Source organism: Halichoerus grypus, chromosome 2, assembly GCF_964656455.1.
Source record: "Halichoerus grypus chromosome 2, mHalGry1.hap1.1, whole genome shotgun sequence".
Lineage (NCBI taxonomy): Eukaryota > Metazoa > Chordata > Mammalia > Carnivora > Phocidae > Halichoerus > Halichoerus grypus.
Genome location: NC_135713.1, coordinates 191639069 through 191915623, shown reverse-complemented (window position 1 = coordinate 191915623; position 276555 = coordinate 191639069). Strand labels below are relative to the sequence as shown.

General features: G+C 53.0%; 10 protein-coding genes and 3 long non-coding RNA genes across 45 annotated transcripts; 7 read left to right on the top strand and 6 right to left on the bottom strand.

Annotated features, from left to right (window-relative positions):
* The first annotated feature begins 46228 nt into the window (after positions 1-46228).
* On the top strand, positions 46229-89151 carry MAP3K14 (mitogen-activated protein kinase kinase kinase 14). Of its 2 annotated transcripts, XM_036096652.2 has the most exons (16): positions 46229-46343; positions 69702-69977; positions 71067-71136; positions 72910-73120; positions 73228-73839; positions 74844-74981; positions 80870-80999; positions 81236-81367; positions 81843-81947; positions 83278-83441; positions 83932-84082; positions 85167-85541; positions 85641-85747; positions 86129-86273; positions 87125-87225; positions 87488-89151. In XM_036096652.2, exons 2-16 carry the CDS (start codon positions 69722-69724, stop codon positions 87650-87652), a joined length of 2862 nt encoding a protein of 953 aa, XP_035952545.1. In that variant the 5' UTR covers positions 46229-46343; positions 69702-69721; the 3' UTR covers positions 87653-89151. The 2 variants fall into 2 exon arrangements, with proteins under 2 accessions (XP_035952545.1, XP_077921972.1); XM_078065846.1 differs by lacking the exons at positions 46229-46343; positions 69702-69977; positions 71067-71136 and adding an exon at positions 72272-72659.
* A 7794-nt stretch (positions 89152-96945) lies between these two features.
* Positions 96946-100950, top strand: SPATA32 (spermatogenesis associated 32). Its single transcript, XM_078065847.1, has 2 exons — positions 96946-99078; positions 99692-100950. Exons 1-2 carry the CDS (start codon positions 98054-98056, stop codon positions 99774-99776), a joined length of 1110 nt encoding a protein of 369 aa, XP_077921973.1. The 5' UTR covers positions 96946-98053; the 3' UTR covers positions 99777-100950.
* A 46-nt stretch (positions 100951-100996) lies between these two features.
* LOC118538595 (EF-hand calcium-binding domain-containing protein 3) lies at positions 100997-104689 on the top strand. The gene is made up of 9 exons (XM_078066381.1): positions 100997-101004; positions 101697-101915; positions 102035-102081; positions 102840-102983; positions 103350-103421; positions 103505-103625; positions 103813-103991; positions 104105-104263; positions 104562-104689. Exons 1-9 carry the CDS (start codon positions 100997-100999, stop codon positions 104687-104689), a joined length of 1077 nt encoding a protein of 358 aa, XP_077922507.1.
* A 60-nt stretch (positions 104690-104749) lies between these two features.
* FMNL1 (formin like 1) lies at positions 104750-128845 on the bottom strand. Of its 4 annotated transcripts, XM_036096648.2 has the most exons (28): positions 128629-128845; positions 120356-120439; positions 119105-119218; positions 118387-118460; positions 117898-117981; positions 117380-117517; positions 117067-117084; positions 115628-115736; positions 114924-115000; positions 114617-114710; positions 113625-113699; positions 113194-113304; positions 111942-112091; positions 111340-111441; positions 110908-111166; positions 110383-110673; positions 110073-110197; positions 109014-109216; positions 108306-108540; positions 108035-108103; positions 107126-107206; positions 106913-107042; positions 106597-106760; positions 106323-106424; positions 106088-106183; positions 105711-105819; positions 105452-105550; positions 104750-105213 (listed from the first exon to the last, which is right to left on the bottom strand). In XM_036096648.2, the coding sequence occupies exons 1-27, from the start codon at positions 128755-128757 to the stop codon at positions 105459-105461; spliced, it is 3315 nt and encodes a 1104-aa protein (XP_035952541.1). In that variant the 5' UTR covers positions 128758-128845; the 3' UTR covers positions 104750-105213; positions 105452-105458. The 4 variants fall into 4 exon arrangements, with proteins under 4 accessions (XP_035952541.1, XP_035952544.1, XP_035952540.1 ...); XM_036096651.2 differs by lacking the exon at positions 117067-117084 and having other exon boundaries at positions 128629-128844; XM_036096647.2 differs by lacking the exon at positions 105452-105550 and having other exon boundaries at positions 128629-128843.
* LOC118538596 (uncharacterized) lies at positions 110961-116809 on the top strand. 2 transcript variants are annotated; one of them, XR_013445129.1, is made up of 5 exons: positions 110961-111098; positions 111388-111458; positions 113015-113154; positions 113239-113328; positions 116351-116809. It is a non-coding gene; the product is annotated as an uncharacterized LOC118538596 (long non-coding RNA). The 2 variants fall into 2 exon arrangements; XR_013445130.1 differs by having other exon boundaries at positions 111388-112114.
* Positions 128846-129424: 579 nt separating the features above from the next.
* On the top strand, positions 129425-158086 carry LOC118538597 (uncharacterized). 5 transcript variants are annotated; one of them, XR_013445125.1, is made up of 7 exons: positions 129425-129565; positions 129951-130059; positions 130604-130673; positions 149442-149750; positions 154022-154137; positions 154229-154401; positions 157703-158086. It is a non-coding gene; the product is annotated as an uncharacterized LOC118538597 (long non-coding RNA). The 5 variants fall into 5 exon arrangements; XR_013445124.1 differs by lacking the exon at positions 149442-149750; XR_013445128.1 differs by lacking the exon at positions 154229-154401.
* A 545-nt stretch (positions 158087-158631) lies between these two features.
* On the bottom strand, positions 158632-163058 carry HEXIM2 (HEXIM P-TEFb complex subunit 2). 3 transcript variants are annotated; one of them, XM_036116783.2, is made up of 3 exons: positions 162900-163058; positions 162036-162145; positions 158632-159659 (listed from the first exon to the last, which is right to left on the bottom strand). In XM_036116783.2, exon 3 carries the CDS (start codon positions 159309-159311, stop codon positions 158862-158864), a length of 450 nt encoding a protein of 149 aa, XP_035972676.1. In that variant the 5' UTR covers positions 159312-159659; positions 162036-162145; positions 162900-163058; the 3' UTR covers positions 158632-158861. The 3 variants fall into 3 exon arrangements, with proteins under 3 accessions (XP_035972676.1, XP_035972675.1, XP_035972679.1); XM_036116782.2 differs by having other exon boundaries at positions 162036-162149; positions 162900-163057; XM_036116786.2 differs by lacking the exon at positions 162900-163058 and adding an exon at positions 162671-162850.
* Positions 163059-170897: 7839 nt separating this feature from the next.
* Positions 170898-173029, bottom strand: HEXIM1 (HEXIM P-TEFb complex subunit 1). The gene has a single exon (XM_036116788.2). The coding sequence runs from the start codon at positions 172361-172363 to the stop codon at positions 171284-171286; it is 1080 nt and encodes a 359-aa protein (XP_035972681.1). The 5' UTR covers positions 172364-173029; the 3' UTR covers positions 170898-171283.
* Positions 173030-177129: 4100 nt separating this feature from the next.
* Positions 177130-183956, bottom strand: ACBD4 (acyl-CoA binding domain containing 4). 17 transcript variants are annotated; one of them, XM_036116794.2, is made up of 12 exons: positions 183840-183956; positions 183562-183730; positions 183268-183439; positions 183033-183162; positions 182684-182804; positions 182528-182612; positions 182117-182237; positions 181790-181879; positions 181414-181484; positions 181248-181326; positions 180522-180652; positions 177130-177852 (listed from the first exon to the last, which is right to left on the bottom strand). In XM_036116794.2, the coding sequence occupies exons 4-12, from the start codon at positions 183118-183120 to the stop codon at positions 177727-177729; spliced, it is 912 nt and encodes a 303-aa protein (XP_035972687.1). In that variant the 5' UTR covers positions 183121-183162; positions 183268-183439; positions 183562-183730; positions 183840-183956; the 3' UTR covers positions 177130-177726. The 17 variants fall into 17 exon arrangements, with proteins under 17 accessions (XP_035972687.1, XP_035972686.1, XP_035972697.1 ...); XM_036116793.2 differs by having other exon boundaries at positions 183562-183948; XM_036116804.2 differs by having other exon boundaries at positions 181248-181308; positions 183562-183939.
* Positions 183957-185233: 1277 nt separating this feature from the next.
* PLCD3 (phospholipase C delta 3) lies at positions 185234-203635 on the top strand. The gene is made up of 15 exons (XM_036116789.2): positions 185234-185523; positions 194317-194478; positions 194579-194807; positions 195085-195214; positions 196176-196404; positions 197075-197276; positions 197457-197601; positions 198393-198545; positions 199649-199786; positions 199904-200054; positions 201299-201415; positions 202014-202180; positions 202412-202547; positions 202621-202770; positions 202948-203635. Exons 1-15 carry the CDS (start codon positions 185385-185387, stop codon positions 203034-203036), a joined length of 2337 nt encoding a protein of 778 aa, XP_035972682.1. The 5' UTR covers positions 185234-185384; the 3' UTR covers positions 203037-203635.
* Positions 203636-205752: 2117 nt separating this feature from the next.
* On the bottom strand, positions 205753-238172 carry NMT1 (N-myristoyltransferase 1). 2 transcript variants are annotated; one of them, XR_013445123.1, is made up of 13 exons: positions 237992-238172; positions 226707-226815; positions 223243-223387; positions 218252-218370; positions 217212-217303; positions 216260-216376; positions 215304-215474; positions 214392-214500; positions 211787-211957; positions 210997-211164; positions 209839-209976; positions 207969-209189; positions 205753-207369 (listed from the first exon to the last, which is right to left on the bottom strand). XR_013445123.1 is itself a non-coding variant. In XM_036116791.2 (12 exons), the coding sequence occupies exons 1-12, from the start codon at positions 238120-238122 to the stop codon at positions 209169-209171; spliced, it is 1491 nt and encodes a 496-aa protein (XP_035972684.1). In that variant the 5' UTR covers positions 238123-238172; the 3' UTR covers positions 205753-209168. The 2 variants fall into 2 exon arrangements, 1 of the variants encoding a protein (XP_035972684.1); XM_036116791.2 differs by having other exon boundaries at positions 205753-209189.
* Positions 238173-238367: 195 nt separating this feature from the next.
* On the top strand, positions 238368-264800 carry DCAKD (dephospho-CoA kinase domain containing). Of its 5 annotated transcripts, none has more exons than XM_036116811.2 (5): positions 238368-238573; positions 256158-256381; positions 256758-256961; positions 260382-260469; positions 263479-264800. In XM_036116811.2, the coding sequence occupies exons 2-5, from the start codon at positions 256270-256272 to the stop codon at positions 263768-263770; spliced, it is 696 nt and encodes a 231-aa protein (XP_035972704.1). In that variant the 5' UTR covers positions 238368-238573; positions 256158-256269; the 3' UTR covers positions 263771-264800. The 5 variants fall into 5 exon arrangements, with proteins under 5 accessions (XP_035972704.1, XP_035972702.1, XP_077921962.1 ...); XM_036116809.2 differs by having other exon boundaries at positions 256154-256381; XM_078065836.1 differs by having other exon boundaries at positions 238369-238529; positions 256154-256381.
* On the bottom strand, positions 250864-253427 carry LOC144380866 (uncharacterized). The gene is made up of 2 exons (XR_013445122.1): positions 253118-253427; positions 250864-252612 (listed from the first exon to the last, which is right to left on the bottom strand). It is a non-coding gene; the product is annotated as an uncharacterized LOC144380866 (long non-coding RNA).
* Positions 264801-276555: the final 11755 nt, after the last annotated feature.

The window sequence follows — 276555 nt, the reverse complement described above, 5'->3', positions numbered from 1 at the left end:
GTACCAGAATGTTCGTAGCAGCTCCATTCATAACAGCCCCCAAATTGAAAACAATCTATATGTCAGCAGTAGAATGGATTAATACATTCTAGTACATGCATATAATGGAATACTGTATAGAAGTGAGAATGAATAAATTAAACTACACAAATGTTGAGCCAAACACACAAAAAAGAACAGTCTTTATGGTTCCATTTAAGTGAAGTTCAAAAGCAAACAAAACTAACTGCTGTTACAACGGGAAGAGGGGTTGCACGTGGGGTTGTTCCTGGGAGGAGGCGCAAGGCTGGCTGCTGAGGGGCTCGGAATGTTCTGGTTTTGACCTGGGTGAAAAAACTACTGTTTTTAACATGAGTGAAAATTAATTGAGCTGTGTACTCCTTTGTATGTATGGTATACATCAAGAAAAATTACTTAAGTTTTTAAAAAAGTAAGACATTTGAAGGCAAGCCTTAAGGAAATGAAAGTCTGAGACGTGACCAGCTCTATCGAAGGTGGAGTACAAATGGCAGGCGTTCCGGAGACTCAGCCTTCTAGAATCAAGTCCAAATGGCCACCCCGGCTCCTCAGGTCCCACATCATGTTATGGGGCAATTTGGTATGGTGGTGAGTGAGGAGCACAGATCTGGGGATCTGATGAATCTGAGTTTGAACCTGAGCTCTGCCACTGGCTGTGGGACTTGAGACAAGTTACGTAACCTCCGTAAGCACCAGCTCCTTCCTCTACAAAAGTCACCTTACAGGGCGATGGGTTTGATCAGTGGGAGGAAGTGGTCCAGCCCTGGGCACACGGGGGGACTTGATAAATGGAGCCACATCCAGCGGCCTGCTGCTCCCTGAACAAGCCGTACCGTTTCACATCAAGTTCTGTGCATGCTCTTCCCTCTCCCAGAACGCCCTTCCACCTGGTCATCACACCGCCCATCCTTCGATGCCCGGCTTAAGCACCTCCTCCTGTGTGATGCTCCCCCCGCCCCCCATGAGATTCACCCTGCTTCGTCTTCACCATCCCTCCCACGAGCACATAGAGTTTATACGGTTTGCTATTCCTGGCAACTGCTTATACAAGAGGGTGGAGATACATACTTGCTGCACGAAAAGAAGTGAACAGTTCTCGAAATGGTTCTAATTTCTCTGCGGGTTCCTTCTGCGTGCTCATGAGAATATCAGCCACGGAGCCCTGCATTAGGGACCTCAACCACCTCTATGGAGAACTGGCACCACGAGATGTGTTGTGGGTGAGTGGTTATCACCGTGACGTCAGCCTCAAAGGTTAGGGATGTCCCCAAGTCATCCCAGTTCCCTTTACCACCCTATATGGATAGGTCACCCATGACAGTGCTTCCAACTGCTACTTAACCTCTTGGTGGCCCAACAGGTCCCCGGGCCAGGCACTTGCCGTGTGAAGCAGAGACACTTCGTTTTAAACTATTACAAGTCTTCAGTCGGGCAGTAGGGAAAGTGGGACAACCTGGTCAGATGTGACTTCACATGTGACCGAGTTCGTGGCTTCCTCGGTGGTTTCATAAATCGGGACATAGCCCCTAGCAAGACAAGTGCTACAGGACTCCATTTGAAACCGTCCGGCTGTCCAAGATGTGGCACCAACCCGCACGCCACTTCACCCCACCGTCCTGCACCCCACGCTCTCCCCAAGCACGCAGGCCCTCACCCGGCATTGCGGCTCTGCCCACCATGGCCCTCAGCAGGGAACACTGCCCCTCCCCTTGTCAGCCCCCGGAATGCGACCCAAAGGTACAGTTCCCACCAAGACCCATGCCCATCAGGATAATAGACAGAAAAGACAAGAATCCGGGTCCTCCCGTCTTCTAAGTGGAGACAGATCCCCACGGAAATTCACAGCCCATGGTGGGGAGTGTAGTGGGGGAGGGCCACAGGGACCTGAGGGTGGTCCGAGAAGAGGCACCAGATTTGGGGAGGAGAATTAGAGAAGGCTTCCTGGAGGGAGGTTACTGTTTTGATCGCTGATCAGTCCACAGAACGTAAGCTCCACGGAGACAGGGACCTCACGCTTGTCCTCAGCTGTTCCCAAGGCCTGAATGTGAAAGGATCGGGGAATCGCTGAGCCACGTTGTGAGGGGTCAGTGGAAGCTGGCCCTTCTGGAGGCATTCTAGGAGGGAGGGCTGGGGGCAGGAGCGGCAGGACAGGGGAGGGGTGAGGTGGAAAGGGCAGGCAGGACAGCAGAGCCTTCCCCCCGCTTCTCTAACGAGGCCCCCTCCCCCAACACTTTGTCCACACTTCTTTCACACCCTAAATCCCGCCTCGTGGCATATGAGTTCATTCACCAGCACGTATTGAGCACCTACCGCATGCCGAGTGTCGTGACAGAGCAAAACACCTACCATGTGCAACGCAGGCCAGTTTCCAGAGCAATCTCCCACCCGTTCTCACAGCTCATCCTCACAGCAACCCTAAGAGAAAAGAACCCCTCCCCATGCCTTCCTTCCTTCGTTCATTTCTACATTTAACAAGTACCTATTGAGCACTTAGTATGCGCCAGGTGCCGGAATGTAAAGTAGGCTGGACCCATGAGGCCCCCCTCACCAGGGGGTGTGGAAGAATAAACTCAAACCAACTCACAAGGTGGCCTTAGATTATGATACATTCTTTTTTTTTTTTTTAAGATTTTATTTATTTATTTGACAGAGAGAGACACAGCGAGAGAGGGAACACAAGCAAGGGGAGTGGGAGAGGGAGAAGCAGGCTTCCCACTGAGCAGGGAGCCCGATGCGGGGCTTGATCCCAGGACCCTGGGATCATGACCTGAGCCGAAGGCAGATGCTTAATGACTGAGCCACCCAGGCGCCCCAGATTATGATACATTCTGTGCAAGAGACGACAAACATGGTGATGTGACAGGGAGTGACACGGGGTGCCTGGTGGGGCTTCGCTGGCTGTGTGGTCCAGGAAGGCCCTCCAAGGAGGTGACATCAGGGAAGTCACCGGCCATGAGCCTGGCAGGCCATGAGCACAGCATGTGCAAAGGGCCTGGGGTGAGACAGTGTCTGGGGCATTGGAGAAGCAGAGGAAGGTGCTCAGGATAGCGGAAGAACTGGCGTGTTCGATGGGGGTAGAGTGGAGAGTGGAAGGGATGGAGGTAGAAGAGGAAGCCAGCAGCCAGACTCTGAAAAGGGCTTGGAGACTTCGGACTCATTCTGCAGCCAGTGTGAATGCACCAGAAGGGTTTAAGGAGGGGAGCTGATGCATTCTGACTGCTACTCTAACAAGACCATGGGGCGGAGCTGGACACAGCGAAGGTGGGAGACCTTCACTGGCTTAAGATCTACCTGGGAGGCCAGACTCTCAGGACCAACTTCGAGGAGGCTTGGTTTCTCTTCCAAACCTGTTTCTGCCCATCTTCCCCATCTCAGAAAATGGGCCCCACCACACACCCTATAACTCCAGCCAGAAATCTCTAAGTCCTCCCCGTATCCTTTCTCTACCCCACCAACACCCAACCAGTTCTGTCCATGTTCCCACCAGGAAAACGGAGCAGTTTCCAGGCCAAGGGCCCATCTGAGGTTAAGGTGTGTCCAGGTGGCCTGGCTGTGGGATTGTCCCAGCAACTTCCTGCTTTTCTGGTGCCGGTGGGGCGAAAGGGGAGAGCTGACCTCGGCCACCGTGAGGCCCTGCCAGGCAAAAACGACAAAGGGAGCAGGGAACAAGAGTCATGTTTATTGCACTAGAATAATCAAAATGGGAGACCATGGACCTCAAGGCAAGGAGAGGGGTGATGACCACCAGGTGAGGGGTTGTAGAAGGAGCCTGCCCGAGAGAAGGTGAGCTGGAAGGAGGAGAGGTGTGGTCAGGGTGGAAATCCAGGGGTGGTCCCGTTAGCAGTGAGGACAAGGTCTAGAGGGTGACCCTGGGAGCAGGCAGCTGGGCAGAGTGGAGAAAGTGATGTCGGGAGGCGAGGAGGTCAGGGTGCTGACAGGGCGTTGCGTGAGTGCCGGAGTCACTGAGAACGAGGCCGGGGTGGAGGGCAAGCAGTGAGCGCCCCCAGAATGCAGGGGAGTGGCCAGGTGGATGCCGGCACTGGCAGGCAGGGGCCTGGAGGACAGAGCTGGTTCGCGTGTATTCAACGGAGCCAGGTGGCTGAGGGAGGGAGGAAGAGAAGGAATGGTTTGTAAGAGGCATGGGGGAAACCAGAAGGATGCCCACCTCCACCTCCCAGCGCTGAGGTGCCTCCTCTTGGGGCTGCTGGGAAGTCTCCCCCAGGGCCAGGAGGGGGGTATTCTAGAAACCCAAGGCCCCGAGAAAGGGCTGCAAAAGGGTTGAGAGAGAGGCCTGGACAGGGAGGTGGGCCAAGCTGACATTTGGCAGACTTCCCAACTAGCGGAACGAGCCAGCTGGGCAGCAAGGTGAGGGGACGGGAAGGATGTGGAAACCTTGCCTTGTGGTGGGACAGGGCACTGTGGAGGGAGGGAGGGTCCCCAGGAGGGTCAGAAGTTACCTACCTTTTAGCAAGGGTTAAAACTAGCTTTTCTAGAACTGCAGAACCATCTCCCCAAGCCCCCTCCCTCCTTCCGCTGCTCTGAGGGGAGGGAGTCCCCTCCCAGCCAGGCCCGAGGCCGCGCAGACCCAGGTGCAAGTACCTGAAGGGCCCGGGGAGGGCAGGCCCCCTGTCTCCTCACCCCTGCTCCTTTGCAGATAATCTCTGTGGGCACCAGAGAGGCCCAGCCTAACGGCACAGAATCGCTCTTCAACCACGAGGAGGGTTGGTGGGGAGCCTGGGGCACCAGATCAGCCACCAGGCCTCCCACAGTCTCCCCGCCGTGTTCGCTGTGGAGAGAGCAGGTGCCTCCCAGAGGGCCGGGGCTACCTTAACGTATGTGCAGGTGGGACCTGCTTAACACTACTGTCGCCTTCCTCTTGACACGCTCCCATGGCACTTCCGGCTTGGGGAGGAAACCGAGAAGAAACTGGCCCTGTGATCCACCATCTTGTTTTCACAGAACAATAATCCTTACAGTGTCATGGAGGGAAGCTCTGGTGTTTTGGGTCAAAATGTGAAGAATGCGAAGGTATGAAGCAATCTCAGGGGAAGCTCTGACCAACTCAATCCCCTCACTGTCCATTCCGCACTCACCGGGCAGGAGTGGGGCTAGACGCTGGGATAGAGGGGCTGAGGCCCGGTCCTCAAGCCCTGAGACTTCCCAGACTGAGAAGCGATCAGTGTGCCAGAGCTAAGGTTAGGGAGCACATGGTTGGGGGGGTGGGGCTGTGGGAGCCACAAGGAGGTGCCTCATCTGCTTGGAGGGTCAGAAGCCCAAATATGCTCATGGGTTGGAAATCTTCATGGAGCCTGGGCCAAGGGCCAGCAGGAAGGCTGGATTTGTCTTCCTGATCAGAGGAGACTCAACCTGTGGCAGCCAATAATGCTAACGATCCCTAGAATCCCCACTTGAGCTTTAGCAACACACTAGGCATGAGCACTAGTCCATCCCTCAAGTCACCACCAATACCCGTGATGGATAGGCCCCATCATGGCACCCACTTCACAGAGGAGCAAGCAATGCCTGGCCTGCAGCTCGTCTGGCCTCCCAGTAACAGACACACCATCCAGCCATTTACTTACTTAGTGAGTGTTTACTGAGCACCTACTATGCGCCGGACACCGCTGTAAGTACTGGGGATGCAGCAGAATTCAATACAGGTCAACTTCTGTGAGCTCCTGTCTTCATGGAGTTCAAACTCTACTGGGGAATGAGTTAAGTACTAAAGAAATAAAAGACACATAGATTAGAGAGTGGGTGTGCTTTAACAGGCCAATCATTGGTCCCTTCTAACCCAGTGACCATGAGAGCACTCTGCCCGGTGGCTGGAGCCCATAGGAAGGGAGGGTGCTGGCTCAAGAGGTGGGGGCAGCCCCCAGAGCCAAGGTCTCTCACTGTTCTGAGCTCAGATGTGGGGGGCTCTGGCCCTCTGAGCCCATCCCTCTCTCTGAACACCCTGATAAAATTGAGTTTCTGGGCCTGCTAGCCACATGGGGCCAGTCAAGGTTCCACTCCTCAGTGGGCTCTGACTGAGAAGCTTCCAGCAGCCTGGCAGGCACCCCCCCCCCCGCCGCCCATCCCCCTCTAAGCGCAGCTGTCCTCGCTGTCTACAGCTGATCCTCACTGGCAGCTCAGGCCTTGGCTGGGACTGTTGGCCAGACGCTACATGCGGTCTTCCTTACAATATGGTAGACTTTGTACTGTTCACATGGCGGCTCAGAGCTCCAAAGATGAATGTCCCTGGAGAAGCTGAAGGAAGCTGAAGCGTCTATAAGACTTAGCCTTGGAAGCCGTATCACAGCACTTCGGAGGAACCCTATTGTCACCATACTCTCTATCAGGCTGGCTCAGTTTCAAGGCCAGAAGACAGAGCCCATTTCTCAATGGCCACAGTGCCAAAGAATTTGTGGACAGGTTTTAGAACTGCCACACGTAGCTAGGAGTGGTGGCACCAGGTGAACTGGGGATGTCTGATGGCAGGACTTCCCATGATCCCAGAATGCCAGGAAAGAGAGGGAAAGGTCTTCACTAAGGCAGTGGATGTGGCCCTGGAGAGGGGACAAAGAGAACACGAACACAGTGAAAACTCTGTCTTGTCCCTCATGGACATCCCAGCCTGGATGCACAGAGGACTGGGGACCGCTGGGCTGGGTGGGTGGTTCTGGGGGGTGGGGGCGGGGAGGGGACTGGATCAGTACTTAGCCCCGGGGAGAAGGGAGGAGGAGGGCCCTGCCCTCAGTGAGCCTGGACAGGTCACAAGTCAAGCTCCTCAGGGTTTTCGAGAGGAACGGGTGAGAGAGCATTAGGGATGTCAGATCCCTGCCCCAGAGTGAAATTTGGGAAGTGAAACTTTTTCAAGGCCAAATTTCTCATTTGTTGTTTGAGGTTGGCTTTCAGTGGCCGCCCTGCTCAGAGCTGCAGACAAAGGGCCGGGGCCTGAACTGCCCAGAAACTTGCTTGGGGGATGTGGGAGAAGGGGGGGCCGTGGGCTCCCAGGTGACCCCTCCTTGGGGATTCCCAGTGGGGAGAAGGGTGGTGAACTCACGGGGCCTTCTCCTTTAACACCACGGGGGCTGCGGCCGAGAGGGGGCAGGGCAGGGGCTCGGGCTGGGAGTCAGCCTGGGTTCTGGTGGCAGCTCCCGCAGGAAAGATCTGCGTGACCTTCAGAAGGCACTTCCCTCTCAAGTGCTCAGTATCCTCATCCATCAAATGTCAAGCCAGTTGATCTTTAAAGGCCCTCCCCTCCACTGACATCACCAGCTGACCACCCTCTGCAAAGACATGGTTCACCCCAAACCCCTTCCCTTTGCCCCCACCCAGAGCATGCCAACCGGACAAACACACAGGACGTGTTCCAAAAGATGAAGTCTCGGATTCAGCCCAGACCCACCTTGGTCTCAGGCAGAGTCTCTCCCCAGCTGGACCCAACCCCTCCCACCTCACCTCATTCCCAGGGAGGATGGGGAGAGTGTGGATGGCCGGCGGGGGGCGGGGGGGTCAGCCCCACTGTGGGAACCACCGCGCACACTGACCCTCCTTCCCAGGGATTAGGAGCATCTCTCCAAGCATCTCTCCTTGCCCCTCAGCACGGCGTCCAGCCACCCACCAGGCAGCAAATTGAGGGCAGGAGTGGGAGCGAGGAGATGGACAAATCCCAGGCTCGGTTGCCCACCCAGGCTGACCTTACCACTAGGACATCTAGGGGCCTGTCACAATGTTTATTAATCATGTAGGGTAATTCATGCTTAATATTCATCTTCCTTGCCAGACTGGAAGCTCCATGAGGGTAGGGACTAGTTCTGACTCACTGTTCTATCCCCAAAGCTTGGGACTGTGACTTGCATATAGGAGATGCCCAATAAGTAATTGTCAAGTGAATGCATGAATGAATGAATGAATGAATGCTTTTAAAGTACGTTTAATCTACTGGGGAAAGATTAGGTACATACAAGTACTATGATAAAAAGCTTTTCATATCATTCAACATTTATTATTACTATACCAGCTAATCAGGCCGCCTAGGTGGCTCAGTCAGTTAAGCAGCTGACTCTTGGTTTTGGCTCAGGTCACGATCTCAGGGTCCTGGGACTCGAGCCCCAAATTGGGCTCTGTGCTCAGAGCAGACTCTGCTTTAGATTCTCTCTCCCTCTCCCTCCAGCTCATGAGCTCTCTCTCTCTCTCTCAAATAAATAAATAAATAAATAAATAAATAAATAAAATCTTAAAAAAGGAAAAGTACCAGCTAACATACACTGGGGAATAAAGTTGCCAGATTTAGCAAATAAAAATACAAGACACCCAGTTAAATTTGAATTTCAGGTAAACAAGAAATAATTTTTTTAGCATAGCTATGTCCCATGCAAAATGCATGTCTCTCAATTTATCTATGCCGGGCCACATCCTCTAATCCCCACACCAGCCCTATGGGAGGGTTATTACTGTTATGCCCCTTTACAGATGAGGGAACTGAGGCACAAGAGGGATGAGTAATCTGTCAGAGGTCACACCGCTGCCCAGTGGCCAAGTCAAGGCTAGATCCTGAGTAGTTGGAGCCTCTGGTCAGCCTGCTAATCACCATGTTCTCTTTCTCCCAAGTGCCAGCACTGGGCTGGACTCTGAGACCCAAGAGGGAAAGGTCAGCTTTGGCTGGGGTGGACAAGAAAAGTTTCCCAGAGGAGGGACAGGAGAGGCGGTGGGTCACAGGACCAGCAGAGTCTTGGGGGAGACAGGTCAGGGAGAGAGGACAACTCAAGACTCAGACTCAGCAGCCCATTCCCAGCTATGACCCACCTCTCTGAGCCTTGACTCTGGTGCTCAGGAAAATGGACACAACACAGACCCACAGTCTCTTATCTAAATTCCTGGCAGCCAGATGGGTTTTGGAATTCAGAATTTTTCAGGTTTTAGAAAGGAAATTCAGCGCAGCGATTGTATATTACGTAGCTCCTCCAGGGTACCCGGGGCAGTATCTTGTACTCAGAGAGGTACATTTCCGCAGCAAAATCTGGAAGCATCCACACTCGGCGGAATAAATAAAGACTGCAACTTAGTCCCATGTCCCTTCAGGTCAGGTTTTGCCATCCTGTAAATCTGGCTTTCAGGCATTTGGGGATTCTTGAACTGGGGACAAGCGAGAACGCACCCATCCTCTCTCAGGCCTGTGGGTCTCCCCACCCCCCGTCGCCCTGCAGAAAAGGCGCTTGTCCCCAGGCTTCCCCTGCCCTCCTTCCCAGCCGCCTACGGGGGAACCAGGGAGGAGACCGGCTGGTTGGCGCGGAGGCGGCTAAAGAGTTTCCAAATAGGAAAACCAGCGGCTGCGGGCCCAGGACGAGGCCGGGCGTTCCCGGGCTGCCTGCGCCGTGAGTCACCGGGTCGGCAGCAGGCAGCGCGCAGGAATGCGGCGGGGGCCAGCGCCCCGCGGGGGGCGGGCGGCGGGCCGGCGAGGGCACGGCCGGCGGCGCGGAGCCTCCGGGGACTAAGCAAGACCCTTGGTGCGGACCCCGGGGAGGACGCGCCCTCCTGTCCCCGCGCCGCGCCCCCACCCTCCCCGGCCAACGCTCCCCCTTGGAGGGCCTCGGAAGGGGACGTGGGAAGAAATAGTACAACTTCCGTGTCTGTTTCTTTGTATTTCATCCCTTTACATTTTATTTTTTTTTCAAATACGTAGCGTATCCATACGCCTGAGAAAGGTAGTTACGAGGGTCTCGAAGAGATATTTGTACACCCACGTGGGTAGCAACATTATTCACAATAACCAAAAGGTGAAAGCACAGGTGTCCATGCAGAGATGAACGGATAAACGAGGTGTGGTCCACCATGCGATGGAATATTATTCAGCCTTCAAAAGGAAGCAAATTCTGACCCCCGCTTCAAGATGGATTGAGGTCCTTATGCTAAGTGAAAGTATTCCATGACAAAGAGGCAAATACTGTAGGATTGCACTTCTAGAAAGTGCCTAGAGTTGGGGGGGGGACCGGAGAGTGGGGGTTTAATGGGCACAGAGCTCAGGGGTGGAAAGTTGGGCCAGTCCTGGAGGGGGCGGGTGGGGATGGCTGCGCAGAGTGCGACTGTGCGGGATGCCCCCGAGCTGGATACCTCAGAATGGCTGTGATGGTAAACTTTATGGTGTGTGTATTGTACCACAATTTTTTTTTTTTTTCAGAAAAGAAGAATGTAAAGGCACAAAATCAGTCTTCCACTTCTGTCTAACACCCATGCAGCTCCTGCCCCCCAAACCCCTACCGTCGCCGCAGCCAGCCAGAGGCTGTGCATATACAAGAGAGTCCATACGACATGTATATGCCTAAATACAAACATGAATAAAACGTAACTACACACACCTTTTCTTTTTTTAAAAAAGCAAACAGCAGCATACTCGCACCTTGCTTTTTTCACTTCACACATTTTGGAGACATTTCTATACCGATGCTTAAAGAGGTTCCTCATTTTTTTTTTTTTTTAAGATTTTATTTACTTATTTGAGAGAGAGAGAGAGCATTCACGCAAACAGGGAGGAGGGGCAGCAGAGATGGAGAAGCAGACTCCCCGCCCAGCAAGGAGCCCAATGCAGGGCTCGATCCCAGGACCCCAGGATCATGACCTGAGCCGAAGGCAGACGCTTAACAACTGAGCCACCTAGGCGCCCTAATAAAATCTTTTCTAAAAAACGGCTTTACTGTGCTCTCTTTGGGAGCACATATACTAAAAATAGCTTTACTGATAAAGTCTGCACAAAACTCATCCACTGTAAGTATACTATACAATGATTTTTAGTAAATTCACAGAGTTGTGCAGCTTTGAGTACACTCAGTTTTAGAATCCTTTTATCATCTCTAAAGCTCCTTCGAGTGGCTTAGAGTTTAATCCTCACCCCCACCCCCCACCCCACTAACCACCAAGCTGTTTCCCGTCACTATGGCTTGCCGTCTCTGGAAATTTCATACGAATGGAATCATACAACATGTGGTCATTTATGTCTGGCTTCTCTCACTGAGCATCATGTCTTTGAGGTTTATCCGTGTTGTAGCATGTTTAATTGGTTTGCTCCTGAGTAGCATTCCATTGTATGGGTACTTCACATTTTGTTTTTCCACTCACAACTCGATAGATAGTAGGACGTCGACAGGTTTTTATAGTGTGAATAATGCTGCAATGAGTGTTCGCATCCACGTCTTTGTGGTGCCCATGTTTTTATTCCTGCTGGGTAGACAGATACCTAGGAGAATTGCTGGGTCATGTGGTCAGGTTTTGTTTCACTTTTTAAGAAACTGTGAAACTGCTTTCCAAAGTGGTGGCACCATGTTACATTCTCCCCAGCAATGTCTGAGCATTCCAATTTCCCCACATCCTCGACGACACTTGTTATGATCTGTCTTTTTGATTATAGCCATGCTAGAGTGTATGGAGGGGTATCTCATGTGGTTTTAATTTGTATTTCCCTGATGGTCAGTGAAATGGAGCATTTTCATGTGCTTATTGGCCATTCATATATCTTCTCTGATAAAATGTCTATTCAAATTTTTTGTCCATTTTTAAATTTAGTTGTCTTATTATTGAGTTACAAGACTTCATTCTTTTTTTAAAAAAAAGATTTTATTTTTATTTATTTGATAGAGAGAGAGAGAGCGTGCCCGCATGTGCACAAGCAGGGGGAGTGGGAGAGGGAGAAGCAGGATCCTCATTGAACAGGGAGCCCAATGCGGGACTTGATCCCAGGATCCTGGAATCATGACCTGAGCTGAAGGCAGATGCTTAACCAACTGAGGCACCCAGGTGCCCCAAGACTTCATTTTTTTTTATAGCTCGGTAGTTGGTCTGTTGTATGGATAGGCCATAATTTGTTTCTTATTGAAATCTCTTTAAAACTTTCATTTTATGTATAATTTTATCAAAATATATATACTTCTTTAGTGGGCATACTATATTAGTGTAATAGTGTATGTTCCTGACATAAATAAGTAAAGAAACACATTTGGGGGGATATATTCTCAAGTTATTTTCCTGAGAGGGTATCAAGAAAGCTTGGTGACCCCTGGCTTGAGCCTTTATCCTCCTGCCAGCCAGCCTCACCCCATCCTTCAGGCCTGTTTCAGCCATCCTGAGCTTCGTAGAAATCCTGTTAAAAGCCTAATCCTTGGGCAGCTTGGGGCCCCCAAAGAGCCTGATCATTGTCCCCTAACTGATGGGGGAATCTGAGACTCAGAGCGCCCCCCCCCCGACATTTGGCACAGTCTGACTTTCCGGGGTCCTGTGGCATGATGCCTCCCTTAATTTGGGGAGCTACAGAATGGATAACTTGATGAAGTGTTCCTGTGGGGGTTCCTGAGGCCAGCAGGGCAAGGAGAGCTCAAAGTCCTGGAGCTTGCTTTGGGGTCGATGCTGCCGGTCAATCCCGGTGCTCTGTCCTGACCCCCCCCCAGGCCTGTGTCTGCCCAGCCTGACGACATGGGCTCACTCGCAGGCGAAGCTCAGAGTGTTCCTCCCTCCCTGGTTTGTTCCTTCATCTTCTTCATCATCTTCACCATCATCGTTGCCACCATTTATTGCAGAAGTACCTTGTGCCCGGATAAAACATTTCATCCTCTCACCAAGCTCCTGAGGTAGAGCTTAGTCGTTCCATTTTGCCGAAAAGGAAACAGAGGGTCAGGTGGGTGATGCATCTTGTCCTTAAGGGATAGTGGTGGAATTCACGCACAGGTTGACTAACTCCAAAGCTCATACCTTTGGTCCATGACCCTGCGCTGGAGGGGTTTCTGCTGATTTTCCTCTGATTCCTGGCAGACATCTTGGAGATATCTCTGATGAGGGCAGTGTCCGGGGAGGAATTGAGAGGTGAGAATTGAGGGTAAGTCCCTTGTCCTGGGTCAGGGCAGCTGCTGAGCAAGTACTCTTCAGGGCAGGACAGAGATAAGGCGGGAAGTGAACACTGGAGAGCCTGAGGGCCCCAGAGCGTGGCCACCTCTGCCCTTTCCCCACCCCAGCCTCAGGCTCAGCCCACAGGGTGGGAGAGAGGAGGTTAAGCCCAGAGTAGGTACTCAGGCTTTCTGTGCTTTGGGAAAGCTAAGCTCTGTAATCACATTAGGGTTTCCACTTTCCCTGTTTCTCAGTGAGCATTTCTACTGGAAAACTCTAGCCTTGTCTGAGCTGAACCAAAGGAGAAGGGATCTGTGGGCACCCAGGGCACCCAGGGGGATGGGGAAGAACGGGGGGTCAGGGCCCCTCTGGCAGATAGTATCAGTTCTCGGGAGCTCAGATCTGATGACCCATCCTTGGCTCCAGAACCATGCATGAATGCCTCCCAAATCCAATCCATATCCCCTTGACCGGGCATTCAAGGCCTTTCCCTCATTTGGCTTCAGCCTTTGCCACTCTCTGTGCTTACCTCCAGGTTTTTGCTCACATTGTTCCCTCTGCCCTGAATGTTCTTTCCTCCCCAACTCCCTAGCTCTAACATTCTAACCGCAATCATCCTTCAAGTCCCAGCCCAGAGGCATCCTCCTTCATGAAGCCTTCCTTGATCTCCTTAACTAGAAATGACATCTCCCACCTCTGAACTCCCACAGCCCCTGGTTCATAATTTTTTGAGGGCACATTTCACTGTCCTACCAGCAGTAGGCATTGACTGTTACCCCACTCCGCATTCATCTTCCTTCTGATCATAACACCCCAATCTTCCCCCACCTTCGGTCATGTGATCCAGAAGAAGCTGACTGTACCCCAGGATCCAGAGAGGGGCCTGTGACCCAGGCCTAGCAGTCAAAGCATCACATCTTCTCTTCTACCACCCCACCCTTATCTCCAACCACTCCAGAAATTGGTTCACGGTCAGGCCTGGGACCCAAAGTCCATTAAATCAGGGCTTTTCTAGTGTGATTAGGAGATGGGCCCACCCTTTCAGGTGAGACTGATAAACACAGAATATAGTCCTAGGAGTACGAGCTTCAAGAATGAAGCCAAAACAAAGAAAAAGCAGAGTCAAGCAGATTGCATACAAGGGCTTGGAATCAACCAAGCCTGGAGTTGGAATTCTTTCAGACATGGGGACAAAATATTCCTTTTTTGAGTTGGTTCAGTTGGATAACTCAGAGCAGGACTTAAGGTAACAGCTAACTTAGAGGACCAACAAAAAGAGAAAGAAAAGATTTCAGCTTTGATAAACTTAACTTGGAGTTTTGCAGTCAGAAAGTCTGAAGAGTCAATGTGAATTTTGGCATGCACACGCATTACACACAGCATTTCAAAAAACAGTGTTTAAAAAAAATAATGTTCCAGGGGCGCCTGGGTGGTTCAGTCGGTGGAGTGACAGACTCTTGGTTTCCGTTTCAGGTCCTGATCTCATGGCTAGTGGGATTGAGCCCTGCGTCGGGCTCCATGCTCAGCAGGAGTCTGCTTGGATATTCTCTCTTTCTGCACACCCCCCTCCCCGCTTGCTCTCTCTCTCTCAAATAAATAAATAGGGCACCTGGGAGGCTCAGTGGTTAAGCATCTGTCTTAAGTTCAGGTCATGATCCCAGGGTCCTGGGATTGAGCCCTGCATTGGGCTCCCTCCTGAATGAGGAGTCTGCTTCTCCCTCTCCCTCTTCCCCTACCCTCTGCTCGTGCTCTCTCTTTTACGCTCTCTCTCTGTCTCAAATAAATAAATAAAATCTTTAATTAAAAAAATAATAAAATAAATAAATAAATCTTGAAAAAAAATAGTGTTTCAGAAAATAGCATTTGAATCTGAATTACTTTCAGAAGGGAGACGCACACAACCTTTTCTCTCTAGATGTCCAGTTACCTGTAACTGAAAAATCCCTGACTCATACACTCCCCTGTGTTGTGTTTTTCTATAGCTATGTCCTACTTGAGCCTACAGGATAGAAGCTCCTGGAAGGCAGGGGCCACAGCCTCTTGCCTTTATGCTCCCCCAGCCCCACACAGACGCTCTGGGACGAGTGTTTGAGAACTGTCTGGGTGGGGAGTGAACACTCTCGCTGTCCGGGCCCAGGCAGGAGCCAGCCCAGGGTCCCGAGACCCGCACCCTCTCCCCAGGCCTGACCTGACAATGGGCAGCCCTACCCTGGGCTTCCTGCCTGCCACACCCAACCAGTGGCTCCAGAGTCAGCGGGGGCCAGAAAGCGGTGATTGCCCAGATTGCAAGAGCTCTGCGTCCACAGGGATACATCTCAAAGACAATGTGAGGCTCAGAGAGACTTCCAGGCACTCGGGCCAGCATCTGGAGAGGAGCCAGTCGTATCCGGGCCTTAGCTTCTGGAAGCTGTGTTGGGGGTGGAGACAGAGGGGCTGTGCCAAAAACAAGCAGCTTGGGAAAGCAACAACGGGGAGAAGCCTGATACCTCCACCTGATACCGGGTGGAGGAGGACCCAGAATGAGAGGCCAGGTCCAGGGAGCCCCTGCTGCCCAGGGGATCAGGGACACCTTCGGTGCTCTCCCATCTGCTTCTGGGGGCTTGTCTCGGAGCCGTCACCTCGGCCCCATTCTTACTCTGCAACTCTCCAAACAAAGTGTTTGAGGGACTCTGCTGCCTGTAGCCAGGTGGGTACAACGGTGCTGTGTTGGATGTCCTGTTCTGGTGTATTAGTCAGGAGCGGCCATGGTACGCTGCGGTAACAAGTTAACCTCCCGATCTCAGGGCTGTAGTGCAACAGAGGCGTATGTCTCGTCCACACGAAGCTCCTGCAGGTTGCACAGCTCTTCAGGTCAGCTGTTCTTTCTACAATGGCCCGCTTCCTTCTAGTGGTTCCTCCCTTTCAAGCCATGGCCTCTGTCATCACCACGAGTGGGAAAGAGAGAACAGGAGGGTCGGACACCAGTACTTAAATGCTTTGCTCCTGAAATGACATGTGTCCCTTCCATTCACAGCCCACCAATCAGAGTTGGTCACACGACTGCAAGGAAGGCCGGGAAATGTGAAGGAGCACAAAGCTATCCAGTGAGCACTGGGTACCTCTGCCACACGGGGGTCCCAGGGAGAAGGGACACAGAGGCACGGAGGAATTAGCAGACTTTGAAGTTGGATATGTGGGTTCAAACCCAGCCTCCACCAACCATTAGCTCTGTGACCCTGGGAAAGTTCATTTCTCTGAGCCTTGCTTCTCCCGTCTGCAAAACGGGGATAAAATAAAGTCCCTGCCTCATTAGACTGTTGAGAAGATTAATCAGATAGTGCTCATAAAAAGTACCTAGCAATGCCTGGCGTATGGTAAGCACTAACAAATACACGCTATTTAATTTGTCTCAAGTTGCTTAGAAAAAGTTGAAGATGCTCAACATGTGATTGACAAATCTAGCTGAGACACCAGCAAAGCAAGAGACATCAGGCCCGCAGCTGGCCATGCCCTAAACTCAGAGTGCCCTTGCCTCCTTCCCGCCCTTCTAGAAGGATCTATACGGACCCTCAGTATGAAAGAATTCTGCTCTCTCTCCCAAGGCACATGTGTCTGAAGCCTCGGTGTCAGTTGTGGGGAGAAAGCCTTAGTCCTTGGTTGAGAGAATTCCAAACATTGTGAGTGTATGAGGAAGGGGGAAATCTGGCCCCAAACGTTGCTCCTGCTCAGAGAATGGGAGACCTCAGTGTGGATATTAAGATCCCTAAAAAGCTTCTTGGAAGGGTCAGATTTAGGTAAGTGTCTGGAAGGAGGGGAACCTGGGGAGGGCGTGGTGGCTAAGTGAGGTGGAAAGCAACTTCGGAGACAGAGGAAAACCATGAGACACCCAGGCTGGGGATGGGACTTGTCACATCCAAACAGACCTCTACAGTTTACAGAGCAAGCTCACAGGGCTCCGTGGCAGGGATGGCAAAATCCAAGCTCTTCTTGCCAGTGTCAAGTTGTCGTTGGGAAAGAGCTGCTGAGCCAGGGGCCACATCTTCCAAGCTCCCTTGCATCCAACTGTTGCCCCATGACAGGTCCTTGCCAATGGAAAGTGAGCAAAAGTAAAGGGCGTCACCTCTGTACCAAGGGTTTTGCCAAGTACTTATGCCTTCCACGGGGTTTCTCTCCCCTCCGATTAGATGGGTGCCAAGGACGACAGTCAGACCAGGGGATGGTAGAGCCTCAAAACGCAAAAAGCCTGGTCTCTAAATCACGGCATTGGAGGAAAGCCACCCGCAATCCAGGAAGAGCTGCTGGGAACTGGTACACGAGTGAGAAAGAAACACAATATATTTGGGGGTTTCATTGTTACAGCAACTGGCATTGTTGTAAAGCGTGGTAGGTACACCTTTCCTTGAAGGGGCTTCGGGGGCATCGTGGGGAGTACAGAGGGGTGACAGCCCCCTTGGCACAGCCACTGCTCCCCAACATTCCTTTTGCCCAGCCCCGGGGCACCCCTGTGGCTTCGTCCCCTCCCTCTCCTCGCACACCCTTCCTAATGGAATGGGGACAGGACCCAGGATGGGTGGAGTTTCGGTTTGTTCAGTTTCTGCTTCTTGAGAATCTTTCCGTAGAGCATGACATGGAAGTTTTGGCCCTCGTGAGAGGTGTGGGCAGCTGACTCTATAACTGGGTGGGGTGACGTGAAGAAATGGGGCTGGAGAAACCGTTGAGGGTGGCAGGAGGTAGGGGACAGCTGACAGCCAGCCCAGGAGTGTGGCTGTGATATCTTGAGCAAAGTAAATCGCAGGTGCTTCTGTTTCCATCACCTCCCTACAGGCTGAGCCAGTGAGGACCGGAGGCCGTGTGGCCTCTCACAGAGAGGGCAGAATGTGCCCCTGGGGCCAGCTTAACTGTCCACAGAGGCTCCTCCCAGGCCAGGGTGGCAGTGGCCCCCCCAGAGGGCTGGTGGATGAGGCAGCTCAGCAGCTCAGAGGGTTGGGGAAGGGGGCACAGGAGCACATTTCCAAGGCTCCAGTTTTGGCAGCAGCCTCTCCTAGGAGGGGGTTGAGGACAGACTTCCTTGCTTAGGAACGGGAGAGAGAAAGGAAGCTGGCCTTCCCTGCCGTATCGTGCATCAGCCCTCCCTCCCATCACATAAGCCACATGTCTGTCACCCCCTCCGCCCCTCTGCAGTTGCCTGCAAACAAATGGCACCCCACCCCATCCCCGTTTCCCCACACCTAGGACCTCCTGAAGGTCTGTCCTTTCTGTCACTGTCTGGCTTTCAGCGCTGTTGTCGCTGCTAGAAAATGAAATCTGAAAAATTTCATTTAACAGCAGCATGAAAAAAAACATGAAATATTTTGGAATAAGTTTCACAAAAGATGTGCAAGATCTGTGCACTGAGGACTATAAAATATTGCTGAAAGAAATTCGAAGTTCAAGAAGACCTAAAGAAGTGGAGAAATACGTTCATGGACTGGCAAGACTCAATATCGAGCATCAATATTGAGATGTCTGTTCTCTCCAAAATGATCTTTAGATGCAACCCAATTTCAATCATAATTCCAGTAGATTCTTTTGTAGAAAGTCACATGTCCGAAAATTTTTATGGAAATGCAAAGGACCTGGAATATTCAAAGCTTCTTGAAAAAGAACAAAATTAGAGAATTTACCCTACCTAACTTTATGATTTATTATAAAGCTATAGCAATCGAAGCATTGTGGCATGATCACAATGACAAACAAATAGATCAATGGAATAGAAAAGAGAACCCAGAAATAGACCAACAATTAAACAGTCATTTGATTTTTTTTTATACAATAACCAAAGAGTTTCAATGGGAAGCGGAAAGTTTTTTCAACAAATGGTGCTGGAACCGGCTATCCATATGAAAAAAAATAAATAAATAAACTTCAACTCCTCCTTTACACCATTCACAAAAACTGATTTTAAATGAATGATAGGTCTCAATCAAAAACTAAAATCATAAAGCTTCTGGAAGAAAATGTAGGAGAATATCTTTAAGACTTAGCAGTAGGCAAAGGTACCTTAAAATAGATCACAGAAAACAGTAACTATTTTTTTTTTTTAAAGATTTTGTTTATTTGACAGAGAGAGACACAGCTAGAGAGGGAACACAAGCAGGGGGAGTGGGAGAGGGAGAAGCAGGCTTCCCGCGGAGCAGGGAGCCCAATGTGGGGCTCGATCCCAGGACCCTGGGATCATGACCTGAGCCGAAGGCAGACGCTTAACGACTGAGCCACCCAGGCGCCCCAACAGTAACTATTTTTTAAAAGATTTATTTATTTATTTATTTGACAGAGAGAGAGAGCACAAGCAGGCGGAGTAGCAGATAAAGGGAGAGGGAGATCAGACTCCCCGCCGAGCAGGGAGCCCGATGAGAGGCTTGATCCCAGGACCCCGGGATCATGACCTGAGCCGAAGGCAGTTGCTTAACCAACTGAGCCACCCAGGCACCCCAAACAATAATTATTTTTAAAAGATTGATATCTTATACTTCATCAAAAAAAAAAAAACAACCTTCTGTTCAGCAAAATATACCATTAAGAAAATGATAGCAAGCTTCAGACTGAAAGAAAATATTTGCAAAATATATCTGACGAGAGACATGTATACGGAATATATAAAGGACCCCTACAACTCAATAATAAAGAGATAGAGAACTCAATTTTTAAAATAGACAAAAGATTTGAATAAAAACTTCACAAAGGGAAATATACAGATGGCCAAGAAGCACAGGAAACAGTGCTTAACATCATTAGTCATTAAGAAAATGCATATAAAACCACAATGAGACACCAGCATACACCTACTAAAATAGCCAAAATTAAAGACTGACAGCATCAGACGTTGGCACTGGAGTAATCAGAACTCTCACGCATTGCTGGAAGGAATGTAAAATGGCACAACCACTTTGGATAAAGATCTGGGAGTTTCTTAAAACAAAACCTATCTCAGCAATTCTACTTCTACCTAGGAATAATGAAAGCATATGTCCACAAAAAAAAATATGACCACAAGAATGTTCCTAATGGCTAAAAACTAGAAACAGCTCTGATGACTATAGCAGAAGAATAAATAATTTCTTCTGGTATAATAGGATCCCTTTATAAAACATAAAGGGATTTACTTAGCAATGAGAAGAATTAATTACCTATACATGCAACATCATGAACGACTCTCCCATTGTGCTGAGAGAACGAAGCTAGACACACGAAAGTACATATGATACAGTTTGACTTATTTGAAGTCCTAGAATAGGTAATACTAATCTCTGGTTTAAAAAAAATGAGAATAATGGTTACCTGGGTAGGGGGAGGAAGGGACTGGGAAGAAGCATGGGGGATTTTCTGGGGTGATGATGATGTACTATCTCTTGATAGGGGTTTGAGTTATATAGGTGCGGGCATTTGTCCAAATTCACCCATCCTTGAGATTCATGTATAATTAAGATCTGGGCATTTCTCGTATATAAATTCTACCCCAAAAAAGTTAAACAAATACTGAACTCTTGTTAATTATACACATCCTGAAATGTTTCCGGATAAAAGATACTGATGTCCACAACGTTCTTTGAAATGATTCAAAAAAATAAAAAGATGGAAGGACAGGTGGATAGGCGGGTGGATGGAGAGAGATGTACGGATACACGATTAAGCAAATAGAGCAAAGTGTTAACTGTAGAATCTAGTTGGTAAATGAGCACTCACATAAAATTCTTTTAAATTTTCTGTATGTTTGAAATTTTTCTTAATAAAATGTTTTGGGGGAAGAAAGCAAAACAAATTGTTCACTGCTGTAACCTCAGCACCTAGAACAGTGCCAGAGCATGCCGTAGGTGCTCAATAAATGCTTGAAGAAAGAAAGAAAGAAAGAAGAAAGAAAGAAAGAAAGAAAGAAAAAGAAAGAAAGAAAGAAAGAAAGAAAGAAAGAAAGAAAGAAAGAAAGAAAGAAAGAAAGAAAGAAAAAGAAAGAAAAGAAAAGAAAAAGAGGCGAGGAGACAATTTCAATCAGAATATAAAAGCAATTCCTCAGGAGTACCTTCACCTTCCCACCTCCCCATCTGTACCAAATTCTCTTTCTCCTTATGACAGTTGGAAGAGTGTCACTGCTCCTCTCCAGGACCACAGGCTCCCTATGCTGCAGATACCATCTCCTCTCACCTTATCAAGAACTGGACTCCTGAGAGCTTCTACCCTATCTGTCACCAGCAATTCCTCCTCTGAATCAGATCATTTCATTTGCCTCTATTGTTTCAAACTCCTCCTTGACCCCATGTGCACATCCAACTACTGTGCCATTTCTTTGTTCCAGTGGTTCTGTTGATATGCTGTATTACATTCATTGATTTTTGGATGTTAGACCAACCTCACATGGCTGGGATAAATCCCACTTGATCATGGTGTATAACCCTTCCAATGTGTTGCTGGGTTTGGTTTGCTAGTATTTTGTTGAGGATTTTTACATCTCTAGTCATTATTTTTATTGGGCTCTAGTTTTCTCTTTCTTCTTGTACTGAATTTTGCTTGGTTTTGTTATCAGGGTAGCGCTGGCCCCATAGAATGAGTTGGGAAGTGTGTAGTTTCTTTCTGACTAATCTTTTTGCTCGAGCTTATCTCTTGATCTTTACAACACTCTGAGAAAAAGCCAAGGCCAGGGAAGGTTTAGCTGGGGTTCTCGACATGAGCACACATCACAATTAACTGGGAACTTGTTCAAAGCAGATTCTTGGGTCTTGGCTCCAGAGATTCTGACTCAGAAAGTCTGCAGCAGGGCTGGGGATTCTGTATTTCCAACAAGCACCCCCAAGAGATTCTGGGATGAGTGCCCTCCCATTTCACTTTAAGAAACATTGACACAGCTAAGCAGCCACAGAGGATGGGTTAGAAAAGTAATGTTTCTTCATCCAGGAATCTCAGAGTCTTCAGTGTGTTCAAGGTCTAAGGGGGAAGCTAGAGTATGCACTGTTTCCCAAAATTTTTTTTTTTAAGATTTTATTTATTTATTTGAAAGAGAGAGCAAGCACGAGCAGGGGGAGGGGCAGAGGGAGAGGGAGAAGCAGACTCCTCACTAAGCAGGGAGCCGAAGCAACGTGGAGCTCCATCCCGGCACGCCGGGACCATGACCTGAGCCAAAGGCAGATGCTTAACCGACTGAGCCACCCAGTCGCCCCTCCCAAACTTATTTGTCCACAAAATCTTTTAGTTTTGGAGGAGCACTTCACAGGATTGATGTTCCCCAGAGTAGGCTTTGGAAACATTGCCCCCAGAATTATTCAAATGTCCCTCTGGGCTCTCATGGGGCTTTGTTCTAAGCACTCAACCCTTTGGCCTGCAACTGCTTGTATACGCACGGCCATCAGTCAGAGGTCTGTCCGGGCCTTAACTGGGGTTACATGAGTTAGGCATTTGCCTCAATAACAACATTTCAGGAGGTACCAACAAACCCAGTAATCAAGATGTGTTACTGTCTGGCAGCTAGGTCAACCAGCTGACCCATCAGGCAGCCAGTGGAATACCGGAGGGCATAATAGCGCACAGGGGTAGAGTGACCATGGCGAGTGGGGCCAAGAGCCAGGGTCTGCCCAGGTGGAGTCCAGCCCCAGGGCAGCCAGATGGTCAAGTCAGACCCCATGGACTGTGAACCCCTCCAGAGTAAAGGCAGGTCTTCCTCACCTCTGAACCCCCCAGTCTGAATCCGCAGTGCCTGGAACACAGAAGTGTTCAACTCCCTCACACGGAGAACACAGGGACAATGCCAAGTTCACTTACTTCCCAAGCTCAACTTGGGCATCTAACCCAACACTAGGCACCAGGAGATGCAGCCAACTCGTACTTTGAGGCAATTGAGTGGACTTCATTTAGGAAGCTTCCCAGGTATCTGAGCAGCCTTCACGGTGATGCCTTGCTTTGGATGTGCTCCCAAATCTGAACTGGGGGGAAGAGGGGGCTGGGTGCCAGAGAATTTCTGGAAAAAGTCTGTCCTTTTCCGAATACCCTTCCTCTCTGTGTCCAACAGAGCTTGACCTCAAATGTGCAAGTTGTACTATGCAGAAAAAGTTGGGCTTGGGCCTGATTGGACTGGCACTAGATTTGTGTAATCATTGTGTTTGTGATTTGTGTAATCATTGTGGCCTGGTTGGGCTCTGTAGCTGGAAGGCCCTCAGGCCTGAGCTTGGGAAAAAAACATCTGAATGCCAAAAGCAGTTGCCCGAGGACTCTTTCCTGGGCCCGCCCTTCGGGCTGGTTCCAGGACATTCCCTTACTTCAGCCCTACTCATTCCTGTGTCTCATTAGAAGGGCTTTCTACATCTCCTGTCTCTTCCTTAGAATTTCCATTTCTTTCTTCCAAGAACTATAAACTCTCGTCAATTAATTGGTGACCACAGGAACAAGAACAGGGTTCCGTTTAAAAAGACTGGTGTAAAAAGTCCTTACGATGGCTCCACAGTGACCTGCTCAAGAGAGGAAACATTTTCACTCTCTTAGGAAACATCCAGCTGCAGATAAGCCTCCAGCTGATTATAGAAGATGCTCTTCTATGCAATAAAAAGCTGATTCCCCCAGACCTCTACTTGTCAACACCTCATAAGTTCACTTTGAGTTGCTTCATAGTCTCAAAATTACAATGATATCTTCTGGGAATTAAGCTTTATCATAATGTGGTTGCACTAAACAAACTTCAGCAAGCAGGGCCAGCTCGAGGCCAGGGAATCTGCATGGACATGCAAGCTTCAGGATGGCTGGAAGGCTGGTTCTTAGGGATTGTGGAATTGGCCCTAACTCTAGGATGCTGGCTCTCAAACGAATGTCATTTCACGGAGCGAGGAACTGAGACCCTAGGTGGGAGAGGGAGCTGCTACGTCCATATTTACACAGTGGCAAAGCTTAGGACCTTGGTCTCCAGACACCAGATCCTAGCTCTCTTTTCCTTCCCACTCCCAGGACCCAGCTCCTCTGCTCTAATCCCCTCCCTGCTAGGAAGGCAGAAAAGAATCTGACAGCTGATAGCAGAACCCGTGTAGGAAGAGATTCAGCTGCTTTCTCTCCTCAATTAGTCATCTGCATTTTAAGCCATTTATCTCAATTGTGCCCTGGAAGTCTTTGTGCCAACGTCAAGTGAATTTCAAGCAGGAGGGAAGGGAGTGGTAGGAAGGCAGAGGACCCGAAGTCACATCTGGGGCAAGACCAAAGTTCTCACCCTTGGCTACATGGTGGAATCACCTGGGGTCATTTTCTTTCTTCTTCTTCTTTTTTTAAAGATTTTATTTATTTATTTATTTATTTATTTGAGAGAGAGCATGCAGGCGCACAAGCGGGAGCAGGAGGGGCAGAGGGAGAGGGAGAGGCAGACTCCCCGCTGAGCAGGGAGCGTGAAGCAGGGCTCCATGCACGTATCCCAGGACCCTGAGACCATGACTGAGCCACCCAAGGGGCCCCACCTGGGGTCATTTGAAAAGTCCCGATGTCCAGGCCACACCCCAGATCAATTACCTTTGCTTCTCCAAGACTGAACTCCAGCCTCAGGATTTTTTTTTTGAACTCCCCTTTGATTCCAACCTACAGCCAACTTTGGGAACCAAAGCGATAAAACCATTCTAAACTGGATGACGTCAACCCACGTACAGGTGTGGTTGTGATGAATGTCCACCCTTAATGGAAACAAAACAGTGTGATCTGGGACAGGGGGTCCCGGGCCTGCCCCTTCGCCCCTCCCTGTCACCACAGGGAATCCTTATCCCCGCAGCTCGTCTCTCTCTGGGCACGGCCTCCCTTCCCCACAGCTGCCCAGCAAGCCAGGTGCGACTTTTTTTTTTTTTATAAGATTTTATTTATTTATTTGACAGAGAGAGACACAGCAAGAGAGGGAACACAAGCAGGCGGAGTGGGAGAGGGAGAAGCAGGCTTCCCGCGGAGCAGGGAGCCCGACTCGGGGATTAATCCCAGGACCCTGGGATCATGACCTGAGCCGAAGGCAGACGCTTAACGACTGAGCCACCCAGGCGCCCCATGCCAGGTGCGATTTTTATCTGCACTTTGAAAATGACAAAGCTGAGACTTGCTTCGATAGGACAGGAACGCAGGTCTGTGTGACTCCGAAGCCTCTCTTCCAGGAAATATTTTTGAATCCATTGCTGCATGGATGAATACTGTATGCTTAAATATAATAATGGCTTCGGCGCCTGGGTGGCTCAGTTGGTTAAGCGACTGCCTTCGGCTCAGGTCATGATTCTGGAGTCCCAGGATCGAGTCCCACATTGGGCTCCCTGCTCAGCAGGGAGTCTGCTTCTCCCTCTGACCCTCCCCCCTCTCATGTGCTCTCTCTCTCTCTCTCTCTCATTCTCTCTCTCAAATAAATAAATAAAATCTTTAAATATATATATATATATATATATATATATATATATATATATATATATATATATAATGGCTTCAACAAATATTTCCTGGGTGCCTCTTGTGGGCTGGGGATAGAGCAGGGATGAGGATAAGGTGAGGCCTGGCCCTCGGGGAGCTTACCACCCAGTGGGCCAGATGGACTCTATTCAAAGACTCTAACACTCAACGCATAGAAGCGGGTCACTTCCAGAGGCCGAGGCTGTGAAGGAGGCCAACAGGCGGGCAGTGTTGGGAACAACGACGGGGGCTGCTTCCCTTAAGGGCCAGAGTGGCGGGAAGTGAGGAAGGGGGTCCCGAGAAGGAGCCAGGCTGGTTCCAGTGGCCAGGAGGCAGGGGCCTCCTCCCTTTCCTGGGAGAGCCAGTGGAGGTCCCTGAGGGTTTCAGGCAGAACAGTGACAGGGCCATTAAGAGACAGCCAGTAAGTGGACTCACTCTGCGTCTCAGCACCTATGAGTTGGATGACCTGTCTTCCCCCCCGACATGACCCCCCTCCCCCCCCCACCCCACAAAAGAGGGGCTAGAGCAGAGGCACCCCAGGCCACTAGCGCACAGAGCCATGGGTTACGGGCTGAGGAGCACATCTGCAGCAAAGCCCAGCTCGGATTCTCAGGAAATACCGAAATAACGAGACCAGAGTGACCTAACTCAGCCAGAGAAGCTGGGAGGTTTTAATCAGAAACATCAGAGAAATGAGAACCTTAACACGAACAATCCTTGCGGGCGCCTGGGTGGCTCAGTTGGTTAAGCGAACAATCCTTGCCAGCTGGAAATTCAGTTCAGTGCTCTCCTTCAAGGTCCTTAAAAAAGAGTTCTCTGTACACAACCCACTAGTCAGTTTGGGGGCTTAAACAACATTCGTGGGCTGGGACTCCATCCCGGGCCTAAATCTTCTTCACTGAAATCAAACACGGCTACCAGCTGATTTTCACCACACTTCTATTTGTGACGTTATGCATATTTAAAGGTAGTAAATTGCTTTCCAATAAAAAGTTAAAAATTAAAGATGACCCTAAACTCTGATATAAAATAGTAGGCGTTCCCTTAAGCCACATTCTTTCCTGGGTTCTGTACCCAGTAGGTGCCTAATCTGTGTTGCCAGTGAGGAAATAGTGGGGCTCCCTTGGGGCAGGCCCTGGGCCAGACACTTCTCACAAGATCATCTCAGAAGAGCATCAGGAGGCAGATGCCCTCATTTCCCCATTCTACAGAGGGGGAAACAGGTTCTATTTCCAGGCTGAGCCCGGCATTCCCATCTGATCTCTGAACGCTAATCCCTGTGTTTCGTGGCCACGTTGGGGGGACATGGTTTCTGCGGGACTGGAAAATGCTAGGATCTTCATCCGTAGGGCTGACTTATCCTTTAGGCCCAGGGCCTACCATACTGTTAGGGGCCCAGGAAAATGTTTTCATTTTCATTTCTTTTAAAACCACAAGATAAAACGATCATGAAAACATAATCACGAGTCCAACCTGAATCATATTCATCTTTAGACCAATACAGTTGTGGAATATACTTTTTAATATTTTTTTTAATAGAAGAAGGGGTCCATGGAGGCAAAAGTCATATGTGACCCCGGTGCCCCATAATTCTGTCCCCACATGGGAGAGGAAGGCCAAGAGCTCCCGTTCCTGGCTCCCCACCTCCCCACGTCCTCTTGGCCCCTGGGGAGCTCAGCAAGGCCTGGGCAGGTCCCAGCCCATCTGTCCAGGCCCCCGGCCACCCTGGCTTGGCCTGCAGAGCCCCTACCCCACACCCTGCCCTCTGACCTGCCCCCAGTGCCCCCCAGCGTCCTTGCAGCCCAGGGCTGAGGAAGGGTGTGTTCTGATTCCTGGCAGAGTCCAGCTTCCTGTTTTTCTCCAAGTGAACGAGGTCAGGCTGCTGCTGGACAGGGACATGGGGACTAGTTACGGGCCAACAGATCCTAACCACGCTGATGGGCTCGGTGGCTGGGGGAGGCGGGGGACAGCAGGCCGGTCACACTGGGCTCCTGGACGCCCTCTCTTCCTGACACCCCCACCCCGCCCCCCGCAGGTCCCCAGAGACCTCCACAAGGCTTCCTTGTCCTCTCTGGCCTCTGGGCTTCTCTTTGCTCATCTGTGAAACAGACACAGAGGTTCTGCAGTGCCTGCCCACCCACTAAGAGGAGCCAAGTCAGGCTGACATGGGAGCGGAAAGAGCTTTGTCAACTGCCAAGAGCTCATCAGCCATGAGCGCAGTAGGGCTGGTGAAGAGGTGCGACCATAACTGCATCCGTTTACCGCCTCCCTGCCCTGTGCGGGGCTCTACCCCCCCAACAGTTTCGTCTTCACCTTGACATGGAGGATGGACCTACGTTGCTGTTTTGTGACCGAGGAAGGTGAGGCTAACTGCCTCCCCTAGGGCCCCAGGGGTAGGAAGTGACCGATGTCAAGCTGTGCCCATACCACAGCCCTCTCCTTCCTTGCAGTGGTGTGGGCGATGCCAACCCAGAACTGGGGAATCCAGCTTCCCTCTGGCTGGTGGACTACAGCGCCCCGACCAAGGGGGCTGAGGAATTCCTGGGTGGGGGAGATAAGATGCTTCACTAGCCAGGGCCCGCGGACACCAGACACCAGGGGTTTATGTAAAGAGCCTGCCCCCAGCCTCTTGGCACCACCATCCATTTAACACTGTTCGCTGAGTGCTGGCTCTATGCCGGGTGCATGTCCTTCTCAGGGAGCCCTTGTGGGACTTCTGCACCCTCCCCCATCCAGGGGGCAGCCGGCTCTCCCATCTCCGTGGTAGGCTTCTGGGGAGTTTCATAACCTGTCTTTGCCTCAGCCCCCTTCCCTGGAAAACGGGACGACCATGGTACTGACTTCACAGGGCTATCGTTCCCACTGAGGCACTCATGCATTAATTCATGGCAAATATCATCATCAGCACCCTCTCACACTTCAATCTTTTCAACCCCTCTTGCCTCCCGGGGCCTCACTTCTTTCTTCCACTTGCCCTGCCCCCTGCCCTCTCCACTTTACCCTTCCTTCATCCTTTCTAGGCCCTTTCCTGACATTCGGAGAGGGATCCGGGAAAAGGAGACACAGGCCAGGAGTACACAAGGCCATGGCCAAGGTAGGATCAAGGTGGAGAATGCAACCACATGAGAGAGTGGGGTTCCAAGCTGCCGAGGGCTTCCTCTCCCCCCAAGGCTTCTTGGGTCCAGGAGGAAGGGTCATTCATGGGGTCACTCAAGGGGGGTCATTCATGATGCTCATTCTCCACCAGCAGCTGAAGGTCCAAAATGGAGGACAAGAGGTAGTAGCTGGGCCACAACAGAAGCTGGTTTTCCATTTGGGTGACTTTGAGCATGAACAAGAAATGGCAAGGGACAGGGACTCCCATTTAGGCAAAAGCAAGCCCAAGGCCACCTGCCCATTAGCTCAAATACTTGTGGGATGCAGAAGAATAAAACAAGAGTTTAGTGCCCGATGCATGGGTAGCAACTGAAGAAATATTTGTCGAATGGATAAATGACTTCATGTGGGAGTGGGGGTAGGGCATGTTGGAGATAGGAGCGGAAGGGGAGATGAGGCCCGGAAAGGGCACCAACAGCCACATCTACCATGCTGAACACAGACCAAGATGGCAGCTCACAGGGTAATACTGAGGAGCGCAGAAGAGGACTTCGCATGTGCCCCAAGAGTTCTGTTATCATTACCACCATTCTACAGACAAGGAAACTGAAGCACAGAGAAGTCAAGACGCTGGCCTGAGGTTATGTCAACCCAGGCACTCTGGCCTCAGGGGCCATGACCTAACCACAGTCTCTCCTGCCTTTCAGTTTATTCTGAAGAGGGAGTATCCTCAACGTTCAGGTCATATGCTGATTCTCAGATCAAATGTCATGTTTTGGGCTTCTCTCAGGTATTTTGAGTTCATGCGCTCTGCTGGAGGCTCCCTCAGTGGTCTTCTGATTCTTTTTTCTTCGCATTATCACCCGTTCCTCCTGCAGCTCCATGCTGTCGGCCATCTTGGTTCAAAATCAAAACAACGGCAACAGTTAGGAGAGAGGAGACAGTGGTTTGCCCTAGGGTAGAGGTGGTGAAGGTGGAGAAAGTGAACGGTTCGGGGCTCTGTTTCGGAGGTAATGGTGAAAGAACTTCCTGATAGTTTGGATGTGGGGGTGAGAAAAATAATTACACTCACCTCACCACAAATTAAATGATGCGATGCTCCTGAAGTGGGTGACGGAATGCATGTGAAATGAGAGAACGCACGCAAAAGCCACCCACTGTCCTCTAAAGCAGAGGAAACAGGCGAGGGAAGGGAAGAGAGCTGGCGATGAAGAGGTTGCAGACTGCACAAGCCCTGAGCTTCATGCTACCCTGCACTGATACAGGGTTCCAGCTGGAACCCCCAGCAGGTGTTCCCACCATAGGCACCCGACACAGCCTATTGCCCGGGCCTGGTTGTCGTCTGTGCGCCCGCAGCAGGTCAGCGAGGCACCATCCAAATCCCGAGTTGTTGGGAAAGCGGCCAGGAGACGCCTTCAGCTGTCGGCCCTCTGTGGGGATGGCCTCACCCAAGGTCACACCTCCTTCCAGAGGCAGCCAGTATCCAATGACCGATCAACATGATCTTATAAAAGCCAAGCCACACCCCCACACTGGAGCTGATGCCGAAGGGCCATCTGAGTCTGAACTCCCTACGGGGTTGGCTGAAGCCTTCACTGAGATCGTGGCACATCTCAACTTCTCCCTCTGCCCGGTGTGGCTTCGGTCCCTTCCTGCCTACAGGCGTTGACCCCAAAGTATCTCTAATAAACTTTTTGCACTCGAACCCCCATCTCAGGATCTGCCTCCCAAAGGACGCAACCTGCAACAATCATCTTTACTGTCAAGAGTGCTCCAGTTGCGACATTAAATTATATAGTCACTCTAGCTCTGTGCGACCTACCAGGTCCCAGCACTTGTCACAGCTCATTGTGATTACTTATTTGGTGACATTGGGCAGGCTTCCTGAGGCAGGCCATGTGCGGGTCTCATTCATTCCCAGTCATGCAGCCCAGGGCTTGTCATGGCAGGTGTTCAGTAAGTATTTGTTGAATGGATGAATGAACCACATTATCTGAGCATTTAGAGAGCAAAGCAGCAAAGCAGCGGGGGGTGGGGGGGTTGTGGAGAGAAGCTTCTCTGAATCTCTGAAGGAAAAGTAGCAGCAGGACACAGGTACCCCCCACACACACACACACCTATCCCAATCAACTGCCTTTGCATTTAGCTCCTCCCAATGACATTTTACCCTGACTACGAGTTTTTGTGTTTGTGGTTTCATTCACTCATTCATTCACTCCCTCCTTCATTCATTCATGTAATACCTAAATACCTACTGAGCCGTCCCTGTGTGTCAGGCCCAGGGCTGGGATACAGAAGTGAGTACAACCCCGCCCTCTGTCCTCTGGAAGCTCACAAGTTAGAGCAAGGAACAGATGGGTGAATGACTGTGATGCAGTATGAGGATGCAATGGTACACCAAAGCTCCCTTGGTTTTTATTTTAGCAAGACTTCACTCGCTCTAATGTTGGGTGGAGGGAGGAAATGGATCCTTAGGTTTGTCTGCACCCTCAGGGGTGGCTCTGATCCCAATTGTACCTTTTCCTAAGAACTCACACCCACACCCCAACCTCACTGCTCCTCCCACTCCCTCCTCCTCCCTGTCCAATGGAAATCCATCAGTCCTGTGGCCCCAGCTGGGCTCACAGTGCTTTTCAGGATGACAACTACTGAATCATAAAAGTGTAGGTGGAGTCAGCCGTTCCTTCCTGGATAAGGGTCAGGTTTTAGTTATTTACTTATTTATTTTTAAGATTTTATTCATTTTACAGAGAGAGACACAGCGAGAGAGGGAACACAAGCAGGGGGAGTGGGAGAGGGAGAAGCAGGCTTCCCGCCGAGCAGGGAGCCCGATGCGGGGCTCTACCCCAGGACCCCAGGATCATGACCTGAGCTGAAGGCAGATGCTTAACGACTGAGCCACCCATGCACCCCAAGGGTCAGGTTTTAAAGCCAGCCTTCTAGAGATAACAGCCTGTTTGGTTGCCTGCTCCAGAGCAGGTGGGCAGAGAGCTTGTCCAGGGTGGAAAGAGAACCCAACCCGTAGACTTGACCCGCACAGCTCTCGGGCAGCCACCACCTTCACGGGTGAGGTTCTCTGGAGACCCAGGTTGGCCCCTGGAAGAGACCTGGAGCCCATCCCCTGAGCTGGCAGTGCCAAGCCACCTCCCCGCCCACCCTCTTGCCTCCCATCCCCATCTCCTGTTAGTCAGAGGGGCCTTGGCTGCCGCGGGAAGCTCACACACAAAGCAGAATTCCAGGAACTCCAGGCTAGGCGAACTCCTGGCTGTTTTCTCAGTTCCTTTTTGCTTCTTAAAGGTCTCCGGTGCCAGGGCTCAGTCCCATGACCTTCCAGGCAGAATCCGGGTTGATTGTCTCTGTGCTGCCTGCTCCCTTCCCCCACAATTACACTTCTCAGCGGCTTCTGAGAATCCTAGAAGGTCACTGCTGGAAAGGACCGTTATAGATAGTGAAAGAGGAAGCTGACCGGCTCCAAGCCCAGGGAGATGGCCTCCATCTAACTGGCCCCACCTGCCGGGCTGCATCTCCTCAGGGTCCCCAGCCTCCGGAAGTGCAGCCATTAATCAGGTGCCAGCGGCAGGTGTGGGGCATGGGAACAAGACAACTTCACTCTTGCGTGACTGACCCTTCCCAGAGGTGATGAAATAAAAAGGTTTAATTGTTCTAGAAAAGGGGGGGGGGTTCCTGATAACATACAAAACCCAGGCTATGAAGGGAAAAAAGCAGAGAGTTCCCCTATCCCACCCCCAGCAGCATAGGGCGGAGATGCTGAATTTTCTAGAAGGATGAAGACCATCTGGAGGGACTGCTCAGCTGAGTGTCTGAGTGCTGAGTGATGGGAAGATTGAGTAAGAAGTGAGTCCAGGCAGAAAGTGGGTGATCTGAACTGCTTTGGAGAATTCAGGAGGTGGCTTTTCTTAGCCTGTGGTCTGACCTGTGATTATGATGATGCCAGAAGCTTGCGTATATAAGTGCACGACAGCCCCCTCCCCACTCCTCCTTCCCTCTCTCCCTGGAGCCACAGGGCAGAACTCTGGGTAGGACCGACTGTAGCCTACCTTCATGCGAAGTCTCAATGCATATTTATTTACTCATTTCTTCCCTCAGCAGATTTTCAAGCACCTGTTCCAGATCCTGATGAGACAAGGTAGACCTGGTGTCTGCCCTCATGGAGAGTACAATCCAATGGGGACAACTAAACAATGCCACAATCGTGTGGGATAAAGCGTCATGTGGACAGAAAAAGAGAATGCTAAGTAAGCACAGATGAGGGACCCATGAGTAAGACCTGAGAGTGAGGGAAAGTGAAGTCTAACCCAAATTGGGGATGACGATGGGTTATGGGTGTTATGGCAACACCTCAGGCTGAGAGGCTCATTTTCCCCAAGATCACACACACATCTAGTTAAGTGACAGTCACCAACTCAATCCCATCTCTAGAAACTGACTTTGTTTGAATCCTGATTTTGCCACTTTCTCACTAAGTGCCCCCCCCCATAAGTTATTTCACTCCTCTGTGCCTCAGTTTCTTGATCTGTAAAGTCAGGATAATAAGAAACCTGCCTCATTGGGATGTTTGGAAAAATTAAATGCATTAGGACAACGGTTCTCAAAGTGTGATCCCGGGACCTCTGGAAGGCCCCAAGACCCTTTGTTGGGGTGGGGGGGAGTCCAAAAGACCAAAACAATTTTCATAGCAATAGTGAGACATTATTTACCTTTATTGCTCTGCAATGTTTTCCAGAGACCATACAATGTCTGACATCACGACAGATTGAATGCAGAAGATGTATGAATCCAGGAGCCTTTGATTAAACTAGACATTAAAGGGAATTGCAAAAATATAAAAAAGCAAGCTCACTTTTCTCAATAAAGATTTTTTTTTATTTGGGAAAATCCAGTTTTTTCACAAAGAATGTTATTTATATTTACATGTAATGGGTTTGTTATTCATATTTTTAATGAATTGCATATTTTAAAATTTCCTCAGTTTTAATTTCCAACACCTTAAGTAGTAGCTAAACGTTCCAGCAGTGTTCTGAATCAGCTCGCCTGACTTGGGAGAGTTATCGTGCACACGTCATCCCACTTCATGTTCCATTATGTTAAGCTGGAATCTCGAAATTGGCTACAGTGGAAGTCTTTACACCATGGGAATTGGCATATGCTACCAATGAGGATTTTTTTCCCCCCAGAGAACCAGCTGTTCAACATCAAACCACCAGATATAATCCACAGAAACAAAAGCTCTTAGGGGGTCCTCAAAAATATTTAAGAGTGAGCCAGAAGGTTTAAGAACCACTGAGTTAGCACTTAGAAAATGTTTCAATCAGTGCCTCTGCCATGGTAGGTCCTCAGTAATCAATTATTAGCAATCAATCTCCACCAGATTTCAAAGCTCAAGGATTTAACCATTAACAGATGGCCTTACTTTTTGTTGTTTCTCATTTTCCAAGATCCCAGATGCCCCTTGCCTATAGCTCTGCTTGCCCCCCTCACTCACCCCTCCATTAACCTTGGCCCCTCTTCTCTCCCACCACAGAGGTTCCCTGCCACAGGGCCTTGAGGTACGCCCACCCTCTGACCACAGCTGACAACCACTGGTAGAGACTTGCTATCACCTACTTGGCATAAAGGGCACATTTGTGAAATGCGCTTTTGTTTACATTTGCAACCGCCGAGCTAATTGCGTCTTGAGCTAACAAGCTTGTGGGTGATTGCAGACCCAGTCGTGGTTGGGGAATTGTTCAGAAGGTTCTGGCTTCAAAATCTCCTCAAAGGCCTACTTGGGTTGGGTTATTTCATCGAAGTATATTTTAAGAGATTGACTGAGCAAGTCTCAGCCAGATTATGAATATCTGACTAAGTGCAGTACATGAGCACCCCTAGCAGGGGCGTCTCCAAATATCTCCAGAACCAGCGATGACAAAGAGGCCCCCAGGCATCTGGGGAATTCAAATGAAAGAGATTTTCTGAGGGAATGCAAATTGCTAGCAGTTTATTAAAACACATGCACACGCACAAACATAAGCAAACCTTTGTAACCAGAAACTCAGTGAAATCGAAGCAAATAATAAATGATAAATAAATAAGCTGCCTAGGAAGAAATATGGAGGCAAGACCATTTCAACACCAAAGATGAGTGAGGATACAAAAATCAACATCAAATACAGCATAAAGAGCCTCATCTTCTCTCCGTGTTCTGTTTACATCAGTGATGTCCTCACACTGGTCATTTGAGTATCACCTTCATGGGGTTATCTCTGAATTCCACCTATGCTATTAATATTTACTTAACGTTCTTCTCAAAGTTGACTCATCTTTCTTTTTAAACTTAGATTCTCTTGAAAGGAACCTGGATACTTTTTTTTTAATATTTTATTTATTTGACAGAGAGGGATACAGCGAGAGAGGGAACACAAGCAGGGGGAGTGGGAGAGGGAGAAGCAGGCTTCCCGCTGGGCAGGGAGCCCGATGCGGGGCTTGATCCCAGGACCCTGGGATCATGACCTGAGCCAAAGGCAGCCACTTAACTGACTGAGCCACCCAGGCGCCCCAGGAACCTAGATACTTTGAAAGGAACCTTCATCTTTTGACTATAGACGAAAATCAGTATCATTTGCTATGTAAAATAAATCCAATAAAAACCAAACATGGTTATTAAACTCTAGCTAGGCTCTGTGGTCTGCCAAAAACTCTAATCCTTAGACCAATACTCTGTCTCAAAAAGTTTAACAAGTGTTAGAAAAAGGTGTTAAAGACACATTGGCACCAAAGTGAGACCTTCTTCTTGACTTAATTAGAAGGATTGACAGAAAGTGTGACCCACTTCTGGGGATTTAAGCCTATATCTATTCTCTACTATGGAATGGCAGCTCCATGATGCAAGGACAGGGGTCTTTGTGTTCATGGCTCTACCCCCAGTGCCTAAAGCTGGCCTGGTGTAGAATATGTGATCAGTAAATATTCGCTTAATGCATGGATTAGTTAATATGCAAAATGAAATAAGTACAAGGCAACAATTCTTGTCATAGGAAATGGTTGGAAACAGGTAAGCCCATCAGTAGGGGACCAATTACATACTAAATACATACTAAATTACATACTAGCCACACAATGGTATAGGATGGTATAGGATGCAGTCTTTAAAAAGAACAAGGCAGCTCTGTATGTCCTACATGGAACTCATTGATATGTACGGTGAAATAAGCAAGGAACAGAGCAGTCGTGTACAGCATGCTTCCATTAATTTTTTTAAAAGAGGCTATATGGGGGCGCCTGGGTGGCTCAGTCGGTCAAGCGTCTGGCACTTGATTTCAGCTCAGGTCGTGATCTTGGGGTCATGGGATTGAGCCCCGAGTCAGGCTCTGAGCTCAGCGTGGAGTCTGCTCATCCCTCTCCCTCTGCTCCTCTCCCTGCTTGCTCTTACGTGCTCTCTCTCTCTCTCAAATAAATAAATAAAATCTTTAAAAAAAGAGGCTCTATGAATTTATGTGCTTACAGATGCATAAAACATAAATACACAAGACACTGGTAAGAATGGTCGTTTCAAAAAAGGAGAACCTGTGGCCAGAGATGGGAGAAGCATACTCTTCTGAAATGTGTACAAAGTGCATACATCACACATCAACTATTTAAGGAATAGACAAATCAAAAAAAGAATTAGAGGGATGCCTGGGTGGCTCAGCTGGTTAAGCATCTGCCTTCAGCCCAGGCCTCAATCCCAGGGTCCTGGGATAGAGTCCCGCATCGGGCTCCGTGCTCAGCGGGGAGACTGCTTCTCCGTCTGCCTGCCGCTCCCCATGCTTGTGCTCTCTCTCTCTCTCTCTCTGACAAATACATAAATAAATAAAATCTCAAAAAAAAAAAAAAAAAGAATTGGAAAGAGACCAACTTTCTCAGCATGACATCAGTGTTACTTAGGGCTCCGACCCACCACACAGGGTCCCGTGCACCACTGGGGGACGGAGTGTCCCGCTTTGGGAAGCTGTGGTTTATAGGAAAGCTCCATCGGGATGGCATAGATCTGTGAAAGCGCTCTCATCTCCACGGGCTGACATCTGCTCTAATCTCTGAATCTTAACGTCTGGGGTTTCCCTCCACTTCATCTGAGCATCTTTGATCTTAACTGAGTAAAACACATCTTGGTCCTGATTGGCCCATTAGCAGCAGAATCACATAGTCCTTGACTGAAATTTCTGGCATTCGCTCCCTCTTAGCCCATCAAGTTACTTATCTCCTTCCATAGCTTTTGCCAGGAGAGGTTCCCTTTCTCAGAAAATAGGAGTGGCCCTCTCAACTGCCCTGGGTTACAGACCCATCTTCTGTACTGTGTCCACGTGTTACATAATCAGCCACGAGCACCAGCTTATCGCATAGGAGGGCTTTTGACACTGTGATTTCATTCCTGGGCCATTTTTCACGGTTGGGAATTCTCAAGACGGCTACATTCTACAAATCTCAGCATACAAGTCAGTATTGCATGTAACAGAAGCTCGACTGCAGCGGCTTCCCCCTGTTGCAGGAGCTAGACGACAGCAGTCCCTAGGAGGTGGGCAGTCCCGGGTTGTACCATGGCTCCTCGAGGCCATGAGGGACTCAGCCCATCTCCCTTCCTGCTCTGCCATCCGAGAATGAGGTTTTCATTCTTATGGTCAAGCTCTGGCTGCTCTATCTCCTGGCAGTGGGTCCACATTCCAGACTGAAGAAGGACAATGAATTATGCCAAAAGATAAAAGGGCATGTGCCCGCTGGGTTAGCCCTTTTTAGCAAGTTTTCCCAGAAGCCCCACCAGAGACTCACAGGTACATCTCGCTGGCCAGAATAGTGTCACATGGCCCCCTAGCCGCAAGGGGACCTTTAAAACTGAGGTCACCACTATGAGCAAAATTAGAATTCCAATCTTTTTTTTTAAAGATTTTATTTATTTATTTATTTAGAGCACACAAGCAGGGGGAGGGGCAGAGGGAGTGGGAGAGAGAGAATCCTCAAGCAGACTCCTGAGCTGAGCAAGGAGTTAGACCTGGGGCTCCATCCCACGACCCCTGGGATCCTGACCTGAGCCAAAAATCAAGAGTTAGAGGTTTAACCGACAGAGACGCCCAGGCACCCCAGAATTCCAATCTTAAAAAAGGAGAGGCAGGGGGCGCCTGGATGGCTCAGTCGTTAAGCATCTGCCTTCGGCTCAGGTCATGATCCCAGGGTCCTGGGATCCAGCCCCGCATCCGTCTCCCTGCTCAGCGGGAGGCCTGCTTCACCCTCTCCCACTCCCCCTGCTTGTGCTCCCTCTCTCACTGTCTCTCTCTCTGTCAAATAAATAAATAAAATCTTAAAAAAAAGGTGAGGCAGGATAACCCGCAAGCAAAAGCTATCATTTAAAACTACTATTATATTAACAAAGTATGCAGAGCTTAGCCACCCTGGTAGATAAGGGAAGGCAGACAGGATGTATTTTATTCCCTTTTTTTTTTTTTATCTTTCATACTTTGAGCATAGAGTTGAGATTGAATGTGGGACATATCTGGGGGAGCAAGGGTGGCGGAGTGAGGTTAGATACCTAAAGTGGAACCTGGGAAGCCTCTAGAAACAGGCTTCTGAAGTGGTTGACAGTAAGGAGCCACAGCAGGTTCTTGATCTGAGGAATGGTTTTGAGCCAATTCAGCTCAATACACATTTACTGAATACCAACTCACCAGGTGGTGATTATAAGCGGCCTCGAGGCACTCACCGTCTGTTAAGGAGATGAGGCAGGCAATCAACTGGGAAATGTGATACTTCCAGAGGAAGCATTTCATCAGGGCCTTGAGGGATGGGTGTGATTTGACAGGCAGAACCAGAGGGGTACGTTTCCGTCCATGGGGACAGCCTGTAGTCCGGGTGCACCACCCACGCGGCGGTTTGGGACAACGGTGAGCAGTCTGCAGGGAAGTTGTGAAAAGGAAGAGTCAAAAAAGTAAGGTGGGGCTGGACTGTGGGGACCTCGAGAGCCAGACAGCGAGCTTGTACTTTACCAGTAGGCAGTGGGGAGCCCCTGAGGGTTTTGAGTAAGGGAGTGACAGGACAGAGGAGGAAGGATTGGAATGGCAATAAGAAGCAAGAGGAAGCAGTGAAACATGAGGGCACTGGCAGAAAGGGGAGACAGAGGGAGGCCACAGACACAAAGGGCATTATGGAGACCGAGTCAACATGGCTTGGGGGGAGCCGCCAAGAGGAGACGACGGAGGTTCCTGGGGCGTGAGGTGATGTCGTTAACAGATTGAGACGGGCAAGGAGCAGGTTTGGGGCACTGTATAGATGGAGCTGGAGTTTCCAGGTGGCTAGCAGCAGAAATGCTTCACAGGCCTCTGAAAATTCCAGCTGGGAGCTCAAGATCGAGGTCAGAGATAAAGGTGTTAATTTGGAAGTCAACAACCAAGGACAACTGAGAGTGCCAGAGCACCTCAGATACATTATGTCCAAAGCTGACACACCTCTTCTTCCCAGAACCTCTCTCCTCCTATGGCTCCTAACCAGCTGGGGCGTCCCAGACTTGGCCCTCCCATCCTCCAGCCATGCCCAAGCATCTGATTTATGTTCTCAATTCTGAGTCTTTCTGTATTTTGCTAATCTCTCCTGGCTCCCCATCCCCTTGCACTGCCTTAGTCCAGCCCCCATCATCTCTCACCTGGTCTCCTGCAAGGCCCTCCAACTGGCCTCAAATCTGCAGCCTATACGCCAGCCCCCAACTTTTCACACTGCAGACAGAGAGATGTCTCTACAGTTCTGTTCTGGAAACGTTCTTTGTCTCTCCCCTGGCCCAGACTACTAAATCTGGTCTACTAGACCCTCTGCAATCCAGATCGCAGCCAGCAGGACCAGCCTGAGGATCTCGCTGTCCTTGTCCTTGCATCCCACACGCAACCCCTCAATGTGTCTTGACATGTCCCTTGTCTCCATGCCTTATTCCTTCTGCCAGAATGCTCTTCCTACCTCACTCACCTGGCTTACTGCCCGTATACTTGGCAGCAATAGGTTCAAACATCACCTCCTCCAGGAAGCCTTCTTTGATCTCTTCTATGTGTTCTTGTCTTACCCAGGGCTTCCTTCTAACCTCTACATTATATGGCAACCTTATCTCTCCTCTAGTGCAGGCTTCATGACTTATTCAACTCTCTCTGTCACCAGGGCCTAATCAAGGGCCTGGCACTTAACAGGTATTCAATTAATGTTTGTTGAATGATTAAATGAAGTCAGGAGTGGAAGAGAACTCCCAGGGAGAAAGTTTAGAGGACTAAAACCTGGGGAGTGCCTCAGTCTTTAAGAGTGGGAGAAGGAGGGACCCCTGGGTGGCTCAGTCAGTTAAGTGTCTGCCTTCAGCTCGGGTCATGATCCTGGGAGTCCCAGGATCGAGCCCTGAGCCCCACATCTGGCTCTGCACTCGCTCAGCCCCTCCCCACTCATGCTTTCTCTCTCTTTTTCTCACTCTCTCTCAAATAAATAAAATCTTAAAAAAAACAAAAAAAAAAAAGAGTAAGAGAAGGAGGGGCACCGGGGTGGCTCAGTTGGATAAGCACCTGCCTTAGGCTCAGGTCATGATCCCGGAGTTCCAGGATCAAGCCCAGCATAGGGCTCCCTGCTCATCAGGAAGCCTGCTTCTCCCTCTCCCTCTGCTCCTCCCTCCGTTCGTGCTCTCTCTCTTGCTCGCTCACTCTCTCTCTCAAATAAATAAATAAAATCTTAAAAAAAAAAAAAGAGTGGGAGAAGGAGGGGTGCCTGGGTGGCTCAGTCAGTTGAGTGTCCAACTCTTGATTTTGGCTCAGGTCAAGATCTCAGGGTCAGGAGATCGAGCCCCAAATGGAGCCTGCTTGGGATTCTCTCTCTCCTTCTCCCTCGGCCCCTCCCCACCCTCTGTCTCTCCCTCTTTAAAAAAAGGGGGAGAGGGTAGGAGAAGGAAAAAGATAAAGTGCAGTATCTCCAAAGCCTCAGGAAGATAATTGGCCAAAAACGCCAGTTATCTCTTTACTGTCTCCATCATTTTGCCTTCTCCAGAACAACATATAGTTAGAATCATACAGTATGTAGGCTTTTCAGATTGGCTTCCCTCACTTAGTAATAAGCATTTAAGTTTCCTGCATGTCTTTTCATGGCTTGATAGCTCATTTCTTTTTAGTGTTGAATAATATTTCATTGTCTGGATATATCACAATTTATTTATTTATTACTATGGAGACAGTACAAAGATCAGTGGTTGCCAGGGGTTGAGACAGAAGGAAGGAATGAATAGACAGAACGCAGTGGATTTTTAGGGCAGTGAAAATACTCGGTATGAGACCATAGTGATAGATACTTGTCATTACGCATTTTTCAAATCCATAGAATATACAGCCACCAGAGTGAACCCTAATGTAAACTATGGACTTTGGATGATTATGGGTCAATGTAGGTTCGTTGGTTGTTTAAAAAATGCCACTCTGGTGGGGGATGTTGATACTGTGGGAGGTTGTACATGAGGAAAATCCCTGCACCTTCTGCTTAATCTTGCTGTGAACCTAAAACAGCTCTTAAAAATGTTAAGTCTTGGGGGCGCCTGGGTGGCTCAGTCGGTTAAGTGTCTGCCTTTGGCTCAGGTCATGGTCTCGGGGTCCTGGTCTCGGGAGCCTGCTTCTCCCTCTCCCTCTGCCACTCTCTTGCTCTATGTCAAATAAATAAAATCTTTTTTTAAAAATGTTAAGTTTTTGGGGGGCGCCTGGGTGACTCAGTCAGTTAAGCGTTGGCCTTCAGCTCAGGTCATGGTCCCGGGGTCCTGGGATGGAGGCCCTCAGCGGGAAGCCTGCTTCTCCCTCTCCTTCTGCCCCACCCCCCACCCCCACCCTCCCACCCCCGCTCATGCGCATGCATCCTCTCTCTCTCTCTCTTTCTCTCCCTCTCTCTCAAATAAATAAAATCTTTTTTAAAAAATGTTGTCTTCTTTAAAAAAATTCCAGTGATAACTGGGAATATTTTCCCCTCTCCACTTTTCAGGTCCCAGCTTAGTTCCTCAAGGAAGCCTTCTCTGAGTCTCTCTACTCTGTCAGTTCCCCCCACCCCTTTATCTTCTCCCATCCCTTACCTGTTCTGGTCCTGGGCCGTGTGCCCCCCCATCTGGTCCTCACCTTCTCTTCTCTGCACTGATGACTGATCTCTGCAGCCTCCCAGGTTAAGGAAAGGAGACTCTTCGTCCCTCTTGGTCTTGAGTAATGTCTACGGAAGGAGTTGTGTCTCCTCTCTGGCTCCAAGTTCTTCCAAGAGACCCTGGCCCCCAGCCACTGATTACGCTGCTTCCCTCTCAAGAACCTCCAGCCCAGGAGTAGCAGTGGATTCCTGATTACCTTGCCATCTCCTCCTGGGCTTCTCAGCAATTCCATCCTTTTTGTAACCAACTCCTTGCATTAATTCCTTGCATGTTTACAAACTCAGAGTGAGTTCTCCCTCCCTAGTAGGACCCTGCTGGATACACTACATTCTGTCCTCCCTCTCGTTGCCTTCATCACCTGGAATGACTCAAGTCCTCATCTGGAGTCACTTGGTCAAGGTCTGTCCATCCACTAGACTGGAAGCTCCCTAAGGGCAGGGACAGGTCAGGAGGTTCTGCACCCCCAGGACCTGAGCACCACATTTATGATGTCTGCAGATGGGAGCTGGGACGAGGTCATCTGACCAGGGGGCAATTAGTGGGGGTCCATGGAGAGCAGGGGTGGTGAGCCAGAAACCAGACAGCAAGGGGTACAGGCGAGTTGAAGCAGACACCCAGAGTGCCAAGAAGTTTGGGAGTTGGGAGGGGAAAGCAGGTTGGGCCAACAGTGTAGGGGAAAGCCAGGACAGAAGGGTTTTTCAATTATTATTTGTCTGTTTTTTTGGCTGGGGAGACTTGATCACATTTGGAGGTTGAGAGGAAGAAGCTAAAGGGGAGGAGGTCAAGGGCGGGAGAAGCTGGGACACGGTGGGTGGAGCACATGATCACAGTGGTCTCTTAGGAGGATTAAAGCCACCAGAAGGGTTGAAGGTGGTATGGAGAGGAGACTGGAGGCAGGGAGGGGAGTGAGGAGGGGATAACCAATTAGGAAGTAAGAAGAATTTGCATCAAGCCTTAACCCAGGGCTCCCTAAGAGGGCTCCCAAGTTGGGAGGGGTATCAGAAAGGATGCCCGGGATCTGCTCTTGGTAAGGTCATTTTTGCCCAGTGCCCCACAGAGACCCCCAACCTTCCCTCCATCCTTTGTGGAGATGGGCACCTCTTCTTACCCACGTCACCATGGCTCCTCCTCTTCTCCAATAACTCTATCGTTCACCATGTCCCCTTCCATCTCCCGTGTGGGGCAGAATTGGTGGGAGACAGCCAAAGTAAAACCGCCTCTCCCCCAGGAACATCCACCCCCAGCCCCCAGTCATCTCTGATCTCAGCCTCACATCTGAGTTCTTCTCAAGTATAGCTTCGGGACCTCACAGGAGTTTGGGGCCCGAGATCCACAGACACTCAGATGATTCACTAGCCACTTCTCACTACACATGGCTGGACACTGTGAACCGTGCTGACTAAGGCAATTAAACCCAGAATATAATTTCCGTTTTTCCAAAGCAAACAGAAGAGGAAAAATGATCGAAGGAGTTCCAAGCATTGTCACATTGAGGCACGAAAGGCACTCACTCGTTCTACAGAACTGATGGGCAAATGGCTCCTTGAAGCCCAAAGGCTCCTTGCAGAGTCCTGCCCGCAGCGGGGGCCAGGGGCCCTGCGGCCACACCTGGTTTGAATCCCAGCTCTCTCTTTTTTTAAAGATTTATTTATTTATTTTAGGGAGAGAGAGAGCGTGCACACGAGCGGGGGGTGGGGAGGAGCAGAGGGAAAGAATCTCAAGCAGACTCCCCACTGAGCACGGAGCCCCAAAATGGGGTTTGATCTCATAACCCCTAGATCACAACCTGAGCCGAAATCAAGAGTCAGATGCTTAACCAACTGAGCCACCCAGGCGCCCCCAGCTCGTCTGTTACAGCAAAGTGACCTTACGCAAGTCACATCTCTCTGAGCCTCAGTTTGCTCATCTGTGAAATGGGGGTGATAATAATAGTACCTACTCTATGGGGTTAGACTATAAGTGTTCTCAACGGGGGGGCATTTTTGCTTCCTTGGCGACATTTGGCAATGTCTGGAGACATTTTTTGTTGTCACAGCTGGGTGTAGGGGGTAGTGTAACTGGCAGCTAGTGAGCAGAGGTGCTCTTTAACATCCTACAATGCGTATGACAGCCCTCCACAACAATTATCCAACCCCAAACTTCCACAGTGCCAGGCTGATGAAGCCCATACTACAGTGAATATTCAGGAAGGTCACACACACATGAAACACTTAGAAGTGTCCAGTTACACTTTTGCAAGTTCTCAAAAAACAGAAGCTGCTGTTCTTTTTAGGAAGAGCACAGTTTACCCCTTTTCCAGACCTGAACCATTGGGGCAGGATGTGGAAATCCTTGAGTGCTGAGAACCTGGCTCACTGCTCCAGGTGTGAGTCACTCTGTAAATGTCAATTTCTTTTATTTAAAGCAGAGCCGGGGCTGCACAAGTGACTCAAGGCTAGAAGGGTTTCCAGGTTACCATGACTTAACTGGCTGGACTGGGAGGAAGAGATTTTGCCCTGAAGATTTCCTTCCAGGAGGTGCAAGCATCTCAAGTTTCAGAGATTCCAAGGTGCTCACCGGGAGTGGGAATTGTGTTGTGTTTCACTTCATCCCACACACAGTAGGGCTTAAAGGCCAGAGAAAGGTAGCTGAAACCACGAAGTCCCGCTTGTCCCCAATGTTTTCCTCACTGGTCTGTAGGTGTTTGTCCCTCTGCTGCAACCTGATGCAAAATTCCTTCTTGGGAGCTGCAGCTCTGGGTCAACATGTCACTCTCTCCCACTAATACACATTAGTGTTAGTGGATAGATTTAAAGTCAGATCATCTGGATGGGGTGGTGGATGCATGCAGGGGACCCAAACCCAAAGAAGTGTCAAGGGAAGCTGGGTAAAGTACGTGGGCATTGGGTGTCTTAAAGGAATGATGGCAAGCCAGGGAGCGTCTGCAGACTCTGGGCCCATGCCCACGTCTTTCCTGAGAAGTGGTGTGCCCAGAGGCAGAACAGGTGGTGGGAGAGGCAAGCCGAGGATCCAGGCTTACTGATACCAACCTGAAAACCACCATCTGGCCAAGCTCCACCTCTCGCAGAGTGACGGACATGAAAAACCCTGGGGTGGGCAGGAGTTTTAGGGGACCCCAGCTTCCTTCTTGCCCACCATCTCCGGGTCAGTGGCAGAGCCGGTTATGCACCAGAGACTATCCAGCTCCAAAGCACAGGCATTATGAGGACCACAACTTCAAATGCTTCGGGGGCCAGACAGATGACATAGCTAAGGGGTTCGGTGTAAGATAACACAGGCAGAGGCTGCGAGGAACTGCACGCTCTGCTCTAAGGCACTCAAATACACACACACACACACACATCATTCAGCCAGCCAAACAAAACATATCTGTGGCCTGAGTGTGTGGGTGAGGCCCTTAGGTTGTGAGTTTTCGACCCCTGACTAAATAAATGGTCTTCCCTACCCCCCCCCCAACATCAGAGATCTCCAAAAATAGGCTTTGAGCTACCACCGACTGTCTGAAAATGAGAGCTCCTGAGCAGGTCTTTGCTCTAACACCTCCAGAGATGAGATGATCCTTATTTCCCAAGACAACCTGGGACGGGGCCTGCCTGCCCCCACCCCTAGAGCCGGTTACCAGACCTGCCTGCCATGGACCGCTGAAGGGGATGGGGAGCCCGGGGGGGGGGTACCTTTTACTCTGCAAACTGTTTTTAAAAGTTTGTAATTTTTTATTACAAGTAAAAGACAAGCTCACTGTGGACATACTGGAAAATACAGATACGCAAAAGTTAGAAAAGAAAAAGTACCCCGACCTCCCTAACCACTCCCCCTTTCCCCCAGTCAGAAAGAAGCACGGGTGACACCCTGCAGCATATTCAGATTCCAGGTCCCTTTTCTCGCATAGGTAAAGTTCCAGTCTTCTCTCTGGCCCTGTGACCTGTAAACCCGGCTGGGAGATGCTTCGTGCAGCGCTCCCACCACGTTGCTTCTCTGGCTTTACAAAGGTGTTGTACCAAACCATCCGCAAGCGCTCTCATCAGACCTGGGTTTCAACATACAGGTCTGACCCATTAGGCCCTAGGCTCCCCAAGTTTCTCAAGGGAAGGCACCAGAACCTGTCTTACCCGTCCTCGGGAATTCTACAGCGCCGGGCACACAGTAAGTGCTCAATAAAAGTTCTTCTAACCCCCCCCGCCCCCCCCCCCCCGCCGCCCCGCGCCACACCTTCCTCAGCCGCCAGGACTAAGTGCAAAGAGGAAGCAGAACCAGACCCAGGAGGGAGAGCGCCTCGCCGTCTCCAAGGTAACCTGAGTCCAAGGCTGGGGGTGCCCACGCATGCGCACACTCGACCTTCCTTCCCGTAACCTCCAGAAGCACGCAACCCGTAAAAAAAAAAAAAAAAAAGACTGCCAGAAGCTCAATGCGCATGTGTGGTTACACCAACACCCTGGCCGCCTCCGCCTTCTGTCAATCTGTCCGCCTAGCAATCTCTGCTCTATAAACACTGTCCGGAAATAGTGCCCATTTCTGGAAACGTGGCCCTCCTAGCCAATCTCTGCTAGGGGCTGTACGACGGGACCAGCGGGGACGCGCCGGCTCATTGGTTAGACTGGAGGAGTGGGCGGGGCCAAGGGTCGAGGTGCGGCCAGAGCAAGGAGGCGCGAAGCGGAGCAAATCTGCAGCCGCCGGGGGAGGCGTGGCCCCGGGGGCGGCCGGGAAGGCGGTGAGGGGGCGGGGCTCGAGGCCGGGGCGGGGCGACCGTAGTCCCGGAGCCCAGCGGTCGGCGGCCGGCGGCGGGAGATCGCGGGCGAGGGGAGCGCGACACTCGCTGGTTGGGGAGATCGGCGCTCAGCCGGTAGGTGACTGGGCGGGACCGCGGGGACCGGAGCGGGGCGCCGAGGGAGCGACAGGGATGAGTCGCCCCTCAGTCCGGGGCCGGGCCGCGGCCTGGCCCGCCGCCCGGAATGGTGGGGGTCGGCGGCGCGGCCGGTCAGATCCACTCGCAAGGGGGCCCTCGGCGCCGGGCCGCGAGCGCTCGCTTCACACCACGCTGCCAGGGCCAAGGTCGCACGCCGTGCTCGCCTCGCACCCCCGCAGGCCGCACACGCGCCCAGAGCGCGTGAAGGGGCGCCCGGCTTCCCCTTCCCCAGCACCCCCTTTCCCCCGCGCTCAGCTGCCCCGCCGCCAAGCCCGCCCATCCTGCTCTTCTCCCTGGGTGCTCCCAGGGTGGGAACTCGCCTCGGCTCGGGACGGAAGGTGGCCGATGCACAAGCGCTCCGGGTCTGTGCGCCCTCCCACCTGCCCTGGCAGTGAAACCCTTGGCCTTGCCTTGGGAAGTTCTCTGGTCACACCCCGAGGCTGGGAGAAGGAGCAGAGCCTGCCCTTGGCACCCAGCGGGGCAGTGCTGGCCACTCTCAGCATCCTCTTTCTTACCCTGACCCTTCTGTAACCCTTCTGTCCGCTCCACTCAGGACTTGATCTGTGGGCTCCGGTATAATATTCCCATCTGGGAAGCCCACGGGGCACCAGGCAGAAAGAGGCCTCTTGTACAGTGCAGACTCCCACCTGCGCAGAAGCCTCCTTGGTGATGGGTAACTTCAGAAAAAGCGTTTCCTTCCAAATTGGAGTTTTAAATGTTGCCTTCGGTCTTAAAAGGTGAACAGGGGAAGTAGTGTGGGGAGAAGAGGATGAATGGAGAAAATGTACAGAAATCAGTGGTGTAAGTGGCAGAATTATTTTTGTTCACTGGAGACAGTGAACACCAGTGACTTGATTAAGGAATCTAAAAGCAAGTGAAATTGAATGATAAGTGGGGCCCAGTACAAAATAGCAGTCTGAAGTTCATTCCAGGAAAAATGTTGAAAACCCCTTGACTAGAAACATGGTCTGTCTGAAAGATTAGAGGGAGATAGTATCTTAACATTAGTGATGTGTTTTTTTTTACTCTGTATCTTCATACCTGTAACCTCCTTTTTCCTTCAGACATCTGCATGAAGACATAAGACAGTGTTGTCCTCTTTTAAAGGTGAGGTACCTGAGGCAGGTGGGGAGGTTAGTATTCATCATAGCTAGAACTCAGGGTGAGGAGCCTGGGCCACTGGTGTCTTACCCAGGTTCCTTTCCCTGGACCAGGACCACATGATGGGACTTAGTTGCAAGAAGAAGGGAGAAGTTTGGTGTGGTATTTTTGCTGTCACCATGAGAGGACAGGTGCTTGTGCTTACGATGTATTTGGATTTACTCTTGGGTGTTTTTTTGTTTGTTTGTTTGTTTGTTTTAAGATTTTATGTATTTCTTTGACAGAGAGAGACACAGTGAGAGAGGGAACACAAGCAGGGGGAGTGGGAGAGGGAGAAGCAGGCTCCTGGCTGTGCAGGGAGCCTGATGCGGGGCTCGATCCCAGGACCCTGGGATCATGACCAGAGCCGAAGGCGGACATTTAACGACTGAGCCACCCAGGCACCCCTACTCTTGGGTGTTTTTTAAGTGATGTCAAAGTCAGTTCCTTGGGTGCAGTGATGCCAGACCTCTGACACCTTTAAAACATCCTCCTTTATTTTGAAGGGTGTGGTGAACTTCTCAGAAGGTCTCAAAAATAAAAGTTAGAGTCTCTGACTTTAATTTTAGAAATACGTACCCAGGTGTATGTTCCAGCCCTTTTGTAAAATAAGACAGCAGTATGCTGCCAAGCTTTAGGTCACCTTCTGCCTATTTTCAGATTATAAGGAGCAGTTCTAAAGGGGGTTTTTTGCCCCTGGTATTGTCTGTTAGGGTTTGTGGGAGCGGCACCACAGACAGAGACCCTGCCAAATGAGCCTTCATCTATTAAACAAAAATGTCTGGCTGGCCGTTTCGCCTCAACAGATGGAGGTTTGGTTCCTCATTTTGGTTCTCCTGTTGAACACTGACTCCTTTGTGATCTGCTTGGAGTGTTTGTATATCATTTAATGTTGAGAAGAAGGCTTGTCCTGATTGGTTGTCCAACTCCAGGCAACTGTTGTGATTTTTTTGGTTCATGGTTTTTGGTTCATGGTAGTTCATCCTGGCCAAGGTCTGGTGAGAGATCTCTGTAGAGATGGGAAAGGCAAAGCTTCATCCAGGCTTGTTTTCTTTGTTGTTGGCACCCTCTTAAGAGCGTTCTATCACTTTGGCCCGAGAAGTCACTTTGAATTTCCTATTTTTTTTCCTGTCTCAGTGGACAAAAGCACATGAGCTTTTCTAACAGGTCTGCCTGCCTTGATGAAGAGCTGACAGATTCATATCGGTTGGCCTGACAGATGCTCTTTCTGGGAGGATAGTTAAGAAAATTGTAGAACCAAACTCAGTCCTAAATGAAAAGTAGAAGTCAGCTTGATACTCGTATAGGCAGCATATTTGTACCCATGGCTTCCATCATCTCAAAGCTGTTTTTTTTTTTTTTCCTGGCAAAAGGTTAAAATGCAACTAAAATTCTGCTTTCGTGATTAATAAGTCACTACCGCAGTTGTGTCTGATGCTTCCTGTTTGCCCCATTTTAGTATTTCAGTTAAACTGGAAACATCTGAGCATTATGGGCACTTTTGATGGCACCGGTGTGAAATTGGGGGGAAGGGAGACAATTCCATGTCAGTGGCTTTGGGGAACTGTAAGGATAAGCCAGGCCGTCTGGCCTCTGCACACGACGGGAGGAAGGGAAAGGAGTGGGGGCTGAGCATCCTCAAGGGGTGGGATGAGCGCTTGAAGTGATGCACGTGTGAAGGCTTTGCATGTACTTGGTGATGCTGACTGAAATGTTGAAAGCAGATTAGAAATAGAAAGCTAAACTTAGGGCAAATTGGGTAGTAGAACATTTCAGTTGAGCTGACTGAGCCATTTAGTTCTAGGCTGGTCTTATTTACCCAAGTGATACTACAGAGAAAAGTCATTTTTCCTGAGTGGCCTGTGTGCCCTTCTTTGTATGAGTTTAAAAATCCTCTTCCTGACTTGCTGTTTTACGTCCTTTAACCCCTTATCCTCCTGATAGAAATCCCTTAAAATTATATGGCATCAAGAGTAATGGTACTTTGTAGCCTTTTTTTTTTTTTTGCTATTTTTTTACAACACTAATGTAAAGAAAGGCAGGGCCAAAGATCAAGAAAAGGAAGCCTCGTAAGGAGGAATAAAGTGGATGAGATTACTCAGGACGTCATTGTCATGCCCAGAATCTAAGCCCACATTTCTGGACCTCTGGTTCACTGCTTTGTCTACTAACCTACTCATGAAAGGATAAATTGGGCCCCCCCCCCCCGCCCAAAACATGCCAGTTTTGAATGTAGCTAAACCAGGCTGGTTGCTTTATTTATCTATTTATGCTCACAAGTATTAATATTAATAAGTATTGCTAACGATTATTAACTGGTGTTGGTTATTCATAATTACTTATTAATAAAAGGCTGAAAGATGAAGAGCACATCCTCCGGACGAGTCTGCTTATCTTCGTTTTACAGATGCAGAAATTAAGGCAGAGTGGTCCAGTGTTTTGGCCGGAGCACTAGAGCAAGTGTGCGGTGTGTCCAGGATCAAATGTGGGGGTTTCGGCTGTCAAGTCAGACAGACCTGGGTCAGGTCCAGGTCTGCCACTGTCTGCCCGTGTGACTCAGGCAAATCACTTCACTTCCCTCGGCATCGGGTGCCTCATCTGTAAATGGGATCAGAAATACTTCATGGGGTTGTTTCGAGTAGAAAATGAGAGAATGTATGTCGAGTGCTGAGCTCAGTGCCTGGCACATAATCCACAGAACGTGACGCCTATAAATGGTGGTGGTGGTCGTCGTGGTAGTAATAGCAGTGGTCCTCGTTCCCTTTTTTCTGTAAGATGATGTCAGGAAGGGTCAGACTGCCTGACAGGGCAGAGTCATTTTCTCAGTAGGACCTCCGGGGGGGTGTTTCTTCTGTGTAGGGGTTTCGCTGTCACGTTCTTCCTGTCGTGTACTAAATACTGCCCTCACCACCCTCCAAAGGAGCCAACAGAGGCCCAGGCTGTGCCCGATAAGAGCTGGTGATCCTAAACCCAGGGCATCCTCGGCCCACCCAGGACTCTGAGCCAGAAGCTGGGCTGGGCCTTGCTAGGACTCCCTTCTGTGCCACCACCACCACCCCCCCACCATGTGGTGAAACGGGTCCCAGCTTTAGCTCTGGAGATGAAAAATGGGAAAATACTGTATAAAATATAAGTCAGCAAGGACTTGTTCTTTGTTTGAGGGACGCCGAGGGAGATTTTGGTTCCGTGGAGTAAGGTTCTCACCACTGCATGGCACCCCCAGCTCACGGTCCTTTACCGCTTATAAATACATTCTTGTCAGCTTGTTGCTACTCCCATATCTGGGGGTCCTGGATCTGTAGTCAGGGGCTTGCAGATCTTCCTTTAATCACCCAAGGAAAAAAAGTTTCATGCTACATTTTAAATTGCTTTTTCCTCTTCTTAATACAAAACAAAAATATAGGCTCCCACCAGGCTGACGTTCCCTTTAAATAACATTTTGTTTTCTCTTGGGGAAGCTGTCTTCATGGCCAAAGAGTCATTTCTAAAGTGAACCTAGTTTTTAGAAAAAATAGATCACCGGATGTCAAGCCTCATGTGGAGCTCGGTTCAGATGAAAATGAAACCAGCAGGCCTGAAGTGGCAGCTCCACACTTGACTTCAGGCTGGAGGTGAGAGGCAGAGTGTCTGGACCCGGCTCACTAACTGGTCAGCCTCACAGAGTGCATTTGATAGGGGCCTTAGTCATTTTCCAGGCAGCTTTACTTAGGTGAGCAGAGCACTTTCTCTAGAAGCTGAGTCACCCGTGCAGGGGTGTAGGTGACAGGCAACTTATTCCCCAGCACAATGGCAGAGGAATTCTTGAGCAGACCTTGTCAAGAAGCCCTCTGCCACGGGGCACCTGGCTGGCTCAGTCAGAAGAGCATGTGACTCTGGATCTGGGGGTCATGAGTTCGAGCCCCATGGTGGGCTTAGAGATTACTAAAAAAATAATAATAAATAAACTTAAAAAAAAAAAAAGAAGCCCTCTGCCAAAGATCACTTTTATTTCAGCTGAAGGGCTTTGGAGGCAGGGATAAGGAAACAAATGGGAGGCTCCCAAGGTTTGCCAACCAACAGAGAGATGGATCCCCTGGCTAGGGGGGGTCATGTGAACAAGGCACAGAGCCCAGATCAACGGTGTCACTGTGCTCCTGAGTCCAGCCACCTTGAGGGTGGAAAATGGCCCGCTTCCAGTGACAGTCAGCAAAGAAGCAGGAGGGGAGCTTTGGCTCCGGGGAGCTGGGAAACCCCTTGGCAAAGAGCAGAGAGAGCAAACTGTGCTTTGGTGTGAAAGACCTTTTGGGGAACCCTTTCCTACCTGCCTTTCTTTTTGCCACCTGAGTTGGAAGGCTCTGAAGGGTGCCTTTGATTGAAAAGGCTAGATTAAACCCTGGACGTCAGGAAACTGTCATTTTACTGTCATTCCAAGCCTGCCACCACTTCAGTTGTCTACACAGCCAGGGCTGGTGTTTGGACTCAGAAAGAAGCAGCAGAGGAAAGTCCTGAGCCGTCCCTGCCCCCCAGTTTCTGGTTGCTATGGCTTCTGCTCACCCTCTTCCCACTAAGGCCATGACCAGGCATCCACCAAGACAAAGAGTCTGTTCAAAACTCTCTGTTCTAGACCCGTGGAGTTGGTGTTGAGCTTGACAGCTAATGGTCAGGGACATCTGTAGGCAATGTCCAGGGTTACCCACAAAGAGGGCTTGACTTTATTGAAGCCTCAGGAGAAGAACTAACATTGCCTTGCAAGTGGTCACAGGCTCTCCCTCAGCCCCATAGGCACACCCAATCAATCTGAACTAGCCAGCCATCATTTTAGGCAAGCATGGCTAAGTGACCTTTAGGCCTCAACCACTCTGTCAAGAAAGAGCTCTTAGAATTACAGCCTGGAAATGACCATTACCATTCACATTCTCCCCTATTTTACAGAAGAGAAAATGGTGGCCCAAGGAAGCTGAGTGAGTTGCCCAAGGCCACATGGCTAGTTAATGGCGGAATCTGAACTAAAGTCCAGGCTCTTTTCCCTGTGCTGTGCTGCCTCTGAACAAAGGAACTACCGGAGTAGGAATTGGATTTTTTTAACTAGTTCCTCCTTTATTCCCCCACCTTGACCTGTCAGTCTTTCTGCAAGCTCTGCCAGACCTGGGAAGGGTGGGGCCAGAGCAGCTGCTCTGGGCCTAAGAAAAAGTAAACAGAAGGCTATTCACTTGACACTCTCTTATACCAGGAGTTTGTGTAACCAAAAGGAGGTCAAGGTTGATAAGAGAATACAATTCTGGGCAGGGCTACCTGGAAGTCTCAAAGGTTGCCTGCATCTGTAGGGCACCTTCCTACCTCCCCAAGCAGTGTCTTACCCAGAGTGGGCATTCAGATGCTATTAATGATCGACCGTGAGGGTACAAACCCACTGGGCACGAAGAAACTCTTCTGCATCTTTCCACTGTGAAGAAGGGACATGTTGCCCATGGCACGCAGGTGACCAGAAAAGCCAGAGTAGTCAGGGGTCATTCCAACTGGATTCATCCAGCAACTCTCAGTGAAGAAGCTCTTCCCTGTGGGCAAAGCATGATGTCATATCTGGACGGTGGCCCCTGTAAGTTCAAAGAGCTGTTGTATCTGAAATCACCAACCACCTTCTGCTGTCATTGACATTTCCTTTTACTTGGCCAGAATTATTCAATATTGGTCTACTGGTCAATACTAGGGATGACTGGGAGATTTAGGAGGAAAGGGGGCCTTAGCCAACCTCAAATGAGGATGCTATTACCATTTAAGATTAGAAATGGACTCCTTTGGCACAAGAAGTTAGTTGGATGAACCAGGCTCTTGAGCCTGTGCTCAGTAGTCCCAGCTTACTGTTGGGACTGTACTATTGGCAGATGCTGTACTTTGAGAGGCAGGAATAGCTTTCTAGAGATAAATGTAAAAGGCAGAGATTTGTGTACCACCTCCCATCGAGCATATATGTGCACTTTGGAGCCCAGACAGATAATTGTCCAGCACAGAAGGCTCTTCTCAAAGAATTGGAAATAATTGGGTCTCAAGGTCAGCATTTAAGAAAGGGGACAAGGGTGGCTTGGTAGCCAGTTTGCATGACACCTTCTTGCTAGGGTACAGTCAGAATACAGCCACCCCTGGTCACCAGGCTCTGCCCACTCCTGCTCGCCAGGTGAATGGATAGTCTGGACACTCAAATGCCAGACCAGCCAGGCTCTTAGAGCCAGGACACCAGTATACTCTTCAGGAGTGTATCAGTCATCCTTTCAGTGAGCCTTTGCCAGGAACGTCCCATACGGCAGGCTCTGGCAGGTGGAAGAATATGAAAACGAGGATAATGGATATACTCCCCTCAAGGAGCTTACGTGGCAGGGGGGAAGACAGACATTGCAGGTGTTAAATCGTGATCCCCGACTGTGGGGGCTAGAGAGGAGCCAGAAAGGCATCGCGGCCAGTGTGGTCTGCCTTGTCCAGCTTGACCCAGCACTGTCACACACACAGTTCCTCAGAGGGGAGGAACCCCACCTCCCATTCTGCAGGTACCTGGGTGGGATCTGTCCACTTGGAAAAGGAGCTTGAGAACAATCTGGAAACTTCGGCAGTCTGGGAGGAAGGGAACACAGTTGCAGAGGTGAAGGCGTTGTCAGGAGAAGTGTGCTCACACATAGTTCAGAGCAGAAGCAGACAAGTAGCCAGCTATTAAAGGTGTGGCTGACTTAGCCCAGCCTTCCAGGCTGGAATAGGGAAGTCAGTGACACAATGACAAATCCCATGTGCTTGGCGCCACTCTGACACAGGTTTGTAGGCAGAGGATTCAAAGGCTGGCCCATGACAGTGCTTCTTCGTAATTAAGTCCAGCATTCCAGAAAAGCCTCTCCAGGGTTGCAATGGTGACAGCCTTGTGAGGGCAAGGACCTTGTCTGCCTTGGTCACCATGGCATCTGCTGGGCAGCACAGCACCTGGAGCATGGGAATCCCTGGCTAAGGATTCGTGTGGTCCAGTGAAAGTACAAGACTGACATCCACATTCCTCCTTCTGGGCCCTGCTGGTCTGGAAGAGGCTGAAAGAGCCACAGGCTATGCATGGTTTCCCCTCCTTGACCAAGGAATATTCTGAGAGCCTCTGAATATTCCGTTATACCACAGGCCCCATGACTTTCTTCCCTTCCTGAAGGAGGACAAGAGTGTGACCCTGTAATATAAAGGGACATGTCAGAGTCACCTTTGCTGCTCAAGTCCTCAAGTGGTCATTCAGGCCAGTCTGTCAAAGGGTGTGTAGGGCAGCATCTGAAATGAGGCCATGGTCAGGGTTCCACTGCCAAAAAGCAGAGCTGGACCATATGCTTCCTTCCATTTACCCCCGTGCATTGGAAGTCTTCTGTGGAAAACCGAGTTGTTTGGGTTTCTTGTTTATTCTGAAGTTCCTCAAACTAGTTCCTCCATTTCAAAACCAGTCACCAGTGACTACAATGAACTTGAAGCCTCCTCCCTCACGGGGAGGCTGAACCTGTCTTTCTCCATCTGCTCTGCATACAGGTAGACCCTGCTTGAAGCCAGTCCCACTTGGGAAAACAGAGTTACCAACCAAGAGGAGGGCAGTGGTTGTATCTCAGTGGGATTAACCATAGCCCAGGGAACTGCTCCTTGCTCAGAATCCAATTCAGAAGGTTAAATAAGGAGAACTGTTTTTCACAACCAAGTGTTGCTTGTAATGATGACCTCAAGGCTTGACAAGATCCAGAAGTGCATTTTGACTCATCAAAAGAAAGCTGATTGTGTTCGGCATGATTTTAGTCTCCGGGGCAGTTTATCGCACTGTAATCTTTGGAAATCGATCATTACCAAATGGTGTACACTGCAGCCCTGCTTAATCAAGATGTTTAATGACACAAAATACCCCATGAAACACACTTGAAATTTTTTTTGACAGAACATACATTAAAAATTCCCTGCTGGTTATTGTGTAAAATGAGGCATGCGTATGGTAGTTCTGGGTCTTTTTTCCCTCCCTCCTACTCCCCCCCCCAATCTCCTGCATACCAATTCCATAATTGTCTGTGTGGATCAGTGATGCCCCGGTAGCATCTTCTGTATGCTGTTGGCACTCCTCATGCAAAGGATTCAGAAGTTGAATTGGAAATGCCATTGTAACACTTTTCTTTTAAAGCTTACACAATGCCCTTTATCAGGGGCCTGGAGACAAAGTACTGACCATATTTGTGAGGATACTAGCTGATGCTCAAGGCTTTGTTATTAAACAAGCAAACAACAACAAAAACCACAGTAAAATAGCCTGGAGCCAGACCTTCTAAAATGCATGGCACAGGGCGCCTGGGTGGCTCAGTCGTTAGGCGTCTGCCTTCGGCTCAGGTCATGATCCCAGGGTCCTGGGATCGAGCCCCACATCGGGCTCCCTCCTCGAGGGGAGGCCTGCTTCTCCCTCTCCCACTCCCGCTGCTTGTGTTCCTGCTCTCGCTATCTCTGTTTCCGTCAAATAAATAAATAAAATCTTTTAAAAAAAATAAAAATAAAATAAAAATAAAATGCATGGCACATTTGAAGTTTGTCATAGAATTGGTCCTTGCGATGGGCCCAAGTGTGCATGACCTAATACCCATGCTGGGCATGGGTAGACTAAGGAACATGGGCCTGCCACGTGTCCAGCTTGGAGTCTTTGCTTCCCATTGCCATTTTAAAGTTGCTTTTCTCCAGAACATAGGCTGGCTGCGTTTATGCTCCCTAATTGAGATGCCTCCTCCTGGGTCAGTCCCTGGGTTTCTCACTAACAAACCTTTAGCTTGTGGCAGCTTCTGCATTTGGGTCTCAATTCTTAAAGCTTTAGATCACATGAAAATAGAGTGTTATGGTTAAGAATATGTACTTTGACATAAGAGCCCTGTGCACAAATCCGGCTTCTGCCGCCTCCTTGCAGAGTAGCATCAGACTAATTACTTGAGCTCCTGAGCCTCAGTTTCTTCCTCCATATAAAGGGAACAATATTAGTGCCCTGCTCACAGAGTTCCTGAGAGGGTCCAAGAAATAATGCATGCATTACTTAATATGTAGCAAGCAATAATAGCTGCCATTATTTTTATTGTTATTGACACCGGCATGTAATTAACATGTACACGCGTAGCAGCAAATTGTTGAAAACACCCAAAGATGTCCACAGGACAGCTAATTTCAACCTGAGCTGTCAAGGAATTCTGGTTCCTGGTTCCTCAGGCACCAGCAGCTCGTTCCTCAGTCCATTCGGAGCTGGGCACTGCTAGCAGAGGGAGAGGCTGGGCAGCACATGCAGAATGCACTTCAAAGAACATCCCCGTCGTAGGCTGGCCTTGCCTTGCTGACTCCTTCTACCCTTCTGGTCTTGGGATTCTCCCCTCCTCCTTTGACAGCTTCTGTTCCAGACCTTCCTCCTGACACTAGGGCTGCTGGCTAGAGGCTCTGCAAGGTGGATTTCAGCTCTGCAGAGGCAAGGACTTTCAAACAACTGGTACTTCCAGTCCCAGAAAGGACCACTCATCTCGTATCAGCTTCCTTCTCATTGGAGGTTTTGCTAACGTTTACTAGAGCACCCACTGTGTTCCAGCCACAGTATTGCCCCTTTAAAGATTGCTTCTTGCATCTAGTTGTCCTGTAAAATCCTGTTGTTTCAGTTCGAGCATCCCTGTTTTACAGATGAGACATCTGAGTCTCAGAGTAAGTGATCTGCACCTGGTCACCCACCCGAGTGTTAGAGACTACAGTTCGAACTCAGACCTTTGGACTCCAAGACCATTCTATTATGTAGCTGGGAGGCCATCCTCAGGATTAATAAGTGATATGTTGGAATAAGTGACCCCCAAAGGCCCTTTTGATCCCAAGATCATTTTGTGATTCCTTTATTTATCCAGCTGGCCATTCTCCCCAACTAGATTATAAGCACCTGGAAAGCAAGGATAGCATCTTTCTAGCAAATAACTAATATAACGTTTGGGAACCACCTGTCCTGGACTGATCAATGCTGCCTACTTTCCTGACACACAGAAACAAAAAAAAGAGTGACCATGCAGAGAGTCACCCACAAATTCCGGTTCCAGGTATTTACCTAGAATTTACCTATACAAGTGCACAAAGAAGTGAATAAAGGGTTTTTTGGGTTTTGTTTTGTTTTGTTTTTGCAGTAATATTTAGTGAAAAATTGGGAACAATTTGCAAGAGTATCCATAGAAGAATAGGTGAAGAAATGAGTACATTTATACCATGGAATCTTACGGAGCCATTTAAAAAAATGCGAGAGAGCTACATACATTTGAAGTGGGACAGTGTCCATAATCTACTGTGGGTTTTTTGTTGTTTTTTTAGGTCTTTTTAATTTTGTTTTTAGAGAGGGAGTGGAGGGGCGGGGCAGAGGGAGAGGGGAAGAGAATCTTCAGCAGACTCCACGCCCAGCATGGAGCCCGACTTGGGGCTCAATCTCACAACCCTGAGATCACCACCTGAACTGAAATCAACAGTTGGACGCTTAACTGACTGAGCCACCCAGGCACCCTCCATAATCTGTTGTTAAGTGAAAGATATAACTGGTAGAATATTAGATATCTATAAGCCCATGTTTCTTTTAAAAATAGTCCCAAACTTTATATATGTATGCTAATGGAACTAGAAGGATTTACACCAAATTTAAGGGTTTCTTACATTGTAGGGAGGAGGGAATGGGGCAAAATTCTTTTTCTTTCTTTCTTTCTTTCTTTCTTTTTCTCTAAGCACTTTGTATGGTTGTAATTTTTATGGTGAACAAGTATTTTGTAGTTGAAAACAAAATACAGATTTAAAAAAAAGGGTCAGATGTTATGTAAAGAAGGTAGGAGAGATTCACTAGAACAGCATGCCTCCTTCAGGTTTCCCAGATTCAGACCAACCCTTGGGTCCCACCCGTGACATAAGCAGGGAAGGAGGGGCTGGTGGCTTTGTCTCAGGGCCAGTTGTGCTGTGTGTCCCACTCTCTATGGGGCCACTGTGCCCACAAGCACTTCTTACATCCCGCACTAGCACAGGCCTTCACTACTGCTCACACTTGGCCTTGGTGACTATAAATAAAAGCAAGGAAGCCGTGGCCTTCAGAGTTGAGGACGGCTGACAGGGCCATCTTTGAGCACCTTCCTACTTCTTGAGTCATAACTGATAAAACCCACAGCCCCCAGTGGGAAACAAGAAAGAGACAGAAATGAAAACCAAAACCAGGAGGGACGGGCTTGCCCATCTCCAGCCACCTGTTTCGGTAGCATTCGCTGACCAGCCACAGAGATTCTGATGAGGCTGCCAGTGTGGGTGGTGTGGGTTGGGGGTATTTATTATCATGTATTTATTAAGCCCCACTCACAAATGTGAACCAGATGCCCCTTCAATTCTTATCCCATACCACAAGACCCTTTTCTAGTGATCGCTTGTTTTTGTTATGAAAGTAATACTCCCCAGAGAACATCTCTGGGGGGATATACAAGAAACCGGTAACTGGGATCCCCTCAGAGGGATGGGGCAAGGATGAGAAGGCCTTACACTTTTCACTCTATATCCTGTCTGTATTTTTTTAAACACTTGGAAACATTATCTGTTAAAAAATGAAAACAGAAAAGTAATACATGCTCTCTGAAAAAAACATGGAAAAATTAGAAAAGTATAAAAAAATATTAAAACACCAAGACTGAGCCATTGCTGCATGTCTGTGCTAGGAGTCTGCATTTTTATTTATTTTTATTTTTTTAAATATTTTTTTAAAGATTTTATTTATTTGAGGGGCGCCTGGGTGGCTCAGTCATTAAGCGTCTGCCTTCGGCTCGGGTCATGATCCCAGGGTCCTGGGATCGAGCCCCGCATCGGGCTCCCTGCTCGGTGGGAAGCCTGCTTCTCCCTCTCCCACTCCCCCTGCTTGTGTTCCCTCTCTCGCTGTGTTTCTCTCTGTCAAATAAATAAATAAAAAATCTTAATTAAAAAAAGATTTTATTTATTTGAGAGAAAGGGAGAACGAGCAGGGAGAGGGGGAGGGACAGAGGGAGAGAGAGAGGCAGACTCCCCGCTGAGTGGGGAACCCAACATGGGGCTCGATCCCCAAACCCTAAGATCATGAACTGACCCGAAGGCAGACGCTTACCCAACTGAGCCACCCTGGTGCCCCTTTCAAAATATTTCATTTATTTAGAGAGCATGCACACAGGGTGGGGGCGGACAGAGGAGGAGGGAGAGGGACAAGCAGACTCGTGCTGAGCACTGAGCCTGATGTGGGGCTCCATCCCACGACCCTGAGGTCATGACCCCAGCTAAAACCAAGAGTCAGAAGCTTGGCCGACTGAGCCACCCAGGTGCCCCCTGGGTACATTTTTACAAAGGTTGATGTAGTATACAGACACAGGGTAAGTGGGATCATACTTTAGATAGAAATCTGAATCTTTTCTCTGTTAATATTGTGTCCCATCAGCATTTTTCCATATAGTTAAAAATTATTTTGTAAACATTGTTAATGGATGTACCATGATTTATTTAATAATTATCCTCCCCCTGTAATTAGACATTTTTGTTCCAGCTTTTACTATTGCAAAATATACTAAGCATCTCTGATGATGCATCTTTTTCCATAACTCTGTTTGCTGCATTACCTAGACACAGTTCTCTGAGTTGTATACACAAGAAATGGCTATCTCCTCTTGGTATAATGCTTTCTTGTTTCCAGAGTTCTTTCATCTGTGTTATTTCATTTGATGAGTAAGGGGAGTGATGGTATGATTAAGGGCCAGGGTGAGGGTGAGGAGAGTGAGGAGAGCCAGTCCCATAGGCAGTCAGAAAAGGAGGCGACAGTGCGATGAAGCCATTAGGAGGGACTTCCTGCAGGCCTAAGTCCGAGCTTGGCCGGTGAAAGACAAGCAGGATGTGCAGGCTGGCCCCCACAAGACATGGCACACACAGAAACCTGTAGATTTGAGCAGCGAGTCAGTTGGGCATGGAGAGATCAGACTGGCCACAGCCAAACCCTGTGTTTTTAGGGAAATAGTGGTTAGACAGATTATGGACCACAGAGTTGATATTGGGCCCATAAGCAGTGCAGAGCCAGCAAATGTCTTTGAACTTGAGATTATCTTAAGGACATGATGTTTTAAGATTAACTTGGGATGGGAGGGGGTCAGGGAGAAGCTGGAAGTGGGTGAGGCCTGTGCTAATAGAATAGACATGAGGGGATTGCCTTGAACATTTGAGGGGGCCTGTAGACAGCAGGGTCTCTGCACGTGTGGGGCTAGCCAACCTTGACGGGCGTGTGGTGGTAGCTGGAGGACAGTCAGAAATTTTGTTCCGGACGTTTCATTTACCTAGCAGTTTGACCTGTGGAATTGGCGAGACTGAGTTTTTGTGGGCATGACAGGTTTTTATTTTAAAATTGATCTGTAAGATTTTAATGATTGAGGTGCATTTGAATTTCCTATCCTCCTTAATGCTAAATGCTGAGGCAGAAATTGCTCTCCTGGGAAGCAGGCCTCAAGCTGGTGTGCCAGGCAGGTTGAGATTCCTCCAGCCTTCACTCACTCAGAATGCTCCTTCCTCCTTCCTCCTTCCTCCTTCCTCAAGTGTGTCTCTAGGTCCCAGTGCCCACTCAGCCTCTCCACCTGGGGGAAAAAATTAAGCAAGGCTCCCAGACGCCTGTAGCTTAGGGTATTGTCAGCCCATGCTGGGGAGGTGGGGTGAGAGTTCTATCCGAAGGGCACAGTTTACGTGTTAGTACCCACATCCACCATCTGCCCCTACCCTGTTCCCTCTGGAACTCTGCCTCTGAATTCTACCCCTCTTGCTAAGAATTTAACCCCTGCATGACCTAAGCTTTGCCCACGAGCAACTTTGAACTGTTTGGGACTCTTCCTAGACTCACCTCTGTGCCTTAACTTTTGCCATTCCCTCCACCTAGAATACCTTCTCCTTTTTCTTGGGCTGTTTTTGCTCACCCCTTGAGACTTAGCCCAAGAAGCCTTTCCTGATACCCACCAGGCTGAGCTAGGTGTCCCTCCAAGTGTTCCCATTGCGTCTGCTGTGTTTCTGTGTCTGTTGCTGTGTGACCATACTGGATTGTAATTTTCTGACTACTTATCTCTTTCCCTTAGTAGACTATGAGCTCCTCAAGGGGCTGGGTCTTCTTCCTCAGTGTACACCCAACACTCAGCACAGAGCCCAACTCCCAGCAGACCCAACCCATGTTCAAAGATTGCTGTATTATAAGACCCTGCAGTTCTGTTTGATGAGACACTCCAAAGCAGAGACCTCACTCATCCATAAAGCCCCAGCTTGCCACCAGCCTTTGGATTTTGAGGTGCTTTATTGGGTGCATATAAGTTATATCCTTTCATCTTAAATGTTTTGTCTGATATGAATATTACATGTCTTTGGTTAGTATGGGTCTGGCATATCTCTTTTCATCCTTTATTTTCAGTCTTTCTATATAATTTTATTTGTCTCTTTTAGTAAGCATCTACCTGGATCTTTTAAAATCCTATCTGTCTATCTTTTAACGGGTGGGCTTAATCTATTTGTGATTAATGCTGCATTAATACTTCGATTTACTTCTGCCACCTTCATTTCTGTTTTCATTTTATACTTAGTGTCCTTTTCCTTTGCTACTTTTTTCCTTTTTTCCTTGCCTTTTGTTAGAGTGATCAAGTTTTCTGTTTTTCTTTTTTTTGCCCTTCTGGTTTAGAAACTCTGAATTGTATTTCTATTCTTTTTTTAAAAACATTTTATTTATTTTATTTGAGAGAGATAGCGTACGAGTTCTTGAGTGAGCAGGGGGAGGGGCAGGGGGAGAGGGAAAGAATCTCAAGCAGACTCTGCGCCAAGCACAGAGGCCCGGAAGCGGGGCTCGATCCCACAACCCCAAGATCATGACCTGAGCCAAAACCAAGAGTTGGACACTCATCCAGCCAAGCCACCCAGGCACCCCTGCATTTCTATTCTTATAGTTAGTTACTCTTAAACTTTAACATACATACTAAACTATAATTTTTTCTAATGAAGTGTAAACACTTTTATATGTAAATTTCACCAAAAGGCAAGGCTCTTATTACTCTTTACCCATTGAACAACCCCCCCCCCACCTTTCTTCCTTGCTAATGTTTCTAGAACTTAATGTTTTAAAGTGGCTTAAACTATTTTTTTTTTTTTTTTACATCCAATGGTTAATTAAATTGACCCACATATCCTATGGATGCTTGGGCCTTCCATTGCTTCTTGCATCCCGCTTCTTCTCTGGCTTACTTTTTTGCTTGCCAAAGCACATCATCCTTCAGTGATTCTCCCAGCGAAGGTAGTGTCATCTTCCCTGGAATTCGTGTTTCTGTGTGTGCGCCTTATATGTGGGGGGGTTGTTGTTGTTTTAAGAAAATGGAATGACCTGTTAAAACTAATCAAGTTAAACATTCTAACATCCCAGGAACATGTGGTAGTATAACCCACCTAGAAGTCTGACCAGTTTATCCCTGATTTCGGCTTTTACTGGAGACCCCTCATTTTTGGTTCTTGTGCTTTCTGCCTAAACAGACTAAGCAACTAATATGAACAGTGGGCAGATCCCGTGGGCTTTTAAAATGGGAGCAGTAATAACCACATGGGTCGTAATACTGCTCTGGTCCTTGATGTTCCAGGGGCCTCTGCCAACAAACTTTTATTCTAGAATGGAACTGGGAATCCTTGGGTCCCTGGGGAAAGGGCCAGGAAGCTTTAGCTCTAATCCCATGGTAGATGCTCTAGTTGTGTAAATTGGGCCTCATTTTTTTCTGCAGGCAACTTATCTCCTAGAGCCTTAGTTTTTTCATCTATAAATGGGAATAATACCACCCACCTTGCAAGGTTTCTTTGAGGTTCATCGAAGTGGGTAAAGCACCTTGCAAATGCCCAATGCACAGAAGACGTTGAATGAATGATCCCGATTAGTACAGGCTCTGGCACTTAGGGGACACTCACTGAACACTTGTGCAATGGATGCAGGAGCTTCGTTGAGGGGATAGGTTATAAAAGATAGATATTAATAAAGGAAGAAGGCATTCTCTACCAGGGCAACAGGGTGAGCAAAGGAAAAGAATCTGAGGCTTACCCGTTGCTGCTGTGCTCAGGCAAGTGAGAGGAGCAGACTGGCCAGAACAGAGGCGGGGGGGTGGGGAGGGGAGTTTAGGGAGAGCAGGCAGGGCAGAAAGGGGAGCCAGGACTGAGCGGGTATGAGGATCTCTGGATCTGCCGGGCCAGATGGCTGTTTTTGCCAGGCCAGCTCACTCTGCCTGGCACTTGACCTTGGTTCCCCTTCCTGCACAGCCCCTCATTCCTGATAGGCAGAAGCCAGCCCAGTGTGGCCTAGTGGCCAGGCAAGCTGAAGGCTTAAAAGAGGAAGCATCAGAATAAGATTGGTTTTCAACTAATATCTTATTAAGGAAGTTGAGTCATTCTACTTCTGCTATTTGTCCCCTCTGGGCATTCAGAGGAGGACAAGTTTTTACTTCCAGATGAAATAGTCATGAGAGGGATTTGCCCTGGTCTGCCCTGGTGCCTCAGTGGACATTTCCAAGATGACCCTGTAAAACAGAGATTTTTATTTGCCTTTTATATACAGAGACCCAAGGCTCAGCGTGTTAAATGCCTTCGCTACAGCTGAACACCTTGTCTCTGTCGTGCCAACACCGAGAAGTCCCATTGTCTCGGTGATGGCATTCGTGAGGCAGGTGAAGGGCAAGAGAATGAGCTTTCATTCAGCATCTTCTGCAGACCAGGCAGACCGACTGCCTATTCAGTCCTCAGAACAAGTCAGAAGCAGCTGAGAGAAGAATCTCAGTGGCCTGCTCGAGCTTGAGCATGGGGGCTTGGAGACAGCCGCGTGTGGGTCCAGCCCCACCTCTGCAACTTGTAACTGTGTTGCTGGTCTGGCAGGCCCCAGGCCTTCTCCGAGCCTCAGTCTTCACATCTGAAAATGAGGTCAATAATGGTAGGTGCTTAGTGAATATCGACAGTGATCATTCTGAATTGGTCATCCTGCCCTCAGATGATCCTGACAGATCAGTTACATTTGGGGAACTAGAAGGAACCTCACAAGATTTCCTAGGCCACTGGTTTTCAAGCTCTCTTGCTCAGAAGAGAAGACCTAGGATTCCACAGAAATCCTTGGTGGATGAAGGGAAGCTGAGCGCATGAGGCTCCTGCCCACCTTCTCTAGCAGATCAGCTGTTTCTCATGTGAGTTACATATCATTTGCGTGCTTCTAGCTCTTTTATATACTGGGCGTTGAGCTATGAGTTCATTTGACAAAAATGGTCCCACTGCTTTTTTTTTAAAAAGTTGCCAAGGCTAGAACCCCTCTCGTCTGGTTCCTAGTCTGGTGTTTTTACTGCACTTACTAAAAAAGGGAACTGAAATGTGAAGGTTATCATCACTGAAGATCCAAATAAAACATACTTTTGTACCTTCTAGTTAATTGGCAATTCATTTAGCCTAGATTCCAGTCCTGCTGCAGAATCCTAGGAGCAGAAATTTTGCTGTCAGAGAAAACGTGGCTATCATAGCTGTGAACAAGAACTGTCTGATTGAACTTCCTGCAGTGACGGAAGCATTCTCTATCTGCACTGTCCAATATGGTAACTAGTGTAACTGAGGGACTGATTTTTAAATTTTATTTAATTTTAATTGACTTAAATAGCCACATGTGGCTAGTGATGCCATATTGGACAGGACAGCCTTACAGTATAGACCAGGGGTCAAATGGTAGTCTCTGACCCCTTGGCATCAGAATCACCCAGAGAACTTGTCAAAAATACAGATTCTGGGCCTAATGCCCAGCAACTGTTTCAGTAGGTCTGGGCAAGTGCATTTGAGAACTCATCTGGTTATTCTGACTTGCAGTCAGGTAGGAAACTGCTACGTTATTGAGCTCTTCTTTGTCATGGAAGAGCGGTGCCAGAATCATGGACTTGATCTTCTAAAGAGACTACAGCAACTTTCTGGGGAATGTCAGACCCTTGGAAAATATGATGGAAGCTGTGGACCTCTTCCCTGTAAAAATACAAATTGTATATAGTTTCTGTGGCTCACAGACCATCCTGAGGCTGTCCTTGAACCCACATTAAGAACTCCCTAACTTGGGGGCGCCTGGGTGGCTCAGTCGGTTAAGCATCTGACTCTTGATCTTGGCTCAGGTCTTGATCTCAGGGTTGTGAATTCAAGCCCCACATTGGGCTCCATGCTGGGCATGGAGCCTACTTAAAAAAAAGAAAAAAAAAAAATTCCCCAACTTGGACAGAAGAGTTTTACTAGCTGGTAAGGGAGCCAAGTTTGTCTCAGGGCCCAGGAGCCTTGCCCACAGCAGGCATGTCCTATAGATATGCCCAAGGGTCGCTCTGGTACCGTCCCAGTCACTGCGACCACCAGACTTCTCCAGGGGGGAGCGGTCATCGAGGCCCCATAGAAGACAGCAAGCAGTGCACGTGCACCAGGCCCTAAAGGAACACTGAACCAATAACACACCTTTTCTTTCCCCTTTGGTTTCTGTGGCCTTGTAGGTGAGCTCAGTGGGCTTGCCTATTACCAGTGCCCACATCCTCAGCTGTGACAATTAGAGAGGAGCAGGATGCATTTGAGGCCGGAGTGGAGCTGGGGAGAGCATCCAGACTGAGTAATGGATCAGGATTTTGACTTGCCTTCAAAGGCAGAGACGCAACTGGCTCAGTCTTCACTCCCCACAAGCTACAGGAGAAAGAAGGGGCAAAGCTGCAGGGCAGTTGGTCTGGGGCAACAAGCCAGGGGCAAAGCCCAAGGCTAGGAAGGCCACCTGGCCAGCAGTCCCAGGCTTCATGCAGAACCCTATTTTTTGTAGGCCAGAACCCTTGTAGAAGTGGGGGAGGAGGGGGGGGGCAAGCAAACGTGTGTGAATGTGTAGGAGAGCTACTCTCAGGCCAGAGTATGCTGAGAATAGCTTCTTGAACTTAGAGGCTATCAGTGAGGGTCTGAGTCATGGTCATGTGGCACCGGAGAAGCCGTACAGCTCCCAGGCTGTGATTTTGTGCCCCTGGGAGGTGAGGGTCAGCCTGTTTTCCCGTGCCCTTCACAGGTTCAGCTGCCAGCTTCTGGGTTAGCCTCTCAACGGGCTGCTTGTTCCTCTCTCTGCCTGCCAGGCTGTTGGATGAGTCATCAGAGAACTGCAGAGGGGGCCCTTAGCCCTGCTGCCTCAGACTCAGCTTCCCTGGCACTGGGGAGCCCGGCATGCTCGTGGTGGGGGGATCAGGACCCCTGGCCAGGGGCCCAGCTCACTGCCAAGGCAACAAGACGGCTCCTGGGGGCGAGGGGCAGCCTCCCAGCCTCTCTGGAGGGCTGTAGCTCAGAATGAGCCATATCCGACAGAGACTGGCCCTGTGAACCGAAGCCCAGCTAGATCTCAAACAGCTGGGTGCCCTTGCAACAGCCTTGGCCTCATTTCTCTCACTCCAGATGGGACTTTCTCTTCATCCCTGGTGCTTGCGATCATCCTATCTCTGCAGGTCATCCTCTGATACCCCATTCAGCCAACATCGATCATCTCCTCTGTGCCCCACTGTGCTATACGCTGAGGGCACCACCCCCACCCTCAGGAGCCTTCTGACCAAACAGGGCCATGAGTTTCCCCCTTGTGTTTGCCTGGAGCCCAGGAGACTCCGGGAGGGGGTGGCGCAGCCTGGATCTAGGGGTTCTAGGTCCTGGGCCTGTGGTGCCACACAAGGCTGGGTGACCTTGGGCAAGTCTCTGCCTAATTAGCGTCAGTTTCTGCAAGTGAAAATGAAATTAAAGCACTACTGAGGTCCCTTTCGGCGCATCTTTAGTAGTGTTAGGTTCCGAGGGCTTGCAGTTTGTTTTTAAGACCGCTTTTCCTCTGGCAAAGAGGCTGAGACAGGGTGCCCGGGTGGCGCAGTCGGTTACGCGGCCAAGTCTTGATTTCAGCTCAGGTCCTGATCTGAGGGTCCTGGGATCGAGCCCCACGTCTGGTTCCGCGGTCAGCGGGGAGTCTGCTTGAGGATTTTCTCTCTCCCTGTGCCCCTCCACCTCTCTCTCTCTCTTTTTCTCTCTAAAATAAATAAATAAATCTTTAAAAAAAAAAAAAAGAGGCTGAGACAGGTGGGCACTTGGAAGTCAGAACACCCCTTAGACTTTTCAAGGTCAACAGGTAACAATGGGGCCATCCGTGCCCCTCCCCAGCCTCCGGCATTCAGGGCCAAGCCCAGGCATCTGAGCTGAAAGCTGGAGCCACTCTGAATTCGGAGTCAGCAGACCCTTGAAGGCAGAGATGGAAGGATCAAATTCCTAGCGACCAACAAGCCCATCTCACCCTCCCGCTCACCCCGCCCTGAGTCGAGCCGGTTCCGTACTTCGTGGCTGTTGCAGTGAGGCAGACTCAGTAGGAAGAGAGCTTCAGCCTAGAGATGCCCAGGCCCCCACCGTCCCAGGTCAGCTTCTAGCCTCACAGGGCAAAGGACCAGTGGTGGAGAGGTTTGCCTTCACAATGCCCGCCTTTCTGCCCCAAGAGCAAATGGAGCTGGGTTCCAGGATGAGTGGACTGCCACCAGGGGAGACTGCATCTGTTAGCGACAGCTTTAGACCAGCCTGCCAACAGGGAGCACTTATTAAAAACCTGTCTGGGGGCGCCTGGGTGGCTCAGTCGTTAAGCGTCTGCCTTCGGCTCAGGTCATGATCCCAGGGTCCTGGGATCGAGTCCCACATCGGGCTCCCTGCTCGGCGGGAAGCCTGCTTCTCCCTCTCCCACTCCCCCTGCTTGTGTTCCTGCTCTCGCTATCTCTCTCTCTGTCAAATAAATAAATAAAATCTTTAAAAAAATAAAAAAATAAAATAAAAAAAAATAAAAATAAAAAAAAATAAAAACCTGTCTGGGGCGCCTGGGTGGCTCAGTTGGTTAAGCAACTGCCTTCGGCTCAGGTCATGATCCTTGAGTCCCGGGATCGAGTCCCGCATTGGGCTCCCTGCTCAGCAGGGAGTCTGCTTCACCCTCTGACCCTTCCCCCTCTCATGCTCTCTCTATCTCATTCTCTCTCTCAAATAAATAAATAAAATCTTGGAAAAAAAAAAAAACCTGTCTGAATGCAGTGCCTTCTCAGGCTTGGTGGAAAGCAAGTCCCGACTTGGAGGGACCTGCGCTTTGGGAGCTCACATGCCCAGTCTTTCAAAAGGTTCCCACAGGGTCGCGATCCCAGATCAGCGCAGATCACTTTCATGACAGTTCTAGTCTACGTGCTGTTTGCACAAGATTGTCTCAACACTGGGCTCACTCTCCCTTGGGGCTTCCGGGGAACGCACAGGCCTGCTGGAGATAGAACCCAGTGAGACGTGAAGCCCTGCACTTTGTCTTCGGAGTCCTAGAGGTATAGGTTGGTGTTGGGGGCGCTAATATAAATATTCCACTACTAATGTTGCCTGAAAGAAAACTGATACCTAGGAGAGGTTTTCAGCAATGAGTACGGACATTACAGAAAGAAGCATGTCAGTTCCTTCTGGAAGGCCACAGACAGATGCGTCCCGGGAAAAGAGCCAAGTGCTGGCGCTGCCTTTTGCAAGCTGATTTGTAGACTTTGTAAAATGTTGTGTGTGTGTGTGTGTGTGCGTAATGTATATATCCACACGTAAATCTATGCATGCACACATACACGTATCTACCTCCTGCTAGGGAACAAAAACTTGATTTTCCCCATTTGGAGAAAAGCCATTGTGGCCGGTATAGACATGTCCTCTAAGAAGGCAAGGTTTGTGCAGAGTCAATGAGGTGACTGGCGGTTTTGGGAGTACGGAATCTACCACCACGTTCCGGGGGAGCAAAATTCAGCATAAAAAAAAAAAAAAAAAAAAAAACAGAAAGAGATTCGGCCATTATTTATAAAAGCAAGAAAGGACAAACCCAGATGTTTGTGCCATGGCCATGCTGGAGGAGTGAGCTGGAATCCTCCTCGCTGGGCAGAATGGAAGGAGTCTGCTTGTGGGGTGTGCTAGTAGGAGCCAGGGTGAGGGCTCATGCCACATGGAACAAGAAGGGTTGACTCCTTTGACATTGGGGTGTTTGTAAGATAAATATATGCGGCAGAAAGGGGTCAAAAGCCTCTCCCCCGCTTTTCTCCTCTAACCCAGCCTGTTCTGCGTCTGGTCCCTCAGGGTGAGCGTGAGCCTGGGAGATGGCAGTGATGGAAATGGCCTGCCCGGGCGCCCCTGGTTCGGCAGCCGGGCAGCAGAAGGAGCTCGCCAAAGCCAAGGAGAAGACACAGGCAATGGGGAAGAAGCAAGGCCCCATCAACAAGCTCGAGGCCGTGGAGAAGAGCCCCGTGTTCTGCGGGAAGTGGGACATCCTGAACGACGTGATCACCAAGGGCACCGCCAAGGAAGGCTCCGAGGGAGGACTGGCCGCCATCTCCATCATTGCCCAGGCCGAATGTAAGGGCCCGGGCTGGGGCTGGTGACAGAGGGCAGGCGGGCGGGCCTGCAGGTGGGCGCAGTCCTCGTGCCAGGGTGGCAGGGCACGGGGGAGGGAGGTCAGGGTTGACAGCAATCAGAGATTTTCACAAGACACAACTGGGGGGGGTAAGCCAAGAATGAGTTGAAGTGGGAGCTGTCACCGTGCCGGGGGCTGGAACACATAAGGGAGGAGTGGTGCATAGAGGCTTTTGTCCATCATGAGCGGAGCAGGGGAGGAGAGCCAGGAGGCTTCACAGGTCCTGGGGCTCTTGGCAGGATCGTCAAGCAGGCCATCAGCCTTGTGCTGTGACCTTGGACAGCCTGAGCATCTCTGGAGAGGCCCCAGACAGGAAAGGCCAGGTCTCTTGGAAAGCCCCTCTGGGGCCTCTAGGCCCTTCCCCACCTTCTACGTTGAGGTGGCTCCACCCCAGAGAATAAACACCTGCTCTTCGGCCTGCTAGGCCAGTCAAGGGGACATAGGCCAGTGCAGGGTGGGGCCTGTCTGGTCCTCTCTGCTTGCACTCACAATACTTCTAAATGACTCGGCATGGTGGCTGCCACCAGAGCCTGAGAAACTCCTGGGTGCCTGGCTGAGGCCAGAAGTCCTCCTCTCTCCCCCCTACCCTCCAAGGTTTCTTGGGATACAGGCTGGGGAGACAGGTGGCATTTTTCCACATGTACACATCCTTCCCCTGCCTTCCACTCCCTTCTGGCTGGCTTTGGAGGAGAGATGAGAGAATACAAAGTAAAGCAGTGGGTGACATGATGGTCCTAGTAGGCGCATACAAAGTCATATAGAAGTACCCGACAGCTGGTATTTATTGAGCTGGTACTATGTGCCGGCCGCTGCATTGGCTGTGTTCTACGATGTCACTTAGGCAGCACGGTTAGTGAAGTGAGGTGGGCACCCTTCTGCCCCCGTTGTTGGTATTGCCCTCTGCTCTTGTTGAGCAGGAGGGTGGGGTGAGAGGGGCAGCGGCCCGAGAGGATGTCTCTGTCCTCAGTGCGCAGTCCCGTTCTTCCTCTCCTCCTTTCTGCTCGTCCAACCTCTTTTCCTTTACTCGCAAGGTGAGAACAGCCAAGAGTTCAGCCCCACCTTTTCAGAGCGGATCTTCATTGCTGGGTCCAAACAGTACAGGTAAGAAGGCCAGGGACCTGCAACCGCGTCCTCCCTCCCCCGGCTGCTCGCCCCGGCCGCTCCCCAGTGACCCCTGGCTCCCTCCTCCAGCACCTGTGGCTCAGCTCTTGGAACCCGCCCAGGTTTTCCTGGCTGAACTGCTCTGTCAGCCAAAGAAGCTTTTCAAAAGCTTTTCACGGCGTGTGGATGACTGCCTCTGGGTCCCGTCAGCTTGACATTTTATTTTTATTCTCCTCAGAGTCCTTGCTGCTCCCCCTCGCTTCCCGTCAGTGGGGAGGGTGCTGTGAACAGGAGTCACTTTCCCAGTGGTGCGTGACCGGGAACGCAGGCACCGAGGGGCCGCTGTAACTGTGGGAGAAACCCGCTGGTGTCTTTTCTCCTGCGAGACACGCCCAAGGAGGGATGAGGGTTTGGACACAGGAGGGGACCGACCGACAGATTCGCAGCTGGGTGGCCCCACGGAAAGGAAGCCAGAGCGAGGCTTGGTCTGTTCCCAGGCTCCCCATCCCCAAAGATGATTTTTTGGCCAACTGCAAGTTGAACCTGGAGACAGTTCCCTCCTCTACCAACAGTATGACTTTTTTATCATTGGGATTTGCAAAATGCTAGTGATAAAAAAGGCTGGGGGAGGGCTGCTGCCCTTGAACCGAGAAATGCTCAGTGTCGGATCACATGCCTTACGCTGCCCCCGATACCTTTTGGCCCAGGGTAGGGGGTTTCTCAGGGCCCATTTCTTTCAGCTGCCTGAGAGAAGCCCATAGGCCTTTAGCAGCCCCTAGGACTGCTGTGAATCTGCCTCCTTTGTTGGGGAGAAGAAGGTGAGGCCACTGGGGGGCAGCTGAGGCTGTGGTCCGCGGCACAGCTATTCGGCAGTGGCTTTTTCACACACTCTTCTGTGGCGGGTGCCTTAACACCAAGAGCCAGCTCGGATCCACAGTGGTAGTGAGCCTCTAGGCTGGCCGAGAACGGAAGGCTCCGTGGTACCGGGCGTCAGCCCAGACTTTTTGTTTTTTTGGTTTTTTTTTTTTAAAGATTTTATTTATTTATTTCAGAGAGAGCAAGAGAGAGGGGGCAGAAGCATGAGGGGGGCGTGGGGGCGGAGGGAGAAGCAGACTCCCCGCTGAGCAGGGACCCCGGGATCGTGACCTGAGCCGAAGGCAGGTGCTTAACCGACTGAGCCACCCAGGGGCCTCAATGGTGTCTGTGTTTATGCAGCAACTTACATTCCCGGAAACCAGGGATCTCCAGGAACCAGTGGGGGTGGAGGTGCCCAGACTCAACTGTCCCTCATCCAGAGGCAACAGAAACAGACTCTTGTCAGAGCTGAGAGTGCCCGCTGCAGAGTGTGGCCCTCCAAGTCATATGCCGCCCCCGCACCCGGGGACCTCTCCAGGGACAGCCCACCCTGGAGAGTAGTGTGGGAACCTTGCGTCTGCCCATCCCCCCCGAAGAACAGCGTGCGCCCCATCATGGTAGTAATAACTGCTGTCTGTCGGAAGCTTGCTTTGGGATCAGGCGCTGAGGTAGGCTTTTGAAATGAGCGGTTTCCTTTAAACCCCAGCTTCGTCTGCATGGCAGGAAATCCTACGCCCATTTTATAAATGAGAAAACAGGTTCCTTGGGGTTGAGGACCCTTCCCATGTTTACACAAGCACTCACCAAGCTAGGATCTGACCTCGGGGGTCTCTACGAATCCAACCACAGTTCCTGAGCCGTCCACCCCCCACCCCCCGCTGCCTCACACTCAACCTGTGGATCTGTCCCTTTCGACAGCCAGTCCGAGAGCCTTGATCAGATCCCCAACAATGTGGCCCACGCAACGGAGGGCAAAATGGCCCGTGTGTGTTGGAAAGGGAAGCGCCGCAGCAAAGCCCAGAAGAAGCGCAAGAAGAAGAGCTCGAAGTCCCTGGCGCAGGCCGGAGTGGCCTTGGCCAAACCCCTCCCCAGGACCCCGGAGCAGGAGAGCTGCACAGTCCCCGTGCAGGTAAGAGTCACCGCCACAGCCCAGACCCCAGGCTCCTGGGGCCTTCGGGATGCTGCCGGTGCCTTGGCCCTGGGCCCGGGTCCTAACACCTGCGTTCTTCTGCACAGGAGGATGAATCTCCACTAGGCCCCGCGTATGTTAGAAATGCCCTCCAGTTCACCAAGCCTCCAAAGGAGCCAGGCCTTGGCCGACTGTGTTTTAAGAAACTCGAGGAGGACCTGCGGCCGGCCCTGCCTCGCTCAGAACTCCACAAACTGATCAGCCCTTTGCAATGTCTAAATCATGTGTGGAAACTCCACCACCCGCAGGCCCTCGGCCCCCAGCCCGTGCACCCCTTCCCCTACAGCAGGCTGCCCCATCCCTTCCCATTCCATCCTCTCCAGCCCTGGAAACCTCACCCCTTAGAGTCCTTCTTCCTAGACAAACTGACCGGTATAGAGAGCCAGCAGCCCCTGGCTGGCCCTTACCTGGGCAAACTGGTCTGCGTGGACAGTCAGAAGCCGGTGCCTGGCCCCCACCTGGAGCCTGGCTGCCCATCCCGTGGCCCGCGGGAGAAGTTTTCTGTGGAGGAGTACCTGGTGCACGCCCTGCAGGGCAGCGTGAGCTCCGGCCAGGCCCACAGCCTGGCCAGCCTGGCCAAGACCTGGTCGGCAGGGGGTTCAAAGCCCCGAAAGCCCAGCCCCGAGACTGAGGACAGCGAGGGGGTCCTGCTTACGGAGGTAAGCAAGCCCCCACACACCTGCATGGGTGCCACCCACTCTGGGGCCGAGATCGGCAGCTGGCAGTCAGGTGGGACCTGCTGGGGGGGGTTGGGCAGCATCACTGGAAACCTGCCACATCCACTCTCCACTTCCCCCCTTGGGGGCGGTGGTCTTTGCTCTTTATGGAAGTCACTCGTGCACATGAGAACACATCAGATAGTAGGAAAGTGTGTAGCTTTGGCGAGAGCCGTACCCCCCACTCCACCTCCAGGTCACTCTTCAGGCTCTTTAGAGATTTCTATTGTGAGTTCTTCTGGTTGATTAGCTCATTATTGCTATCGCTGTTGTGTATGTGTGCACGTGTGCGTGCGTGTGTGTGCTTGTGCGCGCGTGTGTGTGTGTGTGTGTGTGTGTGATGAATGATGCATATTCTGAGAAACAGGAATTGGCAATATCAGCCACAGATGCTCACTCCCCACCCCTGCTATGAAAGACCAGGATTTTGCCCATCTGCACTACCCTCTGCTCGGCCTTCTTCCCCCCACCCCAGTTCTCTACTGGAGAGCTTTGTGACTCTAATAAGTCATTTTACCAGACTTAAATATCTGGGGTTTATTCCATCCATCTTTGACGCGATCCCTTGCCCCCTACCCCTCTTTGCGGTCCCTTCCCTTTCTTTTACTTTATAGCTCCTGAGCTGTATTTTCTCATTGTCAAGGTTGTTGACAGTTCCGTTTCTGTCCCACAACCACAAAGCCCGGGGAGAAGGATCTTTCATCACAAGGATCAACTAGACTTGGGCCACCCGCGAAGCTCTCCTTTGCCTTCACCTTATTCCTGTAACCCGCTCTGGTCCTGCCCCTCCAGAGCCCTGCCTCAGACCCGCTGGGGTCTTTGGTTATAAGGGCTCCACCCGAGCAGCCGGACAAGGACTGCCGCCCAGAGCGCCTTCCTCATGGTAACCTTTCGTCCCTCTATTGCCCTGGCCACTGAAACGGGCCTCTCTTTCCTGCCAACCCCAGAAACTCAAGCCGGTGGATTATGAGTACCGAGAGGAGGTCCACTGGGCCACGCGCCAGCCCTGCCTGGGCAGAGGCTCCTTTGGAGAGGTGCACAGGATGGAGGACAAGCAGACTGGCTTCCAGTGTGCCGTCAAAAAGGTACGCCAAAAAGGAAAAGGTATGCCCGGGCTCTGGGGGCTGCAGAGGGAAGCCAGGCAGGTGTCCCTGGTATATTCCCTCTGCTTTCTTTCAAGGACAATCCCAGGGCAGCCGTGGGTCTGACTTGTTAACGGAGCCTGGCTGTCGCTGGGCACCCTGGGGTCAGCTGGAACCGGAAGGGAGCGGTGTCAGTCCCATGTCCCAGCCTGGGAGCCGCATTTGGTATGCGTGTATGTCGGAGTGTGCAAGTGTGCACGCGTCCTGGGTCACTCCTGATGCCAGGGCCTTAGGGGCAAGTCCAAACCTGGAAGGCAGTTGGCTCATCGTGTTGAGCTGAAACCCCTAAACCCCATACAGTGGGAGTGCTCACACCTGGGCCAGAAGGTAATAACCAGAGCGGTAGCCGTACTAACAGGTGCCTCTGGGATGAGGCTGGGCCCTGAGGAGTCAGATCTGAGTTAGGTGCGGGTTCTGCCTCCTGCTGGCAGGAGTAAGAGGTCCTTGGGAGGTGGACATTATGAGGAAATGCGACTTACAGCAAGAGACCCAGGCTCGTCTGTCTCCAGAGTTCGGCTGTGAACCACTCTTTAGAAAGGGGTGGGGGAGGAGGCTCGTGGTCCTAGGATGTGACACGAGCAGAGGTGTGAATCACCTCTCCGGCTCCATTTCACCAGTGATAGACCTAGAGACCAGAGAGGGTCGTGTGCCTTGCCTAAAGCCACACAGCTAGGCCTGGAACTGAGGCCTCCTTCGGTCAGGTGGCCCTGTCCAGGCCCAGCATCAGCAGAACGCAGACCTTGGTGTCGGGCCTGCTCTCCCTCGGAGGTCTTTTCTCCTACCCCCACTCTCAGCTCTCCTTGACTGGAAGCCACCTTGTTCCCTGGCCAAACTCAGCCTCGGAGCTATAGCACCCAGGGCCACGGGAGGCAGAAATGAGACACATTTCCATGGGCCACGTTCTTGGCCCACGAGGAAGGGAAATAAGCTAGTTCAGTGATGGATCTTGTTTTCAAGCGGGTTTTGTCAGGGACACTCTGATCCCCAAAAGGAAAGAGGACCAAATAGCCAGGCCAGCCGGCTCGTGCCCCATGCAGAGTTGTGGCTCTCAGCGGTGAGGACACACATCGGACGTGAATCACCTGGCTTCCTTGGCTCGTATGTGGGCCGGGATGCTCAAGTCTGAGAGTTTGGGCCGCCAGGTGACAGGCTGAGAGGGGACTATCCGTAGGTATTACCCCAAACTTCAGACATACTATGTCAAACAAGCAGGCTCGGCTCCACCCCCGCCGCCTGCCCCCGGCCCGAGCCCGTGCTGGCAATGCTGGGCTCGTGCCCGCGTGCCTCATCCTCCTCCGCCGGAGGCCAGGGCTCCGTGCCTGACCTCCTCAGCCGCAGGTCCCCCCGCAGGCCATCGGAGAAGGCTCAGCTGTCCCTCCTGAGGGGTGGCTGGGAGGAGAGTGAGAGTGTGAAGTGTCTTGGAAACCCATGCCCAGTGCTGGGGAGAGCTTAGTCACTGGGCTGCTCAGCTGTTGCCCTGCTGAGGTTCTCGGAGTCCTGGGCAACAAGGTAAACAACCCTGATATAGTAGAAGAGGACAGATACTCCATTTCTCACCTCCCCAAGGCAGGCGGAAAAGCTCCAGCCACAACGAATGGGCTCCCAAGCGCCAGAGCTGCTGCCCCCCAGGACTTCAAGTGGGATGGCTCGTTGGTGGCCCACACGGCTGCCAACAAGGCGGTCAGGGGGAGTCAGGCAGGCACAGGTGTCCTTTAGGATTTTCAGCCAGAAGATCTGAAAAATGGTTCCCAGCTAAGAGGGGAGGGTTGGGGGAGGGAGCAGGGATTGGAGGTCAGGCCGCACAGGCGGTCGGAGCAAGTCTGAGCACCCTCCCGTGCTCCCTGAGGAGGACCCAGCACGTGATACAACAGCACTTCCTTGGTCCTCCTTCTAGAACATCAGTGGCCTCAGGTCAGATGCTGATTGGCCCTGAGTCCAGGGTTTAACGTAGGGGGTTTTGTTTTTTAAGGTTTTGTTTGATCTTTTAACTGCAAATAAACACAGGCTCATTAAAAGAATTCAGAGGATACCCCAAAACACAAAAGTCTCCTTGTTCCCCAGTCCATTCTCAGAGAACCTGCCCTTTGACTTTTTAGACTTGTTATATATATATATACATATATAAACTATATATATGTGCATATATGTATAAATAAACATGTAGTTTATTTTTAAAAGATTTTATTTGAGAGAGAGCACGAGCAGGGGGAGGGGCAGTGAGAGTGAGAGAAGCAGACCCAGGGAGCCCAACATGGGGCTCGATCCCAGGACCCTGAGATCATGACCTGAGCTGAAGGCAGATGCCTAACTGACTGAGCCACCCAGGTGCCCCATAAACATGTAGTTTCTTTTATTAAAATGAGATTGTACTCTAGAAGCTGTGCCATGTTTTTAATGTAATAGTAGATCATGGACACATTTCCTTATTGGTACATATACATGTCTCTAGTGCTTTTTATCAGCCAATGTAGAAGTTCATATCCTAGTCAGTGGATGAATTTATAGATTGCACGAAGTCCTGAAACTTTATTCTGTGTTGTAGTTGTATGTGGTGTGTATGTACACACACATTTTGGTTGGGAAGTCTGTATCATGTGTCAGATTTTCAGAGGGCCCTGTGGCCCAAAGAGGATTAAGAACCATTTATTTAATAACATCTGGCCCGAGCATGGAGTTCTGGGAGCCTCCTTTTGACTCTGCCACTGATCTGGGTTGGTGTGGCCTTGGCCAAATTCAGCCAGCTGTTAACCAAGCACACTGTGCCAGGGGCTGGAGATAGAGTTGCAGAATCCACACACCTGCCCCAAAGGAGCTCGGGTTGTAAGGGGAGGTGGACATTTACGTAGAAGCAGCCATTAGCAAGGTACATGAGTGAGGGCAGCCTGGACACGTGTTGAGGAAGCAGAACTAGGACTGAGGGGAGAATATCTCCATGGTAAAGAGGAAATAAGGGGGGAGCCCTCTGTTCATTGGACTACCATGTGCCCAGTACTGTGTTAGTTACTTTCACATATTTTATGTTCCTGAGATCTTTAAAAGAATATACAGAATTGTGACTATCCCTTTTTTGACGGATGAAATAAAATGGATACAAATACTAAAGAGGGGAGAGTCTCAAGAAGGAAAAATCAATGCCCAGTGTCAGCATGCAGGCAGTTAAGCCGAGGGAGGTGGCTTGTGGATTTGGCAGTTAGGGGATGGCTGATCACACTTCCCCCCCTCCGGGGTATGCTCACTCCTGAATGGATGTGGGGGGGGAAAAAACGGTCCGGATATAAAAGCTCAGACTCCTGGAAAGGCCTTCAGTGAGGCAGGGTAGCTGGCAGTTCTCGAGTCAGGCTTCCCCAACCAAAATCCCAGCTCTGATACTGCCAGTGACCTTGGGTAAGTTACTTGCCCATACTTCAGCTTCCTGGGCCTGCAGGATGAGGACAATGCGAATGCGGCCCCACAGGCCGCTGTAAGATGCAAATACCGATGCTTACAAAGCGCTTAGAACCGTGCGGGCGGTTCTGTGTTGTGTTAAGCAAGCAGTAAATACTAGTTTTGAGGTTTTTTTTTAATTTATTTTAGAGAGTGTGCGCACGCACGCATGCACATGTGGGGGGGTGGGCAGGAGGAGAGGGCGAAAGAATCCCAAGCAGACTTCCCACTGAGCACGGAGCTCGGGGCTCGATGCCACGACCCTGATGAGGACGCTGAAGTTCAGGGAGGAGCGGTGGGCCAGCTGCTGCCCTGGGCAGGAAGGCCATGTGCGTTCTCCCCACCCAGCTCCTTCGGGACTGCTCTTTCTGCTTGCTCTCCCTGGGGCTGGCACAGACTTCTAATGCACCTTGTGTTTTGAAGCGTCCCCTCTCACCCCCGTGTGTCTGGGTGAGAATTTTTTTTAATTATTTTTTAAGATTTCCATTTTTAAGTAATCTCTATACCCAATGTAGGGCTCGAATTTACAACCCTGAGATTAAGAGTCACACGCTCTACCCACTGGGCCAGGCTGGCGCCCCTGGGTGAGAATGTTTTTAACATTGTTTTAGGGATTTCTTCATAGTTAAAGCAGAGGTTCTCAAATGTTCTTCGCAGCCCTCAGTGTCAGTAATTTTTCATGGCACCCCAGGCCCAAAACAAGTACCTAAAAGTTCCGTTTACTGAGTAATTAGGTCACACAATAGTGTTTAGCCTAACAACGTAGTGATCATTTGAATAACAATGCGCATAAGTGGAAAGAACATTTTTCTTCTGTTCTTAACCATAATCACTAATGGGATGTATGCCTTGTTGGGCACTGCACAATTCTCCAATTTTGAAATCCAACTGGACACCTTCACCTTCCTTTCCTGCTCCACATTATCCCCCCTAAAATACTTCTGTCACAGCCGCTTCCAGAAACCTAGCTCCGTAAGGATCTGTGGAAAGACTGGAGCACGAGCTAATGCTGAAACCGAACTCTCTGGAGCTGGTAGCTTGCGTGATGTCCCACAGATAGCCATCACCACTGCTTCCCTCCAGCGCCCACACGTGCAGCGCCCAGCTGAGTCCCCTGGGGCACCCCAGAGTGCTTCGGCTGCAGCTCAGCTCAGGAGCCAGAGAGTTAAAGACATTGGCTAATCCAAGTCCTGTCGGCGAATTCCTTCCAGCTCAGGTTCAGAGCTGGAAACACTGACAAAGAGTCAAAGTTTATGCGAGTTGATTAACCAAACCAAATAGTCTGTAACCAGAAGACATTTTCCACTGATAGGCAAAAGTCCAAAAGCCCAAAAGCCCCACATCGGCAGGGCTCCTGCCAAGTCAGCGTGTCTCCGAGCAAAGCGCTGCCAGGTCCTGACTGAGTTCTTCCAGGCTGGTTGGGTTGCCACTGGCGCCCCCTGGTGGTACCTCTCAAGGCTAACACGAGAACCAGCTGCAGCCAGGAAGGAGGACACGTCTCTGTTAGGAATTCTAAGTGTTTAATAAGCTGCTCTTATTTGAGCTGGAGGAAGTGGGCACCTAACATTTCCCAAGCACCCACAAGTTGCCAGGCCTGGTGCTGATTATCATCCCTCCAAGTCCTGTCACCACCATTTGCATATGGAAGCAGAGCTTAGGGGAAGCGATCTACCTTTGGAAATGGCCAAGCCAGAGTCTTGGTCTAGGATGTTTGTATCCCAGGCCTATTTCTTCCCGCCATGCTATGCTGGTCCCTACACAAAGGAGTGTGTGGTCCCTCCGGGAGGGGCCTTGGCCAAGCCACTCCCCCTGAGAAGCCTCTCTTAGGCCCAGATCCTGGGGAAACAGCTGCAAACAGAATAAACAAGCATTGCTCCGTCTACATGGACATTTTCGTCCTCAGGGGAAAAGACAAATAATTCCGAGTTGAGAAAAGTGCTGAGAAGGGTGCTGACAGAGCCAGGATCTTAGCTGCATCGGCTCTGGCTGCCGATAAGATGGAAACCCAGCCTCTGGGGAATAGATGTGGATGTTGATAAACAAAAGGTCCCACGTCCTAGAAATGGCCCAGCCATTTGGGCCGGGGGGAGAAAAAGTGTGTTTGGCAGATTTGAGGGTGGGCAGCATGCCAGGGGCCTGGATAAGGGTAATAGTTCTGTGTGATTCTGTGTTTCCACACACATCGGCAGTACAGAACTTTAACCATGTACTAGAAGTTGAACATGACCTCCCCCCCCAGGGTACACAGTTTAGTCTCTGAGGGTCCAGTAGGCCCATCACGGCCCTGCCTGGCCTCAGAATGGACATGGGGAGCATCAGCAGTCTCCGTGCAGGGAGCATCGAGGGTCCTGCCAGGATGCCAGGGAAGCAGCCTGGGCCCTCACCCTGACTCACGTGGGCCCTGCCAGGTGCGCATCGAAGTGTTTCGGGCAGAAGAGTTGATGGCATGTGCGGGATTGACCTCACCCAGGATCGTCCCTTTGTATGGAGCTGTGAAGGAGGGTCCTTGGGTCAACATCTTCATGGAACTGCTGGAAGGTAAGGAGTCAGGCGCCACTCTTTCCCCCTCACGGATCACAGCCAAGACTTGGGGTTTTCCCCGAGTCTTGCCCAGGTTGACCTTGGTCCCCAGTTACTCCATTTTAACCTCTCGACCCTGTGACGCTGGCAGGAAAGGCCTACTTTCCAGCCACCTACCCTTTGAAGGCCTTTGGCCTTGGGCTGCCTGCAGGCCTGGAAATGCCCCATGTAAAGACTGGCCATTGGTCTCCTAGGTGGCTCACTGGGCCAGCTCATAAAGCAGAAGGGCTGTCTGCCGGAGGACCGGGCCCTTTACTACCTAGGCCAGGCTCTGGAAGGACTGGAATACCTCCACACCCGAAGGATTCTGCACGGAGATATCAAAGGTGAGGCTCACGCCCCAACCGCCCTGGTCCCCAGTGGGCTCCTTCCTTACCTCATCCTGCCTGATTTCCTCCCAGATCCTTCTGGGCCTGCCTGGCCATCCCCCGTGGCAGGGCCTGAGTCAGGCTGACCAGGCTGTGCTGGTGGGAAGGGGGGGTGTGTTCCCCAAGCCCCCAGCATGACACCATGGTTGCCAGTGAGCAGTGCTGCCCGCACAGCGTCTACACACCGGCGACCACTGGGGGAGGGTGGGAGCAGCAGAGCTGAGTGGCAACGTCCCAGGAGGAAACTCTGTCCCTGTGCCTCCGAGATCGGCCTGCTGCCTGCCTCTAGCCTGAACCGATGAGGCTCTCGCCTTCCTCATGACTAATGAAACCCACGGAGGGTCAGCCAGAAACTGCCTCACTGGAGGCCCAGACTGGGCTGGGGCCTGAAGTGACTCACCTGTTCCTCTTCTTCTCTGGGGTGGCCCGGCAGCTGACAATGTGCTCCTGTCCAGCGATGGGAGCCGTGCGGCCCTCTGTGACTTCGGCCATGCTGTGTGCCTTCAACCCGATGGCCTGGGCAAGTCATTGGTCACGGGTAAGCCCCGCCCCGCACTGCCCTCCCCAGGACGATCATCCTGGCAGCCTTGACTCAGCATTAGCCCCGTGTCTTCTCCCGGCCTTTCCGTAACAGCAGTCCAAGACGTGAGCACTTTTTGTCCACCATTATATTTCAGCCCTTCAACAACTCTAGAAAGCTTCTCTTACGCTTAAACACAGGAACAAGGATCAGATGCTCACGTTTCTGAGATTCTTGCTACACAGAAGGGGAACAGAAAGGCTGGCTGCCTTGTCCCGGGTCTTCTGCCGCGGAGCTCCCACGGCTCCAACCCTCTTGTGCAGCCTTTTCTGGGTAGCTGTGCTCCCAGCCTGTGGCCTCAGCCCTCCCAGGCCTCTGAGCACAGTTTCTGGAAGCACAACAGGAGGGCTGACCGAGGGGCCTAGGCTCTGTAGCTGGAGAAATGTTTGTTTTTAACTTAACAGTTTTCTGATTATTAAAATAGTCCACATCCATTGTAAAATATTTGGCAACTACAGAGTTACGTGGTATAGAAGAAGAGGGGAAAAGGACCCTCCCCGCTTCTCTTGCCCAGAGAGACAATCATGAACGTTTTAAGTAATTCCTTCCACGTTGTCTTTTCTTTGTTTTTTTTTTAACCCTGTACGTAGTTAAGGCGGATATAACCCAATTTTGTGCCCTGCTTTTTTCATTTATAGCATTAAGCATAAAATTATTTCTTCTTGACCAAAAGAAAAACAGTCTTTTAGAAGTGATTCTGTTACTAAAGACTGTGTTGGTAATTCTGAAGATGTAAACTGAAGACGGACACCTGCCCGTCCCTTTAAAATAACTATTGGGTTTTTTTCTTATTACAAGAATAATTTCTAAAATCTTTTGCAGAAAGTAGAACTGAGCAAAAATAAAAAATACAAATCACCAGGGTAGAGGGGGTGGGACTCTTCACATCTGGTATCGATCCTTCTAGTCTTCTATGCATTGAAGTTTGTTTTTTTTCTTCACTCACTAAAATTTCAGAAACATCAAACCATTAATTAGTCTCCTACAACCTACTTTTCAATGTTCAGGCCCCTCCCCATTTTTAAAAAGTATTCTAAGGATTGGGTCCAAAGGACCGAGCCCCTATTTTGGGTGATACATTCTTTATACCAGTTCCCAGCAGAGCCCCTGATTTAGCTCGTCCCCAGCAAGTTTGATCTGGAAGCTTCCTCTCTATTTGAGGTACTTTAACAGAGACAAATTCCAGGTATTTCAGGAATTGACTGGGGGCTGGGGGTGGGGGTTATTGCCAAGGCTCTTGCCCGTCAGAGTTCACAGTTGGCTTTCCGGTCTCATGCCCCCTTCTCAGGGGACTACATCCCCGGCACAGAGACCCACATGGCCCCAGAGGTGGTGATGGGCAAGCCCTGTGATGCCAAGGTGGACGTCTGGAGCAGCTGTTGCATGATGCTCCACATGCTCAACGGCTGCCACCCTTGGACCCAGTACTTCAGGGGGCCGCTCTGCCTCAAGGTCAGTGACAGCGCCTGGGATGGCTAGGAGGGGGAGCCAGCAGGGCCTCGGGGCCCAGGCTGCAGGCTTGAACTGACCCCCATTTTGGCTGCTTTTCGGTGGCAGATGGGAACAGGAAGAGGCCTCATCATAAATGTGGGATCATGACTAAAATACTTGCCACCCAAATCTACAGGCCCCAGGGGAGATCCTAAGGGAGGGATCTCCTTGAGCTCACAGCAGGTCAGGGCTCTCTTCCACTCATACCCTGGGCCACCTCCGCCTGCCTCCTGACAGGTTGAGCCTGGAGGTCCTGGGCACACCTTGCCACCTTGGCCGGTGTCTACCTGGCCCCTTTCTTCCCTTTCCTTGGAAAAGTCCTATCCCTCTCCAGTGTTTGTGGCCGACCCCAGCACGGCAGGGCAGGGGAAAGTGGGGAAGAGAAGAACAGAAAGCTGGGTGCTGGGGAATGAGGGGGGACAGGCCACACGTGTCACCTTCTGACCCACAGATCGCCAGCGAGCCTCCACCTGTGAGGGAGATCCCACCCTCCTGTGCCCCGCTCACTGCCCAGGCCATCCAGGAGGGGCTGAGGAAAGAGCCTGGCCACCGTGCGTCTGCGGTAGAACTGGGGGGAAAGGTCAGCCTGGCGCTGCAGCACGGTAAGAGCCCCCCACGGGCCGCAGGGGCGGGAGAGGCGACAGCGTGGTGCAGTGGTCAAGGGCAAGGTACTCGACCTCTCAGAGCCTTGGTGTCCCCATCTAGAGCATGGCGATGAAACCCACCGTGGGCTTTGTACTGTGCCTCGAAGCTCAGTCGATGGGGGACAGGGACTACAACATTAAAGGGGGGCTCAAGGGGAGCCTGGGTGGCTCCGTCCTTAAGCGTCTGCCTTTGGCTCAGGTCATGATTCCAGGTCCTGGGATCGAGCCCCACTTCAGGCTCCCTGCTCAGTGGGAAGCCTGCTTCTCCCTCTCCCACTCCCCCTGCTTGTGATCCCTCTCTCGCTGTGTCTCTCTGTCAAATAAATAAATAAAATCGGGCGCCTGGGTGGCTCAGATGGTTAAGCGTCTGCCTTTGGCTCAGGTCATGATCCCAGGGTCCTGGGATCGAGTCCCGCATCGGGCTCTCTGCTCCTTGGGAGCCTGCTTCTCCCTCTGCATCTCTCTCTCTCTGTTTCTCATGAATAAATAAATAAAATCTTTAAAATAAATAAATAAATAAATAAATAAAATCGAAAATAAATAAAGGGGGGCTCAAGCTCATTAGTAATCAGCGAATGTGACATGCCCCCCCCAAACACAGATGAACTGACCCCACACTCCAGAGCAATGGCACCCTCGGGAAGCACTGACTGGGGGGGGGGGGGTAAGAGAGATGGCGGCGGGAGGTCAAGGAGGCCAGTTTACAGGGGAACTCGAAGTTGCTATGACCTCAGGGCTGTTTTTAAATCTTCTCTTTACTAGCGACAGAATCTTTCCCTGGAGCCATTTCTGTCATTTTTAAATTTGCGATTGTTACCTAGAAGGAAGATGGAATAAAGATATACCGTCATGTTCCCATTGTAGAGGGCCATCTTCTGGAAGAGGCCTCCTCCAAGACCACCCGGCACCCTCCTAAATTGTGTCCCTTAGTGGGACAAGAGTCCTCCCTCACTGCTCCCAGCCCTCTGCTCAGCAAGGACCACGCGGCCTGGCCCAGAGGCTGGGGCCTGTTCCCCCTCACCGAGCGTGCTCTGTTTTGTAGTGGGCGGTCTGCGGAGCCCCTGGAGGGGAGAGTACAAAGAGCCGAGACAGCCGCCACCACACCCGGCCCAGGCACCGGCCAGCCAGGGCCACTCTCACCAGACCCTGCCTGTCCAGCCGAGGGAGCTCTCTCCTGGGGCCCCAGGGCCCCAGCCAGCTGCGGACACAACAGGCGGGGCCCCTCAGCTCCAACCTCCACTACCCCCAGAGCCCCCAGAGCGGAACAAGTCTCCGAGCCTGAACTGGGGCAAAGAGGAGTGTGGGCCATGGGAGCCATTGCCTCTGTCCTCCCTGGACGCGGCCCCTGCCAAGAGCCCCGGCTCGGCCGAGCGGAAGGCAACCGTCCCCGAGCAGGAGCTGCAGCAGCTGGAAATAGGTACGGGCAGCCCCGGCCGGGGCTCCGGGGGCCCTGGGCACCGGCACGCGGCCCGGCCGCTCCCCCTCTTTCACGGCCATCCTCTGCCTCTCTCTGCAGAACTGTTTCTGAACAGCCTGTCCCAGCCCTTCTCGCTGGAGGAGCAGGAGCAGATTCTCTCCTGCCTCAGCATCGACAGCCTCTCTCTGTCGGACGACAGTGAGAAGGTAAGCTGATGAGCGGGCTGTGTGCACGTGGTGGTAAAGGCGGGCTGATGGGAGTCACCCCTTCCTTTCGGAAGGGCTCCCCACCAGGGCGGGGGGTGGTAGCTTCTCAGGAGGAGGCAATCCGTCTTCAGCACACCTGGGAATTGGGGAAGGGCTTGGCTACTAGGGATAGTGGGAAGAAGATGTGGGCTTGGGGCCCCCTAGAAATATTCCTCACCTCAGCCCCCTGCTTAGCCCCAAAAGTGCCCAGGAGGGCCACACTCCAGCCCAGGACGGGAGCAGTTCCTCACACCAGGCGAGGGCCCTGTGCCCCAAATCCAGCCAAGGCCAGAGATGGCCCCCTGAGCCCAGGGGCCTGAGTCGCACCCACTCTCATTTCAGAACCCGTCAAAGGCGTCTCAGAGCTCGCGGGACACCCTGAGTTCCGGCGTGCATTCGTGGGGCAGCCAGGCAGAGGCTCACAGCTCCAGCTGGGACGTGGTGCTGGCCCGGGGCCGGCCCGCCGACACGCCGAGCTATTTCCACGGTATGGCCCAGCACTCGCCTGCTCAGCGGCCCCCATGGAACCTGATCCGCCTGGAACTGGGGAGCCTGAGGCAGTCTAGGTCCCCCTTCCCCTGGTGGGGGGCCGGGGTGGGGGGGGAGGCACCTGGTGCCCAGACTGGAGCTACCTGGCCCTTAAGTCGGTTCAGAGCGAAGGCCCTGATTGCCCAAGAGCCCTCCCTGGTGGGGCGGTGAAGGACCATTGCCCCTCGTGGGCTGCTGATGGAGTTCCAGAAGGCCCCTCGCTTGGGGCACAGAGCAGTCTCTCCTGGCCTGGAGTCAAGAAATAATGTCTTCGGAAGGGAAAAGGAGGAACAAGATAAGAACTCAGCAGCAAGTTTGCTGGGATCCTCCTCTGGGATTTCAAGTCCTAAGATGAGATGTTTTCCAACGTGGCTGCATAGATTGCATTGTGATTTTGATAGAATGAGGGTTTCATCGGCTCACTGTTCCCTGGCTCTTCCCAGCGCCAGTGTGACACATGGCCTCAAGCGCCCATGGCCTGGCCGGCGGCCGCTCCAACTCAAACAACATGACAGCCTGAGTTGTCCACAAGCTAATTTAAGAGTCTCCGTTTCCACTTCCGTTCTGCTTTGTGTGCAAGTTGGAATACTAGTTCCCCAAAAGAGCCAACCTTAGCTTTTTGCGTCGTGTAAGCTGAATTCTAGGGGTTTACAGAAAATTACCGGGAAGAGCCAGCAGGTGTTTGCCATTAGGGCCACTCCAGCCTAAGCGTCATGTCAGCATCCTCACGGCTGTCCTGCGTCCCTCTGCATGGGGCTCCTTAGGGAGCCAGCGGCCACGCCACTGACGGTCACCTCGCCTGCCTTCTAGGTGTGAAAATCCAGATACAGTCTCTCAATGGCGAACACCTGCACATCCGGGAGTTTCACCGGGTCAAGGTGGGGGACATCGCAACTGGCATCAGCAGCCAGGTAAGGGGGCAGGTATGCACTTACTTAGAGGCAGAGTCCTAGAAGCCAGTGTACCTGGCCCAGCCCTCCAGGAGGAAGGCTTCTCCTTCCTCAGGACCAACCCTTGGGCCAGGTGAGACTCTCCGAGTCCTCCAGGACTCAAGGCAAGAGTAGGCCTTCAGGACTGCCTGCTAGGCTGGAGGGAGACCTCAGCTTGGCACTTCTAGGCAGCCTCTGAGCCCCGTGCCACAGTCTCAGGCCCGCTGGTTTGCTCTGCCCCCAGATCCCGGCCGCGGCCTTCAGCTTGGTGACCAAGGATGGGCAGCCCGTGCGCTATGACATGGAGGTGCCGGACTCGGGCATCGACCTGCAGTGCACCCTGGCCCCTGACGGCAGCTTTGCCTGGAGCTGGAGGGTCAAGCATGGCCAGCTGGAGAACAGGCCCTGAGCCAGCCTTCCACCGCTGACTCCACTCTGCCAGAGGCGGCCTGCCTTCTCAGGGCTCAGCCTGCTCCCGGGGGTCTGCCACCCCCTGGCTCAGCGGTGCGACTAGGGGCAGGCAGAATGCCTCCCAGGACGTCCCGTGTCCCGCCTGACCCCGCCGGGAGAGCACCCTGTGCCCACATGAGGAGGAGGAGGAGGAGGCAGGCAGGAGGCCTCTTCCCGTCCATGGGGAACAAACGAAAAGGGTCTTCTCTGCCCTGGTCCCCGCGAGCTGGCCTGACCTGTTTGGATCAGTGGGCCCTTGCTGGCCGGCGGGAGCGTAGCTTCCGGCCTGGGTCAGGGAGGGTGGGCGAGTCCCTCGGCCTCTGAGCAGGTGGACGGGTGTCGAGTGTCTGAGGACCCACACCCAGGTCCAGTACAGGAGCGGGGCAGCAGCTGTGCCCGCCCTCGGGTGAACGGGGAGCCCTCTGACCCCCTTGCGCGGCCATCGAAGCCCCTTTTCGATCTAGGAACTTTCCTGACAGAGTCAGGGAGGGAGCCGCGCGTGACGCTGGGAAGTCTCCCTGGGAGTCCAGGGCACACCGTCAGGGCGTAGCAACACGGGCCCGGAGCTGGACTCAGCTTCCGCCAAGGACCACAGGTGTCTAAGGGAAATGGTTCTCAGTCCCCAAGCACGTGTCCCTTTGCTGCTGGCCACCAGTCTTCCCCAGAGCAGCAGGCCCCGAGCCGCGGCTGCAGACCCAGAACGGCCCATGACTGCCTGGCCGTCAGCCCCCTCGTCTGTGGAAGGGAAGGGTGGCGGGAGCCGGCCCGACCGGAGCAGTCTGCGGCCGGGCTGTGATCCGGGTGCAAGAAAGCAGCGGGTGCAGGCGCTCCTGTCTCCCCCGGCCGCGACTTTGGGCGTCGGGCACACCAGCTCCCTGAGACACAGCCCAGGCCTCACGCTCACACTGGCCCTGCCCTGCCCCTCGCCTCGGGGCACTGCCAACCGCACTTTGCACTCTGATGACCTCAAAGCACTTTCATGGCTGCCCTCCAGGAGGGCAGGTCAGTGGTTCTGCGTGCGCATAAGCAGGCCAGGAGATGGGGTGTGAAGGCATTCAAGTCTTGACCTGTCTCCACGCGCGTGACCCCTCAAACCTCCGCATTTCTTTAAGATGAGCCCCTCCCACCATACCCCATTGCCCCTTCTTCTTCAGTGGGGGGGCTGATCAGGGCCCATGTAGCATTAATCAACTGTGAATCCTTGTGTGGGGGCCTGCTAGCCTCCTCTCCTGGAGGTGAGGGGTGTCCCCCTGAGAGTCCTCCTCGGGAGAAGCTCATCCCGGTGTCTTGCCAAGGTGCCCTCTGTCCAGCTGTCCACATCGAGCCATTCTGCTCCCCAGGGAGAGACACACACACACACACCCCCCCCCGGCCCCCAGCACGTGAAGAGCTGCAGCCTTGTACTGCAGAGTTCGGGTGGTACTCTTTGTAAGCAATAAAGTGTGGGGTGATGACAAATGTGTTAGGCCATGGCTGTCCCCACTCTCGCCTGCCTGCTTACAGAACCTCAGTTCCTAACAGCTGCCTCCCTTTGCCTTCTTGGTGGGGTTTTCTCACAGCTGCCATTGATTTTGGGCAAGGACTGTTTCCACCCCTTGAGTGAGGTCACTTTTCCCACCAGCCCTCCCAGTGGGCGCTTCCAGTCCTACTTTTGGCCTATCAATTCAGACCAGTTAAGCAAGATGCCCCACCCAGTGGCCATAGGGAAGTCCCTGGCCAAACACTGCAGGCTGAGGAGGAGAGGTCAATACGCCCCAGGCAGTGGCCTGACGTGGAGAGGTGGGGGCGCACCAGGAGCCCCGAACAAAGACTGCCCCACCCTCTCCTGTCCCTGAGGCCTGGCTTCCAGGGAACAGAACTGGGAGCAGGACTGAGTGAGCAGAGATGACTTTGCAGGAGTGGGTTCCTGGGCCTTTCCAGGACAGGGACCCACCTGAGAATGGATGCCACGGACACACAAGGGGCGGGGACCTTGTCCCATCTGGCTCCACACCCCCTGAAGCCTTGCTCAAGTAGCTATCTGTGTGTGCACGGGCACACATGCAGACTTTGGGGTACAGGCCGCAGGTTCAGCAGCTTCCTGGAGGGGTCCTGCACCCCAGAAAGGGGCAGGTGCAAAGGCCATCCAAGCTTACCGGAGGTGGCTCCCTCTGGGCCTGCGGGGAAGAGTGCTCAGGGTGGCGCAGTCTCCGGAGGACACCCCCCGACGGCCGCCCGCCCTCTGCCCGAGAATCCTGAGCGTTTTTCCGCCTCCGTCCGTGGGGTCCGGGCAGGGACGTCACAGAGGCGGCGACATCACCGGCGCAGGCGCCCCCAGCGTCTCCAGCGCCCCCCACAGCTCCCAGCCAAAGAGCGCACTGGAGGCGGAGGGGCAGCAGCGACCAGCCCGCTCCCCGCCTCCCCGACAGAGCCTCGGTCAGCATGGGGGTGACAGGTGGGAGCGGGCTGGCGCGCGGCGGGGCGGGGCGCCGAGGGATGGGCGGGGCCGGGCGGGGCGGGGAAATCAGCCCGGGGCCCCTCCCCCTGCTCCCGAAGCCCGGGGCGCCTGGAAGGAGGGTCGACCCCAGCCGACCGTCGCCTCGCCCCGAGACTACCGCGCCCAGCCTGGGCCCTGCGCGGTGCACAAGCTTGTGCGCACAGGCCCGAATGCACACCTTGGAGTAAAGGCTGCAGATTCAGCCGACTCTTGGAGGGGTTCTGGGCACACGGAAGGAACAGCGGCCTTGTGCTCAGGAAACGACTCATGAATTGTCCCAAACTGCTAATAACCCCAAAATCCCGTTCAGTTATTCCTGGTTGATGATTGGAGCCTTTGCAGAGAGAAGCGGTCGGCTTCCACAAATACTTCCTGAGCGCCTCCTTTGTCCTTTGCACTCTGCTCTGTAGCGATGGGCAAAGCTGTTCGCCCCTTAGGTTTCCACTGAAATAGGGGCTTTCTTCTCGGGATCTTCTCTCCCAGGAGGACATGGGCCAGCATTAAAAATATGCCAAGAACCAACAACCAGAGAACAGCTTTTCCCTTCCCCAAATTCGTGGAGTAACAAACTGATGCAGATACCTTAAATCACTCCTGTGACCTTTGTTGTACCCCCTTCAACACTTACTCTTGTGCTAGGCCCTGAGTCTGATGAGTTAACAAAAAATTAAAATGTGGATAGGACAGCTAAGTGTGTCACAGAGAAGATGACACTGGAGAGGTGGGTTAGCCTGTCAGGGATGAGTAGGATTTTGCCAGAAGAAAGACTTCCTGGGTATCTGAAATAGCAGGTGCAAAGGGACTGAGGCACAAAAGGGCCTGCTATGCTCTGGGGGAGCTTGGGCTTGGAGCAAGGAGGGAGCTAGATACCAGGAGATGCAACAAGAGGGCAGAGGGCAGACCTTGCTTGGAGCAAGGAGGGAGCTAGATACCAGGAGATGCAACAAGAGGGCAGAAGCCACTCTACAGTCTGGATGTGACCAGAGGCAGGTGTGATGCAGCAAGCTCACTCTGGGGTCATTATGTAGCCCAAGTTGGAGGCAATTTGGTTGTAGTGGTCCAGCTAGATGCCTAAAGAGATTTCAGACAACACAGTGGTTAGCATCTTGGGGTTCGGAGCCAGTCAGTCCTGGGTTCCAGTCGTGGCACTTCTCTTAACGGATGTGTGACCTGTGCAGTTTCCTCATCTGTGAGAGCAGAGTCGTGACCACTTGGGCATAGGGTGGTGAAAAGGATGTAATGGGAAGCACTCAGCATGGAGTGCCGGCAGGTGATCAGTCCTAGGTTTGTACTGATTTTGGTGTTGGGAGATGAGAAGTAGTGGGGGTGGAGAAAGGGACCTGCACAAGGTCAACATCAGAGGTAGGGAGGTCAGAAGCTGGGGAACTGAGAAGGGTCACAAGTAACCCAGGTTTCTAATTTGGGTGATAGAATGAAGGTTTATCAGGGAGGGGGAGATTACCAGGGCAGAGGGGGTGATCAAGACATGAGTGATTAGGAAGGAAGATGGATCAGACATGCAAACTCTGTTGGCTACACTAGAGTCTAGACATGGAGGGTGTGAACTTGAGGTGAAAAATGGAGGACAAGCCGCGTGGTTTGGCGGGGTGTTCATTTCTTTGCACAGACTTTTGCTGAGCATCCACCTTGTAGACTCTCTGTGCAGGGGATCAGAGATTCAAAGTGGGAAGCCCACACAGTCTGCCCACCTCGAATTAAGGGTCAGCAAGAGTCCTGTGCTTAGAGGTCTGCAGGGGTTGGGCTGGGGCAACTGGAGGAGATGCCACAGGGTAGAATCCTGAAGGTCTCCAGGAAGAAGTAAGCACTGAGCATCATCACAATAGAAAACAAGGACATTTCAGAGATAGGAGACATTTAAGGCTCTGACAAGGGAGAGATCCCCTTAGGGATAAATGTGTGATCAGTGACTGGAGTTTGAGTCTAGAGCTCAGGAGAAGTGGGAATAAGAAATAGAGATTGGAGGATCTTCTATGGTCCCAGCCACAGGCTTGGAAACCCCAAGAGGGCAGAAACTGTGTGTTCATCACTGTGTCCCCTAGAACAATGCCTGGCCCTCAGCCAGGGGTTCAACATTTAATTTTATCAAAGAAATATATGCATATGATTAAATAGCTCTGAAGAGCTTATTCAGTGATGAAAAGCCTCTCCTACAGCACACCCCCAGTCTCACTCCTCAGAGCAGCCACACTGTTCCATTAGAACTATTTTTCTGCCTAATTACCTTCTTATCTTTCTGCAAGCCCACGGACTCTTTCTTGGTTTATCAGTTTTAGACATTATCACCTTCCTGCTCTAATGGATCCACCCTCCCCCATCCTCCCAACACCATTTTTAGATCTGCTGATGCCTTTGTAAGTTTAATATACTTATGTCTTTATTTTTCATCACTTTAGATAATATCTTTCGATACCACACATAGTAAGATGAAGTTTTTAGTGCCCCTACTCTTCCCTTCAGCTTTCTTCCCTCCCTCCCACCTCCCAACAATGCTAACTTGTATTTTTATTTTTTAAATATCAAGGTTGGTAACATTTACATTGTCCTATAGCCACAAATATATTTTCCAATTTTTATTTATATGTTGATTCTGAAAGTTGAAAACTGGACTTACATTATTGTGACTCATAACTACTGTTCACTGCAGAACCAAGAAATGTACCACAGTTACCTTTTCTTTCTCATACAGCTTTTTGTTTTTCCCGGAGTTTCTAGTTGCCTTTTCCTTATATTCTTTGGTTTTATCATAGTCTTAGTTTTCATCAACCTCTGCATCTAATCAACTATTCTATCAGATTTTCTTTATTTCAGAAATCTACTGCCCAGAACCCTTCATCTTCTTGCCTCTATACAGTTAAAATCCTGGGACTTAGCTGCTTTCCTGAGGTGGACCACTATTTCCTTCCTGGCTCTCTTGTTTTACACCTTTATTTTGTTTTAGCACATCCTCAAATAACTTCCTTAAAAAAAGAGGAAGTAAATTTCCTGAGTCCTTCCATGTCTGAAATGATAGTTTGGCTGGATATAAACCTACAGGTTAAAAAACGTTTTCCTCAGAATTTTAAAGGCAGCCATTGTTGCTAACACTGCTGCCAATATAATCAATTCCCCTCCCCTTGTAGGTGACTGTTTTTTCCACTTTAGAAGCATTTAAGAATTCTTTGTTCCTGGTGCAATGAACTTTTACAGCAAGGATATTTTGACATCTGTAGTGCAGGGCTTTCGGTGAACACTTTTAAGCCAATGACATCATCATTCAGCTCATGAAAATTTTTCTCGTTCCTTTTCCGTGTTCTCTATTCTTTCTAGATCCCCTTTCTATAGCCCAGAACTGGACTGCCTCTTGATCATTTTCTCTCACATTGTCTTGATATTTTGGTTCTGCTTTCTGGGAAGATTTTTGTTTTATTTTCCAAGCCTTTTTGCCAAAAGTTCTTTTTTTTCTTAATTTTTTAAAGAGCATCCTGTTCTTGCTTTTTGGATGCAATATATAGTTGAATATCTACATCTCGGAATCTCAAGATTTTAGAGTATTTTTAAAGCTCCTTTCTGTTTCCCAAATAACCTCTGGTATTCTAGAGTCATCTTTTCTCTTGGTCTGTAAACTGCAGGTGGGTAGTTTCCTCAAATGTCTAGTCATGCTAAGCTATTCATGTTTAAGAGTGAAATCATAAAAAGCTGACTGGGAATCTGTGACTGCAGGACTGATTCCCTGGCAGATGTCACTTTAGGATGATCAGGCAGGAAACATATCTCTGTCTGGTTCAAGAAGATCAACAAAATTGACAAATCTCTAGCCAAACTGAACAGGACAAAAAGAAAGAAGACAAAAATTACCAATATGAGAAATGGAAGAGGTGGCATCACTACAGAATCTACAGATATGAAAAGAATAATAAAGAATATTATGAACACCTTATGCCAATAAATTTGCCAACTTAGATAAAATGGACAAGGAAACTCCAGGCCCAGGTTCACACGCTTCACCTGTGAATTCTGCCAAACATAAGGAAGAAATTATACTAATTTTATGCAAACTCAGAAAACTGAAGAGAGAATACTTCCCAACTCATTCTATGAGGCCAACATTATTCTAATATCAAAACCTGACAAAGACAATGTAAGAAAATTATACACCAATACACTTTATGAACCTCATGTAAGATTTCTTTCAAAAAGTTAGCAAATCAAATTCAACAATGTATAAAATGATAATACATTATGACCAGATGAGATTTATCTCAGGGATGTAAGATTGATTTTAACGTTCAAAAATTAATTATTTCACCATAAACAGAATATAAGAGAATTGTTAACAGAATAATATATAACATTGTTCATGTTATACATAACATATAATATATCAACAGAATATAAAAAAAAAACAGGGGCACCTGGCTGGCTCAGTCAGAAGAGCATATGACTCTTGATCTCAGGGTCATGAGTTCTAGCCCCACGTTGGGTGTAGAGATTACTAAAAAATAAAAGAATATAAAAGAAAAGCAATATAATCATCTCAACCAATGCAGAAAAAGCATCAGACAAAATCTAACATCTCTTCCTAACTAAAAACTAAGTGAACTAAGGGGCACCTGGGTGGCTCAGTTGGTTAAGTGTCTGACTCGATTTCAGCTCAGGTTATGATCTCAGGGTTGTGGGATCGAGCACCATGTTGGGCTCCACATTGAGCATGGAGTCTGCTTAGAATTCTCTCCCTCCTTCTGTCCCTCCCCCGCCTTGTGCACATACATGTGCTCTCTCTCTAAAAAAATAATCTGTAAAAACTGAGTGAACTAGGAAAGTAACTTTCCTCAACGTGATAAAGGTCATCTATGAGGAAAAACTACAGCTAACATCATACTTAATGGTGAAATACTGAATGCTTCCTCCCTAAGGTCAGGAACAAAGCAAGGATGTCTACTCTCAATTCTATTCAGCATTGTATTGAACATTGTTCTCAGTAAAGCAGAAAAAGGAAATAAGAGACATCCAGTTTGGAAAGGAAGAAGTAAAACTGTCTTGAGTCACACACATACTTTTTTTAAATAGTTTAAGTAATCTCTACACCCAACATGGGGCTTGAACCCCACGACCCCGAGATCAAGAGTCACGTGCTCTACCGACTGAGTCATCCAGGTGCCCCTAGTCACACCATCATTGTTTATGTAGAGAACCTTATGGAATCTACAAACAAAACAAAACAAAACAAAAAACTAGAATTGATAGGATTTTAGGATGGTTACAGGATATACATTTCTATACACTAGCAACCAGCAGTTGGAAATTGAAATTATTTCACATATTATAGAATGTCACCTGAATCCCTAATAGAACATTCCCAAGTTGGGCACAGAGGTCCCAAGTTGAGTCAACCTCAGACTTTTGCTTCCAATCCCCAGTGCCACTATGAGGTTCACACCATAACACTTTCTCTTCCTATCCACACCCTGTTGCTGTTCATGGAAGGGTTTAGGCTATGGGTGTTGATTAGATTGTCTAGGGAAATTTTGCAAAGCAAGCAAAGAAAGGCTCTGAGGCAAGAGGCCTGGATAAAAGCAGCACTGGGGGTAACTGGATTTGGAAATGAAGAGAGACATGAAGGAAGCCAACGGAACATGGCAGTCAAGTTGGTGGAAGATTCCAGAGACCACCAAGCTAGCTCTTGGGAGCCTGTCCATGGTGGTGCCCTCCTAGCCCGGCCATGTGGCTGATCCAAGATGCCCAGGCCCAAGAGGAACATGGATGTGCCCAAATCCCAGATGCAGAAACAGCCTCTACATCTCTAGAAAGAGGCCATGGCACACTCTGATCCTTTGGATATAATCCTGGGAGCGATTCTTAGCCAGAGCCAAGGCCATCATTTCCTGCCACACTCTAGGTTCAGGGGGATCTGGCTTTCCCACTGCCATGATGGCTCCACCATCAATCCCCATCTACGACCCTGGGGAACAGAGAATGGGACAGCCTGGTGCCCCTACCGCCCAGAGGATGAAAAAGAAGCTTCTTCAGTAAAAGATACAAGCTTCCAGGGAGGTGACTGGGGCGGGAAAACCTTCCCCAAGGCGTTGCTCAGTCCCTTCTGCAGAAGGTGATGGGAACTCTGCTGTCAGCATCCCCGCAGATCAAATGCCTGGGTGGGTGACCCAGGACGTGAGGGAGTGAGAAGCCTGGAGGAGAGGAGGTGCTTCAGGGCAGGAGGGGCCAGGATTAGGGTGAGTGCCAGATCTGAAGCCTGGCCAGAGAAGAGTGGAGAAAGGGGGCAGAGGAGCAGGAATGGAAGGTTCTCTAGGGGTCCCGACACAGTTACAGACCCCTGGGTAGGATAGCATGCAGGACAGGGGAGTTAAGGGTTTTTCTTTAGTCAAACCTGCATTCAGTTCCTGATGTTGGCAACCATCAGCTGAGGGACCTTGGGCAAATGAACCTTTTCTCATTTTTTGTGTTGAATCAATGAGATAAAGCACAGAAAGCACCCAACATGATGCCTGGCCTAGTAGCACTCAGTAAATTGCAGTGAAGCCTGTTAGCATCCATCCCCGTGGAGGATGGTGGTGGATTGGGGAGAGCCAAAGGAAAGGCAAATTCGAGCATGGAGGGGAGCAGATATGGAGCGCAGAGCTGGTGACACTGGAGAGAGGAGGGAGCCGAGGGGCAGGACGGGAGAGGGGAGGGTGAATGAGCTGAGATGCAGGACAGGGAGGGAGGGAGGGGGTAGCTGGAGCAGCACCACCTGCCGGGGCTCCAGAACCCCCCAGGGATGTCCCCATCTGCAGCTCCCCTGCCCTCACCTCCTTCTCCCTGCCAGGTGCCAATGGATTTCCCTGCTGTGGCAAGGAGTCAGTGGACATTGTGGAGACACAGTGAGAGCCAGTTCCCCATCCTCCAGGACCACCAACCCTTACCCCCTGCCACCACTGCCAAGTTCTCATACACCCCCCCAACCCGGGATCTCCCTCCATCTTGCTTCTTTCCAAAATCTCCCCAAGGGCAGTGTTGTGGGGGGGGGGGAGGAGTCCTACCACCCGCCTTCTACTTCTGCCTCCAGCCCCTGACATTAGTGAAGGACTGAGGGGTGGCGGGGTACACTCAGAGACATGAATGGGAACTGAGCCCTTCTAGCTGCCTTGCTCTGGCACAGAGCGACCCGAGGTGGGGGTGGGGGGCAGATGCCTGAGGAAGGACAGGGAGTCGCAGTGGCTGAGCACTGAGGGTAAGGGCCCAGATGGCAGCAAAGTGCCAACAAGAACTGACGGGACCCTCCACACACACCCCTGCCTTTCAGATCTGCCAAGCTGGGGTTGGGCAGGTCAGGAGGAGGGATTTTGCCCTGGGCTTCTCCCTCTGTGGGGAGCCAACTTCCTGGCACTGGTTCTCCAAGTGAGCTGCATTGGCTCATTGATTAGAATGAAGAATCCTGGGCCTTACCTCCAACTAACTGGATCCCTCTTTGGGGTAGGGGGCAACTTGGCAAGCTCTCCAGGCACCTCCTAAACTCACTAAAGATTGAAAATGCTGCTCCAGAATTCTTGGTGGATGCAGGGACAGCAAGGGGAGTGGATGAGCCAGGGGCGTCTTGCCGGCCCCTGTACAAGGGAGGGAATCTTGAGGGCCCCAGAGACCTCCATTCCCCCTGAAAGCCACCCCACCCACTCCCTGGAGGCCTTTCATCCATTCTGTCCCCTTTTGTCATAGGAGTGGCCTAAGCCAACACCAGCTGGTACCAGAGGAAGATGAGATCGAGGTAACAGTGGGCAGGGGCACCTCTTCGGGGGAGGTGGTAGGTAAGGGGCAGGATTCCTTAAGGCCTGTCTTCCTTAAATCCTTGACAATACTGGGAGCCTGCACCCGGCCAGTGCTGGTGTGCTCATGCACACCCATGCTCACCCCCGCCTCACACTGCCTCCCTGCCCCCAGCAGGTCTCTGCCAAGAGGCAAGGGGAGGGGACAAAGGCAGGAGAGTGGGATGGAGAATTGGCTCCAGAAGGACCTCAGGGGCCAGGGGCCTCCTCGGCGTCAGTTGAAACTTTCCAGCTGAAGAAAGAATTGCTAGAACTGGAGCCCCCACACAAAGTGGACCTGGTCCTGGAGCCAGAACTGGAGCTGGAGATGGAGTCCAAGCCCAAGGACCCTGAGCAACCGGAGTCTAGGACAGAGTCCTTCCAGCCCCCCACGCAGCAGGACGTCAGCCAGTGGAGTGTGAGGTCAAATTCTAGCTACTTGAGTTCGGTAGAGGAGGACCAGGCGTCCACCAACCATCGCTCTATCTGCGTGCAGACCTCTAAGCACCTCTTCTGGGCAGACAAACACATCCAGGCCTCAGAGCACAGCCTGGAGCGGGGGATCAACATGCAGAGTGGCAAGAACACAGGTAAGACCACTAGCTGTCAGGACCAGCAGTCTGACCCCAAGGACACCATGTGCTCCAAGAAGCAGCTCCAGAACCCCAGTGCCCAGCCAGCTCCGCCCACCACCAACTCCCAGCAGCCCCCAAACCCCCACCCGTCCTCCTCCAGTCTCTCACCAGGCATCGGCCTGGCAGATCTGGTCAACTTTGCCTCTTCCTTGGCCGTGGCCTCCTCCAGCAAGATGGACTTGCCCAACTTGGAGCATATGATCAAAGCTCCACCTCAGAAGGTCGAGGCACCTTCTACAGATCCCGATATCCAGCTGGCCATGGACCAGCCAGAGAAGGAAAAGCTCATTAAGGACTTGCTAGAGAAACCACTTAAAGCCGAGGAGTCACAGAAAGCTTGGAAGCAGGAAGACAAGAACTTCTTCCACCCTTACCTCGGCCTCAGCAAGCCGGGGATCAAGAGGGCCAGCTTTGAAGGAGAAGTGAAGCTTCTCCAGCAACAGGCCAGGTCCCCTCCACCTAAAGGAGTCGTGGAAGGGTAAGTGAGGCTGGCCCACAGCTTCCCAAAGAGGGGGTGTGCTTAGGATGTGTGGGTGGGCCCACTCCTCACACGGTAGGGGTGGGGAAATGGAATGAGGGGCTGGGTAGGGGATGGGGTGGGCTGTGATGTCTCAACCTCAGTGACCTCATAAAGGCTGCTGGAAACAAGGTTCCGGTGGACTGAGGCACAGTACCAAGGCCAGGGCTGGAGGAGGCCTGGGGACCATGGAGGGTGAGCACTTCTGGGCCCCGGCAAGGACCTGGGTTCGACATGGGAAGGGCCATTCTAGCATTAGGACACTCGGTCACCCAGAGGGCAGATGGCCTCACCCTCATGGGAAAAGCTTAGCCTCGCATCTGCCCCGCTGAGAATTTCATGGCCCTGGGCCCAGGACGCTTCCATGGAGCCGAATGTGAGGGAACAGGGTGCTCCAGCACCCCTTGCTTCCTGATGACGAATGGACACAACAGAAGGCCAGCTGCCCATCAGCGTGCAGCAGGACGAGGCCCTCTTTCCCCCCCGGGGCCCTCCCCGCAGAGGCCTCTGGGCTCACCCCTCTCCCCGACCCTGCCACGGGGGCCCAAGTGACACTCTCTCTTTTGCGTTGCAGCTCGGTGCCGAGAACCGGGAAAGGGAGTCCATTATTGCTGAAAATCCATTTTAAGGTGTCGTCCCCCACTTCCCCAGAGAAATGACTAGACAAAACCAGTAAAGCCTCCAGTGCTGGCCCCCGGCTCAGACTTTTTGTGCAAACGCTCCCGGACTAGCGAGCTCACCTGGCTGTGGAGTCCCGGTCTTGATTTTTTAGGGACGCCAGCCCCATGGTTTTTTTCTTTCAAGACTTTATTTAAATTCTAGTTAGTTAACACATCGTGTAGTACTCGTTTCCACCCACCCCCATTTTTGAGCTGCCCCCGCCTGGCCCAGAGGGCTCTGCCAGCCCTATTTGGCCCCTCCTCACTCCCCAGGGGTCCTTCCACTTCGCTCCCACCTTCCAGACCTCTCAGCCAGCGGCAGAGACTCATGAGCCGTCTCGGGGAGGCCTTGGTGCCCTCTCTGAGGCTTCGGGTGTCTTAGGTCATGAAGTGGGGCTTCCTCTTGGCCTGAAGCCAGGGACATGTTGGGATCTTCTTAGGAGAGGACCTCCTGGGGTGGGCTGGCCAGGTGAGGAGGCAAGGCTGAAAGGAATTCTTCCTGCTTCTGTCCACAGCGAGGGCCTGGCATGGGGAAGGGACGGTGTCCGGGGGCTCAAAGGAGGGGAAGAAAGATGCCAAAGGATTGCCCCTCCAGGGGCCACAGCCTTGAGCTGGAAGTATCTCAGAATGTAGGCGCAAGTGTGTAATGGTGTACTTTGCTGAGCAACCCAGACTCACACGCGCGCACACACACCACTCGCTGACTCGTACATCACACAGGCACGCGCGGACATCCACCCACAGTGCCACGTGGGCTGTGTGCACAAGCACACATCGACACACAGGCCTGCGAGCCAAACACATGCACTAAACACGCACACAAATGCACAAGCCTCCCCACGACGTTGGGCAATGCGGGAAAGCTCTGGAAGAGGAGAGCTCACTGCACAGGAGGGAAGGGAGTTCAGAATGTGGGTAAGAACACGGGCGGGAAAAGGGAAGTCGGGGGGGAAAGGGAAGCGAGAGGCAGAGCCATCGCTTGGGCCCTGGCCAGCCTTTAGCCCCACCAGCACCAAGGCTCCCCATCAGGTGGAAGCCCAGCCTTGCGGATCCTCAGGAGCCTGCCCTGCCTCGAGAGGGGGCCGAGGAGGGAAGTGCCCAGGGCCTAGGAGGGTGGGATTAGGAAGGGGTGAACACTTGGGAATGGGCCAGGGCCAGAGTCGGGGGGGGGGGCAGAGGGAAATGGAGGACAGGAGACTGGAAAGAGGAAGGAGGAGGAGATGCAGAGGTGAGTATCTGGGGAGGGGCTGGGGTGTCGGGATGCATCTTCCTGGAGTATTTTGTGCACTGTGGTTTGCAAGTTTGCATGGTTTGGAAGAGGAGGTCCTTCCCTCCCAGGGGACCTGGGGGAAGGTGGGGGTGGGCCACAGCCCCACCTTGGGCTGGACCCCTCCTTCCCATGCCCTGACTTCAGGACTCTAAGGCCTGCTTCTCCCTGGGCCTCTGCCAGCCTGTGTGAGCTTCTGGAGTGGAGTCGCAAATTCAGATACCTTAAGGGGAGCAGAAACTCAAAAGAGTAAAGCCGCAGGTCCCCCCCCCGCCCCCCGCAAACAGAAGCAGGCCTGTGGCGAGGGACAGAGTGCCCCCCTGCCAAAAGCTGCTAATGTCTACCCCAAAGCCAGCCTCAGAGCCCGTGACTCTGCCTTTCAGGCAGCCGAAGGCAGAAGACCAAGAGAGCCCCGTCGTCGGCACAGGGAACGTTCAGGTAACCAGGGCTAGTGAAGGGTCTGCTGGGACAAGCTACTGCCCGAAGAATCCCCTGGATGGGGGACCATAGGTGCAGGCTGGTGTGGGGGTCCTGGGAGAAGGTAGAGCTGAGCCTGCTCCCCCACAGGGCCTGGTCTCAGCCCCCCTCCCCCCGGAGAGTCTGAGCACTCGGGTGGACAGAGCCCCCAGCCCTGTCTTCTCCCTGCCTCCAAGGCCTCCACGGCAGCCTGGAAGACTGCCCGCACGGGACCCAGGAGAGCAGCGGCGCTGCGATGTGCAGAAGGGGAGTCCTCAGCAGCCCACTGCCCCGCTGCCCCAGAGGGAGCCAGCATCCGTCAAGGCCATCGGGGCTGAGCAGGGCTCCCGAAGGCCCAGGGAGTTCAAGCGCCTTGCAGCTGCCAGCTCAGTGCAGTCAGGCTCCGGGTCTCAGAGGTAAGGGCAGGGACCGGAGACCAGGCCAGAGGCGCGGGGTTTGGGGTAAGGCCTGCCTGGCCCTGGCATCTCTGTGCAGCAGGTGCAAAGTCCTTTCCACCCTCTTCCTCCTGAAACAGCTCTGCGGACGAGAATCTGCTGCCCCTGACAGCCCGGCTGCTGGCGGGTGAGGGCCCTGGGCTGGGAGCAGGGGAGGAGGAGAGGAACAGCACAGGGCCACCTCCCCAGAGACTGGGGTCATTGTGAGAAGTTGGTGATCGTATTGTAACTGTCCCCAATGGCAGTCTAACTGGCTAATCTTTACAGTTCCAGGGCTCACTGATGTGTGTGTGTGTGTGTGTGTGTGAGAGAGAGAGAGAGAGAGAGAGAGAGAGATGGATGGATGGATGGATGGACAGAACACATGAAAGATGAAAGAGGAAGGGAGGAAGGAAATTGGGAGAGAGGATGGGGAAAAATAATCTGAGTTCCCCACCCCCCCTGGAATCTGGGGCTGTTGGGTCTACATTTGAGGGTGCCAAAGCCACGGTACCCCTGGCGGGGGCCCCTCGAAGCAGCCATTTCCCTCACCCCCAGTAATCTTCAGGGCCTGCTCCCCGCCAGGTGCCAGCAGGGCTCCGGGAGCCTCAGAGCACTGCAGCTCCAGAGCCTGAGTCCAGAGCCCAGCACTGTCCAGTCTACTGGCGGTGGGACCTTGGACATTAAGTGTTGAATGTCTTTTCATACAAACATGTCCAAACATGAGACTTGAATGGGGACTTGACAAGTGCCAACACACAGTAGCCAGTGGTGTTCTTTCAATGTCATAATGCCCCAGCAGTGGGAGTGACCCAAGTCTTCAGGACCGTTCTGAGCTAGAGTGGGCGGATCTCCGGGCCCCTGGGTGTGGTTCACCTTGCAGCCTGCCTCCCTCCCTGTCCGCAGCCTTCCAGGAGATCTTCAAACTGTTCAGCTCCAGCCCGACAGGCACTGTGGACATGCGCAGCATGAAAGCCGCCCTGCGCAATGTGGGCATCCAGCTGAGCCCACAGGAGATGTGTGAGGCTCTGCAGCAGGCAGACTTGGATGGTGGGTGCTCCCATCCCTGGCCTCTTGTCCTCCCTCACTTCTAGCCCTGGACAATGTCTCCTTTGCCCACAGAATCCCCGGCCTGGTCCTATTTTAAAGTTCCCTCTTCCAGGAAGCCTGCTCTGATCAACACACCTATCCCGTAGCCCCTAAAAATTTTTGCTGTGTTAATCCTCATCCTGATTTGGGGATCCCCGAGGGCAAGGGCTATTTCTCCCCCATTCCACTGGGGTTGACATTTGGCTGGAGGTGAGACTGGATTCTCTAATGTCTGGAAGGAGATGCAAAGACACCCCTAAAGCATATGCAGGGTGGGCCTTCTGCAGGGGAGGCCCCCACAGCACCTCCTCCTCTCTCTCTTCCCAGGTGACGGAACTGTAAGCTTCAAAGACTTCCTGGGTGTCCTTACTGACAGCCACCGCCTGGCTCAGTGCCTGGGTGAGGGGCAAGGCTGGTGGGGTGGGAACGGCCAGGACTGGGGGAGGCTCCTCCTCACACTCCCCCATGATCTCTGCCCCCAGGCCAGGTGAGGAACAGCCGGTTCTGTGACCCCCAGGGCCTGCAAACCCTGTTCTTAGAGATGCTGTTCAAGTTGATGAGCCAAGGCTTCTTGCCCCGCAAGGTGGTGCAGGAAGTGATGAGGTAGGCCCATGTCCCCAGCTTCAGGACCCAGGATGGGGGAGCAGATGCTGCCCCGTGCAGGGATCCCCTGAGGGAGACGGGAGCCCTGAATTCTGGGGCAGTTTCCTGTGGCTTCCTGTCCTGTGAGATGGGAGAGGACTGGGGGAGGCGGTGTCTGATGAGGCTGCCCCCCACCTGTCCCCTCAAGCTACTACACCAAGAAGCAGCGGGCTCTGCGGCTGAACCCGGGCTGGAGGGGCCGCTCCCGCGGCCACAGTGCCACCGTGCGCACTCAGGTCGGCCTCACCTTCTTCTGCCAGGCCGCGCGCCTCAGCGGCCTCTCCGGCGCCGAGCTGGAGCGCTCGCTGCACAGACTGCACAAAGCGGGTGCGCCCCGGGCCAGGCGGGGACCCGCCGAGGGGGGACCCTCCCTCGGGACCTGCTGTCAGGACTAGCCTCTCCTTTTCCTCCCCCTCCCCGCGCCGCTTTCCCCGGGCCAGGTGCGCGCAGCCCCTACTCTCAGATACCTAACTTGGCCGGGCGGACACCCCCAGAAGACCGGATGCGGCCCCGAGCCCCGCGCCCCGACGTCCGACTTCCCAAGTCCTGCCACTCCAGCCGCCACAAGCTCGCGCCCACCCGGAGGTCTCTCAGCCCGGGTGAGAGCAGAGGGAGAAGGCGGGGCTGGGGCGGGGCCGGGGCGGGGCTGGGGCGGGGCAGGCGAAGAGTGGGAGCCGGACTCCAGGAAACCGGGAGGAGGCCGGCGAAGTAATCTGGGATCACGCAGGGGCTTGACCAAGACTAGGACGGAGCCTAAGAAAAAGGGGCAGGTACCCAGATAGGAGGCGGAAATGGGGCGGGGCGGGTAGAAAGGAGGACTGCGGTGGGGCTAATCCAGAGTCTCTAAACGGGAGCTGCCGGCTTGATCCTCCGCACGCCCCCTCTGCCCTCCCACAGAGTTCGTGGGCCAGCCACTAGACTATCTGCGCCCCGCGAAGATGACTCCCTCCCCCCCAACTCTAGTGCAGAAGCAGCCCTTCTCCCCTTCGCCAGCCTGTGTGCAGAAACCTGCTATGAAAAAGTAAAGCGTTTGCGGAGCAAAACGGGCTGCGTGTGGTGGGGCGGGCACAGAGCGGACGCGGATCTTTTGCAAACATCTTTATTAATCTTGTATAAAAATAAGGTCCATGGAGAGTTCCCGGAGCTGGGGGTGGAGCGCGAGGTTGCACTTTATAAGTTACAGGCCAGGCTCCGGCTGAGGCTAAGTATGGCTATTAGGGGGAGAGGGGTGCTGCAAGCAGCATTTGGGGGAGGGGCCGGCGATGCTGTCCCCCCCCACGCCCCCGCGCCCGACCACTTGAGGTGGGACCATCTCGGAGAACGGCGGCAGCTGCCGAGGGGGCTGCCCGGCCCAGCCGAGCTGAGGACCACCTTCCTTGAGCCCCTGAGCCCCGGCTTGCCACCCCCCCCAACTCCCCACTGAGTCCATCTGCCAGAAAGAGCGGTTACAGCGAGAGGTCCGAGGTGACCTGCATGGGGGGTCCCGGGGGGCGCCGACGAGCACTTCTGCGGCCTGTGTCTGCACGGATGTAGGGCTGGTTCCGCAGATCTGGCAGCCAAGAGGAGAGACACTTACCTTCTGAAGTCTGCCCCGGGGCTAGGAGTCTGCCTCCCCATTGTAGGGACCCAGGTGGTGTGCATGTGGGAAGGGACCTATGTTTACCAGACTCCGCTCAAGCACACCCCAGCCGCGCATGGCCCAAGGGAGGGTAGCATGATCCAGTTCCCTGAGGGGCCCCCAGGGTTGTGGGCAGCTTCTGGGATCACAGGCCAGGCTACCCAGGTACCTGGGGGCTAGAGAGGGATCTCTTCTCCCAGGCTGGCCTCACAGAGGAGCCTGGACGTCCGCTTGCCAGTGCGGGCCGTGAAGGGCACCGTCTTGAGCACTGAGGGTTGGGAGGGAGGAGCGGGGAGAGAAAGGAAAAAAGACAGAAAAAGTAGCAAGAAGCAGTGAGACAGCCAGAGAGGACAGCATTGGGGGGAGAGGGGGGAGGACAGCATTAGAAGGACGGAGAGAGGATAGGACGGGCCCAGCCGAAGCCTCACCTGTGATGATATCTTCAATGGCCCCGTCGCGGTCACTCTCGTAGATAAGGGGCTCCTTCTGCTGCTTCCGCTTCAGCTCAGAGATGAGGTCCATCTGCTGCCTCCGGGCCTTGGGTGGTGATGGGGGGGTAGGGCACGGAAGGTGAGTAGCTCCAACTCCAGGATCCCCTCTCCCCAGGCCACCAGACCCTAGAACATCTGGCAGCCTGGTCCCCCACAGCAGGCTGGAGCAGGAGGAAGCCCTTCCCATCCCAGGCTGCTGGGGCACCGTCCTCACCTTGGGCAGGGTCTGTTCACAGAAATGAGGGTACGGAAGAGGGCCAGATCTTTGGGATGAGGATCCCTGCAAAGTGCCAAGCTCAGGCGCAGCTGCCTACCTTGGGTGCTGGGGCTTCTTCTTTGCTGGGGGCGTCGGCACCTGCCTCCTGGGCTACCGCCTCCTTCTTCCACTGTTCCACCTCCTGTTCAGCTTTCTGGGGGGCCAAGGTGGGTCTCCGTGAGGGGAGTCTTACCCCACCCCCAGACAGAAGCGTCCCCCACCCTCCACACTGCCCAGGTGGAGAGGCCAAAATGCCCCGCAGGGGTCCCAGCCTGCCCACCAGACACACATACCTTGTAGGCCTTGATGAAGCGGCTAAAGAGGGAAAAGAACATGGAGGGGGACGTGGTCTTGGGGTTCTCCCCGAAGTACTCCACCACGGACTCGTAGGCCTCCTGTGGGCACAGCCTGTCAGCCCCACCAGCACGACCCCTAGGAGCTCCATGTGCCTTTAAGACACTGGCCACTTCATCTCTGCTCCTCCAGGCAGGTGGGCCCCCTGCCCCCTCCCCCACTTCATCCCCCCACCCCCACCCCACCTCCAGGGCCCGGCCAGCCCCGGCCCACCTGAGCGGTCTTGCTGTCTGCCAGCAGCTTATCCATGGTGGGCGAGTTGGACCTCAGGAACTCCTTGAGCACCATGCAGTCGTCCTGCCGCACAAACTCTCGCTGGGTCAACTCGAGGCCTCGCTGCAGGGAGCGCACGTCCCCTAGGACGCTGTCCAAGGACACTGAGTGGGGGGTGGGGCAGCACAGAGGCAGGGAATCAGAGAGGTGGCATTCCTGTCCAATGACACCCTGTGGTCCCCTCACTTTTTCTCAGCCCCTATCAGTCCCCAGGGCAGAGCCCCTCCCCGCCCAGGAGGGGTACCCGCACCAATACCTGAGCCTGCCTTGTCCAAGAAGTGCAGGTCACTGTGGAAGCCTGTGAGCTGTGGATACTTCTCGGCAATGACCTTCACCAGGTAGTGCAACAGCGTCTGCTTGCGGTCCGTCGACTTCATCTCCAGCAGCTGCATGCAGGCCTGTTGTCAGCCGCAGGCCACCGGCTGTCCCCCATCCCCCAGGCCGGGGAACCCCTCCTTGTGCCCCTCACCACATCCAGGCTCTGGAGCCGGAAGCCATAGGCTGCCCCACGCTTGCTGCTGTTCATGTAGTTGCCAAAGGCCAGGACAATCTGGGGGGGAGGGGGGTGCTCAGCAGGTGCTGGGGCTGAGGGAACCCCCTCAAGTATAAACTGCACAAGAAAATGTGGTGAAAAGCAAGCCCCACACGCTCAGCCCGCACTAGACTCTTGCGCGGGCCCCTCAGGTCCATGACCACGTACACGCGTGTGTAGCTGTCTGACATATGTGCCTGGCCTCCCCAATGTTTTTAAGATTTTATTTTTAAGTAATCTCCACACCCAACGTGGGGCTCGAACCCACAACCCCGAGATCAAGAGTCACATGCTTGGGGCGCCTGGCTGGCTCAGCTGGAGGAACATGTGACTCTTGATCTTAGGGTCATGAGTTTGAGTCCCACATTCGGTGTAGTGTAGAGATTTCTTAAATAAATAATTATAAACTGAAAAAAAAAGTCTTATAATACTCAATCAACTGAGCCAGCCAGGTGCCCCTTAGCATACCCAGTGTTGTCCTCCGCCGTTCCCACCCAGAACTTCGCGGCTGACATCCCCTCGGCTGTGATGTCACGGTCTATTTAACAGCCATTTCTACTGGCTCCCGGGACCTCCACTAGACTCCACTGAGCAGGTGTGGGCGCTCTGCTAATCACACAGTGATCCCCAGAGGGGGTTCAGCCCTCAGGAGGAGTCTAAGGCGCACTGTTGTAGACAGGACCTCCACCCCTACCTTAGCTTTGTCTTTCTATGTGAGAGTTGGGAACATATCTGTTGCATCCTAGGAGTGCAGGGCAAGGCCGGGGTCTCCCCCTCACATGACCCAGAACAGGCGAGGAGTCATGAGTGGGCCCCACTTCCCAGGCCCTTGCCCCAGGCTCTCACCTCCAGGATCTGGCGGAGTTTGTCAGAGGACTTGATGGACATTGAGGCTGCAATTATGGCATTCAGTTGCTGGGGGTGCAATTGGAGAGGCAAGATAAGTTGGGGCAGGGTGGGGGGCAAGCCCATGGGAGGCTCAAGTACTCCTACATGCCCTCTCCCCGCGGAGGCTGCTAGCTGCCGCCTCGCATCCCCAACCCAGAACGCAGCGCCCTGCCTGCCCCGCCCACACCGCCCTGCCCCGCCCACACCGCTCTGCCTGCCCCGCCCACACCGGCATGAGCAGCTGGACAGTATCCGGAAAGTTGCCCAGGAAGGTGAGCGTGGCCATGCGCTCGGGCAGGCGCGGGATGCGGCTGAAGCGGAGCATGAAGCGGTCCTCCTCCGACAGCTCCTCCATGGGTCGCTGCTCCTGCTCGAAGCGGGCGATCAGGCTACGCTCGTACTCCGTGGGCAGGAAGCGGGTCAGCAGCTCCAGGAAGTCCAGGCCAAGGGCCTGTAGGTCGTACCTGGTGGAAGGTGGGGTAGTTATCACTCTATACCCACCAGTTCTTGAGGGCAGGACTATACCCCCACCCCACTACCCCGATTGAATAAATGAACTTCAGTATTTGCTCTTTGCCAATAGCTTCAGGGACCAAGAGGTAGGAGTCAGGGAAGTTGGGAGCTGGGACGCCAGAGGTCCCTATCATACATCAGTGCCAGAGGCCCAGCTGTAAATGCCTGGGCCTGAGTGCCCACAGCTGGGCAAGGAGGCAGGGAGGAAACGGGAATGTCTCAGTCTGGGCGTGGACTCACACTATGGCCTCAGTTTTCTTGGCCTGAAAATGGGAACAAGGTTCCCAGCCCTACTCCCTGACCAGGGTTAGCATGAAGCTTGATGGGCTCTGCCCCGTAGTTGGGACTCTTTTACCAGATGCCTGATGACCCTGGCCTAGTAGAGGGGCTGCACTACTCACAAGTGCTGGGCAGAGGTACTCACGTCTCAATGGCCTGGCAGATGCGGTCAGCCCCCAGGTTGCCCTTGCGCAAGGTGATCGCCAGGTTCTTGGCCCGGTTGGCCTCGATGAGGGTGGCCTTGCTGGGGGCCTTCTGGGCTGCCTTACCCTTGAGAGCACTGAGGTCCAGGCTGGGACCTTGGGACTTAGTCTTGAACTGCTCCTCAAAGTCACTCATGTCTAGCTCCTGAGGGCACAGGGAGAGGAGGTGGGGCTGGGCGGGCTGGGGTCTGATATATTCCTGGCTGAACCAGCTATCCAGCTCTGACCACACCACCAGCAGAGAAACAAACCAGTAACCCGGCTTGACCACAAGCCCTGATGGGGGATACAGGGGAAGTACAGAGAGCATCGAGGAGGAAGAGCAGTACCCAACACTGGGGACCCAGACTCCAAGCCCTTACAGCTGAAGGAAAAGCTGAATTGGCCAGGGCTAAAAAGGGGAAAGGGAAGGGTATTCCAGGCAGAAGGAACTGCATGAGCAATGGCCTGGAGGCAAGAGAACACATCCCTTTTGGAAAACTAAAAGTAGAATTAGAAGGGCTGGAGGCACCTGGGTGTCTCCGTTGGTTGAGCATCTGACTCTTGATTTTGGCTCAGGTCATGATCTCATGGTTGTGAGACTGAGCCCCACATTGGGCTCCTCGCTGAGCTTGGAGTTTGCTTGGGACTCTCTCTCCCCCTCTCCCTCTGCCCCACCCCTGCACTCCACCCTACTCCCTCTTTAAAAAAAAAAAAAAAGAGTTGAAACCCTGGTTGCCTGTGGGGGTGGTGGGAAAGAAGCTTAAAAGGAGGAGAGGCCAGACCGGAGGCCAGATGTGCCCTCTACAGTGAGTGAGGGGAAAGCCTCCAGGGGAGTCAGGACATGCTGCCTATCAGATACACTAATCCATGTATCTTAACAATCCATGTAATTTAACACCCATCCCTGGGCCTCCATGCCCTCATCCATACAATGGGGTGAAGGAGATGCCCTAGCATGATCCAGGCAAGTCCCCTCTCCCCCGGCGCCCACACTGGAAGCAAGACAGACCCACACTCACCTGCAGCACCTTCTCGTCATTGAGCTCAGTGAAGACAGTGCCCGTGATCTGGTTGGGTTTCAGGGCTACCCAGTTTAAGAGTGGCATTCTGAACTTGGTCTGTATGGGTTTCTTGGCCTTCACTCCTGGGACAGGGAGAGAGGGGTGAGCACTGGGGAGGTGAGGGTGGGGTCGTTGGCGGGACCCAGGGCCCAGAGAGGCCTGACAGGACAGGCAGAAGGAAATAGGAGGCCCCCATACACAAGGTCCTGGAGGACACTGAGGTCGGGGCACCTCCATATCTGCCCCCAGCCCTGGGCGGTCCACTCACCTGGGCCCATCTCCTGGCCGGACCCTCCAGAGGAACCCCCTGGAGGCGGCAGAGGCGGCGGAGGCACGGGTCCATCTGTGCCGGGAGGCGGCGGCGGGGGCGGGGGCGGGGGCGGCAAGTCTCCCGGCAGCGGCGGCGGGGGCGGGGGCTCGGAGCTGCCAGGGAGGGGTGAGGACAGCGGGGGTGCCGAAGGCGGGGCTTCCTGCTGGTCGGAGAGGCCGGGAAGTGGAGGTGGTGGAGGCGGCGGTGGGGGTGCTGCTCCGGGAGCCGGCTCTGCCGCAGGTGGGAGATCTGAGCCGAGAGAGAACCGAGAACCCAAGACGGGAAGAAGGAGGGGGGTATCAAGTTCCGGACCTAGGTGCTCTGGCCGCTGCCTCCCCTCCCTGCGCATGCGCACTGGGTCCCCGTCTACCCTCCCGCAACCACCTGAGCCACGCCCACAACCCCGAACCCACGTCTCCCCACTCTCCTTCCAGACCCCGGCTACCCCGCGCGCACCGCACCCAGCCTGAAGCTCCTGCGCACCTGGGCTGGGTGAGCCGGTGGGCACTCCGGGGGGAGTCGGGGCGTCACTGCCGCTCGGAGTTGCCACAGCGACCGGAAGGATCTCGATGGAGACAGCATCCCCGGGCCCCCGCACGATACGGATTAACCCCTTCTCCTGCAGCTCCTCCACCTTCAGCTCGAGGGCCGAGGGCCGCGCCGCCGGGACGGAGGTAGGCACTTTCTCAGGCTCAGGAGGACGCCTGGAGGCGCCCATGGGGGTCGACTCGCTGAAGCGCTCCTGTGAGCCCCGGGGCGGGGGGGGGGGGAAGGTCAGTGCCTCCCAGCAGGCCTGGCACAGAGCCCCCACCCTCTTGCCCGGGTAGAGGAAGTGTCAAGCCTAGAAGCCCCACCGGGCCAGTTCTTGGGAGCCCGGCCCGCCCCTGGGCCGGCCCCCTCCGCCCCCAGCCTCACCCGCAGGGTCTCCAACTCCTTTCGAGCCTGGCTTAGCTGCTTTTCCAGCTCGGCGATCTTGGCCATGGATTCGTTCTCCGCGTCCCGAAGCTTCTCTGTCAGCTGTGGCACAGCTCATGGTGAGCCCCCACCCGCCGCTGGGCACTGAGGGGGCGGCAGCAGGCACGCCTGCCTGCAGGGCTGGGGGAGGCTTCCGGACGTGCCTGGCGGGTGGGCTGAGCCTGGCACTTGAACCCAAGTAGGTGAGATCCTGAGGGCACTAACATTCTCTCGGGAGGAGGAACCAAGGCATCCCTGAGGAGGGAGGTGGGTGGAGAGAGACTGGGCCAGGACGGGCGCCAGGCACCCAGTTCCACCCAAGCCAGGGTGTGGGCTCCGAGCGCGGGGAGAGGAGCGGCCTGCCTTCCTCAGAGGTCCCGCAGGGTAGGAGCCCAGCGAAGGCTCACTGAGAAAGAGGCCACAGGATTCGAGATTTGGATTCAGGTCCAAGTCAGGGGCCAGGCAGACAGCCACCCGCTACTCGTACCCAGAACCAATGCCTGATGCCGGTGTGAGGCCCCGGGGCCTCCTATGTGCCGGGCGAGTTGGGGAGCGGCTCTCACCAGGGCCGCCTGCTCCTGCAGCTCCTCCATGTGCTCCAGCACCGCGTTCTTGGTCTCAGTATCCTCCAGCAGCGCACCCACGTCAAAAACGTTGTCCAAGTATGCTTGAATCTGCACCTGCAGCTTGTCACTCTCGGTGAGCCGCAGCCTCTGCCCCGGACGGAAAGAGCAGGGTGAGGCCGGAGGCGAGGGGTCTTTCCAGGACCCCCCCTCACCCCTAGGGCCTAGAGGGAGAGGCCTGAGCCCCAGCGTGCTTTTTTTTATTATTATTATTGAGATATAATTGACATACCATAAAATTCATTATTTTAAAGCATAGAATTCAGTAGTTCTTCGTATATTCACAGGGTTGTGCAAACATCACCACTGTCTAATTCCACAACATTTTCATCACCCCAGAAGAACCCCTGTACCTGTTAGCAGTCAGTCCCTATTCGCTCCTCCCCCGACCGCTGGCAACTGCCAATCGACCTTCTGCCCCTGTGGACTCATCTCTTCTGGACGTTCATATAAAGGAATCATACGGTTTTGGGGCTTTTGTGTCTGGCTTCTTTCACTTAGCATAATGCTTTTAAGGTTCCTCCATGTGGTGGCATGTATCAGTACTTCATTCCCTTACATGGCTGAATAATATTCCCCTGCATGGATATATCACCCCCACCAGCTTTTCACCTTTTGGCTTTCAGAAATCCAATCCCAAAGGCCCTGCTCCTCCAAGAAGCCTCCCAAAGGAATCAGGGAACCTGCAGCTTCTCTGCACAGGCTGGACCAGGAAGCGCCAAGCCCCTCTGCCTACCGTCCCCAGGGCAAGGAACTCCTCTAGGACCTGGACCCATCCAACATGAGCCAGCTCCCACTGTGGCCCAATATCTCCGTGCTCCCCATTATGCGCTTCAGTCAGAACCTGTCTGAGGCTGATGCTCCCAAAGCCAGACAGACCCAGGGCCACCCAGAGCCTGTTCCTGTGCCTGTGATAATAGCTCCATGGACCACGTGCCTATAAGGTGGCAGAAAACGTTCTGCCTCATTCTATTTAGAGTCATTATTACCTTTATGATTCTCTTGTTTTACAGATGGGAAAAATGAGACTCCGAGAGAAGAAGAAACCTATCCAAAGTCACATGGGCTTGGAAGGGGCAGAGTCGAGATTTGAACCAGATCTGCCTGACCTCAACACCCATGCTGCTAAGCACAGAGCCACACTCTGCAGTTGGTGAGTGGTTAAGTCCCAGCGGGGGGATGCAGGGCTCACCTCCAAGTACAAGTCCAGGCCCAGGTGCGTGAACTCATATTGCAGGAAGACACGGAAGTTCATGTTCTCCACGGAGTGGACCACGATGTTGATGAACTGCATGCAGGCCACCTGGGAAGCAGAGCCCACAAGCAGGTCTGTGACCCTCCGGGTGGGGGTGCTCAGTGCCTTCTGTCCCCCATTTACTCCCAAGTCTCTCCTTTTCCCCATTTCTCACTCAGCTAACCCAGCTTTGGCCCTACCCGTATTTCTCCCCCAGGTCCCCTCCCTCCAGCTTCCCTGTCTCTGACATCCACCCTTCCCCGACCAGCCACTCAGTCCTCATACTTCGCAGGAGCAGAGCCCAGAAGCCGGAGACCCCGGCCCCCAGGCTGCTCCTCACACCGAGGGTGGCCAGGGTGGCCAGGCCCAGCCTGGGCTCCCAAGCTCACCATGAAGTCAATGTTGCTGTCCTCTTTCTGGAAATATTCCATCAGCTTTTCGAAGCGGTGCTGCTCCCCACACACCTGGGTGGGGAGAATGGCTGTCATGAGGGCCCCAGTGACACACCTCCCAAGCCATTTCCAGCCACCACCCTTGTGTTTCTACGGGCTCCTCCCCACTAAATCGAAGTCAGGCCACGTCGCTCTTCTGCTCAAAACCTCCCCTCCCTCTCCATCTCCCCCAGCCCTCCCTTCACTTACTGCACTGGCCACACTGGTGTCCTGGCACCTTCCCACCTCAGGGCCTTTGCACCTGCAGTTCCGTGTGCCTGGTGTGCTCTTACTCGAGATCGCCACCACACCAAGCCTCTCACTTCCCTCACAGCTTTGCTCAAGCTTCACCATCTCCGGGAGGCCTCCCTGTCCACCCTGCGACCCGTTCCTCCTGCCCCTCTGGCAGCCTGCTCTTGTTCCTCAGAGTGTCCACCGTTTTCAGATACATTATATAATCTGCTCATTTAGTATATTGTTTATTATCTGTCCTCCCCTGCCTTCTTTGTTTCTTTTGCTCACTGATGCATCCCAAGTGCCCACTCTGTGCCTGACACATAGTAGGCACTCAACAAATAGTCATGAAGGGAATGAATGACCGTACCCCACCTTATGCATCATATTCTCATGCATCCACTTAGCCAGAGTCAGCAGAGGCATATGTATGCAACCCGGAGACGCATGGACCAAGCCCAGTTTGGATCTGGCCAGGCTGAGGGCCAGAGGTTCAGCAGATCCCCGTAGTTGTCCTTGTCGCCCCAGGCAGTGCCCCTACGTGACCTGGCTCCTGCCCTTTGAAGCTTCCCCATCCCAGATTATCCTCACCCTGTGCTCCCCAAATGCCCGCCCAACACTCCCAGCTGCCCCCAGCGGAGGCCGCAACTGCCAGCCACAGGACTCCAAGCAGCCCTAGGGAGCAAGCCCCTGTTGGGGTGGGGGGGCTTCAGTACCTCCTTGAAGTTGTCAAAGGCCGCCAGGATGATGTCATGCCCTCCTCGAACCAGGCACACGGCTGCCAGCAGCTCCAGCACCAGAGCCTTGGTTCTGGGGACAGGAGGGCCAGTTTACCCCTTGAAAGCAGGCCCCACAGCAAGGCTGCGGGTGGGCCTGGCTGTGGGAGTGCAGGGAGGGCAGCTGATGGGGACGAGGGGTGGGATGAGCCTGGTCAGCAGTCCTGAGAATGGGGGAGCAGAGTAGCCAGGGGTGAAGTGGCAGGACAATCTAGACTTGGAGAAAGGTGAGGGGCCCGGACCTCACCTGGGGTTCTTGTTGTTGAGGCTCAGAGCAATCTCATTGACACAGGCTGGGTGGGTCATGACGAGGCTGAAGCCAGACTGGCGAGAGAGGAAAGGTCAGCTCCTCCAGGCAGACCCCCAGGACTGCCAGACCGGCCTGCGCAGCACCTCAGGCACCCGCAGGGCCATAGCCTCCTGGTCTCCCACTGCCCTCAGGCTTGGGAAGTTCTTCAGAGCCAACCACAGGCTTTTCTGTGGCGGCCAGAGCCTGGCCCCTCTTTTTAAATAACTTTGTTCGAAAGCCAGGGTCAGGATTCGGCACCTTGGACACAGTGAGCCCTCAAGAGCCGGCGCAGTGAAGGAGGACTGGCCGCACCAGCCACTCCTCCAAACAGAATCACCCAGAGCGGCTGTCCCTGAGGGCGCTGTGTCCAGCCTTCCCTGGTGGGGGTGCCTAGGTCCCCACAGGAGGCATGTCCCTGACCCAGTCATGTCCAGGGTACTCCAGGGGACCTGACCAGGAGGGGGCAGAAATCTGGGCTTCCCCTCGAGCCTCATTGTCCTCAAGACCCTCAACAGCCCCCATCCCCAGGGTTCTCCAGCAGGGAACAGGGTCGGGGCTGGGGGGGACAGTGGGTCCCTGAACCCCAGCGGCTTAGGCAGCCCCCAGTGAGGACAGACCCAGCTCCCCCGGGGCCCCCCAGTGCCTCACGCTCGCTGACCAACCTGGTAGTTCATGATGGCGCGCAAGCACATGATGCACACGTGGACGTCATCCTTCTGGCTAACGATGCGAGAATTCCGCAGGGCCTTCCTGCTGTGGGCAGGGGTCAGCCTGGGTGGAGTAGGGGGGAGGCAGCAGGGCTCAGAGTCCTACACCCGGCTTCCCACAACCCCTCCCCCCCACAAGGCACATCTGGAACATTAGGCAATTGATTCCCACCCACCCAACCAAAGAGGCCGGCTGAGGGCAGGAAGTCTTCCTTGGTCCCGAGGCCTTGGGCCTGGCATGCTGCAAGGGGGTACGGAGGGGCTTCAGGAAGGCAAAGACCCTTAACAGCAACTTGGCATCAAAAAGGGTTGCTGTGTTGTGGGGGTAGACAGCCTATAGAGGGAAGACAGCCAAAGCCTGGAAATCACCATGGAAATGCTCTCCACAAGGTGGCGCTCCCAGCCTCATGGGCTAATCGGCCATCTTGAAAGGCCAACTCTGAATTCAGACTGCCTGGGTTCAAATCCCCCGCCACCACTTACTAGGCAAGTTTACTTCATCACCCTGTGCCTCAGTTTCCTCATTTGTAAAACAGGAATGGTAATAATAGTACCTTCCTGATAGGGTTTTGGGGACTATGAAATGAGCTTAGAACAGTGCCTGATACATAGTAAGTGCTAAGAGCGTCCTTGATAATTCTTTGCTAAAAAATATGTATTTTTTTTTACTTGTTGCAGAACTGCCCATCATGACTTCCACATCAGTGCCTCTTGACAATTCTATCGTGTTTCCAACAACACTGGGAAGCCCTACCTCCTCCCTCCATCTGCCACATCGTCCTTCTCCCGTCATTGCTCAGATATGCCTGAGTCTTTGCTCATGCTGTTCCTTCCACCTGGAATGCCCCTCCCTGTCCCCATCACTGCCTGTAAAGCCCGTATCCATCTGCGAGACATGGCTCCAGTGCTCTCTCTTCTGGAAGACCTTCCTGATGCCCCGGGAAGTAGCCACCTCCCCTCTCAGAGCTCCCGGTCACACCTCCACGATAGCCTGTCCAACATTGTCCCCTTCTAGACCAAGGGCTCCCAAAGGCAGGGTGATCTCTCTCTCTCCTGAGCACCTGCTACCATGCCTGATACATAGGAAATGCTAAAAAATATTTGTTAAATGAGTGAATGAATGAGCAAACAAAGGAACATATTGTGAGAGTTTGGGGCTTAATATGAAGTAGGTCCCTAAGACCAAAGTTGGAAGGATGGAAGCTGGGGGTCCACATGAGGCCCCAGGGCTGTCTTCTTCCCTCTCCCCGCCTCTCAGCAGGATGTCCTGCATTAGGGTGGGGTGGCCTATCCACAGCAGGTGAACCCAGGGATGTCAGCTGAACACCCCACCGAACCCCACCCCCACCCAGCGAGCCAACCAGGCATGCACCTGCCCCCAGGTGGCTACGTACCGGGGAGAGGGGGGGCACCTGGAGGCCGCACAGGAAAGAAGAGGGGGTTAGATAGGTACAAGGGAGGTCTCACCAACCCAGAAACACCTTCTTTATCCCAGACCCACCCAGATTCCAGTTCCTAGGTGCCCATCCCTGGAAGGCTTCTTAACACACCCATCTCTCAAGCCCTGCTCGAGGCCCTTACTGTGACCCCCAATGCCAGGCTGCCCCTCCCACCACCCCCAAGGGCCTGGGGCGGGGCTGGCAGGGTGCAACGGCCTAGGGGTGAATCTTCTATTCCCCCTGCCACCCTGCAAGGGGACCCACGTACTTGATGGTCAGGTGGCGGCTCTTGGGCTGGGGAGGCAAGGACGAGGGCGGCCCCTTGCTGAGATCTTCCACGGACTGCTCCAGGGGCTTGCTCTTCTCTGAGCCAGGGACCCCGTTGTCTGCGCTCTCCATGTCATACCTGCAGGGGTTAGAGTGGGGCTGAAGGCCCACCCTGCAGGGGCCCTTGAGGGCAGGGTGGGGGGCGCTGAGGGGAGAGAGGTATGTGCAGGGGAGATCAGGGGCTGTGCTCGGTGCTGTGCTGGGCAGAGGAGGGGGCCAGGGAATGACGGAACAGAAGAGTAAGCCGCCCAGGTCCCAGCTGGCCACCCCAGGCCACATCCCTCCCTGTCCATGCAGGCCCTGAGGAAGGGACATCACCCACCGCGCGGGTGCGGTGTGCGTGAGCCCAGGGTGGGCTGGGGCGGCACCGCATGGACGTGGCCGGAGGCGTGGATGAGGTACAGGGAAGCACGGACCAGGGCTCTGAGAAGCAGCGTGAGGCCGGGGCAGGAGGCTTACGTGACGGAGCACTGGGCAAAGGCCAGGTACTCGAGGAGCACATCCAGGCCGCGGTTCTCCTCGTTGAGGAACTCCTCCACCCACCTGCAGGGCACAGGGCTCCCTGAGTTCCAGCCAGGAGCGAGGTCCTGCCCAGACTGGGCACGGAACAGGCACGGCCAGGGCCCCGGGGCTGCTCATCCCCCACCCCACGCCCGAGACGCCAGCCAGCCCCAACCTCAAAAGACCCAGTGAGGCTAGAGGGCGCTAGGGGGCTCAGGTCGGACCCATGGCCCCGCCATGCCTCAAGGGGTGAACAGAGGGTAGGCAGGAGAGGAGGCAGGGAAGCTGTACTGGACACCCCAACCCAGAGGGGCCCCGCAGGCACGGCCTATGCAGGGGTGAGGGGTGTTGGGGGGTGACGGGGGAGTAGCAAGGGGAAGCCCCAGGAGCTGCCTGGGGACAGAGCTCTCCGAGGCCCCCAAGAGGGAAATCTGAGCCCTTGCTCACCCAATGTGGTTTGTCCTCAGGGAGATCTCCAGCTCCCGCAGCACCTGTGTGGACTCCTGAACTCGCCTCTTAAACTGGGGACCAAGGACAGGAGAGTCTGGTGGGTGAAGCCTGAGCGCCCCCACCACCACGGCTGGCCTTTCACGCTCAGCCTCCCCCACCACCTCCACGCGCCTGCCTGGCAGAGTATGCATCTCGGGCTACACGCGGCCCCGCACACAGACGAGGGCGCACACACACGCACACACACAGAGCCTCAGGGTACACACACATTCAAATACGACTATCTGTGCAGCACACACACACACACACACACACACGCATCCATACACAAGCGCCCTGGGTACATCCATACACGGACACCCGGGCTACACACACACGTGTGCACGCACGTGCAGGCATGCACACGCACATCTACACGTGGACCCAAGGGTACACACTCACAACCATGTACGGACACGAAAGCACACACGTAGTACACACCCGTCCACACCGTGCACGCACGCTGCACAGTGCACACGAGTGGACCCGTGTAAGCCCCGCAGGTAGGCAGGAGAGCCTGCCCAGGGCCCCCTCGATCCCCTGAAAGTATACACGCACATTCATACGCATACCCACAAAGGCCACCAGAAAGTTTATTCACACAGTTACTCTAACTGCCCAGAGCTTGGAAGGTGCGGCGGGGGGAAGGGCCAGAGGAAAAGGGGGAGACACATACCCCCAGGTGAGACATCCAGTCTGGCGCTGCCTTGCGGCTCACCCCTCCGGTGTCCAGGTAGCTCCTCAGCTTCTGGACATAGGCGGTGGGAGGGTTCTTGACTTGAAACCGCTCCTGGGGAGACGGAATGGGGTGAACAGTGCAACAGCTAGAGTTACCCCAGCCCTTGCCCCAGAATCCCATCCTCAGCTCTGACCCCGGGTCCCAGGCTATCTGAAGACCCCTCTGAAATACTAAAGATCTAACCAAACCACCCACCAGGCTGCTTTAAAAGACCCCAGTCCTGGCCCTTCGCTCCCCACGCTGGCCTCACGAGCCACAGCCCTAGTGCGGTCCTGAGGTGGGGTTTGGAGGTGTGCCTACTGTCACACACCCCGCCCTGGTGGCGGGGGGCGGGCAGGGACCCCTACCCCAGCCCCAAAGCCTCTGGAAGCAGCTGCTCACCCTGCCGCCCGGGCCCAGCCCTTACCCCCCCGGCCTCCTGCACGGCCCGCTCATCCCATGCCAGTCCATTAGCAGGAGCCGAAGGCCCGGCGCTGGCTCCCAGGGGAGGCTCCTTGCTCCCCACCTCCCCACCCCCAGCCTCCCTCCCTCACTGAACGAGGTCCCCACCCTGGCCCAGCAGCGCCAGAGGGGTCTTCCCTGCCACCACAGACAGCAGCCCTAGGAGCCGGAGAGGCAGGGGCACCCGGGGAGCCGCGAAGGTGCAAACCCAGGTGCCGGACCGAGCACCAGGAGACAGGGCTTCTAGTTCTTGCTCTGCCACTTGGGAACTGGTCACCTTCGGGCTGCTGCTTGGTTGACACTAGTTCCTCTGGGCCCAAGCAAAAGAACAGGGATGCTGCCCCTTCCTCCTCACCTCCCATGGGGCCAAAGAGGCCCAACCCTGGGGTTGCCCCCTCTCCTCCCCAGCCCAGAGCTGGAGGGTCAAAAGAGGCTGCTCCAAGAAGCCCAGCAAGGAGGACAGTGACATGGCCCGGCTGGATTGGCCAGCGCCCCGCACTAGCCCCTGCCAGCTCTTCAGAGGGCAGACCCAGCCCTGCTAGGGACTCATAAGGTCCTTGGAGAGGCCCATGTCCAAGAGAAGGAGACTCTAGAGTCTTGAAGACACCCCCAGCACCCTGTGCAGATGCTACACAGGCCTCTGGGCAGGGTCTTGGCCCTCCCGGCAGCGTGGCAGTGCCCCCCCTCCTGCCAGCCCCGGCCTGGCCAGGGCAGGGCACCCTGATGCCAGAAGGGGCTGGTACCCACCTGGTCACAAATGAGCTCCCACTTCTTCTCGTTGTCATACTGGCTCAGCAGCTGCACTTTGTCCGGGGGCAAGTTCATGCAGTTCTGGGGAGGGGGAGGACAAGGTAAGGACCCGGAGCCTGGGGCCCCAATGTGAGGGGCAAGGCATGGGGTCAGCTCCCTAGGAGATCTGTCATCCTCGTGAATCCCTGTCACCCTCTCTCGCCGGGAGATAAGTAGATTAGCCAATGAGAAAACCGAGGCCCAAAGCTAGAAAGCGACCCTGGGATTTGACCCTGAGGCTGCCTAAGCCCAGGGCCTGGGCTCTGTCATCCGTACACCACCTCCCCACACATCGGCCGTGATGGTAAGAGCATGGGTTCTCAGCCTAACTTCCTGGGGCCCCCGGCACCTCTGGTCACTTCCCCATGTGCAATAAGAGGGTACCATCTCTTCTTGCATTTGGGCGGGATCCATCTCCAGCCAGGCCCCATTGTGCCCCACTCCTGCGTGCCACCACACACCACGGGGACTACATGCGGCCCCGGCCCAGGGCACCAATGTCTCACAAACACCAGGAAACCTCTTGCCAGGGTGGAAACAGCTGTGTCCTCCTCATCCCTCTCCAGCGCCCTCCCTCCTCATCACTTCTAGAAGGAGGAGACTGAGACAAGTCAAGGGAGCTTGTGAGACAGGCAGGGAACTCCAAGCAGGCGCATCACGGCTGGAGGGGCAGGGGGGGATTCCTGGAGAAGGTCACCCAGCCACAGGAACTGGGGCCGGCAGCCAGCATGCTGGGTCTGTGGTGCTGGTGGCCCAGGCTGGGACTCTCCTCAGGAGCTAAGAAAGGTCAGCATTGCTCTGCCTGGTCCTCCTCCCCCAGCCACAGCCGTGCCCGTCCAGCTTCTCCCTCACAGGGTGGGTGTAGGGTCCTGCCCGGTGCTGCTGGCACCAGGGGATCCCTGGCCCCCCTGAACTTGGCGTGTCTTCCTAATAGACACAGAAGATGATGCCAGTCTACCCCAATTCAGTAAACCCCAGGCTAAAAGAGGGTCTCCTAGGCGTCAGGCCCCAAAAGAGTTCTTGCCCTCAAGGAGTTCCGTCCCGCTGGGGATGTGGGAGTCCCCAGGGATCCCCAGCCCAGAGTCAGAGGGCCCCTGTCACCAGCTCTGGTGGGTCACTACACAACCTCGGTCACAAGGGCCTGAGAGGAGGCCACAGCTGGAGCACAGAGGGGGCCCCACCCACCCGAGGCTCTGCAGCCAGCTTCCTCTCTGGGGCGCTGGGCCTAGTTCTGGGGCTCTGGCCAGACCTCACCCCCAAAAATCACTGCCTTAGGTCAGTCCCAGACAACAGGAAGCTGGCTGCTCTCAGGCCCCATTGCCCAAGCTTTCCGGCGGGCGCCCCACTTGAGAGGTGAAACGGCCTACCCACCGGGCCCCCCAGGCCAGCTGGGGATGGGGGTACGTCATTCTTCTCCCCATTGCGAAAGTGAGCCCCTGGATTGAGGAAACCGCTGCTGTCTCCTCTGCTGCCCTCCCCCAAGCCGCCAGTAGCCAGAACGGCTCTTGCCACCACGGACCGATCGCCCAGGAAGGGCCCTTGGAGCTGAGGGCAAGGCCTCCCTCGGACCCTTCTCCATCCCTGTCTCTCTCTCCTGGATCTCCACAGAGATCCAGGGTGCAGCAGGGCAGAGTGGGGCGAGGCTCAGGGGGAAGGGGGAGGCTGGGAGGCAGCCAATGTCAGGGAAACTTGGAGCGGTGGCCGACTCAGAGGAGAGAGGAGGTGGCGGGGAAGGGGGGTGAGGAGGAGTGAAGGGGGTGGCTGAGCCCCAGCCACTGAGCCTTACAGGGGACAGCCGCTTCCCAACATGGGTCTTTCCGGGCCCTCACCCACCCCAGGGACCCGTCTGGTTCCTGGAATGGGCCCAGTGGCACTTCTAGAGGCAGCAGCTAATGCTAACTAATGCTCTGCTCCGAGCCCTCCCCGCGGGGGACACCCTCACCACCCCCGTCGGCACCACCCGTCCCATCTTACAGGTGCAAGGACAGATGAGTTTAATGACCTGCCCAAGGTTACCAAGCCAGGAAGCGGGGAGCCAGGCTGGCTTTGAGCCCGGAGCTGACTCCGAACCAGCGCCCTGGCCCCCAGGGCCGCCCCGTGGTTACTCCCGGGGAGGGAGAGGCCTCTGCTGTGGGGCCCACCTGTCCCGACAGTGGTGGAGGGCAGGCCACTCCTTTGCCCCTTCCCCACCTGGGCATGCTCAAGCCCCGGGGGCTACGTGCCAGCCTGCCAGACGGGCTAAATTTAGGCTCGGAAATCAGAAATAGCTCTGACAGCGCTGAGCACTAATTAGCCGCTGCTCCTCGGCTGTGCCCACCGGGGAGACGGGTACCCTAAGGAGCGCGAGAGGAGCCAGAAGATGCCGCTCACTCAGGGTGGAGTGAAACCCTCCTGGGAAACGGCTGCAGACCCCAGACCCCAGACCCAGGGCCCTCGGCAAGGAGGCGGTACCACGGGGCCGGGGGCTGAGAGACAAGTCCAAGGTTGGCGGACAGCGCTCACGTGGGACGGGAAAGGTCAGGGAGGTCCAAGTGTGGGGTGGGGGGGTGGGGAGAAACACTTGCCTCCCGTGAGGGGACGTGGGGGGAGGAAGAGCCCGGGCTGGATTCAGGACATCCAGCTTCTGGGCCCACCTAGCCTGACGACTCCTCTGTCTCCTTGAGCCTCAGCCTCCTCCTCCGGAAAATAGGCACATTTCCCTTCTGCCTCGCGGCTCCCAGAGCTCCTGGAAATACCCAGTGAGAAGCTGTGTTTTGATGTAATAATACTCTCCAGTGATGCACACTGCGCAGAGGGGTTTCACAGATTGGGGGGTGGGAGGAGTCCACCGGAGACCCCGAGGTGAGGGCCGGTGGGATGAGCAGAAGTTTGTGAAAACGTCCAGAGTCAACAGACCTGTCTCCAAGGCTTGGCCAAGAATGAACTGACCCTCCAGCCCCCCTTTCCCTGTTGCCCTTGAGGCTTTGAGTCAGGGGAAGAGGGAGAAAAGATCCATCTTTGAGGGCGTGGCCGAGAAAAGGAGCTGATTTCCGAACCTTCCTGTTAGAGTGTGTAGGGATGTTCTCCCCTCCGCCGTCCCTCCCTCTCCAGGGGCAAGAGGGGCCTCCAGCCTCACTCCCCCAAGACCAGCCCCTTGCAAGCACTGCCTTGACCCACTCTCCCCCAAGTGCTGACATATGGAGAGGTCTCCCTGGAGACTGACGGGCTCCGTCTGCATCTGGACACAGCCACACCCTCCGGTTTCACTTTCAGCTTGAGCTCAGACTATGTCCCAACCCACCTGCCCACCTTCTCCTCATGACGTCTGGCCCTTTGAGTCCCAGAATGCCCTTGAACTTGGGTACCAAGCCCAGTCTCAGACCAGCCCTACAGGGCCTCCACAGCCTGATGGGCCCAGAAGCCAGGAAGTGACCCCAGCCCCCACTTCCCCATCCATCTCCCCTCCGCCCACCTCTCCATGGCCTAAACCTTGGTTTTAGAGCTCTCGGTGCATCTCCAAACACAATCCATTTTGTTCACGTTTTGAAGTTCCAGTATATAGATTTTCTGGGGCAGTTCTAGGCAATCCCAGACTTAGAGGAGGACTCTGGAGTTACTGGCCCAGGATTAGGTGTTGAGAACCCCAAAAAGCTCACAGCTTCTCCCATCAGGGTTGAAGGGTCCCCATGGCAGGGACAAGGGGCAAGCCAGGTGGGAGAGCCAGGACAGCAGGGACTGCCCAGCTGATCTAAGCCGGTGGGAGAATTACAGCACCAACAGTACACATTCCCCAAACGTCCACTCTGTGCTAAGTGCCATTCCAAGTGGTTTCTATCTACTGACTCATTTAAACCTCAAAAAGAAGCTTACACAGGAAATACTATGATGATCTCCAGTTCACAAATGGGAAACTGAGGCAGAGAGTGATTAAGTTGCTTGCCCAAGCTGACCTGGCTGGCAAGCTGGTAAGAAGACTCAGTTTCCTTCTCACTGAGGGCAGCAAGAAATGTGGGTCCCGAACCCCCAGGGGTCTTCAGACAGCCTGGGCCCGGTCCGCCGTCTGAGGAACCAGGAACAGCCAGCCCCATTTCCTGCCACCCAGCACCCTACGCTTCCTGTTGTTGCCCACACTGAGCTCTTACTCACTGGGGAACCCCCCCCAGCACACCGTCTCTCAGAGGGAAGTGGAGGCCTCCCCACCCCCTCCCCATGTGCACACAGCTACCGTTACCACCACTGCCCCACCCTCCAGGAGAGGTGGGCCCTCCCTCTCGTGGTTTCCGGCCACCAGGCAGTTTTGGGTCTAGGCCCCACTGTTGCTGACCTGCACGATGGCAGCGAGGGCAGCCTGGCCTGTGATGGCTGACGTTGGCAACTTTGGTGGGTCTCGGTAATGGAGGTGGGAAGAGGGGAAAGGCACAGTCCAGAGGGGCCTAGAAGGCCTCCAATATGGAGAGGACCCTATCTGCTCCAATATCATCCCCTTCCTCACGGTCGGGGAGAGTTTCTGGAGCACTTGCTCTGGGTCAAGCAAACTCTACTTAATCTTTCAACAATCCTAGGAGGCCAGCCTGGGCCAGCAGCATTCTCTTTCTACCCGTGGGCAAAACTGAAGTTCAGAGAGGTCAAGTAACTTGCTCAAGGTCACCCAGGTAATAAGTGGCAAAGACAAAATCCAACCCCCCAGCGTAATGACCTCAGAGCTCAGGAAGCTAGTCTGCTTTTCCCGAGAGTAACCCTTGCCCCCCTCAGAGGCGGGGACGCCTGAGCCACCTTCCAGGGCCCCATGCTCCCAGGAAAAGTGCAGAGGTAGCCCCCAGAGCAGCCCCACCTGCTCCTGCCCATCTTACCCAGCTCTTTGCCAACTGGCCCCAGATGTCCCTGTGAATCATGCTTACCACATCCTTGGGTTTCCTGGGTCAGCGTGTGCCAGCCCTGCCTGCTAAGAATGTCACCCCACAGTGCCTGTCCAGGCCATCATCTGCCCACACGGCCCCAGCCCCATTGGGATCCTCCATGTAAGACACCCCAGAGATGAGAGGTCCAGGGCCTGAGCACCCCTACAGCTACATCTCCCCGAACTTCATCTGCCTCGCCCCAGAGAAGAGCGCTGGCCAACACAATGGAGTCTACCTCTGCTGTTCGGGGAAGGGGTCCAGCTGAAAGGAGGACTTCCAGGATCCACACCCTGCGTGAGGCTGTCCTCACCTCCCCCCCACAGCCTCCCCAAATGTCTACGTCCCTGGGCACATGCTAAGGGCAGCCCAGGGGGCCAGGCCCCAGCAGGCAAACTCGTCTCCGAATGGTTCGGCCTCCGAACCATGTGGATCAGCATCACCCTCGGCCTCAAGCACAACATCCGGGACACCTTCCCTTGGTCCCTTGGTCCCAAGGTCACAGGCTCCTCCCTGACCAGACAGATCAGGGGTGTCCTATGCCTGGCCGTAAGCATGGAACTTCTGGAAGGCCTGGAAAGAGTGCCTTGTTATCCCAAACCCCGACCCTTCCAGGGGAAGGTCTGGGAAGACACGAGCCTTGGGCACGGCGCAGGAGAGGCGAGAGCGTGGAGTCTGGCGGGCTGGTTTTCCCACCATCACAGCAGGCCCGTGTCTCTGGGCAGCCATCACTCCTCCACTGTTGCTAAGGCAGCAGCAGGAAAGCCTGGCTCAACCTGATCTTTCTCCCCACCCCCATTTTAAGCAGGGGCACCCCTCTCTCTCACAGCCTCCTTAGAAAATTAGCCCCCCGCCACCTACCCCTGCATGGGAGAAAGGTCATGGTGGGGAAAGGGAGAGCCAGCTCCATCTCCTGTCTAGGGGTAGGCCTTGGTGGCGGCGCCCTTCACCCACAAGATGGGTCCCACAGCCAGGAGCCGAGGAGTGATTTTGGGTCTCAGGATCCTACTCCCCACCAGGGACCAAATGGCTGCGATTAAGCTAAAGGAAGAGCTCCCCTGGGGCCATGTGACCATATCCGAAGGGCCTATGCTTTTGCCATCAAGACTCGGGGATTCCTGGCGGGTGGTGGGCCCATCACTCTCAGCAGTCGGAGGCTCTTCTCCACGTAGACATTCACTACGGACAGGACTCCGCTCTGGCCACGGAGGCAGGCTCTGATGGAGACGCGCCCTGCGATATTGCTTGCCAGGCCTGGGGGGTTAGCCAAATACTTAGCCCAGGCAGCTGCAGGCGGGGGCGAGGCTGTCACCCCAGGGCGGGGCTCATGCCCCTGTTGGTGGAGAGCGAGGGGAGCCAGGTTCTTAGCCAAACGACCTTGGGTGGGGTGTGTTCTGCTCACCCAGGACAAGGGACAGGCTGATCCCTCCCCAGAAAGAAGGCCAAGTATAAACACACTGGGGTCCTGTGGGCTGGGGCGGAAAGCTGAGCCCCAGTGGGTGCTGCCACCCTAGATTCCTACCCAGCTACCGCTGCTTTCTCCACCAAGACACCCTCTAAGACCCGGCTCTGGGCCTCCGCCCTCCACGCCCTGGTACTCAGGGACTCCCCATGGCGATTAGCATCAGACTCAGCCAATCAGAGCTAAGGCCAAAACACAAGCAGGGCAATCAAGAACTACACATGCATCAGAACTTCACCATTTGACTTTTGGATTTCCCACTGGTCTGAATTATTCATACCACTCCTCCCCACTAGTGTGCGTATAACAGAGAGCGGACTGGGGCCCGCACCTCACCCTGATGGCCTGTCCCACCCCTGTCCACAGACACACACTTGGGGGGAAAGACAGACTCATATCCTACCCCCCCATCAGGCTGGCAGGGGTCCAGGGATCCACCACCAACTCAGGCTCCCCAGATGGACCCCCAGAGACTGTCTCTCCTCATTCTCCTCCCCTCCCCCATCTGCTCAGCTCAGCTTTGCCAGGCCATGGGTTTGGGGAAAGGAAAGCAGGTGGGGAGATGGGGTAATCAGGGCCTGCCCCGTGTGAGGTGTATCTTAGAGTCCCTCCCTCTCCCCTAATCAAGCAAGGTACCTTCACAAGGATAGACCAGACCCCACCCCACCCGATAGTTCCTCCAAACCCCTCCTAGCCTTCCTTCTGGGAGGAGGCAGCCAAGATTTCTAGGAACTCTTACGAGGGGCCATGCAGAGGATCTGGCGAGTACTGCCCAATGACTGGCCAAGGGAGGGGAAATGATGTCAAGGAGATGGAGGGGACACCGGACTGAGCACTGCCGCGGGCCAGCATCGCTCGCCTGCCTGCACCTCCCCTGGGCCATCTCCCTCAGACCTGCAGTGCCTGCCTGCTTAGGCTGCAAAGTGCCCCTGGGAAAAAGCACGGCCTCATTCGCCTGTCACCCAGAGTCCAGCAAGGGAGCTGACAACAGACAGGCCACCAGGCAATTAGTTAGAGAAGGAAGCCTGGGACAGGGCTGAGGTAGGGAGAGGGAAGTGAGAATGAGTGGCCCTTCCCCCTCCCTACTTCTGCCTCCCACCAGGTCTTAGGGAGCCCTGATTTTGCTCGGGAGCCCCTCCCCAAACACATCCTGACTGCTTCCAGGCTCAGCCTGAGCTGATGGCTCTCTCCCCAGGGGCCTAGTCTCCAAGCCCCCCAATTCCTCCAGCAGGTGATAGTGGGGGGTGCGGGGGTGGGGGGTGGTTCCAGAATTCTGCACCACCCCAAGCCAGAGAGACCAACCCATCCTGACCCCACCCCTCCTAACCTTAATCCCTTCAGTGGGCTGGAGGAAATGTGCAAGATAAGGACCCACAGGCAATCTCCCCTGCACAGACACTCCCTCCGCATGATCTGAGGACCCAGCTCCCAGTAGCCCAGGCACGAACGAATCAGGACCAAACACCTGAACTCGGTCTCCAGCTCCCAGGACGTTAAAATGTAACCCTTCCATCTTTGGCCCGGAGACACAAGCAGATGCTCCAGACCTGCGCCCCATGGCTTGGCCTGCGTGCAGTGCGGAAAGGGATGCCCCAGGACCCCCTTGCGTGCCGGGCTCCCAACTTCCTCGCAGGACATTTTTGTTTAGACCTGTAGACCCAGGAGCGCCGGGGAAGGGGGTGTCTTGGGGCGGCAGACTGGGCGACTGCAGAAGAAAGTTTTGGGGGGGAGAGTGCTAAGTCACTCTGAAAGAAGCCACTGTCACTCCCACCCCCTGTAGAGGCAGCCACCGGGCCGGGGATCTCCAAGCGGTACCTGAGCCCCCGGGGGCGGGGACGCGTGCCGAGCCCCTGGCGCCCCCCGCCCGCGCCCAGCGCGCGGCGGGTCACACTCACCAGAACCCGGTTAAACCTCTCCTCCAGCTCTCGGGCCGCGGGCATCGGCTGCTTGGGCGCCGCGGGCTGCTTGGGGGACGGCGCGGCGGGGCCCGCGGGCTGCTCCGCGCTGCCGGCCGCGTTGCCCATGGTGGTCCCCACCCAGTCGGCCAGGCGCCTCCAGCCTCGGAAATCCAGCTTTCCGGGGGACCGGGGACGCGGCTCCGGGCCTGGGGGGGGCGGTGCGAGCTGGGCAGCGGCGGGCGGCGGCGGCGCGGGCTCGGCTCGGCGGCGCTCGGCTCAGCGGCGCGCGAGGGCCGGGGCGCGGCGTCCCATCGGGGCGGCCCCGTCCGAGGAGCCGGGCGGCGAGCTGCGGGGTGGGGGGAGGAAGTCAGGCTGCAGGCCGCCGGGGCCAGAGGGCTGGGCCGGGGGCAGGAAGCTGCGGCGCGGGCTCCCCCCTCGGCGATTTTCTAACTTCTGCTGTCGCTCCCCGAGCGCGCAAACCGCATTTCGCCGCCGCCGCTGCGCACCCGGCCCCCGGGGGGCGGGCTGGAGGGAGGGGGCGGGCGCGGGGCGCGGGCCGGGGGTCCGCCGCTGCCATGGCGCGGCGGGGAGGGGGCGGCCGACCCGCTTCACCTGCCGCAGAGGGGGCGGCGGGCGCCGCTTCACCTGCCGGAGCGGGAGGCGACCGAGGCGAGGCAGAGGCGGCGGCGCGCGCGGCGGCGCCTCCGGGTCCTAGAACCGCATGCTCCCGCTCGCTCGGAGCCGGGGATCAGCGGGGTCTGGGTGAGGGGAGGTGGGGAAGGCTGGGGGGGGCAGTGTCACCTCCTGGGAGTCGGGAGGGGGAAACCTCCTTGTCGAGGATTGCCAGCAACTGCGAGCGCGGCTTGGAGACCCATGACGGTGCGGCGTTGGGGCGCAAGGACTGGGTCCCCCTCCCGGATTCCCGACTGAGAAGGTGGGAACCCCCTTCCAGGCCCCCCACCCCTTGTTTCTGTCCTCCTCTGTTTAGTCCAGAGAGGAGCTGAGGACCAGAGGGAACCATCTGCAAATGAGAACCCCAAAGCAGGGCGGGGGGCGCAGATTCAGGCCAGCGGAGAGCCCCCCGACCTGTCCCAACCTGGACCAACTCTGCGCGCACGCCGACATCCTCAGGGTCGTAGAATGGGAGCGCCTATGGGAAAAGGCAAGCTGCCAGAATCTGGAGACCACCAAGGCGGTCTCAAGGAGAAGCACGGGGGTTGGGGAACAGAGGATTAAAGCCAGCATATCCAGGCTGAGAAAGGAGCAGGCACAGCAGAGGAGGAAAAAAAAAATTATCTCCTTGACGCTGTCACCTCCAGGGACCTAAGGTGGCCGCTCACCTTGGCGAATAATAATCCCTGAAGTCTAGCAATTACAGAAATGCTTCCAGAGGTCTTCTCTCATTCATCCCGACAATGACCAGGGAAGGTAGGTGTTGATATCTTCATTTAGAGATGGGAAAACTGAGGCTCACTGTGGTCAAGTGACTTGCCCAAGGGCACACAACTAATAAGGGGCAGAGAGGACTCCCAAAATCCACACTGTGTTGGGGCTGCTGTCCAAGCCCCCACTGCCCCCCTCATCCAGGGTTGTCCAGAAAGGTGAGCGAGTATTGGGAGGGCTGTAGAACCCCAGGTCTGAGACATAATCTCCAACCTCTCAGTTGCTCCTTTTGTTCCCCATTTAATTTGTAGAGATCCCCAATTATCCCTCCCTGCACTTCCAAGACATTGAGGAGGGAGGGCCCACTAAAGGAGCCCTGGATTTCCTCCAGGTCAGGCCAGAGGCCATAAGTATCCCTTCCCCTTAGAGCCTTCTCTTCCCCCTGCGCCCCCCCCCCCCACACACACATCCAGAACCACCGACAGGAGTTAAGCAGGAGCTGGGAAATTTATCTAATTTTAAGGAAGGCCCTGGGATGAAACAGCCCCTTCCCCCAGACTGACCTGATTTAAGCATTTCTTTTGCCAAGGTCACCAGCACCTCTGGTGGGTGAGAGAGATGTGGTTCCTGATTTCATGTCCCAGCCAGGGACCCATAAGGTAAGACAAAGCAGGATTTTCCTTGGGAATGCTAAGAAGGTGATCCATTCTGTGCCTATGACCCTTATCTTCAGCTGAAGATGGTCCAGTCTTGTCAGTGGGTTCTTGCCCTTGAGATTAACTAGGACCTCCTTTTTTTTTTTTTTCTTTTTAAAGAATTTAGTCCCCGGTCCCCTCGATGGTTGTCTCTTTCCATTTAACAACAACAAACCTTTAATTTACACCAGCTGAATGCCCAGCACTGCACTCACTCCTGGAGAATCTGTGGCAGATGAAAAGAGTCCCCATTATTAGGCTGCTCACCCCTAACAAGGGACAGACTCCAAACACATCTGGGGGAGTGACTGCCACCAGTCAGACTGGTGCCAGGTTTTCATGCTTCCTCTCGCCCAGAACTACTTCTTTGGGTAGGAGAAGGGTGGGAGTTGTGTCCCGCGGCTGAAAATCCGAGCAGGGTGGGGAGCCCCTAATGGAGCAGTTGCCAGCCTGAGCCCTCAACCCCTGGGGATGCTCTGGCCAACCACCGCCACCCAAGGCCTGGTGGAAACAAGGTTGGGCTAAGTAGAACCTCTTATGTGGAAAATGATGAGCTCAGCAAGCCTACACTCTGTCGCGTGCACCCTGACGAGAAATGTGAGGCACAAAATAAGGGAGAGAATTTAATCAATTATTACCTAACAAATTTGGTCGGCTTGGCAGGAAGTGTCTTTCCAATCAGGGTCCACAGAGGAGGAAATCCTAGAAGGGATGCTTGGTGAAGTTTGGAACCAATGCTTTAGTGGGTCTGTGCTTCCCCCTGCTGGGCGCAGGAGGTATGACAGCCAAAACAGGGCGAGGCCTCCAGAGGTGATGGAGATGGAGTCACAGTGTGGGTGACACTGTTGTGGCCTTGTCACCTCGTATGGAGGAATTGTGCAGTCCCTGGGGACACTCAGAGCTCAGGTGACTGAGCAGGTCTCCCCAGGAATCTCCCTCCCTCTGCCTGCTCACCATTACTCAGTGGGTACCTCTTAAAATTAAAAAAAAAATTTTTTTTTTAAAGGTAATACATACATGTGCTCAGTTTAAAAGAACAACGGTTTTAATGCATCTTTCCAGAGATGTTTTGGGCATACACAAGCAGTGTGTGTGTGTGTGTGTGTGTTTAACGCAGATGGTAGCACACGTTCCACAATTTAGCACCTTGCTATTTTCACTTAATAATGTATCTGCCTCTACAAGATCTACATAGTCCTCCATCGTATGGATGTGTCACAGTCTCTTTCACTCCTCTCCTCCTAGTGGGTATTTAGGTTGTGTCAGTCTTTTGTTGCAACAGACAATGGTGCTTGCAGGAAATATCTGGGTACATCCACTTGTCGGTACTTATGTGCGTATCCATAAGACAAATTTGTAAATATGACAGTGCTGAGTCAAAGGTTATGCACTTTGGGGTAGGTTTTTGGGAATTTGGATAGATTTGGAATTGCCCTCAAAAAGTTCACACCAATTTGCAACCCCTGTAAATGGGATGCCTGTTTTCCCACATCCTCACTCTGTTATATTAAAGGTATTGTAAGGCCTTTGGTGTTTGGTGAGGCCGATTTGAAAGTCTTTGTCACAAGGCAGGTAACGATCTGTCTGTTTCTCCAAGGAAGAAACTATCTCTTCTGTCCCTATATCCGCAGTGCAGGACTTAAATCGTGAATGAAAGGAAACCGGCTTGCGTTTTGGCGGGGATGGAGGGAGGGGGTGGAGGGTTAGAGCTAAGCAGGAAGCCTGTCCTTTTATTTTTTTTTTTTTAAGATTTTTTTTTTTAATTTATTCATTCATGAGAGACAGAGAGAGAGAGAGGCAGAGGGAGAAGCAGGCTCCCAAGGAGCAGGGAGCCCGATGTGGGACTCGATCCCAGGATCCTGGGATCATGACCTGAGCCGAAGGCAGACGCTTAGCCATCTGAGCCACCCAGGCGCCCAGGAAGCCTGTCCTTAGGGTTACTCTCTTTTCCAAGCCCTGGTCAAGCCCCTGCCCCAAACCCAATAGACCTCCCGCAGGAGCCTCCCAGATTCTGAGATCTGAGGTTGAAGGCCCAGCATTCCCAAAGCAGCTCTCACTTAGCTCTCCTGCATCCCAGGGATGGGTGGCATCATCACTGAACCACCTCGAGACTGGAAATGAGCCAGGTGTCCAGCTATGGGGGATCCGTGAAACCAGCAATCCAATAGAACTTTCTGCAATGATGGAAATGTTCCGTTCTGCCGGTGCTGTCCAACATGATAGCCACCGGCCACAGGTAGCTATACCGAGCTCTTGAAATGTGGCTAGTGCCACCGAGGACATGAATTTCAAATGTGACTCGATTGTAATTAATTTCAATGTAAATAGCCACATGTGGCTACTATGCTGGACAATGAAAGGTTAAATAAACTATAGTACATCTCCACAATGAAAAAATATGCAGGGGCGCCTGGGTGGCTCAGTTGTTGGGCGTCTGCCTTCGGCTCTCGCCGTGATCCCAGGGTCCTGGGATCGAGCCCCGCATCGGGCTCCCCGCTCTGCGGGAAGCCTGCTTCTCCCTCTCCTGCTCCCCCTGCTTGCGTTCCCTCTCTGGCTGTCTCTTTCTGTCGAATAAATAAAAATAAAATCTTAAAAAAAATAAAAAATAGGGGCGCCTGGGTGGCTCAGTCGTTGGGCGTCTGCCTTCGGCTCTCGCCGTGATCCCCGGGTCCTGGGATCGAGCCCCGCATCGGGCTCCCCGCTCTGCGGGAAGCCTGCTTCTCCCTCTCCTGCTCCCCCTGCTTGCATTCCCTCTCTGGCTGCCTCTTTCTGTCGAATAAATAAAAATAAAATCTTAAAAAAAATAAAAAATAGGGGCGCCTGGGTGGCTCAGTCGTTAAGCGTCTGCCTTCAGCTCAGGTCATGATCTCAGGGTCCTGGGATCGAGCTCCGCGGGAAGCCTGCTTCTCCCTCTCCCACTCCCCCTGCTTGTGTTCCCTCTCTCGCTGTGTCTCTCTCTGTCAAATAAATAAAATCTTAAAAAATAAAATAAAATAAAAAATAAAAAATAAATTAAAAAAAAGAAAAAATATGCAGCTGTAAAAAAATTAAAAAGAACCTGTCAGATATTGATATGGAAAGATCTCCAGGATATATTTGGAGGCAAAAATGCCGTGCAAAACAGTATATATGTTATGTTACCTTTTGTGTAAGAAAGGGAGGTGGATATAGGAATAAATGTATTTGCTTGAATATATGTCAGCAACGTAACAAAAGTAGTCGCCTATAAGGTGCGGGGAAACAGGGTGGACAAGGCAGAGGTGGAAGCAAGATTTCTCGATGCATTCCTTTCTAAACTGTTTTGATTTTTGAACCATATGTATTTATTCCCTCTTCGGAAAGTGAAGGTAAAATGAAGGCAAGTTGCTTGCTAACCAAGGAGAGCCGCTCTATCCCTCTTGTTGGCACCTTGTGGTGAATGAGGAAACCCCACTGTCCTGTCTATGTGACCTACCAGAGGACAGCCCAGGGGAGGGGGAGGGGCAACCCCTCACGGGCCGTACCCCACGTGACTCACGTGCCCACACCCAGGAGTGCGTCAGAATCAGAATCTCAGCAGATGTGCCTTTTATGGTCCACCAGGTAACTCTCCAGCACTGAACTATCCTTGTCAACGTCTCCCAGGGAAGAGAGGATAAGCCCTAGTACCAGACCCTTGTCCCTGCCCTATAGACAGCCAGGCCTAAAGACTGGAAAGAAGCCAGGTGATCACAGGTGAAATGGTCCCAGAAGTCTTCCGAGCATCGAGGACACCATAGCAGGGACTTTCTGTGTGTCATTCGGAGCTGGATGGCAGCCCTGCAAGGCAGGCCCTATTGCTGTGCCCTCTGAGCTCGGTGTCCTCTGAAATGACTGATTTATCCAAGGCCACCCAGCTGATAAACGTCAGAGCTAGGATCTGAATCCAGTCCTAAAACCCCGGAGCCTCAGTTTTCTCATTATGAAAAAATGGTGATAGGATGTCATAGAATTGTTTTTTGTTTTTTGTTTTTTAAGATTTGATTTATTTATTTGACAGAGAGAGAGAGCTCACACAAGCAGGGCAAGCAGCAGGCAGAGGGAGAGGGAGAAGCCGGCTCCCCACGGAGCAGGAAGTCTGATGTAGGGCTCTATCGATGGGAGGACCCCGGGATCATGACCTGAGCCAAAGGCAGATGCTTAACGGACTGAGCCACCCAGCCGCCCCTCATAGAATTGTTTTAAATAGTAAATAGAATTTCAAGTTAAGAGCTAAAAGAGACTTTCATTTCCAGCAATACGGTGGTCTATAGGTCCAGAGAAACCCTTCTGGTACAAAACAACTAGAAATGCTAAATAAAAGATAAAGTGTGTGCGTGCGCGCACGCACACGTGATATTTTCAATGCAAGGCCAAGCTTGCAAGAAAAGAAAATCCCCAAAGGCACAAATCCAAAATGGAACAAGATAAAACCTGGGGCCTCGTAAGGTAGGAGGTTGGAGCAGACACAATCCGCCCCTCTCAAAAGTCAAGGGTGCCCAAAAGGTAACATCCTTGGATAAACATGAAAGAAATAAACCCTCCCTGCTGAGAGAGACAATAGGATACTTGCCCGCCTCAATTTATCAAGAATGTATAACCATTCTACAGTTATACGTACCTAATAGCATAGCTTCAAAATCATAAACAGAAATAGTGGGAAACATAGACAAGTCCACCAATATAAAGGAAGATTTAAATCACCTCCCTCTGGAATTGGTAGTTTAAGCAGACCAAAAAAAAAAAAAAAAAAAAAATCAGTAAGTGTGTAGAAGATTTGAACAGTACAACTGACAAGCTTAATTTAATTGAATACTTTGATTTCTCCAGTCAACAACCGGCAAACACACTCTTGCTTTCAGGCACATATTTACAAAAGTGACCACATATTAGATCACAAGGCAAGTCCTGACCAATTCAAAACAATCAAACATTACTCATTATCTGACAGCAATATAATTAAATTAGAAATCAATAATCAAGGGGCGCCTGGCTGGCTCAGTTGGAAGAGCATGTGACTCTTGATCTCGAGGGTTGCGAGTTTGAGCCCCACGTTGGGTGTAGAGATTACTTAAAAATAAAATCTTAAAAAAAAAAAAGAAATCAATAATCAAAAGACAGCATAAAAAGAAAAGACAACCCCGTGCATTTCAAAATGTCAAAATGCACTTCTGAATAATTCATGAGTTGAAATTAGAAAATATTTGGAATAGAATATCAAAAATATTATGTAGAAAATCCTTGGCACAGAGGGCCCTATAAAATGGCAGGAGGATGATGATAAAGACGCAACAGTATTATGTGGAGTGAGAGGTGTCTAATGAGAGAAACGTGGCAGTAGTTAGTTCTGCGGTCAAAGGAGGGGTGAAGATTGAAGGACTTGGAGGTAAACACTGAGTCTGGGAAGAGGGGACCCAAAGGATGAGTTACAAACAACAACCCTGCGAGTGAAGGATTATTCTGGTCCTGTTTCCCTCATGAGGCCCCTGAGGCTGCCACCAGTGGGACAACTCAAATCATTCAGTTACAAAATGGCACAGCCAGGGGCGCCTGGGTGGCTCAGTTGGTTGGGCGGCTGCCTTCAGCTCAGGTCATGATCCTGGAGTCCCGGGATCGAGTCCCGCATCGGGCTCCCTGCTCAGCAGGGAGTCTGCTTCTCCCTCTGACCCTCCCCCCTCTCATGCTCTCTCTCTCATTCTCTCTCTCAAATAAATAAATAAAATCTAAAAAAAAAAAAAAGAAGAAAGAAAATGGCACAGCCAGGATTTAAACCCACGTTGGCCCTCTCACTTTTCATGCTGCCCCTGAGGGAGGGAGGTGGGGACAAGCCTTTCGGTTAACACTGAACAGTCTGCCAAGAAGGTATTGGGTCCCCTCTCAAGCTTTGGAGTGTCTGTCTGATCTGAGAGGCCACAAACCACAGCTGTCACCTTCATTGGTCAGTCTGTCTGTCTGTCTCAGCCAGCTCTGCTAGCCCACCCAAAGTGACAAATGTGGTCTTTCGTTTTTGAAGCCCACACAAACTAGGGCAGATGAGGCCCCAGCCAGCCACCAGCCATGTGGAAGGTGGCACACCGGGGCCCAGAGCTGCTGAGCTAAGAGGGAGGGTGGGCTGAGGGAGCCACTGGGAGCACCCAGGCCCATCAGGGCTAGGGGGCACCTACAATGGGGCACGGAGCCAGGACCTGGCACACAGTAAGTGTTGACTAAAGCGGCATTCATGGAAGACCTGATGAATACCAGGCATTGGGCCTGTGAGAGGGTCTCCTTTACTTTGATCGTCATGGTAACACACTGTAGTTGGTGTTATTAGACCCATCTTTTTTTTTTTTTTTTTACAGAAGGGGAGACCAGGGCTCAGAGAGTGACTTGTCCAAGGTCAAGAAAATGGCAGAGCAGAGACAGGAACCCCAGGTCTGGGGGCCTAGCTCCCCTGGCCGTTTTCCCTGTAGCAGAGACAACCAGCTCTCGAAGACCCCCTCCTAGCCAGCCAGCTGACCCACCGGCCACTGTAATGAAAGCCAAGACCTTGGGCAAGCTGCTGAACCTCTTTACTCATTATCCAATGATGATTTATGGTGGGCCAACAGTGTACCAGGCACCAGAATTAGTAGAATAGAATTCTCCAATTCGATTAGATTGGAATTAGACCCAGGCCTGCCTGGGAAGAGCTGACAGCCTACAGTGGGGGGCATGAGGGGAGGTTCTGTGTGCCAGAGGGTTAGTTAGTGAAGAAACTAACCTTAAAACCACTTCTGAGGGCCGTCTGGGTGGCTCAGTCGGTTAAGCATCTGACTCTTGATTTCCACTCCAGTCATGATCTCAGGGTCATGATCTCAGGGTCATGATCTCAAGGTCGTGGGATGGAGTCCCCCCGCCTTAAGCCCCACAAGTCCCACATCAGGCTCCCTGCTCAGCGGGGAGTATGCTTCTCCCTCTCCCTCTGCCCCTCCCACCCCCCCATGCACACGCTTTCTCTCTCTAAAGATTTATTTACTCATTTATTGGAAAGAGAGAGAGCATGAGCTGGGGGAGGAGCAGTGGGAAAGGGAGAAGCAGACTCCCTGCTCAGCAGGGAGCCCAATTCAGGGCTCTATCCCAGAACCCTAAGATCATGACCTGAGCTGAAGGCAGACACTTAACAGACTGGGCCACCCAGGTGCCCCAATAAATAAATAAATCTTAAGAAACAAACAAACAGGGGCGCCTGGGTGGCTCAGTCGTTAAGCGTCTGCCTTCGGCTCAGGTCATGATCCCAGGGTCCTGGGATCGAGCCCCGCATCGGGCTCCCTGCTCGGCGGGAAGCCTGCTTCTCCCTCTCCCACTCCCCCTGCTTGTGTTCCCTCTCTCGCTGTCTCTCTCTCTGTCAAATAAATAAATAAAATCTTTAAAAAAAAAAAAAAAAAAAGAAACAAACAAACAAAAAAACCCCACTCCTGAAATTTGTGGGTCAAGGGCCAGAAATCAACTAGAGCCCACTTACAATTCATCTAAATATTTAAAAGTTATAAACCAAGCCAACACAAATAAATAAATCTTATCTTCTTACCCTAGTAAGAAGAACATACCCGAGGACCCAAAAACCCAGGTTCAAATAAAAAATTCTAGGACTGGGGCGCCTGGCTGGCTCAGTCAGTGGAGCATGTGACTCTTGATCTGGCGGTCATGAGTTCGAGTCCTGTGTTGGGGATGGGCCTACTTTAAAAAAAAACATTCTAGGACTATGCACTGGAACGTGACAGTTCAGGGAGAGTGCCCCCTTCCCTTCCCACCCCAGGCTCTGTCCTGCATGAAAAGAGCTATAGTCACACGCGCGTGCGCACACGCACACACACATAAACACACGGCCACGTATCCAAGCCCCACCCACACCCCCTTAAACAGCACCCTTACCCACCTATACACACCAACTGAACGGTCTGCCCTTAGAAGAATAAGCCTGAGACATAGTCTGTGCAAGCCCTGCAAACAGGGCTTGGGGCACTCTGGGCAGGGAACCCCAAGACTCCGGGTAACTAAGGCATGGTCAAGTTCTGTGCTCTCTCAAAATGGTAGCCTCTAGCCACATACGACTACTTAAATTTTTATTTAAATTATTTAAAATTAAAATTTTAGGGGTGCCTGGGTGGCTCAGTCGTTGGGTGTCTGCCTTTGGCTCAGGTCATGATCCCGGGGTCCTGGAATCGAGCCCCACATCGGGCTCCCTGCTCAGCGGGAAGCCTGCTTCTCCCTCTCCCACTCCCCTTGCTTGTGTTCCCTCTCTCTCTGTCAAATAAATAAATAAAATCTTTTAAAAAATTAAATAAAATTTTAAAAGTCAGTTCCGGGATGCCTGGGTGGCTCAGTCAGTTGGGTCCTGGGATCAAGTCCCACATCGAGCTCCTGGCTCAGCAGGGAGCCTGCTTCTCCCTCTGCCTGCTGCTCCCCCTGCTTGTGCTCTCTCTGACAAATAAATAAATAATCTTAAAAAAAGATAAAAAGTCAGTTCCTAAGTCACAGTGAGCCACATTCCAAGTGCTCAATAGCCACATGTCGCTAGTGGCTACCATATTGGACAGTGCAGACAGAGAACATTTCCATTATCACAGAAAATGCCACTGGACAGCGCTGGTCTAGAAGGTGAAGCAGTGCTCCCAGTGGGCTCCTCACCTTCTGGGGGGGTGGATACATCTGGAGGAGGCCAGAGCTGGACCCCTCTTTCCCAGATGTAAAGGGAGAACTGCCAGAGGATGTCAGGAAGTCTTCACAGAGAGGGTGACATTAGAGCATTTGACCAAATTAGTGGGAGGGGATAGAAAAAGGGTGGTGAATGGCCATCCAGATAGAGAAAGCATGTGCAAAAGTCCAGTGGCAATGATCTGTTGGGAGAAACACAACAGATTGGGTATGACTGGAATGCAGGGCGTGGACCTAGAAGGGGGAGGATGGGAGTCTGGAAGGATCCCCCGCCAAGCCTCTCAAGGTGCGGGGGCCAAGCTAATGTTATGAGACTCAAGCCTGGTAGTTGATGGGATCAGGTGGAGCCGGAGAGACAGGACCAGCTGGGCACATCAGAAAGAGATGGTAAAACTGAAGACCAGTTGCAGACTTAAACAAAACAACAGACCGGGAGAGAGAGAAGCAGAGGAGAGGGAAGGGAGATATCTTTTAGAGGAAAGATATGGCTTTGATGTAAGGGTGAAAAATAGCTCATGCTTGGAGCGCAGGTGACAGAGAGCAGGTGACCAGTCACAATAGGCACAAGGACAACGTTACAGATTAGAAGAGAAGTAAACAGTTCCATTTGGGATTCTTAGAAGCTGAAAGGCATCCACAGGGCCAGTCCAGACAGGAGAGTGGAGATTCAGGGCTGCACTACTAAGTGGGTGAAGAAGAAATGGATGTGGAAGCCACTAGAAGGCTGAGCTCTGGGGCACCTGGGTGGCTTAGTGGGTTAGGCGTCTGACTCTTGATCTCAGCTCAGGTCTTGATCTCAGGGTCGTGAGTTCAAGCCCCTCCACGCTGGGTGTGGAGCCTACTTTAAAAAAAAAAAGAAGAAGAAGAAGAAGAAGAAGGCTGAGCTCTCCCACGGAGGTAAACAAGTCTGGAGACCCATCTGTGGATCAAAACTGGGAGGATGCCTCCACTGAGGTTTCAGGAGGCCACAAGAAAAACCAGGACGTGCAGATTTCCCCAGATAAACCGCCTCCTGCAGGGCCAACTCCCAGAACACCCAGCAGGCACCAGCTAGCATTCTGTCATTTGCTGGTAAGGGAGGCTGGGTGGAGACTGAGGAAGCTCAGCTCTGGGAGGTTTCAGGGAGGAAGGAGAATGAGTCCCAGCTCTGGGAGGCAGTCAAGAGGGTAAGGACAATAAGATGTTGGACAAGTAGGATGTTCCTAGTGGCCTTCAAAAAGAATAATGCTTTCAACAGGAGCTGCTGAATTTCAAAGGCAAAGTTTGGAGGCAGGAGGGAGAGAAGAGGAGAAAAAGGGGCAGAGCCTAAGCCTATCATCAACAGAAAGAAAACACACATATAATTAATAGTGTCATTCTTAACCTGTGTTGAAAATCTGATTGGAGTTTTTACAGATAACTCCAGGGGTTAGTCCTTAGAGATTCAGGAGTTCCATAAACCCCTTAAGGTGGAGACCCTCATCCCCAAGAACATAATATTGCTTGTGTAGTATTTCCAACAAGGATGTGTGGCCTGAATCTACACATAAGGAAACACCAGACAAACCCAAACTGAGGAGCACTCAATTAAAAGAAAGGGGGAGGGGGGAAGCTCTACTCTGAAAAATTGTGAAAGATGGAAAAAAGATAAGGAATTTCTCCAGATTGAAGAAGTTTAAAGAAATGTAATATATGATCCTAGTCTGGATCCTACACTAAATGCTCTAAGGGACCCTTATTGACTCAACTGATCACATTGGAATATGGCCAGTAGATTAGTTACAAGTATTATATCAATGTTAAATTTCCCAAAGTTGAAAAGTCTACTGTGGTTGTGCAAGAGAATGCCCTTGTTCTTAGGAAATAGCCACTGAAGTACTTGTGAGCAAATGAGCATAATGGTGGCCACTCTCAGTTCAGGAGGGAAAAAAAATACACACACACACACACACACACAGAGTGACAGGGGAAGAAAATAGGACGAAATTTTAACAACTGGTGATGGTATATGGATATTTTGGTATATGGTATATTTTAGCAACTGGGTAAGTGGTATATGGAGGATCTTTGTATAGTTCTTGCAACTCTCCTGTAAGCTTGAGATTTTTCCAAATAAAAAGTTTAAAAAAAAAAAAAAAAGAAAGAAAACCTCTACCCAGACCAGGCGCTCTGAAGTTAGGGCCATTTATCCTGCTCTTCCCCAGCGCTGGCCCTGGATTGGCCCAGGGCAGACCCTCGGTCGGGGTCCTGAGTCTACAGGGCAGAATAAGGGGCACAGGTGGTGACTGGAAGGGCCGAGGCCGCCGCTTGGGGACATTCCTCGCCCCCGACATTTTCTGACCTGACAGCTGAGGCAGCCGCGGCCCCAAGCCCGAGTGACTCACCCGCTGGACTCCCGGGGCGGAGGGGGGAGCCCCGCCCCGCACGGAGGGCCCCGGCCAGCAGGTGCCGCTGTTGAGCCAGCTCCGGCAGACCCTGCAGAGGCTCAGCCGGGACTCGGAGATGGTGAGCCCACGGGGTGTCTGGATTCCAGAGCTCGGCCCACCGGGGTCTGTAAGCAGCCTCGCTCGTCCTTGCCGGGGTCTAACTTCCCACTCCCAGGCTTCAGCGTCCCCGCACCCCCTCCCCCACCGTGGATGCCCCAGAACGACTCCCTAGGATGACGCCTGGTGGAGGAAGGGAGGGGATAAGCAGGAAGAGGCTTCAGTCCTTGGCCCTAGAGTCTTGAGTAGCAAATTAATCTTCCCTTTTCTCTGCCCCATCTTTTCTTCTTCCTACCCCTTCCCCCCACCCCATTCACTCCCTCCTCCTCCTCTTTTCCCTCCTCTCCCTCCTCCTTCCCCTCTTCCCCCTCCTCCTCCTCTTCTTCCTCCTCCTCCTCCTCCTCCCACACTTGAGAAGCCCCAGGCTTTCAAAACAAACACACCCCTCCCTGACCCATCCCCAGCTTGCCTGGGCCTTTCTCAAGAAGTTGTTGCTCTTAGACTCCAGTTCCTTCTGCTGGTCTGGGAATCTGGATGGAGATAGATAGGGAGGGGGTAACAGGGTGCTGAGGAGGGTAGGGAGAGGCCCTGTGGTGTTTTTTCTTCCTGGGTAGAAAGGAGTTGCTGTCCCACTGCCTGGCTGGCTCAGTTGGAGGAGACTGCGACTCTTGATCTCGGGGTCTTGAGTTGAAGCCCCACATGGGATGTAGAGATTACTAAAATAAATTTAAAAACAGGGAAGAAAGGAAGGAAGAGAGGGAAGGAGGGAGGGAGGGAGGGAGGAAAGATGGAAGGAAGGGAGGGAGGGAGGAAGGAAGGAAGGAAGGAAGGAGCTGCTCTCACACAGCCCCCCTACAGTAGAGTGGGATGTGCTGGGGGGGGAGGGGAGTCTTCCCTGCCTGGGATGGTGGAGCTGCGGGCCCTTTACTCCAGCTCTCTCCTGGCCTTCCCAGACTCAGGATGAAAGGGGCCTACAGAGGTCATTTTGTCCATCCCCCTGGTTCCAGGAAGGACCATAACTGTGTGAAACTCTCCCAATCCTCCATGTTCACTAACTTCTTCAACAACCCTCCACTGAACACCAGCTTTGTGCAAGGTACCAGGAGCTTTCCCTGATGCCAGCACCTTAAATCCTCACTAGGACCACTGGAGATGGGCACTGTTCGTCTGAGCTGACCTGTCCAATAATCCAGTTCAATGCAGTGCCCCACTGTGGCTCCTTCTGACTCACCCAGTGGGACCGACCTCCTTTAGCTCTGGGGCCGCCACTGTACCTCGCACGGTGTAGTTATAGCATGTGCCTCACCAGCTTCCAGGGATGTGTTTTTGTGGGTCCCCCCACCCCTACCAGACAGGACTCCAGACCACAGCGGCCAGAGACAGTGAAGCCTGGGGGCCCCTGCTCTAGCCCCCGCTGGGCAGCCTTGAGGAAGTTTCTTAACTTCTTCAAGATCAGTTTTCTAATCTGTAAAACAGAGTTAATGGCAATACCTTCCTCATGGGTGGGATCTGATGGGAAAATAAGAAGAGGTCTATAAAGTGCCTAGTAGAGGTTTAACTTTAAAAAGAGAAGCCCTGGGGCGCCTGGGTGGCCCATTCGGTTGAGCATCTGGCTCTTGATTTCAGCTCAGGTCATGATCTCAGGGTCATGGGATCGAGCCCCACATCGGGCTCTGTGCTCAGCAGGGAGTCTGCTTGAAATTCTCTCTCTCCCCCTCCCTCTGCCCCCCACTGCACTCTCTCTCTCCATCAAATAATAAATAAATAAACCTTTTAGAAAGAAAGAAAGAAAGCCCATCCCCACCAGAATGGATGATGGATGTGGAGCAAAGGAACTCTCATAGTCAATGGGTAGAAAAGCTTAGCAGTTCCTGTTACGGCTGAATATATGTGTTCACTACCACCTGACAGTTTCACTCCCAGATATATGACCAAGAAGAACGTGGGCATGTGTACACCAAAAGACACGGAAAATAATTTTCATAGCAGCACAAATCATGATAACCCCAAACTGGAAACAACCCAAATGTCCAGTAGCAACAGCACAATGAATTAATGCACTTTAGTAAATTCATGCAATGGAATACTATATAGCGATGGAAAATAACGAGCTGCTCCTACTCATAACAACACAGATACACCTCAGAGACATAATGTTGAGGGAAAGAAATCAAGCAAAAGAGAGGTACACATAGCGCCTTTATTTTCATACAAAGTGCCAACCAACCAACTGATCTATGTTAGAAGTCAGGATAGAGGGTACTCTTGGTGATTAAAAATGAGGCTTAGGGAGTTCTGGAAGCTGATAGTGTTCTGGTTCTTTTTTTTTTTTTTTAATTTTTTTTTTTTTTACGATTTTATTTATTTGAGAGAGAGAATGAGAGAGAGAGAGAGAGCACATGAGAGGGGGGAGGGTCAGAGGGAGAAGCAGACTCTCTGCTGAGCAGGGAGCCCGATGCGGGACTTGATCCCGGGACTCCAGGATCATGACCTGAGCCAAAAGCAGTCGCTCAACCAACTGAGCCACCCAGGCGCCCTGATAGTGTTCTGGTTCTTTGTTGGGTGTGGTTACACAGATGTTTCGACTTTGTAAAAATTTATTAGGCTGTACACTTATGATTTATGCACTTGTATTAAATGTTATACTTCAATAAAAGGTTTACACTAATGTAAAAAAAGACAAATGAATTGAGTGACTTGTGTCACATAAATCTTAAACTGTTTTTGACTAAAAAGCAAGTGATTAAAATATTTGGGTTGTATGATTCATAGAAATTTTATTTATTTATTTTTTAAATGTTTTTAGGGGGGCACCTGGGTGTCTCAGTTGGTTAAGTGTCTCCTTCAGCTCAGGTCATGATCTTAGGGTCCTGGGATGGAGCCCTGAGCTGGGCTCCCTGCTCAGCAGGGGTCTGCTTCTCCCTCTCCCTCTGCCCCTTCCCCCCACCGCTCGTGCTCTCTCTCTTATTCTCTCTCTCTCTCAAATAAACAAATAAAATCTTTTCTAAAAAATAAATAAATGTTTTTAGGTTATCCTTATGCCCAACATGGGGTTCAAATTCACGACCCCAAGATCAAGAGTCATACACTCCACCGACTAAGCCAGCTAGATGCCCCCACAGAAATTTTAAAAGTGCCAACCACTACAGGGGTGCCTGGCTGACTCAGTTGTAGAGCATGCAACTCTTGATCTCAAGGTTGTGAGTTCGAGCCCCACATTGGGTGTAGAGATTACTAAAAAAAAAAATAATAATAAACTTACCGAACAAAACTACTTAACCACTACATATTATTTAAGCATACATCCCTAGGGAGTACAAATAGCAGACATACAGGGGGATGATAAATACCAAATGCAGAACAGAGGTACCATTTTAGTGGGAGAGAGGGGACTGAGATAAGCACGAGGGACATCACATGTTTTTCTAGTTTTCTTAAACCAGGTGGTTCTTATCACAGCTATTCATTTTATTATTCTTATTACTTTATACTTTTCCGATTGCCTGACGTATTTATAGTTAAAAATACTTCTCAGGGCGCCTGGGTGGCTGAGTCAGTTAAGCATCCGACTCTTGATTTCAGCTCAGGTCTCGACCTCAGGGTAATGACATCGAGCGTGGAACCTGCTTGGGGTTCTCTCTCTCCCTCTCTCTCTCTTTAAAAAATAAATAAATAAAAAATAATAAAAAATCAATATACTCCTCAGTGTTTAAAAAAAAAAAGCAGGAGAAGGAAGAAATTATGTCTGATTTATCTTTGTCTTTCCAGCGCCAGCCTAGTGCCTGGTGCTCAATAAATGTTTGGTGAAGGTCAGTGAGCCTGTAGAAGCCTCAGAGCCGGGGTTCATATCAAGTCTTCCCACACCAAATCCCAAGCCCAGGGCCCAAGCCCGCCCCACCCCTCCCCACCCTGCCACAAGCTGGGGGGCACCTGTGGAGGGGCAGCAACAAAGGAGCCCCCAGCCTTACTCAGCACTCTGTGTATCCGAACTGAATTACAGGGAACAGAGAAGCAAGGCACAAAACGACTTCATTAATCGGCGCTGTGCAAATTCAGAATCCGGTAGCCTAAATTTCTATGAATCACCCTGCCAAAATCCTTTCATAACCTGCTCTTTATCTGAAACCTTTTAAGACGTATCTGTATGATAGCTTGATGCTTTCGTCTTTTTTATATTAGCACACTTGTCCTCTCCGTGGGACAGAAAAGGGGGCTTTGTAAGCCAAGTTTTGGTTAAAACAGGATTGAGGAGCACATCTGGCTGGGGCGAGAGAATAAACAAACAGCCTTCAGCACATGAATTCTTTGCAAGCAAAGAGATGCCACTAACTGCAGATGCATTCTGTTTGTTAGGCCCTGTGTGGAATGCAGCCTCTGAGAACAGCACTTCTCACCACTCAAAACCCATCCAAGCATGCCCAGCCCCGAAAGGGGTTTCTAGGAATGCAAACGATGGGCTGCCGGGGTAGCAGTAAGCCGACTTAACAGCATAGTGAGCACACGGGCAGGGGCTTGAAGGCTTGGAGGGTTGTTTTTAAGGAAGAGAAATAGGTCCAATCCTACGGGAGGCTGATTATTCACTTCCCTCCAACCAGAGCGAATAGTTTAAAGGGTTTCAAATGACGCTGATGTGGCTGAAGCTGCCAGAAGCCCATCCGGTCATCCGTGGCATCATCACACACCTGTCTACACAGCAGATCTTCACCCTTACTGATCGGCATTAAGAAGCAAGGTCTCTGCTTGCCAGCACGGGTGAAGGCAGTGAGGTCCTGCACTTTACGTAGGAAAATGATGATTCTCTTCAAAAACATTCCCATTCCGACTGTCTTCTTGCCACCAGCAGCTCCCCACCCCCACAAGGCAGGCTGAAATCAATTCAACAGCTATTCATTCACTCACTTAACCAATTTAATATTTGATTAAAAAAAAATTGTGCCAGCCATTGTGTCAGATGCTGGGGTGGCAAAGATGATTAATAGGGTCCCTACCCTTAGGATCTCAGAGTCATGCTAACAAATAATTAGGATTCCGTGTGATTAGGGCAATGATAGAAGGAAATTCAAAAGGGAGGTCCCCAAGGAGGGCAGGGATGGCTGCTTATCTACCTCCCCAAGCTCCCCACCCCTCCTCCCCAACTTGCCAGCCAAGCCCAGCATCCAGTTCCTGAACTCATTCCTCTGAGTCCCTGCCCTGCTGTTCTCTCTGCTACTGATGTCCTTTCCCACCCGCAGCTGACTCTAGCCCCCTGCTTCTCCCCCAAGATTCAGCTCCAAAGGATAAGCCCCAAATTCAGGTGGGTGCTTCATCTGGAAGAATTCCATCAGGGAGGAAAACCCTGGGGATCATTTTTAATGTTGCATTTCCTGAGCGGGGCGGGGGGGGTTCCTTCTCTCATTCTATATGCCTTTCTGTGTCTGAATTATTTCGGCATAATATATTTGCAAAAGAGATCCAGTTCAAGCTACACCTCCACCTTTAATCCCCACCTCCTGCTACGGCTCCTTGTCAAGAATCAAGCTCAAAAATTCCTTACTGTCAGTCAAAAGCAACTCTGTGTTTCTAAAGATGCATGGAAATGATTGTCACCAATATAGGATCCTGGGTGCGCCCCCGAATGCAACTGGGGAGTGGTAAGACGCTAGGGCTTCAACAGTAATAGCAATGTTGCTATTTCTTAAACTGGGTGGTGGGTACATGGGTGTTTGTTTTATGTCTAAAATATTGTATGTAGGGGCTCCTGGGTGGCTCAGTCCGTTGAGCGTCTGCCTTCAGCTCAGGTCATGATCCCAGGGTCCTGGGATCGAGCCCCGCATCAGGCTCCCTGCTCCTCGGGAAGCCTGCTTCTCCCTCTCCCACTCCCCCTGCTTGTGTTCCTTCTCTCGCTGTGTCTCTCTCTGTCAAATAAATAAATAAAATCTTTAAAAATAAATAAAATAAAATAAAATATTGTATGTAATAAATAAAACATTTGAAAAAGCAACTTTGTCCAGAGTGAGAGGGAACAGGAGGGAAGAGGAAGAGAGAAGGAGCTTCAGAGAAGTTAGATAATGAAGAGCAAAGAGGTGGCTCTCTGCTAGGCAGGAAGGGAACACGAGTAATCAGGCTTGACTTGCTGGCATAGAGCCGAGAGCAGCAAAAAAGGTATAAGGCCGGGGCGCCTGGGTGGCTCAGTCGTTAAGTGTCTGCCTTCGGCTCAGGTCATGATCCCAGGGTCCTGGGTTCGAGCCCCACATCGGGCTCCCTGCTCAGCAGGAAGCCTGCTTCTCCCTCTCCCACTCCCCCTGCTTGTGTTCCCTCTCTCGCTATGTCTCTCTCTGTGAAATAAATAAAATCTTTAAAAAAAAAAAAAGGTATAAGGCCATATCTCACTGTAGAGAACCGTATGGTGGTGGCGGAGAGCATGGAAGCAGAAGCTGGACCATCTAGGTTCAAATCCCTGTACAATCTCTTATTAGCCTCATGGCATTGGCAACTTACTTCAATTCCCTCATCCTGAAAAATGTTTGTGGGGATCAAATGAGTTGAAGTGTGTGAGGTCACACTGGTTGGTATCCAGCAAGTGCTGAATTTGATTGTTAACTTGTGTTATTACTTGTTAGTCATGTGACCTTGAACAAGTCACCTCAGTTCTCCAAGACTCGGTCTCCCCATCCGTGAAATGGGAATCTCATGATATCGCCCAAATAAACTCATGTGAAAGAAAGTGGCTTGAACACTCCAGAGTGATTTGTGAACAAGAGTTAGAATTAAGGGGCGCCTGGGTGACTCAGTCAGTTAAGGGTCCGACTCAATTTCTGCTCCAGTCATGATCTCAGGGTGGTGGGATCCAGCCCCGTGTGGGGCTCCATGCTCAGCCGGGAGTCTGCTGGAAATTCTCTCTCCCTCTGCCCCTCCCCCCGCTCTCTCTCTCTTTCTCTCTCTCAAATAAATAAATAAATCTTTTTTTTTTTTTTTTAAGGGTTAGAATTAAATAAGAAGCTATAGGTGGGGAGATCACCCAGCTGGCTCAGTCGGTGTAATGCACAGGACTCTTTTTTTTTTTTTTTAAGATTTTATTTATTTATTTGACACAGAGAGAGAGAGAGCTAGTGAGAGAGAGAAAGAACAAGCAGGGGGAGCGGCAGGCAGAGGAAGAGGAAGAAGCAGGCTCCCTGCCCGATGCAGGGCTCGATCCCAGGACCCTGGGATCATGACCCGAGCCAAAGGCAGATGCTTAACCGACTGAGCCACCCAGGCGGCCCCTGCACAGGACTCTTGATCTCCGGGTTGTGAGTTCAAGCCCCACATTGGGTGTGGAGCCTACTTTAAAAAAAAGAGGGGGGGAAGAAGAAGCTATAGGTAAAACAAGAAAGGCTAAGGTACATGAGGACGGAGATTATGTCTATCCAGCTTGCTGTGACATCCCCAGTGCCTGGCACAGTGCTGGGCACAGCATGGACACCCAGAGTTAGGGACTGAACTGAGTCCCCTCACCCACAAAAAAGATATGTTGAAATCCTGATCCCCAATACCTTAGAATGTAACCTCTTTTGGAACTAGGGTCTTTACATAGGTAATCAGGTTGAAAGGAGGTAATTAGGGTGTCCTTATATTTTAGTTTATATGCTGCTGAAGTGAGCACTAGGGTGTCCTCATACAGAGGGGAAATTTGGGACACAGACAGACACACAGAGATTGGAGTGATGCGGCTGCAAACCAAGACTACAGACTGCCATGCCAGCAAGCCACCAGAAGCTAAGGAGAGGCAAGGAAGGCTTCTGGCCCTGAAGGTTTCGGAGGGAGCACGGCCCTGCCCACACCGCGATTCCAGTCTTCTAGAGTCCAGAACCATGAGAAAATACATTTCCGTTGTTCCAAATCAGTGCATGGTGCTCTGTTCCCGAGGCCCTAGAAGACCAAACACGCGGTGAGTATCTGTCGGATGAACAAATAGTGCTGTTGGTGCTTCTGGGGAGACCCACCATCCCTTTGCCGGCAGAGAAGGGTGTGGTGTCCAGGCAGCCGATGGAGAAGGCACCTGTCCCTTCTGTGTGTGGCTGGGGAGCAGCTGTGGGCAGACTAAGGCAGGTTCTGAACCCAGGGCAGAGTCTGTGCTCTTCATTTCCACCCCGAAGAAGCCCAGCTGGCTCTAGGGAACCCTCCCGGCCCAAGCCTCCAAGTGGCCTCGTCCCGCCCTCCCTCCACTCTGGGTGAGCAAGAAGAGATGGGGTGAGGGATAATCAAAAAGGCACTAGAAAGGGAAGCGAGGATAGCATTTGATTCTGAAACTCCCGGCAAACGCACAGGGCACTGGTTCACAGATGGATGCCAGTAGCAGGAGGCCTGGGGAAAGCCCCGGTCCGGAGGCCCCCCTGCCCAGATGGGGCAGAAGTCATCATCATCACACACACTGTGGGTGGTTTTGCTGCTGCGGCCATGAGGCAACAGATCTTTGCTAGGCAAAATTTCAAAATCTGACTGCTGGAGGGGCCCTCAGCATGTTTTCTGCTCTTACCTCATAAGCCCTGGCCCATCCATGGAGGCCAGGAATCTCTGGAGAGATTGATGGAAATGCATCCTTCCTCTTTTTTTTCTTTTTTTAAGACTTATTTATTTTTTTGAGAGAGAGCACGTGTGAGAGGGGCCAAGAGAAGAAGAGACAATCTCAAGTGGACTCCGTGCTGAGCGTGGATCCTGACACAGGGCTCCAACTCACAACCTTGACCTTGAGATCACGACCCTGAGATCACGACCTGAGCCAAAACCAAGAGTTGGACGTTTAACCCACTGCGTCACCCAGGCGCCCCATACCTCCTTCCTCTTTAATCTGAGCTCTGGCCACCCCCATGCCTTCCAAAGCTCCCCAAACACCCTGACTCCTTGTCTGGCATCTGCATACTGGAAGTCATGACATCTAGGAGTCCTCCTAGGGATGTGGGCAAGTGAGAGGCAACCCACACATGGGACGTGTGGTCACAGACAGCTGGGCAGAGAGAACATTTAGAGTTCTTAGAACTGTAGTTCTCAGCCCTGGCTGCACAGAGAACCGCCCCCCCCCCCCCCCCCCCCGCCCGGAAAGCCTTAAAAACTCTGATGCCTGGACAGCATCCCCAGACGGATTATAAACTCTGATGCCTGGATGGCATCCCCAGACGGATTATATCAGAATTCCCGGGGGCTGGCACCCAGACTCCGGAACTTTAAAATGTTTTCCCAGGTGATTCCGATAGGCAGTCAAGTTGAGGAGCAATACTTTGTTGGACAAAGGAGCTCTGCAAGGAGAGGGAAGCTGGACTCCAGCTGGATGGGAAGCAGCAGGGAAGCGATCATCTCAAAAGGCTTCTTGAAAAGAAGAATGGTGGTTGCCAGGGGCTGGGGGTGGGTGGGGTGGGTAGTTATTGTTGAGTGGATACAGAGTCGCAGTTTGGGCACATGAAAAGAAAGAAGTTCTGGAAATGGATGGTGGGTTATGGTTGCAAAACAACGTTAATGTACTAAATGCCACTGAACTACACCCTTAAAATAGTTAAAGAATACAAGAGACAGAATCACAGATTTAGAAAGGTATTTAATCCAGCCTCAGGATCGGTGTTGAATTAGGTGACATCTAGAAATCTCTTGAAGATACGTACATGTATGTCGATATCTGCATATCTATCTGTATCTTTGTAGGTAGTTGGATGATAGGTAGATAGATAGAGACATACTTTGGGGGAAAAAAAAGATATGCTTTGGGGAGGGGATCTGGACAAGCTGCTTTTTTTTTTTTTTTTTAAGATTTCATTTGGGGCGCCTGGGTGGCTCAGTCGTTAAGCGTCTGCCTTCAGCTCGGGTCATGGTCCCAGGGTCCTGGGATCCTGAGTCCCAGAGTCCTGGGATCGAGCCCCGCATCGGGCTCCCTGCTCAGCGGGAAGCCTGCTTCTCCCTCTCCCACTCCCCCTGCTTGTGTTCCCTCTCTCACTGTGTCTCTCTCTGTCAAATAAATAAATAAAGAGACACAGCGAGAGAGGGAACACAAGCAGGGGGAGTGGGAGAGGGAGAAACTGGCTTTCCACCGCCTAGTAGGGAGCCCTATGCGGGGCTCAATCCCAGGACCCTGAGATCATGACCTGAGCCTTAATGACTGAGCCACCCAGGCGCCCCCAGGACAAGCTGCTTTTAAATGTACTCTAGAAAAAAAAAAAAAAAAATCTAAGGATATCCAGGGATCTTTAGTAAAAAGAGGGTAATGAGAGAGAACAGAGCTATCAGATATTAAAGCATATTATGCAGCAAAATAATTTTTTTAAAGATTTTATTTATTTATTTGAGAGAGAGAGAGAATGAGCAGTGGGGAGGGGCAGAGGGAGAAGGATAGAAGCAGACTCCCCACTGAGCAGGGAGCCCAATGGGACTCCATCCCAGCACCTGGAGATCATGACCTGAGCCGAAGGCAGACGCTTAACCAACTGAGCGACCCAGGTGCCCCTCAGCATAATAATTTTTTAAGTGTGATTGGTTTATCAGTAAATGAGATGGAGGGGTGCATGGGTGGCTCAGTGGGTCCAACGTCCGACTCTTGATTTCAGCTCAGGTCATGATCTCAGGGTCCTGAATCAAGCCTGAGCTGGGCTCCGAGCTCAGCAGAGAGTCAGTTGGGGATTCTCTCTCTCTCCCTCTCCCTCTCCCTCTGCCCCTCCCCTCCCAGCGCCAGCGCATGCGTTCTCTCTCTCTCTCTCTCTCTCTCTAACAAATAGATAAATCTTTTTTAAAAATGAGATGGAGAACTAGTAGAATAGAAAATTCACAAACGCACATGTGAAAGTAGTTTACAATAAACGTGGAATTTCAAATGGTGGTGAAAAAAAATGTTCAAGGGTGTTAGGACCACACTTGCGTAGCCATTTGTGGGGGAAAGGGGAAGGCCCCCAGCACCTGGAGCCCGGGGGGAGGGGGGAGGAGAGGCAGCTGAAGAGCGCTGCCCGGGGAGGTCAGGAAGCTAGAGTTGTTCACGGGGGGGGGGGGGGGGGGGGGGGGGGATTCTGGGAGTGGGATGAGTCCCGGGAGACATCCAGGGAGATGCCTGTGGCTACAAATACAGCTGATGGGAATTACAAGTGAGGACAGTTGGACCAGGGGCCCAGAGGAGAAAGATCCTCTTTTTCAAAGGCCCAAGGCGGGGGCAACTGAGGCTGGGATTGAGAAGCAAAGGAAGGGGGGCGTCTAGCCAGAAGGACAGTGGGGCCTGGGGACCCAGTGGAAAGAGAGGGAGCCGGCCAGGCCAGCAGCCACAGGGCTCAGTTCTAGGCATGAAGGTGCGGACCTGTGACCAGACAAGGAGTCTGAGTGGCTGACAGGGTGTGTATGGGCCTAAGGAGAGCCCCAGGGAGGCAGGAGGAAGGTGGAAGGAGTAAAAGCCTGGGGAATTATGGGCCCCATGGAGACCCCTTTCCCTTCCTTGTCTCTGGAATGACAGGCTGTGGCAGGGCGGGCTCTTGGATGCCCCATGGGGCTCATAAGGTCTCTCCCTCACAACTTAGTCTCCCTGGGAACTTCGTCTCAGAGCCCCTGCAGTAAGGACAAAGCAGGGCAGGGCACCCATCCTGGTCATCACGAGGCAGAAGGCAGCAGGTGCCTTGAGGGCTGATCTGGGCAGCCCATCTTGGATGGGGTCCAGAGAGGATCTCTGGGGCAGGTGGGCTCTGGAATGTCCACACCCACAGGCAGCCGGGACACCGCGGCCAACTGGGAACCAGCTGCTCACCCTGTCCCACGGCCAGGCAAGGCCTGTGCAGTCCCTCCCTTCCCTGGGTCCACAAAGGCCCTTCTGCTTGGGGGCAGGGGCAGACGTTCAGCCGTGGAGACACGGGGGAACTGAGTTCCAGGTTTAGGCAGCAATGATATCTTATCTGGGGGAGAGGAAGACATGCTTCCCACCCACACCTGCCCTAAGGGCTCAAGGTCCAGGCAGCCCCTCTTAGCCCCCACAAAACTGTCATCCTCGGGAGGCCAGTAGAGAAGGCAAGGAGGAAATGCTCTCCAAAAGATAAGGGAAGGGGGTGGCCAGAGGAACTCCCAAGAACCCCCTAGGAATGCAGCTCTTTGCTTCTTGATTACACAATACCCTGCAAGTAGTAAAATTTATGGCCGCTTCCATCTGAGAGCATTCCCACACCACTAACACTTTGCTAAACCTTAACTTACTTTATCTCTTTGAAGACAGGAGAGCACAGTGGTCAACGGCTCAAACACAATCAGACAGAACTGGCTGCTAGCTTCTCAACCTCTCCGAGCCAAAGATGCCTCATCTCATGCATCTGACCCCAAACCCCCCGGTATGAATCACACCATCCCCCGGACCCACCTGCACTGCCTGGACCTGGCAGGGAGGAGCCAAGAGGATCAAGGAGGTGTTCTGTTTTTCAGGCCAGGCGGCATATTCCCAGACACAGCCCCCTGGCCAGGGATAGGCCCCGGAGGGCCCGGGATCCTAGACTGGCCTGAAGCATCCCCCCCAACCCCCATGCCATTGAACAAAGGAGAGGAGGCCCCTGAGTTAGAAGCAGAACTGGGATGGATCACAGGTCTCGAGCCTTCAGGTACAGTGCTCCCTCTACAACAGGCCCTCGGGTCCTCTCAGGTCATTTCAGATCCAGGCCCCAGGAGACCAGTCTTTCCCTCTTGGCTTTACCACCAGGATATCCAGAATAAGTAAATCCATACACAGAAGGCAGATTGGTGGTGCCTGGGCTAGAGAAAGGTGGGAGTGGGGAGTAAGTAACTAACTGCTTCATGGGGACAGGGGTTTCCTTTTGGGGTGATAACGTCGGAACTAGATAGACGTGGTGGTTGCACACGTTGTGAATGTACTAAATGCCACTGAATTGTTTCACTTTAAAATGGTTAATTTTCTGTTATGTGAATTTCACCTCGATGACAAATAAGGGTAGCCAGGGACGCCTGGGTGGCTCAGTCCGTTAAGCATCTGCCTTCAGCTCAGGTCATGATCCCAGGGTCCTGGGATCCAGCCCCACATTGGGCTCCCTGCTCAGTGGGGAGTCTACTTCTCCTTCACACTTTCCCCCTGTGCTCTCGCCCCCTCTCTCTCAAATAAATAAATGAAATCTTCAAAAAAAATAAAAAGAAAGAAGGGTACCTTGGAGAGAGATTAAAGGAGGAAGAGGGCAAATGCCAAGGGGGGGCAGGAAGGTGAGGGAGGGCTGAGGTATGGGGGGCCATTGCAGAAACAGAGTGGCTTGAGGTGGGGGAACAGTAAGAGGGAGGGTGGTCCAGAGGATACAGCCAGTTCAGGCAGCAGAGTTTGAGCCTTGGACTTGGGGAGCCAACTGCCTGTGGGGGAAGGGGGAGAACCAGGGAGGGAGTTGGACAGGCGGTAACAGCCTTTGAGCTGTTTGCTTCCTCTGAGTTTAGACTGGAGGCTAAACCTGGGGGAGGGGGCAAGGACCTCATCTTTTTAGCTGTTTTTAATTTTCCTAGCAGAGCTTCATCACAGGTAGATGGTTCTTTTAAAAGCCCTGGTGCCAATGGAATGATAGCGAACATGTTAAGTAGCAGGAAGATTATCCACCGCCCACATCAGAGAAGTGAGGATGGCCCTGGGCTGAGTGTGTGTGTCACTCAGGGCAGCAGGGGGGCTGCCTGACTTCCTGGGGCCCAGAGGCCCTGCCCATCACCCCCTGCACGCCCAGCGTCCCGCGAGGGCAGCACCCACCGGGGTCTGGGGTGGGGGAAGGGATTGGGTGAGCACCATGGGCTCCTTTGTCAGACCCAGGAAGGAGAGTGGGGGCAGCTACAGGAAGTAGGAGGGTGAGGAGTTCCCTCCGGAATCTATCCCCCCACTTCCCTCCCCTGCGCTTGCACAGCTCCTGCACATGCTCAGTGTGCCCATGAATTGGGTTGGCTGGGGGAGGGCATCAACTGGCACCCCCACTTAAAGGGCCAGTGCCATCCTTGCTTACACCCAACAGGAGCAGTGGGAACTGGCCACCCTCTTCCCTCATACTGATCACTTCACCTCACACCCCCTTCTTCACTTCCTGCACACTCCTCCTGCCCCCCCTCTCTGGACACAGGAGTTTCCACCTGGGGTGGAGGGAGCCCTTGATGGGGAAGAAAGGAGGATGTGGGCGAGGGTACGCAGGCAGGGGTGGTAGGAAGCGTCACCCCGTGAAATAGCTGCCTCTGTGGGCCTCCCTCTCCTGGCCCAGGTGACCAAGAAGATCCTGGAAAGCCAGTGGGCATGAGGGAAGGAAGACACTGAATATTTGCTCTAGAAAAGCCTGGAGGGGAAAGGGGAATGTGTCTAAGCCCAGCTTTCCCCAGCTGAGGGGGTGTGTATGGGGTGGGGGCTGAGCGGGGGGGTTGCTGTTAAGTTGGAGCTCTGTCACTGTGGTGGGGTAGGGAAAAGCCCAGGCCTCGGGGCCCGGCAGCCAGAGAGGGGGAAAGGCGAGAGGCAAGAGGAATCCACAGCTGGCCACCACCTGGAGCCGAGCTGCCCCTCCCCAGTACTGCCAGAGACACTCCAGCTCAGCCCTGGGGCTCCTGGGCACTGAGGTCAGGGAACCAGATGGGGGGAGGAGGTGACAGACTCTTCTTCACCGACCCCTCTCAGTGAAGACACTTTCCTTGCTCACTGTTCTCCTTTTGTTTTCTTCTTGCCCCATCCTGTCTTCCACCAGCCTTGGGAAAATAAACCCACCTTGATGTGGCCCTGACCAAGAGCCCGTGAGTGAGTGAGTGAGTGAGTGAGTGAGTGAGTGTGTGTGTGTGTGTGTGTGTGTGTGTGTAGGGGGCGGGGAGGGCCAGCTTCAGCTTTCCTCTCTCCAGGCTCCTCAGCTTATCCTCCCCTGGCCCCTCCCCTGGCCCCTCCCCTGGCCCCTCCCCTGGCCCCTCCCCTGGCCCCTCCCCTGTATGTAGCTCAGGCCTACTCAGGGACGCGCTGGCCCAAGCCGCCTCCGGGACACACGCCCAGCACCTCTCCCTCACACCACACCCCTCCTCCAACACTCCAGCAACCCCCTCTGGAATCTTCTCTCCACTCCTAGTCACACACACACACTGCCCCGGGTAAACAACCTTCGTCCAACCAGGCCCAACCCTCTCCCTCTGGGCTCCCAGGCTCCCGGCTGAGGAATGCAGCAGCTGGGAGGCTGACTGGGGCTGCCTGGGGCTGCCTGCGCCTTGCCCAGGGGTCTTTGGATCCCTGGCTAGCACCCCACAGGGGAAGGCAGGCTAGGAATTCCGGAAAGCCACTCCCTCTCTGAGCCTTGGATTTCCCATCTGTAAAGTGGGGACAATCATTCCTCTGACCTTTCCTGAGCTGTTCGGGATCAAAGAGAAGGGGGCTAAAATCTTTGGCAGAACCCCGCCCCCACCCCACCCCCACCAGGGACAGGAGAGTCTGCTCTTTCTGAAAACCATCCCTTCCTAGAATCTGTTCTCGCCTTGCTTCCTTGTTGAAGGCGCTGGCGAGGCCTGGGTGTGGCAGGGCAGAAATGAAAGTTGTCCGGGCAACACACAGGGCTCGTCAACATTTCCATCCCAGCGGCTCAGAGGCCCGAGCCCTTCTCTTGCCCAGTGTGGCCTGTCAAGATGAGCCTTCCTGGAATGGAAGCTAGGTCGCGGGCCAGGCCTCCGCCCCTCCCCGTGCGCGGTGACAGAGCAACCCGGGCTCATTGGTGAGGTGGCTGACTTCCCCCTCCACCACCCCCTGAACTCAGCAACCAGCAAGGACTCTGGAAGGGCGACGGAAGTGAGACCAGGGTCTGGGGAAGGGTGGGTCTGAGGGAGGGTTTGCGGGAGCTCAGTTCAGAGCCCAATACTGGGGCGCACTGGGAGGGGTCCGCATTATCCCAGCTAACTCGGCTTCCGATCTTGCAGACAGGTGAGGGCTCACCTCAGCGGGGACGGAGCACACAGGTGGTTCGGCGAAGGAGCGGGAGGTACAGACGCACAGTGAGCGCCAAGGAAGCCAGGCCACCAGCTCTGCTAAGGACTGATTTGCTGCCCACCCTCGCCTCTTGGGCTTTTTTTCCATTAGGAGAAAACTTCCCTTGGGGCGCCTGGGTGGCTCAGCCGGCTAAGTATCCCACTCGTGATTTTGGCTCAGGTCAGGATCTCAGGGTTGTGGGAGCCAGCCCTGCATTCAGGTCCCCGCTCAACGTGGAGTCTGCTTGTCCCTATCCCTCTGCCCCTCCTACTCGCGCGTGCGCACGCACTCTCAAATAAATAAAACCTTAAAAAAAAAGAGAGAAAACTTCTCTTGAGTGCTTACTTGTAAGTGCCCTTCCAGGAGGTTAGGGGGCAAAAGTGATGACTAACCTCCTGCCCAACCACTGGCTTCCAGGTATGGGGGTTGGGGGGGTGGGGGCTTCAAGGACAAGGAGACACATGCCGTCCAGACCTCATCCAGCACTATGGGGGGAGGACAGGGAGAATGCAGGGAGCCTGGGAACAAACCCTGAAGGAACCCCTCCTGATATCATGCCCTTTCTCCTCCAGGGACACCCCCAGGCCCTCACAGCAATCTGGCATCTGAAGTCAAGTTCTGGCCGAACCCATGGTTCCTGAGCCCCACCCCACCCCTGCCTCCTCCTCTATAAAACCTTCAGGGCAGTCTGATTGTTTCCGGACACACAGAGCGGAATTCAGACATCCTGGAGGCCTTGGTGGTTTCCCAATACAGAGGTCTGCAGGCCTCCCAGGCTTGGGGCAGGGCAGGGACTGGGACCCCCGTCCCAAACCTCTCGGGGACACATATGCTCTGATTCTCAGAGCAGCCCTAGTGAAATCAGTCCTAGCCACTCCCATTTGAGCTCATGAAAATCATTTAATTTCTTTGTGAAAAATAAGAAGACATCAAAGAACAAATTAGGGAAATGACGAGGTGGAAGGCTGAACCTACTTTCGCTGTTCTCAGGGGGCACAGGGGTGCTGGCAGTGGTTTTCATCTGTCACCTGCCTCCCCGAGCGGCAGCTGGCCTGAGCGCGTAATGAAATGGGACCTGGTCCTCGGGGCACCCTGGCTGAGGGGTCCCACTTAGTGGCCGCCGCCTCGGTTCCACAGGGCGTTCTCCTGCCGCAGGCGCTGGTTCTCGGAACGGAGCCTCTCAACCTCAGCAGTCAGCTCCTCCGCCCGGCGGCGGGGCTGCCGGCCGGCGCACGCCCGCAGCTGCTGCAGCCTCCGGCTCTCCTCCTCGGCCTGCGAGAGCCGCCTCTCCAGGTCCAGGTAGTCCCGGACCAGCTCCTGCTTGCTGCGGCCCTGCAGGCTCTCCGTGTGGTAGCGCTCGTAGGCCTCGGAGAAATCCCTCTGCTGGAACTCGCCGTGAGCCCGGCAGCGCCCGTCGCCCTCTCCGGCCTCGCTGTCCCCGCTGGAGCCCGGGGGGGAGGCCCCGTGGGGCACTTCCAGGTTGGGCTCCTCAGGGGCGCGGTCGTTCATCAGAAACTGGGTGGTGTTGTAGGGCGCCACGGGCTGGCCTTTGGCAAACATCTCCTCGCGGACCCGGGAGGCCCTCCGGCTCTGCCGCTCATCCCGCTGCTGCTTCTCGGCCCAGCTCAGCTCCAGGTAGGGCCGCCAGTGGCGTTTGCGCTTGGAAGGCCTCCTGCGGGGCTTCTTCCGGCCCAACGCGGCTTCGGCCGAGCTGCCCCCTGGGTGTTGGGCCGAGCTGCCCCCTGGGCTCTGGGCCCGGGAGCCCCTACCGCTCCAGCCCGGGCCACTGCCAGCCCCAGTCGGATCTTCTTCCTCTGAGTGGCACTCTCTCCGGGGTGTCAGGGGCAGGGAACTACCAGGGTCATGAGGCTCGGGGGCTGTTTGGGGGCTCCCAGGAGCACCACGGGTCTAAACAGAGAGGACAAGGAAGAGTGAATCACAGCCAGCCTGTCCCTGGTGCTGGAACCCTTCTGCAACCAGCCGGCCTGAGGCTGACCTTCCCACAGTTGACACTGGGTCCCTCTCTAGCCTCTCACCCTCTGCCACTATTTGTTGGTTGATGGGCTCCCCCCCACCAACGCTTCCCAAGTAAACTCATGAAAACAGCAGGAATTCTGCCCGTGTATTTCACTCCGGAATTTCAGTGCCTCCAACAGTCGCTGTCCTGTGCCTCGCAGAGCACGCGTGCAATAAATACTGTTTGGATGAAGGCGGCGAAAGAGGACACAGGATGGGAAGTGGCTCCTGCTGTGTTTCCTCGATCAGCCCTCTTCCTAGAAAGACTGTCTTTTCCACAGAGTTGCCTTCGTGGGTAAGCAACCTCAGAGCCCCTCACCCCCACTCTGTTCGGAAAGGCCCCACGCTTTGCTTTATGCTCTGCTGTTCTTGTCTTGAACTTCTAAACAATTTTTGAATAAAGAACCCTTTGCACCGAGGCCTACAAATTATGTTGCCGATCTTGCTTCCAGCTATTTGCATAGCTGACTCCTTAGGGCTTGGTGCCAATGTCACCTCTTCAGAGGTCCCCCCCAACCCTATCTAAAGATCCCCCCATCTCCCCTTCCCAGTGACACCATCCTGTGTGACCCAGTTAACATCCCGCGTAGCATCTACCACAATACCATTTACCATCTGTCTTCTTCCTATAAGAATGTGTCTTGTCTGTCCGGTCCACCACTATGTCCCTCTGCATGGCCCAAGGTAAGTGCTCAATAAACAGGCTAAATGACATAAAGCCCATAAGAGAGGGGGATTCAAAAGACACTGAGACCAAAAAAAACCAAACAGACATTGAGACATGAGACGCTCCTTTCTGTTGGTCTAGAGTCAAGAAGATGGAGTGTATTTATTCCAGGCAGAAGTTGGTATCCCTCTTTGACATGAGCACCAGGAAAGAGGCCCTTGCTAGGGAGAGGAAGGGTGAACCTCCAGTCTGCAGCTGAGAGCATTCTAGAACTTATCTAAGAGGTGGAAAGAATTTTGTCAAGACAGTGTGTGTGCAGAGCATCTGTTTATCTCCGTCGTGGTAAGGGTGGGAGCACTCAGTGTGGGGGATGGGGAATGAATTGCTCTATGTCTGTGGTTTGGGGAATTCTAATAATAACCGCTACCATTGGCATGTTGCTTACAATGCACACCACGGTTCAGAGATACCCGAGCACAGGTCCGTACACTGGGGGTGTATGCAGCCCTATAGGAGCTGGAGGTGTGTTGTGCGTGTTTTGGAGGACCTGAGGTTCTCGCTTCATCTGGGATGGCGTATGTCAGAGTGTGTACGGAGTATGTGTGTATGTTTGTTTGTTGTGTTGTACTGTTACTTCACCTGCAAGGAGATCGTCAATCGGGAACAGGCCTTGTCTCCACCAGTGTCTTGAGCCAACTGAGACAGAGCTTCTGCCCCACCCCAGAAGAGGCAAGGCCCCTGGCAGTGCCGAGACAAGGCGGCTTGTGTGTGCACAATCATTCACCTGCCCCCAGCCCTCAGCATGTGTCCCCTCATGATCTTTCCCCTCACCCAAACCATCCCTGCCCCTCAGCCCCACATGCCGCCTCCCTCCTGAAGGCTTGTCCCTTTACCACCATTCCCACTACTGCAGATAAGCTGTGTGATCTGGGTGAGTCATCTGCCCTCTATGAACTTCTAACCCTGACATGTCATGAACTCCAAATTAACTCCAGAAAACACTGCAACTGGCTAGGTAGGGTAGGTTAGAGGAGCTGAGTCCCCTCCTCACCTATAGGGACTTGTAAACTTGGGGAGAATAGGCAATGTGGGTGCAGCAAGAGAGAGCATGGGCAGAGAAAGTCTGGGTTCCTGTTGCCAGATCAGAAGGTGACGTTTCCTGAGAGCCTGATACAATCTGTCTCTCCCTCTCTCCTGGATCCTCTGTGAACCGCAACCCCCATCCTAAATTATGAACCAACTGCTCAAACTCTTTTCCCTGTGTCAGACTTGGTTCTCAGCCTTGACAAAATGCAAGGCAGGGTTCTGGTGTCAGAAGGCCCTAAGTTTAAACCGTGGATCTTTTGTTTGCTGACTGCATGAATCTAGAAAAGGTATTTCAGCTCTGATAACCTGAGCTTCTTCGAAATGGAAACAGTAATTCCTACCTTGAAGGGCTGCTAGGATTTCATGAGATAGCACAGATGTGGCATCCTGGCATAAGGACTCGGTTAGACATACTGGTTTTCCAGATCTGCCAACACACCTGCGACAAGCGGCCAGGATCCCAGTTAGCAGAATCCGTGTCAGGGCACTCAGGTGGTTGGGAAGGTGGGGCTTACCTTGGCCTCCTCCAGGGCTGCTGGTGACTCTGTATTACAGCTGGTCTGGTTCGGAGTAGCCACCTTCTTCTGCTCCAAATCTTTCAGCAGATGCTTCTAACTAATGACACCTGCCTTAAATAACAGAGAGCTAAGTCTTAAAGGAGAATTTTCAGGAAGACTGGCTGCCCAGGAATTTTTCAGCAGCAGCCATTTTGAGCATCAGACCTGCACATCGTCATTATCAAACGAAGGTGCTGAAGCCTCCACACCCTGGTTTTCACACCTCCAGCCAGCAAGGGGCCATCCTCCCAGTCCTGTCCCTCAGGCCCCAGGCCAAGGCTTACATCCTAGGCTGTCCTTCTGGAAGTCACTGAGGCCCAGGCTGGCAGCTAGGAAGCTAGTCCTGGGCTTTGTTCCCCCAGCAACCAGAGGGGGAAAGGTCTTGGCCCAGGGGGGCGAAGATACAGCAGTGACCTAGAGAGGCTGGCGGTGGAGTGGGTCAGCGGCTGGAACAAGAAAATACGGAGCAGGCTTTCCAAGGGGTCCTTTCCTCACTGCCTCCAGAGGCCCCAGTCGTGACAGCACCCCACCCCCAGCCCCCTCGACAGTACCCCACCCCCAGCCCCTTCAGGCTGGGCTCGCAAACTCAGCACCTCGAGAAACACAGATGTGGCCTGGGCCGAGCCCAGGGCTGAAGCCTTATCATCTCCTGGGCCTGGCCTGTCTCCCCCTCTCCTTCCTCTCAGGACGGGAAACAGAGGAAAGGGGAAGAAGTCTTCACACTAAATGCAGCTGAAAGGGTAGCCCAACTGGAATAAGCATGGATTCCTTGGAAGAGGGGAAGTGGTTCGAGAAAGGAGATTTTGCAAAGGCGGAACTGACCTATTTGCTGTCAAGGACTATGCACACGACTATATCTGTGTGTCTTTCTGTGCGACCGACCGCCTGTCTCTGCAGTTCCCACGGCCTCAGCCCTACCTCTCAGGGCAGATACAGCAGCTCTGGTCAAGCCGCTCAGGCACTAAGGGCGGGGGGAGGGGACAACCTGGCAGCGCGGCGCCTGCTGGGGATTGTAGTTCTTCTAGTTTGGAAAGCCGGATGAAGATCCTGTCACGTCTACAGTCAGACCGAGAACTCCAAAACCCATCTGCCCTTGCGCGAGTGGCGGCCCGCGCTCACCGATGCCTTCTTTGATTGGTCAAACTGCCTGCCAATATTTTCACTTTCGTCAACGATTAGCTGTGCGGAAGCACAACAGAACCCGCCTTCCGAGATCAATTGAGGAGTTCATTGATGGCGTTAATCTTTACGGGTCAGAAAATAGATCCGGCCGAGAGGGGCGGGGCTGTGGGTGCGGAGGGATCCTCGGCCCTAGAGAAAGGCGACGAGAAGGATCGGTGGCCGCCGCCGCCATTTTGGGCTGGGAGGAGGCAGCGGAGGGACTCGCTGCGCAGTGAGAGCACCCCATGGGGGGTGGTCCGGGCGCGGGGAGAGGCCGGGCCGAGTGGGCTGCCTGAAGTGGTAGCGCTGGGAGACGGCGGGGAGTGGGACCGGGGGCCGGGGGGGGTGAAGGTTGCAGTCTTCCCGGCCGGGCCCGGTCCTCAAACCGTCCCGGCAGCCCCGCAGCCTCGCCTCTCACAGGGGGCGGGGTTTTGGGCAATTACCGCGTGTTCCCCGAGACCCCAGTTGGGGAGAGACTGGGTGAAACGACTCCCCTCTGCCCTGTCACGGGGGGCGCAGATCCTGAGGCCGAGCTTTGCCAACTTCTTTCCCCACCCCCATGCGGCCTGGGTATGGCGGCGGGGCCCAGCGTTGCGGTGCCCCCGCTTTGACGGGCGAGGTGGGGGCGACGCCAGATTCCAAAGACTGGCGCTGCGGGGGAGGGCGGAGGTCCCAGCTCTGGCCGCGCGTCCTTCTGGCGTGGCAGGCAGCTGGAGGCCCCGAGGGCGGAGAGCCGGGTGAACCCACCATCTTCCCCCATACACCAAAGCCATCCCGCGGCCCGGGCTTCGAGAAGGACCAGCCTTCTTCCTACAGTAACAACCACTAATTCCCCCGGAACTAGGTAGATAAGAGGCTCGTGGAAACCTTCACGAACCCAGTGCTTGGAAATCTCTGAGTGCTCTTGGCCTCAAGATTTCTTTCCAGCCCCGATTCTCGGAACGACCTGACCTTGCACGTCCCCAGCCGGTTTGGGAAACTCCAAAAATGTGCTGTTGCACTTCTCTTGAAAGTTTACACCAAAGAGGGCTTGAGTTTTTGCCCTTTACAGGTTTGGGGGACACAAAATAACCGAGTGGCCATGGCTCTGGGAATAAAAGTGGAGTGGCCCATTTCGGATGCTTCAGGAACATCTGTTTGCGTTTTGAAATCTGAGCCATGACTTTTACCAAAACTTTTGGAGAAATGGCTGCCCTCCTAGGGGAAAAAAAGAACTAATTCCAACGTAATCTTTATAAGACCACAAATTCTTTCCAGTTTAAAGAACGTTTCTCCCACAAACTAAACAAAATGGGGAGTATTTTGCCACTGGTGCATTGTTACTACGGAACCTCTATTTTGAATTTCCAAGCAATTGAAAAATCACTTCTGTGGATCCCAGATGCTCCCAAGATAAGAAATTGCAGTTTTGAGCTACTTCATATTTGTAGCGTTTGGGGAGGTGGGGGAGACCTGCTTTCAAAAAAATAAACACTCAACCTTATATTACAGCTATAGCAGCTTAAGGATTGAAGTTTGATGTGAAATTATTTTCTTGAATTACAGATTAGACCATCTTGTTTTCTACTGCTCAAAATCCAACTTCAGAGAGATTTACATACAGTTCAGGGCTATCTTAATTATTTTGTTGCTAAAATGTCAGTTAAAATTATGCTTAGGTAAACTCTAAAGTATGAGAGTGACTGGGTAGTCAACTTTACCTTTGAGGGTACCTTGTGATGAATCTCACTGCCAGTCACACGTGGTCACATCATTCCTGAGCCTTTGGCTTTATTAGCAAGAACCTTGAAAGGTTTTTGAGAACCGAAGCCGCCCTCCTATTAACAATTTTTTTTTTTAAGTTGTAAATGACAATTCCATAGCCTTATCTATATTCTCCCCCACTCTCCAGATGTTCTCAGAAAAAGTCTTAACAACTGGATTGTGAAAATATGATCACTTGACTCGATTTCTTAAACCAAAATTTGAAACACTAAATGCAGTACACTTGATTCATACTGTAGGTTGACTTTTGGCTTATGTCATGTGAATTTTACAGTTCTTCAAGAGAAGATGGGAGTTAGGAGAAGCTAACATTAACTTGGTAGGAGTTAAGGTCTTAGGAGCTGAAAGGGGCTTTAAAGATTATCCTTGTGGTTCTTCTGTCAATTTAATGGAGGAGGATCCCAGACTCTTGTGATTCATCCTCCATTGTGAAGTAATGTAGTTAAACCTTTGGATGCTACTAGGTGGAGAATACTGTGCCAGATGCAGAACTGTGTTACTCATTTATAAAGATGAAAGGTTACCATCTTTAAGGTTGAACCACAAGCTTTTCCATTCCTTGATAAAGCTGGGAATAAACCCAGTTTATAAATGCTCTCTTGGTTATCTTCTGAGCAAAACACAGGACTGGAAGTTAGGAACTCCCAAGTTCTATTTCTTTGTGTGCTACCACTGACTTGATTGGCTCGGCCAGGGGCCAAATCCTGAAGATGAGTCCAAACTGGTCATTTTGTTGCTGAGTCTGTTGTTCATCTAATGTTCAACCAGACCTTCAACTTCCTCCTCAGCTATCCCCTTTCAGATGAGTTCCTTCGGGGTTTATGACAAAGTCTACAAACCCTATATGCCTCAGTTTCCTGATTTGAAAATAAGGCCAGTGCTACCTCCCACATACCTTGAGGATTAGCTACTCTTCAGTAAACATTTATTTACCAAAACTTTGTTATTTGGGAATCTAGAACTTCTGCTTCAGAGGTTATTTGGGGCATTTGGGAGGCCTGCCTTACTGAAATGCGGCCTTGGTTGCCCTTGGCAGCACAAAGGGTGGCCATCCAACTAGGCTGAACAAGGGTCAGTTTCTTAGGGTACCAAGCAGTTGTTGCTAGGAAGTCCTGGATATTTGACCCTGACGGCCAACTCCTGGGGCCTGGTGGCTCTGTGAGAGCAGGATTCATTGACGAGTAGGATTGATTCTTTGCAGCAGTCCTTTCCAGGATGAAGATCCTTGCTTCTGATTTGATTTCCATAATTAACCATTTTTTTTAATTGTGTCTTATCTCTCACCATCTTTCTCTTTGAATTTTCTCCTTTTAAATCGCTCACATGTTTGTGTTTTAAGTACACTTTTAGGAGTAACTAGAGAGGAAGGTAGAACTAACCACTTAGACATTCCTTTCCATCCTCCAGTTCGGTTTCCTGCCTTTGCCTAACAGTTGTGCTGGAGTTACCCAGGTCTTCAGAATGCTGTGTTTAACACAGGCTTCAGACTTCAAATTAATCTCCTCCTCTGACCCTCTGGAGGCTAGCACAAGTTCTACTGAGTATCTCACAAGAGCAGTGATGCTATCATTTTCTCAACTATACTTGTGCATGGGGCACTCGAGTTCCCACATTTTCCTTCAGGAATAACCTTTTTGCTCACTGCAAACCCAGGGCTTTTTACACTTCGCACAAAGTCAGTGGATGTGTGAAATGGAATATGAAGAATGAGAGTATGATTTCCTTCTGAATTTTTGCTCTTGAAAAAACTTAAGCCAAATGTAACTGCTCTTGGTGCTGTGTTGAGAGATCACACTAGCAATTTCAAGAACTTACCAACAGTTTCCTATAGCAGCTCAGCCATTTGAAAGAATTTTGTTGGTGTGCAGAGGTTTATTAGTAAACTACTAGGATTGTTCCTGCCCTTGAGCTTGTTGATACATCATTTGTCATAACTGAACCACCTCTAAGTAAAACCCAAGAAAAAGTTTATTCAGGAGGATTTGTGAGAGCTTAAATACTGATCTGTCTAAACTTAGCCTTTGTTTTTTTCAAGAAGAAGGAGAATGAGGTGGTAAGCTTTCCAGTATTCAGACAACTGGCTCAAGATTGAATCTTTGCCTCCTAGACTGTATATTCTGTCCCACTTGGAAAGTATGACTGTTACCCTTTGGTCAGCAGATCCCACTGTGTTCAGGGCCTGAATTTGACATTTTCTTTACTTTAAAAATTCTCATTTTTAGCATCAACTATCCACACCTTATGTGAGAAATAATAGTAAAGTGGAATTTTATCCCAATGTTCTTGTCAAATTTGAAAAATAATTTCAAAAAACAAACCTCACAAACTCAAGTGTACTTAGGTACCAGTACTGTCTCAGCTCTAGCCAGTTTTGCCATTGCAATGACGTGAATATTTGTTGCTAGCTGTTCTGGGTGTAAGTGGCCAGGGAGAATCCCGTGGTGCATTACCTGATGTTTAACTAAATATAGCCAGCTCTTGATTTTCTGAAGGTAAACTGTTCGGTTGTGGTTTTGTTTTTTGGGGTTTTTTTCCCCCCTATGGATTCCCTCTTGAATTTTTTTTTTTTCTATAACTTTTGAAGTCATTAGGGTAAAGTATATTTATTTACATTTTCCCAAGCAAAGGATTTTAATTTTACTCTGGATGAAGGGAAAATTAAAATACCAATCAAATGGGCAACTGCTTTGGTCTTAAAAAGAAACAATAAGGGGCTGGCTGAGTTGGTGGAGCTGGTGACTCTGGATCTCGGGGTTGTGGGTTTGAGCCCCACATTGGGCATGGAGATTACTAAAAAAAAAAAAAAAAAGAAAAAACAATAATAGTTATATCAATGGTAGCTTACTTTTGTATGACACATTTTCATGCTATCTTGTTTAATGCTGATAGCTGTTTTGTAAAGTTGGCACAGCCCTATTTTGGTGATGAAGAATGAGGCTCAGTTGTTTCCAGAGTTACACTGCTAGTAGTATATGTTAAAGATATGACTAGGACCCTGGTTTTTTGACTCCTAAACTAGCCTAATTTTTATGTTTTCTCTCTTTAGAGATACCCAGTCCATTTATTTTATTTTATTTTATTTGACAGAGCACACAAGCAGGGGGAGTGGGAGGGAGAGGGAGAAGCAGGCTCCCCATGGAGCATCCCAGGACCCTGGGATCATGACCTGAGGCAGACACTTGACTGAGCCACCCAGGAGCCCCCCCTGGTCTATTTTTCCTGAATTAAACCAATTTGGGCCTCCCTGGCTTTCCCCAAAACTGAGATCTAAAGGTCCCCATATCCCAAGGGCCACTTTATATTCTAGGCTAGCCTCCCAAAAGTTTTCCTTGCTCAGAGGAGGATTAAGGTTTCCAGCCATCTGTCTCAAAGTTTAGGAAGCACTTTGCCCTGGCTGGATACCCAGGCACCCTATGATGAGAAAGGAAACAAACTGAAATTGCCAATGTGTAAGCATGGCCTTTTGAGCAGCTCAGTTAAAATGTCTGGCAGAGAGGACTTTAGTGAAAGGCTAGAGATCCTCAAGTGATTTGAAGATCATTTGTTATCACAACCCACCCCCCATTAATATAAGTAATTCAGTCTTTTTCTCTGTCCTGAGAGCAGTGTACTACTCAAGTGTTTTAATGTAGAAAGTGTTGATAGAAAACTGAAATTTCACACAAATCTCATCATTCTAAGAACATAAATGCAATACATACTATAAAGTGCCTTTGGAAACAAAGTTCAGGTAGTTGCATATCTCAAGGTAAATCAAAGTCATTTGTGAGTAAATTAACTATTTGTGTATTTTTAAAGACTAAACTGAATTTGTCTCCTAAGAGTAAAACATACTTTTTTTTTTTTTTCTGATGATAAATGTACTTATAGAGTGTTCCTAAGACTGATAGTGGGGGAAACAAGATCATTAACTTAAATCCATCTTACTAAATTCTACAATCTGAGGTCACCACTGCTGCATCCCATAGTGCAGTCAAAATGAGGCTTCTCCGTATATAAAGCCAGAGGGCAGTGTTGCTGCCATTCCACCAAGCAGCCGTGTTTCTGGGACTACTGCATGACGTCATAGCAGAAGGAAAATTAAAAACACGAAGAAAACTATTTCAAAATAGACATTTAATGTAATTTTTATTTTTTTAAAAGATTTTATTTATTTGACAGAGACAGCGAGATAGGGAACACAAGCAGGGGGAGTAGGAGAGGGAGAAGCAGGCCTCCTGCTGAGCAGGGAGCCCGATGCGATGCAAGGCTTGATCCCAGGACCCTGGGATCATGACCTGAGCCGAAGGCAGACACTTAATGACTGAGCCACCCAGGCTCCCCTTAATGTAATTTTTAGGCCAAAAGAAAAACGGATCATACATTGTCTTCAGTGGACCATCTGTCAGAGTAGGACCAGCTTAGTCCAGCTCTGAAGGCCCTGAGTCAGTTCTTGACCAGCATAATTCCCCTTGATTCATTGATTTGTGAATGCTTATGCATCATAAGGTGCATTTCACTCTTGAAGTTCCTGCCACCTCCACTATTCCATTTAGATACAAAAGCAAGCTTTCCAATGGGAGTTTTGTGTCCCCCCCCCCCTTTTCCTACAGAGGTTTTTAACCTTCAAGGAGTTTGACAGTCTCATGGTTCTCTTGAACCCTCTCCCCAGAAAAATGTACATATAACACAAGTCTACATAAAACTTAATGGGGTTCATGAATCCCAAGGCCCCCTCTGGATTCTAAGGCCCCAAGTTTTAAGGAACCCCTGTATTAATGATTTGAGCAATGCATTTGCCCTAGGGAAACACTGACACAGGGCAGGGGGAGATGGGCTGGATTAACCATGATGAGGAAGGAATAATTTTTTTTTTTATTTTTAAGGAGATAGAAGTTTATTAAATACACCGCAAGGGAATGGCAGGCAGGATAGCAAAGGAGAGATTGTCTGCCAACAATCATCATGTCTTACTATTTGATTTGGGGGTGGAAATTAATTCCCAGGGTCTCCCTGCATTTTCAAGAACAGAACTATTCCAGAGCCTAAGCCCCCATTAGGAGAGTGGGACTAGCGGCTGTACAGGGAATGAATGTACAGGGTTCCCACTCGGCCCATAAGGACTTAATTTAGCTCCTCTTCCAGAAGCTTTACATTTGATTTGCAGTGAGGGATGGGGGGGGATTTCTAATTTTGGTTTGACCCTCATGAAAAGGTGGAGAGCTCCTACTCCTTTTTTTTTAGTATAGGGAGCACCTAAGTATTAGATAATTAGGGTAAGTCCTTGGAATGCCCCAAGCAACCATTCCCTCTGCAAATCCAATATTCCCTACCTCTAAATGTCTTAACAAAGAACTGCCACAAAGTTTATCCAACCATTGCTTACACTAAAAAAGCAAGGGGTTTACCAAGATCCTTTTTCAGACATCCAGGAACTTCTTCCAGCCTTATTGGGGAAGTGAAGGAATCACTAAAAACCTATTTGTAGAAATGAAATGAGACTGTCAGTTGTCTAACCTAACAAACTGCCAAATTAGGTTTACAGTTTTGTTAATAGACTTTCAAATGGCTGTTGAGAAGCAGAATTAAATTTTAAGCTTCTGACTGTAGCCACTTTCTGCTCCCCAAACACCCAACACTGGTTTCTTTCTCCAGCATCAAAAAAAGAAAACCAAGGCACTAGAAAGCGAGCACACTTAGGTATTGAAGATAATTAATCTTTATATTTTGCCTGAACTGTATATTTAGCACACTAAAACCCATTCAAGGGAAAAATCAGCAAATTGAAAATTGTCCCATTAAAGATTGTTTTTTGCAAACTGACAAACTTAATGATTTCTTTACCCCCCCAATGCAATCACTTAAAATAAATCAGCACTATTTTGAATTAGCTCTAGAAATCACACTGAAACTATGTTACATTTACAAATATTAAATTTATTATAGCTAGAATGAATTTAATGGTTCTCAGATTTGGCCACCTTATAGCTCCGTTTAAGGAGGGGATTTTTTAACAGAAAAATGCATTATAACTTGGTCAAGTTACTTACACATTAAAAAAAAAAAAACTTCTAAAAAGAAAACAAGAAAAGCAACCCTTCAGTTTCACATAATTAAAGAACAGGAGAAAAGCACGCAAGCTACATCATAGCTAAATTTACCAAACCAACCAAAGCCGGGGGGATTTGCTCTTCTGATTATTGTCATAAAAAGGTCCACTGTCTTATATACACATGTGTATAATGTTACATTCCATCACTGTAAAAAGTCCCCTTTGCCCCCTCCCCCCAAAAAGTTTCAGTCTAGTCTCCAAACTTGGACAGCGGCGCTCGCTCCTGCTGCCGGTGCAGTTCGTTCTCCGTCAGCAGCTGGAGGTTCTCGGCGCGCAGCCGGTCCAGCTCTAACTCCAGCTCCCGCACACGCGCGTCGTCGCCGCCCAGCCGCTTGCTTTCCAGCCGCAGCCGGTTATTCTCGTCCTCCATGCGCGAGAGGCACTTCTCCAGCTCCAAGTACTCCTTGATGAGCTCCTGCTTGCTCATGTTCTGCAGACTCTCCGCGTGGTACCGCTCGTAGGTCTCCGAGAAGTCCCGCTGCAGAAACTCGCTGCCGTCTCCTCCCATCCCGTCGCTGCCCCCATCCTCCTCGCCCGCTTCTTCCATGAAGTCCTCATCGCTGGTGTCGTCGGATTTGGCAGCGGCCCGCTTGGGGTAGAGACCGGTTTTGAGATCCGGCTCCTCTTGGTCGTGATCATCCATGAGGAACTGCGTGGTGTTATAGGGTGCGACAGGCTGGCCCTTGGCGAACATCTCAGCTCGAATCCTTGAAGCTCGCAGGCTCTGTTTCTCGTCGAACTTTTTCTTCTCCTCCCAAGTCAGCTTGTAGTACGGTTTCCAATGCCGCTTCTTCTTGGAGGGGCGTCTCCTATGTTTTTTCTTGCCCAGCTGTCTCTGCTGCTGTCCCCACGCCTCCTCGCCCCCTGCAGCAGGAGCCCCCAACTTGTTGGCCTCGGAATCATGACATGGCTGTGCGAGAGGCTCGGCCTCGGGTCTCGGTTCCCCCCCAGCCGCCGGCGGGGGGGCTCCGCCAGCGGACCAGTCGTCCCCATTCTGGCCCTTCTTGCCTGCTTGCGGGCAGCTAGGTTCTGGACAGACGGGGGTCTGCAGGAGAGGCGGCTGCGGCTCCAAGCTCCCTTCCCCCTCCTGCCCCGGACGGCCACCCGACTGGGGGGACGCTCTCGATTGCCACCTACTGTCCTCCTCGGGCACCCGCTCCTCCGCGCCTGGGGGGCGATCGGGGTTCCGCTCATCATGAACAGCAACAGCACCTGTACAGTTGCTAGTTTGAGGCTGGTGCTGGTATTCTGACAAGAGTGGCTCGGCCATGACTAATAGAGTCCTCTTCTCGAAGTTTGAAAAATTTTGGCTGTAAGTCCTTAAGGAAAAAAGAGGTTTTTCTTTTCTTTAAAAAAATGTCCAGCAGAGTCCTCTTCGGTCTGTAATTCCTGCAGTGACGCCTTTAGCCAGTCCTTCTGTAAACAAACTCCAATTGCAACTTGGGAGAGCTCAAGTCAGTAAAGGGTTAAGTGCCCACAGCGCGGCCAGCTAGCGGGTCCAAGGGGGTGCAGCAGCAGTAACAGTACGTAATGTGCAAAGGGGGTGGACCTCAAGCCTCCCCGCAGAGCGCCCCCACGATCGAGGAGTTGGTGGGCAAGGAGATGAGGTTAAAGTCCAACGGGTTAAACCCAGCCCCGAAGGGGTTAAAACTACCCGATGACGCTGCCTCCGAGGGGCCGAATCCACAAAGGGTTAAATCCCCTGCCGCAGAGCCCACAAGGGGTTAAAGTCCCAGAGCCACCTCCTCCCACTTCCACGGGTGTCGCTCCAACCCGAGCTCCCAGTTCCCTAGGCCCGGCCGGAGCCTCAGCCGAGGACAGACAAACTCATCTCCCCTTTGGCTCGATGCTCGGCTCAGCTCAGATCTCCACCGCCTCCTCCTCTTTTCCTCCCTCCCTCCTCCCCCTTCCGACAGCAACTCTTCCGCCTCCTCCCCCGACTTCCCCTCCCAACCTGCCTCTCCACCTGCCAACTTCCAACTGCTGCCTCCCAGCCCTCTGCGCCCCTTTTATATAGAAGCCTGTCCGCCCCGCCCATGCGCATGCGTAACGGAGTCCCCGTCTCAGGAAGCTGGGAGTCGTAGTTCCCATCCCTCAGGCCCGCCGTCCTCGCGCGCCGTGCGACGTAGCCAATCCCAGAACGCGTAGGGGGCGATTTCCAGGCCGCCTCCTTCCATCGCATAGCCCTCGCTAGAGAAACGTGAGTGACCATTGGCCAGGAGTCACACGTCTCGCCGAAGAAGGAAAGCCAATCGCAGAGAAGATGGGGCGGGCTTTGGACCATACCATTCTGCTTCAGGAATACGAGAAGATTCGATGGCCTCTGAGGGCCTACACACAATATTTTTATTAAAAGGTGCGTTTTAAAGGGTATTATCGTCTTCTGTCCTCAGCGGAAGGGTTCCGAAGGTCATAAACATTTGTTAGCTAAAGCAAAAATGGTTTATTCCTAAAAAGTAGTCCCTACAGTGTAAAAGAAGATTAAATCCTATAAAGAGAGATGTTGGCCTATGGCTAATAACTCTCGATTCTTAAGATTATAGGAATGGCTGCAAGGTGTGTGTGGTTAATGCCTGGGACTGACATTTGCGGAAGGATATCGTGAACGTATTTTGAAAAAAACGAAAAGCGTATGAAGAAGTAAACAAATGAAGAATAAAAAGTGCCGCCTTAAAGGGACAGTGTGACTGCATTAGTGCAGCAAGCCCGGACTAGGCCTTGGAGGATGAGAAGGCAGGTTCGAGTCCCGGGTGACTTCCACCCTCGGATTGGCCTTGGGACCGCTGGACGAAAGTGGCCGAGCCCCAGTCCAGGCCTAGTCTTTCAGGGCCGCGGCCGCCCCAGGACCAGTGCAAAACGGTGGGCCGGTGGGCCGATGGGCCGTGACCGAGCCTCTCGCCCGGGCGGGGATCCGGAAAGCGCGGGGTGTGCACCTGGGGCTCCCAGGAGACCCGGGGTGGGAAGGCCTCGCCCCCGGGCCTCAGCTTCTGTCGAAGAAAATGGCCTCCTGGGGCCGACCGGGAACCTTTCCTGAGCTCAGACAAGGCAGTCCGGGCCAGATTATGGACCTCTTTGTGGGGAGGTGGGGGAGAAGGTTCAAAATTAATCCTGAGTTTAAATAATCAACCAATCTCTCCATCCATAGAGGCTCTTCTCATCAGTGGGCGCTGGGCAGCACCGGGAGGGAACGGAGCCAAAGAAAGAGGAGGTCTTGCCCAGAAATGGGGGCAGGGGGATGCTGGCCCAGGACTTTGGGGGTAGACTCATGGGGGAGGGAAGGTGACACAGTCTCCTTGAGAAAATTCTCCAGATTCCAAGCTCCAGCCCAGAGGACAGGGCCGTGGAGTAGCCTAAACTCTCCGCTGTAATCATTTAGGCCAAAAATCTCAGTGTAGTAACAGCCTCTCCCTCTTACCACACACCCGTGACCCATTCTTATTTCTTTCTTAATAGCAACATCTTACGTCCCGGCCTCTTTCTAACATATAACATTTTTTTACACAATCATTTGACCCCACCACAGCCCAGTGAGTTAGACAGGGTAGGAATGATTGTCTCCATTTTAGAGATAAGAAATCTCTGAGACTCCGAGAAATGAAGTGACTTGTCCAAGGTCACATGACAACTAACTGGCAATTCTTGCTAGAACGAAGGTCTTTTTGACCCTCGTGTCATTTTTCTTTCACAAACAAAATTCTCTTTTTTCTCAAGAACTTTGGATTTAGTTCCTTTCTATTTCCAACAGCTTCAGCCTAATTAAAGCCCTCGTTTCTTCATTTAGCAAACATTTGTTAGGAAGGAACGACAATGAATAAAATGTCATCCTTGCACATGGACAGTGTAGAGAGGCCATTAAACCTCTGTGAGTCAAAACGACAAATGAAGAAAATCCTGGCAAGGAGCTTGTGAGCCAAGCTGCTCAGGAGTTGGGAATTAGGGACAGGATTCGTGGGGGACATGTCTTCTTGGCTCTCTCAGAAGGATAAAGGGTTTTTAGGCTCAGTAGCATGAAGAAGGACGTTCTATAAAGAGCAAGCGTCATGTCCAAAGAAAGGACTTGTCTGGCAACTCAGGAATGGTTCCATGGGGAGGTGGTGATGGGCATGCCCCAAGGGAGAAGCAAGCAAGAGTGCCTCTGGGGCACATCCACCTGTTTTGAAATTGACCACTCCAGTCCCTGGGCTTCCGAGAAAAGCCTGCCCTTCTTTGTGCTCCTTCATCAGTCATGCAGGAGACTCCTGTGAGCAAGAGCTCCCCCTCACACCGACAGCTCCCTGAGGAAAAAAGGTTTTGCAGAGAACTTGAATGGGAGTCAGAGATCTCTTTATTGTTACCACATTTTCAGACTCCAGAGGACTCCTGGGTACCCTCATTCAGGGGGATTGAAAGGTAACAGCTGAGCCCAGCCACCCTTAGTTTATTGGACAGGGCTCATTTGTCATGTGTGGGGAGCGGAGGGCAGAATGATAGGTTGTGGAATTCTAGAATTCTGTCAAACAAGAGGCCAGGCACCTTGATATTAGTTGAGTTTTAACCCATTGCCAGGCATTTAAAACCCAGGACTGGGAACGCCTGGGTGGCTCAGTTGGTTAAGCGTCTGCGTTCCGCTCAGGTCAAGATCCCGGGGTCCTGGGATGGAGTCCTGCATGGGGCTCCCTGCTCCGCAGGGAGCCTGCTTCTCCCTTTGCCTCTACCTGCTGCTCCCCCTGCTTGTGCTCTCTCACAAATAAATAAAATCTTAAAAAACAAAACCAAAAACCCCAGGACTGCCTTATAATGAGATCTTCATCCTCATTTTACAAACAAGGCAACCCAGGTTCAGAGCAGTTACGAAGCTTGCCCAAGTCCCACACCTAGTTGTGTGCCCATTCCTGCATCCCCAGCACCGCTTTGGTCCCACCCCTGCTGGGGTCCAGCTTTAGCACAAGGGTTTATTCAGTGTCTCTGCCTGTGCCCCTGGGCTGGATCAGAGAGCACCAGGGCCTGTGTGTCTGCCCTGGGGGACGCCCTCCCCACCTTGAGAGAAGGACCGACGGAGTGACTTGAGGCTTCCAGTGGGTCGAATGATAGCCAGCCTCGGGTAGTGGTCAAGGCCCGGGGCGGATAGAGGGAACTCAGGAGTTTAAGGGTCTCCAAGAAGGGGCCTTCAGAACTGCCTCTTCCTCACCGAGGGCAGGAAGGTCCTGGGGCCCAGGCGGTGGCAGCTGCAGGGGCTCAAGGCTGCTGTGGCCCTCCGCAGCTGGGGCTCCTGGCCAGTGGCCTCTCACGCGCTAAAACTAGGAGGCGCTCAGAGTGGCGAGTTCCCCACCGAATACGGGCCACTGCTGGAGCCAGAGGGGCCCGAGGCGAAGGGGGAGGGGACGCGACAGGGTTGTCGCAGACCAGAGAGAGACCAAGGCCGCCAGGCGGTGGGAAAAAGAAGTTCGGAGTCCGAGCAGCCGGCGGCACCCGCAGCTCTGTGCCCACGCGGGCGCTCTGCCCACCCCGACGGGGGCTCCCCGCGCCCGGCCCCGCCCCCACTCCTCAGGGCGGGGCGGGGACTAGGCTCCCGCTGGGTCTTGGCCTTCCAGAAAGTTCCCTGGGAAAGCCCGAGCGCGGAGGTCACGCCAGCTGTGGAGGGGGAAGCGGGCGGTGGGCACTTCCGGGGCCCCATCCCTGCGGCCCGCGCTCGACACAACGAGCAGCCGCCCTTCTCTCCGCGCTGGGACCCGGCCTCCGCCCGGGCCCCGCGGGCTTCCTCTCCTCCCCCCCGCCAACCCCAGCTCGCCGGGCCTCCCCTCCGACGGGGCGGGGGGCGGGGCCGCGCCTTGGCCCCACCCCCCGGCGACAGCAGAGGGCCCCCGCGCCCCTCCCTCGGCCGCCCCGCCCCCCTCGGCCCCGGGCCCCTGTGCTCGCCGCTCCTGCTGCGGGAGGAGGGAAGACCGCCGGCCTCTCGGGACGGTCCTCGGGGGCGCTGGGGGAGGGGCAGGGAAGAGGCTCGTGCCTTGAGCGCCCGGACCCGGCTTCCCGCCTCACTCCGTGGGGACCCAGACGGCAGAAGATTAAGGTCTTATTTTATTTAGTGAAACATTCATTTGTAAGTGAATCTCCCGTGAAGACGTCCTGAGTGTGTGTGTGCAGGGGGAGGGAGGCCAGCAAAACGCAGCTCACTCCCCTCCCCCCCAACTCGGCCGGGCCTCCGGGCTTCCCTCCCTCAACCTCTCAGCCAATCATTCTTCCAGGCCCCAGCCCAAGTCCCAACTTGCCCAAGAGCTGGCCCTCCACCCGGAGAGGCTGGGGTGGGAGAAGAGTCAGGTGACCCAGAGGGAGGGGAGGGCAGAGGCTGAGACCCGGCAGCCCCGCCCCCGAGTCACGGCCAACCCAGAACCCGGGACGTGCACCACTCCTCCACCCTCACCAGGGAGCCTCGATGTTTGGGTGGGAGGGGAGAAGGCGTCCGAGTGAAGTCGAGGGGAAGGATGGGCTCTTAAATGCTCCCCCCCCATAAGGGAGCGGTGCAAAGGCAAACACTGAGTCGTGGGGGGGGACGCAGTTGATGCTGTTCTTCTCCTAAACCCTAGGAAGGCTCAGGGCACAGCAGGACAGGGGGCTCATGGCCACCTTAGTTGGCTGCAGAGACCCCTCCACTGAGAGTCACCTCTTCTGGGTCCGAAACTGTCGGAAGAGCCACTGGACGATGAAGGGCCACAGGAGGAAGAAGAGCACCGTGGGACCCGAGAGCCTGAGGGGCCATGGCCGGGCACTGGGCGGGGTCCTCTGCTGCCAAGAGGGAGCGAGTCAGGGGCCAGCCCAGCCTTCAGCACAGACTGGGCCCTCCTGAGGAACCTGCTTCCAGAAGTAAGCGGGAGCTTCGTCTGGGGGAGCTGCCTCCCTAAGATTGTAAGAACGGGGGCAAAGAAGCCACTGCACCCAAATCTGCACCACGAGAAGGGAGGGGACCCTGGGGTTCCCAGTGTGTCCCTGACAGCTGACCTCCAGTTCCCTCCCACATCCTCCGCCCAGGACAGTCCCGGGTGCCAAGGGGACTGGAGGGGCTGCCTGGTGGAGAGACTGGCTTCCAGGCTGTCTCTTCTCGGCCACAAATCAGTGGCCCTCTTGGTGTGGCTTGAACACCCAGTATTATAAAGGATGTGCCACATACTTCAAATGGTGCTCAGATTTTCATTTCCAAATACCATCCTTTGCTAAAAGGAGCCCGGGCTCCTTGGAGAAGTGGCTAATTCCAGGTCTGGAGCAGGGAAGGTAGAGGTGAATGTGGGACATCTTGTACCAGAAAGCAAGGAAGCTTTTAAAGATTAATGAGGTCATGTTATGAGAACATAGGACCCAGCTTGAAAGGGTCTCCATTGACCAAAATTGTGAAAGTGTAAGCATCACAAAGAATTAATTTCAGTTGATTGAAATACTGAATCTTTAAAATCCATTAGTCCATAATGATACTCAAAGTTGGAAATTTGTCACTATTGAGGTGGCTGTTAAATCAACTCCCTACTTTAAAATAGGTAATTAAAGAGAAAGAATTAAGCCTTTATTCTGCCTTTCCATAAGGCACTGTACTTCAGGGAACTGCTAGATGACGCGCTACAGAAAAGTGAAACCTAATATATGGTAAAGAAATAATAGAAATTAAAAATCAACATTTTTTCCAAATATTGATCCAGGCAAGGATTATCCATCAATTGTCAAAAATCATGTGGCCAGGGCACCTGGGTGGCTCAGTTGGTTAAGCGACTGCCTTCGGCTCAGGTCATGATCCTGGAGTCCCGGGATCAAGTCCCACATCAGGCTCCCTGCTTGGTAGGGAGTCTGCTTCTCCCTCTGACCCTCTCATGCTCTATCTCATTCTCTCTCTCAAATAAATAAATAAAATCTTTAAAAAAAAAAAAAAAAAAAAATCATGTGGCCAGTGGGGTTAATGGGGAAGCTGGACATTCCCTGGCTCCAACGGTGATGGGATCCGACTGTCACCCCTTCATCTATGCTGGTGGTCTACGTAAGAATCATTGATGGTGGGACATCCAGATCTGTGTCCCCTGATGTGAAGAACATCACATCTGACATAATCTGGTCATGTAAACTAGCCACGAGGATGTAATCAGAAAGACCCAAAAAGGAACATTCTACAGGACCACTGCACTGGCCCAGTCCCGATAAGTCAGTAGCAAGGAAGAAGGGCTGGTCTGGATGAAAGGAGTCTTAAAGGACAGAGGACCCAAATGCAGCACGTTTTGACTGGACAGAGAAGCTGGCAAAGGCGATTTCAGGACAACTGGGGAGATTTCAGTTGGGATTGGGTGTTTGATAATATGAAGGACTTTGTGTGCTAAAATGTTGTCATTTGGGCTAGGTACTAGAATGTTCTTATTTTTAGAGATGGAAAACCAGCTATTTCGGGGTGGAGTCTTTAAAATCTTCAGCATGTAAAATTAGCTAAAGGTCAAATAAATAAGTAAATAAAGCCTCGAAGGGGTGGGCGTTGAAAGGTGAATCTGAGGAAATCCCTGCCACCCACATTGTCGAGGGGGTCAGGGGTCACCCAAGCAATCCCCCATATCCAGCAATTCAGCTGTCTCCTGCCCCCATGACCCCAGGCTTCTCAAGAACAGACCCACTCAGAGTCTGTGGTGAGTCCCAGCTTCGGAGGGAGACAGACCTGGGGCCACTCCCAGCTCCATCACTGGATGTTAATAATAATAATAATAATAATAATAATAATAATAATAATAGTAACAATGGAGCCCATTGGAGAAGGCCTTCCTGGGCTGGGGGGGGGCATTATCTTATCTAATCCTCACAGCAGCTCTGTGAGGTTCCTCTGGGCTGAATTACCCAGCCTCTCAGAGCCTTGGTTTCCCCTTTGTAAAAGGGAAATGAAAAGCAAACCTAGTTCATCCGATGTGTGGATTAAATGAGATAATGTAAATCCTGTCTTTGGCACTCAGTGGGGGCTCCAAGAAGGGTGGCTGTGAGCCATGCTGCAGGAGCTCAGGAGCCCAGGTGTAAGGGGCAAGCAGATCTAGGAGAGGGGAGAGAGTGAGGGGTGCAAGGGCTGAATTGTTTGGGAGCAAACCCTAAATCTGGGAACAGAAGTCCTGACGAAGGGGCAACAGGGACCCCCAGCCCCAGTGCAAAGAGCACGCACATCCTGGCCTTCCAGACTGTTGGAATTAGCCCTCATGCTCAGTTTCTCTTCCAGCAGAGGGAGGTAAGAGCAGGAAAGGAGGGCCCTTCCCACTCTCCCTTCAGCCCCCCCCCCCCCAACTGCCCTGCTTGTGACACACACGAGTCACACCATTCTCTGCAGAAGTCAGAGATGTGGGCAGGTGGGGAGTTAGGACAAAAAGACGGAAGTGGCTCCATGAGGGGCCTGGAGTAGAGACCCGTAGCGTTCTGCCTCAATCTTGCCCTGGGCCTTGGGGGCAGCTCACCTGCTTGAGGAGGCTGGGCATGCTCTCTAGGCTCTGCAGTCTCCCCTGGACATCCCGCATGCTCTCTTGCAGTGCCCGAACTGTCCCCACCAGCCACGTGTCCAATTCCTGGGGCCCCAGTGGGCTGCCCTCTGCCGAGCACAAACACAAGGAAGGGGGCTCAGGAGGCAACTCAGCTAGGGACAGGGTGGTGGCAGGCTGGGGCAGGTCTGGGGGAAAGTAATAGTAGAGTGCAGTCCCTTGTGAAGTGTGCCTTTTATAAAGTCCATTCGAGTGGCTGAGTAAGAGGCTGCCACGGGTTTCAATCCCAGCACTGCCACTTAGCTGGGTGACTTTGGGTAAGTCAGAAACTTCCCTGAGCCTCATTTTGTCATCTGAAAATTGGGGGAAGAGGTCATTGCCTTCACAGGGCTACTCAATGACCTGCTTACTCAGAGGAATAAAGGAAATAATATTTATGAAAGTGCCCCTTAAAGGACATGGCACACTGGAAGTTCTAGAAGGAGACAGGACAGAAATCACTGTCCTTTGACAGTCTCACATGGGAAGCCTACAGAGAGGGGGCCGGGCAGGGACTTTGCCCGTCCAGGCTGGTGTCTGGCTGTTTGGCAAGTGCCCAGTGCCAGACTTTGACCTCCGCCCCAAGAGGGCAGTCAGGGGAAAGCCTGGGGCACACCAGAACCAGAGGGAATGGCAGAAGCGGGTGAAGGGTCGGGGAGGGCTCACCTTTCTCTGCAGGGAGCAGGGAGCTGTTTCTGGTGTCAGGCTCTCCCCCAGGGGCTCCCTTCTGCTCTGTCCAAACCTGCTGAGATGAGGCACAGGTCCAAGGGTGGGGGTAGGGCAGCAAGGGCCCAGTGGGGTGGGGAAGGCAGGGAATGATGGGTAGTCTCACCAGCTCAGGCTCCAGTTGCTCCAGGGAATCACAGAAAACCTCGGAGTCCAGGTCCCTAGGTGGCCGGGACTCTGGGCAAGGGGAGGTAACATTAGTGACAGAGGGAGGCTATGGAAGAAGGAGAGGGGTGTGCAATGGGGCAGAGGCACCTGCTCAGGGGGCACTAGAGACAGGAGGCAGAGACAGGTCCCAGGAGTGAGGTCCTGGCACTGGAATCCCAGAACCTGCCCCCCGGCCTTTGCAAGCACGGGAGGTCTCAGTATCTGTGAGCATGAGGCGTGGCATCCAGCCTTCTCCCCTTACCCACCCCACCAGAAGCCCCCCACCCACCCCTGCTCTGGGTTTGGCTCTCTGTCCCTCCGGCCCAGGCACTGACCTGGACTTGGGGGTGCTGGTTCCCTGGGGAGGCAGGGAGGCTCTGGGGTAGCCCCAACATCTCCATTCAGTACCTGCTCTCTCCAACCTGCTGAGACATGGCACCCAGAGGTGGGGCTGGGAAGAGGCTGGTGCCTCCCAGTGAGATCAACCCCTGCTCCCCATCAGCTATGAGCCCACGCCATCAGGGGCACTGGGTGGAGTCCCTACAGGGACATCACCTGGAGCCCTCTGCCCCCAAATTCCCCCTCCAACTGAGCAGCCCTCTCTGCCTGGACCTAAGAAAATTCACTCAGCACTTGTGGAGCTCACAGCCTGGGGGCCTGACCTGTGACCCTTCTCAGGAAGGTTTCCGGGGGCCTCGGCATATCAGGGATCACCTGGTACAAGGGCTCGAAGTAAGCAAACATGTCCTCTGCCACCTCGCCCAGGGGCACTGTGTCGATCACCTGTGGGGGAGGGGGTCTGTTGGGTAGGGGCCTGCCCCTCCTACCACTGTCCTCCTATCCCCCCTTGAGCCAGGTCCCCTCCACCCTGCTCCTGCCCTGTCATGCCCCTCCACCCTGTGCCCAGTCAGGGACCAGAGACACGCAGGGTTGGGGAGACAGCATGAAGGTGGTAATTCCTACAGGTGTGTCAGTGTGCAGGAAACATAATGGGGGTCAGCCCTGGAAAGGCAGACGACAGGCCACCTAGCTGGGACCTTGGGGACAGAAAGAAGCCTGCAGCCTCTCCCTACCTTCTGTGCCACCAGCTTCATCTCAGTGATGTAGGCAGACATGGCCTCCTCCCTGCTCATCTTGCCCAGGCTGTTCCAGGCATCCCTGGAGGGCAGAGAGCTGTGAGAGGCTGGTTGACAGCTGAGGCTTGTTTGCCCGGCCGGTAGGGAGCTCACCACTTATATCGTCCGATTGGGTCCCAGAACCCAGGCCGGGGGACCAGGCAGGGTCCCATGGTAGCTTGCTTGTAGTAGCTGTAGAATCTCAGCATCTCTTCGTAGGAGGGGCGGTAAGAGCCTGGGCAGAGGGGTGGGAGTGGAAGGCAGAGCATCATCCTCAGGGAGATGGGATGAACCACCCTTGTAATGGGTAGAGATGGCGAGGGCTCCGACCCAGTGGGACAGGGGCAGGAGGCAGACGAGATCCCCAGGGCAGCCCAGGCAGGGACTTATCTGCAACAACTGCAGGGATCAGAGGCAGACCCCAATCTTCTTGACCCCCAAATGCAGGTCCCCGTGCCCTCACCATTCTTAGGCAGGTTCTGAATGACACTGACTGCGGCCTGGAACTGTTTCTGGCAGTCTGGTTCTGGGCTTTCATTCTCGGTACCCATACCCAGCGGCTCCGAGCCCTGGGGACCCACTTTTGAGCGACTCTGCAAGAACAAGCCTCCGTGTGAGCAGACCTCCACGGTCCACCCCGGCACACACCTCCGTAAACCACGGATCCACTTTCCAGAGGAGCAAACAAAGCTCTATACCTAAGTGAGTGAGATACCCCGAGAGGTCAGAAGCTGCGGCTGAAAAGACTCCTTTTCCAACCCCAGGGGAGCGTGGGTGGGGCCCGGGTGGGCGGAGAGGACCCCGGTGGGTGGGTGGAGGCAGGTGCCAAGGGTCGCTGTCCCTCCCTCTCCAGATGCACCTCTCCAACTCCTAAACAGGAGAATGGGCAAGCCAAGAGGAGTCAGGGCGGGGCCAACAGTCTCCCACCCCGGTCCCCCACCCGCTCTGCCCTGGGGTCCCCTACCCCAGCCGCTCGGCCATCAGGCACTCACCCTGCAGCGCCCACCACCCGGACTTGGGTGCTCTGTCGCCACTAGCCCGGCGGCTTCCGACTGACCTCCGGGCCCAATCTGACCGGGATGTGGACGCCGGGGGGAATTTAAGCCAATGAGAGGGCCCGTTTCAGCTTCTTCTTCTATACCTCAACCACTCAGCGCGGTCCTTTCAAGATAATGCAAATAGTTTAGCTGTGCGTCTCCCAATCAGTCGAGGCGGATCCGCCGGCCGGCTCCCCGACCTTGTGGGGGCCAGAGGAGGGAGGAAGCGCCACCTGGTGGACATAGTGAAATGACGCGGAGTCCTCGCGCCCCCTGGTGGAAGCCCGCGTCCGGCAGCTGAACCCAGGTCCTGCAGAACCGAGCGACTCAACTCAGTTCCTCCGACCCTTCTAGGCGCTGAGGATAAAAAAAAAAAAAAGGGAGTCATGCCCTGGAGGAAGAGGGGGTTCTGGAGGAGGGGCACTGGAGCTGAGTTTTGGAACACGTAAGTGTACGCCAGGAGAATGAGGAAGGTCATTCCTGGAGGAAGGAGTTGCAGGATCAAAAGTACAGGAAGAATATCCCGAGAGGGGTGAGGACCCAAACCAGTAGGCCGAACCTCTCGGTCGAGGATATTTGAAAGTGGGCTAGAGCACGTAGGTGGCAAATCTAGGTCCTCAGGAATTAAGCTTTCTCTTTGAGGTGCCACACTCTTGGCCGCCGCCGAGGGGCGGTGTGCTCCCGGCTCTCCGCACCCAACCTAGGGCAGTTGCAAACCCTAACAGGGTTAGTCTCCTGCCACCCCCCTTCGAGCACGGATAGTCTGATGGTTTCACATATAGTAAGTGAACACATGAGGCGGTCACCAGGACCCACACTCGACGTTGACCCACAGGCTGATGTCCCGGACATCTACACAGGGTGCGACGGCCTTCCCGGGGCAATCGAACGCCCCCTGGGGCGCCAACCCAGCCAAGCCTCGGACCCCGAACCGAGTTCAGCCGGGTATTCTAGACTTAGTGCCACCCCATCTTCCCAGCTTTGAGACTTCTGCCACTGAGGGACCAGCAACTGGTCTGGCTCGGAGAGGGTTAATCCTATGACGTCACAGCAAAGGCTTCCTACCCCCACCCATCCCTCCCCCCTCCCCCAACCCTCCACTTTGGGCTGCCCTCCCGCCTGGCTCAGCTCTCGGGGTTCTCTCGGCTTTCCAGGCCGGCCCGAGGACCCTTGGCCCAGCACGAGCCGCCCCGCAGACTCGGTCCCCTGTCTGGCTCCCTTCTAAGGCCTCCCGGCGGGACAGGGAAGGAAAAGATGGAGAGGGGTCCTGAGTCCGCCTCGAGTCAGGATCCAGAGAACGGAGTGTCTGTGGCAGAGGACAATCCTCGCCCCTCCGCTGGCCCCCAACCCCCCGAATAGAGGCTCGGGTCACCGGTGGGGCCGGGAGCCGAGGACCGCTCGGAGAATGCGGAGGCGGACTCGCGAGCGGCGGACGGACGCGGAGACTCGGGGGGACGCAAGCCGGCCCCCTTCCCTTCCCACACCTCGCGGAGGACACACCTCCCGGCCTGGGGTCCCCCCGCCCCCCGCTCCCCGCCACCACCTCGCACCTCCCCCGGCGCCGTCCTCGGCCCCGCCCCCCTCCCGGTCCCTCCTTCTCCCGACCTCGTCCCTCCCTGTCTCCCCGCTCCCGACACCACCTCTCTCCCACTCCCTCCGGGCGCCGCTAAGTTTCTGCGCTCGGGACCGCGCATAGAGCCGGGGCCGGGCCGGAGCGGCGTCCCCGCTGCCTTGGCCCCGAGCGCAGACCCCCGGCCCGGCCCCGGCCCCACCGAGCCATGCTGTGCGGCCGCTGGAGGAGCTGCCGCCGCCGGCCCGAGGAGCCCCCGGTGCCGGCCCAGGTCGCGACGCCCGTCGCGCTCGCGTCCCCGGACGGCGGCAGCAAGAGGCCCGGGCTGCGGGCGCTGAAGAAGATGGGTCAGTGACGGACGGGGGCGTGCGGGGTGGGCGCGGACTGCCGCGGGGGGCCGCCTGGGACGGCGGGGGTGTGCGGGCGAGCGGTGGTGGGCTTCCCGGGCGGCGGGGGTCGGAATGCCAGCACCGTTCCGACTGGGGGGTCGCACCTTCGGTCACCCGACGTTCCGGGGCCGAGCGAGGCGCGCCGGTGGCCTTCGCTTCCCACCAGGAGGCGCCCGCCGGGCGTGCTGGAGTGGGAATTTGGGCGCCGGGCGAGGATCGGGGTCCCGGAGGACCTGGTGCATAGAGTGGGGGAGACAGGCTGGGGGTGTCCCTCACCCGCCTCCCCAGCACCCTGTGCCTTCCAGGGTCCGCGGGCGCCCCCGGGCATCCTGGGTTCTTGGCCGCCCTTAGGGGGGCAGGGGAGCTGGGGAAGAGGCCAGCCCCTCAAGCCAGTCCTCCAGCCCTGCAGCCCCCAGAGGGGTTGCAGCAACGACGCAGCACTGGTAGGACTGGTCGAACTGGTGAGAATACTGTCCTTGAAGTCAGAAAGGCAGAGTCTGAGGTTTGGGGGAAGGGACTGCAGGGAAGGAATGTATGCACACTGTGGCGCATTAGGCATCTCCCAGAGTCCGACTGCATTGGGTGGTTACAGAGGTGGCCTCACCCAGTCTTCCTCACTCTCCGCAGAGGTACCTGGTATAATTCCCATTTCACAGATGAGGAAACTGACTCAGAGAAGTGGAAGAATTTGTCAGTGGCCACACAGCCAGTTAAGGGCAAGGGCTGACATGGAGGCTGTGCGCAGCCACACTGCCGAAGGGACCGCTCAGAGCCTGGGCAAAGTGTGGCCGACTGGGAGTGGGGAATGTGTGCGAGTGTTGTAGAAAACGTGCCGCACCATGAAACTGAAACGGTGTGTTCCAACTGCTGTAGGTAAATAGTTAATGATGGAGAGGTGGGTGTGGGGCTGGGGGAACAGGGCAGGGCTGCCCAGGAGACCAGTGTGGATCTTGGGGCAGAATTCAGGGGACCGATTGCCAGTCTTGCCTTCTCTTTGTCACTGCCCCCCACCTTGTTCTTACTTCTACTTCCTGTCACTCATGCGATCTGAATTGACTGAGCTCTGTCCATGTTCTGAGCACTGAACCTTGCGCTCTCCTTACGGAGACATAAGACACATGATCTCTGCCTTACCCTCCAATCATTCATGCATTCGGCAGACATCTATTGAGTGCCTATAGTATGCTCTGTCCTGGGATTCAGCAACAAATAAGACAGACACAGTTCTGGCCCTTTAGAGAATAGAGGCATCAGCAAGGAGGGCAGACAATGAGGCAAAGAAACCATCCTAGGAAGGGAGGGGACAAATTAGATGCTGGGGAGCCGGCGAGGGCCCTGGCTGCACCCCAGAGCCACAGGGAGACTGGAGCGAGGCGTGGGGGAGAGGCAGGTGGGGGCCCGATCCTCAAGGCCTCTCCTTATAGAGTTATGGATTTGCCCTGGGGACAGCAGGAGCCCCAGAGGGTCTCAGGTAGGAGGAGGTAGGCAGGGCTCAGGCAGAGTAGAGGCATGTTGGACGAAGGCAGGGGTGAATCAAAGAGAACCATAGGAGGGAGGCTGAGGAATCAGTTGGTCAAGCTATGGTGGTGCTCGGACTTGGGCCGGCGCAGCCGAGTTGGATTCTAGAACCATCTAGGAGGCGGACTGGGCTGGACTCTGCAGTTGGTGGGATCTGAAAGGTGTCTCTGGTGGGTGGCAGTGTCATTCTCTGGGCCTTGGGGAGAGGAGGATGGCCATGGGGAGTTGAGGTGCCACCGAGACATCCGGGGCTGGTCACCGAGACATCCGGGGCTGGTGTGGGGCCAGAGAAGGAGAAGCAGAGGTGGCGGATGCTGTGGGAGGGCTGGGGTGCTGTCCCCGCATACCCACCTGCTTCTTCATTCCACACACGTTTGCTTAGCCCTGTCAGTGTGTCGTGGCGCTGTGCCGAGGGCTGGGGCCGCGGAGATGAATATCACAGCACTTTGCCCTCGGGGAGCACACAGTTTAGTAGCAGGAGATACTCGCGGACAGGTAATTACAAGCTGAGCCCAGGACTCAGCCTCACGGCATGAGTAAAGCTGCACGGGGGCATCCCATCCTAGTGACACTGTCAGGACCCGTGTGGGTGTCAGAATGTCACCTGGGCTGTCCTCCCCTCCCACCGCTGCCCTGTCCTGCTGAGTGACTGCTGAGAAAGGAATGTCCAGTTTCTGGGGAATACCCCTTCCCCAGGCCTCACTGACTCCAGGAACAGGGTGGAGACACAAGCCAGGTGTCCCGGGGCCCAGCCTGTCAGGCCATCAAGGCCAGGCCCACCACCCAGGGAGCTGCCACCACCACAGCTGCCGGGACTCCTCCCCAGATGGCTCTCAGGGCTGCCCCCTGTCACGGTCATGGCCACACCCCTTAGGCTAACAGACAACAGATTTTATTTCAGGTCAAGAGACTAGGGCAGGGAGTGGCTTGGAGGTCAAAGGCTCAGAGGAGCCCGAGGGAAAGAAAGGGCTTTTGGGGTCATCTTGAGGGGGAACTGGGACGATGGGGAGGAGGGAGGAACACCACCTCCGGTCCCCCCCTCCCCCCCGGGGTTGCAGGCTTAGCTGTCCCCAGGAAGCCAGGGAATAGCTGGAGAGGAGCTCAGTGAGTACCTGCGGAGCCAGACGGAGTGCTGGGCTTGCTGAGCTTGTGGCTGGCGGGAACCTGCTTAATCCTTGGCACCCGGAGGAGACGCTGCTGCGGGCCTCACAGGGCAGATCAGCTGGCGGGGTGGGGGGGTGAAGTCTCCAGGCCGAGGCCCACATGGCTAAGAGGCAGCCGCCAAAGTCTAGGTTTCAATGTTGGCTCTTTATTGCCAGAATTAATGAATACTAATTAACACCTTTATAACACTGAGCGAGGGCTTTTCACCTATTAACTCCTTTAATGCTCACAATTGTATGAGGTATGTGGTACCATAAGCCTCATCTTACAAATGAGAAACTGAGATTCGGAGAAGTTCAACGCTGGGAAGGAGCTAAGAGAGGATTCGAACCCAGGCGTCTGGCCCGAGGTCCAAACTCCTATCACAGTGAGGGAGTGAGCGATCTGTGCCTGGACGTGGCCCGCTACTCCTCTCCCCGACAGAGGCCCTGCCAGCCCCCAGACGTGTCCTCATAGGCTTACCACATAAAGTACAGGATGCCCCGTTAAATGTGAGTTTCAAACAAACAACAGATCATTTGGGACAAACTCATACTAAAACATCACTTGTTGTTTATCTGAAATGTGAATGTAACTGGGCATCCTGAATTTTATCTGCCAGCCCTATCTCCCCAGAGCCCCTGTCTGTGCCTATGCCCCTGACGCTCCGCCCTTGCCCCTAATCCTCCCGGTGAGCAGAGCTGAGTGGGCAGAATCCCGTTCCCTCTCCTCCCCGGCCCGCACGCATCCACCAAGTGCCACGGGGGCCAGAGGGCTCTCCCTATGGCCTGCCCAGGATGTCTCCTGCAGGGTGAGTGGGGCTGCCGTGCGTGGAGCTGGCAGGTGGGGGTCCTGGCAGGTGCCTGGCCTGGTGGGAGGGAGAGTTGGGCGGCCGTGCTGGCTAAGCCGGGGCGTGCCAGGCAGGACTAGGGGGCTGGCCCGGTCATGCCGTGTGGCCTCCCTCACCTCTCCTCCTTCTTCGGCTCTGGGGAGGCCCCCTCCTACGACCGCTGCCCCCCAGATCGGCTTCACGCCTGTTCTGGCCCTGCCCGGAAGGATGCGGCCACCATCAGTAGCACTGGGTCCGGCCAGGGACAGGGGAGGCACCGCCTGCCTTTTCTGACTGTGTTGACTCTCCCAGGAATGTTACGGACTCTGGCGCTGAGCTCCACTGGGCCCTGGCGCTGGGTGTGGCAGCCAGCCCCGGAGAGGGGGGACAGCCTTGGTACCTGAAGAGCTGGGGCTGCCTGCTGGCCGGAGAATTAGGCTGGGAAGGGGTGTGGGACCCCTCACCATCGCGTGTTCCCTCCCAGAAGCATCGGGAAAAGCTTCTCTTCCTCTCCTCCCCCACTTGGCATGAAGCTATACGCTGTTGCTATTCGCTGCATTCTCACATTCCTGCTGGAGCCCCGGGTGCCCTTCCTGAGTGTGCAGAGCACGCACACACACCAGCGCACACACCCCTACACACCCCCCTTGCTCGAGACCTACCACTGTCACGCCCTGCTGCCTACATATTACCCCTCTTGTCTACACTCGCTGTAACCCCACAGCACACCCACGCTCACCCCCACCGATGGCCAGCTCTGGCCTCTGCCCACCACCACACGGCCACGGCCCCTGCGTCCTTCCTGGCCTGGGTGACCCACACTGTTGTCGGCTCACACAGCTTGCCCTCTCATAATTCCAGTGGCCCATCTATGAAAAGAGGCCGGGGGTGGGGGTGGGGTGGGTTGAGGATCAGGGATGGACCTGGCCTCCCCATGGCCCTTCCAGCCCCGCCACTGAAAACAGCCTCCTGCCCCCGGCCTTGGCCCCTGACACAGACCTGCTCAGGCCTCAGACCACACGCAGACCAAACTGCCCAGGCTGAAGGTGATAGTTGGGAAACCGGGCTGTCCCTTCCTCACCTCCCCCTGGCCCGTCTCTGGGGGCTGAGATAAGCAGTTGGCCTAGAGAAGGTGTCTGAGCCCCAGCTGACAACACTGAACTGGGCTGGGGAAGGGCCCAGCTGGAGACCACGAGACTGAGGAGGGTAGATGTGTAGGAATACCTGGGCCCCTCTTCCCTCCCCGGCCCCCGCCTCACTTTATTATGATTTAGTGAGTGCCCGCTGCGGGCCAGGCCCTAAACTGAGCGCACCTGCGCGTTAGCCCCCAACTCTCAATGCATTCTGGATCCACCACCTACAGACTCAGGACCCTGGATACGTTAGCTGCTCTGTTGGACAGCTTTACTGAGATATTAATTCACATATCATACAGTTCACCCATTTAAAGCATACAGTGGTTTCTGGCCTATTACGTTACTAATTTTTTAAGTTGTGGTAAAAAAAAAATATATATATATATATATATCATAAAATTGACTATTTTCACCATTTGGAATTGGCTAATTGAGTGGCCTTAATTACACACACGGTGTTAGGCATTCACAATGTTGTGCTAGTTCCAGAACTTTTCCATTACCCTAAACAAACAAACAAAAACCCCTCTGTAGCCATTAACCAGTAATTTTCCCCTTTCTCCCTTCCCGTAGGCCCTGGTAACCTCTAATTACATTCTGTCTCTGAATTTTTTTTGTTGAGGTGTATGGGACATATAATCGGTCCCGATGAATTTGACTATTTTAGACACCGCGTATAAATGGGATCATACAATTATCTGTCCTTTTACGACTGGCTTATTTCACTTAGCATAATGTTGTCAAGGTTCATCCATGTAGCCTAGACCAGCTGTCCCTCCTCTTTACGGCTGAATAATATTCCACTGTATGTCTGTACCCGCTTTTGCTTCTCCATTCATCTGTTGATGGACATTTGGGTGGTTTCTATCTTTTGCCTATTGTTCATCATTTTTACTGCTGCTATTTCATGATCGTTCCCCCCTCTGTTCAGTCAAGGTGGCCATGGCACCGGCCCAGCCCAGCTCCACGTTCAAGGCAGGGATGTTTAGATAGATAACCCACTGGAAGCACAGGAGGCAGGCAGCTTGTACACCTGCTCCAAGCAGGTAGGAGTGAGGTTGAGGAAGCATCTGTGGGTTTGGGCCCTGGCAGGACCTATAAATGTTGACTGGGTGCCTGGGCAGAGAGTCAGGTGCCTCCCAGCACCACTGCCTAGGGCCTGGGCCCTCCTCCTGGCCTCCTACCTCTGCTGATCCTGCCCTTCCTGTCTGGAAGTGCAATCCCTTCGCTACCCCAGGGCTCAGAAGCTGAAGCAATGGGGAAATAGTGTCACCTGCCCAGGCAGGGACTCAGCACCTGGCTCAGCCTGGCATTGAACTCTGTTTGGCTTTTCCAATGGATACGTGTTTGGGAGGCAATGTGCTCCGAGGAGCAGGGAGATCCAGAGGCCAGTGCCAGCTGGGCGGGCAGACTGGAATGTCACCCTTTCCCCCAACAGGCTCCTGGGGAGCCAAGGATGAGGGCCAGGGGCAGGGGCCCGCTCGACATGGGAACCTATCCCAGCGGAGGGCTGATCAGAAGTTCAGGCTCCCTGTCTCGATGTCCTGTTTGCAGAATCCTCTGGACAAAGCAGGCCCTCGGTGACTCACCTCCATTTCCGGCCTTAGTCATTCACCAGCCCCCCTTTCCCCCCACCCTCCCCAACTATGGGCTTGGCATGCGAGGGCTGGCAGGGTTAGGGGAGGTGGCCCCAGGCTCTGCCTGGTTGTCACGGGAACAAGGAGTTCCTTTCCCACAGCTGAGGAGGTAGAGGAGGGCTGGGCTCAGTTGCCGTGGTACCACAGGTTCCCTGAATGTCCTGCCCCCCGACCCATTGCTTCTCAGGCTGAGGAAATTCAGAAGTTGCCCAGACGTGAGTGCGGAGGGCTGAGGGTCTGGTGAGTCTCTTGGCCTGGTGTGTGGCACGTTCTAGCTCTCTGTCTGGGAAGAGGAGGGTTCCACCTCCCCTTCCTAGCTAGGGGGCACCGAATGGGCACTGACCCAGGAGGCCGCTCTGAATCCTGAGAGACCCTTCAGAGCCTTTAAAGCCACAGGCTAGCCCCAAGGGGGGACCATAGGCTCCTCTGGATGGCAGGTTTCTCCTCCTGGCCCCGAGGCCCTGATTTTCAATCATAGTCACCCTCAAAGTCACAGGGGAGGTTTTTAAACATCGCTACCCAAGTCCCAACCCACACTGCCGGACAAGAATGTCTGTGCTGTGATCGGAATCACTCCTCCAGGTGATTCCGATCACAGCCAGGGTTCAGAAACCCTGACCCTCAAGGAAAGGACAGATAAGGTAGCGCTGGGGGTAGAATGCATTTAGTTCTGCCAACATGGCTCGTCCTCCCCTTTCAGAAAGCCCTGGCTGTGAACCTGCCTCTGGGATGAGCACTGAGGTATGGATATAAGACTTTGTCCCTGTCCTTGGGTTTATTAAAGTCTGCTGAAATTACAATTTGGGTGGGGTGTTTTAGTTAAATTAAAAAGTGCTGTTGGTGATCAGGGAGGGAGAATGCCCATTTGAGGACAAATCAAGGAAGGCTTCCTGGAGGAGCTGCTGTGTGAGCTGGTCCTTGAAGGAGTCCTGTGTGAAGAAGAGAGACAAGAAGGATCCTACAAAGGCCCCCAGAGAGAGTGAGAGAAGGCCCAGGGACTTAGGCTTGGTTTCATAGGTCAGAGTTTACAACAAACAGGGGCCTTGGGGCCACAAAGCCTAATGCCAAACCCAGTACTGGGGGCTTGTTAAAATAAAAGGAGGAAGAGGCACCCACTGTCCTGTTTCATTTGGCTCACACAGTGGTGTTTTAGGGGGTTTTTGTTTCAATTTGATTTAGTTGCCGACGTTGAAAAGTCCGGAGGCTTCACATACAACTCCAGCTTCCTGTTCTCTGGAAACTCTGGGCTTTCATCCACTCCCAGCTGCCCTCCTCCTTCCAAAGGGCATGGACCCTCCAGTTTGCCGGGTTCCCACTCTTTCTGGCTCGTAAACCTTTGGTATTGACCTATAACTCGACAAACGAGAGCGGGACGTGGCACCACCAGGACGGGCGGGGTCTTCACTGAAGTTCCAACTTTGCCGCGGGTGCTCCTGCCATCCTCACGGCGTGCAGGGCGAACACAGGGCCCAGAGCAGTCACGGGTTCCTGTCACCAAGGCTGTGTAACTCAGAAGTGCCAGAGTTGGGATTTGCCTCCCCGGGCCCCTGAATTTAAATTCTGCACACCCCACCCCCACCACGATAGCAAGGAGAGGGGACAGAGGAGCAGGCTGGGGTTCAGTGTAGTGGGGCGGGGGGTAAATGTGCTAGAGCCTGACCTCCAGGGTTTGAAGCCTGCTTCCACCACTTTGTAGCCATGGCATTCTGGCAAGTTCCTTAAGCTTCTCTGTATTTGTTTTCTCGTGTGTGAATTCATGAGTAGGGGCTGGCATGCGGTAGATGTTTTGTAAGCATTTCTTCTTACTGGGGAAGGTGGACACTGTGGAGAGCACAGGTGGGGTGAGGTGGGATTGTGACAGTGGCCGGGCCCGGGGGAGGGCCCAGTGTCACCGGAGACCATGCTCTCAGCTGGACACAAAGAGGACACCTGGACATCAGCCCCCAGCTGGCCTTGGCAGGGCTGGTCCTGCAGTCCTTGGCCTGTGACCCTGGAGCCCGAGTGGCCTCTGCTGTCCTCCCTTGTCCTGGGGAACGCAGAAGTGAGGAGCTTGGATTGCAGCAAGAGAGATTTAGGTTAGATAGTGAGACTCCTTCTTGATGTCAGGGTTTGGCATCAAGGGAAAAGGCTGTTGGTGGCAGACTCTGGTCTTGAAGTCCGAAGACCGGGATGGAAGGGAGTGGCACACAGGGTGACCTTTAGGGAGGCCCAGGTCCCAGGAGCCGCCTGAGGGACTGCTTTGCTCTAAGGGCCTCTGGAGGCAGCTGCTTGACGGAGGCAGGAGGTCCTGGTGCTCCCCGGGGCTTGAGTGGGAGACGCCAAGCGCGGCCTTGGGGGCTGAGGAGCCGAAGGCCAAATCCAGTACTGGGCACGTGTTACGCTCAGGAGAGCACGAGTGGCCGGTGAGGGCTTGCAAGGCTGGGAAGAGGGTGGAGGGAGCGAGGGGCAAGGCCCGGCCCCGACGCCCTCCGGCCTCCCGCCCCCGCAGGCCTGACGGAGGACGAGGACGTGCGCGCCATGCTGCGGGGCTCCCGGCTCTGCAAGATCCGCTCGCGGACGTGGCACAAGGAGCGGCTGTACCGGCTGCAGGAGGACGGCCTGAGCGTGTGGTTCCAGCGGCGCATCCCGCGCGCGCCGTCGCAGCACATCTGTGAGCCGGGGCGGCGGGCGCGGGGCGGGCTGTGGGGACAGCGGCCCCGGGGACAGCGGCCCTGACCCGGCGGCGCGTGCCCCTCCCCCCCCCCCCGCAGTCTTCGTGCAGCACATCGAGGCCGTCCGCGAGGGCCACCAGTCCGAGGGCCTGCGGCGCTTCGGCGGCGCCTTCCCGCCGGCGCGCTGCCTCACCATCGCCTTCAAGGGCCGCCGCAAGAACTTGGACCTGGCGGCGGCCACGGCCGAGGAGGCGCAGCGCTGGGTGCGCGGCCTGGCCAAGCTGCGCGCGCGCCTCGACGCCATGAGCCAGCGCGAGCGCCTCGACCAATATCCTGCGCGGGTGGCGGGGTGGCGGGGTGGCGGGGAGGGAGGACCCGTCCCCTGGGACCCGCGGGCCGAGCCGGAGCCCCTGGTCTTCAGAACAGCGGGTGGCCACGCGGCCTCCCGTCTCTGGGGAGCCCGGTCCCTTCCCCGTGGAGGCCGCGGGCAGAGGGGAAGTACGGCCCCTAGACCCAGGCGGCGGGGGCGTCCCGGGCAGTCACCTGTGTGTGGGGGAGGGGCGGCGGTGCCCAGGCTGTCGCTGGTATTTCCTGAGCGCCCACACCTGGATCCACACCTACCTGCACCGGGCTGACTCTGACCAGGACAGTAAGATGAGCTTCAAGGAGATCAAGAGCCTGCTCAGAATGGTCAACGTGGACATGAATGACATGTATGCCTACCGCCTCTTCAAGGTGGGCGCCCGCCCCCACTCCCACCTCTGAGGCACCCACGCCCCGCGCCCGCAGCCTTTGTGCACAGCCTTTGTGGCCCTGCGGAGAGGCCACGTCTGGGCCTAGTTGGCCTTTTGCACTCCCCTGAGGGCCAGGATGGGCGTGCTGGCCCGGAACTTCTTTCCTCACCCCCAGGCGGAGCCCAGGGATGGGGAGGACCCCCCTCACCCACCGCAGCCCCAGAGTGAGCGGCAAAGCTGTGCTTTTCACTTCTGCTCTGGAGTCCGCAGGCACCCTTCGCCCTAGTGACCGTGCAGGGCTTACACGCGGGCGTGCAGGCAGGAGTTGGCTCCCGGGCTCCCCTGCACGCCCTCCTCCACTATGACACACGGGGCGCCTCCCCGCGTGACCGGATACACCCCACATGTGGGAGCACCACGGGGGCTGCCCGGGGCTGCGCTCGGTATCGGCGGCCGGGCCAGAGCACAGGGCAGATGCCCGTGTGGGTGGTGACTGACCCACCTGAGACACGGAAAGACGCGGGAGCCATGGCGCTGGTCCACCTGGGCCCACAGCTCCACGGGGACTACTCCCCGTGGATTCAGTTATCTGTGGCTCACTGACCCTGGGTGTGGATCTGGGGACGGAAGGACGGCACTGCACACACACAGGAGGAGGGATTATGGCCGGTCCCGCCCCCCGGGTCACTGCTTTTCCTCCCATATCTTGATTTTGGAGGGTAGGTCATGGTGCAGGGGGACAGGCACTAAAGCCAAGAGAGCCTCCTTAGAATCCCAGGCCTGCAGCGTACCAGCTGTGTAAACTTGCACGACACCCAGGACCTCCTCGCTAGCACCCAGTTTCTCTGCCTGGGGCCTGGGGGACCCCCGGCTGCCCAGCGTGGTCCATGACGGATGCGTCGGTGCGGGCCGGCTTTCCCAGGGTGTCCTCCTCCTCTGAGCTGCCCCGCCCTGCCTTCCAGGAGTGCGACCACTCCAACAATGAGCGGCTGGAGGGGGCTGAGATCGAGGAGTTTCTGCGGCGGTTGCTGAAACGGCCCGAGCTGGAGGACATCTTCCATCAGTACTCGGGCGAGGACCGCGTGCTGAGCACCCCGGAGCTGCTGGAGTTCCTGAAGGACCAGGGCGAGGACACCGCCACCCTGGCCCACGCCCAGAAGCTCATCCACACCTATGAGCTCAACGAGACAGGTCGGGGTCTGACAGACCGGTTGGGGTCAACACGGCCCTGTCTCGGCATCTGACAGGTCCGGGGGCTTCTAGCTAAGTGGGCTCTACGATTATTGGCTGTGGGGGCCATCTTGGGCAGGTTGCCTTGCCTCTCGGAGACTCAGCTGCCACGTCTGTGACATGGATTTAGTAGAGTCCCTGCCTCATAGGGTTTGGCTGAAGATTAAATGGCATGACTTATGGGGGCGCCCGGCTGGCTCAGGTGATAGAGCGTGCGATTCTTGATCTTGGGGTCATGAGTTCGAACCGCACGTTGGGTGTAGAGATTAAGATTATTTTAAACAAACTAAACGGCGGGGTGCCTGGGTGGCTCAGTCGTTAAGCATCTGCCTTCGGCTCAGGTCATGATCTTGGAGTCCCAGGATCGAGTACCGCATCGGGCTCCCTGCTCGGCAGGAAGCCTGCTTCTCCCTCTCCCTCTCCCCCTGCTTGTGTTCCCTCTCTCGCTGTCTCTCTTGTCAAATAAATAAATAAAGTCTTAAAAAAAAAAACCTAAATGGCATAACTTATGTAGAGTCCAGTCAGTAGCTAGGTGCTCATTATTACTAAGCTAAGTGAGCTTTGGGGGCCTGTGGGGCCAGACGTGGGGATCCTCCCGGTGGCCTGACACTCTCTTCTGCCCGTCCTGCAGCCAAGCAGCATGAGCTGATGACACTGGATGGCTTCATGATGTACCTGTTGTCACCCGAAGGGGCTGCTGTGGACCCGGCCCACACATGCGTGTTCCAGGACATGGACCAGCCCCTTTCCCACTACTTCATCTCCTCCTCACACAACACCTATCTGACCGACTCTCAGATCGGGGGGCTCAGCAGCACCGAGGCCTATGTCAGGTACCCTAGCGGGGGATGGTCGGGGTGAACACATCTGGGAGCCCAGCTTGGGAATGCTATGGGGCTCAAATCTCACTGTGGGCTTCCTGAGCAGGGGAGTGGCTACCTGGCTCAGCCTGGCCATTGCTCTGTTCCAGGGCTCCCGCATGACCCCTCCCCCGCCCACCTGTCTGTCTGCAGGGCTTTTGCCCAGGGATGCCGCTGTGTGGAGCTGGACTGCTGGGAGGGGCCAGGAGGGGAGCCCATCGTCTATCACGGCCACACCCTCACTTCCAAGATCCTCTTCCGAGACGTGGTCCAGACCGTGCGTGACCACGCCTTCACTGTGAGCTCCCAGGACCCCCATGCCCAGCCCCAGAGCCTCCCCAGTGACCCCAGCGTCCTCTGTCCTTCCAGAAGAAACCCCCCTGCCCAGAGAATCGCTCACTCACCAAGTGCTGCTGGGACAACTGGCCAATGGGGTAGAAGAAAGCTGAGTGAGAGGCTCCCTTCCTCTACCCTGATGTTTAGTAATTGCAGTAAAATCACAAAATGTCCAGAAGAAAACCTTGCGGGTAGGGAAGGACATTTTAATCATATCATGACTCCCAAAGAGAAAGCCATGAAAGAGAAGTCTGCATAAAATTGCGACTTCTGTCAATCTATACACAAATCTTACCCTCAAAAAATGGTGGGCTTGGGGGCACCAGGCTGGCTCAGTCGGGAGAGTGTGCAACTCTTGATCTTGGAGTCGTGAGTTCGAGCCCCACACTGGATGTAGAGATTACTAAAAAAAATAAATAAATAAACTTTAAAAAATTATGGGCTTGGGGGGGAGTGTGTAACAGAAACAACATGGCCAATGTCATTAACATATAAAGGTCATTTATACAATAAAACCACTCCTGCAGCTGCCCTCAGCTTCCCAGACATTCCACCCTTTCCCTGAGACCCCAGATCTGACCTCTGTCCCCCCAAAAACACACTGGCCCCAGAGTATGTCCCACGTTCCACCTACTCAGCACCCCCAGAGTGCCTTTGCCTGCCTGTCCTGAAGGGGGTTGGGGGGCCAGGTGTAATGGGGGTCCTGGGAGGGGGACGGGGAGGTGGCTCTGAGTTGCTGTCCCTCCCCCCCAGCTGTCGCCATACCCTGTCATCCTGTCCCTCGAGAACCACTGTGGGCTGGAGCAGCAGGCTGTCATGGCCCACCACCTTCGCACCATCCTGGGAGACGCGCTGGTGACAGAAGCGCTGGACGCCCAGAACCCGGAAGAACTGCCATCCCCAGAGGTAATGAATGCCCCCGGACTCTCAGCCCGCGTGGGGGAGGACCCGGCTGTGGTCCACCATCCACCCCCGCTATGCCATCTCCGCAGGTCGGGACCCCACACCTCTCTCTGCCTCGACCTCCCCCTGCGTTCCTCTGGCATCTGCCACCCCATGGTCTTGTCACTCTCCTACCCACCAGTCTTGACTAGACCCACCCTGCCCTATTCAGGGCCTTCCGTGCCCTACCCATCCACCCCCCTCCCGGCCCCACTTTGCTGCCCTGCCTAGAGAGTCCCTGCAACCTCAGCCACGGCCACCTCCAAGGCCTTGGGTGGTGCGTCCTCTCCACCTGAAGCTCCCTTCCCAGCCAAGCGCCACCTGCTTAGAATTTTCGCTCAGCGTAAACCACCCCTTCCTGTGATCTGAGGAAATTCCGTAGCTCTCTGGCCTGGGGTGGTTCTTCCTCCCAAACCCCAGAACATTTTATCTGCCTCTTGGGGACATTTGTGTTTTTCCGGCTCCTTGAGAAAACGCTCCTCCTACTCTCAATCCAAATATGCAGAGAATGTTGATTCACCTCTGTGTGTGTGTGTGTGTGTGTGTGTGTGATTTGATTTTTTTATTAGCATGAAACACGGTTAAAAAAAAAATCGAGCTGTACAAAAGTGTATACAATGAAAAACGGTTTTTGTTTGCCCTTGTCCTATTTCACAGGAAGTAACCATCTTTAAGTTTCTTGTGCGTCTTTCTAGAATTTTCCCACGCGTCTATACCTATGTGCAGAGCTGTCTTCTCTTTCAAATGTTACACAAGGAAGCTCATGTGATTACATGTTCTACAGTCACTTTTTTCACGGGAGATCTTTTGGGAAGAGGGCTCCTTCTCTTTCGGTCCCGAGCTGTGTCATTCATTGGAAAGGCTGCTTGTCGTATTCTGTTTGGAAGGACCTCCCTCGCCAGTCCCCCGTTGGTGGCTCTATGCGTTGTTTCCCATTTTTTCCTGTTAGAAGCATCCCTCATCTTGGCGTGGCCTTTCCTGCGCCCCCGGTCAGCCCCTCACATAGTGGTGGTTGTGTGACTGACAGGGGCGAGAGGGCATAATCCCTCCATGTGGGGTCCCTACAGCAGCTGAAGGGCCGGGTCCTGGTGAAGGGGAAGAAGCTGTCAGCTGCTCGGGGTGAGGATGGTCGAATTCTGTCCGACCAGGAGGAGGAAGAGGAAGAGGAAGAAGAGGAGGCAGAGGCCGCAGAACAGAGGCGGCGGGTGAGTGGGACGGTCGGCGCCCGGCTGGGGCAGGGAGGAGCTGCTTGGGGAGGGGAGGGGAGCTAGGAGGACAGAGGCGCAGGAGCCGGTGGACCCCCTCTGAGGCTCATCTCCCAGGCCAAGCAGATCTCCCCCGAGCTGTCGGCCCTGGCCGTGTACTGCTGTGCCACCCGCCTGCAGACCCTGCGCCCCAACCCAGTGCCGCCCCAGCCCTGCCAGGTCAGCTCCCTCAACGAGCGCAAGGCCAAGAAGCTCATCCGAGAGGCAGGTAGGAGCCGGGACATCGGGCATCTGGGGGCCGGAGGCGCCGTAGAGGCCGGCAGGCTCCTGGTGGGGGGCATCCTGAAGTTGGTCTGGAAAGGAGACTAAGAGGACTTCAGGGCCAGTGAGAGGGTCAGGAGGTCCCCAGTTTGGGGCTCAGGGAATGAGCGCCCAGCACCTGCCCAGCACCGGGCCGGCATGGGTGGAAGGAAGAGGGTCCAGGGAGGAGGGAGGCTGCTGCCTGCCTTTGCCGGACTCAAGCCTGGTGACAGGGCCAGACACAGACAGGAGTGCTGGTGCAGGGTGACCAGTGGGCCGTGGCGGGTGTTGGGGGAGCCGGGCAGAGGGCGCGAGGTCAGGGAAGGACTCTGGAGCGGGGGATGCCTGCCGAGACCCCAGACGAAAGGATGGGGTGGGGGGCGCCTGGGTGGCTCAGTTGGTTAAGCGACTGCCTTCGGCTCAGGTCATGATCCTGGAGTCCTGGGATCAAGTCCCGCATCAGGCTCCCTGCTCAGCAGGGAGTCTGCTTCTCCCTCTGACCCTCCTCCCTCTCATGCTCTCTGTCTCTCATTCTCTCTCTCTCAAATAAATAAATAAAATCTTTAAAAAAAAAAAAAAAAAAGAAAGGATGGGGTGGAAGGAGCCAGGTGAAGAAGGGGAAGGCGTTTCCTTTTTTTTCTTTTTCTTTTTTTTTTTAAATGTTTTATTTATTTATTCATGAAAGTCAGAGAGAGAGAGAGGCAGAGGCAGAGGGAGAAGCAGGCTCCCCGCCTAGCAGGGAGCCCGATGCAGGACTCGATCCCAGGACCTTGGGATCATGACCTGAGCCGCAGGCAGACGCTTAACCATCTGAGCCACCCAGGCGCCCTGGGGAAGGGGTTTCCAGGCTGGAGGAGCAGGTTGGACGAAGGCCTGGAGGACCCACACGCTGCTGGAGGAGTGCATGGGGGAGGCGGGATGAGAGCCGGATGTCAGCCTGGGGCCCCGTGTTCCAGGCATTGAGTTGGGGGCAGGATGCGGGGATTTGGGGCTGGGCTGCAGTGCCAGGGTGTGGAAGGGGGTCCTTGGCCCTCTCTGGGCTTCAGTAGCCTCGTCTGGGAGGTCCTCTCAGCCCTGGGGCAGGGGGAGGCCGCGGGAGTTCAGCCTCTGTTCCCAGCTTGTCCCTGTAGCTGGGACAGAGGAAGTTACAGGCCCTGGCACTGCGTGAGGGACACCTAGGGGCCATCGTAGTCCTGCCCCAACTCCCCCCAGGGAACAGCTTCGTCAAGCACAACGCCCGGCACCTGACCCGCGTCTACCCCCTGGGGCTGCGCGTGAACTCGGCCAACTACAGCCCCCAGGAGATGTGGAACTCAGGCTGTCAGCTGGGTGAGTGGGGGCAGCGCGCTGCCGAGGGGGGCGGCCTCCAGGGAGCCAGGAGAGGCCCGGGCAGGGGTGGGGCCAGACAGCTTGCCAGAAGGTGGAAAAAGGTGTTTTCTCGGTAATAACAATGATTAAAATAATTGTCAGGAAATTAGGTGGGAAAACAAATCAGACTCATCTTCCTGACAGTGTAAAAGTCTCACATTTTTTATGAAGACAAAAGTTAAAAATCTCTACTCCCATGTGTCCCCTGACACACACACACACACACACACACATCCGTGGCAGTCCCACGGAATCAACACAGACAGGAGTGGGCTCTGGAGGGATGCTGAGCTCCAACAAAGGAGCAAAGGAGGGGAATACGGTCCCCTTGAGCGCAGATATGGAGACCCCAGGCTTCCTTGGACGCCACTCTGGCCTGGGCCTATGCCCAGCCCCACCCTATACCAGGGATAAAGTGTAGGTGACAATGGGGGCTGGGTCCCTTGGCTGCCGTGATGCACCCCCTAAGGCCCGGTGGGGGTGGGCAGTGAGACCCCAAAACGGAGCGGTGAGAGGAGGGACACTAAGAGCCCCTGCCCTGACCCCGCTATGTCCGCAGTGGCCTTGAACTTCCAGACACCGGGCTACGAGATGGACCTCAATGCCGGGCGCTTTCTCGTCAACGGGCGGTGCGGCTACATCCTGAAACCCGCCCCCCTGCGGCAGCCCGACACCACCTTTGACCCCGAGTGCCCTGGACCCCCCAGAACTACTCTCACCATCCAGGTCAGCAGCCTGGACCAGGCCGTACCCCGGGGTCACAGCTAGCCCCGGAGGGGTCCTAGCCTGCAGGGCGCCAGCCTTTGGTTCCAGACGGTGGCGGCCTGGGGACGGCTTGGGGTGAGGGCAGGGTCCGGGTGAGCGCTGAGGGCAAGGGGCTTCCTGCCCTAACCGAGGGGACAGGCAGGCGTGGGCCCGGGCGGGGGCCGGAGCGAAGCTCCCCTTCGTCCCCGGCAGGTGCTGACCGCGCAGCAGCTGCCCAAGCTGAACACCGAGAAGCCGAACTCCATCGTGGACCCCCTGGTGCGTGTTGAGATCCACGGGGTGCCCGCAGACTGCGCCCGAAAGGAGACCAACTACGTGCTCAACAACGGTGGGTGGGCGTGCTGGTGGCAGGAGGGCGGGCCTGGGGGCCGGCGGGCTCCTGACTCACGCCTGCGCCCTAGGCTTCAACCCCCGCTGGGGGCAGACCCTGCAGTTCCAGTTGCGGGCTCCGGAGCTGGTGCTGGTCCGGTTCGTGGTGGAAGATTACGACACCACCTCCCCCAACGACTTTGTGGGCCAGTTCACGCTGCCCCTCAGCAGCCTGAAGCAAGGTTGGCGGGGACGGAGAGGGCTGCGGGTCTGGGCCTCCAAGACCCTATTCGCCTGGGCTTTGCATGTCCTCCGAGAGCTTGCCTGAGCCCAGGGCCGGGATGTGGTTGGCGCCCCCGCGGTCCTGGCCCTGCGGGCTGGGGGGCGGAGAGCCTGACACGTGGCTACGCTCCCCACAGGGTACCGCCACATCCACCTGCTTGCCAAGGACGGGGCCTCACTGTCACCAGCCACGCTCTTCGTCCACATCCACGTCCAGCGCTTCTGAGGGCGGGACGGACCCACGCTGGGGTTCCTCGGGTGCCAGTCTGCATCCCGTGGCAGAGGCTGTCTCCTCCTCTGGGGTGGAAGGGTGGAGGGGTGGAGGGAGGCCCAGGCCCTCCAGCCTGCTCGCTTTGCCCCCTCCACTCTGGTCTCAACGGGGTGCTGGGGGCTGCTTCGGTCCCTCCTAAGAACAGGCCATTGCTCTTCTCCCTATGACCCTGGAGCCTTGAGACGCCCCCAGCGCCTCCGATTCTTGGCCTACTCCCTCGTGGCTCATGAAGAGCCAGGCCTCTTGCTGCCAGATTTGGGGAGAACATGTGAGCCTTCAGCTCTTCTCTGCCCCCCAGGGGGGCCCATCCCAGCCTCCTTCCCCCAAAGTAGTACAGCCCCCTCCTTGCCTCCACCCCACCCCAGGCATTAGCCACCCCCCAAGGCCCTCCCCTCTCCAGGCTTTCCTGGGCTCCTCCCTGCTGCTCTTGAACTTGAGCTCCCCTTCTGAGGAAGCCTGGGAGTAGATTCTAACTTGTGTCATAGAATGGCATGGGGAGAGGACAGTAAAACAAAACTATTGATTTTAAAAGATAAAGAAGCCAGTTTATTTTACTACTGCCGTACCTGGAGCACTTCTGAGCTCATACCCACAGGCCCCTGAGGAGGGATGAGGGCAGAGTCCCTTGGGCCCCCTCCCCCAGTAGGGCTTGAATTTGTCTAAGCAGGCCAGGGAGCCAGTGGGGGTGGGAGGGGCAGAGGAGAGGCCCCAGCTCAAAATAGCCTGTCCCCTCCTCTTGGCTTAGAGCTGCTTCCAGCACCATGAGACTGTGGGGACACCAACTCAGAAGCTCCCCTGCCCCCTTACCATGAAGGGCCTTGAATGGGGAGGGGGCAGGTGGCGGGGTGGGGGGGGCTTCTGCCAGGAAGAACTGTTATGTCCCTCAAAGGGGATGGGGCCGGGACTCTGAGGGACCTCACACAGATCCCCGCTTTTTGGGTTCAGCTGCGCTCAAGGCCCCTGTCTGTTCAGTAGATGAATCCAAGACTTGGGGCTCTCCTTCCACCAGGGCTAAAGGCCTGGAAACCAGCCCACCGCTCCAGGCTGCCTGGAGTGGCTGGGAGAGTGTGCCGAGACACCAGAGGGCAGAACCCAGAGACGACCTGCCAGAAAGGAGACTTTCTGGGCTTCAATGTGGAGCCCTGGCATTTTGGGTTCCATCAGGCAAAAGCACGAACACTGAACCAGGGCAGACCTTGAGGACAGTTTCCGGCTTGGGGATGGCACCCGGGCCAGGGCTTGAATGCGCCCCATGGAACCCAGGGCCGGGCCGTCTCGCCCTCCTGCAACCCATGACCCGATGCAGGACGTGAGCGCCTCCCCTGCTCTCCGGGTGTGCTGAGAGTGGTGGTTCTGATGAACCCATGTGTCCTCAAGGAGGATGCTCACACTCTGAAGGGGCTCAGAAGCCTACGGATGCAGGAACCACAAAGGCTGGAGCCAGGCAGCCCGATTCCTGGTTCTCAGGGCCGTCAGGAGGCCAGGCAGCCGGACCGCAGGCCTGAGGAGGGAGGCCCTGAGGAGGGAGGCCCTGAGGAGGGAGGCACGGTGAGGCCCAGTCTAGTAACGGGGGACACACAACAGCAGTTCGAGTCGTCCCGGCCCCACAGGGCCAGCTCTGCTCAGGGCCTGGGTGAGGGTCCCATGTCAGGTGAGCGCTGGAGCCCGGGCTGAGCCCCCCCAGTCCCATCCTGCTTCTCTTCTCTGGTTTGGTAAAGCACGAGGAAGGGTTTCCTGCTAGGGTGAGAGCCCCAACGCTGGAAGTCGGCCTTGGAAGGGCAAGTCTGCAGTGCAGGAAAATGGGTGGGAACGGGTGGTGGAAGGTGGAGGCAAGGAAGTCACTTGTAACTGTGGAGGTCCCACCCACAGGGCTGTGTCCTCAGCCCAAATCTAAGGGTGGGGACGAAGGCCTGAGCCTTCAGGGGCTAGGGTGACTGACGGGCGAGGGGAGAGACACAGGGGCCAGTTTAGGAGGGGCCTCACAGATGATCCTGGGGGGACGTCCTGTGTCCTCAGGCCGCAGCCCGGTTCCCTGGAAAGGGGCTCCCTCGGAGGCACCAGCCATGGGGTGCCTGAAAGCGGCACGGGGTCAGGGAATGGATGAGAAACTCCAGGGGAAGAGACCGGGGCGGGGGGGGGATGCGAAGTCTAAATGCGGTTACTGGGGCCCTTCCTTGGAGACCCGGTTCGGTAGGTGTGCAGTGGGGCCTGGTGACCGGCAGTGTTCAAAAGCACCCCCTCGGGCCCAACAGGACCAGCGGGCCGCCGGCCCAGGAGGGGAGTCGGGGCATGTGGACGAGCGGGCCGCAGGTGCCCCGCACCGAGGGGGGCTCGCTCCCGGCCACCGAAGCCTGGGACTGGCACCACTGCCAACGTGCCCTGCTGTCGGCCCAGGGCCCGGCGGCTCCTCTCACACGGAGTGAACCTGGGTCAGCCCCGACCCCTCGCCCCGGGATGGGAGGAGTTAGGGGAAAAGTGCCAATTCTGCCCTGAAGAGAGAACCCTGCCGGAGGACAGTATTCCAAAGCTGCCCCCACGGAACGCGCACGAGCGGCTTTCCTCGCGGGGGCCCTGCTGCCCTCGGAGAGGGTGCTCCAGCCCAGGCCAGGGACCCCCCCCCCCGTCGGTGCCCCTGCCACCTGCTGACCCGAGGAACGCGAGGGCCGAGAGGTTTGGTTCAGCTGCTTCCTTTATTAGAAACAAGTGAGATGTAACCGGTGGGACTACAATGCATTTGGTACCTCCTCCCCGACCCGGGAAATGGATGCCCCTCCCATGGCCCCGAGAAAAGCCCAGACAAAAGGGAAGCTTCCCCCTCTGTTCCCAGGTTCGCACCCCTTGCCGGCAGTCAGTATCTTCGAATTTAACTAAATGGGACTGTCCCGCACAACGTCCTAGGAGATAGCCCGTCGGCAGGCCTGCCTTCACTTTGCAGTCGGGTGACACCAAAGACGACCTGCGTCTCCTCTGGTTCGGGGGCAGGCGGGCCAGGTCACAAGAAGGCTGCCGCCCGGGTGGGTAGGCACTGGCCGAGGATGTGCTCGTTCCCCTCCCCTGGCCTGACAGTCAGGTCCTTACCCTCTCCCAGATGGCAGTTTCGTGAAGCTACCCAGGCCTTTGGGCCATCCTTTCAGTTGGTTAAATGCTGGTCATCTTTGGGCAAAGAATTCAGACCACAGGGACCCCCACACCTGGGCTTCAGTGAGCCAGCGAGGAAGGGGGTCAATGGCAGTTAGATGAGAGTTGCAGGCAAGGCAAACTGGGTGTTGAGGTGGCTTGGTGTGGGCCAGCCTCCAAACCAGACATCAGCGTCTCTGAAAGCAGGCATGGGGCTGGGGGAGCCCTATGTACACCTCCACCCAGAGCTGAGGCCTCCTTTCTACCCAGCTCTCTCCCCACAAAAGATCAGAGGCCGTGGGAATGTGCCAAGGGGTCAAATGTAGAGTCAATCCAAAGGCAGGAAGTAAACGTCTGGAAACATGGAGTCCAAAAGCCCAGTGGTGCCAGCAAGGAGCACTGGTGGCAGAGGGTGAGGGCCGTGCCGGGGAGGCCCTCCAACCACGGCTGCCTGAGGCAGGTCCCAGGTGAAGAACTTGGGAGGCCCCAGGGTCATTCCCGTGTTTGGTTCACGCCAGCCACGGCTCCACCATCCTGCGGGGCTCCTTGTGGGGAGGCCCTGAACCCCGAGCAATGGTTCTCTCTGAGCTCTCTGACCTGAAGTCCTGGCAAAGGTGGAGTGAAGAACCTGCGAACTGTTTGGACAAAAAAAGAGACTCAGAGCAGGCGCCAAGCTGCCTCCTGCAGACCGGCGAGGGGGTGCTGAGGGCTGGGCAGGGTCCCCACCGTGACACAACGGCAGAGTCCAGGGAGCAGGCCACACGGTCTTGGAGGGAGACACGGGGGCCTTTCCAGGAGATCTGTTTCTTCTAGAGCAGCCACAGACTCACGGTTTCCATCCTGTGACGTGGGTCAACCGAGGCAAAGCTCACTCCCGGGGCTGTGGTGCACCCCCAATCTCAGCAACGGCTGGGCCCGTACCTGGCCCACAGCTGACCAAGCCAAGGACAGGAAGCCTTTCCAAGTTCCAGGTCCTGCCCAAGGTAGGAAAGAGTCGGGCGCTTTGTTCTTTGATATCCTCAGATGCATGCACAGGGTGAGCTGCTCTGGGAGTCTGGGGCGCTGGGTGTCCGTGAGGCTGTCAAGGCAAGCCCCTGTCTCTCGGACTCCTCCCGTCTGTGGAATGCAGTGCACATCTTGCTAAGAACAGCAGCTTCTTTGGTCTGGGTATCTTGGAGTCAAGGAGTCAAAGGTCAGCCTAGATCGCTGGGGCATGCAGTTTGCAGCACGGGGACAACGGGGACAAGGGAGGCCCCTAGCGGCCGCTGATGAGAATGCAGGACAGTGGAGTCGCGGGCTCCAGCAGCGGTCTACAGAGTCCAGCCCAAGCACAGTTTCCTCCAGCTCTGGGGACTCTGCACAATTAGCGTCTGGCAAACCCGAAGCCCGAAACTCCGCTCTGTTAGCTCTTAGCCTGCAGAGCAGGGCTTCAGTCAGTGGGAACTGGCTAAACCTGGCCTCCTGGCTAAGGCTTCCTCCCCCTGCAGGCAGCTGAAAGCGGCCGGGAAAGCCGCTCACACACACGCCCCGCTCTCCCCCCGTTTACCTTCTCCTCGAGCACAGTTCCATACAAGCCGGCACGGGGCTTTCCGACAATTCCACAGCCCAATCCTCCCCAAGCTACCTGGCTGAGCACAGCGGAGAAAGGCCTACACGGACAGCCACGGGACCTGAGGCTCCATCACTTTTGGGGGGACTGGCAGCATCGATAACCATCACCACCACCACCACAAAAATCCACAAAACATCATCAGCAAAAATCAGACTCACACCACGGCGACACGCGATCATTTCTGCCATCAAATCCAGATCAGTGTCTGGCCACGGCTCCTCGCTACCACTTGCAGGCTGCGCATCTTGGAAAGGAGCACAAGAGATGGCTAATGGATCGGAAGGCACAGGCCAGGGGCTGGCGGCTGAAGGGGTCTGGGTATCGTCCCCACGCCATCCTTGGCCAGCCACCCTAGGGCTATCAGGGTGCTGGCTCTTTGCTCTAAGCCGAGCTCAGCAGGGATTGCACTGGTACGGTCTCCACAAGGTCCCAGATGCTACAAGGTCAAAGGTCCCCTTCAAACTGCCAGTCACCCCAGGCAGTGGAAAATCAATGTCATGCGGGACTCATCCCTCTCAGGTTGGCAACAATAGCTGGCTAAAGAGCCCTTTAAAATCAGTTGGCAGGGTGACTTCCCACAGGGAGCAGGGCGAGGATGGAAGAAGGGACCCACAGATGGTCCCCACTGGCCAGTGAAAGAATGCGGAAAAGGCCTGGTCCCTGCAGGGCAGCCTGGGTAGGGTCGGCCCATCTAGGACTTCACCTGCGGTTCTGCGAGCTCTGGGCCCGCCCCAGGCTCGGCACCGGCCCTCCACTTTTCCCTGCCTTCTCAAAGCTAATCATTTCAGCCCATCCAGAAGGGGGATGGAGAAGATCCCCCACATCCTCTTTCTCCTACTCCCCCAAGAAAAGTCAATGCCTGCTTTCAGAACAAAACAATTCACTGTACCAGTATGTGTTTGTCTGCCACAGTCCCTGGATTCTAATTCTGAGGAATGACCTGGATTCAGTTTTTCATTAGAGACCGAACATCCTTGTACATTTGGAACATGAAAGATATTTAAAATATTTATATATATATAATATATATATATATACTTTTATTATTCACCCGTTAACTCCATAATATGCCAATCACGAGCTAGTTTTCAGCAGTTACATTCCCTTGATCACGGCTGCAGAAGGATGTGATTAATTGGAAAACAGGGAGACCAGAGACACGGCCGGAGGTGACATCACGCAGCCTACGCCATTGCGATACAATTGTCAAGTTCAGTGGCGGTTTGGTAAAGCCGGTTCAGTTCTGTTCCCTTTGCCAGGGATTCTCACGTTTGTGAAAATTGGACCAACAAGTGGTGGGGTTCCATTTCCTGGTTTGACTTCTCAGTGGCTTTATCCAGAATCTCACTGGCAACTGATTACTGTAACACCAGCCCAACCTAAGAGAGCCAACGGGGAGAGGCAGAGTTGAGCTGACAGTTGTCCCGAGTCTGTCCCCCTCCCCTCTCCCTCCAACTCCCCCACTTCAGAAGTCCCACAGGACTGAGTCCACACAGGGCCACTGGGCTGTGGGAGCGGGCTCACTCAACCTCTACAAGGGTCTTCCTACATCCATCAGATCCTTCAAGAAAGCAACCGCCAGCAACCTGAGCGTCACTAGTCCCAAGGCCTCTCTCCAGCTCGTCTGTCACTTACTTTGTAAATCCTGAGGATACCACAGCCTGGAGCTGCCCTCTGGAGCTGCCAGAGGAAGGGCTGATGATCACGCTGGGATGAGGGCAGGAGCCCAGCAGAGGAAACCCCTCAGATCCTTAGACTAGAACCTTCCTGGCCAAGCGCGGGCAGCTGGACTTGCAGTTCCCTGAGGTGGTCCCCAGTGCCCTGCTGAGGTGGCTCACCTCGTGGGGAAAAAAGCTGGAGACAAGCTTCCTGCTTTTGGGTGGCTCTGGGGCCTGTTCCCTCTGCCACCCTCACACCAGCTGCTGAAGGGGAATGCGGACCCTGCCACTGCTGGGGCTCAGACCCGTGGCCCCATCTCTGCCGGCAACACGAACCCCCCGACCCCAGCTGCACTGGGCACGGACGTACCTTCTCTGCTCCCATGCTGGGGCATTTCCAATTGTAAAGGTAATACTGCAGGTTGCCGTCCCCTATGCCAAACTTGAGCTTCTCCAGGAAGGTTTTGTTCTCCATGAGATCCAGTGCATTGAACACGTCGAACCCTTTCTACAGGGCAGCGGGGAGAAACAGGAACAGGTGAAGAGAGAGAAAAGCTGCCGCGCCTTCCTGCCCGTTTCTATCACATCCCAGCCCATGGCGCAGGCAGCCGGGAGAACACTCTCCCTTCGGAAGCCCCGGCTGCATCCTCGTTAGATCCAGACTCCAGCCAGCACCTGCTCTCCAGGGGTGGTTCTCGTGACTCTCGGAACGCCACCCCACCTGGCCCCTAGTGGCCCAAGTGCATCCTTGTGTCCTCAGCGTCCAGGTCACTGCTCCTATGGTTCCATGTCAGGCTCCCCAAAACACCGGTCACTGGCACGGTCTTCTCTGGAGACCAAGCCCCGAAGCACTTCCTCTGAGAAGCTGGCTCCTATCAGCGGCTCAGCAGCTGTGCTGTCCCCTCACTCCCCGACACCCCGGCTACTAGGCCTCTGCTGTGTACCCTGCGCCTTTACGGCAGCGGATACGCTGCTCTTAGACCGTGACAGACACTTCCTAAATCTCACCCAGTTGACCAGAAGCTCTCGCAGGGCACACGCTGACCTGGCCACCATCCGGCCGGCCCATGCGGCCTCGTCTCAGTTCGGGCAGGACCCACGACGAAGGGCTGACCGACGCTGACCTCTTTGGGGGTCAAAGAGGCCTGGGCCCCACCCCCCATGCCCTACAGTCAGCCGCTCCAATGACTCACCACGACAGAGACCAATCTCCCCATTCCCACGCTGGGGAAGTCGTAGGAGAACCCCTTACTCCCGGAGCAGGCCTGGCTATTCAGGCTCCTTGGCAGCGGCGCCCGTGAGAACGGAACTCACTGAAATGAACCAGGAGTTCAGTGCCTTCCCTTCACGTGGATGCTCCCTGCTCCCTCCTGGTTTCAGGCTGCTGGCTGAGAAGTGCTGGGCCCCTTCCTACGCGGAGCGGGAGGCCGAGGAGGGCCGGAAGCCTCGGCGCCCAGGCAGCTGTGCCCCCCACCGCTCCCACTGCCCCGTCCCCACGCATCTCCGGGCCCTCCGGTCTGCTCCTCACCATTTTGGCGAGAACAAGGGCGTCGCTCATGAGGTCTAGAAGAGGGGTCTGGGTGTGGACGTTGTAGAAAGAATAAGCAGCCTTTAGACTCTTGTGGGTCGGATGGTTCATGATGGTGGAGGGAAGCGTGTAAAAGCTCAGGAAGTCTGTCACCTCACCATTTGCATTCTGCAGGGGAAACAACACTAGGAGGCAATGTCGTGCACGCGCGGGGACCCTGCGGCCCGGGAGCGGCACGTTTCCTACTGCTCCCACACCGCCCTCAGCAGCTCTGCCCCCCGAGATGACTGGGTACACACCGAAACAGGGGGTGCAGGCAGGAGAGAACGCACTGGCCCAGGGCACTTGAGGACAGAGCCAGGAGGAGAATCCAGGCCGGACTGCGGGCTGACCCTGCCGAGCGCCCTCCCTGCGCCTCGTCAGGGGCTCCTTGCGGCTCACAGCCCCGCAGACTGTCGCGGACGCCTGGCCAGCGCTACCACAAGCACGGCAGCCGGGGCTCAGAGGCTCACCCGAGGAAGAGGGGCCTAGTCCTCTCTACTCCGTCCCCCCACCCCGGGGACTGCGGGTGGGGGCAGAGGCAAGAAGGGCTCACGCCAAGTCCAGAGGGTAACCTGTTAGCAAGGACAAGCTACAACTTCCTGTCTTCAGGGAGGATCGAGCAAGGAGGGTCAAGGAAGTCTAGGGGGCCAACACTGCCATCAGGCGGGTCTTCAGTCCCCGAGCCTGGGGAACCTAGCCACTGAAGGAGAATGCCTCTCAGGGGCCCAGGACACCCCTCCCCACTCACCTCCACCACGAAAGTGTCGATGATATTCTCCTGGGGGTAGAACCAGTGCTCCACCTCCTCCTGGCTCATGACTGGCGTGAGGTGAAACTGCTTCAGGTACCTGGTGAGAAGCTGGTGCACTACTGGAATGTCCTTTTTTTCCATTGGTCGCAGCCCAGCTGTCTTGGGCGTCTGGAAGGCAGACAGATGAGACGGTATCAGGTGTGCTGAACATGAGCCTCTTGACTCCCTCTCAAGTCCTGAGGGCACCGGAAACTTGACACTGTCTCCCTTCCTACCCCAACCCTGGAGGCATCCACCCAGGCCATCAAGAAAGAACCCTCAGTCATCCTTGCCAGTGGCCTCTCACTCATGGCCCCCACACGCTCAGGCGCGAGGCCTGCCTCGTCAGTATCTTTGGCCCTCTCCCCCCTAGTGAAGGCCACCCTCTCTGGCTTAGGCTATTGCTTCGATCTCTTATCCACATGGCCCAGGCCACCTTCCTAAGAAAACACAACCCAGCACGCCCCTCCCTTGCTCTAAACTCCCTAACAGGGAGCAGAAGACCTTCCACCCTCTGGACCAGTTGGCAGACAGTTCTGACTGTCCTTTATGTCCCTCTAGCCCAGCAGGTCTCAACGGGGGTGATTCTGAGTATATGACAATACTCTGAGACATTTTCGGTTGTCACAACTAGAAGGGGTGCTATCGACATCTAGCGGGTAGAAGCCAAGGAAACTACCAAACATCTTATAATGAACAAGACAGTCCCCACGACAGAATTACCCAGCCCCAAATGTTAATGGTGCCATGAGGGAGCAAAACCCTCGTGGATGTGCCGGGGTGGGCCCAGGCCCGGGCTACTCGTCGACCTGGCGAAGCCCTTCTTGGCTCCTCTCCTCCGAACCCTCGCCACCTTGTCCCACCGAGCTGTGGCCGATCTCCTATGCTGGTCTCTCTCCTCTAGACTAGGAGAGCCCTTCACAGACCAGCTCCTTCCCTAGGCATGTTGGGACCCCCAGGCCCAGCAGAGTCTACACCCGAGGCCCGCTCTGCCTGCGTGCTCAGACCCTGCCGCAGCAGTCTGCCTCCAGCCGGGCCTGCTGCTGGTTAAATTGTGAAGAAAAGCACCAAACTCCTGGGACTGCATCTTAAACCAGGATCCCACCCCACAACTGCTTTTTCTTAAGAAAGGCTTCAGTGGAATGAACCCATCTGATGCTCTGGAGTAAATCCTGGGGCTGACAGAACATCCCCAAAGGTTCAAGACACAAAGGCGGGGTCAGCCGATCTGAAAGCAGCGTGGCATTACAGTTTATATACCTCAGTCGCTGCGTGATGCAACTGCTTCCCTGTGTAGGAACTGCTTTTAGAAGAGCTGCTCCAGGACCTCAGCCACCCGAATTCCTCAGTAAGCCTGATGTCTCCGGGGAACACTTACTGACCTCATTTCTACATGGCAGCAGCTCCCACAAGGACACCTCGAATTCTGCACTGAAAGGGGCTCTCACCCACAGGCGGGGAGATCCAGAGACATTCTTCTGGGCTACGACACCGCTTTAAGAATGCTGCCTGTCTAGAACTCAGGACAAATCTGTCTTCACAACAGGAAGAGGAGACACCATCACAGCCCCCCCCAAATCTGTTTTTTGGGGCAGTATCCAACTGTCACAGTCTCTCAAAACAGGACACGGCTGACCCGGACCCAGTGCTGGACCAGCCCGATCCCAGGGTGATTAAGCCAGTCTGGTGGCTGACGAAGGCAAGCAGGCAGCCCCCTGATCAGCGGGCACCAGTAACCGCGCTGACCCTGGAAGCTCTGCGGGAGGACAAGCGACTTTCAGGTCGTTAGGATCCTGAAACCAGGCGCAAGGGGAGAATGAGGAGCAGCATTTCTTTCATTGGAAAATTAGGTAAACTGAGACCCAGAACAGAAAACCAGCTGACTCCAGGCTGCCTACTCCTTCACCAGACAAATCTGGATCGGGGGACTGGGATTAGAAATCTGGGCGCCCCGAGGCACCTGGGTGGCTCAGTCGTTAAGCGTCTCCCTTCGGCTCAGGTCATGATCCCAGGGTCCTGGGATCGAGCCCCGCATCAGGCTCCCTGCTCAGCGGGAAGCCTGCTTCTCCCTCTCCCACTCCCCCTGCTTGTGTTCCCTCTCTCGCTGTGTCTCTGTCAAATAAATAAAATCTTAAAAAAAAAAAAGAAATCTGGGCGCCCCTCACAGGCTGGAGTCACCCCTCCTTTCCCCAACCGAGGCCTGGCAGACGCTCTGTAGCTTATTTACACGGGCTCTGGGCGGTGTTGCGGCTCAGTGAGCAGGTTTATCTATTTATGCCTCGCTTGGGCTACAGTCACAAAGAATAGGTGTTCTCTGAGCTCATCACAGATGACACGGAAGCTAGCCCAGGTGCAGATGCAAGAGAACTGAGAAAGTCAAACTAAAATAAAATCCTTGCTATAGACAGCAGAGACAACAGAGACAGAAAGTCGAGGAATTAGGAAACTCTGAGTTGGGTCACTTTTCGGACCCCCGCCCTGCCCAAGCCTTGATGCGTTCCTGCCGAGGGCCCGGCTCTCAGCCTCTCCCGCCCCCGCCCATCGCGCCCGCAGCACCACTGGCCTCTGGCAGTCGGTAGAGCTTCATGGTACGCTGCATGGTCATATTTCTGCTCAGGTGGGAGAACTTCACTTCAATTAGCTTCCGTGGGTTTAGGGACCGATGCCAGTACCTGTGGGGGACACAGATGTCCTGTCCTCAGAGGATTCTGGCAAGTCCCGTGGAGAGCGAAGGCATGGAACTCTCCAGATGGCCAGCAGGTGGCGGGAGAGACCCGCCAGGCCCCATGAGCGCCAGTGCCGGTGGTGGGCTCTCCAACGGCCCCCAGTAAATGCAGGGCTGCCACAGCTCTTTCCGAATTTTCTTTCTATTTTTCTTCCCCAAATTCTAAAAGCCAAGTCCAGGAAAAGACTTGTAGTTCTCAGAATGTGTACCCTCCTCCTCCCTCCTCTACTGCATTTGCCTGGTGTTTCACTTCTGATGTTCTTGAGGCAGAGACTGTTCAATTCCTTCAAACAGCTTTCTGAGGCAGAGGCGGTCCCCTGTCACCCAGGGATCAAACATGTTCTCTTTGGCCCACAGAATATTCAAAATAAAATTGAGCCAACCACTTAAAACTCTTGGACATTTACCATCAAAACCCAGATTTGGGCTGGTCCTTAAAAACTACCACAAAACCCCAGCGGAATGACCTCCTATTTCCAAAAGGCAGGAATCAGTGGGAGCGGAGGACGGCTGACCCCTCTGGACAGGGCACCCACTCTCCAGTCTGTTCCTACAAATTCCCCCTTCACTCTTCCGTGCTCCCCCCGCCCCGGCTCCCATGGGCAGCCACCAGCCATCTCATCAGGCAGGAGAGAAGCAGGACGCTCTCGGGCATGCACCGACTGAGGGCCAGAGCTGCGACTCAGCACACGAGCTCCTTAGCGAGAGCGAGCACACCAGGACTTTGAGGGCCTCGCAAGAGATCTCTACCTGCAGGTGCCAACAGGCTTTGGTAATACCACCCCGGCAGTGTATACAGCTTGGAAAATGCCCTCCAGGTGAACTCGCCGGGTTATCTCCCGGATCAAGACCGGAGCCACCCTCTTGGAGCGCAGCTTCTTGTGGACACACAGGAAGTTGATCTCCACCATCTTCTTCTCTCTGGAGAGAAAGGAAAAACCCCCAGTACCCAGCTTTTAACAGGGAAGGTAATCCCTTCAAGACCCGGGCGCCACCGCATAGGGAGGGGGCCCTTCAGCTGAGGCTTGCGTTCTGCCGCTGCCCGCACCCAGCAGCTGGTACTTGGGGACCCCCGGGCCCGCTGCCCCAGGCAAGGAACCCACTCCTTTCAGCCAGACCCCACGTTCAAAAGTAGGTGAGACTCAAGCCAACTCCTTTATTTGGCAGCATCACCAGGATCTGCCTGGTGAACCCCCACCACCAGGATGGGGGAGTCCCACCTGTAGCTGGCAGGGTACCTCAGACTAAGTCAAGGGCTATCCTGGAAGTTCAAGGGTTCTGACTCCCACAAGAATCCCAGGCCTGTAAGCCCAGAAGACTGTGGCGGCTGGTTCTGATGTTTCCAGGGAAAATGAAGAGCAGAGCTCAGAGGCCCCACGACTGTTCGGATGTTGAGTCACACTGGCTCGGGCCCACTTATGAGGCTGCTAAAGTGCACAACCGTGTGACAGGTGTTGTAAGTGCCAACACGGGGCCCCTGTGCAGGTATACTGGCCCTCACGGTGGGCCCCGTCCAGCCCAGATCGCGAACAAGAGAACCAGCAGCAACTCTCAGCAAAGGAGACGGTTCCTGTCATGAATTTCTATTCCCAGGACCTGAGTTCCTTCCCTTCACGTTTTCTTTCGTGAAGGTATGTGCATCTTTTCTACCCTGCTCCCAGACCAAGGAGGATGGCAGCGATGTGGGGAGTGGTGCTGGTGCTTACGTGTCATAGATGTGGATGTTTGCCGGGATGGCACTGATGAACCCAACCAGTTTCCGACTTGACACCACTCGAACCCCGCAGTGCCACTGGGGGAGCCAGCCAGGTGGCCGGAGAGCCCTAGAAGAGAGACAGTAACCACTGACCAGTGCACTGGGCAGACGGCTTGCACACCATAGCCGAGTCTGTTCTCACCTCCTGCTGCTCCACCTCCCTGGAGGTTAAGAGCTAATTCTCTTTAGGGCTAAGCCCTCCCGGACACACATGGGGTCGAGCCAGAGCCCCTTCCTGCTGCTCAGCCCACCTGGCCTACTCACCCACCCAATTCAAGGCTGTCATACTGAGGACTTTGCAACCGATCAAATTTCTTTGTGCTTGCTCGCTTTCTAGCTTAAGCCAGATGACCGGCTCAGCGTCCAAGGAGTCCCATGGTTGTGAATCGATTATGGAGCCCCCGGAGCTCTGGTTTCCACCCGCCCTCTGGGCACCATCACCCCCTCTATCTGCCTGCCCAAGTCTTCCCTTTCAGGCAGTCCCTCTCCAGTTCAGCCTCATGCCTCTACATCCCTGGATACTCAACAAGCGCCAGGAGGCTGGAGGCCTCAGCCAAGCAGGGCCATTTTCAGATAACCAAGCACATTCAGGAACTGGATAGAAAATGACTCTTTTTTCTTTTGAAATCTCATCCCTCCTTCCCTTCCTACACCAAGTCACCATATAACACATGATCTCTTCTTCGTGTGATGGACTGATGCCACCAAGGCCTCCCTCACCCGGTCATTCCACCTTAAATAAGGTTTCGATTCTTAGCTCCACTGGAAACAACTTTCCTTCACATGTGGGAACTCAAAATGGACACCCTAATTTGCCATTCGAAGGCTGGTTCTTAGCAGGGATGAGAAAGTGGGCCCACCGCGCGCCCCGCCCGAGCCGCCAGGAAGGCCTCATGGCTCACCACAGCAGGAAGTCCGGGGAGTAGTCGAATCGGAACATATTGTCATCGTCCTCCACATAGTTCTCATTCAGGAGGCCGTAGAGCTCTTTCAGCTGCAGAGACACAAGCAGCTGCTTCAGAGCCACCCTGCCATGGGCGGGGCGGGGGTGGGTGGGGAGAGGCAACTCCACCTCCCTGGGGCTCTAAGCTTTCCAGAAGGACAAGGCAAACTATGAAAAACCATGTTTCATCTCATAAATCCTTTTCGCTCCAGGCATGGCAGGGACTCTTCTGGAACAAGCACCCTAGCTGTACGAGGAAACCGAGCCACCGAGAGGTAGAGCAGCTGACTTCAGTACATACGGTGGCAGAGCAAGAATGTCATCCACCCAACCAGCCGCTCCATCGTTAAGACAGGGAACAAATGAATAGATGAACAAGACAAACAAATGCACGGCAGAAAGGTATCGCCTGGGGGAGCTACAGAGCTTAACTCTCAATCTGCCTGAGAAGTCAGGTGCTATTTAATGCGGCATCTTGAGGGGCGCCTGGCTGGCTCGGTTGGTGGAGCATGTGACTCTTGATCTTGGGTTGGTAAGTTTGAGCCCCACATTGGGCGTAAGATTACTTAAAAAATAAAATCTTTTTTTTAGGATTTTATTTATTTATTTGACAGAGAGAGAGACAGCGAGAGAGGGAACACAAGCAGGGGGAGTGGGAGAGGGAGAAGCAGGCTTCCCACGGAGCAGGGAGCCCGATGCGGGGCTCGATCATGACCTGAGCTGAAGGCAGACGCTCAACGACTGAGCCACCCAGGTGCCCCAAAAAATAAAATCTTAAGAAAAAAAAAGAAATGTGGCGTCTTGGGCAGGCCTCAGAGGCAACAGATAGGGGGCCAAGGTGGGGTATGTGTGTATGTGTGTGTGTCTGCTCCAACCTGCTTGGATCAGCTCTCAAGAGAGTCCTTAAGGAAGGCCTGGGTAGCATCTGTCTCCATATGATGGCAGGGCACACTGAAAGTGGCCCCCAAACCACACTGCGGCCTGCCCAGGCCTACTCACCACACCACGGTCCCCCAGGTCCAAGGCATCCCAGGTGAAGCCCTGGGGCAGGGTATAGGGCTCCTGGCGGATGTTGTCTTTGTCAGGCTCCACAGGCCCATGGGTGTTCACCACTTCTCCTGGAAGAAGAGCATAGCTGTGAGCCTCACCCTCTGTCTTGGCGCGGGGGTGGGGTGGGGGTGGGGAAGAGGGAGGGAAGGGGCTCAGCTCAAACATCGACCACAGCAAATTCCTCCTGTCCCTAGGAGCCCTCCGTCTGAAGAACACCCTGTGCTTGGCAACTGCAGACCATCTCTCCAGCTACCCTGAGTCCCCAGCTGAGAGCCAACTCGTAGCAAAGCCTCAGAACAATCACTAAGATCCAAGGTGGTTGGTTTTTTGGAAATTCTTTTAAATCTCCCTTTGGTTACTAAATGGCAAACATTTGTCTTGACTAATTTGGCTTCCTGCCTCCCGGCTGGTATAAAAAGGACCGTCATGGTCCTGGCCCAGGCCCATCAACCTGGATGGATTTAGAAGGAGCTGCAACAAGGCTGCTTTTGTGTCAACAGCAACAACAATGTACTGGGCCCACTGCTGAACCAGATGATGGCATCGAGGCGCCAGGCTCCATCTCGGCCCGGCCAGCCTCGGCTTTCAGCAACGTGGGCCAGTTAACCGCTGCTGCCGACTTGGTTCCTCGGTGCTTACAGAGTCCTACAGGTGTCTGTAGCCTGAATCGCTGATCTACACGATGCTGCCGGCTAGTCACCCTCTGACCCAACCTCTGCCCCCTGGACAGACGCCGCTCCTCTGGGGAGCGTGCGGACAGGGCTCGGGGGCGCTCACGTGATACAGCCCCGATGCCCTCGCAGCCAAACTGGACTCGTGATACACCTGAACAAACCGATCACTTAATTGTGGCCCTTGGAATGATTCGGTTTCCACAGTTCACAGCTTGTTCACATTCACACTGGTAAGAACGCAATGTTTAGTATATTTTGAAAACAGCCTTCGAAAGGGACCCACTCAGTACACTGCTTTGATCCCAGCATCAGGCTCTGTACACACTCGGCACTCAATTCAGGCTTTTACTGACTTGCAGACCTCTGGCCCAAATACGTCATTCTAACGTGTTAAAGGCAGAGGTAACGGATCCATGGGGCTGGTGTAGTAGAAGAGACCACCTCAGGCTATGAGCTGAGGGCAACACTGTTAGGACTGACCAGCTCACTCTCTCTCACTCAGCACATGTACCAAGCACCGACCTGCACCAGACATTGTGCACAAGGATACAGCGGGGGAAAAGACAAGGTCCCTGTCCCCACAAGATGGACCATCTTCTGGGGAAGTATTTAATAAGTACTAGGGGTCACAAACTGGGAAGTGCAGGCAACAATGGGGACACATAGCAAGGAAGCAACCAGCCACCTCCAATTTACCACCCGGCTTCCCAGGAGGTTTGCTTGGGAAAGAGGTTATATTTTTCTTCCCTAGTTTAGAAACCAGCCTTTTGATTTATTCATAAAATAGCCCTTATGAATTAATTTAACGTAAATCAATCTATTTCCAATCCACTGCCATGTGAAATGTTTAGAGCCTACAAAGCCGAGAGGGCTAGACCCTTGGAAAGTTCCAAGGATCTCCCTGCTAGTCTTGAGGAGGTGCTGGTCAGTTCCCTGCCTTGTACTGAACTTATACCTTTTCCAAAATACATTTAACTTCAGAACCTCCTTCTTGTTATTTTTTCCTAAATGATTTCCATGGGCAAGATACTGGTAGTCTTCCCCACTGTATACAATCATCTCAAGGCTGAATCTTTTCCCTTAGGCTGGTTACTAGGCCCTTCATGCAATGAGCATTTCCATTCGCTCCTTCACCTCGTGTTCATGGAATCCCAGAGCGCAGGAGTTCTGGGGCAGGAGCCGGTGAATGGGATGGCATAGGCCCTCATCATCATGGGCACCCAAAAGAGAGGTGAGCAGGCACCTGCCCCCCAGCAGGATGAGGGCCCCTGACCATGATAAGCCAGCTCTCCTAGGTCATCTCAAGGCTGTGTGATATCTGCAAGACACAGCTGACAAAGCAGAGTTCCAGGACACAATGAAAAAACGGACACCACTTTTAACAGGTTCACGGTCTGGGGTGCCAGCGGAGCTGAGGAGCGGCCCTAGGCTCCTGCACTGTCCTCCGGCCAGCGCCCAGCATCATGGCTTCCGCCTGTGCGGAGAGGGTCTTCACCTTCACAGGGCTCTCGAGGGCCTCCTGCTGCGCAGATGTGGGAGACTGCCCCAGAGGATGGTGGGGGCACAGCCAATGATCACTAGGCCACCTGGACCCAGTAACCGACTAAGGACACTGGGAACTTTAAAAAGAAAACCCCGGACTTTAAGAGGGCTTCGTCTGTACACTCTCCCCTCAAAATTCTCTCTGCCTTCCAACATCAAAGATCCAAAACCACGGACCAGAGCAACCGTGAACGACTTGGAAGCAAAGAATGTGAGATCTGGGAGACTTTAAACCAAACGGACAGGACAAGGAAGAGAGTGAGAGTGGGGAGGCTTCCCAGAAAAACCACGTACAAGTCTGAGCTCTCCCCTGGGTAGTTACTTGTACAAACGAGTCTAAGAGTGGTGAAATTCCAAACCATGGAGGGGATCAAAAGTTTATCTGGGAACAGAACTGTGCACGTATTTGGGAACACGGAACTGTCACTGTCACACAGCCTAAAACAGCTGCTGTTCAGAAGGCCCTTCGATGGCGAATTTAGGACTGTAAACTTCTAAAAAATTCCAGGTCTCTTCAGTGGAATACAACCTAATCACACCTCTCCCAACAAGGTGGGGAGTAAACAGTACACTTGATAGGCTTCATGGCCACTGGTGCCATTTTCCACCAGTGGTGGGAAAAATCACGGCAAGAAGCTGTAAGTCGCACTGCTCTGAGGAGAACTAGGCTGGGACCTCAGCCATGAGGACCAACTGAAGCCTCTAATGTGCTGCTCTCTGCGGGCTGCCTCACGAAAACAACGGAAGCCTTCCTTTGGGCCTGACCATGGACCTGAAAGGCAGACTGGTCAGGTGCTCAGAGCAACGGCCCTCCCCCCAGGACCCCACACCACACATGGCCCAAGAGGCACTTCCAGAAGAAATACAGCTGAGCTCGTTCCACTTTCCCGAGGGCGTCAGGGCTCCTGAAGCACCTGTGTGGCTTTCTCACAAACTTTCTGACAACAAAGCTGGAGCACTCTCTATATTTACAGGTGGAGAAATGGAGGCAGACAACATAGAGTAACTGGACTGATGAGGAACAGAAGTCCATGGACCCCAATTCATCTCTATGAAGAATGGAGCTAAGTTACCCATTTGCAAATTCTTAATGAAAAATAAAATTGGACCAAAAACCCCAAAACCCATCTGAAAACAGGGCCAAGATGCCTGGCGGCACCACAAAATGCCTCATCAAGCATTTCACTCAGAGGCGGAGCGTGTTGCTCTCTACATTCTTCCTGCTCCTTGGCGGGGAGTGGTCACTGGGACCCATTCCTGGTAATGCCCTACTAACAGCATTACTGTGACCCGAAGCCTTGCTGGAGGGCTTAGCCAGTGGGCCTAGGACCTGGCTGACCTAGGCAGCCTGACAGACAAGGCGGATGGGTCGGGCCAGGGTTCTGGAATAGCGCCGGCTGCCAAATCACCACTCCTCACATCCAGGCAGTGCTTGCTTCTGGATTGTGACTGAGCTGTCCAAGAACTGCATCTGCTCTAGAGCAGTGTCTGAAACCCGCAAAGTGGACACAAATGCCCTCCAGGTTCCGATTCTACAGGTCTGAGGTGGGGCCTGAGAGTTTGCATGTCTATAAGCTCTTAGCCAATGCCCACCCTGCTGGTCTGAGGACCACACTTTGAGTAGTACTGCCCAATTATCACATAGACCCCACCTCTGGAACAGATCATCTCTGTGGGCGCAGCCGCCCCTCTCCCCTCTCCAGTCTTTGGCCCTGCCCTGCCCCCGCCCCCCCCCAAACATTCTGGAAAAGACCAGTCATTTAAATTTGGTATCTGAACACATGTCTTCTCAACACACTTTCTCAGTCACAGAGAAAACAGGCACTGGCCCATCAATAGGTCCAGAATCATGGTGCAACCGCTCCAGAAATTTTTTGTCAACAGTGACAGCTGAAGTTAGGCATCATCGTTAGCTGTGGCTCAATCTCAGCAGGCATCTCTAACTCTACTATGTCGGTCTCTCTAGAATCCTTTGAGCTTTTCTGCTTGTCCCATCCCTTTAAGAGCTCAGTATAGCTTTTTTAAAGGGTGCCAACCAGACCTGCACAGGGCATTCCGGGGTTGAGCCATCACTGTTAAGCAAAATGTCAAGTTACGTGTAGTTGGGAAGCATGCACTGGCTGAGAGACAAAGGGAAAGGGCTGAGGGGGGCGCCTGGGTGGCTCAGTTGGTTAAGCGTCTGCCTTTAGCTCAGGTCATGATCTCAGGGTCCTGGGATCAAGCCCCACATCAGGCTCCCTGCTCAGCAGCCTTCTCCCTCTGCTCCTCCCCCCTGCTTGTGCCCTCTCTCTCTCAAATAAATAAAATCAAATCTTTAAAAAAAAAAAAAAAGAAAGGGAAAGGGCTGGGGACTCGGCCCACCCCAGGGCCAGACATCTGCCCGATAAACAAGACGGTCTCTCTACAAAATCTCTGTAGGAAGACAGACCCATGATCACACAACCCCACTCGGCCTGTGCCAATATACTGTTTTTCTTTGTAGCTTTATAGTAGACGATGATGGACTAAAGGAATCAGTACTTGTTCTCAATATGGACTCCTGTGAACCAGCAGGTCCCTGAGCATTAGTGTTTTCTACACAGCATTTTTAAGACCACCCTCTGAAAATAACCACCAAGGAACGCCAGGACTCTACCACCTTCCCCCCACAAATTCGGTGTGGCACCCAAAGCACAGCTAAGACACATCCTTCCCCATCCCCTGGGGAAGAAAGCACATACATACCCAGTTTGGGGACAGGCTGCGTGTCCCAGAACTGGTAGCTTCGCTTGCTAGCCTCCTCCATGGTTTTGGCAGGCCCCTGACCCACTGAGAACAGTTCAATGGCCTTCTGTATTTCCTGGATCCTCTCGGCTGGCAAAGAGTTCATCTGGATGAGATAAAGTTGGGGAGAGAAAAGGCTCATTATGTTAATAAGCACTTTTGATTAATCACAAGTGTAAGCGTTAAGGGGTGCAACTCAAGGAAGGGGTATGGTTCCTCCATCCCAAACCCAGAGGTCAGATGTCATATGACAACCAGAGAAAGAGTGGTTGGCGATGGGATCCCTGAAGGGTGGGTGCTTCCTATGGGGTTTCTCCTTCTTAGCCTCATGATGTTTGGTGGCAAAAGGAATACATGCTCAGTGTAAAATTTCAAACAATGCAGAAATATATACTACATACAGAAAGTAAACACCCAACAATCCCACCCCTTAAATATAATCCTTATCATCAACAGTCTTAATTTAGGAGGTGTAGGGTGAGAAGAGGCAAATATAATTTGACTTTTTTGCATGCAAGCTTCAAGCACACACACGCACAATTTTCCAAAAAACTAGAATTGGTCATATGGTATTATTCTACATGCTGTTCTTCCTTAAACACTAAGTCTTAGGGATGCCTGGGTGGCTCAGTCGGTTAAGCGGCTGCCTTTGGCTCAGGTTATGATCCCAGGGTCCTGGGATCGAGTCCCACATTGGGCTCCTTGCTCAGTGCCCTTGCCCTCTCCCTCTGCCTGTCACTCCCCCTGCTTGTGCTCTTTCTCTCTCTGACAAATAAATAAATAAAATCTTAAAAAAAATAAAAAACACTATGTCTTAGAGACCCTCCCATGTGGACATGCAGACCTGCTCATTTGAACTGAGTCCACTTTGTGGATAGACCACAATATATTTAGCAAGTCCCTCGCTGATGGGCATTTTTGTGATTTTGTTCTTCAGCTTTACAAAAAATGCCATAATGAACTTTCTTGTACATCTATTTTTGCTCACTGGGATATGTATTCCTGCCAGATAAAGTCTAAGAAAGAGATTTTCTGGGTCAAAGGATATGCACATTTGAAATTGTAATATATATTGTCAATTTGCTCTCTAAAAAGAGAGTATCATTTAATAACCCAATGAACAGTGTGTTCATTTAATATGAATTAATAACCCAGTGAGCACGTGTTTCTCCTAACCCTCATTAGATTTACCAAATCTTAAACTCTACCAATCTAGGAGGAAAAAAATATATTAATTTTAATTTTTTTCATTGTCAATTTAACTATCTTTTCATACACTGGTTGAACATGTATTTTTAATTGTGTAAACTGCCTACTCATTTCATGATTTTAAATTGATTGGTTCAAATACTGCAAATATTTTCCCAGTCTGTTGTTTATCTTTTTAACTTCTACAGAGATTATTTAAATTTGTCAATTTTTCTTTTATGACTTCCAGGTCTTATGTCAGGCTTACGATTATATAAAAATACTCATAATTTCTTCTGGTATTTTTACTGTACCATTTTTTTAAATTTAGATTCAGAAGGACAGGGAGAACATAAACTAACATGTTTACATTGCTTATTCCTGGGAGGTAGGACAAGCGATTTTTTTCTTCCTCTTGTTAGGTTTTTCCTAAATTCTTGACAATGAACTGCACCCCTCTCACAAAGAGGGAAAGGGAGGCTATGTACATGGTATTTTGTTAAATGTTTCTAATTCCAAAGTGAACCATTCTGACACACGCTGGAGCTCAAATACCCGTAGAGTCTTCCAAACACCCACCCCCAGACAAACTCGTGAAACAAATAAAAGTCTCTAAAGCCAAAGCATGGGCTTGGGCTAGAATCCCTGACCCAACGACCTGGCTGAGCCACTGCTCTCATCTTTAAATTATTTTTTTTTAAGTAGGCTCTATGTCCAACGTGGGGCTCAAACTCTCAACTCCTAGATCAAAGTTGCATGCTCATGGCCTTAGGTGGCTTAGTCGGTTAAGTGTCTGCCTTCAGCTCAGGTTATAATCCCGGAGTCCTGGGATTGAGTCCTGGGCTCGAGCCCCAGGATGAGCTCCCTGCTCAGCAGGGTATCTGCTTCTCCTTCTTCCTCTGCCCCTTCCCCCGCTTGTGTGCACACGTGCTCTCTCAAATAAATAAATAAAATCTTAAAAAAAAACAAAATAGAGTTGCATGCTCTACCACCTGAGCCAGGTAGGCACCCCACTGCTCGCATCTTTAAAATGAAGAAGACCCCCACCTCCCTGGTAGGGATGTTGAAGGTTTAGGATTAATTTATTTATTTTTATTTTTATTTTTTTTAAAGATTTTATTGATTCATTCGAGACAAAAAGAGAGAGAGAGAGAGCACGAGCAGGGGGAGAGGCAGAGGGAGAAGCAGGCTCCCTGCTGAGCCAGGAGCTGGACATGGGGCTCGATCCCAGGACCCTGGGATCATGACCCGAGCCGAAGGCAGATGCTTAACCATCTGAGCCACCCAGGCGCCCCATTTAGGATTAATTTAAATGAAGTGCCTGGCAAGAACCTGGCTAACATGGTGGTCAATAATGGTGTTTGGTTTTATTTTTTTTTTTCCCCACAGGGGATTTAATATTGAGAACAGGAAAAAATCACTTGAAGCCATTTCTCAACAAGGTAGGAGATTCAAGCTGGAGTACAACATCTGTGGCATAAAACCAAGTGTGGGTATACTGGAGTGAGACTGGATTTCTTGTGAGGCTTAGACACTGTTCTAGAGGTAATTCTAAGAGAGGGATTGTATGTTCAAGCTTCTCCTGGGGTCTACTCTGAAGGGGGCAGCACTTAACCTGAAAGAAAAGGTTTTCTTTGTCAAATGTTGTTTTATTTACAAAACAAACCAATCCCCCCCCCCCCCCCCCCCCCGTACTTCCAGGTTTCGGGTCAGTGTGTCAGTCTCAGGTCGTCTGGTCTAGGCCAGTGGTTCCCAGCTGTGGAGCTCAGCAGTGCACTCTCTGGGACCTGCAGTTTCCAGCACAAGGACTACGGCAATCAGAGGATGCTTGCAATACATAAAGGGTGGCCTTAAAAAGAGCAGGCCTTTTCTTCTCCCGGTGGCAGGGACTCAAGGCAGGAAGGACGGAGAACCACTGCTCTAGGCGGCAGGGGCCGTCCGGCGGGATCGCTCTCAGGCACCCCACACGGCACCACATGCAGCCCTGTACCTGCGTGTACGGAGCGGGCCACATGCTCAGGAGACAGTGTCTGACCTGCTGTGGCTCTTAAGGTACCGAGAGCAGTTTCATCACCTAGGTCTAGGGCAGCAGAGGGCAGCAGAGGGATCCAACTCCTCCATCTTGAAGTAATACCAGTGGAGATGGTCAATCTGAATTGTTCCTATACATCGACCCCCAAACTCTCTCCTCTGAAAAAGCAACTCTCAGTCACACGAAAACAGAGCCTCCTTGTTACCTTCACAGGCTGATCCTGGGCGGAATCTGTCTCACTGCCTTTCTCTTTCTTCTTTTTTTGTTTCTTTTTCTTCTTTTTGGCTCCAGTGTCATTGGCTGGACTCAAACCGCTGTAAGACAAAGTAAATACTGATGCAGGGTTTTTAAAAAATCATCTGTTTTGAGCTACACTGACATAGAGCTTTCTGTGGAGCCAGATCGTCCTTAATCAGGCCTGTTGGCTTCAGAAGACGACTAGAGAATCCAGGTCCCAGCAAATGCAGCTCTCCTCACTCCCACCAGCTCTGGGGGGTGAGAGTTGGGTGGGAGGGGGGGCCTGTGCCAGAAATGTCCTATTTGTTTGGAAGGACCTTTTCAATTCTTGCTTTTATTTGATGTTTATTTTCTTCAGATTGCTAGAGTGCTATAACCAAAGGCAAATGATGATTGTTAACAGGGCATTCATACCACCAACACTTCCTTAGAGCCCTGAATTTAAAACGATGACAGCCCAAAGTGGTCTTTTTGGACACCCTTCCTCATCCCCACTCCCACTCTCCCAGTGCATCACGTTTAGTGAAATTCCCCAGCTGGATCTAAAGCTCAAGGCAGTACTGCAAAGGGAGGAAGGAAGGAGGAAAAAGGCAGTTTCACATTGCTGCGATCTGTGTCCAAGCTAGTGAAACAGTCGTGAGCACTGCCGAAATCAAGCCTGCAGGACCTAGGGCGACTGTCAGCTGGCTCAGACTGGGTGATCACCACGGGCAAAACCCAGTACCTGGGATCTGGGGAAAAGAACAGTGAAGCACCCACCCACTCCTGCCAAAAAGCGACTACATGAAACATGCCTGTGAGCCCAGTAAAGGGGAGAGGCCCTCTGCATGACACACCCCACGAATGCAGCAAAAAACAAGTCTCGTAGCCACATCTGAATGTCTCCTACAGCCTTTTATTATTGTTTTCTGAGGTCTCTCAACATCTTTACTGAGACACAAATCATATTATACTGTGTTTCTTTCACATTTTCCATTCATTTGCTCCCTAATGTCTTCTCCCAATTCTTGTTGATTTCTGGGTTTCCTTTATTTTACCTTTGTATTGGGTTTCCTTTATTTTATTGATGAATTTTAAGGTTCACCTTGCAGCTTAGCTTTCCTAATTATGGTTGGACAGTTGACCCTTGAACAACACAGGGGCTGGGGTCCCTGACCTCCCCCCGACAGTTGAAAATCTGCATACAACTTTTGACTCTCCCCAAATTAGCTATTAATAGCCTACTGTTGATGAGGCCTTACCTATAACATGCCGATTAACACAGATTTTCTAGTTGTATTATATACTATATTCTTCAAGTAAAGTAAGCTAGAAACAATATTATCAAGGAAAACCTAAGAAAAATAACATTTATAGTGCTGTGTTGTTAAAAGTTCACATATAAGGAGACCTGTGCAGCTCAAGCCCATGCTGTTCAAGGGTCAACTACAGTTGGTTTCTGTCATGTCTAAACTGATTTTGGAATTGTCGGCCTGAAAGTAATGCCTAAAGTTACTCTGCCATCTTCCCTGGAAATCTTCCATTAAAAAGTCAAAATTAGTAGTCCCACCTGAGAATACAGTGAACCCTAATCTGCAGGATCCGCTAAAAGTGCAGGGTTTTAGCTGTATATTCTAGATAACCAATTTTCAAAGAATTAAAATAGTATAAATAATGCATTTTCCATACCATCACGATAAATTCCATTTAAGCTTTATTTTATAATTCACAAAGTGTACCTGGCCTTAAAATGCCTTGGGGTGATTATGAATATTAATTATTCTCTCATAGCAAGTGGTACTGTGTAGGGAGAAGGAATCTGCAGCCATGAGCTGCCATTTCCTATGGGAGAGGTACCTATTCCTAGGCCTGGGAGGAGCGCTGGCGTCCAGACTTCATGACCTTACACTTGGACTAAAGTTACCTCCACCCTGTGCTGGATCTCCCTGACTTTGCCATCTTTCTGCATCATCGTAAGCTCCTGTCAGCTGTGGGACTCAGCTCTGTGAAAAGGCTTTCCGTACTAGAAAGTGTGTCCCTCCCATGCTAGAAAGCCTACAGTGACAGCAGCCTCTTACCCGGGAAGGTATCATCAAGCCCAACTTTTCCGTAGGCCCAAAACCCTCAGTTTCCGGCTAGCTCATTCACTCTTCCTTCGCCCCGCCCTGGAATAACTGCCTGTACCCAACGCAGGGAGACAGACTATGAAGTCAGGGAGATTCAGTAAAGGCTGGAGGTTACTTTAGTCCAAGTGCACCTCCTAGGTATTATCTTAATGGGACACAGAAGGCATACCATGAAAGGAAGACCAATAACATTCTTAGAGGGGGAATAAGGTAAACTCCTTAAAACCAGATGCTCTGCAAAACCCCCAAGGCCATGGCAAAGTACAGGAACCAGGAAGTCATTTATGGCCTAAAGAAAATTTTTTCCACTTAGTAATTCAATGTTATCATCTACAGGCCTATTTGTAGCCTATAACAACTCTATGTGGTTTTTAAATTCCAGACATATTCTCACTTCAGTCTCAAGATTATATGGAGCATTATAAAATTTAAAAACTGGTTGATGTTAGGAAACAAAGCAGTGCCCCACCATTGATAAAATGTACAAGTCCTTCACTTCAGCTTATGGAATGAGTTACGTGGTTCCTGTATATGAATTACCATAAAAAAATATTTTTAAAAAATTCTATGGATTAAAAAAAGGTCAAGGCAAAGAACTGCTGTGTATCAACCTTTTGGATACTTACTAAACACATTTTCACATGAGGAAAATAGAAGAAATTACTTTCTCCAACTTCAGAAATCTTCACAAGGAAATCACTAAGAAACTACCTTCCTGCCTTTCTCTCTCTTCAGTGGAGCCACTTCTGAGCAGCCATCGGGGACCCCACTTTTGTGGAAGGATCTTAGACTGAACTCTTGTTCTCATCAACATATGTGCCTGACAAACTCCAAGACCCACACTAAACCCAGAGAGCGAATTTCATGATCCTTGTACTGCCTTGAATTTGCACATGCAGCTATTGAGCAACAATCCTGTTTCAACTTGTACAGCAAGCATAGAGATAGATGAATAACAAAGGGAAGTTAAAAGAAAGAAGAATCATTTTCAGGGAGCTGCCAGGGACTGAACTACATCCACGAGAACACATTATGAGCTCACCATGGTCTTACAGTCAGCAACCCAGATAGGAGGACGACTGACTCAGAGAAGAGATTTTTTTTTTCCCCAAAGATTTTATTTATTTGAGAGGGAGAGCGCGAGCACAAGTGGGGTGAGGGGAGGAGGGAGAAGCAGACTGGGTTCAGTCCTGGGTGTCCTGGGTCTCCTGGGTGTCTCTGGGATCATGACCTAAGCCGAAGGCAGATGTGTAACCAACGGAGCCACCCAGGCGCCCCGAGAAGAGATTTCCAAAGAGCTCACTATGGTTTAGTTTTCAAGGTGATTATAGTAATTTTAATTATTCAAAAGAAACCAAGCTCAGAAGCTTTGAGAGTAAGTCTTCAAGAAGCCTCCCAGGAAGCCGCCAACGCCATTTCAAAGAAGAGCTTCAGTTTGGATTTGGGGAGAACCACACCAGAGGACCCCACTGAAGCAGGCTAGTCCTTCTCTAAGAATTCGAATCATTTTTAAAGGGACCTGAAGTCCACACCCAGCGGGTGGACATCCCAGGGTGTGTAGGGATTCTGCAAATTGAAATAGCAATCTCTTAGAGAGCACTCTAAGCCTGCCAGGCACCTTTACACACCCCAAAGAGATGGGCCAGAACCATGGAATATAGAAAATCAAAGTCTGCCTTTGGTTCATTTGGTTCCAAAATAATGAGCAAAGAATTAGTGAAACTTGCCTTCCTGGGGAAAAGGGAGCTCCCTACAATGTAAATGGACATAGGAGTTCACATAAAAATTTTGAAGTTAACACTCTAAAGCTGATAAACTCAAGTCATTAATGACCAACCTAGCGAATATGGGACAAATTAGCAGAATGACAGAGCCAGGAACAGGGAAGACAAGCAATTAAAAAAATGTCATTAAGGGGCGCCTGGGTGGCTCAGTCGTTAAGCGTCTGCCTTCGGCTCAGGTCATGATCCCAGAGTCCTGGGATCGAGCCCCGAATCGGGCTCCCTGCTCAGTGGGGAGCCTGCTTCTCCCTCTCCCACTCCCCCTGCTTGTGTTCCCTCTCTCGCTGTGGCTCTCTCTGTCAAATAAAGAAATAAAATCTTTAAAAAAAAATTACTTATAAAAATGTCATTAAAAAAATTTTTTTTTTTATTTAAGTAGGCTCTATGCCCAACTTGGGGCTGGAACTCACAACCCCAAGATCAAGTGTCATGCTCTACTGACTGAACCAGCCAGGAGCCCCAAGAAATGTCCTTTTTTAAATGAAGGCCAAGATATTCCAAGCTCAAAAACAGAAATCCCATGGATGCTCTGGTATAAAGTCAGGGCTCGGGGGAGGAGATAGAAAATGAGCCTCAGTGCTGATTTCTAGAAACAGAATGCAGTGCCAGGATGTGTGAGTGGGCAGGAGGGAAGGGCACGTTGACAGATGAGCAGCTCAAGCACAGAACTTCCAGATAACACGACAAGCAGGAAGGGTCCATAACACAGGCCTCCTCTCCATCCTACTGGGTAACAAAATCCACTCAAAAGGTGCAGGATTGGGGAACAGAATGCTGTTACTGTGGGGGAGTGCAAGCTCAGCCACCAGGGCCGGAAAGATCTCAGGGCCACCCAGTTTAACTTGCTGTTCACAGAAGAGGAAACCAAGGCCCAGACACGTGAGGCAAACTGGTCACCAACACACCAACTGGTACCCAGGGACAAGCCTCCAATCTCTAAAGACATGGACCATTCCTTCCCAAACACCTTGGTCTTGTTTCTGTGGGAATTTATCTGAGACTCCTCCAAAGCCAAAAGACACTGTTCCATCACACAAGGCCTTAAAACAAATTTCTGTGTACCAGAGGAGCACGTATTAAAGGCAAGGAGGAGAGTGAGCCACGCTTTATCCAGAAAGCCTCCTGACTACACTAGCTCTCACTGGTATCTGGCTAAGATTATGATCTCCCAAATGATTTAATACTTTACATAGAATAATGCATTGCTTCCTACCTTCCCAGTAAGATTAAAAATTTCCTGAGCATAAGGACATCTGATATAGCTGTTTCCTAGAGCACTCCCAGCTGCGCCCAGTGCACAGTTAAGAGTTCAACAAATAATGTGCTTGACTGACACTTTCCAGCATAATAGACTAAAATAAAACCCCGAAAAGCTGGAGTCCAAAAGAGGGTCAGCAAAACGTCTCCAGTAACGTTTCCATAGGACAGCTGTATTAATAGTCTACGAAAAGTGTGGAGATGCTGTGCTCTTTTGAGCCACTGGTTGAGATTTTAAATAATCAGCTTTCTTATTAAATTATCAACTTTCTTATATGTCATCTTCTCCCTCCTGAGGACCTGTCCTAGTCCTATAAAAGTTAAAACAAAAAAGCTCCACTAAAACTATTTTAAATGGTTCCAGTGTCTTAAACACAGACCACGGGTTTAGTTTTGATTATGAGATCAGAGGGAAAAAAAAAAGTTCAGAAAATAGGGCGCCTGGGTGGCTCAGTTGGTTAAGCGACTGCCTTCGGCTCAGGTCATGATCCTGGAGTCCCTGGATCGAGTCCCGCATCGGGCTCCCTGCTCGGCAGGGAGTCTGCTTCTCCCTCTGACCCTCCCCCCTCTCATGTGCTCTCTCTCATTCTCTCTCTCTCAAATAAATAAATAAAATCTTTAAAAAAAAAAAAAAAAAAAAAAAAAGTTCAGAAAATAAAATTCACAATTTTGGGTCACTTATTTTCTACCCCTAAAAACTAAAAGTTAATTCTTTGGGCTAAAATTTAATATTTCCAGAGAAACCTACTAAACAAATCCTAGGCTCTAACATCCTTTTGATTCTACTTTTGGATATCAGGAAATCCTTCTGCAAATCCTTCTGCATTTACTTATGCGGTGTGATATGTTCACCAATAATCCTACTGGTACTCAGAAGGCCCAACAAGGTGAATGCGGAGGCATACGAGGGTACCCGGGTAGAAACCACGTGGTCAGACTCAGTCTCAAAAGCCTGTCCTCTGTACTGCTGTGACTGCAGGGTCACTTACAGCAATACCCCAAACTCTGCAGTCCCACCCACCAGTTATTTATATAAAAAACTGCGTGTGAATCCTAGATGATGGGAAACACACACATACACAAAAAAAAAACAAAACCCAAAACCACTTTAGTACTGCCATCAAGCTACCCCAGAAGGCCTCTGAAAAGAACAGCAGGTTGTGGGAAGGGATTACAAAAATTGCTTTTACTGCCATCCTCTGCCCTTCCCGGGACAGTTGGCCAGAATTTTGAGGGTGAACAACCCAGTTCCTGTCATGGAGAATAACTGGGCGTTTTTTTTTAGGGGTCACAAAAGCTCTGATATACTAAACTGTTTAGAATGGGATTGAGACAGAAATGTAAATTCCACATCCTCTGGGTTGCTTTGGTGAGCCACGCTGTAACCTGGCAACTCCAAGGTCAAATCAAATGCTGTTCAGAGACCATTTTCAGTAATTTTCTGACCAACGACTCACTGCTGGCAGAAATTTCACACACTAGAATGACCTCTGCAAAAGATACTTGTCCATTCAGAAGAGTTTAAAGGGGTCAGCCATCTCCATCACCAACTGGCTCCCCAGTCTGGGAAAGTTCATGGGTTACTGAATGGATCCAAAGACAGGACTCAACATTGCTGCAGAGTCAGGAGGCAGAAATCAAGGCAGTAGGGAAAAGAAATCCAGCAAGTTCGGAATGGATCCTTCAGGGTGTCAAAGGAAGAGGTAGAGATGAAAATCCCAAGCCTCACTACCAAAGATAAATCAGTCTTTTTAAGTGAAGTCTAGGAGATAATCCATGGAAAGGGCTTAGCACAGTGGCCAGCACATAGTAGTAATAACAACAGATAACATTTATCAAACGCTTGACAACAGTGTAACCCCCTCAGCTGCCTCTCAAAAGTCAGCAGCAGTAGAAAAAACTTCTAAGCAAGTACTGACCCTGTCAAAGAATTTTAGTTTAAGTTTGTTTGTTTGTTTTGGTGCTCTCAAAAGAGAACACCATGTTTTGTGTGCCTTAAATGCAACAATCCCTAGAGCACCTTCCTTGAGGAATCAGAAGAGAGGCTTGCAGGGTAGAGATTTCAGACAAAGTTACAGAGAAGAGCTGAAGAAGCTCCTCCTAAAGTTACTAAATCTACGGTCCCCAAATCTATGGACTCTGCAGGCAAAGGGTTAAGCGCAGACTTGGTAAAGCTGGGAAATTTTAGAGTGAGCACATTAGTTAAACAATGTGAAAAATCAGCAAAACTGGTGTGCCATGAGCAGCAGTCTCCCTGAAATAGGCTCTCATTTGCTTTTCATTCCTTCTGCTTTCCAGTCTCCTCTTTGAAGCAGCTCTTGATTAGTTTCTTTTTTAATTGCAACTTAATTGGGAAATAAAATTAGAACACTTATTTGATATCAGTGATGAGGTTTCTCTTTTCATTTCTGCTTCGATCTAGTTTTGAAAAACCAAAAGCTGAAGGGAGAAATTAAGAAAAAGGGACGAAAAAGATTTCTTCTTTCCAAGAGCTAGATGTAGCTATAAGCCATCAACTAAATATGGAAAGAACCACTCTCGGAGAATCTGAAGAATAAAACAAAAGCAAGTAAGGCTGGCTTTACGGAATTTCCTTTCAAAAAGCCCTTTGTTTTCTCTTAAGTTTTTTCATAAGAGATAACAGCTCAGGACTAGTGAGGAAAACTTACAAGAACTCATCTTAACCTGTCCCCATGGAGTAAGAAAGCAGGATGGGAAAGAGACATCCTTATCAAAAGGATGGCTTACCTGCATCTCAGTGGTATCAATGACATTGCAAAATAAACTCTAAAAGAATCCTAGGAACAAAATAATATAAAAGTCCTTTCCTGTTCCAATCATTCAAATAAACTTTACTTGTTTGTTAACCCAAAACTAAAATCTACTGCCAGCTAATAAGGTTTATTCTTTAGTAACAATTCTTGGAAAGCCTTTCACTAAAAACAAAAAGCAAATTAAAGCATACAGATGAATGGTGAACCGCATGGGGATACAGCATTAGGACGATCTTAGTCTGGGGGCGCCTGGGTGGTTCAGTAGGTTGAACGTCCCACTCTTGGTTTCAGCTCAGGTCATGATCTCATGGGTCCTGGTTTCGAGCCCCAAGTGGGGCTCTGCACTCAGTAGGGAGTCTGCTTGGAATTCTCTCTCTGCTTCTCCCCTAATTCCTGTGTGCACCCATGCGTGCACACACACTCTCTCAAATAAATTATACCTGAAAAAAAAAATTATTGTAGTCTGACTCTTCTCTCAGTTGCTCAGGGTAACTTATCTCAGGCGAGTAACTGGGGGAAAAATGCTGCCTGCCTTTGTTGAGTAGATTTTTTTAAAAAAATAGCGTACAGAAAAACTGTAGAGATACATACATAAAAAATACACACACACAAAATAAAACATATACATACACTGCATGTATGCATGTGCACATATATGTGTATTTCAATGTATATGTGAAATCTATACTCATCAAATGTTTATTTAATTATGGTTCTTTCATTAGTGTACTGTGAGCCCATCTTGAGAGGAAGGCCTAAGAGAATAAGGGTTAGTTTAAACTATCATTAACTTTTGTTGCAAATTGTACTTTAGACTCATGAGCATCAAAAGGAGATGCTCCCCTTCAATTCTTACATCACTTTTGAAAACATTTTAAGTAATATTAAGAAAATTTCAAGAAGCCAAAAAAACAGTGGAAAACTTCCAGGACAAATTGGAGGATCCCCGATTTCTGTAGGTATTTCACAGGAAACTGTAGTAAGGCTCACAATGAGACTGACTTGGGGTAAGAAATTGTGTTTGTAAGAAAAATCTGACACTCTTCCCCTCAGTGAAGAGAAACTCCACCGACACTGAACTCTGAATTTTAACATTTGCCATTTGTTCATCCAGCAAATACTCACTAATGCCCATTAAGTGCCAGGCATCTCGAAGACATGGTCCCTCTACTCAGGCACCTTACAATCAGGTGAGGCAGGGACTGGACACACATTATTTAACTACTGTTATAAAAGCTACAAAAAACGAGGTATGTGATAAGAGCACAAGCTGGGGAAAGGAGGACAGGGAAGATGTGAAGGAAGAACAGGAGGGAGGGGCCAGGCTGTATTCCCGATGTTATCTCATTTAATCCCTACAAATGGAGGTTAAGTAACTTTCCCAAGGTTATAGGACAACTGTCAGAACCAGGCTTTGAACCCCGTGAATGACCCCCAAATCCGTGCTCTTTCTGTGCCACACCGCCTCTTCCAAAATCATTTCCTCTGACAATTAATGGGAAAATATTAACTCCACTTCAGATTGAGTGCCCGAAGTAGCCTGTCCTCCAAGCTAGGTCCTCTGTTTTTCACCTGCCACCTCCAAACTCATTTATACAGACCTCCAGATTTGGGATGCTAATAAATTTGTTCACCCAGACCATATATAACCATGCACAACAACAATAACAACAAAACAAAAAAAAATTTTTTTAAGGTTATCATTTTGTTGTACTATAAATAAAACACAGACCTTTCTGCCAAATAGTTTTGCAAAGTGATTCACAGATCATAGGAAATAAAACCAATTAAAGAGCTATAGACACTGGTCAGGGCAACAGTTTAGCAGAGAAAAATAAAAGCAACTACACACAGAGCAAAGAAAAAGCCTTACTTTCACTTCTGAAATGACTTTTGAATTCAACAGCTCTCATCTATAATTAGGATTTGTACTCAGGAGGGCTGCACTTTCCCTTCTTCCTGTTCCTATTTCCTCTTTAAAAGCTCTTCCTTTCTTAGGAATCTCCAACTTCAAGGCTTTTGTTACATGAGATCTATTGTGAGTTATAGCAAAAGAACACACACTCTTATAAAACCAGATCTGACAAACTTCCTTTTTCTTTACATTCTTCTTGTGATTTTTTTTTAATGCTGGTCAAAGAACATAAAAGCTAGATCTTTTAACCTAAGGATTCATCACAAGCAGATTATAAACTACTTAATTAATCCTTTGTTCTTCCATCTTTACAAGGCAGTGGATTTTTTTTTTTTAAGTTTATCCAAAGATTTCAACCTTTTACCTTTACCTACAGGCTACTGCTAATACTGCAAATGACTTCATGGCTATGAAAATGGGACTACCACACATACACACACGCGCGCGCACAAAATCAGACCACCACAGACTCACCCAAAGTTATACGTCAAAAAGTCTCCCATAACTTTCGGTTAAAAAACATACTCGGAAATATAGACAGGGACAGAGCTTCAGCACTAGTTACTGTAACAATATGAAGAAAGAAGAATGACAGGGTGTGGCTTACAAGAATGAAAACTGATTTGGAAATAGAACTCAACACTGAAACAAACGCCTGATGAATTTCTTCTGCCCAAGTAACAATTACTAGCAGGCAAGAGAAGTACAGAGATGCAGTATTAAGCCCACTTCCAATCCCTGTCCAAGCTGCACCATCACTCAATTTCTTGAAGCTTTGAGGCTATTTCACAAAGTAAACAGAGCAAAGATCCTGCAAGACCTAATTATATACTGTTCAGGAAACTTACAGCTTATCTGGAACAACGGGCACTGTATACACCAAAACATTATCATACAGTAATTACACTGTAGGGTTTATAAGGTAAGTTTGTATTTTGAGATTCTCCTGTTAGTGATATTTTACAACATAATTATGGTTTGTACAACCTGATATATTTCCTCATTGAAAGTGAGCTGCAGCGAAATGTTTTATTATTCATTTATTGCTAATCACGTTGTTCACACACCTCTGTAAGTAACGTTCCCTTTGAATTGTACTGTTAGATTGACCCGTGTTGTGCCGTCGAAAACCATCGTCCAACATGCTCTTTTCCCTGAACGCGAGTGAAGCACACGAGTGGAACATTACACAGAAGAACTTTTATATAATAAAAGTATTGAATGTCTCCGGCCCTTAATATACTGAGCACCCACCCTGCTAAATGACAAAGACAGCAACCAATCGCCAGGCAGGATCCCAATGTCTCAGCCAATTAGAATATGGGGGTGGGGTTACCCTAAGCTCCCGGTGATTTCCCCGCACCCCAGAGACCCAGGTTGTGGGAGACTGGACGGGAATTGGACTCCGAGGATATCGTTACCCCCGGCTGTAGCTGTTTTCCTCCTCGTTCTCGCAATCGCTGCAGTGCTCATGGCCGTTTCCATTCCCTTCCATCATCTGCGGCAGCGGAGGTGCCGGCGGCTTCACTGCTGTCTCACTCTCGTCCGCCATCTTGAGTTGCGAGAGCCGGCCTCCGCGCCTCGCTACATGGGGGGTTCCTATTGGACGAGAGGAACTTGCGATATAGTCTGGGTTTTGTAGTTTTTTTGTCGAAGGGAGCCGTGGTTAAGAACAGCTGATTCTCGCGAAACTGGAAGAATGTGGACTACAATACCCAGAAATCATACAGGGAGGCTGTCCTGGATGGGGGGGCCCCCCCGCACTACCCGGAAGTACTGGGCGTTCAGCCGCGTTTTGAGAAAAGAAGGGCCCCAGGGTTGGCGGGGCCGACGCTCCGCGACCGGGCGGCCGCGTGGCATGCTGGGAATTGTAGTTCGATGCTTGCTTAGGGTTTCGGGATGAAGCGCCAAAATCCAAGGTTTGACCTCAGCCTGCCCTTGCCAGTGCCTCGGCCACAGGTGAGCCGTTATTGGCTGCCGTTAAGGACCGTTACCATATCCGGGTAAGTAATGAGGCCTGAGGCCTGCGGGTGCTACCCACCGGGACCCCGAATGCGTCAGGCCTTCTTGGAGAGCCTTTGCTGTAAGAAGCCAGGTTGGCTCCTGGCCGCCTTTCCTTGGGGACTCTAGGCGGCACTTGGTCGTCAGGAGTTCGAGGCCTCTTGAGAGGCGGTAGGTTGTGGTGTGCGGAGCACTGATCCTTAGCCGGGAGACCTGACTGCTCGGTCCGGCTTTGCCGCTTCTTGGTCTCCAGCTACAGGTCTCCACGAAACTCCTACAGTGTCCCTAGGATTCTCCACATCCACTTTTTAATGAGCACTTATATGCCAGAGTCTGGGGTAAGGCTTTTCGTATATCTCATTTAATCCTCTCAACAAGCCGAGAAGATGCGTTGTATTATTATTCCCCTTTGGCACAGACGAAGAAACGTGGCCCAGATTGGGTGGTAAATCGGGCAGTCACAAAGCAAGTAGGTGGCAAAATCAGTGTACAAATTTGGATCTGTCGGCCCTTCGTCCCTCTGAGTTCTTTATCACTGCAGAAGTCCCACTGTCTACTTCATCCACCCAAGGAAATCAGTTATTAGAAAGTAATGGTGTCATCTTAACCTAGTTTTAGCATTGACTGAATGCTTCAATCCCTTGGGTCTCACCCCTGTGTTTGAGTAATTGCACCTGAGGCTTGAGGCCAGCGCCTGAAGACATGGTTCCCATTTCTAGAGATTTCCCATTCAGGTTGGACTGTGGGTTGTACAGCAAGGACATGTTCTTATCCTCAGAGAGCTCCATGGCCGAAAAAAGGAATAATCTTTGCCATTGGGAAACCCTCAACGTGGAAAGAGGGAGAAAGTGGGAAGAAACACTTTGCATCTGACTCAGGGAAACAAAACAAAAAAGAGCTAAATATTGTCAATTAGTTTTTCTCAGTGGCAGGCTTAGAAGTAAATATGATCCGAAACAGCAGATAATCCCCAATCATTTATATCTGATTTTAGAAGGGAAGGACACCCACTCAGACTGAGCGCTGTCACCCACACTCATCTCTCCAGGACCAAGAGTGCTGTCAGTATGATGTCTTCTTTGCAGCTGCGGGCCAGAAGAAGATGTCAGAGATAATCGTAATAAAGCCTTACATGTGTTAGGTGGACTTAATTTCTAGATGTTTCACTTGTTGTAGCTCATGTGACCTTGTAAAGTAGGTAGGGAAGGGGACTTGAAGAAAATTGAGCTTGCCCAAAAAAAAAAAAAAAAAAATCACAACGATACCTAGTAGCAGAACCAGAACCCACATCTGATATTCTAATTCCCAACCCTGTATTTTCTTTTCTCACAGACATGCAGAGGTTGAACAAAAGCTAATGAAGCAATGACCAGGGCAGAGTGATTGTAGGGTCCACTGTGGAACCTGCCATTCTTGCAATTCAAAGCTTAGAAAGACACTGCCTTGTATTTTACTGCAAACTGAGCAGTTTTTGCTCAGTGGAGAGCCTTTCTGGGATGTAGACAGGCAATGTGACTGTCATGTCCAAGCTCAGAATGCAAGTACCAGTCCAAAGTTCTGGAATCCAGCACCTCTGAGAATTTCAGAGTTCAAAGGCACCTGAAAGGCACTTATTCCCCGCCCCCCCCCCCCCGCCACCCCTTAGGCTCTTTCAAGTTAGAATGCTCACTTAGATTTTGTAGAATCCGTTATTTCTCTGTAATAAAATTTAAATGTTATGGTTTTAAAAAGAAATTGAGTATATGTGATACTTTTTAAAAATGACCACTGAAAACTGAATATTGCCACATGTGATTTTGGAATGTAAGTTTACCTTCGAGTTTATTGTCACATTGGGACAGAATGATCCCCAAGAGCAGTACAGTGTAGAGTTTCCTAAATTGGGTCTGTGATAGTTTCTTGGGATTCCAAGAGTTCTCATATTTGTTCCTCCCCACCCCCCTACCCTGTAACAGAGAGCCTTCCACCTTCAGACAGTTCTTATTGGTCGAAAGTTGGCCAAGTTCTGCCTTACGGAGTTACGTGGAAGCATATAATCCTGTGTCCCTCTATATAATTGTTAACATATTCTTCAATTAATATCTGGTTCCCTAAAATTCTTTTTTCCAAGGTAAACATTCCCAGCTTCCTGAGTGCCTCATCACATTAAAATAGCAGGATTCTCCCATCTAGTTCTGCTGGCTCTTTCTATCCTTACCATTCTGGCTGAAGCATTCTACAAAGGCAGTGAGGTACAGCAGAACCCAAAGGGTGGCTGAGGAATGTGCCTGTGAAACTGCAGATTCTGGAGTTTACTTCTACTGTGGATACCTCTGTTATCCCTTCACAGCTGTTACTGGAGACAGTAGAATATAGTGATTAAGAGAACACGCTTCAGAGTCTAACTCCCTGGGTTCTAAATTCTGGTTCTACCTCTGCCTGATGAGTGACCTTAGGCAAGTCACTTAACCTCTCTGAGCCTTAGTGTCCTCACTTAAAAAATGAGACAATGAAGGCAAAACACTTAGTAAAGTGTCTGAGACAGTCAGTGCCTAATAAATTATTTCCCTTCCCAGGAAGTCAGCATTCCCTGTGATAATCAAAGAAAAACTTTCTCACAATGTCCATCACAGATCAAGGCCCTTGCTGTACTCCCAGCATGTCAGAGATCCATTTCTTCTAATGGGCCTAGGAAAGCATGAGCTAAGTTGTGGTTCATTTATTCAACACGTTGGAGCACTCACCACATGCCAGGCTCTATGGCAGGAACTAGAGAACGAGGGATAGAACAACACAGTTGTCCCCATGCCGGCTTTACTCTACACGTTGGCAGCTACACAGACTGACCATTATGGTACAGTGTGTGAGAGAGTGGGAACACCAGATGTAGCAGGACCCTGGAAGCCCCCTTAGCCTGGGGAAAGAGGTTCTGGACAAAAAGATGGCTGAGCTGAGTTTTCAAAGGGGAACCAGACAAATGGGGTGGGGGGTGGGGGAGTCCAGCTGCCTGAGAGTGGGGTGCTGTTGAGGTCCTGCAGCAAGAATTATATGAGCCTTTTGGAGGTTGAGACGAGAGAGGCAGGCAGGAGTCGACCAGGAAGGGATGTCGAGGCCATGCTGAGGGGGTTGGGCTTTATCCTGAAGACTCTTGGAAGCTGCTGGAAAGGTTTTTAGCTGGGGAAAGAGATGATGACATTTTTGTTGTTGAAAGATCATACTAGGCAGCAGCCTGGCTGTCCTAAGGAAGAGAGTTTTTCTCCTCTGAAGAACAGGGCTAGTGTGCTCAATTGTGAATAAGGGACAGGGAGATGGTCTTTAGCAGTTTCCTGTCTCCCCTGGAGCTCACTTTCAGGAAGGGTACCCTTCCTTCCTATGACAGCGTCTGACACATGGGTCTGGAACGCAGTGGGTCCAGCCTTCTGTGGCTTAAATCTGTGGAATTTAAGAGTGTGCTGGCTATTCCCTGCTAGAAGGCACTTACAGTGAAGTTGGGAAAAACCAGGTGCAATTTGAAAAAATAACACGGCCTGACTGGGTATGATTAAATGAGCTAAAGAGAGAGGTTAACTGCAGTTCAGGGTGGGGCAGGGGGTGCAGATCTTTGGGGCAGCATTGTTAGAAAGGGCTTCCTGGAGAAAGCAGACTTTGAACTTGGCCTTGGAGGCAACTTAAGTGCCAGATCCTCCATTATAATTTCTGGGGGCCGTGTGGACCCCCCCCCCCCCGAGCTGGAATCACAGCTGCAGTTTTACTTTTTTTTGTTTGTGTGGTTATACAGTTTGCAACCATTTTCTCCCACAAGACCCTGTATTCTGTGAAGGCAGAGAATACGTTGGATTTTCCTCACCTCTGTATCCTTTGGACCAGCACAGAGTGGGCCCTCAATTAACACTTGTTGGATTATTTAATGTGTGAATGAATGAATAGTGAGAAAGAAGGGTTACAGGGAAAGGGCAGAGGCAGGAACACGCAGTATGGTGACCCATTGTGTTTGTTGGTGACCCATAGCGTTTATTGCTCACAAAATGTGCTAGCACACTGTTTCTTTGATCCCCACCATCAACTGTCTCTGATGCTGTGTAATGAGCAGGGCAGATGTTACTCCCCTTATTACAATGAGAACACAAGAAGTTCAATGATTAGTCCGAAGTTTCACTGCTACTTAGTATGAATTCAGACTCAAACCTGGTGTTTTAACACAAAGTCTGGTGCAGTAACTAAATCACTTTCCTTCTTGGCCTTTCCCAAGGGAGAACATATGGTGAGACATATGGTGAGGCACATGTCTAGAGGGGTGATCGGGGCCAGGTCACAGAAGGCCTTAAGTTTCAGGCTAAGAAGTTTGGACTTTATCTTCCAGCTGGTGACAACCTATGGGAGGTTTTTTTTTTGTTTTTTTTTTGAAGCTGTTTAATAAAGGATAAATATTAATGGTATTTGTAAGGTACGGTATAAATTTAATTGCATATTAATATTTATCTAAAATAAACATACAGAAAGTAAATTTAATTTTAAGAACCAAGAGTCAAAGACCCAGGAGTCAAAGGAGTCATCTCTCTCGGACTTAGAGTGTTGTTCATCAAACAACTTGAAGCAGCACCATATTCCATGTATCGTGCTTAATGCCAAGGACACAGAGGTGACTGAGATGCAGGTCATTGTCAGGATGAAACGAGACCGTGTAAGCAGCCAGAGCCAGTTTATTATTGCTATCCTGAGTAAAAGAGGATATGTGTTTGAGCCGAAAAAATCCTTGATGGCATCCCCTCCAAACTGCCAAGGTAGAGCTTCAGTTCCAAGGATGTACCTGGGTCGAAGGCCCTGCAGCATCCTTCAGCCTTTCCTCTGGGATCATCCCAGCAGAGATGCAGAGCGGAGTCGCAGATGCTGTTGGCCCACTGGACCACAAGGACACCTACTTAAAAGACAAGGCCCCTGCCTGTACACCAATGCTCACAATACCATAAGGCAGTGTCTGGGAAAAGCAGGATCATCTGCAGGGGTTTCCTAACAATATGCCCCAAGAAGAGCTTGATTATTTGAGAGAGGGGAAGGTATATTCCTCTCCCTGTCATTGCCATGGCAGCCAGGGTTACTGATGGGAATATCCCTCTGATGTGTCAGGAGTAGGGAAAAGGTTGAGAACCACAAAGCTAGGTTATCTGTAAATTGTTTGATGCAAGAAGGAAACCGGGCCATTAGATCTGGCTTTATGGAATAGGAATTGGAATCGTTCTGCATGATCCCACAGATAAGAACTAGGGGAGATACTGTATTACCTAAGGAAAAACTTTCTTACTTTTAGGACTAGATTTCAAATTTGGACAGCATGAAGCTCTCTTGAAAAACAGTTCCCTGACATTGGGCATGGCCAAGATTAGACCCCAGAGGTGATGTAGAGGAGATTCAAACACTGGATTGGTGTTTGGACCAAATGTGCCCTTTGATCAAGATGCAAGCCTATTTATTGGGTGATAGCAGCCGGTGCTGTTGACATTAAGAGGAAAGGTTTCAGGGACTGGAGTGGTCAGAGAAAGATATTGAATTACTTCATTCTTCAATGTATCAGATCCCTACTGTGGTGGGCACTGTTCTAGGCACTGGGGATATTTGTGGTGAACATAGACAAGATTCCTACTTTAAAGGAAGCAGAAAGCAGAGGTCCAGTTTAGGGAAAGGAAGCAGGGTAATTAAGGACCACCTATTATATGTGAGACACCATTAGGTATTTTTATGTATTTCTAATGCTTTCAACAAACAGCATAGTAGTGATTATCCCCACTTTAATAGCGGAGACAGGGTGAGAGGCTAAGTGACTTCCTGGGCTTGCACGGACAGACTGAGCTCTACAGCCAACTGACACTGTAAGGCAGCAAACGGATCAACCTCTGAAAATCAGTTTCCTCTTGTGTGGAATGGGGACGGTGGCAGTATCCACCTGTGAAAATTCAATGAGTGCCACACTACAGAGTGCTCTTAGGACCTGGCGGGTTGAAGGCGCGCAGTTACGTGCCGTAGCCATCGCCAGGGGCTGCACAGCTAGAGATGGCCAAGGCCTGAGCTTGGAGCTAGGACTTTCCGGGTCTTTTTTTTTTCCCCTCGGCGTGGGAGGGCTCTGGCTCCGAAGAGGCAACAACCCCGTGCTGCCCACCATGCCCAGCGCGCGGGCACTGCGCGCCTTCCCCGCCCACCCTTTCGCCGGCCGGACGTCCGGTCCGCGTGCGCGCGCTCGCGAGGCCCCGCCTTGCCCGCCGGGAGCCAGTAAGCGCCGCTGAGATTGGGCGAGCGGCGACGGCCCAGGCCGGGTCAGAGGCCTCGGGTACGTAGCGCGCCGCGCGGGCGGGCGGAAATAGCCGGACCCGGCTGGGGCTTGGTGGGGGGGGGCGCCCCGGGGCTGCTCTGTCCCAGAGGGCTGGGTCTACCCCGGAGGCTCCGAGGCCCCGCGTCCCGGCGCCGGGCCTGGCTCTGGGCGCTTCGAGCCCCGCCCGAGGCGCACCGGTTGTGCTGCGCGATGGGGTGGGCAGTGCGCGCCTTGTTTTTTTCAAACCTCGGCTCCAATTTGTTGAGCACATACTGTGTAGCAGCCCCTGGGTCAAATGCTTTGGCATCCATGGCTCATTGCCTTGACAGCAACCCTACTAAGCAAGGTGTTATTTTCCCTGTTTTACAGCTGCGGAAACGGAGAAAGGTTTACAGCTAGAATTGTGGCAGAATGTGGTTTCAAACCGAGGTTCAGTCCAAAGTCAAAATGCTTCAGAACGTTGTGGTCAGATCTATTTTATTTTTGTTTTTGCTTTTTTTTTTAAAGGGAGAGAGAATTTTTTTTTTTTAAGACTTTATTTATTTATTTGACAGAGAGAGACACAGCGAGAGAGGGAACACAAGCAGGGGGAGTGGGAGAGGGAGAAGCAGGCTTCTGCAGAGCAGGGAGCCCGATGTGGGGCTCCATCCCAGGATCCTGGGACAATGACCTAAGCCAGAGGCAGACGCTTAACGACTGAGCCACCCAGGCGCCCCTGATCTATTTTATTTTTGAATCCGGCGTCTGCTCTTTCCAGTTTTGTGAACTTGCATACGTTTCCGACTCCCAGTTTGCTCATCTGGAAAACGGGAATGATACCTATTTCATAGGGTGGATTAAAACTGCTTCGCTGGGTACTGCTGTTTTGCTGAGTGATCATCTCAGACAAGGCTTTGCCTCCACTTTACTTTTCCCCAGGAGGCTGGACTGGTTATAAAGTTTTAGGGAAGACACCCCCCCCCCCGCCCCCCACCAGGCCTGGGTGGCAGCATGAGATTCCCACTCATCCACTAGTAAAGAGAGCGGCCTGGCCCCCTACTTTTCTTCTTTCCCCAGTTTCCCAAATGGAGACATTGGTACCTCTGTCGTTGAGTTTGCTTATGAAGTTTTATTTCTCCCTTAGTTATGGGAAAATTATCACCCGAATGAACCTTGACATTAAGTCCTAATTTTAAAGATGAGGAAACGGAAGCCTTTGAATAAAGGTTTTGGGGGGGGGGGGTTGGGGGGAGGGTGATGGCTGATTTTACCAGAATAAATCAGATGGATTTGGCGGGGTGCTGACCTAGGTCTTGGGCAATGCTGGAGTTCTGACTGATGAATAGAAAGTAGGCAGGCGGGTTGGGGTGGTTTTCTTTTCGCAGGGCCATAAATTCCCACCGGATCCTCTTCTGTCTTGTGCAAGGTCTGAATCTGTCCTCCTGAGTAATACGGTTAAAGGGTTCAGATCCTTTCTTGGTGCCTTGCCTTAGGAGAAAAGATTAGGGCTGGTAACTGAAGGCAGGCAAGCAGTGAACTTTGGTTTGTTTTGAAAACTACCCACTGGCACGTTTTCAGATAGCTAAAAATTTTCTCTTGACATTTTCAAAGGAGATGATTTCTGGTTAATTGTAAATATTAGACACTTTAAAAATGCAACTGTTATATCAGGCATGTAAATCTGCAATGGAATCTCAATACCATAGTGATTTGATTTCCCTTATCCTTTGAAAAAAAATATACAAACCAGTTTAACCTTTGAAATTTTACATTGCTATTTTTCCTCCAACTTATATTTCTACCTAATTTCCTCCCCAGAATCTTTTTCTAGTATGATACATTTTATGCTTGAAAGCCTTTGGTTTGTCGTCCTACGTCTCTGCAACAAATAACAAAAAAATTAAAACTAAAACATTTTTGAAAATTGTCTTGGGGTCATAATATTAAACAATTTTTCTTGGATTGAGTTTTTATAATTGCAAAATATACAATTGATCAAAACACCTGGTTTTGATCAATTGTCAAACATAAGTTTTATTTGAAATGCTTCTCTTAATACGCTAAGTGGAACTTTTTAAAGTTCATGTGTGTATCGTGTATATTTGCTAGAATGAGCAGAACTTTTATTTGTGGCCATAAGCACTGAAAAAGTTGGTTCATGTAAATAAATACGTAGGACTTGAAGACATTTTGTTGTGGTAATATTACTCAGTTCTTTGAACACCCTCCGAGTTATGGCCAAAAAAAAATCACAGTGATCTGTCATTGAAATCAATTAATAATGACCTGCCAGCAGACAGTTCTTTTAGGTCCTCCTTGAACTTTATTGAAGGCAAAGGTTTGGAAACCACCTGACTCAGCAGGAGCATTTGTTACGCAGTCACTGTAGGCAGGCACATCCTCGGCATGAATACTGATGTTTCCAAGTGCCCCTTGGTGGTGCCAGGGGAATTTTGCACTAGGGACAGTGCACCTTAGTAAGATTTTGGCATGGGTGGGTAGTTTTGCCTTTCTTTGAAACCTGGGAGATGGGGCAGGGTAAACGAAGACCTGGGAAAGGAGAGGATGCAGGCATGTTCCAAAGCTGGTCTGTTCCCATTGGTAGAGGCAGTGGGCATTGAGTGGGAAATGTACTCCTACTACACTGTGCCTTTGTGCCCCTTGGAATATCTTCAAGTATGCCCCAGGTGTCCTGGAACTACCATGCACAAATATCTAACTTCTTTTAGCTTTCATTTCCTCACCTTTAGAATGGGCATAAACCAAAGAACTGACTTACTTCACTGTGTGGTTGTGCTGATCAAACGGAATGAGGGATGTCGCTGGCACATGGTGTTCAAATGGTGGGCGGCTACTCTTTTTTTTTTTTTAGATTTTATTTATTTATTCATGAGAGAGAGAGGGAGAGAAAAGCAGAGGTGGAGGGAGAAGCAGGCTCCCCGTGGAGCAGGAAGCCCGATGCAGGACTCGATCCCAGGACCCTGGGATCACGACCCGAGCCGAAGGCAGACACTTAACCGACTGAGCCACCCAGGCGCCCACACTCTTTTTTTTTTTTTTTTTAAAGATTTTATTTATTTATTTTAGCGTGCAAGTGCAAGTGGGGGTGCAGTGGGGAAGGGAAAGGAAGAGGGAAAGAGCCTCAAGCAGACTCTGTAGACTCAGCACTGAGCTGCGAGCATCCCCCTCCCACACACACGCACGCAGGGCTCCATCCCACGACCCTGAGACCATGGCCCCAGCTGAAACCAAGAGTCGGCTGGCCACTTAACCGACTGAGCCACCCAGGTGGGGCGGCTCCTCTTATATCCTGCCTGTTGGAAACCTCGCCTTCCTAGGCACTCTCTGTCTCCGTTTCCTCATCTGTGACTCCAAGATATTGTCAGCCCAGAAATGTAGGGATAGGAAGTGATGTGGAAAAGGTTTTGTTGTTCTCATAGTAGGTTTTCTGAAACAGATATGCTGTTATTTTAAGAGTTAATTTTGAGGGGCCCTTGGGTGGCTCTAGTCGGTTAAGTGTCTGACCTCAGCTCAGGTCATGATCTCAGGGTCCTGGCATCGAGCCCTGTGTTGAGCTTCCTGCTGTTGAGCCCTGCATCGGGCTCTGTGCTCAGCGGGGAGTCTGCTTCTCCCTCCCCCAGCTCATTTGCATGTTCTCTCTCTCTCTCTCTCTCTCTCTCTCAAATAAAATCTTTAAAAATAATAAAAAATAAAACAGTGTTAAGTTCCTCCTTACCTATGAGCTGGACATTTTTCTGCATGCTTTATGTATTCATTCAACAGATGTTTTTGGGGGCCTTCTATTTGTCAGGCCCTGTTTTCAGCACCTTGGATACACTAGTGCCCAGATTCTGGGGAGAGGCAGATTACAATAGATGAACATGTGGATATGTAATACGTTGGTAGTGATAAGTTAGTAAGTGCTATGAAGAAAAGTGGAACAGTGAGGAGACTAGAGAGTGAAATGAGGGTGCTGTTTTATATATTCAGGACAGTCTTCGAAAGGGTGATGGTCAGGCAGAGGAGGGTGTAAGCCATGCAGCCCTCTGGGGGGAGAGCTTTCCATGTGGAAGGAACAGTATATCCACAGACCCAAGGTGGGAGTATGCTCGACATAGTCAAGGAGCAGCAAGGCGACCAGTGTGTCTGGAGGGCTGAGATCAAGGGGGAGGTGATAGGAGATGCTGGGAACAGAGATGCCTGCGTCCATCGTGAAGCCCCTGTAGGACCCTGTAAGGACTTGGCTTGTGCTCTACATGAGAGGAACTATTGGAGGATTTTGAGCAAAGGGGTGAAATGATTGGACTTGCATTTTTAAGGGCTCATACTAGCTGGTATATCATGAGCAGACGGTTGGGGAGCAAAAGGCAACAAGAAAATCGCTCAGAGGCGACTGCAGTAATCCAGGAGCAAGACGGTGGTAGAAGGACCTAGCGGTGTCTCCCTGAGTTGTGAAGGTAGGGGGGAGCACAGCCAGCAGGGGGCGCTAGTGGGTAGGATGAAGATTGTGAGCGAGGAGCCAGGAGGACACCAAAGTTTTTGGCCTGAGCAATTGAGAGGGTGGAGGATGCCCTTTGGGGAAGTGGAGTAGATTGCAATGACTGTGACATGTCACACACTGAGTTGGGGAAGAGGAGGTGGCCATGACGTGTCACCTCCTTCAATCCTGACAAAACCCAGGAGTCGTCATTATTAATCACATTTTATACGCAAGGAACTAAGCCCACAATGCTGAAGTTGCCCAAGGCCACAGAGCTAGTTAAGGGACAGAGCTGAGATCCCATCTGAGGTCCCTGTGACTCTGAAGCCCCTGAGAGTTGGCATTCCCTGTGATCCTTCCTCTGCCTAAGCACCAGTATAGTATTCCAGTGCAAACAGCCTCCCTGGCCACCCCTAAAAGCTCCCTGCACTGATGGGTTATGCTTGGAGAGTGCTCGAGGAGAGTGACCTGTTCCCTCCCCTTCCCTTGGTATTGGCAGGGGAGAAGGGAGACAGGGACTTACCACCAGCACCTTCTCTTGGGGCTCCCTCCAGGTAATTGGCAGCTTAGAGGAGGTACTGACTTAATAGGCTTAGCAGATGAGAACTTGGACTGAGGTTTAAACGGCAGCCTCTCCCCAATAATGAAAGATTAGGAGTGGGGAAACCATAGATAAAAATAGCACGTACTAGTTAACTGGAAAACAATATATTTTTGCAACCACTGGTTACATGAGAAAATAATTGGGTCCCAAGGCAGGGAATGACTCGTTTTCATGAATGATTATATTGATCATTGGAGCAAAATGGATACATCCTCTTTGGAAAGCAGTTGGAAGGAGAAGCGTCTGGCGGGTCATGCATGCCCAGTGTGAAATCCTGGGAGGCTGCAGGAGGAGGAGGAAGGGAAGCTGCAAGCTAATGAGGGAGCCAGGTCCTGGCCCCCCCAGCACAGGCAGGTTGGGGCTGTTGATTGGGAGATGCAAAGCAACAGAACTTGCTTCCAAGTTAAGTCCTGAGCTCTCCCAAGGGAGGAAAGAAAGAGTGTCCATTCAGGTATCAGTTTCTTATTCTGCTTAACCCATGGGGTGTTTTGTTTGTTTCCCTTTTTTTCCCCCAGGAGGGATATACTATCCTCAGGCAGCATGTTCTCATGGAAAAGAGAGCAGGCTGGGAGGTTGGTTCCAGCCTCCCCCTTGCCACTGACAGGAGAATGTGACCCCAAGTATTTTCTCTCCCCTTCCCTAGTCATGGACTCATTCAGTTGTTCATTCTATAAAGAGCTTTCAAACACTTTCTCATAACTAAGAGGGAGCATTGGTGAGTGCTTGGCATAAATGTATGCTAGGCACTTAGAATGAAACACTTTATATGTATGAACTCTTTTACTCTTCACAGCGACTCAGAGTACGTGCCATTAGCTTCACAGATGAAGAAACCAAGTCAACGAAAGGTTAAGTAACGTGACCAGTATCACTCATCTGGTACATGATGGATAGACATTGGGCACTAAGCTAGATGCCACAGACAAAGGGTTGCAAATGACACAGCTCGTGGCCTCGTGGAGCTTATTTTATTTAACACGTTGAAAACAGTCACACAAGATGGGTACAGGGAAGGAAAAGAATGGCGCAGAGAGAGGTCAGGGACCTGATTTGAGTTGGGGGATGGACAAGGCTGCTCTGAGTGGAGCTGTGATGTGCCTTCTTGCTGCTTTCAGGCCCTCACTTAGACCTCCCTGGTCCTGATTTAAGATGATGACCCCTGGGGCGCCTGGGTGGCTCAGTCGGTTAAGCGTCTTGACTCTTGGTTTCAGCTCAGGTCATGATCTCGGGGTCATGAGATCGAGCCCCGCGTTGGGCTCTGTGCTCAGTGTGGAGTCTGCTTGAGATTCTCTGCCTCTCCCACTGCCCCTTCCCCCCACTCATGCGCATGCTCTAAGAAATAAATAAAATCTTAAAGACATTGACCCCCATTGCTCTTGATATGCTCCCCACCTAACATCACCATACATATTGTGAGTTTATTGTTTCCGCCCTTGCCCCACCCCCCTACCTCCCACAGTAGAGTGTAGGCTTTGCTTGGAGGGGGCAGGCACTCTTGTTTTGAGCAGGGCCTGGTGCCGGATTGGCTGAAGGAATGAATGCAGAATAAACCTAGGGGAGTTAGCTAGGAAGTGAGCGTGGTGGCAGGGGGAGCAGCGTAGTACATGGAGGCTCTGAGGTGGGAAAGAGCCTGAATATTCAGGGACAGAAAGCAGGTGTGCAAGGTTGGACCAGGTTCCTTGACTGGGGGGTGGGGGGGCAGAGGGGTCGAAGGTGGGGAGGTTACATGGGGCCCAGAGGCTTCTGTGAGAGGCTAGGAGGATAGGAGAGGGAAGGAGGCAGCGAGGGTTTTAAGCAGGGGAGTGACATGATCAGAAGTCCACTTGAAGCCCTGACCCTGGCCATTTTGGGAGAAGCCAGGCAGGGGCTGGAGGGTGGAGTCAAGAGGCCACTGGACAGGTCTGGGTGCAGGGGATGGGACTTAGGTTTGTAGGGTGGGCCTGGTGGAGTCGGAACTAGGACAGACAGCAATGGGCAGCAGGGTTTTGTGTCTGGAGACCCATGAAGCAGCCTACTCTCATTTTTCCCTAAGAAACACTGCCAGAAAAGATTCCAAGAGAGACTTTTCTTTTTAAGATTTTATTTTTAAGTAATCTCTACACCCAACATGGGGCTCAAACTCACAACCCTGAGACCAAGAATTGCATGCTCCACTGACAAATCTAGCCAGGCGCCCCAAGACCATTCTTCCTTGAATGTTTTTTCTTCATCTTCTCTGGGCTGTTGGTGCCCAAGAGGTAAAAAATGAAAGGCAGTTTGGGGAAGCTCAACGAGAGGGACCCCCCCCCCCCGCCATTTACAGAGCACAGTGGAATTCGCTCCTCACTTCATGGACTACAGACCCCACCTCTGCGACTCAGGTCTCAACCCTTTTCTTCACACCCTGCTGTCTTTCCCCTGACAGGGAGAGTGAGGGAGAAGAAAGGATTTGGATGTGGCTCCCCTGGGATTGGAGGCCCACCTTGGCAGATGCAGACAGGCCTGGGATCATTTCCCAGAATCCAGCTTCCATTTCTCTTGTGCTGGGCATTTGCTTTTCTCTGTTACCATGGGACTCGGTGTCTCCTTCCTCCTCCAGCCAAGCTGGCTCTGGGAACAGCTTTTGGTATTGAGGAGGAGGATTCCCAGGCCACCAGCAGTCTCGTCATTCATTGGTCTCCCAGGCGAACATCTCCGGACAGCTCTGTGAAGTGCCACACTACAAAAGGGAGGAAGAAAGCCCCAGTTAGCATCAGCCCCTCGCTCACAGGTGTGGAGACTGAGGGTCAGACAGGGGCAGGCATTTGGGGGATCAGCTTTTTGTCATTTATGGAGCACTTACCACCCTGAGCCAGGCTGGTGAGAAGGCTCCCACTGTCACACAGTTTTATGGCAGAATGCAGAGAGACTGGGACCCAGGCTTCTTGACTTACAGTCTACAACCTTCCATTTTATTTTAATTTTTTTTAAGATTTTATTTCTTTATTTGACAGAGAGAGAGCGAGTACAAGCAGGGGGAGCAGCAGAAGCAGAGGGAGAAGCAGACTCCCTGCTGAGCAAGGAGCCCGATGCGGGACTCGATCCCAGCACCCTGGGATCATGACATGAGCCGAAGGCAGACGCTCAATGGACTGAGCCACCCAGGCGCCCCTAACCTTCCATTTTAGCAGCGGTTTTGGTGCCGCGCTGGCTGGGACAGTAGGGTGGAGCCCGGGTTTCTGTACCTTTTCTGACGTTTTGTAGGGGATTCAGCTCAGGGCCAGGTTTAGAAGTTGCTGTGAGGTTCCCACTGCCTGCACGTAAATGGCTGTGGGATGAGGGGAAACGAGGACTTCCGAGCCAGCGCAGGAGCGGGGTCGGGAGCACAGGTTACCCGAGGTGCTCACTTCGCCATGGGTCTCCCTGCGAAGGAGCTGCCGCACAGGTCTAGGTGAGTCTTAGGGGCAGTTGGAACCTCAGCCTTCTTTTCCTCCTTGCTATGCCTAGAGCGGACGTGGGCTCCTGCTCGCTGCAGCTGCCTCCCTGGGCAGGGCCGTGAGCAGGCCTGTGAGTGGGTACGCGCACGCGCACACGCACGCACGCACGCACGCACCCTGGCCCGGGGTGAGTCCCGCGTGATTACTCTGGCTCGCCTGTGGCTGCTCTGTTCTTCTTGGCTGCTTTCATGTGTTACTGTCTCTCCGTCCAGTTTTCCTGAGGGGCAGGACCTACGTTTTCCTTTGGTTACCCGAGAGGTCCCCGATGCGGCGCTGCAAGGCACAGAGGAGCTCAGTCCTCAGTCAGCGGAGGAATGAGTTACGGACGGCTTGTTGGACGGGAACAGCTGTTATTTGTCCAGCCCCTTTCAGCCAGGGGCCCCCCCACGGCCTCCCAGGGCATGTGCTTCTCCATCCCCTCGGCCTCCCTGACAGAGGCCAAGCAGCTGTTGGTCTGTTTCCACAGATGGTCGACCGAAGCACAGAGAAGGGTAGACATGCATTAAGTTACCCCAAGAGTCTGGGACAGAGCTGAGCCTGGAATTGACATCTGTGCTCTGGTTGCTGTCCATAAGACCTCACCCCCTGTTCTGCAGAGGGCAAACAACAATATGATCATCTAGAAATCATTTTTCTTTGGTTCTGAATTGATTTGCCTATAGCCATATTCACTGTCCTTATTATCTCTTAGTCTAAGGATAAATTAATTTTTCATTTCCTGAGTATGTTAAGGCGGGAGTCTAGACTCAGAGGTGGGAGCCCTGAATTCATGTCAGGCTCCACTAATAGCTATGACCGTGGGTAAGTCCCTTCCTCTCTGCTCCTTAATCTCCTCACTGTCAATGAAGAGTTAAAGTCGATTCCAAGCCTGTGACTCAGCAGAGCTGCGCCATCGCTAGAAATTCCGATTTAGCGTGTCTCGGGAGGGGTCCTGGTCCTGTGAACGGGCAGGAGTTGAGGTCACATGCTCTGCTGAGCCCCTTCAGCCAAGTCTGGCAAAGTTGGGTGCCCAGGTGATGGTGGCTTGTTTTCAACAGTGAGGGGCCAGGGCCCGGGGGAGAATTGGCCCTTGCCCCTTCCGTCCACCACCGCCTCTTCTCAGGTTCCACTCCCATTCTTCCAGATTGGTCTTCTGCAGAGGAGAGGCAAGCTCACGGCTCAGGGGACAACAGGACAGAGCTGGGATTACAATGTTGTTGCTGGATTTTCCATTTCAAAGCTTCAGCTGAGTGAACAAAAAAAATTTTTTTGACAACTGAACCTTATCCTTAAGTCCTCTCTGTGTCAACTGGAGGGAGACCACCTGGGGGCGACTCCAGGCTCACAGAGGTTGAGGAGAAATGCTTTGCAAATGGTTTAATAATTGAGTTAGATCTCTCCATTTGGATAACGACTCTGGTGGGTATTCTCCTCTCTCCTCCCCTGGCTGCCCTGGGAGAACGAGCCTGGGCAGATTTAAACTTCTGGGTTGGTCGCCCCCACCACCCACATCCGAGCAGCTGCCTCCCCCTGTCACTCGGTGTGTCCTCAGGGGAGGCAAACTCATTTCAGTATAAGCTCAAGCAAAGTGTAATTAGGACAGTAAATCTGCCATTTTACAAAAAAAAAAAAAAGTCCCATGACAGATTTCAAGGTCCTAGAGAAGTGATTTGATGCTGAGGGAGGGATGGGAGAGAACTGGCCTTCAATGTAATTTCTTCCAGCCTGGGAGCAAAGTCCGAGACACGGTAACCCTGTTTACTCCAGAAAATGCAACATGACTTTAAACAAGTCTTTTGTGAGATAGTCGGAGGCTGTAAGAATGGGGACCCTACTTCACAAACGTCTGTTTTAGTCTGCGGGCCTGGCGGTGTGACTTCGGCGCCCGCCTTCCATCCCACATCTCCGTCCTCACTTCCTCTCCTGGACACTCCCCGTGGAAAAGGCAGTGTCCTGAGGGCTTCCGATGCATTTTCTCATTCGGTCTGCAAACAGCCTTAGGAGATAGGTTCCGTCAGCCCCATTTTATGGATGAGAATACTGAGGTCCCGAGGGACAGGCGACTTGTCTAGGGTCACACAGCATCGTGCATGGAGAAACGGGGTCTGCAGAGGCCCCTGCTCCTCAGTCTGAGTGAGCCACACACCCTTGCGCCGGCTCAGCGTTCCCTCCCGCAGCCTGTCCTCCTTCCCTCACATTCCTCCCGGGGAAGATCCACACTCCTCTAAACCTCAGGCCTCCCGGCCCCCGAGCCGCCGCTTCCTCTGGGCTCCCCATCTGGGCCTCTTCTGGTTGAGGAGGGAGGATTCTTCCCAGTCTAGATGAGCCACCCAGACAGTGCTGGTGCTGGGGGCGGTGGGCAGGCAAGACATTCTTCCCCGTGAGCCTCAGTGTCCCCAGACTATAAAGTGAAGGCCAGAGGGGGGCTCTGTGGGCATCTGAAAAGTGCCTTGGATTCACCACACCAGGTGTCCCCTTCCTATGCGAAGTTTGCCTGCAGCGGGGTACTGTTCTTCCAGAAAGCACTCTGCTTAACAGCACCTGACTTTGTTCTGCTTACTCAGCAGTTTGATTGCTAAATTTATACTGTGTTGGTTTGCCTTGTTTGTGAAAGTTTTCTAAAGACTACTGGAGGCCCGTCCGGAAAGAGTTTTCTGTCTTAGGATGGATCCAGAGTTCCCCAAGCTCAGAACTCCTCTCTCCCTGCGCAGGCCGCATCTCCCTTCCATTCCTTCGCCTCCCCCCCCCCCGCCCCCGACCCTGGGTCTTCAGGCCCAACACTCATCAGGCCTGCTGTCATCCCAGGCAGGTCCTTCTGGAATTCCTGGGGCAGGCCATCCCAGCCAGCCACGCGTGCCCTACTCCGGTGATTCCCCGGCTCCTGGTTCAGCATTCTTACTGGCCTCCTCTCTCCTGGGAAGATGTTCCTGGTGGGCCTCACAGGGGGCATTGCCTCGGGCAAGAGCTCGGTGATCCAGGTGTTCCAGCAGCTGGGCTGTGCGGTGATTGATGTTGACGTCATTGCCCGCCATGGTGAGTTGGGAGGGGCAGGTGGTGGGACTGCGCGGCAGCTCCCCTGTACCCCTTTCTGCCATCGTGTCTCACCTTTTTCTAAGTCCTTTCAAGGCCTTGGAGGAGGGGAAGGCTTTCCTGTCTGCCCTGGTCTGATTTCTTGCTCCCTGCCCCCCCCTTTTCTCATCCCTGTCCTTCACCTCACCCTGTGACCCACTCGAGGGGTTCCAAGCGCTCTGCTCTTTTCTTCAACTGCCTTCCCTCCTGTCATTTGGTTTTTGCTCCAACTGAAAGAGGCACCCGTGGGTTCCCCCATCATTTTGCCTTTAGTCATTTGGGGGCCTCCGCCTGGCTTGGAGGCTCTAGAGAGTGACCCAGGCCCCTCCTCATGCCACAGTCGTCCAGCCTGGATACCCCGCCCACCGGCGCATCGTGGAGGCCTTTGGCACCGAGGTCTTGCTGGAGAATGGTGACATCAATCGCAAGGTCCTGGGGGACCTGATCTTTAACCAGCCTGACCGGCGGCATCTGCTCAACACCATCACCCACCCTGAGATCCGCAAGGAAATGATGAAGGAGACCTTCAAGTATTTCCTCCGAGGTAAGACCCAGGGCCTGGGACAGGGGTGAGGCAGAGCCCTCTTCTTCCAGGGCCGGGGCCCTCCCCCTCTGCAGAAAGGTTGGCCAGGGAGAAGGGGAGCTGGCTGGTCCAGCTGTGGAGCTCACACTGTTCCTTTGCACCCCCCACGCAGAGCCTCATGGCAGCCCCAGAGGAGAGGTGCACATGTCCCTCAGCATTTAAAGAGGTTGACAATTGAGTGAGAAGAGACACTTGAGGCTTTTGAGCCACGATCCCCAGGAAGTAAGTTGATTTTTCTAGCAGGGTTGGGAGTAGTAACAGCTGACAAATAATGGAGTCTGGAGACCTGGGTTTCAGCCCTGGCCTCATAGCTTCTAGCTGTGTGACTTTGTCAAGTGAGCCAGCCCCTCTGCGTAGTGAGGCTAATAATGCCAACCTCAAGAAGCTGTTCAGGGGACTGGGTCCGCATCAGTGACTGTGGATTATCACATGGTATAAACCATGGTCAGAGTCAGATTTGGTGCTGGTCGGGCTGCCCGGAAAGTAAGCTTACAGACTGGGCACTGGGGAGGACCCAGAATGGCCAGGGCAGGTGCGGGGCAGGGGCAGGGAGAGGAGTCCTTACTCGGAGGATAGTCCTTTGGGGCAAGGGCTCAGTGGAGAGAGTTAGCCTGGCGTGTGCCGGAACTAAAAGAAGGGACAGGGAAAAGCCGGGGTCTGTGCTTAGTTGGCAAGAACCTTCTGGAGGTTGGCAACCTTTCCCAAGCTATAGCCCCGGTGCCAGCCCTGTTCTTAGGACGCTTTTGGGCCGGGGTGACCTGAGCAGGTGCAGGAGGGGGTGAGTCACCAGAGTGGAGAAGCAGAGGGCAGTGGCTTCAGATCAGGCGGGAGGCCGGCCTGGGGCCCCTGCAGATCTGCCCGCCAGCCTCTGGCATATGTGGCCGCCAGCCCGGGCGTCAGAATGGAAAGCCTGGCTGCTTGTCTCCCCATCATCAGTCACAATGCTGAGACTTTGTTCCTGGAGGGTATTGGGGAGGCTTCTAGGTTTTCTCGTGGCTTTTGCACCGTGATCCTGGCCTTATTTTATCCTCTCATGCATCAAGTTCTCAAGTGGAGTGGGGAGCCTCTCCCCACCCCATCTTCCTCTGCCCTGCACCTCCCTTCAGAAGGAAAGAGAGGACTTGACAGCCATCCACGGTGTTGACCTCTCCCCTCACCCCTTTCCCCTGCTCTGGCCGGGGGCGAGAGGGGGCTCCAGGCATCCTCCCTGCTGGACCAGCTTGTTCTGCATCTCAGGACCTTGCTGCAGACCTTCCTCCCTCTCTCCTCCCTCAAGAAGAGTCTCTGGACTCTTTCTGCCTTTGTCCTGCCTCTCGTGTCTGTGTGAGGACCCCTCCTGGCCCCCACCCAGGAGCGAAGCCTTCTGTCTTTCAGTCCTGCCCTTTCGCGTTCACTCCCTGGCCAGTTGCAAGTACATCTGCAGGGCTTTGAGGCAGCGGAGGCTCTCCCCTTCTGAAATTAAGCAGCGGATAATGTCACCCGCTCCAAAGTTCTCCTGCTGTGTCATCCACCCAGCCTCCCCTCTCCCCAACCACCACCACTTAAATAAAAGCCAGAAAGCTCTTTTCAGCTCGATAAGGTGAAAAATGGGGACGACAGCTGTGGCTTCCACAGTCCCAGTTTTTCCCTGATGAGTATAACAAATACAACTGTCAAAGTTGGTATAATCAAACGTCAGATAAGATCACCAGCTGTTGGGGAGGTCTCTGTGTAGGCAGACGGATGTCTTAATAGAGTCCGGATAGTTTGCAGAGCTTATCAAGCAGGAGGGATGTGACAGCTGAATAGCCCTTTGCCGGTGAACCAAAGAGCTGGCCACGAGCTCCCGAGAGGGGCTGAGGAGAAAGGACAGTGAGGGGACAGGGACGGGTGGGGGCAGAGCAGGAAAGGGAGATAAGAGGCCCAGAGAGGGTCTGGTCTTGGCTTCTGTTCTGAGCTGGGAGGGGAGCGGGGGACCTGGAACTGTGGGGCCACCCTTCTTCCAGGGAACGGTAGTAATAATAACCCTCATTTATGGAGCACTTGGGAGTGTCTGGGTGAGGCGCTGGGAGTGGTTTTCGAGCCTTCGCTCATTTGATCCTTACTGTCTTCCTGGGAGGGAGGTAGCCTTCGCTCACAGATGAGGTTTGTTCAAGGGCCCAAAGTCACATGGTGGGAAAGTGGGGGGCCGTGAACCCAGGCATGTTATCACAGCCCAGTCTCCTAACCCCCTCGTTCAACTGAAGGTTTTTCTGGGGCTTCCCGAGCAGCAGATCCTGGGGAATAGGAACCTCAGTGGCTTGGGTCGTCTGCCCTGTCCCCTGTGCATGTCTCTGACTCTGTGGTGGGAAGTGTTTGCGGTGGGATGCCATCCAAGCCGGGCAGGCATCTCTGGGTGGAGGCAGTGCCCATCCCTTTCCCTCACGGCTCTGGGACCCCTGCCAGCTTTTTACACCTACACAAGGGATCCTGGCCCAAAGAGAACTAGGGAGTGTGGAGCCCGCGGTGTTTGGGGGTGGGCAGCCCCGGGACATGCCCTGTCACTGTGGGTGAGGGTTCCGCCCTTGGCTGGCCTTGGCTTGTATTGGAAGGGCCAGCCAGTGCCTTTTACCACACTGGAGTGACTTATATTTTCTTAGTCATAACCACCCACCACCTCCAGACCAGTCCCTGCGGTCCTTGGCTGGAGGCCTGCCTCCAATGCAGAGAAGCCACCTCTTTCCTTCTGGGGCTACTGCCACTGCCCCCCATATGAGTCTCTCGTGAAGAGTTGGTAGAGATGGCCATGCAGGACTCTTCTTCAGCAGAGAGCCACACTCTTGTTTTTGTTTTTCAGGGTTTTTTGGAGCCAAGATAGGTGAAGGAGGGCAGAAAGGGCCCAGTTCCTCCTGGAAACTTCCCAGTCTCCTCCAACTCTGTGTCATTTCCTTGCTCATAAATACAACCCTTTAGGTTCAAGATCAAGGTAAACTCAACCCTTGGTGCCTGCCCTGCTCACCTCACCAGCTTTGCCTCCCATTGTACGAGGCCTCCACAGCCAGAGCAGTAGAACCTCGCTGCTCCTGATGCTTTGCTGTCCCCCATTCCTGGAACCCCCACCTCCAAACACTCATGTTCAAGTATCAGAAGCCCTACCTGCATTTCAAGGCCAGTACAAATGCCATCCCTCCTGCAAGGTCTTCCCTGATCATCTTGGGCAGAGATGACTCTCTGCAGCATTCTGTTCTGAGTGGCACTGGAGCTGGCTGGCGTTGAGGTGTTGCCTGTCCTCGCAGGATATCCCTTTGCTAGGGAGCTCCCGATGGTAGGGGCCAATGGCTCCAACTCTGTCCCCTAGCCTGGCACACAGTGCTTAGTGTTTGCTTGCAGAATTGAACCGTGGGCTTCCCGTCTTCTTCGCAGGATACCGCTATGTGATTCTGGACATCCCCCTGCTGTTTGAGACCAGGAAGCTGCTCAAGTACATGAAGCACACAGTGGTGGTGTATTGGTGAGTGTGTGTCATGGCCAGGCCTGACCAAGGCTGGAAAGGTGGGCCCCTGGAGTAAAGCAGGTACCTGAGAAATGGCCCACATCGCTTTGCCCTTACCCCACGGGGTGACCAGGAGGCCCTGGGGGTTTGGGTGGCTGTGTCCAAAACCTATAGGAATGACTTCTGTGCCTGACCCAGATATGCCCCCAAGTAGTTGTGGGAAGTGAAGGCCCCCAGGCATCTCTAGTTGCTTGGGAGGGGCTCCCCCTGCTGGCTATTGGGGGCACTTCAGCCCAGATGCCCTGAGCTACCATGTTGTTAATCACGGGAGCCCTTTTCCCTCCTTTAGCACTTCTCACCTTTCCAGACAGCTCCCACATTTATTACTTCACTCAATTTGCCTTTCAGCATGAGGTGTTTAGGGCAGGAGCTGATCCTTCTGAATTACAGAAGAGAAACTCGAGGGGGGAGTTACTTGAGGGGGTGTCCAGGGTCCCCCCTCCCGCCCCCTGCAGCACCTATGAATAGACAATTGCCAGGAGGGAACTGTCAGAGTCCAGCTAAGGAGGGAGCTTTGTTCTCAGAATCCCTCAGGACACACCGCAAACCAGAATCCAGGTTTGGCAAACAGGCAGATCAAACTGTCAGAGAGAATGAGTCACAGTCCCAGTGGGGTGAGAGAGTAGATGAGGCTGCAGGGTGTCTCCACCTCCCAGAAACCTCCTGGCTGCCACCCACAAGTACAGCAGACAGACACAGAGGTGGGCACTTGGCTCTGTGGGTATTTTGGGCACAGGGTGGCTCTCCAGAGACTGGTGCGTGGGAGGTTCCCAGCACCACCGGAGGTGGGGCCTGGAGTGCTCATGCCCTAAGCTTCACCCTGCCCGCCCCCGCAGCTTCCCACCGAGGGCTGCCATGGAAAGCCCAGTCTGAATCTGCTGAGCCTCCTGGAGGGACTCGGGCATCCTCATAGCTGCCCCCCCGGCCCGTGTCTCCCATGGAAACCGTCAGCCTCTCTGGCTTCTTTATTCCCTGTCTGTGAAAGGCTATCAGCAGAGGCCAAGCACACTCCATGAAGACTTTGCCTTGGAGTCTTAATACAATTGGAACTTTGCACCAAAGGATCAGAAAAGGGGCTGAGGGGGAATCCTCTAGCAGAGGTGGTTGTATCTGCAGTCACAGATGACCCAGATGACCCATGCCTGCCCTGCCTTGCTGCACTTCCTTTCCAGCTTTGTCTGTTCGCTAAGAGCAGAGAGCACTGTGGCTCCTGGCGGGTACGCTGGGCTCCGTAGATGGGGCCTGTTCTGCAGGAGACCCTCCAGGCCCGCTCACCAGCCGCAGGAGCCTTTGCCGGAATCCTGGGTGCTGTTCACACCCCGCTTTCAGGCTCAAGAGAGAGGCCAGAGACATGTGAATGAGTGATTATTTGCTTTTCATAAAACGGATCTACACTGGACAAAACTAAAGATCCCCTCATGGATTCCTTTAACTATCAGACTATCCCTGTATCCCTGGTGCATTTGAAATAATATGGGGCATTTACCAAAGTGTGATTATACCAAAATGGGATTATTCACATTTTTGAGAAATTTGCCAATTGCAGAGTAAGTGTTTGGGTAAAAATCCTATTCCCATAAATAGCATCAGTCCTTGAACATATGGGACTCTCTCTGGGCCCCAGAAGGGGCTGTGAGGGAGCTCTGCCTTCACATTCCAGGAAGCCCTGAGCCTAGGCCACACGTTCTGAAGGCTGTGCCCTCACAGATGGCTCTAAGCCACCTCCGTTCACTCAGATTTCCCTAGCCCCAGATTCACAGCGTCCCTAAGATTCAGTCCTTGTTTTTAGCCAGGCAGGGATTGGCCCTGTGACCTTGACAGGACGCTGTCCCCCTAACAAAGGAAACGAGAAGTCAACTTACTTTTCAAACGCCGGTATAGACGCCATCCTTCTACAAAGTCTTCTCTGATTGGCCGGCCAGAAATGATTTTCTGGAGCATTCTGTTCTGAACGGCATTAGAATTGACCAGTGTTCAGGTTGTGTCTGTCCTTGGAAGGTGTGTCTTCACATCCCAGGAGGCCCTCTGGTCTAGCCACACCTAAGAGGAGACCAAACTGTAGTGATCAGACCCTCTCATCTTGCACAGCTGGGAGAGCTCAGGGCTAGTGGCAAAGCAGACAGCCCCCAGATGGCAGAGCCCACTCCCTCTCATTCCCCCTGAGGGGCTCAGGTAGCCACAGAGCTAGAGAGAGGTTAGAGATGACTCCCTTCCAGGAGACAGCCTGGCAGCCTGGGCAGCCAAAGACAAGACAGTCAGTTTCCTGAGGAAGGACCTAGGTGGGAATAGCAGAGTGGGCGAAAGACCTATTCTTTGAATTTCCTTTGGAGTCGGCAGACTGGGTGGTGTTTAGCTTAGCCTGTGATGCTTTGTCCTGTCCCAAGGACCAGATCCAGCTCCCTTGCTCCAAGGGGAAGCACTTGGGGCTGGCCGGTCCCTCTGTGTCAGTGGCATCTCGCAAGGCAGCCGCTGTCTTGGCTCTCAGTGTCCAGGGTGAGAGTGGGAAGGCAAGGACAGGGGTCTCTGTGGTGGCTCAGGAAGCTGTTTTGGACGAAGCAGGCCCAAGCCCCAGGGGAACTACAGGAAGCAGCTGGTTTGCAGGCACAGGCCTTCCAGTAAAGGTCACCCACCCAGGGACTCAGGATGTAGCTGATGCCAGATGACCAGATCTTCCCAGCTTATAACTGGGAAGTCGCAGGCCTAGTGGCAAGGCAGAGAGACCCCAGATGGCAGAGAGCAGTGGCTGCAACGCCCCCCCCGTTGATGCTGAGGGACTTCCGGAGCCCATGGTGCTACTAGGGTCCCCACAAAGTGTGCGATGAGGTGGGAGTAGCTTCCCTCCCTGGCCGTGGCCCCGAAAGAGATTTGAAAGAAGGGACTGCCCGCACCCCCCCCCCCCCGTGACTTGCCCGTGGGAGGGAGGCCGGGGCCTGCAGTGCCTGAGCAGCCCTCCCGGCCCGTCCTCAGTGACCGGGACACACAGCTGGCGCGGCTGATGCAGCGGAACAACCTGAACCGGGAGGACGCAGAGGCCCGGATCGAGGCCCAGCTGCCCCTGAAGGACAAGGCCCGCATGGCCCGCCATGTCCTAGACAACTCGGGGGAGTGGAGCATCACCAGACGCCAGGTGGTCCTCCTGCACGCCGAGCTGGAGCGCTCCCTGGAGTACCTGCCGCTGAGGCTCGGGGTCCTGACAGGTCTGGTGGGCCTTGCCGGCCTCCTGTACCTGCTCACCCGCTACCTCCTGCCCTCCCCCTAGGGGGCGCTCCCGACGCAGGCAGCGCCAGGCCTTGGTCTCCTCAGAGGCTGAAGCAGGTAACAAATGCTTCCTGTTTCCTCCCACGCCCGTCAACACACACACACACACTCTCTCTCTCTCTCTCTCTCTCTCTCTCTCTCTCTCTGACTCTGGGCTGAGCCCGGCACTGCCCCCCTGCTCCCCCCACCCTTCGGAGTGCATCCTGTCTGAGGCAGGGAAACGGCCCGGTCAGTAAACACTCCTCCCCACCTTCCCGAGGGCCCCTCCGTCTGGACCCGCCCGCAGAATGGTGTCCGCGATGCGGCCTGAAAGCCATGGTGGGAAACCGTTGTAAATTTCTTGGGGGTGCCGGCGAGGGACACGGTCTCTGTGGCCGCTGACAGTGTCCAAAACTGGGAGTTCCCTGGGCTTGAACCCTCTCCAAGCACATGCCCCAGCATGACCAAAACCTGCATCCTGGACCAGGGAAATAATTGTGGACCAAGGGCTGCTACCTTCGGACAGGATTCTCGCCTAGGTTGAAGCCCTTGGCCGGGATGCAGTGAGGACTCCCTTGTTGGTAATGCTGTGGCGGGGCCTCTTGTGGGATGACCCACTGCCCCACCTTGGCATTTCTCCAGCCTCCCCCATACCCGCTCCCCACCTGCCACCAGGCTGCCTCCCACTCCGTGTCTTCCTTGCCCTGAACTCTTAGGAGTCCACACGCACGAGGCTGTTTCCTGCCTCTGTGCTTTCGCTGTGCTGTTCCCTCACCTAGAATACCTTTCGTTTTTCTATAGCTGGATAACTCCCAAGCACCATCTGGAGCCCCGGGCTGGGTCAGGTGCTCTGGGAAAGCCCCCTGCCCACCCTGCCCTGCCATGTTTTACTTTAATCCACGGAATTGTAATCAGCCAAAAGCTGGCTGGTCTCTCCTACTAGACTGTAAGCCTTTCGGCGGCCGGGACTGTGTCTTGTTTATCTCCATGTTCCTGGTGCAGAGCCTGACTCGCCATTGGTGCTTAATAAAACAAGGTGTGTTGATCTGAAATGCCCCACACTGCCATTTTTCCCCTAGCACCGTGGACTGACTGAGGTTCCCAGACTTGGCCGATGCCATTTGGGGTTACACTTGGCCTCCTCCCACACTGAGGCCCAAGTCCCTCACTTCCCCGGGCCCAGAGGTTCAGTAGCCCTGTGACGTCTCCTGAGGCCCCCGGAGGATTCCAGCTAGGCCCAGGTGTACCCTGTGGGAGGTGGGTGGAGGGGCTGGGGCAGCATCCCACTTGCTCGCTCCATCTTTCTTCCCCAACCAGTTAGACCAGTGTAGACTTCGGCTTTCCCTTGCCACCGCCGGCAGACCTGCTGAGGTGCTGATCCTGGCCAGCAGCCTACTAAGGCCAGAACTGAGCATGACAAATGCAACAAGGCTGTGGTGGCCATGTTTTGTGTCCCCTTTCCCAGAGCTGCTCGTGCCTCGGAGGCCAGCTCGTGAATGCACTGCACACACACACCCCCGGGGGCAAAGAAAGGCTCTGCAGGGAGGTGTCTGGCTGCAGGGTGGGGGCCAGGGCAGGATGGGAAAGCAGAAGGCTGCTGCCTCCCCGGGTTCCTGGGGCCTGGCCAGAGGAGGAAGAGGAGAGGCGCAGACCCCTTACAGCACCCTGTCAGCCCAGTCGGTGAGAAAACGACTCTTCACGAATGCCCGTGACCTTCTGGACAGTGTGCTGGAGGTGTAACCCCCTATGGGTGACGTGACTGTGATTCCAGGCCCAGAGAGGTCGAGGGATCTGATGCAGGCCCCAGAGCCAGGCATTGGGCCCCGGCGGCTGTGCCCCTGAGCCTCACCAGGGAGGAGCAGCCCTGGGATCGCACTGGGGTGCCTCCTTAATGGGACCTCCTGACTGGTGTTTCTTCGATCAAGTTAGCTTCATGATGCCTATGTCAAAGGACCTGATAAGTGGAGGGCAGTGAAAGCCCTTTGCAAACTAAAGTTCCAAAGAATTATTTTCTCTCTTGCTGAAGTTGATGCAAAAATGCCAGAGGATAGCCAGACTGGCAGGTGTGCAGAAAAGGCGGGCCAGTCTTCCCGGTGCCCCGGTCCTGCCCCACCTCCCATCTCCCCATCATGCCTCTCTCCTCTGGCCTCCCTTTCCCAGGCTTCAGGGCCCTAGGCAGCCTTCTAAAAGGCCTACCGGAGGCGCCTGGCTGGCCACTCTGGATCTCCAGGTCGAGTTCGAGCCCCACATTGGGCTTAGAGCTTACTTTTAAAAAAGAAAAAAAACGAAGAGGGGGAGCCAGGCCACCGGGAGTCCAGCCCCGCGCCCGAGCGGGCGGCCTCCTCTCCGACCGGCAGGTGGCAGCACCCGCCCGGGTTGGGGTCGGGCCCGCGCGGCGGGCGCTCGCAGAGCAGTTACTAACTTTCCCCCGGTCGCGCTCCGGCCTCCGCTCCGGAACCGCGGGCGCCTCAGATCCCCCGCCCCGCGGCTGCGGCGGGAACGCGGACGCGCCGCCTGGCCCCGGGCGCTAATTAAAAAGCTGTGCGGCTCGCCGCGTCCTCTTTGCAGGAGCTGCGGGCCCCGCGTGCTCCTGGCGCCGCGGGGCGGAGGGATGTGTCCCCATCCCACCCTCGCGAGGATGACCGGCCCGGGACCCTGGCCTCCTACCCTCCAGTCGCGCGCTCGGGCCCCCGCGCTCCATTCCCGGACTCTGGGCCTTACCCACCCCGCGGAGCAGCAGAGACACCTGCCACGGCCTCTCGGCCTCTCGGCGGGGGCAAGGGGACAGGCAAGGCCCCTAAACCGCCCCCATCCCCAGGCCCGGGCTGGCCCTAGCATAACTAGCAGAGCTTTACAGTTTACCAAGCACTTTCACGCAGTCATCTTCTTGAAATCTGCCAACTCGGTGAAGGAGTGAAGGAAGCAGGGCTAGAATTTATGGTTGAGCCCCGGGGCCCAGGTAACCAACAGGCACAATCACCAAGCTTCTGGACTCCCCGGGACATGCCCCTCCCACTACCTGCACTGCCTCATTAATTACACCTTGACTCTTTGTCTAGGAGTTGCTGTCAACTTCTTCAGATGCCCAGCCTCTTCCTTTCCTGGGGGAGGTTGAAGGGAGGGGCGGGGGGGGGCGGTTTGGGATTCTCCATAATGAGCCTCCTTGGCTAGAACCTGGATGGAGAGGGACGGCCATGTCTGCTAAGTGCCCCCTAGTTCTCACAAAGGCACATTAGTTCAGGAAAAACCAGTCCCAGGGGCAGGAGAGGGAATGGGGTGACAGTGGTGACCCGAGGCCTCGGGGCCACGTAGAGCCAGGTAGGGGAGACCCCCAGAGATGGCAGAAGAGAAGGAGCGCAATGCAAGGGGTGGGGAGGCACTTTGGGCCGCTCTCCCGCTCCTTTCCAAGAGAGGTGGTGGCCCCTCTGGCTCACCCACAGAGCTGAGGCTGCACCCAGCGGGGGCCCAAAGAGCCTCCTCCCTTCGCTCCCCACCCGCCCCTCCCCATCACTCAGATTCCAATACAATTTCCAGCTAACCAGCATGTCGATAGAACAAGTCGGGCAGCCGGATTGCTGGCCAATTACAGGAAATCATTCTGCTCCACAGCTCAGCGCCCAGGGAGAGAAGGGAGGGAGGGAGGGAGGGATTGGGCGGGAGCCGGCGCCCAGCTTGCAGGCTGGAAAGCGGTCTGGCTTCAGCAGAGGAGTACTGCAGCCCCTAGGAGGGACTGGGGTGGGAGAGCAGGGGTGGATGGGGAGGCTTCTGAGGGTGGTCCAGCCGGGGCTCTTCCTCATCCTTACACTAAGCTCTGCATCCAGCTTCTCTGTAATAAAGACTGATGCTCCAAGCCACAGAGAGAGAGAACTGGGGACTGAGGGCCCATGAGGAGGGTCCGGGAAGTGAGGCTTGGAGTAGAAGGGGCACAGAAGGGAGGGATGGTGAGACCAATCTCCCCTAGAGCCCTGTGGTTGGGAATGAGAATGGCACCCAGGTCTCCCTGGCCCAGAGGAGCACCGCAGAGCCATCTGAGGGCCTGGAAGCTGGGCACAGAGGGAGAGCCTGTGATTCCACACCCAGCCATGAGCCAAGGGGATCCTGGGAGGGCAGGAGAGGGGGCTTGACGGGGAGGTTGGGAGGAAAGGGGCTGCATCCTGCAGCTGAGTGGACCAGCAGCAGCCTCACTTGGTGAAGGGGTAAGTCTGGAAGCCACCCTTTTACCCCAGAAGGTGAGGCCCAGCAATGTGGGAGGCAGCAGGGCTTCTTCCTCACTTACCTTCCAGGCCCTCTGCCTTACTTCCCACTGCTGGGTCTCCAGAAGCATCCACTCCGATGGAAGGACCCCAACTCCCCTCCACTGTCAATCCATCTGAACTTACCCCTACCCTCCACACTGACGTGGATGTCTCTTTGCCACCCCCACCTCCATCCCTCATCACATCTTTCCCAGAACTGTCTTAACCCACCCCCCAGGCTGCCCCAGCCAGCCGACCCTGAGATCCCTCCGCTTTGCAACACCCAGGGATTGATTATCAACCCTTCCCAGCCTCTAGGGTCTCTCCCCCCAAAGAAATGAAGGATCACTGAGGGACAAACTTTCCTGAGGACTAACTTGCCCAGGGGGTGACTATTGTTGCTATGTTCCTCTTGAATCCCAAAAGAAGGCAACTGTGACCCAAAGATCCTTTCCCTGCCCCAGGCTGTAGCCCCCTCCCTAGAACCCCTCCCCAATTCCCCAGCATCTCACTGCTCCTCCCAGTTCCAAACCCTCTCCTTCAGACCCCGCCAGGGGTGGGGCGTGGGTTGGATTCACTTAGGCCAACCCAAGGGTGGACAAATGGGCAGACATAGGAGAGGAGATGGACCTCGGAGTCCGGTGCACCAGGCACGCAGCGGCGCCCAGGGAAGACGCTGAGTGAACGCTGTAGAAGGGCAAGGCCATCATCAAAGTACCTCGGTGGGCGCGCTGGGAGAGGGGGTCAGCGCCCTGGGACCCCTCCTTCCTCGGATCCCTGCCCGAGTACACAGGCTTGGACGTTCGGAGTGGGGTGTCCAGGCTGGCCCTATTCGTGTCCCCCGCTTGGCACACAGTGGGCGGCCCGCGCTCTGCGGAGCTGATTAAGCCGCAGCTCCGGGCTCGAAGCACCGCCTCCGCCTGCCCTCCCTCGGCTCTGCCTCTCGCGGGCCGGGCTCCCGGTGCTCGGCGATCCGGAAGGGGGCGCCCGCCCCGCCCGCGTCCGCGGTGCCCCTCGCCCGGCGCGCCGCGCTCGCAGCCCGCAGGCTCCGCGCCATCGATCTGGCCGCGGGGACCCGGGCGCACCGCCCCTCCACCCCTCGCTTTTCGCTTTTAATTGAAGTTTGTTTGAGCAGAGTGCGGAGCGGGCAGAGGCAGAAACCAAATATTTAGTTGCTGCAAATTGGCACCTCCAGATCAATTACCCGGCCCGTGTCAGGGCCCGCGCCGCCCCCCGCGCCCTGCGGAATCTCAATGCCGCGCTGCCCCCGCCCGCGCCGCCTGCCTCCGTTCCGCGGCACGTTTCTCATCAGCTCCAGCCATACATCACCCGTGGCCGCGAGGGGAACAGATTTTCAATGGGAAAAGTTCCCCGGGAGGGTCCTCGTTGCTGATTCCCGCCGCGCCCCGCGCTGTCTGGCCCCCCCCCGCCCTCACCCAGCCTGTCTGATGGGGACAGTCCCCGAGTAGGAGTGAGCTCAAAAAAAAAAAAAAAAAGAGTGAGCTCCAAAGCAAGGACTTTGGGTCACACGAACTTGACCCCATCCTAACTCCTCTTACCCTCTGGGTGACCTAGGAGAAGTTACTTATGCTCCCTGAGCCTCGGTTTCCCCAACTGTAATGAAAGGCTCAACCTTCACCTCGCAATGTTACTGTGGAGGTCAACAAGCACTGGGGGGAGCACATGGTGGCTCTCCATAGATCGCAGTTCTCAGCCCTGCTAGGGGGTAAAATAAGTTCCAGAATGAAGTGAGAAACACCGGGTTGGAAGTGACTCAATCAAGCCACTGGAAAATACCAGAGGGAAAGCAGGGGCCAGCCAGCCTCTCAGGGTCCCCAACAAAGGCTGAGCAGGCAGCTGGACCCCATCAGGCTCCATCAGGGAAAGGTTTGACACACACCCCCCAGCCCAGGTGCATCTGGGTACAACCAGAAGAGGAACTGCTCCTCACTGTCAAGGACGGAGAGTTAGCTGGGCCTGGAGTGAGCAGACAGAGCCATGACCCCAAGGCTGGGCCAGGGAAAGAAAGAAGCTGGGAGGGTTCTGAAGGTCACAGAAGGCTGAGTGCCAGGAGGCTATGCCCATGGCTGAGGGCGAGGCAGTGAGCCCTGGGAACGGTCAGGAAGCGGGGCTGTAGCTGGGGCCTGCCTTTTCCCAGCTATATGACCCCGGGCAAGTTCCTTAACCCCAGTTTCCCCATGTGTAAGATGGGGCCAACACTCTCTACCTCCCAGAGCATTTGTGAAGAATAAAGGAGACAAGGTGTGTGAGGGGGCAGGAAACTCACCGACAGGCATTAAGAAGATGGTGCTGGGGCAACTGGCTGGCTCGGTTGGTGGAGCGCACGACTCTTGATCTCAGGGTTGTGAGTTCAAGCCCCATGTTGGGTGTAGAGATTACTTAAAAAAACAAAATGGGGGCGCCTGGGTGGCTCAGTTGGTTAAGTGTCTGCCTTTGGCTCAGGTCATGATCCCAGTGTCCTGGGAAGCTTCCTGGGATCGAGCCCCACATCGGGCTCCCTAATCACTTCTCCCTCTTCCTCTGCCTGCCTGTCTGCCTACTTGTGATCTCTCTCTCTCTGTCAAATAAATGAATAAAATCTTAAAAAATAAATAAATAAAATGAAATCTTAAAAAAAAAAAGAAGAAGAAGATGGTGCTGGGTTTGTGAGTTCTCATGCTCAACGTTGTTTCCATTCCAAGAGCCCCTTGAGGGAACTGGAGTCAAATAGTTTGGCATTTTTAAATGGCTGCCTTGCCAGACAGAGTGACAGGCATTCTGGATGGGGGGAGAGGTGTGGGGAGAGGCTGTGGGGCCCAGGCTTAGGGCTCTGAGAGCCTTTCCTTCCCCCATCCTACCTTAAAGAATGAGAATCTCCAGACTGTCTCTCCTCCCCCTGGCTTCCAACACCAGCACCTTCCTCCAGGCAGAGATCTATGTGCCCACCTTGAGTCCTCAGGGCAGGGGTCACCCATGCCTGGACGAAAGGTTCTTTCCCATCAACTTTCAGAGTCCGGATGGAAAGCCGAGGCTGACCTGGACTCTGGAGCCCCAGTGGGAAGTCAACTCACTCCCCAGCCTCTCGATTTTCCCAACTGTGAAACGGGACGGCAAATGTCGAGCCACTAATTACCAGGTGCTATTTGGACTGGTGGGTGACCTCTAAGAGCTACCGAATCCGTTGCCCCACCTTCCACACAGGCTCCTACCCATCTCTTTCCCCACCTGCAACAGGATTATCTCTGCTGGCAGGACAACTCCCCCAGCCTCCTTGGGGATGGCAGCCACTGTGAAGACAGGAAGTCCTTCTGACAGTCTGTCTTAAATCCCTCACTGCCTCCTTCAGGGAGAAGTTAAAGAACAAACAACAAAAGATAAATGTTTATGGATAGGCAACGCCACACTATTTTTTTAAAAAATACCCTCAAAGAGGGCAGGGGGTGGGAATTAGCTTCGGACATAATGCTCTTTACACTAAACATCTTGGTGATAAATATAGCTGTGTAATTCTTTTTTTCTCCTTGGCAGAGAGAAAGGCTGAGGCTGGGCAGAAAGGCAGAGGGACCCAAAAATATAAATCAATATGTGACTTTAATATATGTGCTCTCGGTGTCTGTGTGTGCTGGGGGATTATTAGTAACCTTGATTCCAGCTCAGTGTCCATGTGAGGCGGGGAGACGCGCGGCCCCCGGGGAGGAGAAGAGAAATTAGGAAGCCAAATTCTTCTCCTGATTGACACCTGGGTAAACATTATCCCCGGCAGAAGGGGAAGAAAAAAAGATCAATGCCGGGTATTTTTATCACGTTCCAGGGACGGACAGGGGGGGAAATTAAAGACACAGTCCCCTCGCCTCATTGAATATGCTCATCTCCGAGGAGAAGGCAGACCGGGTGGAACCCAGGTGGACAGGCGTCAGCAGAGGACCAGGATCACAATGGGGAGAGAAAGTGGGTGCGCCCCAGGGAGCAGTGCCCGCTGCTTCCTCTGCCCTGGGGGCACTTCTGTGAGCGGCAGCAGGTACAAAAGAGCACGTTCTTAATGATAGGGCAAAGGCACCAGCTTTGCTGGCAAGAATCACAGGCCATGGAGTCTAATGTGAAATAAGACTCTGGCTTCAGTGGAGGGCCAAGAGGCGTCCGTCTTCATCGGGTTACCAGGGGGATGTTTCTAGTGGGAGGTTCCCATAGCATGGGGAGGGGAGAGTGGTGTCAGCAGGGGCCTGGGGAGAGGGAGGGGGGTGGGGGAGGGTCAGCGCCAATGTGGAGAGAGGGGCATCTTTCTGGATTGTCTTGGAAAATGGGTCTCAGTTCTAGAGTCAGGAAAACCTGGGTTGGTATCTGGCCTCCACCCCTTCCTGGCTGTATGACCTTGGCGAAGTCATTTGACCTCGTGGAGTCTTACTTTCCTTACCTGTCAAACAGAGGCAGGTCACCCCCATTCCTCTCTCACAGTTGTCAGTGAGATTATACAAAATGCCGCACAGGGGTGAGGGGGCTATTGCTATCTAGAGTAGCACTGTACGGAAGAAACATAAGGCAAGACACACATGTGCTTTTCAATGTTCTAGTAGCCACGTTGAAACAGCCCAAAGAAATGGGTGAAATTAACTTAAATCATTTTTTAAACAATGTAACCCAATATATCCAAAATATGATCATTTCAACCTGTGGCACTAGCCACATTCCAAGGGCTCCATCCCCACGTGTGGCGAGAGGCTACCATATTGGACCAGCACAGATCTAGAATAAGAACCACGGGGTAGGGACTTTTGCTTCTATGACACTGTGGGGGCAGAGGGAAAAGTGTGCCCCTATGATCTAGGAAAGAAATTGAGGGCTGCTGGAGGCGAGGGGGGTGGGAGGGAAAGGATATTTGGGTGATGGGCGTTAAGGAGGCACTTGACATAATGAGCACTGGGTGTTCTATGCACCTGATGAATCACTAAATTCTACCTCTGAAATGAATAAAAAAAATAACAACATAAAACAAAAATATTGTACCGATAGGATAATTCAGTAAAGTCATCAAAAGCATATAAAATAAAACTTCTATTTATGATCTTAAAAAATGCAGACTGCCCCTTTGTGGCCCCAGCACCCCAGCAGGAGGCTCTCTGGGGGGAGGCTGACTGATGGCAGCATCTTCCTTCAGTGGGTCACCACAGGTCCCTGGCTCCCCTGGGCAGGACCTGGTGCCGGGTGGATGCCGAGCTTCCTGGCATCCCTGGGCACCTGGGGCAGCCTGGTGTGGAGGGACAAGCCTACCAGCTGAACTTGGAAACTCTTGTCATTCCTGGTGCCTCTGCTTCCTGGCGGCGGGATCTAAGGTAAGGCCCCTCCCTGAGCTTGACCGGCTATCAGTGGGGATGGTCCTGAGCAGCTCCACTTCAGCCAAAAAAGAATGTATATTCTGTAGGCCATGAGCCTGTGTGAGGAGAGGAGAAAGTGGGGAGGATGGGCCGCGCCTCCCGTGGTGGCTATTGCTGGGCACGTTCTCAGGGTCTGCAGGGGGCCACCCTACTCCTGGGGGAGTCAGGCTCCAGCTGGAGGAAGAGGGTAGCGGCAGAGGCCCAGGAAGGGTGTGATTCTCCAGGAGCCACACAACAAACCCAGAAACGGCTTAGCGGAAGCTTCCAGGCTTGGAACCAGGACACCTGGGTCCTGCTTCTCAGCTGTTCTCAACACTAGGATTTGTGGGAAGGAGTGAATGGGGCTTATTTCAGGGCAATGCAAAGGGTGCTCGGTGCTGGCAGGGAGGCAGCCCTCCTGGGTCCAGCCTGACATTTTCTGCGGATGCTGGGAGCTAGGGAAGGGGAACCGGCAGCCTGGAGCTCTCACGCCTGGGCTGGCTGGGCCTGAGCCCGAGGGGCCCCTGCCCTATTGCCCAGCGGTACTCCCAGTCCTGGCTGCAGAATTGTCCTGCCGGGGGACAGGTGTGGGGAGAGGCACCCAGCTGCCCAGGACCTAGTGCCCCCTGCACTCCCGCGGGGTCCCGAGAGCCATGCTAAGCTCTCAATTATACCTTTTGCAGACTCTGCAGCGAAGGGGAGGAGCTGGGATTTGGGGAGATCTAAACCCTAGGAGGTCCAGCACGTGGACTTCAGAAGATTCAAGGGCACGCCTCCTGTCCCCTTCATCGAAAGCAAAACCTTGAGTATGTGCACTTTTCTAAGCTAAGGGTCTAAACTTCTGTGACGGCTTAGAAGGGTCTGTGAGTCCGAAAAGGGTAAGAACTACTCTAGACACACACACACTCACAAATACACACACACATGATATAAACAGACTCATGTAGACACACAAATGCATATACATATCCACACACACACGTACACACACACACTCTCTCTCTTTCTTCCTATTTCAGGTTTCTTCCATCTTTCCATCCTGCACAGAACTTCCTCCACATACATCCTCTGCAAAACTGCTTCAAGCCCATTCTTCCCAGGGAGAGACTCGTGGTGATCCCTAGTGCCCACCAAATGCATTTCAGGCGTGTTGGTTTGGCATTCAAAGGGCCCTCCACCATAAGGCCCTCTCTCCCGGACACAGACGGGAGCCTCATTTCCAGGCCAGCTTGCGAGGCTCACGGACCCTGCCGTGTGCCGTCCACGCTCCCTGCCTTTCCCCGGGCGATTTTCCCTCCCTGCCATAGCTGTCCTCTCCTTGCTCACCTCCACTTGCTACGATCCCACCCACCTGCGGGACCCCCCGCTCACAGGCCACCTCTTAGGACAGTCTTTCACAGCCTCATCTGAAATGCCTGCCTTCCGCGCATTCATCCCGCAGAGTCCCTTGCGTGTCCCCAGCCCTGGACCCTTATCTCTCAAAGCCTCACACTCTGGGTCTCCGGGGACTGCACCCAGCTTGCCGCCCTGTGCAAACTAAGCCCGTGGGGGGGGCCAGGGTCTGTCGGGGGTGTCCGTGAGTCTTCTCTGAATCCATATCCCACCATCACCCTTCCTGCACTGAAACCCCCACCCCCCAAGGTAATACCAAGGTCAGATATAAGAAAAAATAGAGGAAACAACATTTTGCAAATCACGGGGTAAACTCCATTCAAGTGCTCCCCCCTTCCCAGTATTCTTCCTGGACTCCTGCCCGCCCTTGGCTCTGGTTCCCCTGGCCTCTCCCCATCCCCCCGGTCCAGATGTCCAGAGCCTGACTCAACTCTCAGCCTGGGTCTCTGTCTGTGTCCCCAGACGTCTGGTCTCCCCCATCAGACTGGGATCACTGGGAATGTGAGGACCTACCTTTTTTTTTTTTTTTTGGTCTTGTTTTTTCTTTCTTTCTTTCCCCCACTCCATTCAAATAAGGATTTCAAACAGCTTTCAGACACACGTGACAAGATAAAAAATGAGAGGAAGCCACGGGTGGAAGAGGTCCTGCCTTCCCCTTCCCCAGGCTCTGTCTCTGGCACCCAATGAAGGGCACCTTCCAGAGCAGCGCCTCCTGGGCCTCTGCTGAGCCCATTCATCCTCCATCGCAGGGACCTGCGGTGTGGCCTCGGCCAGCGCCCTCCCCCCTCACCAAGCCACCAGGCTCTGCCGCTAGCCGCCGCTCACCTGACCCGGCCCTTCGTGCTCTGGCTCTTTCTCTCCGGCCTCCATCTGGAACCACAGCACATCCCAGCTGTCTGATTAACTCAATTGATTAATTAAGCTCTAACGGGAGCTGTGACTCACCCCTGCAGCTGCTGACCAGGAGGCCAGCCATGCCAGGAAGGGCTTGGGGGCCACAGGCACGGGCCTCGGAGGGCCCAGGCGACAGGAAGCTCCGTGGCAGGTGCCACTGGTGAGGGAGGCACAAAGCTCGCCCGTGGCTGGGTCTCCTCCAGAGCCCTCGTGGGCGAGGGGGTTCTGTGGGCTCTCTGGGCCAGCCGGTCAGCTCCGGAATGACACATCTAGCACTGAGCCTGCTGAAGGCAGGGGGGGCAGAGCAGGGATCGACTGGCGGAGAGGTGCAGGGAGACGACTAGATCCCCTCAGTCTCACTGTGACTCCCCGGGGCCTGGGCTGCCCAAGGGCCAGAAGTCACTGGCCACGTGGAAGCTGGCCACCGACCACAGAGGCCAGGCCCAGCCCCGCCGGGAGCTACCAGCTCGGCAGTTTCCGGCCCCCACAACTCCCAGCCGGGTGGTCTCCTGGCTCCCAGTCCCAGGTAACCTCGAGGGCTCTGCAGGGCAAGTCCTGACTTCCAGTCCCCCCCACCTCTAACCTGCCCACCAGGCCTTACCCCTGACCGACCCTCCCCCAGGGTTCTGCCCCCTTGTCTGGGGTGGGGGACAAATGCCCCCCGTTAACAACGATAGTCATCTCATCATCATTTTCCATCTCACAAAGAACATCCATATCCATTCTTCTCCAGAAGCCTGTGAGGCAAACAGAGCAGGGAGCCCATTCTAGAGATGAGGAAACTGAGGCCTCCGCCTGCCCAAGATGATACCTGGCTTTTTCTTGCTCCTCGGCGTTGGCATTCATTGTGAGAAAACACTCCTCTTCAGCTTGGAGACCTCGGCTTCGGGGTCACTTCGACCAGGAAGCCGCCTGTCTCCCTGGCTGCAGGAAGGGAC

What these genes read in the sequence shown, in the direction of transcription:
- MAP3K14 (XM_036096652.2), top strand. Translation starts at nt 69,722, where the DNA reads ATGGCAGTGATGGAAATGGCCTGCCCGGGCGCCCCTGGTTCGGCAGCC. An exon ending in CAGCCTGGCGCTGCAGCACG is followed by an intron (nt 84,083 to 85,166) that starts GTAAGAGCCCCC and finishes TCTGTTTTGTAG; the next exon opens with TGGGCGGTCTGCGGAGCCCC. An exon ending in GCTGCAGCAGCTGGAAATAG is followed by an intron (nt 85,542 to 85,640) that starts GTACGGGCAGCC and finishes CTCTCTCTGCAG; the next exon opens with AACTGTTTCTGAACAGCCTG.
- LOC118538595 (XM_078066381.1), top strand. An exon ending in GCAGCAGGCAGACTTGGATG is followed by an intron (nt 102,984 to 103,349) that starts GTGGGTGCTCCC and finishes CTCTCTTCCCAG; the next exon opens with GTGACGGAACTGTAAGCTTC. An exon ending in GCACAGACTGCACAAAGCGG is followed by an intron (nt 103,992 to 104,104) that starts GTGCGCCCCGGG and finishes TCCCCGGGCCAG; the next exon opens with GTGCGCGCAGCCCCTACTCT.
- NMT1 (XM_036116791.2), bottom strand. Translation starts at nt 238,122, where the DNA reads ATGGCGGACGAGAGTGAGACAGCAGTGAAGCCGCCGGCACCTCCGCTG. An exon ending in AGCTCTACCGACTGCCAGAG is followed by an intron (nt 211,958 to 214,391) that starts GCCAGTGGTGCT and finishes TCTGCCTTCCAG; the next exon opens with ACGCCCAAGACAGCTGGGCT. An exon ending in TCGACACTTTCGTGGTGGAG is followed by an intron (nt 211,165 to 211,786) that starts GTGAGTGGGGAG and finishes TTTCCCCTGCAG; the next exon opens with AATGCAAATGGTGAGGTGAC.
- SPATA32 (XM_078065847.1), top strand. Translation starts at nt 98,054, where the DNA reads ATGCACACCCATGCTCACCCCCGCCTCACACTGCCTCCCTGCCCCCAG. An exon ending in CCTAAAGGAGTCGTGGAAGG is followed by an intron (nt 99,079 to 99,691) that starts GTAAGTGAGGCT and finishes TTTGCGTTGCAG; the next exon opens with CTCGGTGCCGAGAACCGGGA.
- ACBD4 (XM_036116794.2), bottom strand. Translation starts at nt 183,120, where the DNA reads ATGGGTACCGAGAATGAAAGCCCAGAACCAGACTGCCAGAAACAGTTC. An exon ending in CCAATCGGACGATATAAGTG is followed by an intron (nt 182,613 to 182,683) that starts GTGAGCTCCCTA and finishes TCTGCCCTCCAG; the next exon opens with GGATGCCTGGAACAGCCTGG. An exon ending in TGAAGCTGGTGGCACAGAAG is followed by an intron (nt 182,238 to 182,527) that starts GTAGGGAGAGGC and finishes CCTCCCCCACAG; the next exon opens with GTGATCGACACAGTGCCCCT.
- DCAKD (XM_036116811.2), top strand. Translation starts at nt 256,270, where the DNA reads ATGTTCCTGGTGGGCCTCACAGGGGGCATTGCCTCGGGCAAGAGCTCG. An exon ending in CTTCAAGTATTTCCTCCGAG is followed by an intron (nt 256,962 to 260,381) that starts GTAAGACCCAGG and finishes TCTTCTTCGCAG; the next exon opens with GATACCGCTATGTGATTCTG. An exon ending in CACACAGTGGTGGTGTATTG is followed by an intron (nt 260,470 to 263,478) that starts GTGAGTGTGTGT and finishes GCCCGTCCTCAG; the next exon opens with TGACCGGGACACACAGCTGG.
- PLCD3 (XM_036116789.2), top strand. Translation starts at nt 185,385, where the DNA reads ATGCTGTGCGGCCGCTGGAGGAGCTGCCGCCGCCGGCCCGAGGAGCCC. An exon ending in CGCGCCGTCGCAGCACATCT is followed by an intron (nt 194,479 to 194,578) that starts GTGAGCCGGGGC and finishes CCCCCCCCGCAG; the next exon opens with TCTTCGTGCAGCACATCGAG. An exon ending in ATGCCTACCGCCTCTTCAAG is followed by an intron (nt 195,215 to 196,175) that starts GTGGGCGCCCGC and finishes CCTGCCTTCCAG; the next exon opens with GAGTGCGACCACTCCAACAA.
- HEXIM2 (XM_036116783.2), bottom strand. Translation starts at nt 159,311, where the DNA reads ATGTTTGCCAAAGGCCAGCCCGTGGCGCCCTACAACACCACCCAGTTT.
- HEXIM1 (XM_036116788.2), bottom strand. Translation starts at nt 172,363, where the DNA reads ATGGCCGAGCCACTCTTGTCAGAATACCAGCACCAGCCTCAAACTAGC.
- FMNL1 (XM_036096647.2), bottom strand. Translation starts at nt 128,757, where the DNA reads ATGGGCAACGCGGCCGGCAGCGCGGAGCAGCCCGCGGGCCCCGCCGCG. An exon ending in GCGCCATCATGAACTACCAG is followed by an intron (nt 115,001 to 115,627) that starts GTTGGTCAGCGA and finishes CTCTCTCGCCAG; the next exon opens with TCTGGCTTCAGCCTCGTCAT. An exon ending in CACCGGCTCACCCAGCCCAG is followed by an intron (nt 110,674 to 110,907) that starts GTGCGCAGGAGC and finishes CTCTCGGCTCAG; the next exon opens with ATCTCCCACCTGCGGCAGAG.